This window comes from Hyperolius riggenbachi, chromosome 6, assembly GCF_040937935.1.
Source record: "Hyperolius riggenbachi isolate aHypRig1 chromosome 6, aHypRig1.pri, whole genome shotgun sequence".
Lineage (NCBI taxonomy): Eukaryota > Metazoa > Chordata > Amphibia > Anura > Hyperoliidae > Hyperolius > Hyperolius riggenbachi.
Genome location: NC_090651.1, coordinates 274104438 through 274388483, shown reverse-complemented (window position 1 = coordinate 274388483; position 284046 = coordinate 274104438). Strand labels below are relative to the sequence as shown.

At 43.8% G+C, this 284046-nt stretch overlaps 2 protein-coding genes and 1 long non-coding RNA gene across 7 annotated transcripts; 2 read left to right on the top strand and 1 right to left on the bottom strand.

Annotated features, from left to right (window-relative positions):
* Positions 1-9032: 9032 nt before the first annotated feature.
* Positions 9033-59614, bottom strand: BACE1 (beta-secretase 1). Of its 3 annotated transcripts, none has more exons than XM_068240895.1 (9): positions 58965-59614; positions 51650-51738; positions 30709-30925; positions 27367-27504; positions 25578-25712; positions 18251-18352; positions 17315-17464; positions 15139-15310; positions 9033-13924 (listed from the first exon to the last, which is right to left on the bottom strand). In XM_068240895.1, the coding sequence occupies exons 1-9, from the start codon at positions 59226-59228 to the stop codon at positions 13683-13685; spliced, it is 1509 nt and encodes a 502-aa protein (XP_068096996.1). In that variant the 5' UTR covers positions 59229-59614; the 3' UTR covers positions 9033-13682. The 3 variants fall into 3 exon arrangements, with proteins under 3 accessions (XP_068096996.1, XP_068096997.1, XP_068096998.1); XM_068240896.1 differs by lacking the exon at positions 58965-59614 and adding an exon at positions 52892-52924; XM_068240897.1 differs by lacking the exons at positions 51650-51738; positions 58965-59614 and adding an exon at positions 42512-42583.
* Positions 43100-46084, top strand: LOC137521525 (uncharacterized). The gene is made up of 2 exons (XR_011022144.1): positions 43100-43239; positions 45745-46084. It is a non-coding gene; the product is annotated as an uncharacterized lncRNA (long non-coding RNA).
* A 4528-nt stretch (positions 59615-64142) lies between the features above and the next one.
* Positions 64143-259600, top strand: CEP164 (centrosomal protein 164). 3 transcript variants are annotated; one of them, XM_068240891.1, is made up of 31 exons: positions 64143-64231; positions 70717-70824; positions 77446-77557; positions 112806-113010; positions 120632-120796; positions 127063-127188; positions 129055-129132; positions 130903-131010; positions 136628-136897; positions 139449-139514; positions 145580-145657; positions 147700-147797; positions 147893-148243; positions 149991-150122; positions 158485-158701; positions 165716-165793; positions 166365-166484; positions 170867-170989; positions 175827-175970; positions 189152-189235; positions 193161-193229; positions 193320-193483; positions 194076-194214; positions 198907-198977; positions 209314-209509; positions 216370-216477; positions 225299-225407; positions 244713-245054; positions 247277-247346; positions 254757-254879; positions 259052-259600. In XM_068240891.1, exons 2-31 carry the CDS (start codon positions 70740-70742, stop codon positions 259140-259142), a joined length of 4122 nt encoding a protein of 1373 aa, XP_068096992.1. In that variant the 5' UTR covers positions 64143-64231; positions 70717-70739; the 3' UTR covers positions 259143-259600. The 3 variants fall into 3 exon arrangements, with proteins under 3 accessions (XP_068096992.1, XP_068096993.1, XP_068096995.1); XM_068240892.1 differs by lacking the exon at positions 130903-131010; XM_068240894.1 differs by lacking the exons at positions 130903-131010; positions 136628-136897.
* Positions 259601-284046: the final 24446 nt, after the last annotated feature.

Sequence of the window (284046 nt, the reverse complement as noted above, 5' to 3'; positions counted from 1 at the left end):
TTTGTCAGATCTGACAAGATTAGCTTCATGCTTGTTTCTGATGTTATTCAGACATTACTGCAGCCAAATAGATCAGTACTGCTGCCAGGCAACTGGTATTGCTTAAAAGGAAGTAAATATGGAAGCCTCCATATTCTTCCCACTACAGCTGTCCTTTAACCTCCCTGGCGGTAAGCCCGTGCTGAGCACGGGCTATGCTGCCGGAAGGCACCGCTCAGGCCCCGCTGGGCCGATTTGTATAATTTTTTGTTTTGCTACACGCAGCTAGCACTTTGTTAGCTGCGTGTGCAATCCCATCGCCGCTATCCGTCGCGCCGCAGCCGCCCCCCCCCCCCCCTTGACCCCGTGCGCTGCCTGGCCAATCAGTGCCAGGCAGCGCTGTGGGGTGGATCGGAGTCCCCTTTGACGATCCCACCCGTCGCCATGGCGACGGGGGAAGCCCTCCAGGAGTTCCCGTTCTTTGAACTGCTTTGCTGCCCCCTGGCGGATTTTAGTAAACCGCCAGGAGGGTTAAAGCAGATCTGATCTCAAAACTTCCTCTCTGCTCTAAAAGATAAGCAGCAGTATATTAACATGTAGAAGAAAAACATTTCTTTGTTACAGCTGATACAAATCCTGCAATAAGTCTGCAGTGTGTCTACTTCCTGCTTTGATGGAAGCAGACATGGGGTTAAAGTGGACCCAAATTAAAAATAAAAGAAAATTAAAAAAAAATAAATGAAATAAAATCTACTTCTAAATTATAATAATAAATATCAGCCTTTTTTCAGCTGCATGATGACAAATATTTTACATTTGTTGGAGGAACCCCTCCCTTCCTTTCATATTGCCGGGACAGAATTCGGCAAACTGGTGGAGTAGGAGGTGTTTGCAAAGGAGGAATTGCTAATGGCTGCCACCTGTATAACCCTAGTTATGCAAAGAGGAGGGTGAAAAGCATGCACTGAAATGCTCATAGGCTTGAAGGAGTGTTTATTTATCTTTGTATGTGTCAGAGTGGTGCAACTAAATATTTTGAATTAAAAAAATGTTTGGTTTGGGTCCGCTTTAACATCCTGTGTTTACAAATTAGCTGCGCTGCTGAGATAGCTAGCTGACACAGCTGAAAGATCAAATTACAGTTGCGTTTAGTCACAGATGAGGAGGAATTAGACAGGCTAAACTCTCTAAATACATACAGGGTGCATTTCTCTCTGTTTTCCTTCTGTCATGTGCAAGAGTTCAGGTCCACTTTAATGCCATTCAGTTGTACTTGCAATTGTTTCATTTGCATTTGAGTTTACCTGTTATCTGGTTTTCTACATTTTTGTCCACTAAACTTGTGTTTAAAAAGCAAAAAGTGTTGATTTTCCTCAACATTCACAGCAAACAAATTTTTCACAATGCAAAACAATAGGTGTTAACAGTATGTTCAAGCGGTATACGATCAACTGGTTTTAATAAGACACATACTCTTTACAATGTGACTGAACAACAACTAGAGAATATACACATTGCACCACAAGGAAGCATGAGTCAAAATAGATTTCTGTAAGGCCATTTCTGTGGTGGAAAGAAACAAACAAGCAGCACAAGAGGACTGTTCACAGGTGAAAACAGCTAGAATTCTTCTATTCCATTGCATTGCATTATTTGGGATTCAATACAACAGTTCAATTCCCTGAAATATATTTATAAAGATCTGGAGAGAAAAATTACAGGTTAGTCATTTTGTGCCTTGAAAGGCTTAATACCAACCTATAAGTATTTGACTAGGAGATGTACAGTTGATAAGACGTATATAAGAAACTCTAAGTATTGGCGTTGAGAAGACACTTCATTTATTTGAAAGCATAATTCTATTTAAAAATGTCTGGAATTGTGTTAATAAGGTTGCTTCCACCCTCCCTTGGAGCTTTATCACATGATTGTACTGATGGGAACTGTGCCAAGCTCACCCACTGTTTAGAGCGCTTTACCACTGTCAGTAGATTTTCATTTTATGTAGAGAGAAGAGAGTTAACCACTTCTGTTTGTAGAACAAGCAAATTAAGAAGCTTCTTGGTGATAGTTTCATTGATCCTAAGTAGAATACTCATATTCAAAACTGATTCTAAACTGGATTTAACTATGCAGTGTGGCTTTCAATATTATCTTTACAATGAAATGGGAGAGCATTGTGACTTTTACACAGATGACGCTACTGTATTAAAAAGGCTGATAGGCTAACTATATGGACAATATGGTGCTGGGACACAGGTTTCTAGCAGGCTTTAAGTCTGCTTTGAAGGATAGCAGATGCGAAAAAGGTTGGAGAAACGGGGGGGGGGGAGGGGGGGGTTGGAGCAGGCATTTAGGGGGATCTGTCCTGATGGCCACCACCCCCCCCACTGCCCACTGATACCCCTCTTTCTCCCTCTGAAGTCTCCCCTGCAGCTTCTTGCAGGTCGCTGGGAGTCGACTGGGACACTGGGCATCAGGTCAGTGGACAGTTGGAATTGTGTCTCATGCTCCCGGACACCTCCTTTCAACCAAAAAGATGGCTGTCCCCATGAAATCACAAACATTTGCCTGTTCTTTTAAAACAGGCGGGTAAGAGATTTTACCTATCGATTTCTTCATTAGTACTACATCAGATCGATTTCAAAAGTGTATATTTACTATAGCCCATGATCGTATCCATGTCCAGTATTAAAGGATACCAGATGAAAAAGGTTGGAGAAACGGGGGGGGGGGGGGAGCAGGCATTTAAGGGGAGATGTCCTGATGGCCACCACTCCCCCTGTTGTCTGACTGACACCCCTCTTTTTCCCCTGAAGACCCCCCCCCCCCCCCCCCCTGCAGCTTCCAGGTCGCCGGGAGTCGCCAGCACTGCGCAGACGTTGGCCCAGCTGCACGAGTCCTACAGTGGCCAGGAGCACTCTGCACATGCGTCAATCGGGACGTCATGCGCAGTGATGGTGACTCCCAGCGACCTGGAAGAAGCTGCAGGGGGGTCTTCAGGGGAGAAAGAGGGGTGTTAGTGGACAGCGGGGGGAGTGGTGGCCATCAGGACATCTCCCCTTAAATGCATGCTCCACCTGTTTCTCAAACCTTTTTGGCATCTGGTATGCTTTAATACTGGACATTGACACCATCATGGGCTATAGTAAATATACACTTTTGAAATCGATCTGATGTAGTACTAATGAAGAAGTCGATAGGTAAAATAATCTCTTACCCTCCCTATTTTAAAAGAACAGGCACATGTTTGTGATGTCATGGGGGCAGCCATCTTTTTGGTTGAGAGGAGGAGACTGGGAGCATGAGACACAATTCCAACTGTCCTCTGACCTGATGCCCAGTGTCCCCGTTGCTAGGCAACCAGAACAACATTAGAAATCCCATCATGCTTTGCACAGTATCAGGAAAAATGCTCGGGAAGCTTTCTTTGATGGGGCAGAGCTTAGCTTCTGTGCAGCCAAAAATGAGGCTTGGATAAGAAAAACAAAGTTCTGATGCTGTGAAACTGTTAAAGAAACACCAAGCCTTTTCAGAGCTGCTGAGTAGATTTTTAGTCTGGAGGTTCACTTCAACCTCTTTCAGTTTTCTAGCATTCTGCAAGAAATCTGCATTCCAATGATGGCTACCTGATTCTAAACACTGGGATAAAATGCAAAATAAGAACAAGCAGTTGGTGGTGATTTAATTAATAGAGTGGAAAATTGTTGTGGCCAGTGGGGTTCTAGTTACTGACCTGACCTGATCTGGCCCAGCTAAATGTAATGGGTGTACCCAAATCTGTGTGATGGAGCTGATAGCTTATCCTGGTGAACTCTTGGTCAGAGGACAATGTTGCATGATGTGACAGTGACATGACAGTGTGCCATATATGCACCAACACAGTTACTGTACCGTGCAAGAGGATTTACATCCTATGCAAGTAGATGGTGATTCAATGAGCCCTTATAAAGATTGCCAACTGTGGGCACTATTCACAAAAATTCTCATAAATTACTTATTACCTGATTTATAAAAATACTGTTTTAGCACATTTACAAGCAAAATAATTACTCAAAGTAAGTTGTTCCTGATTAACTGCATTTCAATATTACTTTTCTTACCTTAATCCTATGTAATAATTTACAAGTGTCCCTACATCCTTTCCCTGTGTCAGTGCTTTGCGCTACTGCGCATGTCAAGCACTGACAGCCGTTGGGACAGGACGCAGGGTGGGCTGGCCGAGTGGGTGGAGGACGGTTGCGTGCGCACTGACTGGCGGCGTGAAGAGACCTAGAGCCCGTTTTTAAACAGGCTTAGGTCAACTAGTTATATTTTTGCTCTTTGTAAGCTTAAAGAAAACCTGAACTGAACATTAAAAGTCAAAATAAACATACACAAGTCATACATGCCTCCTGTATAGTGTACTCATCAATCTATTTTTCCTCTCCTGCGTCCTGTTTGTCCACTGTGATCAATGGAATTATCCGTCCTCCATTTTGAAAATGGCTATTACCCCATAACAGCTTCCTGGTCAGCACACTGTTCAACCGTAACATCGTCCACTTGAGCCATAGGGAAACATGGGCACATCAGTTCTCCTCTCAGCTGTAACTGACAGCAACTGATATATAACTGACAGCAACTGATATATTTCAGTTCTGACAAAATGTTGTCAGAACTGGAAGGGATCACTGTAAGAAGAAAATGGTGAGCTTCTGAGAGGAACTGATGGCAAGGTAACTATGTAATGTTCATTTGAAGTTACCTCATGTGTTTATTTTAAATAATTTTACTCAGTACAGGTTCTCTTTAAAAAAGTAATATAAAAAGATGAAAACAGAGAAAATCAGGTGAAAAGGCTTTGTGAACTGTGTCCAAAGGAGCTGAAAAACAACCTTGACAATAACTACAAAGTGTATGCGTAAATAAAGTGTATCCCAATAACTACAAAGTGTATGCGCAAATGAAGTGTATTCCAATTAGATCATGATCTCTATACTCACCTTTTTTTGAGCATTCAAACTGGATTTTATGTGTGCGACATGATCTTTGCAAAGCAACATTATGAAGATAAGCAGAGATTTATCAATAGACCCCCACATTTTAAGCTTATTGCTTTCAGATCCATCAAAAGGACACATTTTTCTTTTTGTCATGCTCAGACATTATCTGCATGAATGATTCCTAAAATAATTGTAATAGCTGTATTTAACAGTTAGTAACAGAGTATTTATATTACCCATACTTTTACTAAGTCAGTGTCTTCAACAAATTAAGGTCACTAGTTGGAAAGGTTTGTAAAACATACTTAACTCATATTTAAAAACCAGTGGTATCTCTTTTTACTGTCATGTCAATTGTACATATAGCTTCTATAGTTACTAATCGGAGCAGGGCAGTGGTCTGGAGGGTATGGTGCCCTGTTTCTGTGCACAGCACTGATTTCTTTTATGTGAATTTTGGGATTTCTTGCTTGAGCATCCAGCTTTAGAGCCATTCTCTTTTCACAATAACAGAGTTGTTAGACCTGCGGTCTGATATACTAAGTTTCTCCATGAGAAGACAACAGAGGGAAAATTAAGTGAGCCATCAAACCCGATCAGTTAATAACAGCTGTGCATATGGAGCCACATGTATGTTTTTTAGAGAGATTGTATAGTTGTATAAATGCACCAACCATGTTTACTGTTATGTGCATGCATTTGCCCTCAGGGAGAATATTTGCAGTTGCCTACATGCATCTCCATTGAGAATATTACATTCACGTGCATGCACTGCATTAAAAGGACTCAGAGAAACCAGGGCTGTGGAGTCGGAGTTGGAGTCGGAGTCGAGGAGTCGGGGCAATTTTGGGCACCCGGAGTTGGAGTCGGAGTCGTGGTTTCAGAAACTTCGGAGTCGGAGTCGCATGATTTTTGTACAAAATCCACAGCCATGTTAAGTATTAGACTAAGGAGTCGGAATCGAGGAGTCGGAATCTGAGCAATTTTGAGTATCCGGAGTCGGAGTTGTGGTTTCAGAAACTGAGGAGTCGGAGTCAGAGTTGGAGTCGGAAGATTTTTGTACCGACTCCACAGCCCTGCGAGAAACTCTCATGGGCATGCCCTTAAGACAGACGACTTCCAACGAAGTCGTGCTGTGACCCTTCTGGAGGCGCCTCTTGCAATGGCCATGCGGGTCACTTTCACTTCCTGCTTTATTCAGTGATGCACCTCTCTAACAGAGAAGACAGGAGTGACAGGGAAGTTATAACATAGCCAAGATGGCAGCCGCGATTTTTAAATTGAAATCGAACGAAAACTATTTGGTGTAGAACAGCGATTCAGGCAAATGAGAGGAGAGCACAAGCTACAGAAAGGTATGCATATTTATAGAGACACTGAAGACTCTTAAAAATCCTTTTATTATCCCAAAATATTGTTTAACATATTAGCCCAAACTAAACCGCCGCATCCCTGCCACTGTACACTATCTAAATCCCCCCAAACTCGCTCTCCCTCTCCTCTGCCTCACGCGTCTGTCAGCCGCGGATCTCCGCCTCTCCCCTGCCCCTCTCAGTGAAGGAAGACTGAGAGGGGCGGAGGAGAGGCGGCGATCCAGGCTGACAGACGCGTGTGAGGCAAAGCTGCGGCTCATAGCTCTGCCTCTCACGGAAGCACTGCCCGGATTGCCCCCGGGGAGTTTGGGGGATTTAGTTAGATTAGAGTGGAGGGGATGCAGCAGTTTAGTTAGGGCTAAAATGGTAAACAATATTTTGGGATAAAAAAAAAAGGATTTTTAAAAGACTTCAGAGACTCTTTAAGTACATTGCAGTACTGGTCGGAATCTTAAAGGCATGCCCATGAGAGGTGCTTGTTCAAACTGAAAGTACTTTTCTAAATGCCATTGATTTGAAAAGCATTTCAGTGTTCTCCCCAGCATTTTTTTCCAGCCGGGTGGCATGAAAAAGTGGGGAATGCAGGGCCGGTGCAACTCTGCTTACAGCATAGGAGGAGGATGGGAAGGCAAGCTGATGATAGCCGGGAGCTCACCAAAATAAGCCGGGTGGAGCACCCGGGGTAAAAGAGCCTGGGGAGAACACTGCACTTGGAAACCTAATGCTATGTGCAATCTTCAAAAAAATCACATTGCTCAAGTGAGAACACATTGCTCCTGTGCGCGTCATCGGGAGCTTACTCCGCAGGCGCAGTATGAAGTTTTCTTGTACTGCGTCTGTACAGTAAGCCCCCAATGACGCACGCGGGAGCGAGGACCCGCGGCAGTGCAGCTGCAATTGGATGAGATGCTGTGTTAGACCGGGACCGGCAGCGGGGAATGGCAGATCGTTGGAGGATGGCGTGGGACATAACAGCTGCAGGGGGAAAGTAGAAGCTCCAGTTAAGTGTCTATTTTATTTTCATATTCTTACCCCTTCGCTCCCCCCGAGAACCCCTTTAATACTTTTAACCAAAGACCCTGAAGCATGCTGATCCGCTGCATTCATTAGGAGAGAGCCCTGAAGTTTTGTGGCAGAATTTTAAAAGACTTGCTGAATATCCATATCCTTTACCCAGTGTGCAGGTTACATGTGTTTATGGAGATCTTTTAGAGATCCGGTGCTCTGACTGAAATCTGACTAGATTAGCCACATGCTTGTTTCAGGTGTGTGATTCAAACACTATTAACATGAGAAAGATCAACAGCACTTCTGCCAGGCAACTGATATTATTTAAAAATAAATAAACAAATGGGGCAGCCTCCATATGCATCTCACTTCAAGATCCTTTTAAGTTTTGTTTTAATTTGCCATATTAAAACTCTTTTGTTATACTGTATCAGAGTAATAGAATGCTTGGATAGTGTACTGCAGTGTTTCTCAAACCTATGCATACTTGGGGTAATTAGTGTTTCAGCTACATGGAATCCTCCTAGCTGTGACACTAATTACCCCACCTGTGCATAGGTGAGGCTGCCTGCAAAACATGCACCGCTGGGGAGTCACAAGGACAGGTTTGAGAAACACTGGTGTACTGGTTAAAGATACTACTTTTCACATTGGGGACAGTTTAAATCCTGCCTGGAGCTAGTACCTTATTCAGCAAGGAGTCCTTGGGCAAGACTTCCTACTGAATGGGCCCTTAGTGGCTTTTAAATCTAACAGGAAAAAAGTGCTATACAAGAGTTCAAATTTCATAAAGTGCCAGACCTGTTGACATTCTGCTGCAGAACAACACAGTTTGGAATTTTTTGGTCCTTGATTTCAGGCTGTTCTAAGTTCTCAAGCTTCATAGCTGTAATGTTGTGTTGGTACTGGTGTATGCTGTACTGATTTATACTAGGATGTCTATTGCTAGGGACTTTCATTGATCCTACATTTCTTCCATTTGTGAACTAGCTCCCTGACTGAGAATGATAAAGACCCAGGTGAAAATAAACTGGAGAGATAAACAATTGGATCTGTCCTCCTACTCCTAAAGATGTTTTTTTTTTAAAGATATCTTATGGTTTGGGGGGAAGGGTGTCGTGCCCGCATCCCCCTGATTGGGGAATAGGTACATTTGTTCCCATTCACCGCTCAGAGTGCCCATAGTGGATGATCATCCGGCATCAGTGAGATGCCGATGGTCATTGACAAAATGAAAGGAAAAACCCAAAAGTTTTACGCTACTTTCTGTATACTGTTTAGTACACAGGATAGCGTGGGGACATCTAATGGCCAATAAATACAAATGTGGCGTTGCTTAATAAAATGGAAACCGTGTCCAAGGCTGCATCCTTTGCAACATTACAAACATGCCTGCTTCTCTTTCGAGAATAAGGCCCTTGTGAGCTCTGTCTAGTCACCAAAATTTACTTGAAATCCAGGTGTCCAGAGTACAATAATATGTGGCAGGCAGAAGTATCAGTTGGATCCTAGCAATCTTTTGGAAACAGCCAATGCATACCAGAGCCTTTTTTTTTATTATTTATTATTATTATTTAGTATTTATATAGCGCCGACATATTACGCAGCGCTGTACAGTGTGTGTGTATATATATATATATATATATATATATATATATATATATATATATATATATATTGTCTTGTCTAATCCCTACAATTGCCATATGTCTATGTTATGTAGTGTAAGTACTGTAGTCTAGGGCCAATTTTTTAGGGGGAGCCAATTAACTTATCCGTATGTTTTTGGAATGTGGGAGGAAACCGGAGTGCCTGGAGGAAACCCACGCAGACACGGAGAGAACATACAAACTCTTTGCAGATAGTGCCCTGGCTGGGATTCGAACCAGGGACCCTTTGCTGCAAGGCGAGAGAGCTAACCACTACGCCACCGTGCAGCCTTGTTTGGAAACAGATTTAGGGCAGGCATGTATGCAAGAGTGCAGCCAATGTAGCTTCGTATGCCGTTTACAATCTGCCATGTGACTTCAGAACCACTTTACATGATGTTGAGTTAAATATTAGAAACTACAGTAGACGAAGATTAGACCACAATTTATGCTTCACACAGAAATCCAGAAAATTCTCAAGAGTTCAACTTCTCACAGATCTAATTGTAAAAATGTATTTTGAGAGATTAAAAATGAATTACATGTTAATACAACAGCTTTGATTTAGTATGGCATCTCCATAACTGATACTGCAATCCTTAACTGAATCTTTCAAAAATATTCTGCTGTTCTGTGGTAAAATCTTGATGCCCATGCCTGGATCACACTGAAACATAGCGTGGACTGTGGTGGTGGTTAGTAAACTGGCAGTCATATCATTGTAGCCTTATGTAATTACCTGCAGTGAGACCTTTTCATTTAGTTGTATTAAAGTGGACCCAAATTAAAAATACAAGATTTCAGAAATAAAATCTATTTTCTAAAGTATAATAATAAATAGAAGCCTTTTTTCAGGTGCATGATGACAAATATAAAATATTTTACATTTATTGGAGGAACCCCTCCCTTCCTTTCAAATTGCCGGGACAGAATCCAGCAAACTGGTGAAGTAGGTTGTGTCCAGCAATGAAGGAATTGCTAATGGCTGCCACCTGTATAACCCTAGTTATGAAAAGAGAAGGGTGAAAAGCATGCACTGAAATGCTCATAGGCTTGAAGGAGTGTTTATTTATCTTTGTATGCGTCAGAGTGGTGCAACTAAATATTTTTAATTAAAAAAAAAGTTTGGTTTGGGTCCGCTTTAATGTAAAAAAGGTATGTTTAGTCACATAGGTTAGAGGTGATGTGGGTTGGCATTTAATAAATGACAATTGTACTAAAAGAAAAATGTCTGTTAAAGAATGCTTTCCGATTGTCCAACAGATTTGATTCAACCGCACTCCAGTCAGTAATCATCAGTAAAAGGCGGATGGTGGGCCTTACAAAAGTCCAATAGCAACATACAGTATACCCCTTCCCAGTGCATCCATACTAAGATTGGAAGGTCAGGACGCTGCTGGCTTTTTCTGGGTTAGATGAAGCATGCACTCACAGCTTTAAATATACATCAATATGGAGGTCTAATGCGGACTAGGCGCAAATAGGTTTTAAAGCAAATGAGTTGTGAACTGATCACACACAGATAGAAAAAGTATTCAACAAAATTGTTTTATAGCACTGAAAGTAATACATTTTCTGTAAATTGTAATCATCTTTATAACATTTTTCACACTCTCCTGTTCAATAACTATTTGCAGTGAACTGGAAAATGATTAGAGTAAGGCTAAGTTCACAGTGGGACGTTAAAGTCGCACGTTAAAACAGCATTTAACGCAGAATAACTCACTGCAATGAAAAATCAATGCCCCATTCACAGTGCACACGTTGCGTTAGTGACTAACGCTGCACGTTAAGTAAAAGTACTGCATGCAGTGCGTTATACACGTTATTAGCTGCGTTGGACTGTTTGCACATGCTCAGTAATGACTTGGAAGCATACTTTTCATTGCCTGTATTTTTTACTGTATCTGCTGTATGTGACGGTAACGCTGCGTTGCCACTTTTTGGGCGCGTTGCGTTGTAAGCTTGCGGTGCGACTTTAACGTGGCATCAAAACGCAACGTCCCACTGTGAATCTAGCCTAAATCAATTGTTCTTAAATTATATTTTGATTAATTTTTATTGTGATAATTTTATCAACTTGTTTATTTTATGGTATGAGCATATGAAAGTGTGTCCAGGATAGCAAACTCCTTAATGATATATTTTGTGTGTTTTAATGGACTTGAGTACTCTACAATGTGTGGGTGTGGCCTTAGTGCAGTCCTCCAATCAGCTCGTGTTTCTAATAAGCAGTTTGCTGCTGGGGAGCTACTATCCAATCAGTGCTGCCCAGAGCCACACTGCATACATGGACTGAAGAATAGTTATGGACAATCAAGGGTGTTTAAATACATGTAAACACATACATATAAGATATACCGGTACACACAGTATCTCCCAGAGTAACGTGCAATATACATTTTATTTTTTTCCCCTGTGCCACTGTCTATCAGTCTATCTTCTCATGGGGGATTCTCAGTATTTCCTTTATTCTTTACAAAAGTATTCCCTAGAAATAATCTATATAAAATTGCCACCCTACTCACTTGCACACTATTTTGGCAGTAGGACTGAGTAACTATCATAACTATCATTAAGTAAGTACTTTTGAAAATAACTGAGTTCCTGAGAATCCCCTTTGAGGAGATGGACTACTCCTAAACTTTTTAGATCTGTCAGATATTTACTACCTACTGTGACGGCCACATAGGAAAAAATAATTTATACTGCATTGTGCTATGGGGTGAAGGTACAACTTATGATTGTGTATTATACATTTTACAAATTTTCACATGACAGGTCCTTTAGTTAATCAGCCAAATTATTATCACTACAGGTACCAGCTCCCTGAAGGGTGCTGCTGGATTTGAAGGAGTCAGCTGTGTGACTCTCTTCAGGCCATGTATAATGAATGGGTATGATTGTTGTGACACTGCACTATGCATTAACGCCAAAAACATTATAGTAAACAAAATAGGAGCCACCTGTAAAATCACTTGTAGGACAATGAACACTGTGGACCTCCACAGAGCACTTACCGGATACCCTTAAGAGGTCCACTTTTGCAGTTGTGAAATTAAATATAAACCAACATTTGCCTCATTTTTGCATGAGTATTAACAACTCCCCATTTTGCTTATCAGTGCTTGTAGACAGGTATCCACTATATAGTTTGCTCCTTGCGATCAACACATCTGACAAAAGCAACATTCTGGAATACTTCAAAATTGTAATGATTGTTACTGGTTCAAAGGACACTATGGTAATGTAACCCTGGTTACCCAATCAGATATCAGCTTTTAGCAGCTTAATCTAGTTATTCAAATGAAAGCTGACATGTGATTGCTTGCTTTTGGGTTACTCAACTGTTCTCCTGAAATAAATCCCTATGAGTTTCCCTTGACTTCCTAAAAGGTATTTTAAGCCACCTGCATACTATGATTTGTCGGAGTACCATCAGAAGAATGCCCTGCATAGAAATGTTGATGGGTCTAATTCTCCGTTGACAGATTTAGCTTTACAGAGCAAAAGTGCAGCAATTGAGGTAAAGACACAAAAAACATATACAGTATAGGGAAAAAAAAACATATCCACTCTTTCTTTAGCTGTCTCTATATATACACGTTGGCTTAGAAATAAATATACTTAGGGGTAAGACTGTGGACAGCGATTGCAACAGACGTTCACTGAACACTGTAGGGAAACCTTCAGAGCCTGAATGCCTAAAAAGTATCTTATATAAAATCATCTTCTATAGTACGCAAGTCACTTTCAAGAGCAATTTAAGGCCTTGTAGTTAGTTACTACCGTTAACTGATGTGGCCACCTCTGTCTGCACACAGCTGGCTTCTCAGCAGGAAGTACGACTCATCATTGACAGACCTGGAGGGCTGAATTTTGATTGGGTATCCACACAACACTCACGTCTGCTTTTGCCATTCACGTGGATTTTCTCTGTGGTTATTTGTACGGAACACAACTGCATACAGACAGGGATAGCAGAGTCCATTAATTCTGTGGAGCAAAGTTAGATTTTCTGGAATACAGATTTAAATATGAAATAAACCCTTCCATTGTAGTGTTTTTGTTTCCCTTCTTATAATAAAGATTTGGTCCCGAATGCATTGTGGCCATAAGACTGGATAGAGATGGTTTTGCTTTCTGTAGGCACTGCCTATTCATTGTGAGCATTCTGATAATGGGGTGACCTCGGAGAATGATGTAGAGTTCCAGGGACCTCAGATCTTCTGCATAATCTACCATTCAAACTTTCTCTTATGTCTATGTTATGCCGCTATCGCTCTATCCTTCAAATATCTTTCATTGTCCTGTCTCATCTCTCTTATATAAGTTGTCACAGGTAAAACACGCTTCAGAAGATGTCATATTATGCTTGAATCACAGGGAATGCAGTTAATGTTGGTTTTCAGTATGGCTTAACATTAATAAAAGCTTCCTCTGATGGAATTTTTCTTAGTAGTGGTTGATAGGAAGGTGTATTTTTGCTTAAGCGAAGTGATAGATTGAAGTGGCTGTAATGTAAAGCTGCAGAATAATTCAATGTTGGTTGGTTAGACCATTGGAATGGTGTCCTGGCTTATCTGGGGGGGTCACTGCTAGAGTGAGAGCAGTGCCTGGTGTGGATTCCTCTGCACAGGGCACATGGTCTGTCTAGCACCTCACACCGGTTGTCAGGCAATCGTTCCTTACTTCAGTAGGGAAATGTCATCGGCAAAATCATCCTGTGATCGCTGTAGGCATCGAAAACATCGCCACTGGAACAGCATCAAACAAAGGGGCAACATGAACAGAGCACACACACCAGCCATGACGTAGGCTGTAGTCATTAATGCCGATTCATCCAGCTGTGGGGTGTTATAGCCACAGTCGTCCAAGTTAGAGGCATAGAAGGGACCATCGACAGAGGCCTTGCGAGAATAGTCATGCACTGCAAGACAAAGCAATATCAGTCAACAAGTGTGTTTGTTAAGTTTTTTTCATCTCACTAAATGAAAATTAATTTCCAAAATGTTTGCAAACTCAACAAAATCCCTCTGCCCTAGATACTTAATTGAAATCATCAGGTTAACATATTTTACATGCCTAGTGTATGCTTATTCATAGACAAATTAACCTCCCTGGCGGTATGATTTTAGGGTCTAAAAGCAGTGCAATTTTTTGCACACTTTCAGAGAGATCCAGCGCTGCAATTCTCCTTCTGTCCTCTGGGTGGTGCTGTACCCCTGTAGTCTGATTGCCTTCTGTCTTCATGACGACAAATGACGATCTCACCAGAGAGATGCAAAGCCTCCGAGGACAGGAAGGAGAATGGCTGTCAGCGTCTGGATCCTGGGGGAGGTGTGTTAAACTGCCCACCACGTGTTATACTCTGCATAGAGCTCCCGGCGGCTATAATGAGTCAGACTCGGGATTACCACTTCGGCTATAACGAGTCAGGCTCAGGGCGGAAAACTGCAGCCAGGCAAGCATCCAGAACCGCTGCTGTATAGCAAGCCTATAGCTTTAAATATTACACAGCCACATCAACCCCACATGTAGACAGCCTGTTTCATGCTTTTGGCCGTCATCATACAGCCATATCAATCCCTGCCATGTACTGATGAGGGCCAAAAGCCTAAAACAGGCTGTCTACATGTGGGGTTGATGTGGCTGTGTAATATTTAAAGCTATAGGCTTGCTATACAGCAGCAGTTCTGGATGCTTGCCTGGCTTACAAGGGCGAAAAGAGATAATCTGCATATTTAGTAGTGGTGCATTGTGGGTAACCACAAATGTTCACTTATAGCTTCCTTCTGTTTTAAGAAAGCAAATTTCACCATCCATTGCCAGAAGAAACGCATTTGACTCAGTGGACTGCAGGAGGAACTGGAAAGCCTCTGGACCACCCAGAGGCTTCTCACTACTGAGGTAAGTCACTTTTTTAAAACTTCATGTATACTTTAAAGTGGCCTTTTCTCTCTGTCACAAAATGGTCCTGTGAACAAGATAACTATAAGTAGATACAAAATGAATGTCAAACTTATTGTATTTTCCTTTTTGCTAAGGGCTCAAAGGTATTTTATTGATAAGGTGTAAAATATCACCAGTGAGAAAATTTAGGAAAAATATTAATGGAATTGGTGCTATAGAGTTAAAGCTCACCGTGACATGTGCTGACAGCAAATCCAATCCGTTTCCGTGCCCGATCAAAAACAACATAGAAGCCTTCCATGATGACTGCTCCCATAACTGTGCCAGTGGAAGACTGTGATACTGCAAATTTATAACAGTCATCCTGAGACGTGGCTATATCCTCAACAGGACGCAAATATTGCTGCAGAAAACGAGAAAAAAAAAATCATATTTGGCATAATGACATCAAACTAGAGCTACAGTGCAACAAATACTAAAAGGCTCCAGCATTTTAGTAGCCGTCTGGGGGATGAAACAAATTAGACATTAACCACTTGTTCCCTGACTACATTGCATTTAAGTACTTTCTGCTACTCATTTTATCTAAAAGTCATGAATGATAGTCTATAGTATGTGATGAGTACAGTGTGCCTGTTAGCATGCACCTGTGCTCATCACCAGGGGCAACAAGAGGCGGGCTAACCAGGGTGTAATAGTCTGGTACCCAATCTCAGATCAGTCCCACCACCCTACCCTGCTCTGTTCGGCTGTCCTGGCTCCTGTGGCAATTAGGTCTCCCCTCCTTTCACTCGTCCAGATTGTCCAGTGTTAGCATATACGCGTCTCCACTTGATGATGTCTTCAAGCTGGAATACTTACATGCAGACACAAGAGGCCAGTGGGACGTTACCAGGACTGTTTCTAGAACTAGGTAACTGCTTGGAACAGTTGCTACACTAAAACGATGGGGGAGTGCTCAGTGGTAGATTACAAAATAGATGACCAGAGCTACGAGGGGAATCCAGCGTATTCCTTAATAAAGATCATTGTTATTATATATGGTGCTGGTTGTTTCTTGTTCTTTATTTTGATATGTCGTGGACATCTGTAAATTCTTTTTTCTAGCACACTATAGGACAGGACATGGGTGATGCTGCAGGAGACATGACAGCACACTATGAGAGGACATGGGTGATGCTGCAGGAGACATGACATCACACTATATGAGAGGACATGGGTGATGCTGCAGGAGACATGACAGCACAATATGAGAGGCCATGGGTGATGCTGCAGGAGACATGACAGCCCGCTATAGGACAGGACATGTGTGGTGCTACAGGAGACATGACAGCACACTATAGGACAGGACATGGGTGGTGCTGCAGGAGACATGACAGCACACTATGAGAGGCCATGGGTGATGCTGCAGGAGACATGACAGCCCGCTATGGTGCTACAGGAGACATGACAGCACACTATAGGACAGGACATGGGTGGTGCTGCAGGAGACATGACAGCACACTATGAGAGGACATAGGTAATGCTGCAGGAGACATGACAGCACACTATGAGAGGATATGGGTGATGCTGCAGGAGACATGACAGCTCAATCTATAGGACAGGACATGGGTGATGCTGCAGGAGACATGACAGCACACTATGGTCCATATGCAATTCACTTTTTCACCTAAGTTTTCCCCTAGGTGATATTTTTAAACTTTTCAATAAAATGCCCTTTAACCTCCCCAGCGTTCAATTTTCCCAGGATTTCTTTGCAAAAAGTGATAAAATGTATTTTTAAAACTTTTTTTTTCCCTGTAACTTGCCAAAATGTGTCAAGCAAGGGTCTAGTATACGGTGCAGGAGAGTATTGATGTGTATGCACGTTTATACTGTTCATAACATGTTTTTATGGATGGACATTTCTGTCCATACCGCTGGGGAGGTTAAGCCCCCAAAAGGCAAGAAAATGCTCAAAATAATTTTGATAGTACTTTTTCACCAACTTTTTGGTGCTTTTTTTGGTTGAAAAGTACTGGAAAGGTATTTAACATCAAACATGAAAAATTATCTCATAGGAGAAAACTCAGGTGAAAAAGAGAATTGCATATGGCCCTATGAGAGGACATGGGTGATGCTGCAGGAGACATGACAGCCTGCTATAGGACAGGACATGTGTGGTGCTACAGGAGACATGACAGCACACTATAGGACAGGATATGTGTTATGCTGTAAAGCAGTGTTCCCCAACCCTGTCCTCGTGGCCCACCAAGGGTGCTTGTTTTGTGGAAATCCACAGAGGTAGTTAATTAGATCTGGTGAGACACTAATTACCTCACCTGTGCATGTTTTTGGTTTTCTGCAAAACGTGTACTGTTGGTGGGCCTGGAGGATAGGGTTGGGGATCTCTGCGTAAAGTACATACCTGAGGCAGGATGGTGATGCGGAAAGATTCATTGGCAGCTTCACCCATTAGATAAAGAGATATAACAGGAAATATGTTCCATGGTGTGGTACCCTCTTGCCAGCAAACTAACTGCTCTCCCATCCAGAATCCATCAGGAAATTTCTCCGTCTGCACAGAAACATTTATTTTGGCTTGAAAATTATTCATTTGTAATGATTGCATAAGCTTTAACGTTACCATGGGCACACTTACTAACACACTTACTTACTATACATTTCAAACAGTTTGAGATATGATGTAAACATTACAAAGTTTACCTACATACATTAATCTCTTTACTTCTATAGTGCCAACATATTATGAAGTACATGAGACCACTCACCGTAAGGCCTAACCAAAAAGCGTTTATAGCTTAAAGTGAACCCGAGGTGAGAGTGATGTAGAGGCTGCCATATTTACATGCTGTTGAACAATACCAGTTGCTTGGCAGCCCTGCTGATCTATTTGGCTGCAGTAGTGTCTGAATCACACTAGAAACAGGCATGCAGCTAATGTTGTCAGTTCTGACAATATTGTCTTTTTTGTGGCAGTGCTTTTGGCAGCTGTGCACCACTTCCTCATGTAGACAGATGGCGGTGTATGCAATAAACTGCATAAAGCAGAATTATGTGCGAAAAGAGCGCATGGATAGAGCGCATGCACCCCGTCCCCATGGTTACTATAGTCTCGCATCATTGACCTGCTCAGCAGTTGCATACAGTGAGGAGAGAATGTACCGTATGTTGTACTGCAGAGAGACGCACATTGGACCTATGAAGCAGGTATTCTGTCCGTCATTCTGCTAATTTAAACTCTTTATAATAACTTACCATCCTAATTGCTAATGGAATTTGCCTTGTTTGATTCGTGGTTTAGTTGGAATTTAAATTCATGCTATCAAATAAATCCACTCACCGAAGATGCAGCTTTAATGGCTTTCACAGCTTCGTCAAAAACACGTTTGGGTAGACGAAGGTTGGTTGTACCGCTATCGACAATGCTTTTATCGTAGTTGTACTAGGGTGAGAAAAAGTGAAGATTGGTAAAATAACATAGCTTGTACAGTAAATGTATACCTTTAGTATCCTGATACCCCCTCGGCACTTGCAGCTCCAAAAAGACTACGATCTTTTAACTACTTTAATCACTTAAGTACCAGCGGTCTCTGCCCCCTTAAGCACCAGAGACCGCTGGTACCATAAACGGCGGAACACGAATAATGACAAATCGACACACATACCCGCCGCAATCGCCATCACCGCTGCACGTCAGGAACTCGGGCTACCTACTCTGCCGTCTCTATGATGGCAGAGTTCCTGTGAGCCGGTCAGGAGCCGCTTTCATTGTCTCCTGACCCTGCCTATCAATGTAACCCAATAGGAGCTGCTTACGTTGATAGACAGGATCAGGAGCCAATGAAATCGGCTTCTGACCCGCTCAAAGGTCTCTGCCGTTATAGAGACAGTGGGGAGACAGCAGCGAGATCGTCAGGAGCAAAGAAAGCGGCGAGAATGCGTGGAGTCGGTGTATTGAAATCTATGCCCTGGCAGCCAGATAGCCATCAAAACAGGGCGTAGATTTCAATCAGGGCGATCCTAAAGTAGTTAAACATGCTGCAGGTAGCATTTATTGGAGCGATTCTTTCAAAAATCGCTTCACAAAGTCGCATTCGCGAATTGCTAGCGATTGCTATTGCGATTTTGTCGTGCACTAGCCCAGAGATAGGAGGAGTGGAGTGAGACTGAGAATAGCCTGAGATGGAGCAGAGAGCCAATCTGTATTGCAGTCCCACATTACACAGAGGGTAGTTGCCGGTAATAGGACTGATGTCCCTGCCAGTCACACAAGTCAGAAAGCAGCCCTCCTGGAGTCTAGGGACTGTCAAAACTTTTCAACCTGTTTAACACCTTATCTGCACATGCAGTCATTTTAACAATGTGGAGAGACCAGACAGATTTTTTTCCCATGGACCCTCCTCTGCATCATGCTGTGTATATTTACCAGCTTGCCTGCACTCTAATTGCACTTTTATCAGCTAGCCTAGTGTTTTAAAATGCCTTACAACAACAAACCTGAATACAGCAGACACAGGACCAACCCTAAATCACTGAATGAAAGGCGGCCTGGGGGGCAGTCAATGCCTGGCTGCTACACAGTCTCTACTTCCATGCAGTTACCAGTAGCAGAGAGAGAGGGACTGAATGAATCTCAGGACTCAGGAGCTGATGCTGTACTCGGATCCCTGACTAGGACGAGTGCCTTCTCTCACTGACTCATTAATTACTGTGGTTCTTTAAATCATTGAGCTGAAGGAAATTAATGAATCAGTCAGTAAATCAGTTATGAGTCGAGTCAGGCGCTGCTGCTGCTGCTGCTGCTGTGTAAATTGATACCTGAGTGAGCTGAGATGCATTTCTTCTCTCACTACTCAGTGCAGTAACGCCCTTCCCTCCTCCTGTCGCTCTAGGCAAGAATTTATAGCTGCCTAATGGCTCAGACGCCTCTGCAGAACCCCCAACACACTGTACATTGCACTTGCTGTATTACAAAAAAAAAGTTATTTTTGACTGAGCTCTTGGCCATGCTCCTGTGAATCACATCGCTAATGCACATTGGCCAGGCATCCAAAATACAAACTATTTACAAAGCTAGATTACATCTATTTATCACAACACATAATGTAACAAGAATATATTAACTGGTTCCTGACTGCAGCAGTTAAAATCTACGCCCTGTTTGGGAGCTGTTATCCCTGCCAGGGCGTAGATTTCAGCTACTCAAACAACACGATTTTGTTGTTCTCGCCGTTTGTGCTACTCTACTATCACTGCAGCCCCATTGCACTGCTGTCAGTCATAATTCTTCCTGTGCAGCACTCCCTGTCTCAAGATTCCACTAGATGGCATTATAGAAATAAGACCTCGTTTGCTACACAGGAAGAGTCCCGGATCACTGCACCAGCGCTGACACGCTGCTCCATTCCACAAGCCGGTGGGTGCCATTTGTGAGTCTGAGGTGCACAGAGGCACAGTGATCGAGACAGGAAGCATCCCCAAAAACTGCACCAGCGCTGCTCACTCACCACTCACTCTACAAGCCACAGGCACACAGGTATTGCAGCGCTCAACCTGTTTTTGGGGTCTGAGGGGCACGGACACAGCGGGGATGCAGCTGACAAGTGTAGGATCGCTGCTGCATGATCCATACACTCCACTGCCCATACACATACACTACCTGACTCACGTATAAAGAGGGTAACTTTTCTGCAATTTTTTTGTGCTGAAAAATTCACTACTTGCGGATGCTATGTGATAATTTACATTGTTATGTAAATTAATACAGTAGCGGCCACGAGTGAAGTATCGCGGTAGCAATAATTTACTCGAGCAGGGCCACCCACAGTTAATGTTACGTGCATTGCTAAGGAAGCAATGCGCATAACTAAGGAAGTCACGCTCCTTACATGGCAGCAAGCACTGCTCTGTAAGGAGTGCATAGCGCGCACTACAGAACATTAAGCTCCGCTGCTTTGGCAGCGCAGCTTGATGAATCAAGCCCATCAAGTATTTTTCTATTTTTATTATTTTGTAATGTAATTTACATTTTCTTAAAGCGGTATAAAACCCTGACATAATATTCAATAAAAACATGTTTTCCTACTTTTTACATGCCATACGGTTATCATATTTGCATTTGTGCATAAGTATTATTATTCATTTAGAAATTATACATTCCCAAAAGTACAGTTTTTGCCTTTGTGAGCTGACTTTGCATTTTACTAATAACTGGTTTTATTCATTATGTGTTGAATTCAGAAATGCTTTGAGTCTCGGTCTGTGTCCAGAAGCTTCTCCACAGTCAGAGAATGTGTCACATTCCTCACTTGATGCAATTAAGTAAACACAAGATAACATAATCTACACTTTGGATGCCTCCACATTTCTCTGCACTGAACTTTCCAGCCCTGTTTGTAACCCCTTGAATGCTGGTCTAGTAAGAAAAAATGCTGGTTGAATATAATATGCTGTAAATCATTTTATAGAGCAAAGAAGAAATGCTGAGTTTCATTCCGCTTTAACATCCAAACAATTTCTATTTTCCCAAATTAAGGTGTGTATACATTAGGCGATGCCACCCTTGAGCTTCACCATGTGGCACGTGTATCACGTGGCGTGTGTGACTTTACCCACAGAGGTGACAGGGAATGAGGCCGGGAGTTGCGGCAGCGGGGCAGGTGAGATGTTACACTGCGTAGACACCGGGGGGGGGGGGGTCATTTTACACTTGGGGGGACAGCAGCTGTGAGTCCGTCGCATTTGTTGGTCATCACACTATCGAACACTGTTTCCACCACACATCTGATCAAGCACTTTCGACCAAGATCATTCTAGGATGTCTGATCGAGGCATTCTACTGCTTTCATCCCGATTTTGTCACCTCAATTTAGAGTTCATAGAGGTAATCAAAGTTTAGGTACTGTATCCTGTTTTACTGCATTAATACTTAATACCGTATTCTGCTAGCAGGGTACTTATGGATGTTTTAGAAGTTGGCTATTTTTTGCCATTCCCACAAATCTCTGGTTTCTCCTAAGTCATCACTCCAGGTCAGCACAGACAGCAATTTGAAAAGAGATGAGATCAACACAGATACCGGCATGTCCTCTTTTGCACAAACATTGTCAAAATATTTTGGCACAGCCCACTTAGGGAAAGGCCATTTATTAAGCCATTGCCGAATCAGGTGCTTACCTTGCAGAAATGCAGGCAATGATATACTTCTTGGCTACTCAACAAATAAGCAAGACATATTACAGAACACCAATGATAACTGTGAGATACAAATATGCTGTTTCACCTCTAAAAATATTTCCCCCCTCACCAGTGCAGCAGAAGCAGCAGCCTGAGGGTGCCACTTTGGCCCCAGCCATACCCCTTTACTTACTATGACCTGACATTTTATGATATACATTAGGTGTGGAAAGCATCATTGGATGAAGGATTTCCATCATGCAGGGGGGTTCAGGTGTTTTTCTTTCATGTAGGTTGGGTGTGGGTCAGGCATGGGTATATAAACTAACTTTTGAATGACCATTGATTATAATGGAAGCTTAAAGAGAACCCGAGGTGGCATTTCATTACGTTAGTGGGGCACAGAGGCTGGTTGGGCACACTAACACCAGCCTCTGTTGCCCCATCGTGTGCCTCAAAGACCCCCCTGCTCGCCGCTATAGCTCCCGTAGTGCTGGCGACACGCAGCGCGTCGCCAGCACAATATTTACCTAAGCGCTGTCTGTCAGCGCCGCTCCCCCGCCTCCTTCGCATTGCCGCTACCCGCCCGCGTCCCTTCCCTCCAGCTGATAGGAGGGAAGGGACGCGGGCAGGTAGCAGCGATGCGGGGGAGCGGCGCTGATAGACAGCGCTAGGGTAAACATTGTGCTGGCGACGTGCTGCGTGTCGCCAGCACTACGGGAGCTATAGCGGCGAGCAGGGGGGTCTTTGAGGCACACGATGGGGCAACAGAGGCTGGTGTTAGTGTGCCCAACCAGCCTCTGTGCCCCACTAACGTAATGAAATGCCACCTCGGGTTCTCTTGTATGTGTAGTACCGCTAAGAAATAGAACATTAGTAGCAAAGAAAAGAGTCTCATATTGTTTTCCAGAACAGGAAGAGTGAAAAAAAAATCAGTTCTTATCTATGCAAAAGAGCTTCTCTGAGCTATTCAATCCACTGGGTCAAATACAGTCCTGTTTTCTGAAGCACTTAAAGAAGAACTGTAGTCAAAATAACAATATGAATAAAATGGCTTATTTTTTACAATATTCATTTATAGATTATTTAATTATTTAGCAGTTTTTGCCCTGTGTAATACATTTTCTCTCCCTGATCTACATTCTGAAATGTATCACTAGGTGTGACATCTTTAGTCCTGCCAGGTGATCTGTACAGACTGTTTATCACTGAGAGATCTATGCACAGAGGGAGATATTGCTTGCGTGGCAGTTGAAAAAAAAAGCCGTTATTTCCCACAATTCATCGATGTTCACAGACAGCAAACTGTCAGAATCTTGGTCATGACATCACACTGTGGGAGGAGTTTCATTGCAATATCAATCATACAGGACACGCACGCACGCACGCACGCACGCACGCACGCACGCACGCACGCACGCACGCACACACACACACACACACACACTTTTCCCCCGATGATCTACACCAGAAAAGGTGAAGATTTCTTGTGGTAAAGAGGTTATCAGCTACTGATGGGAATGAAGTTCAATCCTCAGTTAGGCCCCGTTCACATCTAAAAGTGCAAAAAAAATAAGCGATTAACACGGTAAAAATCACCGGACACTTCCGCGATTTCAGAATCACCCTCGAAAATGCTGCAGGTAACATGCGCTAATCGCAAAATGCCTACGATCGGCGCCAAATGCGGCAGTGAGAACACTGCCATAGGGTAACACAGCACTAGTGCTTTAAAAAGCGCTATCGCTTTAGCGATTAGCAGGAATTGCCCGCTAATCACTTAAGTGTGAATGGGCCCTTAAAGTTCCTCTTTAAACAGCCAAGAAACAGTTAGAGTCAGCTTGAGATAAGGTTTTACTGCAGGAAAGTTGAAAAAGTCATTATCTCTGCTTTGTTTTATAGCTTAAAAGTTTTAAAACGACAACTGTGCCAGTATGATGCAATATTATAGAAACATGCTATATAACTGAAAATATGAGACTCTTTTCTACTAATGTTCTATTCATTATAAGTACTACACATGTTTATTTTCGCTTCAGGTTTGCTTTAACCACTTCGGGACCAGCACCCTCTGCCCCCTTAACCTATTTTGGTTCCTGGACGTAGTTTCTACGTCCAGGAACCATGCGCGCTACCGCGTGCCCCCACGGCCGATCGTGCGTGTGCACGCGCACTCCCGGCCGTGGATTCGGTAGCCAAGGAATCAATGTATCGGGCTATGGAGCCCGATCACTGATTCCTCTCCCCCGCTGAAAAAGCGACAGCTTCTCTCGGAAGCTGAGCTTTTTCTGTCCGTCTCCTTCCCGATGCGTCACTCTAAGCGCGTGCTACGCTTAGAGTGACGTCATGTAAACAAACTCATGGCCGCCATCTTGTGGCCAAAAAGTAATACTACACCTGAAAAAAACAACAAAAAGAATTAACACACATTTACATTATAAATCTATTGTTTACCTCCCACCCTCCCAAAAAGTACCCAAATAAAATGTTTAGTATAAAAAAAAAAACCATTACAATAAAAAAAAAAAAAAACATGTAAGTATTTACCTAAGGGTCTAAACTTTTTAAATATCAATGTAAAGATGAAATATTTCTATATTTTTTTTATTTTAAACTTGTAAATAGTGATAGATGCAAAATGGAAAAAATGCACCTTTATTTCCAAATAAAATATTGTCGCCATACATTGTGATAGGGACATAATTTTAACGGTGTAATAACCGGGACATATGGACAAATACAATACGCGAGTTTTATTTATGGAGGCATGTATTATTTTAAAACTATAATGGCTGAAAACTGAGAAATAATGAATTTTTCCATTTTTTTCTTATTCTTCCTGTTAAAATGCATTTACAGTAAAGTGGCTCTTAGCAAAATGTACCCCCCAAAGAAAGCCTAATTGGTGGCGGAAAAAACAAGATTTAGATCAGTGCATTGTGATAAGTAGTGATAAAGTTATAGGCTAATGAATGGGAGGTGAACATTTCTCACGTGAAAACGACGGAACCTGAGTGGGTTAAGGACCAGAGGGTGCTGGTCCAGTAAACCGCCGCTTCCCGATGAATCACCGCTAAAATCCGCTGCTCCCGACGGTCACGCCGCTCTGTCCCCGCCGCAGGCTGCTCTCTCTGCCGTCGTGCCGCTCTGTGCCGGTCAGGAGCCGCTTTCATTGGCTCCTGACCCTGTCACCTCCATGTAAGCCAATGGGAAGGCTTACATGAATGACAGGGCCAGGAGCCAATGAAAACGGCTCCTGCCCGGCTCACAGCGCTCTGCCATCATAGAGGCGGCAGGGCAGCATATTGCGGTGGAGATCGAGCGGCGGGGACGGGTGGGGGCGCGCGGTCAATGGGACATAGAGTTTACATCAGGTCAGAACCGCAGCGCCCCCTGCCCACCGTAGATTTATACTGCGGCGGTCCGCAGGTAGTTAAAATGCTTCAAAATTAAAATTACAAATTAAAATTACAAATGTCATTAAAACTCACCTCTTTACAGTCCATCATCAGATCCTGTCCATTAATTTCAATCTTCACAATGATGACTTCATAGTACCATTCTTTTCTAATTGGAGTATACCAGATATTGCCCACATACAAAGATGGATCAATTCCCCCAATCATCTAAAGAACACAACATGAATACAGTTATTCATATAAGCATTAGTGTTATGCATAGAGGTATACAAATAAATGCAGATTATGTCATGAATTCATATTTTTTAGTCGGTGCTTAATGATTAGTCACATGATCAGTAGCTGTTATTAGTCTCTGTGACAAGACATTTATGCCTGGAACTGGGCTGTAAAGTGAAACCGAGGAGAGCCTTGGGTCAGAAAACATATACGTACCTAAGAGGAGGGAAGCTTCTGGATCCTGTAGAGCAGGGGTCAGGAAAGAACCTTTTTGGCTGAGCGAGCCATAAATGCCACATATTTTAAAATGTAATTCCGTGAGAGCCATTCAATATGTTTCAAACTGGGGCAGTGCGCATGCGCAGCTGAGGGCTCACGTCCCTGTTGCCATGGTGATGTCTACACAGTTGATCCTCCGGGCAGTGGAAGTGTCAGACATGTCTTCAGCTTCTCTTGGGTTTCAGTAACATCAGTAATTTATATGAGAGCAATACTGACTAACAGCTTGTACAATTAGCTAGCTGACTTGGGGGTTGATTCACTTTGTAGGACGAGATCCCCGCACTTTGGCCCAATAGGCTGTCTGTCAAGTGACAGGCAGCCTATTGGCAGGGCGGTTCAAGTAACAATTGGGCCCTAGGGCAAAATTAGCCTGGGGGCTTCCCAACAGACACCCTGACCAAAAAGGGTCATTAGAGGCCCTTTGGTGCAGCCACATTTTCCTCCTGGGCTCAAGAGCTGGCTGCTGACCCTCCCCCAATCACCTCCCAACTTAACAGACTCTGAAGAGTCCCTGGGGAGCAACAGTTAAGATGGGGGAGGGACACCTTGGGGGCCCCTACAGGCTCTGGGGCCCTGGGGCAATTGCCCATTTTTTCCTATGGTAGCTCCGGCCCTGCCTATTGGGCCAATCAAGTGTGGAGATATCTCGTCCCACAAAGGCAATGGACCTGACACGGTCCAGGGTGGGACAATTGGAGCCGCTGTTAGTTTTGGGGGAGCATGAGTAAGTTAGTAGTGCATGCTACAGCAGTAGCATTCCTACTTTGAAAATGTTACTTGTGCTGTCACACTAAGCTGTGCTGCTTGAGCAGTGTAGCTCAGCGAATCAACCCCTACTGATTTGTATGTGAGCCAGATGTAGCCATCAAAAGAGCCACATCTGGCTCCCGAGCCATAGGTTCCCTACCCCTACTGTAGAGGCTTCTTGTGTCCTCCTTACCACTGCTTGCCGGGACCCTCTGGAAGATCCAGGCCATGCTCCTCTTGATCCACAAGCATGGGCATGTTGCATCTGTGTGAACATGGCCATGGCTGCACATTAGCACGGAGCCGCTCATGCAGGTGCAGTACAGCCGCGCTCATGCATGCAGAGGAGCGCAGCCTGGATCTTTGATCCTACAAACTCTTGTCGGATTTCTTTTGTGGATGGGGGGGAGGGGTCTGCGAGCAGCAACGGATGTCCAGAGGATGGCATGGGAAGCGGGATTCGGAGGCTTCCCTCTTTTTAGGTATGTTTTTTTTTTACAATTATCACATGAAATCTCCTGCTATTAGTGCATCTTCTTTTCTTTCTCACAGTTATATTCAGGTAATTCAGTGTACAAACAGAAAAACCTCATCCATTCTTTCCTCCACTTACCATACTCCCCCCCACAGAAGCAGAAACATTGTTGTCCTTAACGGGGTACCCTGTCCCGCAGAGCTGTAAAGCGAAGATGTTCGGGACCCGGGTTTGCTTGACCAGAGAATCAAAGAAGGGCTCCAAGGTATCATCCGGCTGAGGAAAGGAGAGATTGAGAATTGATGAAAAAACAAAGAAAAAAAAGTTTCATAAAAATAGCCACATAAACCTTTGTACTTAATCCAGAAGCATAAAGCTAGCAGTGGTGACATTTTAATTGATAAGATTCCTATGAGTGGTGAGAACAGCATAATGCTTGCATACACTACACAAAATGTTGTGTACCTCCAGATCACATCGACGCCACAAATAGCCTTATGGCGACATTCAATAATCTGGGATGGAAGTTCTTTTGCCGGTGTCATGCACATAATAATTGTAATGTTGACTGAGATACAGTCAAGGTCCAATCGCTGTCACAGTTGAATAGTGTATGTGTCGAATAAGGGTGAGCTGGAGTTATATTTTCTTTTTTTCAGAGAACAGTGTTTTTATGGGCGTATATATACATAGTGCCATGTTTACGAGCGCCGCTCATGATCACAAGCGTGCCTCCATCACCGCCTGTTAGATCACTGATTGGAGAATGGGAACATGTGTTCCCAAAGCCAATCAAAGTGCCTAATGAATGAATGATCATTCATTAAAAGTTTGTAAACACATACAAACTTTCACTTCCTTTTAACTCAGAACATTGTGATTCAGCATTCTAAGTACACGGGATGAAGTGCGTAGAGACATCTAGAGGACAAAAGTAATATAACATTAAAAAATACATAAAAAACATTAATCTCCTATACTCATTAACCCCTTCTGCTTCTTCCTCAGCACTCATAGTTATCAAAATCGAACACCTGTTAAAAAAAAGAGCCAAAGTAATGGCATTTAAAAAAATAATAATGCATAAATAGTTACCTTAGGGACTTTTTAATATGTATGTCATGCGGGTACATTACTGTTATTTTTCAAATAAGGGCTTGTAATTATTGATAGAGTATAATGAGAAAATATTGTCAACATACATTGCACTATGGATATAATTCAAATGTTGTCATAACCAGGACAAAAAGACAAATAAAACGTGTGTTTTTTGTCTACAGTATCACTTTTTATTTTTCAACTTTAATGGCTGAGAAATAATGATTTTTGTTCTTTTTTTTCTTATTATTCTCTTTAAAATGCATACAAAATAAAATAATTCTTAGCAAAAAGTACCACCCAAAGAAAGACTATATTGTACTAAATAAACAAGATGTAGAAGTGATAAGTAGTTGTAAAGTAATTGGCAAATAAATGGGAGGAAAATTGCTCTGGTTTTTAATGGAAAAAAACCTGTGGTGAGGAAGTGGTTAAAAAGTTATCAACTATTTGGTAATTATTCATTTATAAATAATGTGCCAAGATAAAACTTTTCCCTTTTTCTCTTCAAATACCCAATGATATTCAAGAAAATATGTTTTTGGTGTTTTGTTTTTGTTTGTTTGTTTGTTTATTGTTTTATTTTCCTGAACCTTGTTCTGTTTGTGATGGGAAAAATATAAAATCTCTGTAGCATCACGGCTTTTGTGTTCTTCTGTGTACATCTGTTATATTCCCCTAATATGTTTAATACAACTGTCCTTCTCAGTTAATCATATAGAGGGTATAGAGAGATTTAGTTTCTTTTGTAATTCACAGGGTAAGTCTCTGAGAATTTAGGCAGCTTCAGATGAGGTTTTGCAGATTTCCTGTTTCAAGCAGTGGTTGCTGCTACTTGTGACTCTTAGGAAACTGGTATAAAAGCCACAGAAGTTATGGTAGAAAAAAGAAATCAGTGACAACTTGGCTTCTTCAGTTGTAAATACGCGTTACACTTGATGTGTAAAGTGCATCTCTGTTTTACTGCTTATTTCCAAGAGAGAACTACCGTATATACTCGAGTATAAGCCGACTCGAGTATAGGCCGACCCCCCAACTTTTACCCAAAAATCCTGGAAAAAATGATTGATCCGAGTATAGGCCGAGGGTAGGAAATGCAGCAGCATTAATAATAAAAATAATTCCTCCTCCTCATCTGTCTAATCACAAATTGTAATTTGAACTCTCCTGTGTCACCTGTCAAGGTAAATAAGCTCATTTGAAAGCACAGGATGTTAATATGTCTGCTTCCATGAAAGCAGGAAGTAGACGCACTGCAGATGTATTGCAGGATTTTGTATCAGCTGTAACAAAGAATTGTTTTTCTTTACTATCTTAAGGTGCGTATCTTATAGAGCAGAGAGAAAGTACTGAGTTCTGCGTTAAAAGCTATCACTAATGGCAGCGTGCCCCCCTGCACTCCCCCACCGCAATGTGTAAAAAAAGGGAAAAAAAGCTGAGCAGCACTAATGATCACATAACTCCCCCCTCCCCTCCTGCTCGTGGCTATGTGTACAGTAATCTGTGCCCCCTTCCCGTTTGCCGCAATGAGTACAGTAACCCACATGCCCCTCTCCCCCGCTATGTGTAACTTGAGTGCCCACCTCCCCGAGTGCACCTTCCTTCCGCAGAGTGTAAAAAAAAAAAAAAAAAAAAGCTGAGCAGCGCTAATGGTTGATTAACTTCCCCCTCCCGCTCGCCGCAATGTATACAGTAACCCGCATGTCCTCCTCCCCGCTATGTGTAAAGTGCTGTAATCCATGTGACAGTCTCTCCCTGGCAGACTGGAGTGTGTTGCCAACCTTGGAATTGTCCTCCGTGTCCCCCAAGTGTCACCATATGCAGCGCAGCTTTGAGTAACTCACAGTGATCCGCGCTGTGTTCGGATGCCTCTTCCTGCCTGTCGCAGGCTCGTTGCTATGACGCCGCACGTGGTGCACGTGATTGAGTCATAGCAACGAGCCTGCGACAGGCAGGAAGAGGCATCCGAACACAGCGCGGATCAAAGTTACTCAAAGCTGCGCTGCATATGGTGACACTCGGGGGACACGGAGGACAATTCCAAGGTTGGCAACACACTCCAGTCTGCCAGGGAGAGACTGTCACATGGATTACAGCACTTTACACATAGCGGGGAGGAGGACATGCGGGTTACTGTACACATTGCGGCGAGCGGGAGGGGGAAGTTAATCAACCATTAGCGCTGCTCAGCTTTTTTTTTTTTTACACTCTGCGGAAGGAAGGTGCACTCGGGGAGGTGGGCACTCGAGTATAAGCCGAGACCCCCACTTTTGGGCCACTTTTTTGGCCTCAAAAACTCGGCTTATACTCGAGGATATACGGTATGCATTTTTCAATCGTATTCTTCAATCCATAATCAAGGTAAAGACAGCTGATACTCACCCTTGCAATTTCAGCATAGGCAAGTCCCAGAATTCCCTCCCAGTTGGAACCATTGATGAAGAACTTATCAGAGTCAGTGATAGCTGCAATGTTTGCCACAACCGTGACATTAGGCCCATGTGGGATTGTCACCAAGTCAGTGCCCAGCTCCCCTTCCCACTTCCCCTGAGTGTATGGAACGTACACTCCTCTTCGGACATCTCTGTAAGTTTTAGATCTGTAGGAAGAATGAGAACAATTAGAAATAAATAAGCTTCTTAGAAGTTAAAATGGTCTTCAGACAGAAGTTTTATTTTGTTATGTTACTTTTAAGATATTAAATATATTATTTTTACATGAGCTTTTAGGGACAAAAAAGGGGCAAATTGCAGATTCATCGTGATGCATTGGGGTAGACCTCATATGCGCACTCCAACCTGAATAATTGCAAATACCTTCTGTTTTAAGAACACAAATTTCTGTTTTGCATAGCATTTTTAGTACGAGAGCTTTTTGGTCCTTTTTAGCCCCTTACATACTCCTAGGAGTTCTGGTTCACCATGAGCTTGCTGAGCGATCTGTAACTCTTGGGTGTTTCAAGTCAGACCCCATAGAGCCACATTAATCCATGTCATGCACTGATGAGGATCAATCAGTCCGAAAGTCTGTATGAATGTTGGATTATTCTGTCTCTGTACAAATTACAACCTGACACATCATTGCATTCCAGCGGTTCTGGAGGTTTAGCTTTCAGGGACATCAAAGGGATGATTTGCATATTCAGCAGTGATGAATTGTGGGGCACCTCATATAATCACCCCAACCTGAATAATCGCAAATACCTTCTGTTTTAAGAAGGCAAATTTCTGTTTTGCATAGCACTTTAGTAAGAGGGTTTTTTGGTCTTTTTCAGACCCTTACACACTCCTAGGAGTTCTGGTTCACCATGAGGTTGCTGGGCAATCTGTAACACTGTAGGTAAGCATATCTATAATGTTAGTTACTTGCCTGTGACCACAGAAGGAAATTGTCAGCACAATGGATCTGGTGGCTGCTGGAAAACATAATTGATCCTGCAAACCTGGCTTAGATTTGAAATTGTAATATTAATGAGAAAGCCCCTGATGAGGCAGCCGATGATGAGTCATTGGATGACGAAACCAGTAGGACGGAGCGAGAGAGATGCTGAAATCCACACTACGGGGAGATGGTGGTATACAAAGCTCTATTACTATTCTTTACATGTACAGGCATTACTGATTTTAGCATGTTCTTTTATTAAAGAGGTTTTACACATGTCAGTCCTCTCTGAGTGGCGGACATTAATTGATTCTTGAGAGATTTATTTTGGTAAGCAGGGGAAGGAGGGGGGGAGGCGACTGAGCCTGCAGGTGGTGGGCCTTCCCTATTACTTTCTGCTCCCTCACTGAAAGCGTTTGTCTGTCACAAAAGGGTGATATATACATATATATATATATATATATATATATATATATATAATATCATTTCTTTCTTTATGTTTTACTTTGTGTGGTGTGATAACCGACTTCATGTGTGAAGGATCACAAGAAGGAATTGTATTGAGCGCTACTGTATAGAAGAGATATTTGAAGAGACGGATTGGGGTAATCCAAGGACAGTGCGCTCCACTGGTGGTCAGCTACTATATAGAAAAGGCCTGTTAATTGATTGTAGGTTGGAATCAAGCGCAGGTACACTCTGGATTATTCTCTGTGAGTTACATTGTACATTAATGAGGCAGCATACAAGTATGGGCAGAAGATTTATAATGCCCCCGCTTCCTTCAAATTTATCCACTTAATCTATCTGGAATAACTGGGGATTTTTACCCGGGATGAGAACCTGAACTATTATTGGACTAGACATTCTTGTTTTACATAATGTTTACCTTGGCCACCACTCATGAGACTTTAATGTATCACAAGGCTAGTACTGTTGGGTATATAAGTCCTTCAGTCTCATTGCTTGCTATGTGCTGTATGTTCTGTTTTTCTTTGTTTCATTCTCAATAAACATAGAGGCAGCATACAAGTGATGAAAATTTATTTTTTTCAATTTTTGCTTTAATATAAATCTCTAACTCAGACCTGCAAGAATTGGCAGGTGACAGCAGCAGTAAGTCACTAAAAGCCCGTAAATCATTAGAGTTCTCAAACTCTGCCCCCTCCAGTGGAAATATTTTATCCAAAGTGTTCCAAGGCTCTTTAGCCACATAGCTTCAGAACACCCTTGCCGAAGGGGATGGGGTGGTGGGGGGGGGGGGGCTTAGAGCTTTAATGATGTATGGGCAGCAGGAGAGCTGGTGAGGATTACTGTTGACACCTACCGATCCTTGCAGCTCTGAGATAGGGATAAAGGATTAAAAAATACATGTGAACAGTGAAACAGATATAGAGATTTGCTGACATCTGGTGGATGAAAACAGCAATGAAGGTAGGATGTAATTCAATATGCATGTATTATTATTATTATTATTATTATTTAGTATTTATATAGCGCCGACATATTACGCAGCGCTGTACAGTGTATATATATATATATATTGTCTTGTCACTAACTGTCCCTCAAAGGAGCTCACAATCTAATCCCTACCATTGCCATATGTCTATATTATGCAGTGTAAGTACTGTAGTCTAGGGCCAATTTTAGAGGGAGCCAATTAACTTATCCGTATGTTTTTGGAATGTAATACAAAGAGCATAAGGGATGGCATTTAAGGTGAAAATAAAATGATTAAAGAGATTTATAACAAATATTTATTAATTCTTTAACCACATAATGACCGCAGGAAGTATATATACTGACAGTGTATTTGTGGAGAGTGCATCACTAGTTTGTTATTAAATGAGGTCCATATGGTATCATTTTAACTGTGACAAGTTGTAGAATACATTTTGGTGTGTCTTAAAGCTTGGACCCACCTCACATAAAAAATAGGTAGGGACAAACTCAATCCAACATAAAAAAGCAATTTTCAAAATTATGACCAAACTTTGGAAAGTTTTAGCAAAACTACAAGAGACATATGTGGTTACATTTTAACCAGGATAAGTAGTAGAATAGCGTTTAGAGAGTTTTAGGGTTGAGGCCCATGCCTTGTGTATTCTTTTTAGTCACAAACTAAATCAAAGGCAGTTACATTTTCACATATTCTGTACCAAAATAAAATACTTGTAAAATGAAAAGAAAGTGACAGAATATGAAAGAAAAAACATACATTGTAACCTTAGCATCTTCGCTTTTTAAATATGTATACCATGATGGTATATTACTATTATTTTTGCAAATAAGACCTTATAATCATTAATAGTGTACTATGAGAAAGCAAAAAACGAAAAACAGAAAAAAAGACACCTATATTTCCAAATACAATATTGCCACCATACATTGTGCTAGGAACATAATCTAAATGTTGTTATAACCAGGATGGATAAGCAACTAAAATCTGTGAGTTTAACTTATAGTTAGCACTGTTTATTGTAAAGTTATAATGGATGTAAATGGAGAAATAGTGTGTTTTTTCTATTTTTTCCCTTCTTTTCCCTTTAAAATGCATTGAAAATAAGGTAATTACAAAATGATGATACACTAAAAGCCTTATTTGTCCTGAAGTGGTTAATATCATATTACATATAAATGTATAATTCATATGTAGATAGTAGGCGCCCACACTGTGACACTGATCGCAATAGCACATTAATTGACCTGATGAAGCAACTGTAAGGTTGCGAAACGCGTTGTCCTGTGCAAGTATTTAATAAACTGTAAGAAACTGTAAACATCAACCCCATCAGGTAAAAAATTAATTTTCTTATCATATACAACTGTAATCTATCCAGATATGTTTAACTCTGAAGGGCGCCTCCAATAGTGTCACTTACAACAGATGTATTGGTTATCTCAGCAACAGCAATTTCCCTCACATACAGCACTGTCTGAGTAACAATGGGGCCTCCAGGCAAAATAAATCTGCCCCCCCACCCCACCCCGACATACACCCCAAACCAGAAAGCGGCATGAGGGGGCCGTTTGTTGCAGCAACATTTCCCTCCAGAGCCGGCTGCTGTCCCTTCCTATACCCCCAACTTAACTGGGCTCCCTGGGGCCCCTTCAGAGTCTTTGGCAGAGTAGCATCTCACCTGTTTTGGTGGGCACACTCCTTGGTCAGTGGATGGCACCATGCAATCCCAGACTTCCTCCACAAAGGGGCGCCTCCTCCATGACCTGCGCATGTTATAAAGTAATATCATGTCACAGGTCACAAAAAAGATCTAGCCAGCTGTGGATGAAGACAAGAGAGCACAGAGCCTGGACAGGTGAGACACTGCTTCCGCATGGTGATTGGCTGGATGCAGGACTCGTGCAAGCTGTGAAGTGAGGAGCGAACGCCGGGCCGGGACAATGTAATGTATACACATGCTACCTAATCCTACTCCCTCCACCCCGCTGCCTCTCCAGCCCGACCCCCGCTGCCAGCCCACTGCCCGCTGCCTCTCCTCCAGCCCGACCCCCGCTGCCAGCCCGCTACCTCTCCTCCAGCCCGACCCCCGCTGCCAGCCTACTGCCCGGCCGCTGCCTCTCCTCCAGCCCGATCCCTGCAAAAAAAAAACATATAAAACGATAAATATCGTTTGAAGTGCAGCGCCATTCTGACACTATTGGCGCTGTGCGCCATTTTTGCCTGTCCCCCTAGTGTCAAGCTATGCTTCATGTTTAAATGCTGTTATAACTGGAAAAGGATGTTGTACTAAGAATGAATGTCACTTGGGGGTTGAATAAAACTGATAATGATGTGAGCACAGAAAAGACATTTGTGGTTATTTCATTATAAATGGTATGTTATATTTGTGTGACTTATAAGTGCCTCTTTGATTTAATTGTAAACAAGTACTGAAATGATCAACATCATTTTCAAACTGGCCAAAACACTCAATTTCAGTGGGGGTAGAATAATTTTGAACACAACTGTAAGTATAAGGAACATGCTACTAGTAATATGCTGAGAACAGAGGATATTTACTTGGTGAAATGTAACACCTAAGGTTGGTAACTAGTGGTGGTCCAACGCAAAGCTTAGAAATGTGTAACACATGATTAGCACTGTTTTTCAGTGAGTTTGAAATTCATTTGTCAGCACTCACTTTGTTATGTTAGCAAATGTCTATGAGTGATCTATAATAGTAATCTAGAGTAGACCAAGCCTTCCCAAACAAAGTTCAGTCAAATTCTTGGGTTCCTTGGGGAGTATGCAGGGGTTTCATGGCATTTTACCCCCTGGTGAGAGAGGAAGACCTAGCTGGTAGGATACAAAGTTCCAAATGTAGCTCCTCTGTCCCCTCTTCACTCTTTGGGGTCGGTTACTTCTGATAACATAATCAAATTAAAACGGTCTGGGTAAAATGTAACAAAGATATATGCTTTACTCTTGATCTTGTAAACCCTTTGCTGTTCACCATGTACATGCTGCCACTTGGAAACATCATTCACAAACACAGTCTGTCACATATGCTGATGACACAGCTATATTTTTCATTTAAACCTGGCATGACAGACCCTTCTACAAAAACACCTGCTTAGCTGAGTTTCAGAAAAGGATGAATGACAACTAGCTTAGGGCTGGTTCAGACGGACGCTTGCAGAGCGTTTACAGCCAGCGTTCAGGGCTTGGTGTTAAACGCTCCCATTCAAGTGAATGGCAGCGTTTGTACCAAGCTTTCAAGCGCGTTTACACAAACGCGGCGTTTGGGTCCCGATTTTCCCTGGCGTTCAAGGAGCCCCTGGAAGCTACATGTAGCTTCCAGGGGAGGTTAACCGCGACGGCTAATGTCTCCCTAGGGGAAGAAAAACGCGACCGCATCCAAACGCACACGAACGCTGCTGAACGCGACGCCAGCAAACGCAACGCCTCCAAACGGCCGTCTGAACCAGCCCTTACCCTAAATTCTGACAAAACTTAGGATCTTGTCATAAATGTCAGCACTTGGTAGCAAAGCAGCTCCAGTCTCAGTGAAGCACCACTACGGGTAGGGAGCTCAGACCAGAATAACTCTGACTTTATGCGCAGCTTGGGTGTAATGATTGATGGGGTATTAGACTTCAGGAATTAGCTATCAGCTGTTGGGAAATATTAAATATTTCACCCAAGGAACATTGCAAAAATGAAGTACCTCATACCGCCACATCATAGTTGGACTACTGTAATGCTCTCTATACAGGTCTTTCAAATATAGATCTGCACCACCTACACCGTTTAAGGTTTAACCACTTGAGGACCCACCCTTTACCCCCCCTTAAGGACCAGCGCTGTTTGTTGTGATCTGTGCTGGGTGGGCTCTGCAGCCCCCAGCACAGATCAGGGTGCACGCAGAGCGATCAAAATGCCCCCGTTTTTTCCCCCCTATGGGGATGATGTGCAGGGGGGGGTCTGATCGCTCCTGCGTGCAGGCTAGTTGCGGGGGGGGCACCTCAAAGCCCCCCTCCGCGGCGACATTCTCCCCCTCCCTTTCCTACCTCTCCCCCCGGTGATCCGGGCTGCACAGGACGCTGTCCGTCCTGTGCAGCCAGTGACAGGATAGCCCCTGTCACATGGCGGCGATCCCCGGCCGCTGATTGGCTGGGGATCGCCGATCTGCCTTACGGCGCTGCTGCGCAGGAGCGCCGTACAATGTAAACAAAGCGGATTATTTCCGCTTGTGTTTACATTTAGCCTGCGAGCCGCCATCGGCGGCCCGCAGGCTATTCACGGAGCCCCCCGCCGTGAATTGACAGGAAGCAGCTGCTCGCGCGAGCGGCTGCTTCCTGATTAATCAGCCTGCAGCTGGCGACGCAATACTGCGTCGCTGGTCCTGCAGCTGCCACTTTGCCGACGCACGGTATAAGCGTGCGGTCGGCAAGTGGTTAAGGGCTGTTAACAAGCCAACCCTGCCATTGCCACATAACAGTGCTCACTCTGCTGACTGCTGGCTACCCGTAAAATGGAGATTCCTCTTCAAGATTGGCCTGCTAACATTTCAATCTCTACACACTTTAGGCCCTGGATTAGTGTTGGGCGAACATCTAGATGTTCGGGTTCGGGCCGAACAGGCCGAACATGGCCGCGATATTCGGGTGTTCGACCCGAACTCCGAACATAATGGAAGTCAATGGGGACCCGAACTTTCGTGCTTTGTAAAGCCTCCTTACATGCTACATACCCCAAATTTACAGGGTATGTGCACCTTGGGAGTGGGTACAAGAGGAAAAAAAATTAGCAAAAAGAGCTTATAGTTTTTGAGAAAATCGATTTTAAAGTTTCAAAGGGAAAACTGTCTTTTAAATGCGGGAAATGTCTGTTTTCTTTGCACAGGTAACATGCTTTTTGTCGGCATGCAGTCATAAATGTAATAAAGATAAGAGGTTCCAGGAAAAGGGACCGGTAACGCTAACCCAGCAGCAGCACACGTGATGGAACAGGAAGAGGGCGGCGCAGGAGGAGAAGGCCACGCTTTGAGACACAACAACCCAGGCCTTGCATGAGGACAAGAAGCGTGCGGATAGCATGCATTTTGCCGCCATGCAGTCATAAATGTAATACACATAAGAGGTTCCAGGAAAAGGGACCGTTACGCTAACCCAGCAGCAGCACACGTGATGGAACAGGAGGAGGCGCAGGAGGAGAAGGCCACACTTTGAGACACAACAACCCAGGCCTTGCATGAGGACAAGAAGCGTGCGGATAGCATGCTTTTTGTCGGCATGCAGTCATAAATGTAATACAGATGAGAGGTTCAATAAACAGGGACCGGAAACGCTAACCCAGCAGCAGCACACGTGATGGAACAGGAGGAGGCGCAGGAGGAGAAGGTCACGCTTTGAGACACAACAACCCAGGCCTTGCATGAGGACAAGAAGCGTGCGGATAGCATGCATTTTGCCGCCATACAGTCATAAATGTAATACAGATTAGAGGTTCCAGGAAAAGGGACCGGTAACGCTAACCCAGCAGCAGCACACGTGATGGAACAGGAGGAGGCGCAGGAGGAGAAGCGGTGTACTACTGTTCCCAGCAGACACACAGAGTGGCAGTAAACACAATGCTATATAGTGTGGGTGAGTGGTGTACTACTATTCCCAGCAGCGACACAGAGCACAATGCTATACAGGGTGAGTGGTGTACTACTGTTCCCAGCAGACACACAGAGTGGCAGTAAACACAATGCTATATAGTGTGGGTGAGCGGTGTACTACTATTCCCAGCAGCGACACAGAGCACAATGCTATACAGGGTGAGCGGTGTACTACTGTTCCCAGCAGACACACAGAGTGGCAGTAAACACAATGCTATATAGTGTGGGTGAGCGGTGTACTACTACTGTTCCCAGCAGCGACACAATGACCAGGGGACCCTGGCTAGCCTGGCTGGAGAGAGAACTACCCTGCCTGCCTACCCAAAGCTAAACCCACAGACAAATGGCGGAGAAATGACGTGGATCGGGTATTTATTTACCCGAACCACGTGACCCGTTCGGCCAATCAGAGCGCGTTCGGGTCCGAACCACGTGACCCGATTGGCCGAACGCCAATCACAGCGCTAGCCGAACGTTCGGGGAACGTTCAGCCATGCGCTCTTAGTTCGGCCATATGGCCGAACTCGAACATCACCCGAACAGGGTGATGTTCTGCAGAACCCGAACAGTGGCGAACACTGTTCGCCCAACACTACCCTGGATACCTGAAGGATTTCTTGCAACTGCATCACATCTCTCACAACTTCACACACACACGCACACACACGCGCATACACACACACACACACACACACACACACACACACACACACACACCTTCACTCCCAAAGTCCACCTCAAAATTCTTAGAACCAGAGCCTTATCTCATGTTGCCCCTAGCCTTTGGGACTCCTTGCCACACATAATCAAGACAGCTCCATCCCTAGAGGCATGTAAGTCCAATCTGAAAAGCCACCTGTTTAGTCTGGCATTTATGAATTTCCTCTGTAACACAGTCTACCTTACAACTATGTATTGATCTGAGACATATCTATACGCTTGGGAAACAAGCACTTTACAAATATATTTTATTATTATTATTATTATTAGAAAAAATTGTTTGCTACCTTTTGAACTTTCAGCAGAAGATGCTAACAAAATGCAGCATGCATCCTGCACTGGGATGACAACAGCATTAATACTGTGCTTCTATTTCTTCTGTTAACAACATGCAGTGGTCAGCAGAACTACAAATAACATCAGCCATTTGGAATCAGATTCAGAATTGCCAGCTGGTTATTAAGCAGTATCAATCTCTTCCAGAGGTCAAGAAAAGTTGAGTCCTGTGTCTAGCAGGCAGAAGGCAGCATCAACCCCTTGCAGTATCCCTGTTGCAATGGAGCTAGAATCATGATGATGTTACCAGGACAATGAAAACTAAAGTACAACTGACCTGAAAAAAAACAAACATTGAAATTTACTTACAAACTGGATACGTACCCATAGTAGATTATCTCCTTCATCTTTCTATGTCACTAGACATCCCGTTTGTCCACCACTCCCTAGTGAAATCCAGCGTCTAGTTTCCAAAATGGCGCTGACCCAGAAAGAGCTGCCAGGTCAGTGTTCTCTCTTGCACACAATGCACGCCCTTGTAGCTTGCACAGGGCAGAAATGCTATCAGTGGGCGGTGAAGGGGTATGGAAGAGGCTGGCAAGAGGCAGGATAGGGAGGGGTTAGCTATGGAAGACTGCCTTTCCCTGTTTGACTTTTGGGGAAAGTCAAACTTTTTACATCGGTATTGTGGAGACCAGGAGCAGACTTCTAAGGGCCATTTCTGTGGCCATTCTGTTACTTTAATAGCACCTGAACCCTTGTTTGTGTGAATGCCGTGTTGCTGTTGTACATACAGCCATGCCACTATCGATCTCGCTCACGTGGCCCGGAGTGTTCTGTGCAGGCACAGTGCTTCTGCGTCTGCACAAAACATTCCAGGCTACGTGCACACGATCACAAGCAGCGCGGTCGCGCTATCGCACAGGTGCAGAAGATCCCGACCTGGCGAGGACAGCTACTCCAATGCAGGGGATCACAGTACACCGGAGCTGTGGCAAGGGACAGATCTGCGGCCAGGGGCTGGAGGAAGCCCTTTGTAAGTAGATCTTGGTTTTTCTTTACCTCGGACGTATCCTTTAAAGGGACACTTAAGTCAAAAAAAAAATGAGTTTTACTCATCTGGGGATTCCAATAGCCCCCTGCAGCTGTCCGGTGCCCTCGCCGGCTCCCTCCGATCCTCCTGGCCCCACCGGCAGCCACTTCCTGTTTCGGTGACAGGAGCTGACAGGCTGGGGACGCGAGTTATTCTTCACGTTCCTGGCCACAATAGCGCCATCTATGCTGCTATAGCATATATGATATATCATATACCATATAGCAGCATAGAGGGTGCTAATGTGTCTGGGAACGCGAAGAATCACTCGCGTCCCCAGCCTGTCAGCTCCTGTCACCGAAACAGGAAATGGCTGCCGGCGGGGCCAGGAGGATCGGAGGGAGACGGCGAGGGCACCGGACAGCTGCAGGGGGCTATTGGAAGCCCTAGGTGAGTAAAACTCATTTTTTTTGTTTGACTTAAGAGTCCCTTTAAGGGCTCTGCCTCTGACACAGGAGACCAGAGTTCAAATATCAGCTCTTCCTGTTCAGTAAGCCAGCATCTAATCAGTAAGGGATCTTGGGCAGGACTCCCTAATGCTGGGTACACACGGTTCTCGCACTCGATGCACCACTTGATTTCCGGCCGCTCGATTATTTCCGGGCATTTCCGAGCGCATTTCGATGATTGTTAGGTCGATTCTCATGCAAAGTATGCCAAGTCGACCTAACGATCCATCGAAATGCGAATCGGACATGTCGGAAATAATCGAGTCGACGTGAATCGAGCGGCGCATCGAGTGCAGGAACGCACCGTGTGTATCCAGCATAACACTACTACTGCTTAGTGAGCATGCCCCGAGTAGCTGCAGCTCTGGTGCTTTGAATCCGCCAGGAGGAAAAAGCATGATATAAATGTTCTGTGTCACGTCATAGTCAGCCTTTTCTCCTAAGAGATATTTTCACACCTTAACAGTAAAGTACTTTTATAGCCCCCAGTAAACAAGAGAATACATTTGATGTTACCTTCCAACAATGTTTTAGTACTTTTTCAATTAATAAGTGTTGAAATGTATCTTTTTAGAGAAAATGAAAATACAGTATATCTTCTGGGAAAAAACTATGTAGAAAGTTAAATGAATAAAGGCCATAGCGTGAAGTCTTCACCCCAACACTGTGACATTTTAGCACTGGCAGTAGCACTTAGCAGGTACCGGATCTGGGTGGCGGATCTTAGAGTACACACTGTTTCTGTTGTACTGTATGATTTTTATATTTCTACTCCAACCTCTGTGTCAGTAATCTCCAGATATCAAGAGCACTACCGAGACACGGAGGAAACACCCAGGAACCAAAATGGCATTTGCTGAGTGGGTTGGTAGTGGATGTTCACAACAGGATTTCCTGTTGATGGACTGTATTTTTCAGGGGCTTTCCACATTTGGATAAACCATTTTTAGGGAAAATTATGCTACAGAATAAATAATGTGATATTCGCTACAGACAGCACTTAATATCTCACCAGCTGCTGTTTGCTCTGGTTTCCATGGTTACCTGGCCTCCATCTGCCTCTCATCGCCGTCTGAAAATTTAACTGTTAAGAGGTTGCCAACAAGATTTTTATAAATGTTCCAAAACTTAATAATGCCACAGATGTGCTCACTGCTCACCTTTTTGTGTATGACCCACCATGTACCGTGTATTGTGAAGCTTGACTGCTCATGGTTGAATTTTATAATCAGGATGTTTAGCTGAGTTGGCTTAAAAGGTTACCATGGTTATAATCTGATCCCCCTAGTGACTCATTAGTGCTAACAGGTATCTGTGTCCCCATTTCTGCCTTTTACACTAAAAGACACTGTGAAGTCACTGTGGTTTCATTGTCAAAAGTGAGAGTGAGAATGAGATACATATAGCTTTCCCATATATATTACGGTGTATATATAGGTTTACATTTTTCCTTGTTGCCATTAATGCTCTGTTATTAAAGGGGCACTACAGCGAAAAACTGTAAAATTTAAAATATGTGCAAACATATACAAATAAGAAGTACATTTTTTTCCAGAGTAAAATGAGCCATAAATTACTTTTTTTCCTATGTTGCTGTCACTTACAGTAGGTTGTAGAAATCTGACACAAGTGACAGGCTCTGGACTAGTCCATCTTTTTATAGGGGATTCTCAGGGATATATTTATTTTCAAAAGCACTTAGTGAATGGCAGTTGCTCTGTCCAACTGCCAAAAAACTGTGTAGTGAGCAGGGAATCTGGCCAGCAACATTGTTTAAATCCTTTTTAGGGATTATCTTTATGAAGAATAAAAGCCTCGCTGAGAATCCCCTATGAAGAGATGGACTAGTCCAAAACCTGTCACTTCTGTCAGATTTCTACTACTTGCTGTAAGTGACAGCAACATAGGAGAAAATTAATTTATGGCTCATTTTACTCTGGAAGAAACGTACTTCTTATCTTTGCAGATATTTTAAATTTTACATTTGGGTGCTCAAATGTTATCTTACTTTTGCCAAATCAGAATATATTATATATATTTGTTTTTGTTTTTTTTACTAAACTAAGCTGTAAAAATGACAAAATTCTCTTACCTTTTAGTTACCTGCCAATACTGAGATTGATGCTTTTGTATTTTGGAGTTCTTTAGAGATCTTTTAGAGCTAGATAATGCGCCTCATTGATTTTGAAGATGGGCACAGAGCTAAATTTACCATCCGATAGCTTAGTAAGCAGAGTGCCAAATACTGTACTACCTTTTTGTGCGTCTGGCAAAGCTTCAACAGTTGAATACAGGGAATACCTGAGATACAAACAACCCAATGATCCTGTCGCCTTTTGTTGCACACCTCCTTCCTGCAATACCCCACTTAGTAGTGCTTAGTAGTGCAGGAAGCAGCTTCTGCTGCAGAGTATAGTGCAGCAGAAGCTGTGCACTCACCTCTCCGCTGAAGTCCAGTGCTGTGCTTCTGCCTGTCTGCTTACCACTTGCCCTAGTGCCCAGCATCTCCTACCGCATGTAGCATGATTACATGCTACATGAGAAGAGCCAGCACTAGAGGGGGCAGAAGACTGACAGGATGGACACACATGTACAGCACTGGACTCCAGAGGGGAGGTGAGAGCACAGCTTCTGCTGCTCTATACTCTGCCTTTACAAACTGGACTGGGTAACACAGGGCGGGGATGGGAACAGATAGTGGGGCAAGGGGACAAAAGGGAGTACAAAGGGGGACAGAGGGAGGCACAGCAAGAAAGAGGGAGGCACAGAGGGGCAAACAGCTGGATCATCCACAAGGCAAAATAGGTAGGTATCAGGGCCTGGAGAGATCCTAGGGGCCTGGTTTATGCTAGCCCCCAACAAATCTTGCCAAAAAAGATAGGTGTCCATCAAGGATAGGCCCAAAGTCGTTGCTTGCCTAGGGCACCAGTTCACGTTAATACATCTCTGGATGCACAGGGGGGCAGAGGGGGACTGAAGGTGACATAAAGGGAGACAGAAGGAAGCACAGGGGGACAGAAGGACACACAGGAAGGCAGAGGTGGCACAGGGGACTGAAGGAGGCACAAGGGGACTGAAAGAGGCACAAAGGGAGACAGAAGGTGGCACAAACACCTGTGGCGGCGTGGCTTCATTCAGGAGGTGTACCTCAATTTGTGGGCATGGCTTAATCAGGGGCATGGCGCTCCCCAAGTGGCCTGGAATGCCTATGCTTAAAAACGCCCTGGCATGCCCCCATTATAGTGTGTTATAATTCAAGTTCTAATCACACAGCAATGCATTGTAGTGTTCTGCATGGACGCATTCGCATCTGCATGTTAAATCTATTGTCTGTAGGGTTCCATAATCATGTGACCCGATCTTTGAACTGCATGACAAAGCTTGCATTATGTCTCTGTTACAAATGAATGGCGACGAAGTATGATGCAGTGTGACATGCATGTTGATGAAAGAGTCAGTGTGAACTGAGCCTCAGTCAGTCATTTGTAATATTCAATATTTCTTGAAGATGACACAAAAAAAAATGTAATACGGCGAAAAATTATTTTTAGCCTTTAAATCTAACACATAAAGAATACACAAATAAAAGTATATTGCCTAAATTCCCTTTAACGTATTCTCTGCGTATTCCTTGGGAAAACTGTTGTTCAGAGTAGATGTGGTCACATGACTGTTATTTTATAGCTCTTATAGATATAGATTATATTTTTTTTATAATATATATATATATTTTTTTTTTTTAAATAACCTAAGGTTACATTCACACTTCCACCATTTCTGAAAGCACGCACGTTTTTGTGAGTGTTCTGCACATTGATGTGTATAAAAATATGTGCGGTTCTGGATGCATTAAAATGCACAATAATGAAAAAGCATGGACGGTGTCCAGACCAAAACAACAAGTTGTCATATTTTTTAAAAGGAAATGAGCAAAGGCCTTGATGGTGAACCAGTCCATCAATTAATATGGGCTGTCAGTGTTAATTTATTTCCACATGGCAAAAAAAGTAATAGGACACACAAAGTGTTAAATAGGGTCCTTATGGTGTAAGTGAACTAATATCTATTTTTAATTCCTGGATATCCAGTTTAATTATACATACGGTATTTCTTTTTAAAAAAACATGGAAATGTGCCAAATGCTAGGAGACACTCCAAAAACGCCTCCAGACACAGAATATTTGAAGAATATGAAGCCTTCACTAAACAGGGTAAATGATGATGTATGAAGTATCCTCAAATAAAATAAAAAGTAAAAACTGCAAGGTAAAAAAGGAAACATTGGACTGAATATCAGTATCACATCTGAGATATGCATCCTTATCATTTATTCCTTTGTTGTTGTTGTTATTATTGTTGTTGTATATTTATGTAGTGCTGATATCTTCCACAGATAACTCTTCCTTCAGAAGAACTCTAATTCGACTATAGACACAGTGTCCCTGTCAAAGACAGAGGCTCAATTAGGGGGTCTCAGAGTGCCCAGCTCGTGAATAGATGTGGTTTCCTTCTTCGACACACCTCTGATTATATTATCACGGTCATCCCTCCAAAATCAATGGACCTTTTCCAGTCCACAAAAAGATATAAGTGCTGGATTGCACCGTTGAGCTGCCTTGAAGTGGACTGACAGCATGGTCGTGTGTGGCGTTCTGGATCTCGATTAAGTGGCGCAGTCCTGAACTGGCCAATTAACCAAAACACGGGAATAAACATGTTGTTTAATAACTGCAGACTAGTCCTCATCTTCGATCTTTTGTTAGAGTGCTAAATTATTGCTGCGCTATTGCAACAGCAGCACAGTTCCTTCAAACAAAAAAAGTAATTTTCTATCAACAGCGCATCCAGTCTTTCTTTTAACGCAGGAATGCCTTTTAACTACTCATCTAGCACAGTGGTTCACACAGAGAACTTATCAGATACTGGGGTCCACTACCTTTACAACTCGGGTGCTCTCCCCTTTAATACAACCACTGACTGCTATTATTGACCCCCAACGGGAAGGTCAAGCTGCGCCTTAAGGGGAATGCACGGGGAGAGGTGTTAATGATGAAACTTTTTACGTGAGAGGCAACTTTAATTTTAATAACATTTTCATACAGTTTTACCCTGTAGTGGGATGTGAATATTTTATCTTTAGAGGTGTTTTGGTCTCTGGAGTACCGGTGGACACTGAAATATAGGCCTCAATTACCCCCAGAAGTGCTGCAGACCCATCTAATAAAGGGTCATTTGTGAATGGTGACCACCCCCTCTGAGTGCTGAGGAACCCAATCTTGCTGGGGCTTTTGCTACATTTATGGTAGTCGGGAATAGCACATCTTCAAATTAGTTAACCACTGGACTACAATGCCATGTGTTGGTTGGTGCAAGGCATTAGCAGTAATGTTCTTTGAAGTGATGAATCACACTCCACCGCGTTACAGTCTCGCTGACACTTTTGGTTTGGCAGATGCCAGTGGAGCTGTACCTGTCTGGATGTATAAAGCCAACTGGTAGTGGAGACAAATAAGCCCTTTTCCACTACTCCCGAATACAGCCCAAATTGGCAGTGTTTCCCCACAGGTGAGTCGGGCTGCCTATTCCTCATATAGCTTGCTGTCTAAATTTCACTGCAGTACAATTCTTGTTTCCTGCAGCACACCCGAATCCCTTTAGCCATGCATGGCATGCCTAAGCAATGTGGATGTGTACTTTCATCACTACAAGTGCCGCTGTGCATCCTGAAAGGTGCCAGCAAAATGGAAACCGGCCCTAATGGTCTGAGGATGTTCTTTTTACAATTTCCATTAAGGCTGCATTTCCACTTGTGCGGTGCGAATCGCCGCGGTAAAAATTTGCATGCGGATGCAAAATTCGTATGTGGGTCCATGCGAATTCGCACGCGAATTTGCATGGATAACGATGTATGCGAATTTAACCATGGCAGTGCTGGTGTGCTTTTCCATTGTTTCTATGTGAATTCCCATGAAAATTTGCATGCCCAAACCTCATGTGAATTTCCTATTAAATACATTGTATGCGATTCGTATAGCGGTATGCGAACTCTGATCGCTCTGCCATGCAAATTTTTTCTGCACAGAAAAACGCAAAGGAATCCCGAGGCAGGGGTCACACTTGTCTTTCAGTTTCTACACTTTTCAGAAAACTGAAAGACAAATGTGACCTCTACCTTACAACAGCTAATGTAATTTATAGAGAAAACTGACAAATTGCGCAAGATGTCAGTTTTTTTTCTGCGTGCGAAATCTACATTCAAGTGTGACCTAGCTCATTGATTAACATGAGTTCTCAGTTGAAAACAGTTTTTTGCATGCAAATTCGCATAGCAATACAAGTGAATGGAACTGTTTCCACTTGTCAGGCAGGGGTCACACTTGTCGGCTTTCATGCGCGTTTTCTGCACAGTCCAGCCCGGATGACGTCAGCGCACCCGCGTGGAGCGCAGAAGAGACGTCATTGAAGCGCAGCAGAGGCCTGATCAGGAAGCCGGCCGGGCCAGGTCGGGTCGGCCACCGGAGGAGACCGGGAGCCTGCAGAGCGGCATCTAGGGCTCCTCCTGCCTGCCACGGGCTGGAGGAAGCCCCAGGTAAGTGAATTTGGATTTTTTATTTTGGCCCCATAGTCCCTGGATATTTCCTTTAAGAGACTCTGAAGTGAGTGAGATAGCATTTGATTAGTATAAAGCACCTTACATAGTGCTAAAACGCAGCAATCCCGCGGCAAAACGACGGGTCTTTACCCCCCAAATCCCACCTGCAAGATCCATGACTTTCTTGGTCGTGGATTTTGCTGCTCATGGAGGCAGAGCTATGAGCTGCAGTTCTGCTTCCATGCGCGTCAATCTGCCGGCAGATCTCCCCCTTTCCCCCGCCCCTCTCTGTGAAGGAAGAGTGAGAGGGGCGGGGAGAGGGGGTGATCAGCCGGGATTGACGCGCTGAGAGGCAGAACTACAGCCATTAGCTCTGTCTCAAGCAGGAAGCGCTCCCCGGACCTAGAAGAGGGGATTTGGGGGGGTAAAGACCCCTGGTTTTGCCGCGGGATGGCGGTGTTTTAGCGCTATGTAAGGTGCTTTACATTAATCAAATGCTATCTAACTCACTTCAGAGTCTCTTTAGGGCCCATTTCCACTATTGCGAATTCGCATGCGTTTTTCGCATGCAAATTCGCATAGCAACACAAGTGAATGGGACTGTTTCCACTTCTCAGGATTCCTTTGCGTTTTTCTGTGCAGAAAAATTTTTGCATGGCAGAGCCATCAGAGTTTGCATACCGCATTCCGCTATGCGAATCGCATACAATGTATTTAATAGGAAATTCGCATGAGGTTTGGGTATGCGAATTCGCATAGAATCAATGGAAAAGCACACCAGCACTGCCATGGTTAAATTCGCATACATCGTCATCCATGCGAATTCGCATGAAAATTCGCATGAAAATTTTGCATAGCCCCGCATGCGATTTGCACCGCACAAGAGGAAACGGGCCCTTAGGGCTCATTTCCACTATCGCGAATTCGCATGCGTTTTTTGCATGCAAATTCGCATAGCAATACAAGTGAATGGGACTGTTTCCACTTGTCAGGCAGGGGTCACACTTGTCGGCTTTCATGCGCGTTTTCTGCACAGTCCAGCCCGGATGACGTCAGCGCACCCGCAAGGAGCGCAGAAGAAACCGTTATTGAAGCGCAGAAGAGCCCGACCTGGCAGCCGGCCGGATTTGGATTTTTTATTTTGCCTGAACCTTCCCTTTAAAGAGAATCTGTATTGTTAAAATCGCACAAAAGTAAACATACCAGTGCGTTAGGGGACATCTCCTATTACCCTCTGACACAATTTCGCCGCTCCTCGCCGCATTAAAAGTGGTTAAAAACAGTTTTTAAAAGTTTGTTTATAAACAAACAAAATGGCCACCAAAACAGGAAGTAGGTTGATGTACAGTATGTCCACACATAGAAAATACATCCATACACAAGCAGGCTGTATACAGCCTTCCTTTTAAATCTCAAGAGATCATTTGTGTGTTTCTTTCCCCCTGCAGTTCTCATGCACTGAAGTTTCAGGCTGCTTGTTTCTTCCTGCAAACAGCTTTGCCCTTGTCTGTAATTCTTCAGTATGTGAAAGCCCAGCCAGCTCAGAGGACGATTTATCCAGCTTGTAAAAGATAAGAGAGAAGAGAGAAGCTGCTCTAATCCTAAATAACACACAGGCAGTGTGCATAGAGGGGCCTGGAAGGGGGAGTTCATAGCAGAACCACAACACTGAAGAACTTGGCAGCCTTCCAGACACAGGCCGACAAGTCTGACAGGGGAAAGATACATTGATTTATTACAGAGACAGTGATAGTATAAAGTGCTGCAGTAAGCCAGAACACATTAGAATAGCTTTTTGAACTTGTAGGATGATAAAAAACAGGATGCAATTTTTGTTACGGAGTCTCTTTAAGCCCCTTCATTTCAGTGAAGGGAAATTTAAATGTCGCAGCATAAAATTATAATTTAAATACTTGTTTGCATTTAATGAGATTACAGTTTTTTGCTTTAGCACTACAAAGTTGTGAGCACACAGAGAGGCCCACAAAGAAATGGTTCTTGGAGACTGGTTTTAAGGGAATTCATTATCCTGCACAGTCCAGATATTTACCCCACTGGATTCCAACTTAAAAGTCAGGCCCTCTCACTGACGCTCTTGTGTGCTAATGGGTATAAATCCCATGTATCAACATCTAGAGGTAAGCCTTCTAGAAGAGTGGAGGTTGTTATATTATTGTTATTGATTTATAAAGCACCAACATATTCTGTGGTGCTGTACACTGTAAGAAACAAACCTGGGGTACATAGTAATACAGACAATGTTATACACCAATATACAAAATATAGAACTGGTCCAAAATGCAGAATTAGTAGTTACAGTGACAAAAATAACACGATGAATAAAATGTATAACACATTCCATGACACAAAAGGGTGAGATGTCTAAGGTATTAAAAAGGGTGAGATGTCTATGTTATTAAAATTAAATGTTCAACTTGCACAAATACATAGGTATGTTGTTAATATGCCCACCTACATTTGGTCATGTTGTAAACTGAGATAACGTTAAAGAGGAACTCTAGTGAAAATAATGTAATAAAAAAGTTCTTCATTTTTACAATAATTCTGTATAAATGATTTAGTCAGTCTTTGCCCATTGTAAAATCTTTTCTCTCCCTGATTTACATTCTGACATTTATCATATTTATCACATGGTGGCATTTTTACTGCTGGCAGGTGATGTTAGTGGAAGGAGATGCTGCTTGCTTTTTTTGGGCAGTTGGAAACAGCTGTAAACAGCTGTTATTTCCCACAATGCAACAAGGCTCCCACAGTGTGATATCAGAACCATGATCCTGACAACACACTGTGGGAGGGGTTTTATCACAATATCAGCCATACAGAGCCCCTGATGATCCGTTTATGAAAAGGAAAATATTTCTCATGGGAAAGGGGGTATCAGCTACTGATTGGGATGAAGTTCAATTCTTGGTTACGGTTTCTTTTTAAAATGGATCCGATATAAACTTTTACTCATTGCATAATTGTGTTCCTTTCATATTGTTTATAGGGCATTCCTCAAGCCAAATACTTTGTGGTGCGATGCCCAGCACCCATCACATCGCACCGCAATGCACAAAAAGTGCATTGCGTATATAACCCTGTGGCAGAGTGCATCGCCAGGGTCATATACATAGCGCCACTTTCCTGTACTTACGCCGCAACATGATGTGGTAAGTGTGCTAGGCCCCATTGCCTTTCATTGCATTGCCTACTGACTTACATTACTGCCCCACTGCCTTGCTGCTCTCCCCCAGTCACGTTCTCCTTGCTGGACAAGAAGTACATCACTGGGATTCCCAGGTTTCCCTGTGGTATTCCTGTCGTTCCGCATATGCAGGCTGCAACGCCGCCACCAACATGTTGAAAATTGCTGTGTCATCCACTGACTTACATTACTTCCGCCGATGCTGCGTCGCAGTTCGACGGTAACGCGCTGTTGACTTTGTAGCGGCTCAGCAGCTGATCGGGCATTTCCTTCACAACACAACGCGGTAAGTGTTGCTATTGTGTTACTCTGCGGTAAAACAGGGAATTCCAATGCAAATGTATAAGAAGTCTGCATGGTTTCAGAAGTACCTGAGACGAACTATGAGATTGAGGAACACTTACTAAACATTTGTCTTATTCACCAAATATAATGTGACATGACAAATACTCATCTATGCCTTGACCAGAGGGAAGTATTTGTATTTGTTTGACTTACCTCTGGCGGTGGTAATATCTTTTTAAGAAAGGGTGAGGCGCTGCTCCTACTGCAAAATTGCTGCTTCCAGTGTCAACTAGAATATTCAGCTGTTAAGCAGACAAAAATAAGAGATAAGGAATTTGATCGTACTTTACTACTTACTCTGCTATAAACAAAATCTCAGTGTGCTCATTAAATACACTTTGTCACACTCCTAGTATTAAGCTCCGCCCAGTATAGAAGTCTGAGTATCATTTTGGCTGTAAGTACAAACAGAGGTGACCAGGACACAACAATAATAGGCAAACCTTAAAGGACCCCTATCGCGAAAAAAGTAGGCAGTTAAAATCTGACAGAACCGACAGGCTTTGGGCCAGTCCATTTCCTCGGGGGATTCGATTTGAATGAATTTTCATAATTTGGAATGTTTTGTATCAATAAAGTTGTACTGACCTTTTTAAAGAAACTTTTTGATGTGCCATACTATTTTTTCAAAATATCTGTCCTTTTACTATCTACTCACAGTAATCACAGGGTCAGGAGCTAATGAAATTGGAAATTGAAATGCGGAAACTCTGCTGTCACTGAGAAAGCAGAGCGAGCGGGTGCAGCGACGGAACAGCGGCATAAACAGAGAGGACGGCGTGAGACCCTGGCTGCAGCGAATAGTTGAAATTTACAATCAGTCAGAGCCGCACAGCCACCGGCAGGAAGTAGATTCCAACTACATCGGTTCGGAATAGGTTAAAGACAAGTACCCCTGAATCTGGGAGACGGAAAAATTTATGAAGCCCATAGTGCGCTAGATTACTGCCTTCTAAGGGTCCAGATACTGCTCATTGTTCTCGGGGTCCTTCCCATTCCTTATCCCTGGTCCTCTAAGTATTCGACTGGATTCCTCCATCTTATACTTTTCTGGAAGTTCCCCCAAAGGGAGAATTGAGATTATCCCAGATCACAATAATGATCCAGAGACCAGACATACTGTAGTCATACCATGGTATAGTTAGGTGTTGTGCCCTTTCCTAGAGAAAATACCCCACTGGCTTGCACCAGTACTTTACAGTAGACACACAGGCCAATATTCTATGAACTTTTTCTTCTCCCAGGAGATAATTTTTCATCTTATCAAACAAAATAACTTTCCAATCTAAAACCTCCCTCCACTAATAAAAGTTAATTCCATTTAGAAGATTAAAAAAAATACACCGTACAAAACATAAACATACTGAGAGTACACAGTATTTAGGAAATACTCACGCACCCACTCTTGACCATTCAGCAAACATACCGTACATTCAATTGCAGCCACAGAAGAATCATGTGAGAGCTTGAATTAAGCTCTCAAGTGCAATAAAAAAACAACAACATATCCTCACATGCTCCGCCCACCCCACCCTCAACTCACATACAGACAATAGCTACACTGTACACAAGACCGATTGTGTTGACTCGGAACTGTGAAGAACACCTCAGTTTAGGCTTGCAGTCTTAAAATAGACCAAAACAATGAACAGCAGTGTCCCATTACACATCTCAGGAGCAGGTACACACACACACATGGATTTGCATAATAAAATGCACTATTTTACTATTTCACTTTCAACCATAGTTACAAACATCCATGTAAAACTGCAGCAAATCAGAAGTGAAAAAGAAAACAAAATGATAGGTGGAAAAAAAACAACTGCAAAATTACAGTGTTGACAGAAACAGTACTTCTTTAAAGGACACCTGAGCTGAAGGGGATATGGAGGCTGCCACATTTATTTCCTTCTAAACAATAACAGTTGCCTGGCAGTTCTGCTGATTTCTTTGGTTGCAGTAGTGTCTGGATCACACATCTGAAACAAGCATGTGGCTAATCTTGTCACACTTCAGTTAGAAACATCTGAACTGCATGCAAGGGTAGCTTGCCCCCCCCCCCCCCCCGTCACCACCAAAGTAACCCCCCTGGGCCCCCGATCTGGCCTGCCACACATCCACCCCAATCTCATGATTCACTTGCATTGTATACCATTGCAGTGCTGCTGCATAGGTGATGTTGAGGCCACATGCGTCAGCACTACAGCCCCCACAATCCCTTGCATGGCCTACAACTCGTACTAGGTGACCGCTCCTAGCCAATGAGCGCTGCAATGCCATGCAGCTAGCCATTCATACTGCAGGGGTCCGGGAACAGTAGGGGGAAAACACCTGGAGTTCCGGCGGCGCAGGGGGGCTTGGCATCTGTTAGCGGCACTGGGGTAATTGACCCCTTTGCCTTAATGGCAGCAACGGCCCAGGGCAGAGGATCAGCAGGACAGCCTGCTAACTATGCATACATGGATAAGGTCTGTGTATGCCTCGTACAATCCCAGTCGTCAATTACAGGAAGGAACTTATTTGGTTAGAGCAGGCATGGGCAAACTTGGCCCTCCAGCTGTTACGGAACTACAAGTCCCACAATGCATTTGCCATTATGAGTCATGACTGTGGCTGTCAAACTCCTGCAATGCATTGTGGGACTTGTAGTTCCGTAACAGCTGGAGGGCCAAGTTTTCCCATGCCTGGGTTAGAGGGACCCTTCGGTGGAATGGTGGGGTGTACAAAGATGCGGAGAGTCTCTGGGCTATGCTTAGGCTTCCCCCCCACCAGGGTAAGTATCTGTTTACTTTTACCATGCTTCAGGAGTAACTTTAACTTGCTACTGCACAGTTTCAATGTGGGCCTGTATCCACCACATTCCATAGAAAACAACGGAAAGCGGCAGAGAAAGCAGAAGTTCTTAGCCAAACAATAATAGTGTGTGCCGTCCTGCACGTCCTCATCCTTACTACAACTATTGTAAATGTGTAACAAATTCTTCCTTCCCATGGTCCAATCTGCATAATTTGGCATGCATTTAGGCTGCACTCCCACTTGCAATTGCAAAATCATTGCAAATGCAAGTCTTAAAGTGGTCTGAAAGTCAGCATTTCTACTTAGCTCTAAAAGATTGCTTACAGCTTTAACCCTCCTTACGGTCTATTAAAAACCGCCAGGGGGCAGCGCAGCAGTTTTTTTGTTGTTTTTTTAAATCATGTAACTAGCCTAGCGCTAGCTACATGACAGCCATGGCGACGGGCGGGATGACGTCACCGACGTCATCGAAGTCGTGACGTCAAAGGGTGTCCCGATCCACACCTCAGCGCTGCCTGGCACTGATTGGCCAGGCAGCGCATGGGGTTGGCGGGGGGGGGCGGCGCGGCGGGTAGCGGCGAATCAGCGCGGAGCGGCGGCGATCGGTGTGCACACGCAGCTAGCAAAGTGCTAGCTGCGTGTAGCAAAAAAAAAATTATGCAAAACGGCCCAGCAGGGCCTGAGAAAACTTCCTGCGCTGCTTACCCCGTTCGGGGTTCGGGGTTTCCGCCAGGAGCGTTAAAGCTACTATCCCAGAAAAAAATCTAGCAGAACATCACTGAAATGGTTAAACAAAGCATTTTGTCCTTCTATTCAGCTTCAAATCCGCATCCAAACTGGAGATAACAGTATATTTTTTTACTTGCTAAACACAAATGTATCAACACTGGAATGTAAACGAACACCCTCTGAAAAGCTGTCTCTGCTTCATGCACACACAGAGTTTAGAATAGCTCATTAAATTTTTTTCATATATATTAAAAAGCAGTTATTATAGAAAAAGAATAAAATGCAATAACAGCTTTCAGGGCAAAATAAACTACACTTTGGAAACTTGTAATTTGTAGACAGACAATACTACTTGTGCACAAAAGCAAATACGATAACTGTATGAGTAATAAAAAGTAGGAAAACACATTGTTTAATTGAATTTTACGTTAGAGTTTCAGACCACTTTGAAATGCTGAGGCTTCTTTTACACCTCAAATTACAATTTCGATTTGTTTTGTGTTTGTGATTTGTTCGAATTTGTAATTCTGATTTGCGATTTTCACTGGATGTTAGCAGCCCAAGAGCAAAAATGCAGAAAATTGCAGCATACAGGACTTTTCGTAGGCCTCTTGCACACTGCAAATTGCAAATATTATTTCCGATTCCGATTTGCGACTCAATTTTCCCTGGATGCTATGAACAAAGGAAGAAAAATGCAGAAAAAAAATGCAGCATGCAGGTCCAATTCAAAATCCCAAAATGTAATTGCATGTAAAATCACGTCAAAATCGCACATCGGAATCGCATGTAGTGTACAAGTGGCATTGCATCAAAAATTGGAATCAGATGAATAATCTTATCAAAATCGGAAATCGGAATCGCAAGTATTGGAAAGCGATTTTGAACCATCACATTCCTCTACTAAATCGCACCAGAAAAAAGTTCTGCGTTTACGATTTTGGCATATAGCAATTGCTCTGTGGACTCCATTAAATTGACTTTAATTAGCCTAGCGCTTATGGAATCGAAAGACATAAAAGAAAAAAAAATGGTATACATGAAAATAAAAGTCATACATTTGCACTTTCAGGGCTGCAGCACCCCGCCACACGGAGGTCCAGAGATTGGGTAAGGGCCCAACTGCTAACCTTTCCTTTCTCTGATACTCCAGGTTAGGTGTTTTTGTGACTACACATGTCATGGGTATGAAGATATTGATATCCGCACTTGTTTTATGAGCTTTGTAAGATGGGCTCCCAGACTGTGGGGGCCACCAACAGCGTTTTGAACATTAAGGGGCCCCCATTAAAGTTTTGCTGGGGGGCCCTATGATTTGAAGTTACACCCCTGAATCAGAATACCTTTGCGATCAGCAGAACGCATGTGCTTCGAAAATCAGATCAATGCATGTGCAGTGTGGAAGGGCCCTTGTCTCACCTTTGCTTTCAAAGTGAGGACTGGTTTTGGAAGCTCCCATTCCTGATTGGTTGCAGCCAGTCAAATGATCAGGGTAAATTTGACAACTCAACTTTGATCGCTTGTAAACATCTGTTGAATTTTAGCTCTGGAAATTTGCGTCGATTTCTTGTTTGACTAAAATTCAAATCCCATAACTAATTAGGTACTCTGAAAAGTACCCACAAGGTATCTATAGAAGCAGAAAGTTTCCTTTGATGAATTCTCTCATGATATTAGTATTCATTAGCATACTGAAAACACACAAATTATTATACTCTATTATGCTCTGCACTTTTGAACTCAGCATCAGCAGCATGCTAAGGCTATGAATGCTTCTGGTCAAGATCTGATGCTAATATTTACTGTTAATAATTGTACACTTTCAACTATAACTCTTTAAATTGTACTTTTTACAATATTTATCAATTATATAGTTGTAAGAAGCATTTCTGAGGCTGGAACCAGGATAATTCATGTAAAAATTGGAATCCTGAATATTTTTATTTTTAGTAATCCTTACAGATGCTTTTGAAACTGTCCATACACGATATAATCAAGATGATACAACGTTGACCAGTTTTACCAACTCTATATAGTGGAAAGGTAAAGTGGATAAACGTGAGGTGTGAAACTAATGGACGCTGCCATATTTGTTTCCTTTTAAACAATACCAGTTGCCTGGCAATCCTGCTGATCTTTTTGGTCAGTAGGGTCTAAATCCCACACCTGAAACAAGAATGCAGCTAATCTTGTCAGACTTAGCATAGACATCTGATCTGAATGCTTGCTCAGGGTCTATGGCTTAAAGTATTAGAGGCAGAAGATCAACAGGACAGCCAGGCAATGTGCATTATTTAAAAGGAATTAAACATGTCAGCCTCCATATCCCTCTCACCTCGGGTTCCCTTTAAGCGTTTACTTTAGGCAATCTCTTATGAAACACTGATGAAATAAGATTGGACAAGATTGTATGTTGTATAGCTAGATGTATACAATTTACCGATATGCAATTTAACCATGCATAACCAGTATTTGGATAAATGGAGCCTTGTCACACTCACATAATGACCAGCACAAGCATTCAGACTCACACTCACATAATGACCAGCACAAGCATTCAGACTCACACTCACATAATGACCAGCACAAGCATTCAGACTCACACTCACATAATGGCCAGCACAAGCATTCAGACTCATATTCACACTCACGCAATGACCAGCACAAGCATTCAGACTCACATTCACACTCACATAATGACCAGCACAAGCATTCAGACTCACACTCACATAATGACCAGCACAAGCATTCAGACTCACGCTCACATAATGACCAGCACAAGCATTCAGACTCACGCTCACATAATGACCAGCACAAGCATTCAGACTCACATTCACACTCATATAATAACCAGCACAAGTATTCAGACCGATATTCACACTCACATAATGACCAGCACAAACATTCAGACTCACACTCACATAATGACCAGCACAAGCATTCAGACTCAAACTCACATAACGACCAGCACAAGCATTCAGACTCATACTCACACTCACATTATGACCAGCACAAGCATTCAGACTCACATTCACACTCACATAATGACCAGCACAAGCATTCAGACTTACACTCACATAATGACCAGCACAAGCATTCAGACTCATACTCACACTCATAATGACCAGCACAAGCATTCAGACTCATACTTACACTCACATTATGACCAGCACAAGCATTCAGACTCATACTCACACTCACATAATGACCAGCACAAGCATTCAGACTCATACTCACACTCACATAATGACCAGCACAAGCATTCAGACTCATACTCACACTCACATAATGACCAGCACAAGTATTCAGACTCATACTCACACTCACATAATGACCAGCACAAGTATTCAGACTCATACTCACACTCACATAATGACCAGCACAAGCATTCAGACTCATACTCACACTCACATAATGACCAGCACAAGCATTCAGACTCAAACTCACATAACGACCAGCACAAGCATTCAGACTCATACTCACACTCACATAATGACCAGCACAAGCATTCAGACTCACATTCACACTCACATAATGACCAGCACAAGTATTCAGACTCATATTCACACTCACATAATGACCAGCACAAGCATTCAGACTTACACTCACATAATGACCAGTACAAGCATTCAGACTCATACTCACACTCATAATGACCAGCACAAGCATTCAGACTCATACTTACACTCACATTATGACCAGCACAAGCATTCAGACTCATACTCACACTCACATAATGACCAGCACAAGTATTCAGACTCATACTCACACTCACATAATGACCAGCACAAGTATTCAGACTCATACTCACACTCACATAATGACCAGCACAAGCATTCAGACTCATACTCACACTCACGTAATGACAAGCACAAGCATTCAGACTCATTATCACGCTCAGATAATGACCAGTACAACATTCAGGACAGGAGCTGAAACTCACCGTCTGTGGAGGGGTGCCCACTTTCATTTCCACATAATACCCCTGTCCAGACTTTCCTCTCAGGTTGTCTTTCATGTTCCCGTAGTTGGTCTCTTGCTCTGTCTCATCTTCAGTTGATCGCTTCCCTCTATGTGTCTGGCCTGCTCCAGGCCATTGAAAATTTTTCAGAGGCACTTTAATGGCCACTTGGCCAGAAATTGGCATGAGGCTGGGTAGTAACATCAGCAAGAAGCTGCTTGTACTTGCCAAAGCTAAAAGCTCCATTTGTCTAACCTGTTATTTGCCCTCCCTCTATGCTGAGAGAAAAGCAAGAGAATATGCCAGTGAAGTATCTGTATGTCAGAGATGCTTGAAGAGCTCCATACTAGCTGACACTATTACACACAGACACTGGATGTATAGTGCCTCCTCCCCTGAGGATGAAGGATGCTCTAGCCTAGAGATCTGTAGGGAGGAGGACCAGGTTGAATGCTGTCATGCTGCAGGCCTACAGGATTCCCTACATGCCATCTCGTCCACCATGGCTGGAGACTTATTATGTTCCAGCTTTATCTTTCACTCCCCTTTAACCCTCTCCTCCTGGTTGTAGGCTGAGGAGTCGGTACCCTCCTGGACTGTACAGGGACTTGTGGTGGAGGATGGAAGCAGTGATGCTCGGAGCAGGAGGAGGAAGAGAAGGAGGAGGAGGAGGGAGATTCCTGCTGGTCCATGGGATATGTAGTTCTATTGCAGGATTAGCTTGTATCTGTTGATGACACTCATTTTTCTGTGATCGGAAGTCAGAACTGAATGAAGATTGTATTCTGTTGTACATAGAATTATAGAGCTGACATTTTCTCAGTGCTTTGCAGAATATATCAAACAATTCATATCACTCTTTCCACTTAAGGTGCACATAAACAGTACAATATTTTCCTCAGATGCAATCATTCGATCAGATTTTTACGATACAATTGTACAGAAAAACAAGTGGTATGTGGAGAAAATCAACATGAAACGATTCTATGGTTGTTCGGAATACAGGATTTTGTTGATCGGAATGTTTGATTTAACAGTCGTATCTGAAGAGAGAAAGTACCCTAATCGAGCCTTTTGTGTAGAATGACTAGACGTCCCAGATTGCCCGGGACAGCCCCCGATTCGGGGTCCGCTGTCCCAGGCTGCATGAGGTCCCGGGAAACGTCACGCTTTTAGCAGCGGGACGTCCCGGCCTCGGGACTCTGGTCACTTTATTGCATGAACTGGCAGCGGCGTCTATTGACGCCGTGCCAGTTCATTGCCCGCAGCCCCGCTCCAGCCTCCTTACTGTCTTCCGGTGTTCCGACACCTGCAGGCGAGCAGGGCTACGGCAAGATGGCTGCCGAAGCCCTGTACTGGAGACTATTTGTGTCTCCAATACAGGGCTTCGGGCGCCATCTTGCCGTAGCCCTGCTCTGCCTGTCAGCGCGGGAGACTGCAGGAGGATCGTCCGGGGGAGATGCGCGCCAGAGGAGTCTTCTGCCAGGTGAGTAAATGCTTTTTTTCCCCAGGTGTTGCCCACAATGCGTTTATTTTGTGCTGACATGTTTGCCCGCAGTGTGTTTATTTTGTGCTGGCATGTTTGCCCGCAGTGCGTTTATTTTGTGCTGACATGTTTGCCCGCAGTGTGTCTATTTTGTGCTGACATGTTTGCCCGCAGTGCGTTTATTTTGTGCTGACATGTTTGCCCGCAGTGCGTTTATTTTGTGCTGACATGTTTGCCTGCAGTGCGTTTATTTTGTGCTGACATGTTTGCCCGCAGTGCGTTTATTTTGTGCTGACATGTTGCCCATTGCGTTTATTTTGTGCTGACATGTTTGCCTGCAGTGCGTTTATTTTGTGCTGACATGTTTGCCCGCAGTGCGTTTATTTTGTGCTGACATGTTTGCCCGCAGTGCGTTTATTTTGTGCTGACATGTTGTCCACAATGCGTTTATTTTGTGCTGACATGTTGCCCACAAAGCATTTATTTTGTGCTGACATGTTTGCCCACAGTGCGTTTATTTTGTGCTGACATGTTGCCCATTGCGTTTATTTTGTGCTGACATGTTTGCCTGCAGTGCGTTTATTTTGTGCTGACATGTTTGCCCGCAGTGCGTTTATTTTGTGCTGACATGTTTGCCCGCAGTGCGTTTATTTTGTGCTGACATGTTGTCCACAATGCGTTTATTTTGTGCTGACATGTTGCCCACAAAGCATTTATTTTGTGCTGACCTGTTTGCCCGCAGTGCATTTATTTTGTGCTGACATGTTGCCCATTGCGTTTATTTTGTGCTGACATGTTGCCCACAATGCGTTTATTTTGTGCTGACATGTTTGCCCGCAGTGTGTTTATTTTGTGCTGACATGTTCGCCCGCAGTGCGTTTATTTTGTGCTGACATGTTGCCCACAATGCGTTTATTTTGTGCTGACATGTTGCCCATTGCGTTTATTTTGTGCTGACATGTTGCCCACAATGCATTTATTTGCCCATTGCGTTTATTTTGTGCTGACATGTTTGCCTGCAGTGCGTTTATTTTGTGCTGACATGTTTGCCCGCAGTGCGTTTATTTTGTGCTGACATGTTTGCCCGCAGTGCATTTATTTTGTGCTGACATGTTGCCCATTGCGTTTATTTTGTGCTGACATGTTGCCCACAATGCGTTTATTTTGTGCTGACATGTTTGCCCGCAGTGTGTTTATTTTGTGCTAACATGTTTACCCGCAGTGCGTTTATTTTGTGCTGACATGTTGCCCACAATGCGTTTATTTTGTGCTGACATGTTGCCCACAATGCATTTATTTTGTGCTGACAGGTTGCCCATTGCATTTATTTTGTGCTGAAATTTTGCCCACATTGCGTTTATTTTCTGGTGTCTGGGGTAACTGTTGCTGCATTTATTATTTAATGGTCATAGTTGGCTATGTTTGATGCTTTGGGGTTACGGTATACTATTAAATAGCATCACACAGTTTCTGCACACCCATGATGCGAAACCTCGTCTAACCACATCATGGCGTAAACACTGCTTTCTCATGCCTCGCTGTTACATCATTATGTTAGCTCCGCCCATACAATGTCATGGCCACACCCTATTTTTCGACGCGGCGCCGTAGTACTGTACATAGCAGTTTGGTGTATGCAATACGCTGCACATCAAGTGTATTGCCGATAGGTATCAGAACAATAAACTGTTAGGGCACTTTCACACTGCACTGCGATCTGATTGCGATTTCCATAATTCACACCACACATTGCAATTTGATTATCGTGCATTTGGGTAAATTTTACTGCCTGACTGTGATTTCTGACAAAAAAAAATGGAAGCTTAATATATTCACTGCCTGTACTAGTGCTAAGGGCGCTTTTTCACTAGTTGTGATCTGCTTCAAAAAGCGAATTGCAGCCGTTTTGCCGATCGCTAGAGCATTGCAGTGCTCATTTCCCACTAGTGCACGTCAATATTTTGCTGAACTTGCTGGCTTGTGCAATTCGCATTGCGAAGCACTCCATTCCTGACAGCTAGGGCACAAACGGTGGCCAGTGGAAATTGCTGCTTAAACGATCCCAAAACAGCACGATTGCGGTCAGAAGAGCAAGCAGAAGTGGAAAAGGGCCTTAAAGGATACCCGAAGTTACATGAGACATGATGACTTAGACGTGGGTATGTATAGTGCCAAGCACACAAATAACTATGCTGTGTTCCTTTTTTTTCTTTCTCTGTCTGAAAGAGTTAAATATCAGGTATGTAAGTGGCTGACTCAGTCCTGACTTACACAGGAAGTGACTACAGTGTGACCCTCATTGATAAGAAATTCCAACTAACTCTTTCCTAGCAGAAAATGGCTTCTGAGTGCAGGAAAGAGATAAAAAGGGTCAATAGTTCATAGATTTTAGATCTGGCATACGCCAATGTGTCATTGAGCAAAAACAATAAAACAATTAAAACTTAAAAAGTAGATTTAAACACAAAATAAAACTGTGGACTATCTTAAAAAGTCATTTTTAGGAGAAGGAAGATAGATACAATAGTTTATTTAATTCGTTTATTTTAGCTTCGGGTGTATGGGTCGTGAAGAGTCACATCTGAGCAACCATGGAGTCACATCAGAGCTCGGCCGCAGCTGTGCTTGGACGCAACATGTCACTTTCTTCTTGCTGCCAGCCAGTTGCTGGGAATACACAGATAATTTCCAACATGTTGGAAGTTATCTATTTGGCAGGTAAATCTAACAGAAAATTGTATGGTGTATTTCACAGCGCCCTGAGCGTAACCAGATTTTGGTGCCCCCCACCCCCCCAATTCTTCCTCTTCACGCGCACGCACATGCAAATCACACAGACGCAGATCACACAGACCACACACACACACACACACGCAAATAACACACAGACACAGATCACACACACATGCAGATCACCCAGACACAGATTACACAGACAAATATACACACATGCAGATCACACAGACACAGATCTCTCACACACACACACCTTTAGACTAGCCCCAATTGCAATCAATTTTTCTGACTGATTGTAACATTTCAAAAATCTGACCAATGTACCACACACGTTTAATTTTTCCCCAGTTATGATAAAAATGATTGGAAACTGAGAAAAATGCTAGGGTGTGTATATTAACACATTCACAATCCAACACACACCATACAATCTTTAGAAAAGTTGAAGAAACATTTCCAGCATTCCATATCAATACAAATAAAAAAAGGAAAATCCGATCAGATTTTTCAGTCGAATGAAAAAAAGACTTTCGATTTTTTTTTTGGGGAGATCCGATCATATTTATCGAATTGCTGTAAAATTGGATTATTTTATTGTATCGCGTGTGGCCACCAACCACATACATGATACGGTAATGGTTTTATTCGGAATTCGGTTTGTGGCACAATTCACAGGTATCATTTACATTACAGGCGTCATATGGGCACGAGATATCGTGAACCCCGTACGTTTTGCAAATGTAAACACGCCGCTCCGACTAGCTCAGCTAGGAACACCAGAAAAACTACGGCTCCCGACAAACATTTGGCCAGGGGACGTAACTCTGGAGCTGCCCAATGACTGATTTAATGACGAGCCAATCAGAAGGAGCTTTTATTCCAGCTAGCCTATCATCGAGCACAGGGGAGGCTGGGATAGTTGCCAGGCAGATTGAAACCGGAAGTGATTATTGCGGGGCAACGCAGGAGCGTCTGTGGATGCCGTGCCGTTATTAGGAGGAGAGGTGGAAGGGAGCTCTCCCAGCGGGTAAGAAGGGGTAGGAGGAGGGAAATGGGTGGTCGCTGCTTGTGTTCTCCCCACGGCATGCACCGACCCATGTGACAGCGCTTACTTAGCACCAGCCCACTCATGTCTGTATGGAGAAGAAGCCAAACGCCCCCGAAATTTTAAAAGGTTTTAAAATGAAATGATAAAAGTCACTGGAACACGGTTTTGAAATGTATGCCTTTTTAATAAAGGTTTTCTCCTTTAAAAAGTTATTGTTTGTCCAAGTTTTAAGTACCAGCTGGTTGTCCCAGCCTTTAAATGAGGCAGCCAGGAATAACAGAAGACATAGATTTGCTTTGAAGCTGTAAGACCAATAGAGTTATCTTTAAAGCGGAAATGAAATCTCCCTAAAAAATAAAGAGTTTCACTTACCTGGGACTTCTACCAGGCCCCTGCAGCCGACCTGTGCCTGCACAGCCACTCACCGATGCTCCACTCTCCCGCCGCGGCTCACTTCCACTTCACGCAGTTTGTCTTCGCTGCGCCTGGCCGTGCATGCTCTCGTTCACACTCCCGTAGCTGGGAGGCGCAGTAGACCTTTTCTCATACTGCACCTGTGCAGGACTGTCCTGGCTATGGGAACGAGTACAAGGCTACGCTTGGCCAGGGCGCAGTGGAGGTTGACTGCTTGAAGAAAAGTGAGCTGCATCGGGGAACGGAGGATCGGTTCAGGACGGCAAGGGCGCAGGAAGCCGGCAGAAGCCCCAGGTAAGCGAAACAGTTTCAGATCCGCTTTAACTCATTGTGGAATGAGCATGCGCATCTGATGCTTGGACTCCATATCTCTCTCACTACATGGACGGTTTAAAGGGTATTTAATGTGAGAGGAATACAGAGACTGTCATCTTCATTCTCTAGTAAACAATGCCAGTTGCCTGTCATCTGTGTTGATGCTCTGCGTCTAGTAATTTAAAGAATATCTGTAAGGAAGAAAGTGCTCCTATGGGGTACCTGCCTCGGGAGGAGGATGCCACTGGATCCTAATGAGGTTCCTTGGACCTCTTCAGCTTTGGGGATCCAGCTCTGGCAGCCCCTGAAATCTGCCAAGGTGTGCAGGCACAGTAGGGACTTCAGCGCGCAGCAGTATTTACCAATCTTTGCTCCTGTGCACTACAAGCTTACCCTCAGGTGCCAACGGAAATAGCCAAGCCTGATCATGGCAGCTCTGCTGGGCAGGTGATTTGCGCCTGCCCAGTATAGCTGACCCAATCGGGCATGGCTATTCCCACCAGAGCTCGAGAGGAGGCTTGTACTGTATCTGCGCAGGAGTGAAGATTGGTAAATATTTCTGCACGCTGTTTGGGTGCTGCAAGCTCTGGATCCCGGAGGCTGAAGAGGACGGAGCAGTGCTTTTCAGCGCTGCTAGATTTGGGCGCAGCCAGCGCTGCCATAGACTATAAAGGGATTCAGTCTATAGCGGCGCTCAGTGAGTAACGTCGGCTCCGTCAGAAGACGGAGCCGAGGTTGCTTAAAAACATAATCCGGCCTCCAGCAATCGCTGGAAGCCAAATTATTTCATTCCCCACCATCCATGGCGGCCTGGAGGGGGAATAGTAATTAAATCGGCCCGGACTTGTGCAGAAGCAGGATCAGCCTTATAGCGCTGTATCCTGCGCCCAAGTCTACCGGCGCCGATTTCAAATGTACTCGAAGAGGACAGGGTAATGCTTCATACACACTTGAGATAAAAGCCTTTGGAAAATGCAAGATCACAGACCAATTTTACCCCCTTCAATGTAGTATTAAACCAGGTGTGTATGAGGATCTGCAGATCTCATAGACTATGAATGCATTTTGCAGGAATGGATTTTTTGCAGGAACAGATCTTTTGCAGATAATGATCTTTTGAGTGTGTACGGGCATCTTTGTGTGCAGCATCTTGCAAAGATTTTATCTGATGGGGAGTGCAGCTCCATAGAATAGACTGTGTAGGTATGACTCTCATACTACATGGAAGGGGGGTAAAATTGGTCTGTGATCTTGCATTTTCCAAAGACTTCTCTCAAGTGTGTATGAAGCATAAGTCTCATTAGGATCCAGAGGCTTTAAAGTGAATTGGAACTGCATTTAAAAAAATGAGACAGATACTTACCCAAGGAGAGGGAAGGCTCTGGGTCCTATAGAGCCTTCCGGCTCCTCTCCTGGTCCCGTCTTTTCAGTGCTGGCTCGCCCAGTAGCAGTATTTGACTAAATTATTCAAATACTGCTTTACCCGGCCGAAGGAGGCTTCAGAAGTCTTCAGGGAGCCCGAGTGCTCCTGAAGAAGGGCGGCCCTGTACTGCGCCTGCGCAAGCACGCTCCCTTGCACGCTCACGCCTGTGCAGTATGGAGCTGCACGTCTTCAGGAGGACACGGCTCCCGAAGACTTCCAAATACCCTTTCGGCGGGGGATTGAAACGGGAGGGGGGGGGGGGGGGGGGGAGCCAGCAAAGGATAGAGAGCACCGAGAGAGGAGACAGAAGGCTCTATACAACCCAGAGCCTTCCCTCTCCTTAGGTAAGTACAGTGGTGTGAAAAACTATTTGCCCCCTTCCTGATTTCTTATTCTTTTGCATGTTTGTCACACTTAAATGTTTATGCTCATCAAAAACCGTTAACTATTAGTCAAAGATAACATAATTGAACACAAAATGCAGTTTTAAATGATAGTTTTTATTATTTATGAGAAAAAAAACTCCAAATCTACATGGCCCTGTGTGAAAAAGTGATTGCCCCCCTTGTTAAAAAATAACTTAACTGTGGTTTTTCACACCTGAGTTCAATTTCTGTAGTCACCCCCAGGCCTGATTACTGCCACACCTGTTGCAATCAAGAAATCACTTAAATAGGAGCTATCTGACGCAGAGAAGTAGACCAAAAGCACCTCAAAAGATAGACATCATGCCAAGATCCAAAGAAATTCAGGAACAAATGAGAACAAAAGTACTGTAATTGAGATCTATCAGTCTGGTAAAGGTTATAAAGCCATTTCTAAAGCTTTGGGACTCCAGCGAACCACAGTGAGAGCCATTATCCACAAATGGCAAAAACATGGAACAGTGATGAACCTTCCCAGGAGTGGCCGGCCGACCAAAATTACCCCAAGAGCGCAGAGAAAACGTATCCGAGAGGCCACAAAAGACCCCAGGACAACATCTAAAGAACTACAGGCCTCACTTGCCTCAATTAAGGTCAGTGTTCATGACTCCACCATAAGAAAGAGACTGGGCAAAAACGGCCTGCATGGCAGATATCCAAGGCGCAAACCACTTTTAAGCAAAAAGAACATTAAGGCTCATCTCAATTTTGCTAAAAAACATCTCAATGATTGCCAAGACTTTTGGGAAAATACCTTGTGGACCGACGAGACAAAAGTTGAACTTTTTGGAAGGTGCGTGTCCCGTTACATCTGGCATAGAAGTAACACAGCATTTCAGCAAAAAGAACATCATACCAACAGTAAAATATGGTGGTGGTAGTGTGATGGTCTGGGGTTGTTTTGCTGCTTCAGGACCTGGAAGGCTTGCTGTGATAGATGGAACCATGAATTCTACTGTCTACCAAAAAATCCTGAAGCAGAATGTCCGGCCATCTGTTCATCAACTCAAGCTGAAGTGATCTTGGGTGCTGCAGCAGGACAATGACCCAAAACACACCAACAAATCCACCTCTGAATGGCTGAAGAAAAACAAAATGAAGACGTTGGAGTGGCCTAGTCAAAGTCCTGACCTGAATCCTATTGAGATGTTGTGGCATGACCTTAAAAAGGCGGTTCATGCTAGAAAACCCTCAAATAAAGCTGAATTACAACAATTCTGCAAAGATGAGTGGGCCAAAATTCCTCCAGAGCGCTGTAAAAGACTAGTTGCAAGTTATCGCAAACACTTGATTGCAGTTATTGCTGCTAAGGGTGGCCCAACCAGTTATTAGGTTCAGGGGGCAATTTCTTTTTCACACAGGGCCATGTAGGTTTTGAGTTTTTTTTTCTCACTAAATAATAAAAACCATCATTTAAAACTGCATTTTGTGTTCAATTATGTTATCTTTGACTAATAGTTAACGGTTTTTGATGAGCAGAAACATTTAAGTGTGACAAACATGCAAAAGAATAAGAAATCAGGAAGGGGGCAAATAGTTTTTCACACCACTGTATTTGCTTCATTTTTTTTTAAATGCGGTTCCCATTCACTTTAAGGCTATGACATGCTTATTCTGCCTTATTACTTCTGTATGCCATACTGAAATCAATTATGCAAGTATATTGCCTTATTGAACAGTGTCCAGTTTTAAGCTATTTGAAACGCACATTAAGTATACTAACATTTTAAGATGCAAATGCACTCAGACAAGTAACTAATAAAATTGCAATATTGTTTTACTTTCTCTCTCTATTTTGCTCTGTTTAAATGTACAGTATCTTTGTGTAGCCATTAGACAGAGTATTCTAATGCTGGATACACACGGTGCGTTCGTTTCCCGTCGATTCCCTTATTTCCAACATGTCCGATTTGGATCTCGATGGATCGTTAGGTCGATTCGCATGCAAAGTATGCCGAATCGACCTAACGATCCATCGAAATCCAAATCGGACATGTTGGAAATAAACAAATCGACGGGAATCGACGGGAAAATCGAGTGCACGAATGCACCGTGTGTATCCAGCATTATGTTAAGGGGAAGGTACAAGACCCATTGCAAAGATCACATCTTCATGGCCTCCCCCCTCATTCCTCCTTCGGAAGCAGAAACCACATGTTCCACTGCTTGATTTACTGGGGGGAGGTCCATGACAGTAGTATTCACACCCCCCTCTAGTGAGTGATAAAGAGAGGGGATGGGTGGTGTGAGCGCCATGCTCCCCCCCCCTCACCTAAGAGTTTAGAAAAGTAGGCTGGACGCAGTGAAATGGAGACCCACCACCAGGAGCTGTCAGGGACCAGGATGAAATCCTCATTGTGAAATCATTCCTGGAACTTTGGGGGCCTTATGGGTATGGGAATTACACCCTTGTGTTACAGGGGCAGGGAGTGAGCTGAGCAACATATAAAATTGTGGATGAGCTTTAAAGGGAATTTAAAGTGACAATAAGGTGACCATTTTAATGTACCCGCATTAGTCCTGGTCCCTAGCCGTCATTACGGTTTTCTCCCATCTGCTGTTCCCTCCCAAACCTGGCCGACTGGGCTGGTCACGGGCTACTGCGCATGCGCAGACCTGTGTGTGAGCCTCCTCGAGTGTGCTGGCTGGGAACGGTTGGTGCAGTAGCAATTTTTTTCGAACTGTGCAAGCTCAAAATGCTCCTGTCCATTGGCGTGCAATCAGGTGGCACAGGGCCCGAGGCCATGCAAGCAGCTTTCAGAGGACCACAGCAGTGGAAGGTAGAAGAGCGGATTGACCTCTGAAAGAAGTCCCAGGTAAATTTAACTGGCCACTTTATAGTTACTTTAGGTTCCCTTTTAAACTTCAGTTTTAACACTTATTTAAGTAGAGGGAGGGTCTTTGGATACCATTGAGCCTTCCGGTTCCTCTGTCCATCTATCTGTTCCTGCGCCGTCACCAGTTGAAGTTATTTGGCCAGCTAGGTCTTTGGCACTCGTTGGGCAGACTTCGGAACTACTTGAGTCCCTGAATTAATTTACTAAATTCTACTGTGTGTCACTGGAGTTCCTCTGTAACGCGTACCTGAAGTCATCCACCCCCCAACCCACTCAAGAAAAAAAAAATAACTAGATACTTATAGTCCCAAGGTTAACCCAATGTTCTTACACCCCTCTGTCCTAGAGTCGGCCTCCTCCAAACATATCTGACAAAACTGTCAAATGTTTCTTGTGGCAATGCTCCCATCCCTGTAGGAGTGTGGCCATACTGCGCATGCACAAATACGGATCTATTCAAAAGCTGCATCACTTTATTATTCCCCATGATAGAGTGGATAATTATCTTGATTCAGCATCATGAATGTTATGCTTGGGGTAGAGACTGGGACAGGCGTGTATGGAGAGGGTCTGATGCAACCTTTTGTATGATGATCAAACTAGTTGGCTGATGGTGTAATGGTTAAGGGCTCTGCCTCTGACACAGGAGACCAGGGTTCGAATCTCGGCTCTGCCTGTTCAGTAAGCCAGCACTAATTCAGTAGGAGACCTTTGGCAAGTCTCCCTTACACTGCTACTGCCAATAGAGCGCGCCCTAGTGGCTGCTGCTCTGCTCTGGCGCTTTGAGTCCGCAAGGAGAAAAGCGCAATATACATGTTATTTGTCTTGTCTTGTCTAGTTTCAAGATCAAGTAGGCAGAGAATATCTGAAATTCAGTCTGGCCTCCCTGCATGGTGACCTGAGAAAAAATAAAACTGATAACCCCATAATAGCAATAGAAAGGGGATGCAATAAATAAAAAAATGGAAAGAAGTGCATACAAAGTCTGTTTATTTAAGTAGCTTATATTTGGTTATTTTAATTAAATACGGTTTGTTTCTTCTCTTTCAGGCTTCTTTTACCAGTCTTCAAAGATGCTGGCAGTACCTGCTGGAAGAATGGGGGATCAGCTTATCCTAGAAGAAGATCATGATGAAAACTACATTCCTCAAGACAATGGTAGCTGATGTGTTTGAAATCAATGAGGACTAATCTAGATTGTTACCTTTTAAAAATACAATAAACCTGCACTGTGGGTGTTGCTTCTTGTCAGGCATTTATTTGTGAAGATGAGTTAAAACTGGATAGAGAGCAAGCTTTTAGCTTCCATGGAGAGGGAACCTACAGTATTTCACATATTTTCAGTTAATTTCTTTACTACAAACTATCTAAAACTAAATAAATAATGGAAATTTGTTATGCAAAATGGTGTTTTTCATCATAAACGTTGGTGTCTTGTAATTTGCAGTTGCTGAGACTATATAGCAGCAGTCATTCCATGTCCTGTAATAGGATGCAGTCACATCATCCCAACCTTTTATGACCACATAGTATTTATTAGACATTACAGTTCCTGTTCTGATATTACAGTAACTTTCATAGCATCACAACATTCACTATGACTATACAATATCTATTGTGTCCACCAGAAAGTAAAGTAGGTTGTCATAATTATGTCATGAGTGTGTTTTCTGTCATAGTATTTATTACACAGATATGAACAAATTTGTTGGTACCCTTACAGCTCATTGTTAACGTTGAACCCGAGGTGAATATCTGGTCAAAACACAGGTACTTGCCTAAGAAGAGGTAAGCCTCTGGATCCTATAGATTCTTCCCAACTGTCTTTCTGACCACCACAGCTGCGTGGGACCCTCATAAAGATCGTTGTGACCGCGCTCCTCTTCATGCATGAGCGTTGCCTTGCTGCACTTGCATGAGCACAGCCATGCATGCGCAGTAGCACAAAGCCACTCATGCATGGGTGGCACCTCACTCCCGCTGATGTGGTACAGCCGCGCTTGTGCATGAAGAGAAGTGTGGTCGCAATCATAAATCAAGCTCTTGTTGGATTTCTTTTGGGGGGTCCACGAGCAGTAATGGTGGTCTGGAGGATGGTGGGGCAGAGGCTTCCGTCTTCTTAGGTAAGTACCTCTTCTTTTCCTCAGGTACACTTTGGCCTCGATTCATCAAGACTTATCGAATCAATTACCAACAGCCGGTAAAATACCGAACTCGATAAGTTGATTTCAGGATTCATCAAAGTTATCTACAGCTGTTAGCGAGCATTCGGTAATCATTCGGTAATGGTGCGATAAAACGGAAGAAGTGCAATTCATGAAAATGAAAGTGGGCGTGGTTTAGCGTTAAGTTTAGGATTAGTTATCTCCTTCACTGCTCTGTCGTTATTCCTGTCAGATCATTGCTGACAGAGAAAATGGAGCCATTGAAAGTGGTTAGGTATCAGCTGAGATTGATTTAAAGGTGCAGAAGGGCAAGAATAAGGTCTAGAACTACATCAATTTGCAATAGAATGGATTTATTTGCTATACCAGGACATCTGCATTTCCCTTCAATCATCTTGTAAGAGAACACAGGCAGTGCCAGGGTTAACTAAATTGCTAGCTGCACTACATTTTTTTCAGAAAAGGCTCCTATCAAGCCGTAGCTGACGAAATTGTGGGATTGTCCCAAGCCACTTCCAGAATCCTGGTCCAGGTGTTAAGCCCTATTCGGAATGTTGCTATGTGGTGCTCAAAGGAATGCCCTTTTACCCACAATTCCACGGGAATCTTATGGCCTTGTTTTAAATTACCGCTGTAAAATGGAAATATCGACACGTTACCGAATGGTTATCGAATTCACACCGAATGCGGAAAAACCTTGATGAATACAACTAGAAATCAATAAATTTCGAATTCGGTAATTTAACAAACTGGAAAAAGCTATCACAAAGACAATGATGAATCGAGGCCAAATCTCTTCTGAAGAGTGATTACATGGAAAATTGCTGTCCCATGTACATACATGCACCATCTTGAAAGGTTAATAAGTTCATTAAAGCAAGTGTGGAAACGGAAGTATTGTTTATTCTATGGCCTGGACACGTTTGTTGGCAATGGATTAGAGTGCTTTTTTTTCCCAACTAGCTGTTTACGGTAATTATTATGATGTTTCCATCCACGCATAAAGGCCCTTTTTAAAGGAAGCGTGACTTTCAAAAAAAAAAGTTAGATATTGACCCATGTAATGGGAGGACTCTGGATGGTCCAGAAACTGGGTAGCCACAATTTTTCAACTCACGAACTACCTGGAAAACTACTGAGACATTATTAGGCAGACCTCCTCCTCCCTCTCCAAACATAATTAGGGTCCCCCTTAGCTCTTCAAGTATAAGGCAGATGACCCCTTAAAGAGGAACTCCAGTGAAAATAACATAATGAACAAAAGTGCTTAATTTTTACAATACCGTAATTATGTTAAAATGATTTTGTCAGGGTTTCCCCATTATAAAATTTTTCCTCTCCCTGATTTACATTCTGACATTGATCACATGGTGACATTTTTTTACTGCTGGCAGGTGAAGTCAGTGGAAGTAGCTGCTGCTTGCTTTTTTGGCAGTTGGAAACAGCTGTTATTTCCCACAGTGCAACAAGGCTCCGACAGTGTGATGTCAGCACCATGTTACTGACATTGCACTGTGGGAGGGGCTTCACCACAATATCAGCTATACAGAGCCCCCTGATGATCATTTTGCGAAAAAGAGTTCTCATGGGAAAGGGGGTATCAGCTATGGATTGGGATGAAGCTCAGTCCTTGGTCACGGTTTCTCTTTAAGTCCACAAATGTAATCAGTGTCCCCCCTTAATCTCCCAAAAATTATTAGGCAAGCCAACCCTCAATTTCCCAAACATAATATTAAGTCAGAATTCCCCCATCCAAACATAATTAGATACAATCACTCCCCCCAGTCCCTATTCCCAAGCATAGTCACACAGTCTCGGTCTCCCCTCCAACAGAATATTACACCCCCCCCCCCCCACACACACACACACACTTAGTTATGCAGAGAACCCTCAAATCCCTGTCAGTGGTGGGCACCTATAATAAAAGTGAATACAGATATCCACCTGCATCTTGGCTCCTTGTGACAGATGAGTGTCTCCTCTCTTCCATCCTCTCAACTTCACCTCCTCCCTCAGGCTCTTCCTCTCTAGCCCTGCACTTCTGACTGCACGGCTGTTCTTGACACAGTGACTTGATAAGAGCTCCTCCTCCAAACCCACAGGAACTGCTGGAAGGGGCGGGCGATAGGACACATTCACAGCCCTCATTGGCTATTATCCCCCAGGAACTGCTGGAGGGGAAGGGCCATGAGCACATTTGTCACGCTTGTTCGCTGGTGCTGCACTGCCAGTGTGTGGTGCACCACTTGTTTTTCAGAGCGTGACTGTGATTTACCCAGTAGTCCTTTGCGATTGACTGGTAGATTGCGTTCAATGCAATGGGCACGCCTGGTCCAGAGGTTTCCCGGTCCATCTTGGTGCCCATAGAGTACAGAGTACGGCCATGCTTATATAAGATGGAGCATGGTCTGCTTTCCTCTATGTGGGTACGTATGTAACTTTTTTTTTTTTTTTTTTTGTGTGTGTGAAAGTCACGGGTTTGCTTTAAATGGAGAAAGATGGTGACTGCTGTTTATTAACATTTGTCCTTCGCTGAATATGGAACAGCGAAAGCAAAGGAGAGTTGTGTGAGGAGATGAGAAAAAAATGATAGGCTAGAAATCCATCTCCAAGCTGCTTTGCTTTTCTTTGACAACTTAAAATATTATTAAGAAGTTTTTGGTCAGTGAGTCTGTGGTCACCTCACGGAATGTAGGACAAGGATTGGGAGGATGGACGTTTAGAAGCCGTGTATAAGTTCCACAGAGTTCCCATCTATTGCTTATTGGGTAACTGGCTTAGTGTGAGAAGGGGACTCTCACTGTTGCATGAAAAACATAGAGAAGTCAAATTAGAATTTACTTTAAAGAGGAGCTGTCAGTCATACTATCTCAGAACCCAGGCCCGTTTCTAGGGGCCGTGCAGCCGTGCGGCAGCCCTGAGCGCAGACAGCCAAAGGGAGCTGCAAACTCTCCCTCCTTCTCCCCAGGGGACTGCAGAGTAATTAGCTCAGGGAAGCACTGTATACAGCTACACTGACTGGCCAGGGGGGAAGGGGGGCAATCTCCCCCCAGGCCGCCTTTCATTCAGTGATTTAGGGCAGGTCTGGTGTCTGGTGTATTTGGGTTTGTTGTAAGGCATTGTGAAACTTGAGGCTAGCTGATAAAAGTGCAATCAGAGGACAGGCAAGCTGGTAAATATACACAGCATGATGCAGAGCTTGCCTGAAGGGTCCGTGGGCAAACATCTGTCTGGTCTCTCCCCATTGTTATTATGACTGCATGTGTGGATAAGGTGTTATACAAGTTGACAAGTTTTTGACAGTCCCTAGACTCCAGGAGGGCTACTTTCTGACTTGTATGAGAGACTGGCAGGGGCAGGAGTCCTATTACAGGCAAGTAGCCTCTGTGTGATGTGCAATACAGATAAGCTCTCTGCTCCATCTCAGGCTATTCTCAATTTCTCTCCACTCCTCTCTGGGCTAGTGCACGCCAAAATCGCAATAGCAATCGCTAGCAATTTGTAAGTGTGATTTTGTGAAGCGATTTTCAGAGCTATTTTTTAATGAATTGCTCCAAAAAATGCTACACACTGCATGTAGCATTTTTTGGAGCAATTCATTTAAAAAAAAAATTGCTCTGAAAATCGCTTCACAAAATCACACTCACAAATTGCTAGCGATTGCTATTGCGATTTTGGTGTGCACTAGCCCAGAGAGAGGAAGAGTGGAGAGAAATTGAGAATAGCCTGAGATGGAGCAGAGAGCTTATCTGTATTGCACATCACACAGAGACTACTTGCCTGTTATTGGACTCCTGTCTCTGCCAGTCTCTCACACAAGTCAGAAAGTAGCCCTCCTGGAGTCTAGGGACTGTCAAAAACTTTAACTTGTATAACACCTTATCCACACATGCAGTCATAATAACAATAGGGAGAGACCAGATTGATGTTTGCCCACGGACCCTCCAGGCAAGCTCTGCATCATGCTGTGTATATTTACCAGCTTGCCTGTCCTCTGATTGCACTTTTATCAGCTAGCCTAAAGTTTCACATTGCCTTACAACAAACCCAAATAAACCAGACCTGCCCTAAATCACTGAATGAAAGGCGGCCTGGGGGGAGATTGCCCCCCTTCCCCCCTGGCCCAGTCCGCCCCTGAACTATACTGGATACCTATACTGGAGGCACCTACCTGGCTAATCTATACTGGGGTCAATTATACTGGGGCACCTATGCCTGGCTACCTATACTGGGGGGACCTATAGCCCACTACCTATACAGAATGCAACTAGACCTAGCTAACCTATACTGCAGGCACCTATACCTGGCTCCAGCACGGTGGTGGTGGGGGGGGCGCAATTTTTACACTCTCGCACTGGGTGCATTTTAGCCTAGAAACTGCCCTGTCAGACCCCAACCCCCATATATAAGTACTGTAGATAAATACTTGCTCTACTTACATAACATATGTACTGCACAGTCCACGTTTTGATTTTAGTGATTTTTCTACAGTAAAAAAGAAAAAATATTTCATAGCATTTCCCATTTTAACTGGCTATTTTGAAGCCAATCCTGATGTCATTTCCTCCCTTACTCTCCTCTCATTGATTGTGTATGCATTGCCCGCCCTTCACTATAGAAAGTGCATTGTCTCAGCATGAGAAATATTGGCCAATCAGAGAGGAACAGAGGTGTGGGGGGGGGGGGGGGGGGGAAGGAGGGATGGAGGCTCCAGCCAATCAGGCTACATTAGTTAAGTCTGAGGGGAAGTAGAGAAGCAAAAAAGGACAACCCATTATGCCCTGCAACTTCCTTTTTGTGTACCAAATTTTGTGTGTACAAAGTAAAAGTCAGGTAAACTGGGGATGATCATTTATCAACAAGAAAAGTAAGGGTGATTTTTAAAACTTTTGGATTCCCTGGTTAGCATCCTTCTTGCTTGTTTACCAGATACAAATAAAGAATTGATTTTTAATTTTTTTGCCCAACAGTTACACTGTAATGTGTAATGACAAGCCATATTGGCCCTGATTCCCTAAACTGCTGTGATATTGATGTGCTAAGGCAGTGCACATCAATCTTACCAATACTACCGGTGCTTGCGCACGACAGTCTTACTGCAGTTCAGTGAATTGGGGTCATTGTTTTGGGGAGGATTTCCCTGGGACAGTTGAAACAAAACTGGAGCTTTTTGGAAAGTGATATCAGTTTTATGCAAATAAAAGCAGATGACTAATAAAAAAACCATGGTTTGGAACATAGAGCGCAGAGCACCAAGCCTCAGTAACAGGGGCCTAGAGAAACTGGAAGATCCTCATGGTCTTTTATGCCTTGGAAGCATATATAAAATAGTAGCCTTTAGATCCAGCAGTTAGTACATCATTGAATTAGCAAGGGCTGTTTCAATGGAGTGGTTAAGACAGAATCCATGTTGATGTTAATCAAAGGAAGTTTTGAGAAGGGAGTGTCCTAGTTTAGATGTAGAGAACCAAGTGAGCTTGTTCCTCAGGTAGTTTGATTGAGAAGAGGCGAAATAGGCCGGTAGCTATAGAGAGATAAAGGGTCCTTTTATATAGTTTGTTGCATATTGGATAGTTATGATACAGCATTTTTGTGCTTTTTCTTCATTTTCTAGAAATTCAGGAGTATGCACGAATGGTTGGGATTGATCCAGATGCAGAGCCTGAACTAATGTGGTTGGCACGGGAGGGAATCGTTGCTCCACTGCCTCCAGATTGGAAACCATGGTAAGAAAAGCTATTGTAATTCCAAATATTACATTTCCTGGCCAAGGTCATAGTGGCAACTTTTGCTAACAGTTGAATACAATGCATTGTGTAACATGATAATCTAAAAAGATGGGGCTTTTTAGGTGGAGCAGTATAAGTAAAACATGTTTGTTTACCCATTTGCCATTAAAATTGATAATAATATACATCCTGTAGATTATATAACAGTAATATAGAAATCCTTGAAAGCAAAGTTTATATTATAAACTTTCACTGAGGTCTCATTCACACTAGGGGCGTTTTTTATCTTTTTATTTTTTTTTAAGCGTTGTCGAATTTCAAAATCGCTTGTGCAATGATTTTCTTTAAGAGAGTTCACATCTGAGCTGTTCGTTTCCGATCTGCTCAGAAAAGCGGAGCATGGGAGCATTTTTCAAGCGATTTTGCCTGATTGGAAGGTATAGGAAAAAACACAAAATGCTCACAAAATCGCTTTGTGCAGTGATTGCTTGTGCGTTTTTAAGAATAAATACATTGTATTTATTCTTTTCCGGATCAAAGAGTTCACTTCCCGACTGCCGCCAATAAGTGAAAAAACGCAATTGCTCTGCAAAAGCGCTTAGAGAAGCGCTTAACAAAAACGCCCAACGCATACAAATTGCCGTAAAAATGCTTTACAACACATGTAAAAAAAAGCCCAACCCGGACGGACACGCGATAGGAACAATGGGAGCAAAGCCTAAATGTTTTGAACACCTTAGTCCAATCCACTGCTCTATCCGGAGCTAAATCCAGTGTATGGATGCTTAAATAGGAACTGTACTGAAAATAACTTAATGAATGATTCACACCCCCCACTCCCATTGTGCACACTTGCTGCAATGCCCATTGACTTGCATAATCCATGTGATAGGCACAGATTATGCGGTAACGTGCTGCGGCCTTTGCATTGGCGATTGGGATACTTTCGGCGCACTGTCGCATCACGGGAACTTTGCTATTCTCCATAGACTTTCACGGCCCTTGCAGTGGGAAAGCGGCGCAGAAGAGTAATGCAGGGCAACGCTCTGCGCAAGTGTGCAAGAGGCCTCAGTTTTGAATAAGGGGTCTGCTGGTTCATATAAGGACTTTTGGCGTATTATGAGAAATGGAATGAGTCTATTAAGGCTTTTACGGAGGAGATGGCAAGCTCCTTTTGCACAACCGGTTATAAGTCAGTCTCCGATTACAATCTCTCAGCCAACTATTTCTGTATCTCAGCCGATCAATATGACTCCGATACCGGTGAATGCTTCTGACCATGTGGTAGCCTCTGAGTCGGCAGTACAAGGGGATGCTAAAGATAATGTGCCTGTTCATATACATAAATTGATCTTCAATTCTTTCGAACTCTGAGCAGGAGGATTATATGGAGGATTACATGGAGGATTTATCTGATTGTGAGACAGATGTGGAGGTTTCTGATAAAGAGAAAGATAACCTGTCAAGATTTAAGTTTGTGGCTAGTGAAACAAAATAGTTGTTAAATGCCATTTATAATTCTCCGGGTCTGAAATCTGATGAACCAATCAGGTTCTACTCATGACACATTGTATCTTAAAGATCAATCAGAGAAGATTGTGGAATTTTACTTTAAAAAAAGACGTGGTCAGCAATTTGTGCTTATTTCCGACCTGCAGCCCCAACCACGTATCTCGCACTCTTAACCTATGAATGCATGAAGTGGAACATATCAAGATGGGTTCTAGTAAAGGGACTATTCTTAATTCCTCCCTACGTCCTCCAGGACGGCCCTCCTGAGATTGTGTAGTCTCCCCTCCCAAATCGGAAACACCTGACAAGAATTAGAATAATAATTAGTATAAATCCCACCCCTCCACAATCTCCCCTCAGTTTTTTGTATGTTTCCTACACTCACCACGGAAGCACCTACGGAGTCCTGGTGGTAGGGGAGCCTGATGGCACCTACTTTGTCTAAGGATGGCCAGGCAGGAGGATTGAAAGGATGTCGTTGGAAAGCGGTACGAGTCAGCGCTGGGCGCGACCCGTCTGGTGGTTTTTTAGGCAGCCAGACCTTTTCTCCACTTGGGGGTGGGGGAGGTTGTAGGATTTCTCCCATCCCACTGCTCTCCTAGACGGCATGGCGGCTGGGTGACGCCGTCTCCTCTTCCGCATTGAAGTTCCGGAAGTTGGAGGCGGAAGTGACGCGGAGGCACGCCGCATGGCGCAGAGGCGGCGGCGTGCGCGTACATTAAAGAGGCGGTTCCGGCGTGCCAGCGGGGGTCATTTGCACGCAGTCTGGCCACGCGTTACAGCTCTATCTCCGCACAGCACAGCCGCAAGCAGGAACGCCAGATCACCCAGCACGCCAGCAAGTTTGCACTGAGTGCAGCAACACTCTGCAGGGGCCATGCAGCAGCCAACAGAGCCCTCTCCAGAGACGAAGCAGACGCCTCCGGCTGGCACTGAGGAGTCAGGTCAGCAGCCGGTAAGGTTCCTTGCATTCCTGTTTTATTATGCTACAGTGTGCTAGTCTGTTACTAGCTAAAACATTCCCTGGATTTGTTTATGTTTTCTTACAGAAGCCAGTCAAGAGCTCAGGAAAATCTAATAAGTGTACTAAATGTGGGGGCAGGCTACCTGAGGGAACTTCTAAATCTTTATGTACTGATTGTTACAATAAATCAAAGTCTCATTCTCCGAGACCCGAGAGCACTACTGTAGCATTGTTAGATTTAATGAAATCAATGAAACAGGAATTAGCTACTACATTTTCTGCATTTAGAGCAGCTCTACCTCCTTGTCCAGTCCAGATGGTCCCTCTTCCACAGGTTCCGGCAGCTTTACCAGCATCATCTACTGCCCAGCCTGTTGTAATAACTTCCCAATTACAGGTTCCACAGACTGGTTCTGTCCCTATCGATCAGAGTGTATCCTTGCCTGTACTCCCTAGTACCCAGAGGGTGGATACGGAGGTTCCCCAGAACGTTGGTATTGAGAATCCCTCACCGTTTTCGGACGTTTCTGAGGCATCAGATGAGGGAGAGCTGGCTGAGTCTGACGCTTCAGGTAATACATCGGCTACAGTTCCTAGGTATTTGTTCAATGCTGAGGACACGTCTGAGCTGCTGAAAGCAGTTTATGATTCGGAACAAATTGAACAACCCAGGCCATCCTCTACTCCACAAGATGATATTTATAGGGGACTAGAGGATCGCGGAGGTCGGGTTTTTCCTGTCCATAGAGCTGTCAGGAGTATTATTTCCGCTCAGTGGAAGGATCCGGAGGGAAGGCTTTTTATCCCTAGATCTTTTAAACGGCGTTTTCCCTTTAACATGGAGGAACATGAATCATTGTTCAAGTGTCCTCGATTAGATGCTCCTCTTTCTCAGTGTTCCAAGGATACTGATTTATCCTTTGAAGATATGGGGACCTTGAAGGACCCGATGGATAGGAAGGCAGAGGCCCTGCTTAAAAGAGCGTGGGATTCAACGTCCTTCTCTTTTAAACCGGCCATTTCCTCGGTTTGTGTAGCCCGGAACTTGGATAAGTGGGTTCGTGGGCTCCAGGAACGTCTGGAGGAGGGCACTCCACATGCTAGAATCCTAGAGAGCCTTCCGGTTATCATCAAATCTATTGCCTTCCTGGCGGACGCAGCAACTGAATCCCTCAGAGCTGCCGCCAAGACAGCGGCCTTAATTAACTCAGCACGAAGGGCCGTTTGGTTAAATACGTGGCAGGGAGATGTTACCTCCAAGCAGAAGCTATGTGGAATGGCGTTTCAGGGGGATCTTTTGTTCGGACGAGATTTGGACTCGGTTTTGGAAAGATCTTCCAATAGAGCCAGGAAATTCCCGGATAAGAATAAGAGCGGGAAGCGGTCCTTTCAGAGCAGGAAGCCCTTTCTTAGGCAGGACCAGCCGAATAGAGGGCAAAGACAAAATAAGAAATGGACCTATAATGCAGGCAGAGGCAGGCCATTCCTGTTCAATAAACCCCAGCCAGCCCCGTCCACTGCAAAGTCCGCCAAGTGACAGCCAGATCCCGGTGGGGGGGAGACTTCTCCACTTCTTTCCGGAGTGGCAGAAGATAACAAAGAACGACTTTATTCTATCTCTGATCCAGCTGGGTTACAAGATAGAATTTGTATCTCCTCCTCCCTCCCGGGTGATAGTCACTTCTATCCCCAGGGACCAGATCAAGGCAGAGGCCCTTATGGACTCGGTTTCCTCTCTTCTGCAGAAGAACGTGATTCGACCGGTTCCAGCTCAGGAACAGGGGAAGGGGTTCTATTCGCGGGTATTTTTAATCCAGAAGAAGTCAGGGAAGTTTCGAATGATATTGAATTTGAAACCCTTGAATCCCTACATTGTAGTGAAGAGGTTCAGAATGGAGAGCATTGCCTCAGTTCGCAACCTCATATCTCCAGGGGATTTTCTGGCATCAGTGGATCTGGAGGATGCTTACCTCCACGTCCCGATACACCCGCTGTTTCAGAAATATCTGAGATTTGCAGTCCGGACGGGGGAGTCGATATGCCATTTTCAATATCAGGCTCTCCCGTTCGGAATTTCGTCGGCCCCAAGAATCTTTACGAAGATTATGGCAGAGGTGATGTCCTTTTTACATCTCCACAATATAAGGGTCCTGCCTTACTTGGACGACTTCCTTTTTATGGCAGGGACCCAAGAAGCCTTGCAGAGGGAGCTAAATTTTTCACTCCAGCTCTTGAGCAGTCTGGGTTGGATAGTGAGCATGGAAAAGTCTCAATTGCACCCGGTTCAGAGCTTAATTTTTTTGGGGCTAGGTTGGGACACGACGGTCAGACGTGTCTTTCTACCCAAGCAGAAGATAGACAAGCTGAGGTCAGAGATTCAGGGAATCAGATTGGATTCTCAGGTTCCTCTTCGAAGGTTAGTATCAATCCTGGGTCTAATGTCGTCTGCCATTCCAGCAGTAGAATGGGCCCAGGCCCACTCTCGGGGCCTACAGACTTGGGTCCTAGCGAATTGGGACAGAGATCACCGGTCTTTAGACAGGAGAGTGATGTTACCCGACCAGGTTATACAGTCACTTCTCTGGTGGGATCATTTGATCAATCTAGACCAGGGTCGCAGATGGAACCAGGAGATCCCATTAAAGTTGTATACGGACGCGAGCGCCTGGGGTTGGGGTGCCCACTGTTTGGGTCACCAGGCTCAGGGACGATGGGACGAACAAATGTCTCACAAATCATCCAATTACAGAGAACTCAGGGCGATCCTTCTGGGATTACAGGCCTTGCATCCGGTAATCTCCGGCTCGGAAGTCCTTGTGTTCTCGGACAACTTTGTGTCGGTCTGTTATGTCAGGAAGCAGGGGGGCACTCGTGTTCCGGACCTGCAGGGCCTGACAGAACAGATCATGTCATGGTCAGAAGCCAACCTGGAGTCGATATCAGCGGTCCATGTTCGGGGGATCCACAACAAACAGGCAGACTCTCTGAGCAGGGGCGTGGTACAGGAGTCAGAATGGGAGCTCAATCCCGATGTTTTTCAGGAGATCACAGAAAGTTGGGGATCTCCGGTTCTCGACCTGTTTGCCAATCCAGAGAACGCAAAAGTCAAAGATTTTTGTACCCTGGATCCTTCTGTTTCAATAAACAGAATAGATGGCCTGTCGATTCCGTGGCCAGAGGGACTGCTTTACGCTTTTCCACCGTTCAAGTTGATTCCAAGGGTTCTCAGGAAGATCCTGACAGAACATGCGGAGGTCTTACTGATCGCGCCTTGGTGGCCGAGGAGAGCTTGGTATCCTCTCCTTCAGTCCCTTGTGATCAGGGGCCCTTGGCATCTACCATGCAGACCGGACCTGCTGTTACAGAAGGGCCAGGTCCATCCGAGCCCAGAGGTCTTACATCTGACAGCATGGATCCTGAGGAGCAGATTTTGAGGCATCACGGATTTTCCAGTGATGTGGTTAAAACATTACTGGCCTGTAGGAAGCCAGCGACTAGGAGAAAGTACAACAAAGTTTGGTACACCTTCTCCGCTTGGAAACAGAGGGATGTTTCCAGGTCAGATAACATTATCTCAGTTTTGGAATTTTTACAGCACGGGGTGCAGTTAGGCTTATCTGTTAGTACCCTAAGGGCCCAGGTGTCGGCCCTTTCGGTTTTTCTTTCTAGGCGACTATCAGCCGATGTTTATGTTAAAAATTTTCTGAAGTCAGTAGAGCGTTCTCAACCGATCCCTCAGAAACTGGTTCCTCCATGGGATTTGTCATTAGTATTGGATTTTTTAACCTCAGACAGGTTTGAACCCTTGGATTCGGTCCCGTTAAAGCTCCTTACACTTAAGGTTGTTTTTTTGGTGGCCATCACTTCGGCTCGTAGAGTCGGTGATATTCAGGCATTGTCTATTAAAGATCCGTACATGGTGGTCCATACTGACAGGATTATCTTTAAGCTAGATCCGTCATACTTACCCAAGGTATCTACGTCCTTTCATAGGACTCAGGATATTGTACTGCCATCCTTTGTGGCTAATCCACAGAATGACAAGGAGAGGAGGTTGAGCTCTTTGGATGTTAGAAGGGCAGTTTTGATTTATCTGGATAGAACCAGAGAGTGGAGAACTTCCACTAGCCTTTTTGTATCATTTGGTGGTTCTAAGAGGGGAAGCCAGGTTTCCAAGATAACAGTGTCTAGATGGATTAAGCAGCTAATATCCCTAGCATACTCAGAGGCTCAGTTAAAGGTACCTGACCACATTACGGCACACTCAACAAGATCCTTATCAACGTCTTGGGCGGAGAGATCAGGAGCTTCTCTGGAGCAGATATGTCGGGCCGCGACCTGGTCCAGCCACTCGACCTTTGTCAAGCACTACAGAGTGGAGCTTCTTTCAAGCCAGGATCAGGCCTTTGGCCGCAAGGTTCTTCAAGCCGTTATCCCACCCTAGAGGTAAAATTTCTCGCTAAATCTCAGGAGGGCCGTCCTGGAGGACGTAGGGAGGAAGTGCCGGCTGCTTACCTGGTAGCAGTGTTCCGGCGAGTCCTCCAGGACGGCCGCCTAAGTTCCCGACCCTATTATATCTATTAATGGTATGGTAGTGGTTGGTGGACTAGTTGTTTCTCTTCATTAAACTGAGGGGAGATTGTGGAGGGGTGGGATTTATACTAATTATTATTCTAATTCTTGTCAGGTGTTTCCGATTTGGGAGGGGAGACTACACAATCTCAGGAGGGCCGTCCTGGAGGACTCGCCGGAACACTGCTACCAGGTAAGCAGCCGGCACTTCCTTTACTGTCATGTTTAAATCTATGAATTTTATTATTGACACAGCATCAAAATCTTTATTAAATTAACAGCTAGAGCAGCAGGTTTATCTAATGTGGCTAGGCGTAATATTTGGACCAAAACTTGGGACTGTAGTGCGTTATCCAAGAATAAAGAATGCACTATTCCTGTTTCATGTGATTTACTATATGGCCAGTGCTAGATAACATTTTGGCAAGAACTTCGAATAAAAAGAAATCTTTTTCCCAAGCCCTTTCATCAGGGGAAAAGATTTTTGTTTTGTAAGAACCAACAAGATACCAAACCAAAGCTGCAGAATAGGTGTAAACCATGGTCTTTCAGTAAGGTTCTGACTCCAATCCTAACCAACAACAGTGACAAAAAAGACCAGGTGGGAGGGAGACTGGGCTTCCCAGAATGGGAAACATTTGCACCCAGCCCGTTTATTTTAAATCTTATTCAGATGGGTTATCACATAGTTTTTCAGGAATATCCTCCAACAAGGTACATTGTAACTGGTACATTACAATCACAGGAGGAGCAGGCAACCCTAGAGGTAATTCTACAGGACATGTTAGTGCGGAATGTAATCTCATTGGTTCTAATTCAGGAGGAGAAGAAAGTTCTACTCAAAGATTTTCTTAATCAGGAAGGAGTCAGAGAAATTTCAACGAATCCTGAATCTTAAACCCTGCTTACTGGTACATCTCGATAGAAAAAAGGTCACAAACATTTCCAAGACTTGTTGTCAGAGACCAGAGAAAAGTTCTGCACTATCAGTTCAGTTGCCTCCCATTAGGGATAAAATCTGCTCCAATTATTTTTTACAAAGGTAATTGCAGAAATAGTGGCATCTCTGCGCAGTATAGGAATCATGATCCTGATTCCTATACTGTAGTGTTCCTATAGTGTTGTCACATCTTCAGCAGGCAGGTTGGATAATCAGTTGGAAAAAAATCACAATTAGAAAAAACACATGATTCACTTTTCAGGTTTCCTATTAGATTCCCGAGCTCAAAATATTTTTTTTTTGCCAGACCAGAAGAAAACCAAGAGTTCAAGCAATCCTTGAACACTAAGGTTCTTGCATACTGTCACACTCACCACTCTGGGGTCCTACGACGCTCCCGCGGCCGTCCTGGGGTGCGCACGCACAGGGGGTCCTTAGGGCTGGTGTGTGGGCTTCCTGGTTGGCGGCGCGCGGCATTGGGCGATGCGCGCATGCGCGCAGGCTGCATTGCGCGCGCGTGCACGGAGTCTTGTGCGCGCGCGCGTCTGCTCGCGATTGTGCGCGCGCGCAGGCGCGGTGCGCTGTGCGCGCACTGCACATGCGCAGGGCGGTAATTTGGCGCCCAAGATCCTGTATAAAAGCAGCACTGGCCATTACTCCAGTGCTGCTCGTTCTGACAGCTTGGCGTAGTCCGTAGGAACTTTGTTACTCTGATCTCTGATTGACTCCTGGAATTGACCCTTGGCTTGTGACCCCGACTCCTGCTGTTTGCCGCCTGCCCCGACTCTTGGATTGTGACCTCGTTTCTGCCTGCCTGCCGCCTGCCCCGACTCTTGGATTGTGACCTCGTTTCTGCCTGCCTGCCGCCTGCCCCGACCTTTTGCCTGTGACCTAACCACGCTGCTCTCCCCTGTCCTGGACCTCTGGAAACTGCCTGACCACGTCTGCTTCTCATCACACATTAGCGTCGCTGTTCTCCTGACCACTTGCTGAGGTTATCCCAGTAGTGACCTGGCTGGGCACTAGGCAGCTAAATCCTGCACTCCCCTCAAGGGAGTGTGGGCGAAGACCCGTGGTCGCTTAGATCCACTACTGGGTAACGCCTCTTCCTTCAGTGGGAAGGTCAACAGTGTCCGAAGACTTCAGGAAGAAGTTAACACATACGTTATCTGATGCTTGCCTCATTGGAATGAATCCAACTTGATCCCTATGAACAAGCGCCAGCAAAAAATAATTAAAACAATATAGAAGTAAACAGTCTATAATATATCCCAAGAAATGAGATTGGTCTGTAAATCTTTGCAGTGCTTTAAAGTCATTTTAAACATATGAGCAAGATTGCAGATGAAAAAATAATATAGGCTTGGAACATACTGGCATGGATGAAAAACTATCTGTAAAAATGTAAAAACTGATCTGTGGAGCAGATCAGTTTTTAAAGGCATCAGAGACCCTCTGTTCCGCCAATGTGATAATTGCTGCAGATCCAAACTTGCAGTCCATGCAGCAGAATGAACCGACCAGATCCGTTGGAATGGACCAATGTGAATGGATCCATTGGTTAACTTTAAATCCGTTTGCATCCATTCTCTTTCGTTTCGGTTGGCTAAACCGTCTGTTTTTTTAGGCCGATGTGAACCGGGCCTGAGTGAATAATAAACAGTGAGTAGACATTCAGCTTACTCAGAGTAGCTAAGCTGGCTCCTTCAGGCACACTTCTGATACTGCCAGGCACTAAATATGAAGTGGGGTTGGTGCGCTGGAGCAATGTCAGATGAAATCCTCATTTCCTGGTTATTTGTCACTTGTTGATCATGTGTTGGCTCTGATATAGACCTCTTTTGGATTCTCTGTAGACCTCTCTGTGGATAACTGTTGTCGTACCTGCCTCAGTGGTTTGCTCTTAGACCCAACTTGTGTCAGAATGTCTTGGCCTGGTAGTGCTGATCATGTATTGGCTCTCATATTGGCCTCTTTTGGATTCTGTTTGCCTCTCTGCAGACATGTAACTGTTGTCATACCTGCCTTGTTTGTTTGCTCTTAGCCTCAACTTGTCTTAGAATGTCTTCTCCTGGTATTTCCAAATCATACATGAGGTGGCATTTCTAAGCCCTGTAACACTCTGTTTGAAGAATAAAGAGCCACACAGCACAAATGTAAAGAAAACAAATATTTTGGGAGAATTTTGTATGAAAGGTTTACAGAAATTGATATAACTTACAATTATGGAGGAGCTCAATTCAATATTTGTGCTTTGTTTCCAAAGTTAATGATTACATTGTTTCCGCTGCTGGTCCTTCTCCAAGGTGGATCTTCACATCTTCAATATCAGTCTTGTATAATTGGTCACACCAGATTTATGGTCCTAAGGTGTTCTGTAGCAGAATTTCTGATTGTATGTAATTGCCTCTAGGTATCTATCTAGGAATCATATCTGAGCTGTAGAAATGGAATCACTTCCAAACTCCATCTTGTAACGATCGGTGTAACACAGAGAGTGTCTGATTATTGGTGATCTGCAGTATCACCAAGAATACAGATATATACCCGATTATTGGTGATCTGCAGTATCACCGATAATCAGATATATTACTAACCTCTGGACACCTGAGAGATATGATTGTTTGGTGCAACAGTAATACTTTGAGAACAATACCAGGAGGACAGGTACAAGGCAGTAAGGAATACTGCTGGAGTAGTATCTTTCCACAGCCTGAGACTCTCCCGTGGGGAGGAGTCACACTGGGAGAGGGAAGGACCAGAGCGTTAGTGACACCAATATAAGGATGCCACTGACTGATCAGTGAACTATCTCTTAACTGGGGAGATAGCTCTCAAGGTCGGACAAGCCAGGTCGGCAACACACTGACATACAAAGTACAAAGACAGGAGGCTGATTTGGTAATCCTAAGGCAAGCAGGGTTTGGCAACAGAGTATCAGATATAGCGAAGTACCAAATCAGTGGACAGAAGAGTGGTCAGGAAAGCAGAAAGTCATAACAGATAATAAATTATGCCTAGTCTCGGATGTGAGCTCCGTGATCATCAACACCCTGGGACTAGTCTGAAGTATAACAGAATGATAACACAGATTCCTAATCTTTGGGTGTGAGGTCCTTGATCATCAACACCCTGGGACTAGTCTGAAGTATAACGGAATGATAACACAGATTCTGACAATAAGGTCTGAGTGCTTCCACGTAGTGATCGCAACGGCAGACAACCAGTAAATGACCAGCACCCAGTATATATAGCCCAGCGCTCTCCAGCGCCTCCCCTAAGTGCTGGACCAATGGGAACTGGTACAATCGTCAGCTGACCGGCTTGGTCAGCTGACTCCCTTCTGGCTGTCATAAAAGTTCTGCCTCTCAACGCACGCGCGCGCGTCCTTCTGAACCTGTGTGGACTATCAGTCCCAGCCACACCAGACATGTCTTGCGTACCACCCGCCGCGCTGGACGCGGAATCCGCCGCACCGCTATCAAGGCATGCGGCGGTTTCTCTGCGTTCGGCCATACTAGCAGATGTAGGCCCACGCGTGCAGACCGCCGCGTTGGACGCGGAAACAGCCGCCTTACTCTGAGCGCACGCGACGGCTTTTCCGCGTTTTCTCACACATCTATAGCAGAATTAGTGCTTGTACTTTCTGAAGCACCCTGTCTGTTACACGAGTCCCTTGCTGAATTTGAAGTCGCATTGCTTCTTTTTTGGTAAATGTGCTGTGGTTAATGACTATTCTATGGGCAATTTGTGAGAGTGATAGATGTGCTTTTAGAGTGTGTATGGAATCGGAGAATGGCTAATATAAGGGGCATTGTTGAAAGTAGCAATGGAAAGGCTAACTGATCTACAGAAAATTTGATGAAAGGATCTTCACTGCTGGGCGAAAAAGAAACAAAAACAAAAAAACTTGAGCACCCTTCTGTACTGATGAAATAATTTTTTTTTTTTTTTTTTTACCTGTAGACAGGTTTGTGTAATAGTCTTCCATCAATACTGGTACTAGCAAATATGGTACAAGCGGTCCCCAACTTACAAACAGGTTTTGTGTTTAATTTGTTTGTAAGATAAGGCCTGTGTTATACATGGTGTCACGTGGATAAATGATTTATTATTGGACAAATGGTCATAAACTTTGTTTTTGGCTTTTTTCAATGTGCTTTTAAAGTGTTTTAAAGTACTTGTAAATAATAGTTGATACAATACTGTAACATTTAACAACAAAAACGTATAAAAAAACTTTGTGTATTTTGCACATGAAGACAAGTGTTAGAAATCATGTCATGCTACCTTCTGGCTGCTGGTGGCAGTAGTGACTCTGGCTGCTTTAGACTTCCGTTGTTCACCAGCAGGTGGATCTACCTATAATTTGGTTGCCTGGACTTCCGTTGTTCACCAGCAGGTGGCCTTCTACTGACTATAACCTCCTGAGCGGTATGCCTAACAGTGTCGGGCATGCCGCTCAGGAAGTTTTGTGATGCATAAGTGACCTACAGTATGTTAGTTCAATATAGCAGCTCCAGTAAATGTTAGCTAGCAATAGGCTAGCTAGTATAGGTGCCCCCATCCCCTAATTGCCCCATTTTCCCCCTGATCCAGCCGCACTTACTCAACGCAGCCTCTTCGAACAGCTTCGGAGCACCTGCAAATAATTTCCCCTTGCAGTCAAATGTCATGTAAATTTTATATGCAGCTCCAAATAGGACCAATCAGAGTAACTTTCTGTCAATTTTTATTTGTCCAAGTTTAGCTGCATAATGCTTATATAACATTTATGCAGGGAGAAATTATTTGTATCTCGTTGATCATCCTTTCTGTCAACCATTTTAAGGCCTCGTTCACATCTATGCAATGCAGATGGCCGTGCGATTGGAACGCAATGCATATGATTGCACGCCATCTGCGCCACTACCCGCTGCACTGCTGATCACATCCATTGACAGTGAATGGGTCAGTTCCGCGTTTGAGGGGAGAATGCATGCAGCAGTATGCAAGCGCATCATAACGCATTATACTGCTACGCAGTGCCTTTGATGTCAACGGCAGAAGGACTGTCTATGCCCTTCTGCCGTTCTTGTGTGTGACACGTCATATGTGCTTCCAAATGCACACGAAAGCGCGTATGATGTGAACGAGCCCTTAGCCTGCTCACTATCTGGAGACTACTCTGGGCACTGACTGTTGCATCGGCTAAAGACCGCAAGCTGTATCTACTGGTGAGGCATACATCCAAAAAAATGGCATCGGTGTTAATTACTATTCTTCCTCCAGGCCGCCATGGACTCAGAAAAGATGCAATTCGACTGCCAGCTATTGCTGTTGGCTAAATTGCAATGTATTTCTCATAATTTTGGCTTTGTCCTTTGCCAGCGCCCAAATTGCCCTCTGAGTGCCACTGTAGCCATAATTCACATTACAGCCTATGGCAGCACCCAAATGTCCAGTGCCCTTTTTGCCTGCCTCCCTGGTGAGACCTAAGCTTCTTGTGTAAGCTGCTGCCTGATTACTGAGGGAATTGCCTATCATCTCAGACTTCCTTGTGCACGGCTGCAACACTACAGTGTTATCCAGACTGCACAGAAATGTGGACAGAGGAGCACATTATCAGTACTGTACCGGCATTAACTGGTGAGACCTACGCTTCAGGTGGCCACACACCATGCAATCTGACCGTGCAATCATTCACCAATTTTACCACTTTCATGTAGTATAAGAGACTAACTGATAAATATATCCGAGACACAGTGAATCTGTTGCTGTTATACTACATGGATGTTGGTAAGATTGTATAAAAATTGTACAGTCAGATTGCATAGTGTGTTAGCTGTTGCGTGAATATTGCATGCAAATCCCTGCATATCGGGCACTGTGCATACTGATCTAGCTTAGATGCTGTCTGTGCTCGCTTGCTGAAGCATTGAAAAGAAGCAGCGTCACCTGTCTAATGAATTACAAGTGATCAGGTAAGTTATTAACCCTGAATCTGCAGCATTATGACAGAGCTTGACATGACAGGCTCTGTCGCTTACACTAAAAGCACGCTTTAAGAGGTTATCTGGCTCCTCCACACCATACAAATTAGTGTGGTAGGAACATTTGGTTCAGAGAACTTTTGAGATGAGTGACGTGCGACTGGTACATTGTTCTCTATGAAGAGCTGTGCAAAAATGTGTCAATTCTGCAGCAATAATATGTAATTATGCTGGGAAAAAAGACAGAACTTCCAACTGACTGAAGATATAGATAATGTGAACACTTATGATTTTTTTTTTTTATGCAACAAGGAATTTAAATGAAGGGAAGCATCTTCTGCGGCATTACACAATTATCAAAGATTTCGGATATAAAACCTACAGGCTACAGAATAGAAAAAAAACAAGCCCTGTTTATCACTATGTACATGTATTCATATTACTGATTACATTTGTGGCAGGGTTATTTATTTTTTTAAAAATTCACGTTGTACAGCAAAATATAACCTGTACTTAGCTAACATATAGCAAGCAGATATACTGTACGTAGCATCACTAATAAAGTGGAGATTATTGATATTCATGCACCCATCCATATGATGACAGCACCCAGAGAGCCTCAACAAGGCCAGTCTCATTCTGATGTCCCTACACTAACTGTGGGTGTGACTGCATCCATCCGCAATGTCCTCCTCAGACTTTTTTTTCCCAGCCGGGTGGCATGGAAAAGTAGCCAGGTGGAGCACAATGGTGGAATGCAGGACCAGTGCAACTCTGATTACAGCATAGGAGGAGGGTGAGGAGACGAACAGATTACAGCCAGGTGCTCACCAAAATTAGTTAGGTGGAGCACCCGGCTTAAAAAGCCTGGGGAGAACACTGATCCATAATGACACCTGAATCTGAATGGAGAAAAGAGTGAACCTGAGTTTGGCCACAGTGCCAGATGCCCAAAACGTACAGTTAAAGGGAACCAGAGACGAAGCACCCTCATGTATTTTACCATATATATCAGTGGGAACATTAGAGAAAACACCTACCCTGCTCTCTGTTTCATTGTTTACTGTTAAGATTGCTTCTTATCAGCCCAGATAAAATCCCCGACTGAGCATTCAGTCTGGCTTTGTTCAGGAATCTTTATAACTGAGTCTGTCTTCTGTGCTGTCTTTTCAAGCCCAAGCCTTCCCCCTTGTGGCTCTGCTCAGGAATCATTATAGCTGAGTCATTATAGCAAAGCCAAACTGAATGCTCAGTCGGGGATTTTATCTGGGCTGATAAGAAGCAATCTGAACAGTAAATAATGAAACAGAGAGCAGGGTAGGTGTTTTCTCTAATGTTCCCACTGACATATATGGTAAAATACATGAGGATGCTTAATCTCTGGTTCACTTTAACAGCAGGGGGGACCACTTTGAGCAGTATCCTTTTTTTCACTGCATACAACAGTAAAGAAAAATTGGTGGTTCACTCAGTCTGGGCTGGCTGATAACAGATGGGAGTTTGTGCCCAATAAGATGCCCAGACACTCCCACCTGTTGGATTTAGAAAGCAGGTACTTAACCATCATACACCAGCGCCTGATGAAGTGGTCACATGGACCACACCACACTTGTAGCATTTGTGTGCCATCCTCTACCATTATCTGGTCTCTGCCTTCTATCCTTTACTGGAGGATTTTGTCCTGTCATACTGTAACGTACCTCTTCTGAAGGAGACCGATGCGCCGAGGACAGCAACCCTTGCAGGTTATCAACTGGAGGCCCTGAAGTGGGTACAGCGGCAAGCAGTTGACAAAGGGCAGGAGCGCTAGCAGGACTGATGGCGTGAGGCCTAAGCGTGTGACCACGGTAGCTCTGGAGCGCCCCCACGGGTCAAGTCTGGTAGTGCAGGGACTTGACCAACCAGCAGGAACTTGATTCTGGAACAATCCGGTAGACAGGTAAGTAGACAGGCAGCAGGGTTCAGGCAGCAAGGCAGGTTCTCGGACAAGCAGAGGTTCGGCAACAAAGCGGGTACTCAGACGGGTCAAGGTCGGTAACAGATCGGGTAGTCATACGAAGCCAGGGTCGGTAACAAAGCGGGTAGTCAGACGGGCCAAGGTCAGCATCAAGACAGAACAAATCAGGCAGGCAGACACTAAGTCACGTCACGGGAGACACAGGGAACTTGCTGCAAGACTACAGCACCGAGCACTGATCTCAGCAGGCTTAAATAGGCCATTTGGCGCGAAATTACGTCATGCGGAATGACGTACGCATATGCCCGCGCATGCGTACTTTCAAGCGGAAATACATGTACACGCGGAAATCCCTCCGCGTGTGTGCACGAACACATCCGCCGCCACAACTTCCGGTGCAGAGGCCAGACGCGCACGCAGCAACACACACAGACACACACACCGCCGGACCCTGTCTCCAGGAAGCCGACAGCATGCCCCAGGATCCGCGGACACCCGTAAGTATCAGCTGCCAAGCCTGCCCATAAGCTGACCGTGACACATACTGTACGTATGCTGTTGTCCTGCTCTGCTTCTGTTGGTGTTCACACTTCCTCCTTCCGGCTTGAAGGAGGAAGTGCGCAGTAGTGAGTCTTGCAACGTCTCCCATAGGACGAGTGCAAGACGTTTGGAACGCAGAGAAGACGACGGACTTATGGGTAACTAACCCCCTCTCTCCCAGCCGCACAGCTGAGGCAATTAAGCCTCATTTGAATCACATATTCGAGTCTTTAGGTACTCGTGAGCCCAATGCTATTGGTGACATCCTTGTGAATATGGTTCATGAACTTCCTCTCTTCACCAGCAGATGTCCTCATAAACTATGCTTTGTATCATGTTGTTTCTCTGCCTGCTAGCAGAGGGCTCACCACTCCAGAACTTGTACAGGGAGTGCAGAATTATTAGGCAAGTTGTATTTTTGAGGAATACCATATATTCCGGCGTATAAGACGACCCCGGCGTATAAGACGACCCTCCAACTTTTCCAGTTAAAATAAAGAGTTTGCCATATACTCGCCGTATAAGACTACCCCTCTTCACAACCTGCCTCCTCTGTCCTCCTGGCCTAACCTGTATACACCCTTTGTATATTACTGGGTGCTGCAGTCATCCAGGGGAGGGGAAAAAAGTTCAGGCTGTGTTATTTTAGAACTGGGTGTCAGGTGTGGGGTGTCAGTATTTGTGCCAGGCAGAACTTACCGTGTGCAGCAGCCTTAGCGGAAAGGTCCACTCGTGTCCTGGGTCCTTCTATGTCCTACACTGTCCCCCTGCATCATTCCTGTTAGTGTCCCGTGTTTGAAGATTCAACGCTGCAATACAGTAACTAGCATCTTGCGAGCAGCCGCTCGCGTGGGTAACGGCAGCTTCCTGGTTCCGGGTCACCTGACTGGTGACGTGCGCTCCACAGTTCAGTGTCTTCCTACGCACATGTCACCAGTCAGGTGACCCGGAACCAGGAAGCTGCCGTTACCCACACGAGCGGCTGCTCGCAAGATGCTAGTTACTGTATTGCAGCTTTGAATCTTCAAACACGGGACACGGACACGGACAGGAATGATGCAGGGGGACAGTGGAGGACATAGAAGGACCCAGGACACGAGCGGACCTTTCCACCAAGGCTGCTGCACCCGGTAAGCTCTACCTGGCACAAATACTGACACCCGCACCTGACACCCGGCATATAAGACGACCCCCCACTTTGCAGAAGATTTTCAGGGTTCAAAAAGTCGTCTTATACGCCGGAATATACGGTAATTGTATTATTGAACAACAACCATGTTCTCAATGAACCCAAAAAACTCATCAATATCAAAGCTGAATATTTTTGAAAGTAGTTTTTAGTTTGTTTTAGTTTTAGCTATTTTAGGGGGATATGTGTGTGTGCAGGTGACTATTACTGTGCATAATTATTAGGCAACTTAACAAAAAAACAAATATATACCCATTTCAATTATTTATTTTACCAGTGAAACCAATATAACATCTCAACAGTCACAAATATACATTTCTGACATTCAAAAACAAATCAGTGACCAATATAGCCACCTTTCTTTGCAAGGACACTCAAAAGCCTGCCATCCATGGATTCTGTCAGTGTTTTGATCTGTTCACCATCAACATTGCGTGCAGCAGCAACCACAGCCTCCCAGACACTGTTCAGAGAGGTGTACTGTTTTCCCTCCTTGTAAATCTCACATTTTATGATGGACCACAGGTTCTCAATGGGGTTCAGATCAGGTGAACAAGGAGGCCATGTCATTAGTTTTTCTTTTATACCCTTTCTTGGCAGACACGCTGTGGAGTACTTGGATGCGTGTGATGGAGCATTGTCCTGCATGAAAATCATGTTTTTCTTGAAGGATGCAGACTTCTTCCTGTACCACTGCTTGAAGAAGGTGTCTTCCAGAAACTGGCAGTAGGACTGGGAGCTGAGCTTGACTCCATCCTCAACCCGATAAGGCTCCACAAGCTCATCTTTGATGATACCAGCCCAAACCAGTACTCCACCTCCACCTTGCTGGCGTCTGAGTCGGACTGGAGCTCTCTGCCCTTTACCAATCTTTTTCTTGGCCCAGTCTTGACGTTTCAGCTTTTGTGTCTTGTTTAGTGGTGGTCGTCTTTCAGCCTTTTTTATCTTGGCCATGTCTCTGAGTATTGCACACCTTGTGCTTTTGGGCACTCCAGTGATGTTGCAACTCTGAAATATGGCCAAACTGGTGGCATCTTGGCAGCTGCACGCTTGACTTTTCTCAGTTCATGGGCAGTTATTTTGCTCCTTGGTTTTTCCACACGCTTCTTGCGACCCTGTTGACTATTTTGAATGAAACGCTTGATTGTTCGATGATCACGCTTCAGAAGCTTTGCAATTTTAAGAGTGCTGCATCCCTCTGCAAGATATCTCACTATTTTTTACTTTTCTGAGCCTGTCAAGTCCTTCTTTTGACCCATTTTGCCAAAGGAAAGGAAGTTGCCTAATAATTATGCACACCTGATATAGGGTGTTGATGTCATTAGACCACACCCCTTCTCATTACAGAGATGCACATCACCTAATATGCTTAATTGGTAGTAGGCTTTCGAGCTTATTCAGCTTGGAGTAAGACAACATGCATAAAGAGGATGATGTGGTCAAAATACTCATTTGACTAATAATTCTGCACTCCCTGTATATGTACAGATTGTTGTTGGGAGGAGATTTGGATGTTTACCTGATCTCCCAGCACAAGGATTTAAACCAACCCTGAGCGCTAATCCAGTGCTAGTTCATCGTTCCTGTGTTCTGTGCTCCTCTTAAGGTGGCCACACACCATACAATATTTTAAATACCTGTTCAAATCAAGAATTGCAATCAATTTTTCGGACTGATTGTATCATTTAAAAAATCTGATCAATGTACCACACACATATGTTCAATTATTCCCCAATTATGATTAAAATGATTGGAAACTCTGGGAAAATTGCTAGGGTGTGTATATTAACCCATTCAGGTTCCGTCGTTTTCACGTGAGAAATGTTCACCTCCCATTCATTAGCCTATAACTTTATCACTACTTATCACAATGCACTGATCTATATCTTGTTTTTTCCGCCACCAATTAGGCTTTCTTTGGGGGGTACATTTTGCTAAGAGCCACTTTACTGTAAATGCATTTCAACAGGAAGAATAATAAAACAATTGAAAAATTCATTATTTCTCAGTTTTCAGCCATTATAGTTTTAAAATAATACATGCCTCCATAATTAAAACTCACGTATTGTATTCGTCCATATGTCCCGGTTATTACACCGTTAAAATTATGTCCCTATCACAATGTATGGCGACAATATTTTATTTGGAAATAAAGGTGCATTTTTTCCATTTTGCATCTATCACTATTTACAAGTTTAAAATAAAAAAAATATAGAAATATTTAATCTTTACATTGATATTTAAAAAGTTTAGACCCTTAGGTAAATATTGACATTTTTTTTTTTATTGTAATGGTTTTTTTTTTATTTTTTATACTAAACATTTTATTTGGGTACTTTTGGGAGGGTGTGAGGTAAACAATAGATTTATAATGTAAATGTGTGTTAATTCTTTTAGTTTTTTTTTTCAGGTGTAGTATTACTTTTTGGCCACAAGATGGCGGCCATGAGTTGGTTTACATGACGTCACTCTAAGCGTAGCACGCGCTTAGAGTGACGCATCGGGAAGGAGACGGCCAGAAAAAGCTCAGCTTCCGAGAGAAGCTGTCGCTTTTTCAGCGGGGGAGAGGAATCAGTGATCGGGCTCCGTAGCCCGATACATTGATTCCTTGGCTACCGAATCCGCGGCCGGGAGTGCGCGTGCACGGTAGCGCGCATGGTTCCTGGACGTAGAAACTACGTCCAGGAACCAAAATAGGTTAATAAATTGACAATCTAACACACACCATACAATCTTTAAAAAAATTGAAGAAAAATCAAGATCTTCTTACCCGGTGCTTTCTCCAGCCCCTGGCAGCCGATATGTCCCTCGCCGCTGCTCTGGTGTCATGGAGTCCCCTCCATTGCAGATCCTGACCTCGCCAGGTCAGCATCTTCTGTGCCTGCACAAGTGCATGGCCCTGCTGCTCGCGGCCATGATCCAGTGGCTGGCAGCGTTCTGAGGCACAGTAGTTCTGTGCCTGCCCTGAACACTTCAGACCATGTGAGCATGAACGTGAGCGCACTCGTGCAGGTGCAGAAGATGCTGACCTGGCGAGGTCAGGATCTGCAATGGAGGGGACTCATGACACCAGAGCAGCGATTGCGATTAGTTTTGTAGTGGGTTCCAGGCCTTACAGCGATCGCTATACATTGCCTATTCTATATATGTACTGTGCCATCATTCTTCACACTTTATAGATTGTATATGAGCATATAAATCTATGGTATTCTTTGGTATCTATGCACTTTTAATTTTGCACTAAATTCTTGCTAATATTAAGCACCTTTTCATATCTGATTTGGTATGCACTAGCACCGTCTCCTATGCTGGACTCAGATAACCCAGGTGGGTTGCATAGTGCAGCTCATAGGGTTACTCCTATTAGGTGAGGTGCTTTATGTGAGGAAACGCGGAAAAGCCGCCGCAAGGGCTCAGAGTGAGGCGGCTGTTTCCGCGTCCAACATGGCGGCACAACGCGGAGAAACCGCCACATGCCGCATGGACAGAGCAGTGGATTCCGCGTTGGAGGCGGCAGATTGCACGGATATCAGAGCAACTGACAGTGCAGCCGGACGCGGGGAAACCGCTGCTCCCTTAGAGAGCGGGGCGGCGGTCCCCGCACTTGAATCAGGGATTACTTTGCAAGACATGTCTGGTGTGGCTGGGACTGCTAGTCCACACAGATTCAGAAGGACGCACGGGCGCTGAGAGGCAGAGCTTATATGACAGCCAGAAAAGGGTCAGCTGACCAGGCTGGTCAGCTGACAATTTCACCACTTGCCATTGGTCCAGCACTTAGGGAAGGCGCCGAAGAGCACCTTACTATATATACTGGGTGCTGGGCATTCTCTGGTTGTCTGCCGTTGCGATCACAACGTGGTAGCACTCAGACCTTGTTTGTATCTGTGTTCTAGCATAGTTTCCAAAGGTGTTGACATCAAGGCATTCACACCTTAGCATTAGGAACATTGCATTGTATTATTTGTTATGACCTTCCGCCTGTCTGACGATCCCCCTGAACTCTGAGCTTGTACCTTGCTATTTCTGATATTCTGTTGCCAAACTCTGCTCGTTCCTGGACTCTGTATTTGCATCCTGATTCTGTACTTTATCTGTCTGTGTGTTAACGACCTGGCTTGCTAACCTCGAGAACTGGCCTTACTGTTAGAGGCAGTTCCCAGACCTGTTAGTGACACCCTCCCTCTTGGGTGTCACTCACGCTCTGACCTTCCTACCCTCAGCCTAGCTCCTCCCTCCTGGAGAGTCTAGGCCATAGGAAGGAACATACTTCTGGAGAAGTGCTCAAAGTATACTGTTGCATAAACACCCACTTGTTCTCCCTGGTGTCCAGAGGTTAGTAGATATATCTGATTATCGGTGATACTGCAGATCACCAATAGTCTGGTATATTCTGTATTCCTGGTGAGACTGCAGTTCACCGGTAATCAGACCCTCTCTGTGTTACACCGATCGTTACAGAACGGCAGACCAAACAATAATGGACGCACGCACTGACCGTCTGGGCGCACTTGCCACTTCGGTGGACAACATCAATCAAGTGCTGGGTAGTCACAAGACTATGATTGAAGCTTTGTCTGGTTCTTTACAAACCCTCCAGACAGCAGTGAATGAGGTGCGATCCCCTCCTAGCTCTGACATGCGTTTGCCTGTACCTGAGAATTTTTCTGGTCACAGATCAGACTTCCGAAATTTTAGAAGTAGAGTGTTATCTTACTTTGAGTTGAAACCCCGATCTTCAGGAACTGTGGCCCAAAGGGTCACATTTATTAAGACTTTGTTATCAGGCGATTCTCAGACGTGGGCGTACAGTTTGCCCACCGGAGATGTAGCCCTCTCTTCTGTGGATGAATTTTTTAAAGCCATGGCAGTAATTTACGACGACCCAGACCTTGCCGCGACCTCTGAGCGGAAGCTCAAGCTCCGGTCGAAGATTACGCAGCTGAATTTAGGAGGTGGTCAGTTTCAGCCAGGTGGGACACCTATGCCCTATTAAATTGTTTGTTTCTTATCAGGGTTGTCAGATGAGGTTTCAGATCTCATGCTAAGTCTGCCTGAACCTAAGACAGTCGATGAGGCCATTTCATCGGCCATTCGAGTCGACCGCAGACTGCGTTATCAGAAACAGACCCGGGGTAGTAGTCATGTAAGAATGGTGTCCTACGCTGCGCCGCCAGTTACTCCACCTCCTCCTGTCTCGCCTCCACCCGAACCAATGCAAATTGGTCGGTCAAAACTATCCCAAGTGGAGCGAAGACGCAGGATGTCTGAAGGGCTGTGTCTTTACTGCGCAGAAGGGGGTCATAGAGTACGTAATTGCCCTAACAAGCCGGGAAACGCTACTGCCTAGGAGTTGTAGGGGGGTAGCACCCTAGGCACGCAGCTTTTACCCCTAGAAGATAGACGATTACTCCTTCCCTGTACAGTCACATGAGAAGATAAAACTGAGATTTCTGAGGCTTTTGTTGATTCTGGCTCTGCAGCTAATTTTATGGATTTTGAATTTGCAAAGAGATTGGGTATTCCGTTCACCCCAGTAAAACCACCCATTCAGGTTACGGCATTAGATGATTCCCCCCTGCAAAGTGATCATCCGCTGTCCCAGACACCAGAGGTGGAAGTTACTATAGGGGTGTTACATACAGAGAAACTACAGTTTTTTGTGTTACACATGACCACCTCCACAGTCATCCTCGGCATGCCATGGCTACACTTGTACTCTCCACAGATTAATTGGGCTACCGGTCAGCTAACTAGTTGGTCAGATCGCTGTTTTCAGCAGTGTTTAGGGAGAGTGACATTGGGCCAGGCCAGGATCCAGTTGGAGGGGGTACCAGTACAATACTCCGAGTATTCTGATGTGTTCTGTCCCAAGGCAGCAGATAAGTTACCTCCACATCGCCCATTTGATTGCCCCATCGATCTCCGATCTGGTTGTATGCCCCCCTAGGGGTCATCTTTACAATTTGTCTGGGCCAGAGAAAGTGGCCATGCAGGAATACATTCGTGAAAATTTAGCCAAGGGCTTCATTCGCCCTTCCCGGTCGCCTGCTGGCGCAGGTTTCTTTTTCGTTAAGAAAAAAGACGGAGGCCTGCGGCCTTGCATTGATTACCGGGGCTTGAATAAAATTACAGTAAAGAATCGCTACCCTTTGCCCTTGATAGATGACTTGTTTACACAGATAACCGACACTAAGATCTTTTCAAAATTGGATTTACGGGGTGCATACAACCTGGTGCGAATCAGAAAGGGCAATGAATGGAAGACGGCCTTTAACACGCCTGATGGGCATTACGAGTACTTGGTGATGCCCTTCGGGCTGTGTAACGCCCCGGCCGTCTTTCAGGAATTGATCAATGAGGTATTCAGGGAGGTATTGGGCAAGTTTGTGTTGGTATACCTGGATGATATACTTATCTTTTCTAACAACCTCTCCGAGCACAGGACACGTCAAGTTTGTATTGGATAAACTGAGACAAAACATGCTTTACGCCAAATTGGAGAAATGCATTTTCGAAGTAACATCTGTCACCTTTTTAGGGTACATTATTTCCACCTCGGGCCTGTCCATGGATCCTGCCAAGGTTTCTGCTGTGTTGGAATGGCCTCAACCAGTGGGGTTAAAATCTCTTCAGAGATTTCTAGGCTTTGCCAATTACTATAGAAGGTTCATAAAGGGGTTCTCCACTGTTATTGCGCCCCTCACCTGTCTCACTAAAAAAGGGGCAGATACTACCCACTGGCCTCCAGAGGCTTTGCATGCATTCTCCACTTTGAAAGATTTGTTTTGCTCTGCACCTATCCTGAGACACGTTGATACTTCCTATCCCTTTATTGTTGAGGTTGACGCCTCAGAGGTTGGGGTAGGGGCTGTGCTGTCTCAGCGGTCAGGGTTGCAGGGCAGATTACACCCATGTGGCTACTTCTCTCGTAGGTTCTCTCCGGCAGAGAGAAACTACGATATAGGCAACGGAGCTCCTGGCCATCAAACTGGCCTTTGAAGAATGGCGTCATTGGTTGGAAGGAACAGAACATACGATTACAGTTTACACTGACCACAAAAATTTAGAATACATCGAGGGAGCCGAAAGATTAAGCCCCCGTCAGGCTCGATGGTCATTGTTCTTCTCGAGATTCAGATTTATAATTACGTATACCCCAGGGAGCAAAAACATTAAAGAGACTCTGTAACATTCAAAACATCCCCTGGGGGGTACTCACCTCGGGTGGGGGAAGCCTCCGGATCCTAATGAGGCTTCCCACGCCGTCCTCTGTCCCACGGGGGTCTCTCCGCAGCCCTCCGAACAGCCGGCGACTGTGCCGACTGTCATTTCAATATTTACCTTTGCTGGCTCCAGCGGGGGCGCTGTGGCGGCTTTCCATTCCGAACTACACGGAAATACCCGATCTCATTCGGGTCCGCTCTACTGCGCAGGCGCAGGAAACTTGCGCCTGCGCAGTAGAGCGGACCCGACGGCGATCGGGTATTTCCGTGTAGTTCGGAGCCGACAGCCGTCAGAGCGCCTGCGCAGGAGCCAGGAAGGTAAATAATGACGTCACCGCTGCCCGGACTCCACGGAGGGCTGCAGCGAGACCCCTGACGGATGGAGGACGGCGTGGGAAGCCTCATTAGGATCCGGAGGCTTCCCCCACCCGAGGTGAGTACCCCCCAGGGGATATTTTTATGTTACAGTTCCTCTTTAAGGCTGATGCCCTGTCTAGATGCTTTGAGCCAGAGACAGCACAGCCCTCCCCCCCAGAAACTGGTACTAGCTACAACTGAGACTTGGTAAGATTGGACACAGACTTTAGGTCCTTTTCAGCAGGACATCCCGGAAGGGAAGCCCAAAGGGGTTATGTTCATCCCACTGCCATTTCGCCTTCAGATTTTGCAGATGTTCCATTCACACAGGAATGCGGGCCTCCAGAACACAGGACCTGGTAGCCAGATGCGCTTGGTGGCCGTCTCTAGCAGCCGATTGCAAAGAGTTTGTTAGAGAGTGTGCGGTATATGAGAGGAGTAAGCCCTCCCGACTGGCATCTGTGGGAAAATTGCAGCCCTTGCCCACCCCGAGTGAGCCATGGACCCACTTCTCCATGGATTTTGTGGGTGAGCTCCCCAAGTCTGAGGGCATGTCGGTCATTTGGGTGGTAGTCGACCGTTTTAGTAAAATGGCCCATTTTGTGCCCTTGAAGGGACTCCCCTCAGCCCAGGAATTGGCCGATTTGTTCATCATCCACGTTTTCCGATTGCATGGCATTCCGGAAAACGTGTCAGATAGGGGAGTCCAATTTGTTTCCAGATTTTGGAGGGCATTCTGTCACCAAATGGGCATGGAACTGTCATTTTCGTCGGGCTACCACCCACAGACCAATGGTCAGACGGAAAGAGTCAACCAATCATTGGAACAGTTTTTAAGGTGTTACGTTGCAGAAGCGCAAAATGATTTGGTTAGGTTTTTACCCTTCGCAGAATTTGCGCACAATAATTTAAAAAGTTCCTCTTCAGGATTTTGTCCATTTCAGGTAGTGACCGGGAAATTGCCTAAATTCTCCCCAATGCCAGTCGCCTCCACTCCGTTTCCAGCTCTGGAGGCCTGGCAAAGGTCATTTAAAGATACATCGTGGATTGTGAAAAATAATTTGGAGAAGGCGTTTCAAAGTCAATAAGGTCAGGCTGACAAGAGACGTTCATTGGAGTGGAGGTTTTTGCCAGGAGATTTAGTCTGGGTGTCCACACGTCACTTGACTTGAAACAGCCCTCAGCTAAGTTGGGGCCCAGGTATGTGGGTCCATTCCCGGTGACCAGAAAGATCAACGATGTCACTTATGCCATTGACCTCCCTGCCAGTATGCGCGGCGTGAGATCTTTTCACGTGTCCCTGCTTAAGCCAGCAGTTCATGTGGGTCCCACTCCTCCTCCTTCGGTGATGATAGATGACCAACCTGAGTACGAAGTAGAGAAGATTTTAGACTCTCGCATAGTTCAGAACTCAGTACAATATCTGGTTCATTGTAAAGGGTATGGTGTCGAGGAGAGAGGTCAATCATCCCCACGTGGTCCGCGGCGCAGGCACAGAACTATTGTGCCTGCGCAGTGCGCCGTGAACCACGTGGCAATGATTGACAGCGGCAGCTCGCGCAGGCGCAGTAAGGCCGACCCCGCGGTCAGCTTCTGCACCGTGCAGTGAGACCGGGACAGCGGCGGGGAGCAGAGCAGTTGACCTGGGGCAGTCTGCTGCAAGGGGCTGGAGAAAGCCCCAGGTAAGTAAACTTCATTTTAATAATTTTCCCTGATAACTCCTTTAAAGAGGAACGCCAGTGAAAATAATGTAATAAAAAAAGTGCTTCATTTTTACAATAATTATGTATAAATGATTTAATCAGCGTTTGCCCATTGTAAAATCTTTTAAATCCCTGATTTACATTCTGACATTTATTACATGGTGACATTTTTACTACCTTTTTTTTTTTTTGTGTGCGTTTTTGTTGCGTTTGCGTTAGTGTTTTTTTTTTTTTTTTTTAACCACAGATGCATTTTTCAAGCGTTTTGCGTGTGTTTGCGGTTCGCGTATAAAAACGCATATGTGTTTTTTATGAATTTTGATTTATACAAATCACTAGGTAGACAACAGGAAGCCAAAACAAATCACAAAACAATTAAAAAACAAAAAAAAAAAGCATATAAAAACACATGGAAAACGTATAAAAACCGCATACCATTGCGTTCCCATTGACTTCATAATGTGCGTTTTTGATACGTTTTTGATTATTATGCAACAAAACCAGCATTTTTAAAAACGCACGCATACAAAACGCATATGCATTTCATGTGGCCAATAGACCTCCATTAGCGGCAAAAGCGCAGCGTTTTCCGCAACGCTAGCGTTTCAGCTATGTGTGCACCTCGCCTTTCATGTGAAAATCTGTATTCTGGCAAACAGAAGAGCTCCCCCTGGTGGCTACAGCACATCTAAATGGATGACAGGATACGCTGCAGAGAACCTCCGACTGATACACACAGCTCCCTGCCTGCTGCCCTGCTAGAAGGCTGGTAAGTGATACTTACCGAGCAGGGCTTAGTGAATTGAGGCATGTTTGTTCGGTAAATTACCGACTTCTGCCTCATGAGGAAAAACTTTAGTGAATTTGGAAAAAAAAGTGTAAAATAATACAGAATGAGGTATTTTACCAAACAAAATTGATTTTACCGGACTGCCCTTTGTGAGTAGAGCCCATTACATTTAGATATGACTGTATAGTAAGTTCTCCAAAATGTAGTAGCCAACGGACTATATGCAATTCACTTTTTCTCCTAAGTTTTCTCCTAGGAGATAATTTTTCATCTTCTGTTTAAAATAACCATTTAGCACTCTGTGTTTGAAAAAGTGCCAACAAGTAGGTGAAGAAGTGCTGTTAAAATTATTCACAGTATTTTCTTGCTTGCTGGTGGCTTAAAATTCATTTTATTGATAAGGTGTGAGAATCTCACCTAGGAGAAAAGTAAATTTAATAAGGGCCAACATGTTGGTATAATATGCAGCTAATTGGTATTAGTGTACCTGAATTGACCTTACATTTAATAAGCTGAAGGAAGCTCAACAATGTAGAGTGGGTTGACTGTACTCGCCTATCTTCATTTAGTATATGTGCAGTAAGCTAATTTCTCAAGCACTGAGCAAACCAGAAGTTGCACAGCGGGCTTTACTGCTTGCTAAGCAATTGGAAACCGCTTCTATTTCCCACCATGCAATAAGCTTCACAGACAGTAAACTGTCAGGGCCAAAGCTCTGGCATTACACTGAGGGAGGGGTTTCACCACAATATCAGCCATACAGACATTCCTGAAAAGCTATTCGATGAAAGGTAAAGATTTCTTGTGGGTTTGGGCTACTGATTACGATGAAATTCAATCCTGGGTTAAAGTTCCTTTTTAAAGAGGAACTTAAAGTGGACCTGATCTCGGAACTCCTCTCTGCTCTAAAAGATACACAACAGCATAATAACCTTTAAACAAAAAACCTTTCTTTGTTACAGCTGATACAAATCCTAAAGTAAATCTGCACTGTTTCTACTTCCTGATTCATGGAAGCAGGCAGCCTATGCTTTCAAATGTGCTTATATGTCATCTCTGCCATGACTGTCATGTGACACAAGGGAGAGATCAAAATAAAACTTGTGCTTAGACACAAATGAGGGGGAATGAAACAGGCTAAACTCTCTAAATGCAGGACAGCCTCACTTCTCCACCTTTACAGGTCTCTGTCTCCAGACCCGGAATGCGGTGCAAGCCCCCTGCAGGTACACCACTTGTGCAGATCTGTGCAATAGAACAAATTTGGAGACTGCACACAATAGGCTTCTTAAAGGGAAGGTTCAGGGAGGGAGGTAAAAAAATAAAAATCAATATCCACTTACCTGGGGCTTCCTCCAGCCCGTGGCAGGCAGGAGGTACCCTCGCTGCCGCTCCGCAGGCTCCCGGTGGCCGACCCGACCTGGCCAGGCCGGCTGCCAGGTCGGGCTTTTCTGCGCTCCAAGGCCCGGCACTTCTGCGTCCCACGCGGGCGTGCTGACGTCATTGGACGTCCGCCGGGCTGTACTGCGCAGGCGCAGTAGTTCTGCGCCTGCGCAGTACAGCCCGGCGGACGTCCGATGACGTCAGCGCGCCCGCGTGGGACGCAGAAGTGCCGAGCCTTGGAGCGCGGAAGAGCCCAACCTAGCAGCCGGCCAGGTCGGGTCAGCCACCGGAGACCACCGGGAGCCTGCGGAGCGGCGGCGAGGGCACCTCCTGCCTGCCACGGGCTGGAGGAAGCCCCAGGTAAGTGGATATTAATTTTTATTTTTTTATCCCCCTCCCTGAACCTTCCCTTTAAAGAACTGACGAGGTGAACAAGTGAAATAACGATGAATACTTGTGTGCAATCTTGTTCTAAAAACATACACATGACAGCTTTTCCTACATATATAAAACCGCTAGAATTCTGACATATGGAGGACACCATCCTCGCCCTCCCTTCCATTCCATGCTGTTTATTTACATGTAGGCACCCCGGGTCGCATCCTGACCCCACACCACGGGTCGGGCTGGCTTTCCACGCATAAGACGGCTTGCCAGGATTGCCGCGGCTGCGCAGTCTGCATAGACGCAAGTGTGGGTGCGCAGCTTTAGTGCCTCCTCCTTAGTCTAATTTTTACAAAGGCTATGGATTTGGTTCAAAAATCATCCAACTCCGACTCCTCAGTTTATTGAAACCTCCGACTCCAGGTACCCAAAATTGCTCTGACTCCACAGCCCTGACTAAAACGCCTGTAGACGTTCGTAGCATGTTGATACATAAACACTTAAGCCTATAGATGTTCATGGCTGTCTAATGTTAAAGGTTAGATTAGGTACTACAGCACAGTCCCCAATATCTGGCATGGAAGGAGATCGCCTGATGCCGGAGACATGTGCTTGCTGTTTACTTGAGCAACTGGCTGAAAAAGCGCAGTATAGTTAACAGTATCGCTCCTTTTTTTATTGAATCTTCCTTGCTTTGGATACAAATTGTAGGATTTAAATTGGGTGCACAAGGCAGAAATCCAATTCACAAACAATAACAGCATGACGACACGTGTTTCACGACCAGAAGCCACTTCTTTAGAGGCACACAGGTTGAATAAAATCTATTAAAGAGGAGCTGTCAGCCATACTATCTCAGGAAAAAAAAACATATAAGTAGATAAATACCTGCTCTACTTACATAACAGATGTATTGCACTGTCCTGGGAATTTTATTAAGGAAAAGCAGAGACTCCTATTCCAAACAGTTTCCATATTAACTGGCTATTTTGAAGCCAATTCTGATGTAATTTCCTCCCTTACTCTGCTCTGCCTGATTTGCCCGCCCTTCACTATAGAAAGTGCATTGTCTCAGCATGAGAAATATTGGCCAATTACAGAGGAACAGAGGTGTGGGAGGGAAAGAGGCTTCAGCCAATCAGGCTGCATTAGTTAAGTCTGAGGGGTAGTAGAGCAGCAAACAAGGACAACCCAGCATGCCCTGCAACTTCCTTTTTGTGTACCAAATTTTGTGTGTACCAAACAAGAGCCAGGAAAACTGGGGACTGATAATTTATCAACAAGAAAAGGTATAGTTATTTTAACTTTTGGTTTGCCTGGTTAGCATCCCTGTTACTTGTTTACCAAATAAAAATAAAGAATTGAGTCATAAGAAGGTACAGGGAGGCTGCCAGATGTCGCTGGAGGCTCGGTAAGTAGGGATGATCGGAACAGGCGATTTCCGATATTACGGAAATTCCAGATTCCGCGGTAACAAAATTCCGTAACTGCTACATTCCGGCGGATCCCCGCAGATTTCCACGTTCAGGCGGAACCATTTCCATAATGTTAAAGGGAACGTAATGGATGTTTCCTTTTAAACAAATACCAGTTCCCTGACAGTCCTGCTGATAACTTTGGCTGCAGTGGTGGAATCGCAATCCTGATTACAATTTTTTTTGAGAGCAGCAGGAGTTGTCGTAGGCCATGGGACCTAGAGGTGGTTCCATGGCGGTCATCACAATTTTTTTTTTTGGGGAGCAGCAGGAGTTGTTGTAGGCCATGGGACCTAGAGGTGGTTCCATGGCGGTCATCACAATTTTTGTTTGGGAGCAGCAGGAGTTGTTGTAGGCCATGGGACCTAGAGTTGGTTCCACGGCGGTCATCACAATTTTTGTTTGGAGCAGCAGGAGTTGTCGTAGGCCATGGGACCTAGAGGTGGTTTCACAGCAGTCCATTATAATTTTTTTTGGGGGGAGCAGCAGGAGTTGTCGTAGGCCATGGGACCTAGAGGTGGTTCCATGGCAGTCATTACAGCAACATTTTGATTTAGTCTGTCCAATCTTCATCGTGAATCAGTGAGAGGGGCCTTGCAAGTTCATTTTTATGAACGTTAGTATGTCCACACTGTCTGTGGACAGACGGGTCCATTGGTCGGTGACCACCGCACCTGCAGCACTAAATACTCGCTCAGAGAGAACACTGGCGGCAGGGCATGCAAGAATCTCCAGTGCATACTGAGCGAGTTCAGGCCAGGTATCCAGTTGTTTTGTCCAATACTCCATGGGGTCATCAATACTCTCCATATTGTCTGGAGCACTGGCCGGCCCCAAGTAATCATTCACCATACGGGCCAGCCGATGGCGGTGACTACTTTGCCCGCTGGTGGTGCTGCTGCTAGAAGGAGTATCTGGCATTGGCTGATAAAATTCCTCCAACATACTCAGCAAGTTCACAGATTGGCTATTGGTGCTGCTTCTGGGAGTGGGACCACCAGACCTTTGCTGAGTATGATGAGGCTTGGTAGCTTGGGCAGGAAACGCATCTTCAAGCCAACGAAGAAGGGCATCCAGGATTTGGCTCATCCTGGCGTCTGCTTGGGAGGGGGGTATGAACTGCCGCATTTTCCCCTTGCACCGGGGATCTAAGATGATGGCCACCCACATGTCGAGCCTTGATTTTAAAGTTTTAATCTGGGGGTCCTTATTGAGGTACTAGATCATATGCGCAGCCATAGGGAAGAGATGTCTGCCATTAATCACCTCTTCCTGGTTGTCAGAACTGTCGTCATGCTCCAGCTCCACATCATCAGAATCTTCTTCCCACCCCCGGACAATGGGCTCTTCCGCTTCCACAAGCTCTGCCTCCTCAACCAAGACTTGAGCATGCTCACTCACTCCCCCACTTGACTTATCACTGTTCAGTAGGGCTTCCTCCCCCTGTCCGAGCACTTTGTCAGGAGCCTTGACCAGCATGAAGATAATAGGGAGCATTTCTGATATGCTGCAGTGCTCCTAACTGACCAATTTTGTTGCCTGCTCAAACGGCTTCAACACTTTACAGACCTGTGATGGTCCCCAGTAATGTAGCCCAGTGGCCATGTTCTGGAGGAAGATGTCTGAGACAGGTATAGCCTGACTGCCATTCTCTGCTCCCACAACCTCTCCAGCATGTGGAGGGTGGAGTTCCACCGCGTCGGACAATCCGAAATAAGCCTGTGCTGCGGCAGGCTGTGGCGGCGCTGCAGGAGTTTCAAGGCCGCGGTGGCGGTTGCGGAGCGACGGATGTGGGCTGACACTTTGCGCGCTGAGGCCACAGCGTCCTTCAACCCATCAAAAGTGCGTAGAAATTTCTGGACTACAAGGTTGAAGACGTGGGCAAGTGAGTGTAGCCACCTTCCGAAATGACGGCCAGCATGTTGGCACCATTATCAGACACCACTACACCTGTGTCCAGTTTTCGGGGGGAAAGCCACTGCCGAATCTGATCCTGTATTGTATTCTTTTTGTATTTAAAGGCTGCAAGGATTACAGATCCAGTTTACCTGTTCTCGTCCATGGATTCGAGTTTCAGCACTGCTTGGCATCGATGGTGCTGCAGACCAGTGTAGGAGGCTGAGCAACGGCAGACTGGCCTTGGACAGGACAGGTAGCAGAGGAAAGTAGAACAGCCCTCCCCTTCAACCCACGTGGTAGCACCACCAGCTGAGATGCCCCAGATCTTGCACCCTCCTCAGCAGCACCATGGAGGGTGACCCAATGGGCGGTAAAAGTTACTTTCCCTGCCCATGCCTGCTGCTTCAGCCATCCATAGTGAAGTGCACCTTGCCACCGACAGCGTGATCCATAGACTGGCTGACACACTCCACAATGTGCTGGTGAAGGGCAGGGATAGCATTCCTGCCAAAATAATGGCGGCTGGGGGTACGCCATTGTGGAGCAACACTGTTCATCTGTCTGTGGAAGGGAGCACAGAACGCAAACTGGTAGGGCAGCAGCTGTTGGCTCAACAGCCTTGCCAGAAGCGCATTTTTCACAACAAACGGATCAGTTGCAGGGAGCATCCGCTTCCTCTGCAACATTTCTGGCACAGAGGCCTGACGCTGGAACACTGGTGAGGAAACCAACAAGGGTGATGATGAGGTGCTTGTCGAGGTCTGGAGTCCTCTTCCAAGCTGGCATGCAGAGGGATTTGAACTAAAATGGGACTGAACAGGTTGGATAGGGACAGGACGAGTAGAAAAAGAGGAGGGGCCTGTTGCTGCTGCTTTACCCTACACCCATCTTATTGTAATTCTTTACATATTCAAACTCCCGTCTGTGGTGGTTGCGCAGATGGCTTATCAGACCTGAAGTGCCGAACCCGGTGCCCGATTTGCCTCTGCTCACCGATTTACGGCAGACAGAACAGACTGCCCTGTATTCACCCTCTTCCAGAACAGTAAAATAATTCAATGCGCGCACGTGGAGCAGTGGTGCAACCTCTTCAAGCACGTCGATGCTCAGCATTGGACTGGTGAGTACTGACAGACGGGAAAGCACTTGCAGGCTGCTGGCCAACCGTCCGCTCTGTTTCTCTATGCTGCTCACGCCTGCTAGTGCCTAACCCACCAGATGGAAACCACGGTGGATCAGCCGCCTCGTCATTATCCAAAACATCATCCAGTTCAACCAATTCACTGGAACCCATAAGTGACTCTTCTGGTCCCTCCACCTGGCCATAAAACACCTCTGTATTTGACTGGTGGTGACACAAGCTCCTAGTTGTGATGGATTACTACTGGATGACAAAAACACAGGGGCCATTTCTGTCACCACAGAACCCACCACTTCTTGGGACCTTGGTCCCATGGTCTCCAATGCCTCCTCCCAATCCTTCTGCACATCTCTCTCATCGACGTAGGTGTGCTTTACTTCTGGAGGAGAGTACTGGGAGGAAGCAACCTCGTCAAGAGAAGCAGAAGCTCGTCAAGAGAAGCTGGCTCTGTCTAACCCTCTCCACACAGCAACTACTAGTACACTACACTACAATCTATCACTCAAACTAACAATCTACTGTCACTCTCTCACAAATACACCTAGCTACAGCTCACACTCTCAATCTAATTCTCTCTCACAGTCTTTAAAAAGACTTTGTTTTATAATAGTCAAAGACTATTGTTTTATGTTGAAACAACTAATATGGGTCTGTCTCTCCTCTCTCCAACACCAGACTGAAACCCACAAACTTCGTTACTGTCACACCTCTCTTATATACAAAATGGGTGGGATAGCTGATGATAGGTAGCTAGGAGCTGGTTGCTAACGTAGGATTGGTTGGTTTTTTTTTAAGACTCTAATTCTGTTTTTAATGCTGAAATCATCATGTTTTAAGCTTATGTGTTGGGTCTATCCCCTTCTGATCCTTCTGATTGGCAGATGCAGCTTTTACATGCTTCTGATTAAATTCCAATGGAATTCCGCATAGAAATTCCGCTATTTCCGATTAGCGCTATAGCTTTTCCGTTTTGGCTGAACGGAACAGAATTGCCTCTTTCTGACCGGAATAGCGGAAATCTCTATCCCGCGGAATCCGACGAACATCCCTATCGGTAAGTATTTGAAATGTCTCCAACCCCCCCCCCAACTATAGTCCCAATTATTTGAGACTTCCAGTTGCCTGAATTCCAGATAACGGAGACTCTGCTGTATTATTATTTAGTATTTATATACTATCCTTTCTAAATGAACTACTAGTTAAATGTAACTCTGTATTCTTATTTGTTTCTTTTGTTTCAGCCAGGATGTTACAGGAGATATCTATTACTTCAACTTTGCGACTGGCCAGTCCTCATGGGACCATCCCATAGATGAACATTACAGAGATTTGGTCCTTAAGGAACGTGAGAAGATGCAGACCCAAGGAGGGGGGAAGAAGCGAGAGAAAAAGAAAAAAGAAAAGAAGAAAGAAAAGAAAGCAAAAGAGTTTCCTAAACCAATCATGGTGAGTCATTTTGTAAAACATGAATCTTAGGGGGTTTCCTTGGTGTGTACGGACTGATAAAGTCCTTAGATGTAATATGACAATCAAAAGACTTAAAGAGAAACTGTAACCAAGAATTGAACTTCATCCCAGTCAGTAGCGGATACCTCCTTTCCCATGAGAAAGCTTTTCCTTTTTACAAACGGATCATCGGGGGCTCTGTATGGCTGATATTGGGGTGAAATCCCTCCAACAGTGTGATGTCAGGACCATGGTTCTGACATCACACTGTGGGAGTCTTGTTGCATTATGGGAAATAACAGCTGTTTACAGCTGTTTCTAACTGCCAAAAAAGCAAGCAGCAAAGGTTAGATAAAGCTGAAAGCCATTCTATACTGGTATGTAGCTAGTGAGCCAGCTCTGTGTTATAGTCAGGACTGTGGAGTAAAAGTCGAGGAGTCTGAGCAATTTTGGGTACCTGGAGTCAGTCAGTGGTCTCATAAATTGAGGAGTCGAAGTTGAATGATTTTTGTAACGACTCCACAGCCCTGGTTATAGTAGGAAAGGTCATGACTGGAATCGCAATAAATTATTGTGGATGTGCTTGTCAGGGATATGAAATGCTGATTCCACATGCGCAAAGAACAATTTAAATTTGCTTGAAATGTTAATGGAAATGGCAAAGGCCTGGCTGTGGTAATATCTGAACTTTCTATACTTCTAAAAATGGAATGGTTAACCCAGTTCAAAAAATGATTTATATGCTTAAACTGTAATTTGTCACATTAGACTTTTATTAACAGCCAGAGTTTTCTTGCAGTTCATGCATCTCTGAGGTATAAAAGGTAATGATAATGTGTCATTGGAAAGACTGTTACCAAAATTATACTTGAAGAACTCTCATTATTACTTCCACTACCTACCTGTGATGTCAGAAACACACGGCCAAGAATTCATGAGTGTATATAGTGATATGTCTGCCAGTTTCCAACGAATCAACCATGGGAGGGATGGGGAAGAAACCATACTTATCAGATATTGGAAAAGACATGATCATCACCTACGAGGCAGCATTTCAGAAATAGCAGAGATTGTGAAGTGTTGTGTTAGTGTCCTGTGAGTAGATGAATGGAAGATGGGACCTTTTTGATGAGCGATGTGGTAGCAACAAGCCACTGATGTGAGAGGTGAACATCGGTGCAGGTTAGTGCAGGCCAAATGGCACGCTACTGTGGAGCAACTGAACACCCGATGATCTAGAAGGAATTCAGATGCGTATCAGACATCTCTATAAGGACGCTAGTTGCGGAGATGGGGCTTCAGAGCAGACAGTTGGTGACTGCATCCATGCTAATGCGGATCCCTCACAAAAAAACAATGTAGGTAAATACTTTCTCTCCGCACATAATTAGTCACTGGTATAAATGCTTTTGCCCGGTTTTGCACTGCATCTCTGTGGTAGGGGTGCAGTCTGGGGACTGCACCGCCAAATACAGACCTTCGGGGATTACTGCGTTAATATGCGGTAATCCCCATCTGGCAGCAGGAAGTGACACTCACTTCCTGTGGCCGAATCGAGGAAAAGTGCAGAAGTGTATTGCTGAAATACGCTTACACACATGCGCAACGCGTAAAACTTGTGGTGGTCAGTTGGGATAGCCATTAAGGGCCTGTTGCCCACTCAAAGATTGGAATATGCTATTTTTACAGCAGGTTATCTCCTGATGTCATTTTTAATAATCAAGGACTGTAATGCTATATGCAATGCTCTGGCTCCTGTAAAATGTATGTAAACACCCTTGTTCCCATTCGTGTTACACTGTATTGTGCATATCAAGTGGTCAATTGGTATGTTGCCTCTGTTCACTCCTGTTGTTATATATTTTCTCTGTCAATTTATTAATAAAACGGATTAAAAAAAAGCCTAGCACACACACCTGTATGAAAATAAGTTTTTCATGTTTTTAGCAGTAAAATATCTATTTTTCACGGTAAACATTTTTGTGGTTAAAAAAATACAGTTTTACCATATTTTTGTGCTTTTCGGAAAGGTGTGGTAAAAATATAGATATTTAGCTTTTTTGTACGAGATTATCTGAAAATTCGCAAGCAACACTGCTCCCAGATAGATCTAAACCATGCTGGGTTGATTGGGCTTTTATTTCCCAGCTGAGCAATTCTCTCAGGGAAACAACTTAAACCTGGTATAGATTCCTTTCTCAGGGTGGAGACCACATCCCAGAGCAAAATGGCGATGCACATGAGAAAAATCTCAAACATACGTATTCACTGCTCATCACCTTCCCACGCCCTCTCTATGTGCAACTGCCACAGCTTGAAGTTTATTCATTTGGGTTGCAGGGGGTCACTCAATCACTATCAAGCTCAATCAGATCAAATTGATGAGAAAACTGAACAGTGTTTAGCCACTTTTGTTTAGCACAAGTTATTTTTCCTATCAAAAGCAAACAAGCAGGGATCCTGAAACCAGACTAGGTCGATGAAAAAGTTGCTGTTATTTATTTGAAATTCAAAAAGACAATGTGCAATAAAACCACAGGATCAACTGACGCGTGTCGAGCCTACAATCTGCACTTAGTCATCGTCAGGGCCGGCCCTAGACTTTTTGCCGCCTGAGGCAAGTTTTGAAAAAATTGCCGCTGCCGCCCGCTCTGAGCCCCCCCCCCCCCCCCCTGTGGGGGGCCGCTGAGCTGGAGGGGTAGCTGCCAGGACGGGGGTATTGGGCCTAGCGGTGGGGAGAGGGGTCGGACCCCCATCCCTCACCTGGGTCCCCCAATCTGCGCTCCCCTCCAGCTTTAAATGTAGCGTAAGCAGCCGACATACAGTAAGAGGCACGAGCGGGGGATCACTCACCTTCCTCGTTCCAACGTGCGCTCCACTGACGTCACTTCCTGCAACGCCGGCCACGTACAATACAGTGGGCGGCGTTGCAGGAAGTGACGTCACTGGAGCGCACGTTGGAACGAGGAAGGTGAGTGATCCACTGCCCGTGCCTCTTACTGTCTGTCGGCTGCTTACGCTACATTTAAACTGGAGGGGAGCGCAGATCGGGGGACCCAGGCAAGGGAGGGGGGGGGGGTCCGACACCCCCCCCTTCCCCACCGCTAGGCCCAATACCCCCGTCCTGGCAGCTACCCCTCCAGCTCGGCGGCGGGCACCCCCGCACTCACGGACGGGCGGATGCCGCCCCTAGAACTTTGCCGCATGAGGCAAAAGTTTCACCCCGCCTCATGAGCGGGCCGGCCCTGGTCATCGTTAAAGTGAGCCTGTTAAGGAGGGGGCTTATATGTAGGTGGGAGGAGATGGGACTCTGCCCTATACCCCAAACAGCCAGCTCCTTAAAGGAACATTACATGCATTAAAGTTACATATAAGACAACTGATAAGTGTACAAAAATATTCAATAATATCGATGAATATTTAAAAGTAATGTAAAAAAGTCAACACTGGAAGATAAGGTTATAAAGTGTGAGCTAACCAGAATAGCAGATACACAGGAAGGAGGAAACAAATACATATATTAAAATACCAATATGCGTATGCAAAATTTGAGTTGTAGATAGAAGAATATCAACACACATATACTACGTTCAAGTCCCAACGTGTGTTCATACCATGAGGGGTGCGAGTGCCCATTCTATGAATCCAGTAGGCCTCGCGCCTCAATAGTTACCTCTGGATGTCCCCCCTCTGGTTGGACAACATACTCGTTCAACCCCCTGGAAACTAAAGGACAAGTCCCCTTTATATATAGTTTCAAAGTGTTTAGAAACTGCCGACTTACGATTGGTGCCGCAATAGTGTTTGCCTATGCGTGCTATTAGATTCCGGGCGGTACACCCCACATATTGGATTCGACAAGATGTACATGGAATCACATATATGAAATCACATATATGGTGTACTTGGTTATGCAGTTCACATACTGTTTAATGGAAAAGCTTTGATTGACTGAAAATGAAAAACCTGAGGTACCTCGTTTAGGACAATGACAGTAATTGCAAGTTGGGAAGCTGCAGGGGTAGGAGCCCACTGTAGCAAGCCAAGTAGGGGTGCGAATCAAGGATGGGGACCGAAAGAGGCTAGGAGAAAGAATAGATCTCAAGGTTCCTGCTCTTCTGGCAGAAAAACAACACCCCCTATCTAGGATCGTTTTAAGTCTCGGATCTGAATGCAGCTCCGGAAGATATTTCCTGACAAGATTTGTGATTTTTGTAAATTCCAGGCTGTATTCAGTGACAAAAGTCACAATTTCTCCTCCGGCCCCACCTCGATTCCTAATTTTCAAAAGTTCCGTTCGTGGTCTCCTAGTGCCCCTGAGGCGTCCCAAAGCCAATTGTTTGTTCATATATCCCCTCTGTCTCAATCTTTCCTCAACCTGATTACATTCGTGCTTGAGTTTGTCTGCGTTGGAACAATTACGAGCTACTCTAGTAAACTCTCCCATAGGGATTGCATTTATGGTATGTCTAGGATGGCAGGACTTTGCAAGCAGGATAGAATTGCCTGCTGTGGATTTGTGATAGGTTCACGTAGAAACTCTCTATGGAATATGGGATTCCCAATTTTTCATTGACCTAGTCTGGTTTGCAGATCCTTCATTGTTTGCTTATGTGGATTGACCTGGCCCACCAGATCCTGCACCGACTAGTATGATTTGTGGGGGGTGAGCGTACATGAACATTTCTCCCTTATTTTTCCTATCCTCCAGTTTTCACACTCCAATTAAAGGGAACCTTAACTGAGAGAGGTATGGATGTTTCCTTTTAAACAATACCAGTTGCCTGGCAGCCCAGCTGATGTCTTTGAATGAAGTAGTGGCTGAATCACACACCTGAAACAAGCATGCAGCTAACCCAGTCTGACTTCAGTCAGAGCACCTGATCTGTATGCTTGATGGGCTGTGGCTAAAAGCATTAGATGCACAGGATAAGCAGGATAGTCAGGCAACTGGTATTATTTTAAAAGGAAAAATCCATATCCTTCTCAGTTTAGGTTCCCTTTAACTACTGGTTTTGTCATTCCAGCTCTGTGATCCAACCCTGGTAGTTTTGATTGTTTGGTATCAGGGTAACCTTTTTAGCTGACAAAACCCCCCCAAAAACTTCAGTCTCCAGAGTGTGTATGATATGCTTTCTAAGTATAAGGTTGGCTTTAGTTATGAATGCAGTGCTGGATTATCACTTGTTTATCCAACTTCATGGAATGATTTCCATCAGTCCCTCCGATTTTTGTGGAGGCTTTGACATAGCGGTACTATACCATTACCACCAAAAGCTCTTTTCATGTGTGGCTAATTTCAGAGCGACAATGATCACTAGTTATATTTCTAAACTTCTGACACCTTATGTTTTCACTCTTTATTAGTAACGTTTGGCTTCACCAGAGGCATATGAAATCCCATTATAAATTGCATCTGATTGACAACCATAGTTGTCATCTAGCTTCTGGATGAAATTGTTGGTTGTTGGTAAGAGGCATAGAATACTTAAGTCACCTAAACTTCATAGTACGGCCTTCTGTTCATTTACCGGCGATAACAAACAAAAGTGCTGCATGATGAGTTTTCTTAGTATAGTCACAGAGGCCTGTAATCATTCAAAGAGTGCAATTGTAGTTTATGATACAGGTTGGATCTTTAGTGGGAACATTGTTTTGCATTCACTATCAGTGCATTGTCAAATACCTTTTTGATTTACAAAAATCGACTTATTTCAGTCTTTTTTTTTTAATTATTATAATTCTAATACAAGGATTTGGCTACTATGGGGTATGGTCACTAAGCTGTGCTTATTACGATAAGTAGGGCTTAATGCAATATGGAAATATGGGAATTCTGCATACACATGTTAATGCAGTTTAATGCATGCAGTGCAAATATATTCCATAAAGTAAACCAGAGATCTTAAAGAAAGATTTGATACTTAACCGGGGCTTCCTCCCACCCCATAAACACCTCTGAGTCCCACACTGTCCTCCCACGCTCTGCCATACACTTTAAAGTTATAATATGATTTGTAGTATTACAGCTAAGAAACAGAACATTAGTAGCACAGATATGAGTCTCATATGTTTTCCAGTACAGGAAGAGTTAAGAAATGTAATTACTTATCTATGCAAAAGAGCTTCTCTGAGCTCTCCCACCAAGCTTGGTTGTCTGCAGTGCTGTTTTCTGAAGCAACCTGTCTCACTGTTTAAGGGTTTACTGCAGAGCTAATGACCCTTTCAACTTTCCTGCTCTGTTTCATAGTTTCAAATACAGAGTTTATTTTGTAAACTGCAAATATTAGGGAATGATGCAATGTTATAAAAAAATAAATATTTTTTTGCTTCAGTGTCATTTTAATTCAATACATATGTCCATTGTGCGTCACAAGCGCAAACAAACCTAACTGAGACATAAGTAACTGTTCATGCGTTACTTATAGTCATAATGAATGACAGCACGTTGGTAACAACCATCGATTAGCTACATGTGGTAATGTTTTACACATCTTAATACATAATGTTTTTACTTCTGTTACACTTTACCGCAGTTTAGTGAATGTACCCCTATGTGTGTCACAGTTCCATTGTCCTGCCAGCTCCTGAAACATAATGGGGAGATTTCTGAATAGAAAGCTTTCAGCTCATTAGAGAGGGATGTGACATACTAAAGGAGAATAGCTCTCTACACGTTTTCTTTGGCGTAAAGCTGATTAATGTATTGATCGAAGGGCAGATATTAATAATTGTGCATTAAAAAACTACCATAACAGACCCCATTTTTGATAATATTTGGACACATCTAGATGATTACCCATTCCTTAAGTTATCACTTCTGTAGTTATCTTTATATGCAGTAGGTAAGGAAGGTACACACACAGATCGCCCCAGAGTCTGTCGGGGCCACCAAGGTGCCCCCCCCCCTCCCAACTTAAAGAAGAACTCCAGTGATAATAATGTAATGAGAAAAGTGCTTCCTTTTTACAATAATTATGTATAAATGATGTAGTCAGTGTTTGCCCATTGTAAAATCTTTTAAATCCCTGATTTACATTCTGAGATTTATCAAATGGTGACATTTTTACTTTCGGCAGTTGGAAACAGCTGTAAACAGCTATTTCCCACAATGCAACAAGGTTCACAGACAGGAAACTGCCAGGACCATGGTCCTCAATTTCTTATGGGAGGGGTTTCACCACAATATCAGCCATACATAGCCCACTGATGATCCGTTTGTGAAATGGAATAGATTTCTCATGTAAAAGGGGGTATCACCTACTGATTGGGATGAAGTTCAATTCTTGGTCACGGTTTCTCTTTAACTGTTGCTCACCGGTTCCTCTGCAGAGTCTGTGCTGGCAGGCAGGTGATACTCTGCAGGGCCCCAGGGAGCACAGCTAAGTTGGGAGGTGATTGGAAAGAAGGGTCAGCAGCCAGCTCAGAGGCCCAGGAGGGAAATGTGGCTGCAACAAGGGGCCCTTTTTGACAGGGGGTGTTTTGTTGGGGGCCCCAGGCTAAGGTTGGGGTGTTTGTCTTAAAGCATCTTGATGAAAAACATTTTGCAATTTCTATAAATTCGTTTTATTTCAAATTTTGTTCCCGAATTGAAGTTGTGACTTTGATTTTTGTCTGCTAGTCTCTTGGATCCCCACTTGGACCAGTCCAGGGACCACTGGGAAGCTTGGCTCCATTGCGGACACTGGGTGATTCAGCTGGAAGCCTTGGAGGAATACGGGGCTCTCTGGGCAGCAGTACAGGAAGTTCAGGAGGATTTGACAGCCTTTTGGTTGGCACAGCTGCTGTAAGTAACATAAATGCTTATACTAGCCTTTGTTTCTATTGCTGTTTTGCAAACCTTGTAAGTGAACCTGAGGTGAGAGTGATATAGAAGCGGACATATTTATTTACTTTTAAGCATTACCAGTTACTTGGCTGTCCTGCTCATCCTCTCCCTCTAATACTTTCAGCCACAGACCCTGAACAAACATGCTGCAGATCAGGTGTTTCTGACATTATTGTCAGATCTGACAAGGTTAGCTGCATGCTTGTTTCTGTTGTAATTAAGCCACTACTGCAGCCAAATAGATGAGCAGTGCTGTCAGGCAACTGGTATTGCTTAAAAGGAATTAAAAATGTCAGCCTCAATATCACTCACCTTGAGTTCACTTTAAGCTTGAAACTTGTGATTTAATCATTTATTCCATACTTCTGCTGACATCTTTTGCAATATGAGGACCAGTATTATTACCTACACTCTTGTGCAGTACATAATAATTATCTTTCTTGCCGCAGGTGAACTTGGCAAATGTGATCCTCTAGTTAAGTCTTCATCCAAGAAACATCCATTTGCAATAGGACGAGGAGGGGGCGAGGCAATGTGTGAGGATACAGGGGCTCAAGAGATGCGGTGTGGGAGGGAGTTGAGAGTATATTAGAGTTAAATATATTCACTTTATTATAGTTTTAAAATCCCATCTGCAAAAGATATTCCTTGCTCTACTGTGCATGACCCTGCCCATTGTTTTAGGGGACTATTTTTCCCACAATCCTTCAGGGCAAGGTGAGACGTTGCCCCACCCAAACGCAGGAACAAGCAGCACTTCCCCTATAAAACAATCACATGGTTAGTCCACCCTCAGTGCTGTTTGTTCCTGCGTCCAGGCAGGTCAGCATCTCCCCTGGGAGTTGGATCTGTGTGCTGGGCTGCAGGTTTGAATTCCCGTGGGTGGCTGAGACTGTGGAACTGAGGCAGTCTGGCCTTCTACCCCATGCTGGATACTTTGTGGGTAGCCTACCTTTCTCTCCCAAACTGATGGGGAGCAAGTGTGGAGGGCGCAATTTCCCCGGACTGTCGGTGACGGAGGCGGCAGGAGGTGAAGACTGCAGTGGCAGAATAGGCTGTTGGTGGCCATCAGGTACGTCGTGCTGACCGTTGGCTGCTGGGGTAAGCGTGCAGCCGTGTCGGCGGCTGGTCCAGGCGGCCAATGGTTCGCATGGAACTTCCGGTATGCGTAACTTCCGGCGGGTAAGCCGGAAGACGCTCTTTATGCCAGCGTCTCTATGGTGCTTCGGTCCCCGCCTCGTGTGACGTCACAGGCAGGAAGTTTAAAGGGAGGAAGCGCGGGCTGAGTAGGTGCTTTCATTTGAGACGGCGTTTTGTGCTGGACAAAAGCATGTCAGCATCTGACAAAACGGACAGCACCTCAGCCGCCCAGAAGGTGAGATGGTGGGGTCATTCTCTTTCTGTGGCTATATATATCTTATGATGGGAGTTGTATTTGCTCAGTATGTGCACATGTAGGAGTATGCTATATACTTGGCAATTGTTAAGAAAATGATTCTTAAAGTTACAGGGGGTTCATTATTTTGCCATTTGCTTTATTTTTCTAGGCAAAATCTGGAGAGCCGTCAGAAAGGCCAAAGCCTCCTACTTATAAAAGATGTCCTGTTTGTAATATAAAAATTCCATTGCCATATGCTAAAACTTTGTGCCAATTATGTATGGAAAAATTTTGGGGGAACAGCCTGGGTCGTCCATTCAGGACACATTACAGGCTTTTAGAGAGGAAATCAATGCTTCTTTAGCTTCTTTCAAATCCTCCATGGTAGAGGCAGGTACATCATCTGCTCAGGTTGTTTCTGAGCCTGCTTTACCCGATAAAGATGGTCAGGAACCAATTGAAGGTGAAAATAGTTCAGAGGAATCTGAATCCAGGGAATTGGAGGCAGAATCTTCTTCAAGGTTTAAATTCCGCATCGAAGATACTGAGACATTAATCTCAGCAATCTTTGAAACATTAGAATTAAATAAAGACGTAATTTCAAACTTGTCATTACATGATCAACTTTATAAAGGTATGGAAGAAAAAGAAGGCCTTGTTTTTCCTGTACATAAAGCTATTAAACAAACAATTGTGAAAGAATGGAATGAGCCTGAAAAGAGACTTTTGTTGTCTAAAGCCATTAAAAGGAGATTTCCCTTTTCGGCTGAAGATACAGCTCTCTGGGACAAATGTCCGAAATTAGATACACCCTTTTCTCAAGTAACCAAACGGGGATTTGGCTTTTGAGGATTTGGGAGATTTAAAGGATCCTATTGATAAAAAGATTGATGCTTATCTTAAAAGGTCCTGGGAGGCCAGTGCGGCTACATTTAGGCCCGCTGTGGCTGCAACTTGTGTATCCAGAACGTTGGAGCTCTGGATAAATCAATTAAAAGCTAGTATTTTAGCTGGTGCTCCTATGGAACAAATATTGAATTCCATTACTATTCTTACAAAAGCGGCTGCCTATTTGGCAGATGCGTCAGCAGAGATTGTCAGGTTTACTGCAAGAACGACAGCTCTGGTGAATGTAGGCCGCAGAGCATTATGGTTGAAAATGTGGGACGGAAACTTAACGTCAAAGAATAGACTTTGTGGAGTTCCGTTTACAGGAGATTTACTGTTCGGTCCAGAGTTAGATTTGGCTCTGGAGAGAACGGCTAATAAGAAGAAGGTTTTTCCGAAAAAACAAAAACAGACTCCTAAAAAGAGGTTTTTTCGGAAGCCAGCAAATGAGCAAAAGGAATCTTTTAAGGATCAAAGAAGAGGTAAAAGATGGACCTTTGATAGGTCTGCGAGAGGGGGATTTAAATCCAAAAACCCTGAAACACAGCCTAAATCACAATGACTCCTTCAAGGCGGTAGGGGGAAGATTAAGGTACTTCACTCTAAAATGGTCTCTGATGTCAAGAAGTCCATTTATACGACAACTGATAAGATTCGGTTATCGGATAGAATTTTGTCATCCTCCACCGTCAAAATTTGTGATCACAAGGTCTCCAAAAGAGCCAGATCTGGTTCTAGAGACTCTCAGAATTCTAGAAAATATGTTAAGTCAGAAAGTGATAAGAATGGTTCCGAAAGTGGAACAAAAGGAGGGATTTTACTCCACAATTTTTCTTGTAAAAAAACAGTCAGGCAAATACAGACTGATCCTAAATCTAAAAAAGTTAAATCCGTTCATGAAAAAGAAAAAATTCAGAATGGAATCAATTTTTTCCGTGAGAGATCTTTTATTTCCAGGGGCCTTTATGGCGTCACTAGATCTCAGAGACGCATATTGGCATATTCCAATCCACAGGCAGTCCCAAAAATTTCTGAGATTTGCCGTAAGAGTAAACGGAATTGTAAAACATTACCAATTCGTTTGCCTCCCATTTGGAATCACTTCTGCCCCAAGAATTTTTACCAAAGTTCTAGGAGAGGCATTGATTCCTTTAAGACAAAAGTCAATTCAGATCATTCCATATCTGGACGACTTGTTGATTCTAGGAAGATCAGTACAGGAACTGGAAAATCATTTAGAGATGGTTTCAGATCATCTCAGATCTCTAGGATGGATTGTAAATTTGGAAAAATCCATGCTTATTCCAAAACAGGAAACAGTGTTTTTGGGAATGATTATAGACACAACAAGACAAATGATTTTTTTGCCACCGGAAAAAATAACAAAATTGATATTGGCAATACAGTCCTTAATAAAGGATCCAAGTGTATCACTCAGAGACATATCTCGAGTGCTGGGTCTAATGACTGCAACAATTGTGGCAGTGCCGTGGGCATTAGCACATATAAGACGGTTGCAGAAGTGTCTGTTGGAAAATTGGGACGGACGTCCCCAGACATTAAACTTAAAAATCACGATTCCACAAATGGTTGTATCATCTCTGCTATGGTGGTTGGAGGAGTCCAACCTGAGGATAGGCAGAGTTTGGAAAGAACCAGTGGAAAAGATCCTTACCACGGACGCGAGTGCGTGGGGATGGGGAGCTCATGTAGGGCACCTAGCGGTCCAAGGAAAGTGGACCAAATGGGAATCCCAAAAGTCATCCAATTGGAGAGAGTTAACAGCAGTAAAATTGGCTATGCTAAAAGTACAACACGAGATAGCCAGCTGCCATGTGCTGATTCAATCAGACAATGTGACAACCGTAGCGTTTATAAACAAACAGGGAGGTACGAGATCCCAGTTGTTACAAGAGATGGCAGAACAGATTTTTTCATGGGCAGAAAAGAACATATTGTCCTTGAAAGCAGTACATCTAAAGGGTACCTTGAATGTGGAGGCAGACAAATTGAGTCGCAATCAGTTGCTGGCCTCAGAGTGGTCGCTCAACAGGGAGATTTTTGCAGAAATAGTGGCGAAATGGGGGCTTCCAGACATAGATCTCTTAGCCACGGAAGAGAATGCGCAGGTTCAGAAGTATTTTTCACTAAACCAGAGAGACAATTGTTTAGCGGTAAATGCATTCAACCAGAATTGGGAGTTTCCGCTGTTGTACGCTTTTCCTCCATTGAATCTGATTCCAGCAGTAATCAGCAAGTGAAGAAATTGCAGAAGGAAATTAATATTGATTGCTCCCTTCTGGCCAAGGAGAAGTTGGTTTGCAACTCTGAAGTCTCTGGTAGTAAAGGAGCCTTGGATACTCCCAAGCAGGTCAGATCTACTGTATCAGGGTCCGCTATGGCATCCTTTCCCAGATCATCTGAATCTGGCAGTGTGGATCCTGAACTAAGGTTACTTAGAGGATTGGGGGTGTCAGACAAAGTGGCATCTACTTTGATTAGTAGTCGCAAACTGGTTACTAGAAAAATATATATGAAATACTGGAGAACATTTCATTCTTGGCTGAAAAATTCAAAATTTAATAGCTTGTCAATCCCAGCGGTTCTGGAATTTCTTCAGGAAGGCTGGGATAAGAGTATCTCAATAAGTACACTGAAAGTACAAGTGGCAGCACTTTCTGCTTTTTCTGGGTTGCCTTTGTCTTCCTCACCTTTAATTATAAGATTTTTTTAAGGCCTTGTCCAGGAAGTCTCCGATATTTAGACCTTATGTGTCTCCATGGGATCTATCTATTGTGCTCAAAGGATTATGTAAAGAACCGTTTGAACCTCTGGAACATTGTTCCCTTAGATTGCTCACATTGAAAACGGTGTTTTTAGTGGCAATCACTTCAGCCAGGAGAATTAGCGAAATTCAAGCGTTATCTGTAAAGAATCCATATTTTCAGGATTTCCAAGACAGAATTGTATTACAAACTGATCCTAAATTTTGCCCAAAGGTTATGTCCAAATTTCATAGATCTCAGGAAATTGTACTTCCTACTTTTTGTGTCAATCCAAGGTGTGAGAAAGAGGAAATTTTTCACACATTAGATGTTAGAAGATGTGTTATGGAATATCTAAAAAAGACATCTGAAGTTAGAAAGACAGATTCTTTGTTTACGTTGTTTTCAGGGAAAACAATAGGTCAGAGGGCGTCAAAATCCTCTATTGCTAATTGGATAAAGTTGGCTATTGTTGAAGCATATAAGGCAATGCAATTAGAAGCTCCGGCTTCATTCAAAGCTCATTCGACTAGAGCAGTGGCAGCATCATGGGCCAATAATACAGGGGCTTCACCAGAACAGATCTGCAAGGCAGCCACGTGGTCAAGTTTCTCGACCTTTATTCGACATTACCGAATTGATGCAATTTCAGCTCATGACCAAGCGTTTGGAAGAAAAATTCTCCAAGCGGTGGTCCCACCCTGAGGTTGTATTACTTGTTAATCGTCTCACCTTGCCCTGAAGGATTGTGGGAAAAAATCAGTTAGTACCTGCTAACGCTGTTTTGAACAATCCTTCAGGGCAACGATCCCACCCGGGTGTTTATTGTCTATGTCAGATAGTAGCATGTATGTGGGTTAGTGGATGTTCACCTGTCGGGTACTTGGGTTAAAAGCACTGAGGGTGGACTAACCATGTGATTGTTTTATAGGGGAAGTGCTGCTTGTTCCTGCGTTTGGGTGGGGCAACGTCTCACCTTGCCCTGAAGGATTGTTCAAAACAGCGTTAGCAGGTACTAACTCTGATTTTTATTCATATAGTAATGGTATGAAATTGCAGAGCCTGTCTGTCCTATTGAGAAACCAATATGCATTCCTCCAGCCATCTTATGGCAGTGTTTTGTTTCATTGGAAAAACAGTACTAAATGGTCTAAATATAATTAATGCTGGTATCCTTATTCTCTTCTGTATAGCCTCAGAAATCACAGAAACCCTTTATCAAGCCTACCACAGGTAAACAGGCAGAGGAAAGAGTGAGTTTAAGTCTACCAGGATTGGAAGAGGAGGATGAGGATGGCGACCAGGAGAGTGAGGACCAGGTAGGCTGGAGCAAAGTTAATAATAGCAAAAAGAAATTGCAGTTGATATCCATTAAGATTGTACAGAAGAAGTTATGGTTGCCAGGCCACATTAATAATCCATAATCTAGTCAGAAGTGTATGCTTGTCTTAGAAGACACTGTGTCCGGTTCAGATGTGTGACTGCTAGTTAATACTCTAGAAATCATAGTAAACTCATAGAAATGTTACAGAAGAATCCTAAATGGCCCGCTGCATTGCAGATACAGTAGTTAAAAAAATATATATTCTTTATCAGACAATAGAACGATAGTATGGCCAAAGAAAAGTGAATTAATATACAGAAGGCCCAAAGGACTTAAAATCACCAGAATTAGAAGAAACAAAACACAAAGAGTGAAGCCATTTTGCCATATTTTATAAATATAACTGCCTTACAATATAAATCTAAGATGTTCCACAAAATATATAATGTGCCTACAATACAAAAACAGTATTGCCTTCATACAAATGAATCAAAGTACCAGTTGGGTCTAATAAAAATAAATAATGATTTTTCAAATACACAGACCCCAGGCAGACCTGACCACCATGTGATGTTCACAGAGCAAGCCCCAGTCTTACATGTATCACTGCCGACTCTACTTCATCATCTGCCTCTGAAGCAGTGAGGGCCGCAGTGCGCATAAGGCATACCTCTCTGTGTGCCACATGGCGGTGTTTTATATAGATTTACCTCAGACATTTTTATAGGTTTCCAAGCTGAGATGTGCTCGTATTACAAAATGCAGTGAGCCCTTCTTTTATTTTTCATAAGGGAGAGTATAGTATGTATAGTGAGCGGACATAGCTCATTGAAATGGGGTAAAACCTATGGCGAGGGCTGCGCTTGTGAACAGGAGGTCTATCTGATGTGAGTTTTTGTTGCAAAAGAGTGCGGTGAACAGACAGCAGGTAGGACAACCCCAAGTGATGTCACACTTCCGGCTCCTAAAGTTTGGCCCGGATTTTCGTACATACAGTATTTTGTCCTGGATGTATTGTACAATGTTGTCAGTGCAGCTTTGTGCACATAACTGCAATCACGTGACTAGGTCACCCAATAAAGGTGGTAAACATTTGTTAACTAATATCAGACTATATTTAATACAGGCCAGGGTTTCTGGATCTCTCCAATTAGGGCTGGATTTACCATAAGGCACTGTAGGCACCTGATGATGGAAAGGCTGCTCACTCCCTGAGTGCCTCTCTCCTTCCTACCCTATATTAGCAGTGTAAATGAGAGGTTACTCATATTGCTCTTTGCATTCCACTTATGAGATCTCCCTTCAGTCAGGGACACCTCTAGCTACTTAATACTGAGGTTGCTCTAGCTACCTAATACTTAGGGGCACCTCTAGCTACCTAATACTGAGGGTACTTCTTGGTGGGGGTTTGTAGGTTCATGAAGGAAGAAGTCTAGGGTGCCAGGACATCGGTGCCTATAGGCTCCTGTGAGGTAAATCCGGGCCTGACTCCATTGTTATCCAACTTTTCAAGCCATAAGGAACCTTCATAAATCGGGCTCTAACTGTAGAGCACAGATACTAGCAATAATGGCCTCAATTCACGGAGCATTATCAAACACTTTATCAAATGTTTGATAATTTACCTCATGGGTAAAATATCATTTTAAATTCACTAAGGTGTTATAGATTTATCATATGTTTTACCGATAAAACGTTCAACAAGTATATAACACCTTAGTGAGATTTTACCCATGAGGTAAATTATCAAACGTTTGATAAAGTGTTTGATAAACGTTTGATAATGGTCCGTGAATTGAGGCCAATGTCATATTTTCTTATAGCATCTCAACTTTCGAATGACTTTGACTTTTCTCGGCAGAGTCCTCGAGGATCTGCTCGACTGCTGAAAAATCTTCATATGGACATAGGTTCTCTGGGTGGTGGCTTTGAGTATGAGGTGAGATTCATTTTCTGATTTTGTTTTGTAAGACTTTGCATTGTGGTGAGTAGATTTGTTAAGATAATACAAAATTAATTCCTTTTTCAGAGGTAGACCAGTAAAGAATGCAGTGCACTTTGTACAGGAGATATAGTGGTTGCATTATGCTTTCCATGCTTGACTGCAATCTAATGTCCATTGCTTTACTGTCATTGAAAATCTGGAAGGATAGAGACGTCTTTTATTATTATTATTGATCCATATAGCGCCAGCATCTTCTGTGACGCTATACTAGATTACAAGGTATAACAATACAATATGAGCAATACAACAGTTAACAGTACAAGACAATGGTGGATTACAGTTTATGGTGCGAACAAATCAATTACAGATTACCCAGAAAGCTCATGGTGAACCAGAACTCCTAAGAGTGTGTATGGAGCTACAAAGGACCAACATTTTACATAATGCTGTGGGATTTTTGCCACTGGGTAAAGCCACACCCAAATGCTAGAAAACATGAAGATGAAGAGACCGGGCACTGTCCTGTTGTTGCGTTTATTTGTTGCCTGCAGCCAGATGACATATGGTATTGAATATTGAAAACATCAAACCTGTCAGCAGTCTTGCATCATGATTCGTAGATACATCCAGTGAGACTTGCGGGGGGATGTGGTGACCAGGGGGTGATGGATGTGCACAACAGCCGTTTCGCGCTGTGTAGCGCTTGCTCACGTGCGTATCCGGATACGCACGTGAGCAAGCGCTACACAGCGCGAAACGGCTGTTGTGCACATCCATCACCCCCTGGTCACCACATCCCCCCGCAAGTCTCACTGGATGTATCTACGAATCATGATGCAAGACTGCTGACAGGTTTGATGTTTTCAATATTAAATACCATATGTCATCTGGCTACAGGCAACAAATAAACGCAACAACAGGACAGTGCCCGGTCTCTTCATCTTCATGTTTTCTTGTATTATTGAGAACTTTCTTCTGTTTTTCCAACTGTGAGCACGTCACTGTGTAAGGCCTGGTGCACACCAGAGGAGTTTTTCTGAGCGTTTTGAGTTTTTAAATCTGCTGCTAATATTATCCTATGTGTCTGTGCACACTGAAGCAATGAGGTTTTGTAAAAAACCCCATAGCATTACATTGGGAAGAGCTTTTAGAGGTTTCAAAAGCTCTTCCCAATGTAATGCTATGTTTTTTTTACAAAACCTCATTGCTCCAGTGTGCACAGACACATAGGAAAACATTAGCAGCAGATTTAAAAACTCAAAACGCTCAGAAAAACTCCTCTGGTGTGCACCAGGCCTAAAACATGTTGCGGCCAGACAAGTGAGAATTTGTGTATGCTATATCTGAGTGGGCGTCGCTCACCCTCATTTTTGCCGAGTGCCCAGCTCCCACCCCTCTCCCATTTTTTCCACACCCAAATGCTGCCATTTGGCTGCATTTAATCCCAACCGGATGGGACTTGAGGCTGGGAGTCTGAACGGCAAGACAAGCGCAAAGTTCTGCTTCCTGTGGAAAAGAGGCCTAACTAAATATATTTGGGGCTGCACCTTTCTACTCTCCTGCCATTGGCACAGGCCATCAATTTCTTTATGGTAAACTAAGCCCTGGACGTAGTTAGTAACTGTTTTGTAGGATCGATTGACACATGCTGTATTTTTCATTAGGAATAAAATAATTTTCTGTTAATTTATTAATATAAATGAGCATTATCTGTTATGCAAGTCTAGATAAGGTATGGTGGTTGTATCTCTGTGTATCACCCAGGACAGTGAGCAGAAAGGGGAATCCGCTGCAAGCTGCACTGATGACGGCTCTGAGCCAGAGCTGCAGAACCTTGGAAAGTCTGATGATGAAGAAGAGAGCCAGAAAGAGGTTCCCTGTATATATGACATCACTTAGTAGTGATGTCATAATTGCCCTGCATGTGTGTGTGATCCTTGCTTTCACCCTCACTACCTTGCAGCCTAACTTGGCTTCCCCACTAGATGTTTGACTGTCCCTGTTATTTAGATCAGCAACAAAGTGGCTTTTATATATAAAGTATGCAGTATGCTTCTCGTAGAATCACTTGTAGAGCGTATAGAAAGAGGACAGATGTATGAATGTTATAAACTGATTAGCTGCACAAAATCTTCTGTACAATGGTCTATGTGACCGCTGTTTAAAGTTATTATATAGAAGAGATGGAGTTACAGACAGTCCCCTATATACAAAGGACTCATTAGCAATGACTCCTACATACAAAGTTGTCCTCATGTACAAAATGTAATGTACTACAGTTTTTGTTATTATATTTTTTTTTTGTTACGTGTTAAATATATTATAAAGTATTTTAAAGCACATTGAAAACAACTATAAAGAACGTTAATTATACTGTATGCCCAAATCCAGAGTTGTACAAAAGTGCAGGGAGTCCCTGATTTATGAACACCCGACATAGGGTAGGAACAGCCAACCAATACGAACTGCCTGCCGATTCTATCATGTCGATGTACCGGTAACCTCGCGGCACAGTGAGAGAAGGAAGGTGTAGCTTTGGCTCTCCCCGAAACTCAATCTATAATGCAGAGTATAGCCGCAACAGAAGGTGTGCTTCTCTAACCCACAGCAGGAGTTCAATGCTATGTGTTGTCCTCTCACTTACACCTCTCCCTCTAGTGCCCAGACTTAAGGTAGGGTCACACTTGCAAAAAATTGCGGGAATTTTCCACAACGCAAACACTTACGTAAAGCTTCCCATTGCACAATCGCAGTGCATTGAGAGCAATGTGTGGTTTTCCGGAGCAGGGGAAAAAAAAACCCACACTGTTGCTTTACATTATATAATGCATACGATTCCCTATTGCCAACAGTCAGCTGTTCTCAGCTGGTTGCCGGCCAAAAATGCAGATTCAGCCATGGGAAAAACACTACCATTTTTCTGTGGCATCAATTGTGACCCTTCCCTTAATCATGGAGCATGCAGGAGGAGTTGCGGGCACTAGAGGGAGAGGTGAGGTTGAGAGGACAACGCACAGTGTTGGGCTCCAACTAGGAGGTGAGGGACAACACCTTCTGTTGTAGCTATACTCTGCATTTTAGACTGAGCTGGAGGAGCAAATGATGAGGGCACTAACACCACCAGGGAAGAGGCATAGGGGGACTAAAAGTCACTCGGGGGACAGAACAAGGCACGGGATGGAAGGTGGCACTGGAGGACTTAAGGAGGTACAGAGGGGGCAGAAAGTGGCACAGGGAGGCAGGAGGAAGGAAGGGGGCACAGGAGAACGGAGGTGGCAGCAGAGAGGGACAAAGGAGGCATAGGGGAATAGAGGGGGACACTAGAGGCACAGGGAGGCCAGAGGTGGTACAGATGGACACAGTGGAGGCACAGCGGGGCAGAAGTGGCAAAGACAGGGATACCGAAGGCACTAAATACCGAAGAGATACTAAAGGAGGCACAGAGGAAGCACAAGGGGACAGAGTTTGTAAATAGAGGGAGACTAGAGGCACTAGGGAACAGAGGGACACAATGGAGGCACAGTAGGACAGAGGTGGCACAGAAATGTACACTGAAGACACTGGGATACCGCGGAAGCACAGGAGGCACAGGGAACAGAGGTGGCATATAGGGGGACACTGGAGGCAAAGTGTGGGGCACAGAAGAGGTACATGGGACAGCCATGGAACTCTGTTCCAACTTACCAACCAATTCAAGTTAAGAATTAACTTACAGTCCCTATCTCATTCCTTACCTGGGGACTACCTGTAAATCCTTTATTCACACAATCCAGTGTGTACAGTTGTGCTCATAAGTTTACATACCCTGGCAGAATGTACGACTTTTTAACCATTTTTCATAGAATATGAATGATAACACAAACCCTTTTCTTTCACTCAGGATTAGTGGTTGGCTGAAGCCATTTATTGTCAAACAACTGTGTTTAAACCATAATTACTACACAAACTACCCAAATGACCCTGATCAAAAGTTTACATACTCTGGTGATTTGGCCCGCACACAACCTGGCACAAGAAGTAACCATCTTCACCTGTATTTGATTGAAATTAGTTGGTGTGTATAAAAGGTCCCCGAGTTTATGGACTCCTGGTAGACCCTTGCATCTTTCATCCAGTGGTAATGCACTGATTTTTGGGGGGATTCCAAGTCATGGGGAAAGCAAAAGAAATGTCAAAGAATATGCGGGCAAATGTAGTTGAACTCTATAAAACAGGAAAGGGATATGAGAAAATATCCAAGGAATTGAGAATGGCAATTACCACTGTTCAAACTCTAATTAAGAAGTGGAAAAATGTGTCCTGTTGAATCTAAACCATGGTCAGGTGGACTAACTATAAAAATTCAGCAACAACTGCCAGAAAAATTGTTCAGGAAGCAAGGAAAAACCCACAAATAACATCAGGTAAAATACAGGACTCTGTAAAGAATGTGGTGGGGTAGTTTCAAGATGCGCAATAAGGAGGCAGTTGAAGAAAGATTGGCTACATTGTCGAGTTGCCAGAAGAAAGCCATTATAGCAAATGCATCAAAGTATCCTGCTTTATATGACAGGCCTCAAAATTGAACGTTGCGGCCACAACCATAAATGTTAAATTTGGAGAGTTGTTAACAAGGCCTATAATGAAAGGTACACCATTCCTACTGTGAAACATGGTGGATCGCTCATATTTTGGAGATGTTTGTGCTACAAAGGCACAAGAAATTTGGTCAGAATTGATGGCAATATGAATGCAGTAAGTTATCAAAAAATACTGGAGGAAAATTTGCACTCATCAGCCAGTAAGCTAAGCATGGGACTTGCAACATGACAATCATCCAAAACACAAGGATAAGTGGACATGGCATTGGCTACAGCAAAATAAAGTAAAGGTTCTGCAGTGGCCATCTCAGTATCCTGACCTTAATATCATTGAGCTACTCTGGGGAGACCTGAAATGTGCAGTTCAGTAGTTCATGCAAGACAACCCATAAATTTACCCAAACTAGAGGCTTTTTTCTGAAAGAATGGGTAGCTTTATTGTCTGAGAAGATAAGAGCCGCTTCCGCAACTACCACAAAAGACTTCAAGCTGTCATTGATGTTAAAGGGGGAAATACATGGTCTTAATAACTGGGGTATGTAAACTTTTGATCAGGGTCATTTGGGTAGTTTCTATAGTGATTATGATTTAAAGAGTAAACAACGTTGTTTGACAATAAATTGCTTCAGCCAACCACTTGCCATGATTGAAAGAATAGTTTGTGTGTTATCATTTATTTTATGAAAAATGGTTACAAAATCTGCAATTCTGCCACGGTATGTAAACTTATGAGCACAACTGTATAATATATGATTGGACTTACAAACAACTTAGATATAAAGGACAACTGAAGTGAGAAGCATATGGAGGCTGCCATATTTATTTCCCTTTAACCTCCTTGCCGGTTTTCCCGACCTGAGCTCGGGGTAGAAAAAACAAGCTATTAGCGGTGATCCCGAGCTCAGGTCGGGGTATGCATTGCAGAGCCTTACTTGTGGTTGTGGAGTCCCGCGCGCGATCTCGCTGCACAGCGGGACTCCAGCCTCTCTCCCCGACAGTGTGGGGTCTTTCCCTGGCCGCCGGGATCCCCCATGTCCCCGCTATTCTTCCGGGGATCCGGCAGCCAGTTGTAGCAGCGCAGCCGTGGTGGTGGCAGCAGAGCGATGGTGGCAGCGTGACGTCATCGGGGGCGGGGCTAATATTGAAAACTAACTTCTCTATATTAGAGAAATATAGAGAAGTTCGTTTATATGTATATTAGCGCCATCTTGTGGACAAAGAGAAAACTGCAGCCCAGGAGCCCAGGAAGGTACATTTTTTTTTATTTTGCTGCAGATCTCCCTGCCAGAATGATTTTTTTCAGGTTTTAGGGTCTGAAAGAGTGAAAAAAAAATTGCACCGCTTTTAGACCCTAAAATCTGGAAAGAATCAGACCGCCAAGGAGGTTAAACAATACCAATTGCCTGGCAGCCTTGCTGTCTGAATAACACCTCAAGCATGCAGCTATTCTTGTCAGATCTGACAATAATGTAAAACGCCTGATCTGCTGCATGCTTGTTCAGGGGTTTTGGCTAGAACTATTTGAGGCAGAGGATCAGCAAGACTGCCAGGCAAGTGGCATTGCTTAAAGAAAACCTGTACTGAAAATTAAAAGGCAAAATAAACATACACAAGTCATACTTACCTCCTGTATAGTCTACTGTTCAATCTATTTTTTCTCTCCTGCGTCCCATTTGTCCACTGTGATCAATGAAATTCTCCGTCCTCCATTTTGAAAATAGCCATTACCCCATAACAGCTTCCTGGTCAGCACACAGTTAAACTGTAACATCGCCCACTTGAGCCATAGGGAAACATGGACACATCATTTCTCCTCTCAGCTGTAACTGACAGCAACTGATATATAACTGACGGCAACTGTTATATTTCAGTTCTGACAAAATGTTGTCAGAACTGGCAGGGATTATTGTCAGAAGAAAATGGTGAGCTTCAGAGAGGAACTGATGGCAAGGTAACTATGTAATATTTATTTGAAGTTACCTCAAGTGTTTATTTTAAATAATTTTACTCAGTACAGGTTCTCTTTAACCTCCCTGGCGTTCAATTTCCCCAGGATTTCTGTGCAAAAAGTGATAACATTTATTTGTAATACTTTTTTTTTCCCTGTAACTTGCCAAAATGTGTCAAGCAAGGGTCTAGTATACAGTGCAGGAGAGTATTGATGTGTATGCACGTTTATACTGTTCACAGCATGTTTTTATGGACGGATATATCTGTCCATACCGCTAGGGGGTAAAAGAAAAAAAAATATGGCAGCCTCCATAGCCTTCTCGCTACAGTTCCTCTTTAAGAAGGCCATACATGCATAGATTTTCTTATTTAATTCAAACCTATTGTACAACATGTTAGATTGATCTTTGTTTTGTTCAATGTTTACCGAAAATAGAACAAAATTATTGACCTATCAGAAAATCTGTCAGTTGAGCAGGTCAGGAGTGCCCCATAGCATTGCACTGCATCCAGCATTTTTTTTAAATGCTGAAATCAATTGCAAATGGATGTGGTGTATCCCACACACTGTGATAGGAATCTATCGTTCTCTAACGAGATTCATATTTGTGAGGGATCTATCATTTTGTCACGTTGGTGGCAATCTATGAGTGTATGGCCACTTTTACAAACAACCTGGAACAGAACCTGTTTTAAGTAGGGGACTGCTGTATTCTAAACTGTTCTTGATTATTGTAAGAAACGGTTAATCAGAATCACATTCATGTATTACAATTCCTCTAATCCCATATGAACACTTATTTTTCTTCCAACCTGAAATTTTACATTTCGGTTTGTGGTTAGATTTGTCCTTTTCTCCCTAAAACACTTGCTTCTTTGCACCTAGTTGTTGTGGTGTTGACCCCTTGATGTGGCAGTGCTGTGACACAGAGAGATAATATTCTTCTCAATCTCTCTAGAGGGGGATGATAGGGAGTAGAAATGCGCAACCGGATCATCAAGACCAAGACTGTGTTGTGGGCAGAGAAGTGATTCCGCAGGTTGGAGAGCGTGAGCTGATACATAGTGCTACTCCAGCTGAGATGTCTGCACATAAAGAAGAGTCTGTACCAGGTTCCCCTGACATTGACTCAAAGCAAGGCAATGCATCTGCAAACACTGGACCCTCCCTGGATGGAAAGCTGGGTTCCAGTTCTGGGGATTGCATCCTGGGAAAAAATGAACAGGATGTAAGCGTAATGAGCTCTTTCCACTTACCCCATAGTCATTACCTACAATTTTAAATTGGCTACAATTTAAATAGTTTTACATAATATTCCTCATAGATATGCATTCCCTGTAAAATTAGATATGTATTTTCTGTTTTCAGTAGTACTATGGAATGTAAAAGGAAAATCTACATACCGTATATTCCGGCGTATAAGACCACTGGGTGTGTAAGACGACTCCCCCCAACTCTTCCAATTAAAATATAGAGTTTGGGATATACTCGCTGTATAAGACTACCCCTCTTCCAACGCACATGAAATAAAAATTAAAAAACATCATATACTGGTGCTATGTATGAACAGTTACTGGTGCTGTACTGTATGTGGTACCAAGTATATAACAGTATACAGGTGATTGACTGGTTGGATTGGTCAACTCTACCTGGCTCCCTGTTTATCAGAGCGGTATGGAACAATAGATCATGCTGTGCCTATAAGACACGCCTCTTCTCCTGTCTGGCCCACCCTTGTATCCTATTTACCTCCTTCTCTGCCTCTCAGATCTCACACATGTGCGCCTGCACCGCTTCAGTACTGTACTCAGCAGCAAGATCTGAGAGTCAGTAACAGGATAGGGTGTATCACCCGGGATCAATGACACTCGCTGTATAAGACGACCCCTGACTTTTCAGAAGAATTTCAAGGGTTAAAAAGTAGTCTTATATGCCGGAATATACAGTATATATGTGAGATGTGTTGTGAGGAGATCCATACCAAGTGAAGATTTTACACCCCAGCCGTCACCCCCCCCCCCCCCCCCCCCCCACCCCCACCCCCACCCCAGTACTCTGTACACAATAATCACATGATGCTAAGTACGCATACTTGCTTTCTGAGAGCAACTAAGTGTAATAGAGGTGTAAGCAATGGGAGAGAAAAAAGAGTCTTAATACCGTAATTACCACTATTCAAAGCTCAATTAGGGATGATTGTTACAACTATGCCACAAATGAAGTGCTAATGCAGCAGTTTAAAGGAAATCTGAAGTGAAAATAAACTTAAAAGATAAGGAATTATATGCTTAGTACAGTTAAGAAATAGAAGATTAGTAGCAAAGAAAAGAGTCTCCAGTACAGGAAGAGTTAAAGCGGATCCGAGATGAAAAACTAACTATAACAAGTAACTTGTCTATATATCTTATCTAAAGTTTAGATAGTTTACACAGCAAATCTATCTGCAAACAGCTTGAATAGAAAATGATTATTTCTTCCTATGAGACAATGACTGCAGCCATGTTGTTTGTGCACATTACACAGAGGCAGGCTTATCTGCACCATCAGCACTCAGACTGAAAAAAACCTAATCCCCCCTCCTCCCCTCTGCCTATGAAATCAATGGCTAGTAACACCTCCTCCTCCCCCTGCCTAGACTGAGCTCCCATGAGCCCTTGCTACTGCCAAGGCTCTCTGAAAACCTGTGGGCAATGGTTTATTTAGTTTATAGGGAATTACAGTATTAAAACAAAAAAAAAGTATTTGGCTTGAGGAATGCCCTATAAACAATAGGAAAGGAACACAATTATGCAATGAGTAAAAGTTCACCTCGGATCCACTTTAAGAAACTTCAGTTGTTATCTATGCAAAAGCTTCTCTGAGCTGTCTGACCCAACTTGGGCCAAGACGGTGCTGTTTTCTGAAGCACTTATCACTGAAGCATACGTCAAAGAAACAGTGAAAGACAGCTTGATATAATGTTTTACTGCAGGAAAATTCAAAGGGCCATTAGCTCTGCTCTGTTTCATAGTATAAAATACAGAGTGTCGTTTGTAAACTGCAAATATGACAGAATGATGCAATGTTTTATAAAAAGCTATATAACTGAAAAGACAAATTTGAGACTATTTTCTTTGCTACTAATGTTCTATTAATCATCTGTACTCTCATACAATTTTTATATTATAAGGTTTTTTTCTCTTCAGTGTCCCTTTAAGGCAGGGCTCACATGCTTCCATGTTGCTCCAGGGGCCCTGGTGCTGGCAAAACCTCAGAATCCAAGGTGATTAGAATTGATCACTATCTGATAAAACCGTTACATAGAAGACTGTAATGCTGGGAATACACCGTGCATTTTTCCAGCAGATAGATGGTTCGAGAGATCATTTCTGACATGTCCGATCGTTTTACCGCTCGATTTCTGATAGAAGTGAGTGGAAAAAGATAAGAAAAACCAGCGGAAGATAAGAGAATCGACTGCTGAATCGAGCAACAAAATCGATCGAGTGGAAAAAAACACGTTGTGTATTCCCAGCATTACAACAAAAGGAGCAGGGTTGGTGTCTCCAGTTAGTTTGGAGAAGAGTATAAGACAGTGATGGCTAACCTTGGCACTCCAGCTGTGGTAGAACTACAAGTCCCAGGAGGCATTGCAATACTCTGACAGCTCTAAGCATAACTCGGGGAGGCAGAAGCATGATGGGATTTGTAGTTTTGTCACAGCTGGAGTGCCAAGGTTAGCCATCACTGGTATAAGGGAACTTTAAGCTTTTCATAAAAGTTATTTTTTCTCATTGCAGGAGTCTGAATCTACTGAAAGTGTTAAAGATGTCCCTAAGCCAAATACCAAAGCATTAAAAACCATGGTAAGGTGGAAGCCATGCAATGATGTTGTCTTTACTGATTTCTTCTTGACCAGATTTATTTTGGAATGCCAGGAGAGGAGATGATTGGAAAGCATAAGTGATCTTACTATCCTATTTGCACCCAACTGGGCTATCACAAATATTTCTCAAAACAATGTTCTCATAAATGAAATCATCCACAAGCTGCTCTCTGACCAGGAGTGCATTTATTACAAATTGCTGATTTTGCTCCCTTGAAGAGGTATGAGAACTGAGGTTATTCATTATTTCATGTTGCTTACATATACTTCCCATGCTCAAGCAGCTTATATACTGCCATGCACTGATGAGGATCAACCAATCCGAAACCGTCTGTATGCATGTTGGATTATTATGGCTCTGTACTAATTACAAGCTGACACATCATTGCATTCCAGCGGTTCTGGAGGTGTGTTTAGCTTCTAAGGACAACAATGGTTAATTTGCATATATTCAGTAGTGATGCACTGGGTGACAACTCGGAGCTCACTCCAACCTGAATTATCGCAAATACTTGCTGTTTTAAGAAAGCAAACTTTTGTTGATCAACTCTAATGTCTCTGCATCCTTGTGTGATAACATGATTTGTGTGATCAGTGATCTGAGTTGTCCCTTCCTATTCCTGTGAATGTTCCCAGTGCTTCCTGGGTGGAGACAGGAGGGATATGTTGGAAATAATGACCCGCTCTAGTTATGAGAACAGCTTTTACACATGGGCAGAAATGAGGGGTTTGCAGAGAGAGGCATGTGGAAGATGGCAGAGATGTTGAAGATGCTGCACAGTGTACATGCTACTGTGAAGCACAAGGGGTTTGTAAAAAGAACAGAGGGTCATAACCTCTCAGGGAGGTCAATTCATTAGTGTGTTTATTGATCAGGGAGCAATTTGGATCCGATTTAAAGGGAACTCAAGGTGAGGTGGATATGGAGAATGCCATATTTATTTTCTTGTAAACAATGCCAGTTGCCTGGCAGCCCTGTTGATATTCTGACATATGTAGTGTCTGAGTCAAAACCCTGCAACAAGCATGCGGCTAATCCAGTAAAATCTGAGTTAGAGCACCTGATCTACTGCAGGCTTGTTAAGCGTCTTTGGCTAAAAGTATTAGAGACATAGGATCAGGAGGACTGCCAGGCAACTAGTATTGTTTAAAAGATAATAAATATGGCAGCCTCCATATCCCTCTACCCTCGTTTCCTTTAATGTATTTATTGCACTTATTCTTGAAGCGTAGTTAGATTAGTAAACTGTGTAATTCATCATTTGTATTTTGTACAGCTGCAGTGAGAAGAAAACTCTTTTGCTTTTCCAGTGAATGCCACCTTTTTGGGGTTACTTTATAAAGTTGTCACTGCAGTTATCACTAGCACATGACTTCAGTTGCACAACTGCGAAAAATCTAAGCTTACAATTTTTACTATCTTTGCTGAATAAAAACAGGTTTTTTTATGTTTTAAAGATCCAGTCTTGATCTGTTGATCTTTTTGTGACTCTGTTCCCTGGATTTAGAATGGTCTCACTGGCATACAAACATTTTAAAGATTGTAATTGGTAAGGGTCATACTGTGCTCAACAGTAATAGGCTGGAAGAGATTCTAACCCCATTCCACAGTATCTAAAATAAGATATTCTTTTTGGTGTTCAATGGACAGCACCATACATAAGGGACAAAACCAGGGCTGAGGAGTCGGTACAAAAATCATTTGACTACGACTCCAACTCCTCAGTTTATAAAACCACCGACTTCAGGTACCCAATATTGCTCCAAGTCCTTGACTCCGACTTCACAGCCCTTGCAGGGCTATGGAGCGGCTACAAAAGTCATCTGACTCCTAGTTTATGAAACCTCTGACTCCAGCTACCCACAAATTGATCCAGCTCCTCGAATCTTATGCCACAGCCTTTTACAAACTGGAGAATTGTGTACAGTATCACATGATAAAAACATGTATAGTAGTGCACACTGTACACATTATTGTGTTTGGGAGTTTGCATACCTTTACATACATGTGTGCGTTTCTGGATGTGTTTTGACAGCCAACATTCACTATAGTAAATTGTGCTGTGCAGAAACACATTCCAATGATGCCCCATAGAACTTAAAGAGACACTGAGGCGAACTTATTTTGCACATGTTACCTTATAAGTCACTTCAGTGCTATCATAACAAGTAATCCGCCGTGTCCGCGCTGTTGAACGAGGGCTGCAAATCCCTCTGCAAATATCCACGACCAACTTGGTCCAGCTGTAGCTCTGCCCCTCCTGACGTCAATCGCCGCCTCTCCCCGCCCTTCTCTTTGAAGGAAGAGTGAGAGGGCCCGACTGCCGCCTCTCCCCGCCCTTCTCTTTGAAGGAAGAGTGAGAGGGGCGGGGAGAGGCGGCGATGCACTGCAATTGACATCAGGAGGGGCAGAGCTGAAGCTGAAAGCTCTGCCCCTTCCAGGAAATGCCGGCTGGATTGCCCCCTGGGGATTTGGGGGCTCTGCAGCCCTCGTTTAGTGGCAGGACACGTCGGATTACTTGTTATGAGAGCACTGAAGCGACTTATAAGGTAACCTGTGCAAAATTAGTTCACTTCAGTGTCTCTTTAACAGAAATGCACAGTGATTAGTGTCATTGAGTGTGAAAACACATACATGTTACAAAATTGTATCAAGAGTAATGCTGGGAATACACGGTACGTTTTTCGCGTTCGATTCTGCGCGCAATCTATTAGCCATTCGATTTTCTGCTCCATTCTCTTATCTTCCACTCGTTTTTCTTATCTTTTTTCCATTCACTTCTATGAGAAATCGAGCAGAAAAGAATCGAGCGGAACATCGGACATGTTGAAATTTTATCATCGAAGGCATCTAGCGGAACGATTCTTAGCAAAAAACGTATCGTGTAAACCCAGCATAAGACAGTAGCTGTCTTGCAGTACAAACGCAAACTGCAATATGTACAGTACCTGCAATGTCCACCAGAGGGAGTCAGAGGAGCAGGCACTTCCTGCTGACAGCTGTGATTAGAAACAGATACAATCTTACCAGGAGCGCTAAAAACAATTAAGGTTGTATAACAAGTATCTTCTTGCTTTTCCAGTACGTTTAGATCTAGACCTCAGGTCCACAACCTAATTTAAAATACCTGGAAGACATTCTGCCACCTCCTTCTTTACTTGCAATGTGAAATCCATGTAACTGTAATTATTACACCACCTGCGTTAAAAATGTTCATCTGCTCTTTCTGGAACATGTTTTGTAAGACAAGGAAATCTTAATTGCTCAAAAAGTTATTCTAACTGACTGATAGTGAGATCAGAAAAACAATAGAGATATTTAATAATAAAACCTCTATTTTCATGTATACAGTAACCCAACTCCTGGCAGAGAGAATTCTGCTGAAACTTCACTTATTACCTCACAAACATTAGATGGTTAAACATTGTTTAGGGGAAATGCATATTCAACTTTTTTTAAGCAGTACTGTGTTATGCTCCAAATCACGTGACTGATACATTCCCAGAAACCTCAGATCTCCGTTGGTGACAAAAAAGACAAAAAACATTTATATTGCGCTTTTCTCCTGGTAGACTCAAAGCGCCAGAGCTACAGCCACTAGGACACGCTCTGTAGCAGTGTTAGGGAATTTTGCCTAAGGTCTCCTTATTGAATAGGTGCTGGCTTACTGAACAGGAAGAGACGAAAATGGAACCCAGGTCTTCTGTGTCAGAGGCAGAGCCCTTAACCAGTGCACCATCCTGCCACACTGGAGAGATTGCTTTTGATAAACTGATTGTGTATTTGTTACACTGATCTTATTTTTTGCCAACTGCACCTATTGGTGGGATTTTACTCTAACTATTTTCTGCTTGTAGATGTAGAATTATATTTTTGGTCTAAAATAAAACTTATGTATATCTCTTTTATGGTACCCATACACTGTACAATAAAAACATTCGATTTTTCCAGCTTTTGTGACCAAAACAATTGAATTCAATCGGACATGTTAGAAAAAATGTTATATTCGATCTAACGGAATAATGAAACTAAATTAATTGAAAAAAAGAAAGAAAAATTGTACCATGTTTGGCACCTTTAGAAGAGAAAATAAATAATGAAGTGTTCAGGAAAAAAAATAACCTTTTTGTACCTTTTGTAGTGCAGAGCACCAGTCATGTGACTGCTTCTTACAGACTCCGAACCTCACTGACCAGCGTAACTATAAGGTGCGGTGTTTTGTGGGTGAAGCAGCAACTGGAGTGAATGTAGCACAGTTTCAGGCAAGATGGGTCAGACATAAACTGTTACAGGCCCACTTCTCTTCCATTTTTCTTTTCAACCATCTAATGTGTATGTGGTTTTGGTGAGCATAGGGTCTGAGTATTCCTTAACCAGGGTTACTCTTCTCTCCTACAGGACATCTGTTTACAGAATCATCATGGCTTTTCTATGTATGTTATTACATTTTTATGCATTAAGCATTTATTATACATCCAATCGCTGGCCAAGGTCATTGTTCTCCGCACTCGCCCTGCCGGCTCGGTGGAGCTCCTCATTTGCCACTCAGTTGGCAGTCCCCCCTACTTAGCAACAGAAGGTGTCTCTAGCCTAGAGGCTAGCGACGCCTCTGCACAGCCTTGGCCCTGTACTGTTGCCTAAAGGATGGAGTTTAGATCTCTTCAGGCGACAAGTCTCGTTTCAGGTCTATGGTCCATGAAAAGGTCTCTCTTGACCAGCAGTAACCCAATCGAATTGCACCAATATGATAATAGCATTAGGTAGAAAATGGTCTGTTTTTTATTGTTTTAAACGCAATACACAAGTATAACATGAATGGTAAACTCATATACGGGGCCCTATGGAACAGGGTATCCTAATGTTAAGATGTGCTCTGTATATCATTAAGTCACAGCAGGGAAGAGGTAATGGTGCCGCCAGTCTCCTTCCTGTCTAGTTTTGCACTACAGCATCATCAGGGATAAGAAGAGAAGACTGCAGGCAAAACTGTAAAACTTGTGCTAGAGATAGAGACATGGTTACCTCTCATCCATCGCGTAATCCCAAGTACCGGAGTAAGCGGCGTACCGCACCTGCGTACCTCATCGCTGATTGAGGGCAAGCAGTGTCCCAGCATACTTAACCCTTTCCAAACACATCATCCGTGACATCATAGTAGCCAAGAAACCTAGAAAAGTCCGCCCTACCTTCCAACTCAGTGAGCAAAGGGTAGACGCCCACTTTGAACTGAGCAGTAAATCAGGCCACAAATCACCACATGATGCATTCACTGCACCACGCACTACATAACCAGTGGACTCCACCCAAATACATATCATACATGTGAGACATCCCTTCAGAGAAAGCAGGTCCGCCATCGCTGACGTGACACTGGATGCTCCCATTTCATTTGTAACTGGAGGTGGCCAACACATCATTATGGAATAGCCACTCCCTCCATCCCAGCCGGTATCAGAATCATTGGGCATGCGCACAAAGTGCCCAATCCTATACACTAGCATATGTGTTTATATTATCCTCCATCTAGTGGAGCAAAGTACCATGGACTATTATAAAATGACAAACTGTCACCAGCTACATTAGTCTGTGTTAAACACAACCCAGGCAATTGTGTGTTTGACACTGTCAGTAAATGAGGGTAGGTGATCGAGGACTTGATACAGAGCACATGATTTTACTTGGTATTGGAGATTGGTCACTGAAGGCTTATGGACACCGGGTGTAACATCATCACCTATTGAACTGTGCCAGCGCTGATTTGCTGAATATTCTAACCATTCTTACATGGTCGCTCAGGAAAAAATGGAAAGCGTGGCTCATAGGCGAATCATGTCATATTTGAGCAGATGTGGTACAAAAAATAACAGATTTATAAGATGCAACAATGTCTTCATTTAACTTTACACCAATGAGTACATACAGTAAGTGACTACTTTTCCATTGTAAAAGTCTGGGATTTGCTTAGCGGCTTTTTTCCTGCTAGTCTGAGCGGCGATATGTATACAGTATATATTTATTATCTGTGTCATTGTCATTGTTTTCAGGATTTTGGGCTTGGTAAACAATCCTTAGAGAACGTTCTTGATGTCGCTGATCTGACTCCTCAACCCACTAGCTCAAAAGTAAGTTGTTTATTCTTTATTCATGTTTTGTGTTGCATATTAATACTTTAAATGCCTGGTTCTTTTTCTTTTATTTGTGAATGCATTAACAAATCTGTATTTTGTGCAAGAAAAAAATAAAAAAGGGAATGCATTAACCTTTTGCAGCAGATCACAGATGCCTACCAACAGCTGAATGCTTCTTTACATACACTTACTTCTTGTATACATGACTTATGTCACATATGTAATGGTAATTTATTTACACCAACCTTTGCTCCCAATGTTTTTCTACCTCAATGCTCTTTTGTAATCCTGCGTTTTAATGCACAGTTTGTAAACTATAATCTCACTAGAATATGCACACCTGCTGCAATTTACTTGTAACAGTAACTAAGATTATTTAATAAACTTTACATTTGTTAAAAACACCTTCTTCTAGATCTATGGTCACATGAAAGTAAAAAAGAAACTTCCCTGCATTATTTGTGTGGCCAGTAGATGGAGATGTAACCTTTCCATCTGTTGGTTTCATATAATCCACATACAGTGCTGCTGTGTGTAGAAGATTTTTGTTTCCAGGACCCAGCTGGAAGTTACTCTAGCATGTGGAGATATAGATACCTGTGAATGCAGTTATAATAGACACATATTAACCAAGCTTTGGCAGGTGTAACAGATGGTCACACTGACTGTTAAAGGAACTGGAAAATAATTGTAGCTGATATTAGTGTAGAATTCTAGCAATGGATTATCTTGTATCAGCAAGACTCTTATGTCTGTTACTACTACTGTCAGTTTTCTGAAGCCTTAATAAGACCCACAATGCTTTGCATATGTTTTATGCTGAAAAATGATTTCAGATCAACAGTAACATTAGATATAGGGGGCATTTCTAATGATTGAAAAATGTTATTTAAAGTGCTTGAAATAGGGCATACTCTAGGCAGCACCAATTTTCATCCGAACTGATTATAGATAGAATCGGATGGTCGATTGGTTGATATTCATGAGCCCACCATCAGGAGAACACAACAGCAATGCGGTGTATGTCAGGGTACAAGGAGTAAGTTAGTTGAATCGCTATGTGATTGCAATGCAGGCTCAAATGTTCCCACTGATATATATGGGAAAAGACATGAGGGTGCTTCGTCTCTGGTTCACTTAAAGTACTACTGAAGTAAGAGGGATATGTAGGCTGCCATATTTGTTTCCTTTTAAGCAATACCAGTTGCCTGGCTAGCCTGCTGATCCTCTGCCTCTAATCCTTTTAGCCATAGACCCTGGAACAAGCATGCAACAGATCAGGTGTTTCTGACATTATTGTCAGATCTGACAAGATTAGCTGCATGCTTGTTTCCACCGTTATTCAGACACTACTGCAGCCAAATGGACCAGCAGGGCTGCCAGGCAACTGGTATTGTTTAACAGGAAATAAATATGCAAGCCTCCATATACTTCTCTCTTCAGTTGTCCTTTAGGCCCCTTTTACACTTGCAGATGAAACCTGCGTTGCATTACCCTATTTTACACAAGGGGCCGCATAGCAATGGAGGTCTATGGAGACTTTCACACTTATTGTGGTCCATTGTGGTGCACCAGAAGTATCCGATCTGATGCAAGGGCTGCAGCATGTTACCAGAAGTACCACGCTTAATGCACAAAGGTTGAGGTAATACTAGTCTATGGGCGGCACACATTGCGTAAATGATGGAGCACATGCGCAGACTGCGGGAATCCCAGTGACGTACTTCTTGCCCAGCAGGGAATACGTCCCTGAACAGGGGGCGGTGCTCAGCACATGACCATGTTGGCTCAGTCTGCCACAAGATCATATGATTGATATTTTTTGTGGTGGGGCAAGAGCATCGCACTGCAAAGCATCAGTGTAAAACTGTCCGTAAAGATCTTCCAGAGCAGTAGGAGGATTTCCAAGAAAGAGACCTCAAATAATAGCAACTGTCTTGCACTGTGGTATGTCGTTCACAAATGTGGTATCACAGCTACATTTCCCATTTGAGGTTACATTGGTGTTTTGTTACATTACATTTTGTGTTTTTCAGGAAACCATAGAGGAGGAATTAAATGATGACATAGAAGAAGTGGTGAGTGAAGATGATCACATAGAACTAGATAAAGGTTCGCTGGACAAGACAGAAAGGTGGGTTTACTTGTTGATAAAATAATTGACACCTGTTTTTTAATTTAATTTTTTTTTTTAAACCTAGAAATAAAAAAACTTTTTTTTTTTGACAGGCAAATTTATCCAGATATTAAAAGGGAAAGCACTACTGTGGCACCAAAGTATTTAAAAGAACCATTTAAAACACCAACAGAATTGTTCAGAGTTGGAACTGAGTCCTCAAAAGAATTAGAGAAGGATTCCAAACAAAAGTCTGATCTCTCTAAGCCTATTGTACAGCCAGCAAAACTTACAGATCAGCCTGCTAAAGCTTCAGATGACAGTACCAGAATGAATTTCGAGAAAGAGAAAATTGGCAAGGAGGAAGAGCACAAACAAAAGCTGGAAGAGCTCAGACTAAAACACAGCAAAGAGGAAGAGGAGGAGAAACGTAAACTGCAACAGCTCCATGAAAGTAACCTCAGGTATTTTCACAAACTGGATAGCACATATAGGTTTTCATAGTGAACTGAAAGTAATGTAACAAAAATAAATGACAGTGCAGTATAGTTGTGAGGGGCATCATTATGTACTTTGTGGGCTGCTACTCTAGCCGACAGGCTGTTATTTTGTGAAATGTGAATGTGTTGCTGTATAGATTTGATGTTGGCACAGGGCACTCTAGCACTAAGCACTTTTCTGTACCCCTGATGAAGTCTCTATTTTATAGGGGGGTGAAACATGTAGGGTGTTTCTATGTAGGGTGTTAGGTAATTGATTTTGTCTTTTTAACAGTGTGTATTGAGGCTACCCCATTACTAATATATTGGGTTCTTTATGTCCCACTACGCCTCAATCTACTGTATGTTTTCACTTCACAACACGCTTTGTAGAGTGATTCATACATTTTATTGTATTTATTAAAAGTTACGTTTTAGACTCCATATCCCTTAAGTTTTAGATTCTATCCCGTTTCACGGGCACGACCCTTCTTCATCATGCAATACATACAGGAAAAAACAGCAAATGCAGGTCTAGTTTAAACCAAGCACCTCTGTAGTACATTTGTTGTATATTTACAACAATATAGTTTATTTACATATTCCCAGATTCAGTGCAACGCGTTTCACAGGCGTGACCCCGCTTCATCAGGCAGTATAGACAGGAGTAAGCAGCAAATGCAGGCCTAGTTCAAACCAAGCACCTCTGTAGTACATTTGTACATTTGTTGCATATTTACAACAATATAGTTTATTTACATAATCCCAGATTCAGTGCAATGCGTTTCATGGGTGTGACCCCGCTTCATCAGGCAATATAGACAGGTGTAAACAGCAAATGCAGGTCTATTTCAAACCAAGCGCCTCTGTAGTACAGAGGCGCTTGGTTTGAACGAGATCTGCATTTGCTGCATTTTGAAGGTAATGTCCTTGTGTCTTGACCCTTTACCTTGACAGCGTTACTGAGACATATGCATGGGTAGTTCCAAAAATGGTAGCACTTGTAATCCTTTGGGAATGTTTATGATAGACACTCCTATGCATAGATCTTCTCAAGGGTGTGAAGCACTGCCAGTGTATGATACATGGAATGTATATTCGAATGCTATTCCACTATATCTATTCCAGAGATTGATTGGTGGGAGCATTTTCTAACTAAATGTGCATTTGACAATCTGAAATTAAATATGCTTATTGAGATGGAGTGGTGTGGGGGTGATGGTGGAGTAGGACAAATGACAATGTGCAAAGATAATTTAGAGGGGGGGGGGGGGGATAGCGTGAGGGTGCAATGAGAAATGAAGGAGACAGCGACTCGGTGATACACTTAGAGAGAGAACAGGAAACGTGATTGTGAATGACAGAAGAGAAATTCTACCACCATCTTTTTTGTGTGTTGCTCAGCAAACAAGCCTATCCCAAGCTACACAAATCATGTCTAGTTGGCCTTCCCTGTAACTTCTCAAAGACAGAAGAGGTGATGAGCACTAGGTGGCTGTGTATGTGCAAGAGTAAGAGGGGTTAGTATAAAAGATATCGGCCCATATGCAATTAACGTTTCTTCTAAGTTTTCTCCTAGGTGATATGTTCACACCTTGTCAATAAAATGCCCTTTAATCCATCAGCAAGCAGGGAAATACTCAAAATAATTTTGTTAGTACCTTTTCACCTACTTTTTGGTACATGTATTTGGCTTTAGTTCTCTTATATACATAAATATTATCTTATGCAGGGCATTGGAGGAAAAACTGAAAAGGGAATTAGAAGATGAAGAATCCAAGATGAGAGAATCACAGAAACAGCGATTGCTAAAGTTGGAACAGGATTTTGTTCGAGAGAGAGAAGAAGAAGAGCAAATAATGAAGTAAGAGACCTAAATGGGAAAGAGAAATGACAATTTAGGGCACAGTTTGAAGCAGGAGCTTGGTCAAAACTTCTTCATAGCTTTTTGATTGAACAGTGTAAGTCAGCAGCTAATTGATGTGCCCAACTGTATGCACTGTATTTGTGCACAGTTTATAATAATACTTAATCTGATTGGTTCACAGTAAAGCCCTCTGTTTTGCAGTGCTTGTGCTTTAGCACTGCAATTCAGCCATGCTATGCCAGGCATCTGAATTTAGGCCACATTGCGGCAAATATAGGGATACGTACAGCCTTAATCTATTTACTGTATTCAGCTCCGGCGGAGATGGCGATGGCCGCTGGAGCCCGTCTGGAGTACCTGGTCCCCGGGTCTTAAGGGGACACATGCACATTTGGCTGGATACTTCTAACAGCCCACAATATCCAGGTGAGACCTGTCCTGGCAGGGACTGAGCTGCTTGTATTTATGTCTCTCCTCAGAGCACTCTTTTTATTGAGTTTCTAGTTGTACCTGTGGATCCTAGAGCTGCCTGAGACCACTTAGGAATTGGCTGATCACGCAATCTGGGAGCCATCCCTGTTCCCACTACTTGCTGTACATATCATTTAGTGTCACCATGACAGAATGCATATTAATCAAGGATGCCCATGATTACTCGATTTGTGGCATAGATATCTGGCCAATTTGGTCATAATGATCAAATCTGGCAAATAACGATCATGCAACATTGATTGGGCATGCTGTAAAATCTTGGTCACAAGTACTCGATCGAGTGCACGGCGATTACCCAACAGACCCCAGGCCATTGTCCCCCAAGTGTATGTGTATCCCCAAACCCCCCCCCCCCCCTCTTCCGACCTGTGGTGAGTGTTGCACACTTGCATGTCACGCTACCACGAATCCTCACCTCCTCGAGTGTCTGACATCTTTTTCAATTGCCACCATACCCTCCTGTGCCATGTGACACTGGCACATGTAGTGAGGTCAGTACATGCTGAAATCTATTGGAAATCTGTCTGTATTGTGTGGGCAGGCAGTAGATCCCTCTGTGATCAGATTCACTCAGAGAGGGATCTGTATGGTGGTCGATACAGTGGCAGATCAACAGGTTTATGGCAATCTAGCGATGTATGGGCAGATTCGACTAAGAGACAAATCTCTCTCTAATTGAATTTGATAAGAGAGATCTGTCAGCTGCCCATACACGCCAGGTCGATTCCAGATCAGGAGACGGCCCTGTGCGCCACTTCCACTGCCTCGCGTCCCTGACGCTGCCCCCTAATCAAAAATGTCCCCCTGGTGCACAGTGTAAGGTATACATTACCTGTCCACGGCCTGCACTTGTCCCTCTGCTGCTTCCGGGATTCCTACTCTGCATACACACACGCCCCACGTGGTTTCCTAATAAGGGCACGCATGTGTGACGTCAACCACATGGGGCGCTTGTGCATGGACAGCGGAGTGCGCCCGGAGCAGCGGAGGGACAAGTGCAGGCCGTGGACAGGTAATGTATACCTTACACTGGGCACCGGGGGGACATTTTTGATTAGAAGAGACAGTGCCAGGGGTTTTGTCACGTTCATCGATCGTGGCAAACTGCACGCTGTTCCCACCACACACCCAATCGAGCAAGTCATGCAGCATGCGCAATCGACAACACAACTAATTTTCATCTTGAAATCGGTTGCATTGTCGGTCGGGCATGCACTTGACAGCACTAAGTCGCATGATGTACACCCATTGTGCTTCTGTCAAAGTAAACAGTGTGTGGCATGGTTAGCTATAGTGTGTGAGGTCAGTGGTGGAAGTAGAGCACTCCAAAACATGGCAAATGGAAGTTAGGTTTAACCTTGTGTACATGTTCACAACCTACATATTAGAGAACAATGAATGCATTTTCAAGCATGGAAAAATTAACCCGTAGCAGATACAGGGCCACCATTTTACAACTACGGTAGATCTTCAGTACAATTATTACTTATTAGTGATGATCCACCCAAATGAAGGGGATTGTTTTGTTTTGTATCGAATTGGGTTTTGTTTTATAATGGAACTGTAGAAAAAACTGTTTCTTCTTCTGGACAGAATGAGGATAGTACAATGGCCACCTGATCTCACCAAAGGGTGGCATATTATTGTATGTTCTGAGTGGACCACCACTGGTTTTCCCTTGCAACACAGTCATGGCTGTGATTTCTGTTATACTGTTACTGTTATACTAGGCAATGTGTGCTCACAAAGCACAGGATTGTAGACGATGGTATAGAAGGTTTGGCAAAAATAATGTGAGCGATCACTGTGGTACAGGTATGAAAGGTTTAGGGGCTGGGAGATTCCCACTGTGGGGCCTGTTTGAAATAGATCTAATGTGTGAAGCCCTCAGCAAGGGGTTGGGGTAGATGAGGGTTAGGTAAGCGAAAGTGGTCTTAGATAAGGCAGGTTGGCCTGGTAAGCAAAGGGAGGTAATAGTCTATATTGTGGATGTGTGGTCCATAGTGAGTGTGGATACAGTATAGATAACAGATTTGGAGATGGACAGTAGTAGTTGACACTGTGGGATAATAGGACAGATGATGAGCAGGTAGTCCACAGTGAGAGATGGACCCAGTGGGTAATAGTATAGATGAAGGGGTGGGTAGCCAGACAGACAGAGCAGACATTGTGTAATTATGGTAAATAGTTTAGGTGTTAGGTATGTAGCCCACAGTGTGGACATGGATGGACACAGTGGCTGGAAGCACATCTGAGGACTTGATAGGTGAGGGTCAGGAGAGGTGGTAAGGGTGATGCACACTGTGGTTGGAAGGGTAAGTGAAGGATTGATAAGTCATGACCAGAAGGGATAACATTAGGGGTTGACACAATAATATGGAGGATAGGCAAGACTGGGTAGATGAAGGTCAGGAGAGCTGACACGGGTGATGGACACAGTGGCTGACCAGAGGTAAGAGTTGAATAGGGACGGGCTAGGAAAGGTGGCCTGGGGGTCAGACACAGTGACGAGCAGTAGTGAAAAATTAAAGCTTTCTTTAAGGGGTTGGGGGAAGAGTTGCCAGCACAGGATGTTGACGCGGCAGTGAGAGGGGAAAAGACAGGCACTAAATGCGGGCAGAGAGGTCCTGGGTTTCACCGGGTTATGTACTCCATGTTGCAGCGTGCTACTCAGAGATAAACAGTGATCATGTGAAGTAAAGAAAGTCGAGGCACTGCTGCAGTAAAAAAGAGAGGTACCTTTAATCCACGGTGTTCGGACACAGCGGGGTATACAGTGGGGGTGAGGGGATGCCTGACAGCTGTTTCGCTAAGAAAGCTTCTTCAGAGGCAAAATGTTCCTTACATTTTGCCTCTGAAGAAGCTTTCTTAGCGAAACAGCTGTCAGGCATCCCCTCACCCCCACTGTATACCCCGCTGTGTCCGAACACCGTGGATTAAAGGTACCTCTCTTTTTTACTGCAGCAGTGCCTCGACTCTCTTTACTTCACAGGATGTTGACGCACAGGGTTCACTGGCCACTGTTTTGGAGTGGGGTAGGGAAATGTGAAGTCAGATGAAACCGCAAGAAAGTAGGACATGCTATACTCTGTGTGTGCAGTTTTCTGCTGTCTGTTGCTTAGAACATGATGATGTATTGCATTCACTGAGCTTCTAGAACGCCATCTGCTTCTAAAGTTTAGACTTTTAGAAGCACTATATTAAATCACTGATTGATGCAGTGCACTTTTGCCACCTTTTTACAGTAATGTGCAATATTCAGAATGTGAGTAGATACTTTGTTGTTAGATTGATTTCATAATACCTACAGATGTGAAATGTGGACTGTTTCAGGCAGATCCGGCCACTATCTTCTATGCATAGTTTCTTTGCAGAGATTGTCATCTGTGGACTGTTGGAAAACATAGTCTGCTTGATATTATTTCCCACAGGTACCCTGAGGAGAGGTTGGCACACATTTGCACATTAGTAAAACTCATGTCTTCTTTAATTTATATGTAACTTGAGTTTACTGTAATCATTAGAGTGCTACTCTAGATGGATGATAGATGACTGAGAGCTGCATGATATGAAGTGCTAGTAGAACTTCATATTACTGAACAGAGTGCTATCAGAATTGCACTTCATCAAAGGAAGCCCTGTGAGACCGTCACATTAAGCAGCTACACCTTCTGAAATATGCTTGTATGACAGGTAGATGTTGGTATACTATTTTACTTTGGAGCCACATATTAAACATTTCAGGACTTTTTCAACAAGGATTGTGGGGCATCACATTGGGCATCAGGGATCTAAATGTCCCACTCTAGCAAGACAGGAGACAGGCTCACCAGCAGAATATCATTACTTACATCACAGGTGACCTATTATTCATGGTACATGATAGTAGTCTGCACACATTACTTACATATATTGTAGTTTTATTTATTTTTATTTATAAAACTTGTGATGCAAAATCCTTTCCTGGTCGCCAATCGTTACAAGTACTATAAATTCTGTCTTGCTGATGAAAAGCTGTTACTAGGCTTAAACTATTCTTGCTGTGTTATCAGACTCATAAAAAAAACAAAACAAACATGAAATTAGCTAAATCGGCACAGAGCATCTCCTTACAGATGGACTGAGTGATATTTTTGCGTGGAACAGTAAACCCAGATAACCATACATTATAATAATGTGTTTATTCCCATGTTGCAGACATGCCAGGTTAGATTTTTCATTTTGTTTAGGATATCCCTGCTACGTTGCAGGAGTCCTCTCTGCCCTCAATAATGGCAGCTAATACGGGGACCACTGTTGGGCCCTTAGCTTTTTACTACCTTTAGGGATTTTTTTTTCCATTGCTGCCAGAGACGAAGCACCCTCAAGTATTTTACCATATATATCAGTGGGAACATTAGAGAAAACACCTACCGGTACTTTTCTTTCGGTTTCATTCTGCACTGCTCAGCTTGTTTCTTATCAGACCTGATAAAATCCCAGACTGAGCATTCAGCCTGGCTTTCCTCAGGAATTTTTATAGCTCAGGCTGTGTTCTCTCATGTCTTTTCAAGTTCAAGCCTGCCCCCTGCTGGCTCTGCTCAGTAATCATTATAGCTGAGTCATTATAGCAAAGCCAGCCTGAATGCTCAGTCTGGGATTTTATTAGGTCTGATAAGAAACAAGCTGTGCAGTGCAGAATGAAACAGAAAGCATGGTAGGTGTTTTCTCTAATGTTCCCACTGATCCATATGGTAAAATACATGAGGGTGCTTCATCTCTGGTTCACTTTAATATGCTGCTCTATTTCCATGTGTTTACAGTACCACAGTGTCCTGAGATCCTATTTTAATACGATCCGTTCTTGACTGTGGGATAGTGTTCAGTCTCAGGTGTCTATAGCTGCCTATATGAGCAGTGTGGCTTTGCAGTGGGCTGCTTGGCAGTAAAAGTGTTATTCTCATGCAAAATCTGACATGTGACTAAAGCTTTTCCAGTCCAAAGCAGCTAGGATAAAAGCACATGCAAGGGGGGGGAGCATGCCTAGATCAGCATCCGAGAGAATCCGCTGCAGTGAGACTTGGGCGCAGGATACAGCCGGCAGTGGCGTTGCTAAGGAGCTGTGGGCCCTGATGCAAGATTTACATTGGGGCCCCCCAAGCACTCTATACATAACAATTGATATGGTGCACCGAAACCCACAATGTTAGAGGTGTAAGAAGGAAAGTTTGTTAATGATTACCACTATTGAAAGTATTTATAGAGGTGATTATTATGAGCACAGGACCAATAGAGAGCTAATAGTGCAGTTGAGGGTGAGCCCCGATGCAGTCGCAACCTCTGCAACCCCTATTGCTATGCCCCTGACAGCTGGTATCGCTTATCCTGCTGCACAAGTTCCCCCACAAGGTTAAATACTATTCCCCCTCCAGGTCCACGTGGATAGTGGGGAATGATGTAATTTGGCTTCCAGCTATTGCTGGAGGCTGAATTACAGTGTTTTCAATGTAACTTCAGCTTCGTCTACTGACGGCGCCGAAGTTACTGACTGTGCGCCGCTATAGCTGTAATTCCTATTACGGTCTATGGTGTTGCTGGATGCGCCCAAGTCTCCTGCGCTGCATTTGCAGTGTAAGCTAGATCAGTGCTGATTGGAAATTTGTTCTCACAATACGATTGTATGGTTCTGACACAGTTCTGTATAATGCCTGAAGAAGAAACTTAATGTTTTGAAAGCTTGCAATAAACCATGTACAGTCAATAAAGGTATCACCGGAATCAATGTTTGATGTCTACAATATGGCAATTCATTCATCAATTTTCAAAGAACCTAAAGCAGTCAAGGAAACTGAAATACTCCATACCTGCCATACTAGAAAAGGAAATCGTGATTTTGCCACAACTGTGGTTTACCTAAACAGTAAGGGGGTTACCAGATTTTCAGTGCTCCTTAGTCCTTCTCTCAGCTTTTTAACATGGGCATCTGATCTCGTTGTTGGTCATTCACCTGAAAGGATCACATAAGTGAAAATCAGTAGTAATAGAATTTTTGATTTAGCTTTAAAATATATAGCTTTGGAAGAAACCGGCAAATGTGTGCTGGGAAGGAATCATGGGATGCCTAATTTTATGTTACACTAGCCACCAAATGCTTCTCTTCCTGCAAACTTTGCATTTAGAACTAACTGTGTTGAAACTGTTTAGTCCAAGGGGCCATATCACCATTCTTGTGATTGCTTGGTGGGCAAACTTTTACAATTAAACACATTTTCTTTTTGTCCCTGGTTTCTGCAAAAAGAACCATACTTACCAGCCCCACCAAGACTTGTCCCTTGCTGCCAGTCCTCTGGTCCTCCAGCCCACCATGTTGGATTCACTAAAGACATAGGTGATATGGCAAGGAACATATTAATACACCAGCTGCATCATAACAACTCAATGAATGCAGGTCTGGCCTTTAGGTTTTCCAGAATAATTTTCACTGGTCTACCTGGTGGACAAATGGGAAGCCCCAGCGAGAGCTTCAAATTTGCCAGGATCAAATGAAAAGTTTTTACCTATGTTTGATGGGAAGCATCGCTTCCTGGGGGGTTGATAATTCCAATTGCATAGAGGGAAAATATTTCTGCGCTATTATATTGCCAAAGCAAGTTTTTTACTGCCCAGCAAGGTGCTAAATAGTATTGAATTAGGTGATGGTCCCATCACCTAATTTGAGAACTCGCCCAAGCTCATCGATGGCAAGTTTATGAATAGGGCCCAGGGTGTGGGGAGGGCCTTGAACTGATGCACATGTATCGATTACTGTTGGTTACATGCAATTAAATGGTGGAAAGAACATCGGGGCCACTGGAAAAGGCTTAGTGGGCTGCGTATGGCCCGCAGACCGAACTTTGGACATTGCTGATCTAGAGCTATTCATTAAACTTGTAGAATTGCTGTGTATTCTATTGTACATGTCCTTCTGCACATTATGTTTTTGGGTTTATCTGGGATGAATAGATTATCCTGATCTACTGATAGACTATCAGCTGGTAAGGTCTAAAGGGGAGGGATCTTCGGGTCCACCCCTTCCTCTTTTAGAAAGCTATAAATTTGGTGCCAGCCGCCTGGTTTCTTGATTCCCTGATGATGCTAAATTGCGAAACCGGTCGGAAAGAAGACAGACGGCACCTTTAATGTCTTATTGGCTGTGGACCAGCTTACACGCGCAAGTGTTTACTAGGGGTTCCCAGTTCCTGGGCCCCGTATGTAAGAATTTGTTTTTATCTTGTTTTTTATGGTTTATATCTATTGTTTTTGCAATAAACTGTTTACACTTAGAGTTGCTGTTTTTGGTTGCGTTTATATATTGGCCTTCCTGGATACCATACCATATATTGGAGTGAAGGAGTGGTGGAAGTTTGAGGTTAGTTAGGACTACCACTGAATGCGAGACATACAACCTTATAATGTGGGTTGTTGGCAGCTGGTAAGCCCCTCTTGCTCTTTCCTGGTGATGGTTGGCCACAAGACCATGTGAGGTTGGAAAATCACTGTGGTGAAGTTTTATTGACTGTATTTATTCGTCTTTGATCTGCGCTGACTTCTTAATACTGATTTTGTGGACTTTGGAAGTTGTTCATTCTCGGTACCGATCATATGTTCTGTTTCCTTGATGCTGATAAACTGTTAACTTGTTGAATTCACATGGTTCTGACCATGCTTTGGAGGAGAGAAGATGAATCTGTTAGAGGAAGGATTTATAAGCCTCAGGAAGGGAGTGGGGATTTGATAGTAGTATTAATAACAAATATTTGCTGAGATGTTGAATAATGCAGCTGCAGAGGTCCGGTCCAATTTTAGATGAACTAATTATTTTTACTTTGGACATCCTTGTTTACTTCAGGAAACGCAAGGAAGAGATCAAAGAAGAGCACAGACAGCTGCTACAAAAGCTGGAGGAATCTCAGAAGGAAAATGTTCTGCAAGAGAAAAATGCCTTATTGGAAAAACTGAAATTAGAAACTGGAAATCTGCTAAGCAAGGAGAGAGCTACTCAGTTGAATGACAGAGAAACTGCACTGGAGGAGCTGAGGAACAAACTGCAACTGGAAACCAAGAAGGTAAGGGATTCTTGCTGCATGACGTATAAGTCTATTGTTATTTGTTAGCTGACGCAATGTGTCAGCAAAAATGATTTGCATGCATTTTTAGCCCACAAAATATACCATAGAGATCTCTGCTAGTTGCTTCCTTAAACAGGCTGTGGGGTCCTTCAGCTCCATTTGTTATCCACATGCAGTTTCATTTTCACATAATTATCTGAGCATTTTTAGAAGTATTGATACTTTCACCTATCTATCTCAAACAATTAACAACTCTCTGTTAATCTTACCATACCGCTATGGATTCCCATCCAATGTTTCAAAATAATCGATTCCTTTCAGGAAGGAATTTATTTTTCTTTTAGAAAATAATCAGTTCCTACCACACACATCACATCAATTTTTTAATAGATTCCAGCAGGGAGTCTATTGAAAATTCATTGAACCACACCACTGCATTGTTCAGTGCAGTGCAATGCTATGGGCTGGCGATCTACTGCCGCTCCTGCCCGCAAACAATCTAGATTTTTGGTAAATATATATTAAAATTTGATTTGGACATTTAAATGAACCGATTTCCATCCAATTCTTGTACTGGAAGCATTTGGTTCAATTTCAAGCTGCATAGATTTGCAGTAATATTTGCATAATCCGTCATCAATTTAAAGTAAAGTTGGCACTGAGCCTAAACGTTGTACTAAACGCCTTTAGACGTCCGTGGCAAAGGAATATGCGGAAACAAAAACCCCTATAGATGTCCGTTGCAGGCAAAAGTAGTTTTGTAGTAGAATGCCTTTAGATGTGGAAACACAGAAACGACTGTAGACGTCCGCAGGTGCCTAAAGGTTAATGGACATAAATCTTTATTCAACCTACAGTGGTGTGAAAAACTATTTGCCCCCTTCCTGATTTCTTATTCTTTTGCATGTTTGTCACACTCAAATGTTTCTGCTCATCAAAAAACATTAACTATTAGTCAAAGATAACATAATTGAACACAAAATGCAGTTTTAAATGATGGTTTTTAATATTTAGTGAGGAAAAAAAACTGCAAATCTACATGGCCCTGTGTGAAAAAGTGATTGCCCCCCTTGTTAAAAAATAACTTAACTGTGGTTTATCACACCTGAGTTCAATTTCTGTAGTCACCCCCTTGCCTGATTGCTTCCACACCTGTTTCAATCAAGAAATCACTTAAATAGGAGCTATCTGACACAGAGAAGTAGACCAAAAGCACCTCAAAAGCTAGACATCATGCCAAGATCCAAAGAAATTCAGGAACAAATGAGAACAAAAGTACTGTAATTGAGATCTATCAGTCTGGTAAAGGTTATAAAGCCATTTCTAAAGGGTTGGGACTCCAGCAAACCACAGTGAGAGCCATTATTCACAAATGGCAAAAACATGGAACAGTGATGAACCTTCCCAGGAGTGGCCGGCCAACCAATATTACCCCAAGAGCGCAGAGAAAACTCATCCGAGAGGCCACAAAAGACCCCAGGACAACATCTAGAGAACTGCAGGCCTCACTTGCCTCAATTAAGGTCAGTGTTCACGACTCCACCATAAGAAAGAGACTGGGCAAAAACGGTCTGCATGGCAGATATCCAAGGCGCAAACCACTTTTAAGCAAAAAGAACATTAAGGCTCGTCTCAATTGTGCTAAAAAAACATCTCCATGATTGCCAAGACTTTTGGAAAAATACCTTGTGGACCGACGAGACAAAAGTTGAACTTTTTGGAAGGTGTGTGTCCTGTTACATCTGGCATAGAAGTAACACAGCATTTCAGCAAAAGAACATCATACCAAGAGTAAAATATGGTGGTGGTAGTGTGATGGTCTGGGGTTGTTTTGCTGCTTCAGGACCTGGAAGGCTTGCTGTGATAGATGGAACCATGAATTCTACTGTCTACCAAAAAATCCTGAAGGAGAATGTCCGGCCATCTGTTCGTCAACTCAAGCTGAAGCGATCTTGGGTGCTGCAGCAGGACAATGACCCAAAACACACCAGCAAATCCACCTCTGAATGGCTGAAGAAAAACAAAATGAAGACTTTGGAGTGGCCTAGTCAAAGTCCTGACCTGAATCCTATTGAGATGTTGTGGCATGACCTTAAAAAGGTGGTTCAGGCTAGAAAATCCTCAAATAAAGCTGAATTACAACAATTCTGCAAAGATGAGTGGGCCAAAAGTCCTCCAGAGCGATGTAAAAGACTCGTTGCAAGTTATCGCAAACGCTTGATTGCAGTTATTGCTGCTAAGGCTGGCCCAACCAGTTATTAGGTTCAGGGGGCAATTTCTTTTTCACACAGCTCCATGTAGGTTTGAGTTTTTTTTCTTGCTAAATAATAAAAACCATCATTTAAAAACTGCATTTTGTATTCAATTATGTTATCTTTGACTAATAGTTAACGTTTTTTTGATGAGCAGAAACATTTAAGTGTGACAAACATGCAAAAGAATAAGAAATCAGGAAGGGGGCAAATAGTTTTTCACACCACTGTATGTCAATATGACCGTTTCATGGCGAGGTTTTGAAGTAAGCTTAAGTTAGGCGTGTCAGAGAGAGTCAGTGCTTGAAACTCACAAAGGACTGTTGATCTTTGCAACAAACTTACAGCATGTTTGTGGAGGTCCAGGTTAAGGTATTTACAAATATTTTAAACTGTATGTTTTTTTAAAGCACAGTAGAGTCTGGGTCTCGGTTATCATGAACTCTGTATTAAATGTTAAAAATATATTACCTTTGGGAGAGCAATGGTACCCAGTGTTTAAAGGGAACCTAAACCGTCTCAAAGAAAGAGAGTTTAACTTACCTGGGGCTTCTACCATCCCCTCGCAGCCGCCCTGCGCCTGCGCCGGTCCTCAGCAATCCTCTGATCCCCTACGGCGGCTTAGTTTCGGTTCTGCCAACTGATCAATCGGCGGTCCACTGCGCCTGTGCGCCCTGGCCACGCGCATCCTCGTACGTGTTCATGGCAGCGAAAGTGTCCTACGCAGGTAGAAGCCGTGAAACTTTTTCTTTGAGATGATTTAGGTTCCCTTTAATCACAGCACAGCCTACAAAAAGCCTAGGAAGCCTAAGTCTTCACCAATGTAAGTACTACTGGCAATTTCTTCTGGTTGGTTGAGACTTCTGGTTAGTTGAGTTCTGGATAACTGGGACTCTACTGTAAGAACTGTATGTATTTTCTATTTTCTTTTTTGTTGTGCTTTAAAAGACATTGTGAATACAACCCACTTTGTTGATATAATGCGGTAATGGAACATTTATATGCACAGATAATTTCCAGATTCTAGCCTCATGGAGACTTTCTATACCAATGGCGATTGTTACATGATGGAAGATGTGATCTGTCCTTAAATCATCTAGGTAAAGATGGATTAAAGCGGTATAAAACCCAGACAGAATATTCAATAAAAAAATGTTTTCCTACTTTTTATATGCCAATACGGTTATCATATTTGCATTTATGCAAGAGTATTATTATTCATTTAGAAATTACAAGTTCCCAAAAGTACAGTTTTTTTGCTTTGAGAGCTGCCTTTGCATTTTATTCATAACTGGTTTTAATCATGTTGTATTGAAGGCAGAAATGCTTTCAGTGTCTCTCTGTGTCCAGGAGCTTCTGCACAGTCAGAGAATGTGTCACATTCTTCACTTAATACTGTGAGGATCCACGCGGCTGCCTGCGCAGGCAGGCAGCCTTTTGACCACTGTTCAGGTCTGCATTCTGCAGGTCTCTGGAAGAGAGACCTTTTGTCAGTTGTGCAGCTTGCTGCTGAGGAATTTGCATATGTTTGTCATGCAGATTGCCTAGCTACATCCTTTGTGGGCTTGCTCTATAAAGAGCTATGTTTCCCACAGTAAGTGGCTGGTCATAAGGATTTAGTCCTGTGTAACACGCCTGGAGTATCAGCCTTGCTCATTGTTTGAAGATTAGCTTAGAGTAATTCCTGGGACTGCACTAGGCAGGTTTCCCTAGTGCAGTTAGGATTGCTTATCTGTTTTGTTTGTCTGTTGCGATTGTCCTGTCCCGGCGGTGGTCGACAGGAAATCGTTCTGTGTGTCTGGGTGCTAACCTGAACAGCGGTTGTTACTGGTAGCCCCTTCTGATCTGTCTTCCTGGATCGCACTAGCCTCTTGCGTTAGTGCTGTGAATCCTTCTGTTCTGTCTGCCTGGATCGCACTCGCCTTGCGCTAGTGCTGTGGATCCTTCTGTTCTGTCTCCCTGGATCGCACTAGCCTCTTTCGCTAGTGCTGTGGATCCTATCTCTCGCTTGTTCCTGTTTTCGTGTGTCTGTCTTGTCTGCTACGAACGCTTGCTGGAGGCTCGGTGAGGTAACCGTTAAGCAAGCGCTTGCGTCCTCTGTTTCATGTTTGTCTGTCGGTGGTTAGTTAGGCGTGCTTGTCTCTATTGTGCTTATCACGCGAATGAGTGCGGTGTTCACGTTTAGCTAGCATTTGTTGTTTTCCTTATCTTCTCATTGTATGATTTGCTGTGCCTTTGCTACTCTCGTGTTCTGCCTTGCTGTAGCCTTGTGTCTCCTCTGGCAATCGCCTCCCTCGCGATTGCGTTCCTACTTCATATCTGCTGTTGTGTATGCACCGTCGCGGGTTGGCGACTAGTTTGGTGCACACACATACAATCTGTCCCTGTGCTCATTCTCTTCCGCAATCGCTTCTCTTGCGATTGCATTCTCACTTGGTTTCTTCTGTTGTGTATCCACCGTCGCAGGTGGCGGCTAGATTGGTGGACAAACATACATTCCTCATCTGTGCTTATTTGGTCTTGTGTCGCTGTTAGCAATCGCCCTCTCCGGCGATTGCCTTCTCGCTTTTTCTTCCTGGTTGTGTGTTCATCGTCGCAGGGTGGCGACTAGTTTGGTGCACACACATACCCTCTGTCACTTTGATCTCTCCCTTTCAGGGCTATCTTGCCCTGCGTTTCTGCCCTTCGTGCAATTCCTGTCTGGCGTGTGTGGCAGGGCAGAGGAGCTGTTCCTCTGCACTCCACAGCTCCACCTGCCGACAGGAATTTCCCTCTACAGGTGCATTGCTCCTTTTGCTGGGTTCCCGCAAATTATACGCTTGTGGAGGATTTCTGCAGTGTCAGCGCACGTCTTGTGCGCTGATCACGGAGAGAATTCCTCAATCGTTACAAATACAATTAAGTAAACACAAGATAACATTATCTACACTTCGGATGCATCCAGATTTCTCTGCACTGATCTTTCAAGTCCTGTGTGTAACCCTTTGAATGTTGTAGTGAAAAAAAAATGCTGGTTGCATATAATATGCTGTAAATAATTTTTTAGAGCAAAGAAGAAATGCTGGGTTTCATTCCGCTTTAATAAACAGCATTGTATGATGATAAGCGGAGTTAACAAACGAGCAGTGGTACAATCCTAGAGAGAGTCTGACCATGCCCAGCCCTTTCTAGAGCCAGAATAACATTTTTAATAAATTTTTGTTTTGATGCATCTTTATCTGCAATGCCTGAACTGTTTTTGTGTTTTTCTGTGGCTGTTGAGATGACCTGCTGAGAGAATTAATTGTGGTTTCAATGTCTAGCTATGCTGAGGAAAGGAACTGGGCAACATATTGAGCTTAGACATTTCCTGCATCGAGCCCAGTCCTTGTGTTTGCCAGCAGACAGGCAGAGGACTCAGACTACAGATAGATAACAGATGTTCTCTCCTTGCCTCTCAGTCCTGTGCACAGCGTAAGCCTTTGGCAGTTTTGAATAGCCTGTGTCTACAGGGAATGGTACAGAGACAGGGCATCAGGTGTTTTGCCTGCAAACTGGATGTCTGTTCTGCATTATTAGATGGATTTCTATAAAACTACTAGGAAATCTGCCAGCAAAGCCAAACAATTAGTATGGTACCAGGGGCAATAACAAACATACAAACTGAACACTAAAAAAAAATAGATCTACCAGATCTTCAAAATAATTACACGAGATAATAGATACATTTTACATGCATTCATTGACTAACTTTTTTTTATATCTGAACTATGGCATAACACTATTTTAGGTTTGGTTTAGACAGATGGCTACCGGTGGTTCGTTTACTATATACATGCGGTATATGGGTTATTTTCCATGGAAATGTTTTATTTGACAAAAGGTCACAGGCATAGTGTACCTAATTGCAATCAGCAAAATTGTGTTTAACCCGAGTTTTCTCCTAGGACATACTTTTCAACTTCTTTTAATAACTCTTCAGTATTTTGCAGTGGAAAAAATACAAAAAGTAGGTGAAAAAGTAGCTTAAAGTGAACCTCCGGACTAAAAATCGACTCAGCAGCACTGAAAAGGCCTGGTGTTTCTTTTACAGTTTCACAGCATCAGAACTTTGTTTCTCTTATACAAGCCTCCTTTTTAGCTGCACAGAAGAAAACTGCCCGGGCTTTTTTCCCCTGATGCTGTGCAAAGCATGATGGGATTTCTGATGTTGTTGTTCTCGTTCTGCTGTTTTGGTGCAATTTTTTTTTTTTTTACATTTTGAATTTGACATTTGAAACCTAGCGTGGGCAGCTGGGAGGGGTAATCAGGACACAGGACAGTTGGAACTGTCTTCTGCTCCTTGTCACTTCCTTTCAACCAAAAAGATGGCTGCCCCCATGACAAAGATGGCAGCCCCCATGAATCACAAACATTTGCCTTGTCTTTTAAAAACAGGGTGGGTAAGAGATTATATTACCTATCTATTCTAATTAACATAACTAATGTAACTTGATGACAGTATGTTTGTTTAGGCTGAAGTTCCCCTTTAAAATCATTTTGAGTATTTTCTTGCTTACTGGTGGTGTAAAAGGCATTTTATTGACACGGTGTAAAATATCACCTTGGAGAAAATTCGGGAGAAAAAAAATGAATTGCATATGGGCCATAGTTTTTGTTTTGAAAGAAGTTGGTCAGCTTTGCTATATTCCAAGTTTACCTCTGATTTTGTGCATAAAGCCAGATTTACATCTGACCACATTACATCTGCCTTAAGTTTTCTTTCTCTTCTGACATTTAGGCTCTTAAGTCACTAGAGAAGCAGCATGAGGAGGAGTTGGAGCAGATGAAAGCAGCAGCTGCAGAGAAACATCAGAAGGTGAGAACAGCATGGTGTAAACAAACACACACACACACACACACACACACACACACACACACACACACACACACACACACACACACACACACACACACACACACACACACACACACACACACACACACACCTCCACCTACCTACACACACCTCCACCTACCTACACACACCTCCACCTACCTACACACACCTACCTACACACACACCTACCTACACACACACCTACCTACACACACACCTACCTACACACACACCTACCTACACACACCTACCTACACACACCTACCTACACACACCTACCTACACACACCTACCTACACACACCTACCTACACACACCTACCTACACACACCTACCTACACACACCTACCTACACACACCTACACACACACCTACAGACACACACACCTACAGACACACACACCTACAGACACACACACCTACAGACACACACACCTACAGACACACACACACACACACCTACACACACACACCTACAGACACACACGCACACACACACCTACAGACACACACACACCTGCTCCTTACCTGTATTTTCCCTCCTGCACAGGAGCTGTCTGAAGTGCAGAATGCCAAGCCCTCACTGCAGTTACTGGAAGCATCTCAAACTACAAGTGATTTACACCTTGCCAACAAGAAAATGGCGCATGTTTTGGACTTTGAAAGAGAGGTAACTTTATCCTGTACATACGCCAAGGGAAACCAAGTTATTCTTTTTGAAGTCTACAGGGAAATGCCACTTACGTTGTAGAATTGCCATAAATATAGATGGAAGTTAAATATAAATGGATAGATAGATAAATATAGGTGAAGCAGTGAAAAAAAGGGTGCAGGAGACCTTTAATAAAAGCCACATTTTGCGACATGACAAGGAAATTTGGGCGCACTGCAGCTGGCTGAATTTTACCTTCTTTGCCACAAATAATGGCTTTTAGAATAGCTACGATATCCAGCTATGTAAGGTAAATTTCAGCGTTTGATTAGCGGCAAGGTTGGGCAATTTTAGCGGACAGGCTTGCGTAAAACAATATTGGCTTGCGGACAACTAAATTGCAGCATTGTATAGTGGGCACAGAGCCAGTGTACAGGCAGGGCTGGTTCTCTCATGAAGCAAGGTGAAACATTTGTATCAGGCGCAGAGATTACAGGGGCAGCATTTTTGTACTGTGTTTACACTAACAGCATGCAGTCAGAGTAGAAAGAGAAGTGAGAGGAGAGCGAAGTGAAGAGGTCATAATTGGGGAAAATCAGCTTGTTGTGCTATGTGAGGAGTCTGACAGTGAGTGAGGAGGGGGGAGGCCAGAGAGCAGCAGTATTTCATTTGACTTGCACAGCAGAAGGTAGGAGGTGGCACTGCTGTCCTGACTGAGGAGGAGAGGAGTGGCTGAGGGTGAGCAGTTTGTTTGTCACAGACTCACAGCCAGCCATTGTGCTATTGTGTTGAGTTTCAGCATGTGAGAACATTAAATAAAGCAGAGTAAATGGTCGGGTACTGTGTGATCATTCCAAATGGGGGAGGGAGGGGGGGCGCCTCCTCACAAGTCTGCCTCAGGCAGCAAAAAGTCTAGAACCGGCCCTGTGTACAGGGCACACTAGCCTCAAGAGGAAGCCAAGTTTGATGTAAAACAGCTGTCAGGCCCTGCACCCCCTGACGCCCACTGTCACTCACTGGTCCAGTGTGATAATTGTAATCTATCTATCTTTGCTAAATTTGCATTGATATGCTTGAATACAAGTTTTTATACACTGATGTAACTGCACCTTATCGGCAATACATTACTCTTTAGTGCCAGATCATTGCCTTTGTTTGGACCCACATTGAGGATTGTTCTCTGCTATTGAAATAAGAAATAACAAGAATTAACAACTTCTTATTTCATTGATTGATTCGTTTGCATGGTGCATGCAAATTTCTTTATCATTTTTACCTTGATCTAGTGGCGGCATATATGGCCATGTGCAATAAGGTTGAATAATCTTCATTTCTTCAACCTCTTGGCCTATCCCGCCTTTACAAGTTGTGTTCATTGTTCTTTGCTATTGTTACATAGAAAAGTATAAAGGTTGCACAGGGTTATTCTTTTAAGATGCCCATTAGTGGTAAAAAATTTCCCTCAGATGCAATCATTTGATCAGATGTGTAGGATCCTAAGTAATTGGAAGGTAATTATTGATTGTTACCATAAACTGCTTGTTTAGGGCACTTTCTTCAGATACGATCGTGAAATCCATCATTCCATGCAACAAAATTCTGTATTCCATTCAACCATAGAATCATTTCACATTAATTTTCTCCTAATTTATTTATTTTTCCCCATGTTACTCTATCCCTTTGGGGTTTGAAGTTGCCCATAAGCACAGAAACCTGTATGTCACTCAAGCTTTGTCCTCGGCTGCAGAAATGTGTTGCTACAGGAGTATCAGTTTGATTGCTGTTAATAGTGAACCTGTGCATTTTGATTGTCTAGTGTATTTTTTCTCCGTTTCCTCAATATAAAGCACTGTGGGCCTTTGTGCATAGGAGAGCCTCCTTTTTTTGTTGCATCTGTTTTGCATGCAAGGTGTGTAACCTGCCTATAATTGGGCTCTGCACATCTGTGCAGTTGGTCAATCAGATGCAACCTACCTCGGGAAGCGCTGCCACCTCCTCCTTGCTGTATAGAAAAGTAAGTTTTACTTAAGGCTAACTGCATCCCTTTGCTATTTTAGTTTGTATTCCTTTTTTAATCTGCGTTTAGGGTTTAATGTATAGTTTGCATCTGCTTTGAATACAAGGTGTGTATTTAGCCACCAGGGTGGCTGCTAGCTGCATCCATTTGCTATTTCAGTTTGCATTCTGTTTTATTCCGTTCTGTACCTTCATATAAGATGTGGGTGTGGGAAGAGGATAGCAATAACGTGTCCTGTCATGTTGATACCAGCCTGCATGCCATTTAACAATGGTGATGGGTTGCTTTCATGAAAACAAAAAAAATAATAATTCCCAAAACCCACTGCAAAATGCAATTTCAGTTAAAGGAACCCTATTGATTAAGGTATTTTTTTTTTCAATTGAGATAGCAATGGTTTGGTGTATACATTCCACTGCTTACATCTTTGTTTACTGTTATCAAAATACTTTAACACAAAACTACGGTCAAGCTGAGCACGGTGAAGAGCCAGTAAATTGTGAGGGGAGGGTGAATCCCTCACACTACATCTGTGTTAACCCTGTGTGCGACTGCAGCTGCCTGTCTCTCTGACTGAGCTTTCTAAAGGAGAGCAGAAGAAATGTTTCTTGTTTGTAATGATGTGTGAAATCGTATAACTCTGTAGTCTCACCCCATGCAAAGAATAGCACTTACCGTGTAAAATTGAAGCACCCCTTCACCAATGAATTGTTCCAATACTGCTGCAACCTATAAACAATGAATTACAGCTTTTGCATCTGATATTTAATATGAAAAGTAGGAAAATGTTTAGACGTTATTTGCACAGTCATTGTAGAACACTTGGGCATCGATAGTATTCCTTTAAATAAAGACACACATGCATAGAAAAGCCTTTGCAATAAACCTTGATTTCTACATTTAATGGGAAAATACAATTTTTGGCCCTTGTTTGTGTTTGCAGATCCTTTGCCAGCATTGCAGAGATTCATTAATGAACCTGGAGTGGGGTATTTTGGAAGATTTGTATGCTTCAGCACCCATGCTGTCAGTCTTAATGATTTTATTAGATCAGTCATAAACACTGTAACAGCATGTTTCCTGTGGAAGAAATGAAGAATGACAGTGTGGGAACTGAAGCATGGAGTCTTTTGGTATCCTGTGCTCCAGTTGCTATAATTACATTGAGTTTCCGATTGACAATCGGGATCATCAAAACACACTGGACAATTTGCAGTTGACGAACATTTTAAGACACCCTCTTCTAACAATTCAAGTTCCATCCCTACATTTCTTCACAGCATTTTGTTCCTTAGATACGCCATATTGAGTCAAAAAAATAAGTTGGGTTTTTTTTCTTTTTAATATTGCTCACATGTGTCACCCCATTGGTGCATTCTCTAATTGTCCCTCAGAGCCTGGAAAGAGTCCCCTTGCTAGCTGAAGAGGTGATATAGTAAAAATTAACACACAATACTCCAGCCACTCCTTGGCACATCTATCCTGGACCTAATCAGGTCTACTGGCACGAAAGTCTGCAGCCTTGCTGGGGAGTCTGAGAGTACCCAGCAGCCACATCTTACCATGCAGCAACCCAGCATATGAAACTGTATACATAGTCTTACCCATCCTCTGACCATCCCTCTTCTCTTCCTGCTGGCTGCTGAGACCTGTTCATACTGGTTTGGGACACACAGCAGCCTCACCACCTGAGTGTGCCACTCCATCTGCTTACTTGTTCCCTTATAAATAAGAGCCAATCACCTTACTGCTTTTTCTCAACACTGTTCAGAACTAGTATTCCAACTTTGATTAAAGAAAATATTTCTTGTGGTATACATCCTTTAACCAAAAGTGCAATGTATAAAAGAACCGTATTTACCAGAGGCGCCTCTTTTGTGAAAGCATATATATTGCACAACAGGGGTCTGCTGGCTTCCACACTTCATCACCTCAGGTTTTTTAAAGAGAATTTTTTTGAATTTTGTAAATATAAACACTACAAACTATCAGTATCCCCAATCCCACCCGCACCGCCCTAGAACCCCATCACTCAAAGGGCCCAGAACATACAACAGACTGACATGATCATAACGATTTATTTTAACAGGTGCTTAGGCATTTAATGCCCCGTTAGTATGTAGTACATAAACTTACATGTAAACATACTGCCATCATATGTATACAGTATATAGCAGGATAACTATGTTGTTTGCTGCTTACTGTCAGACCATAATGCAATTTTTGTGCTAGTTCAACTACAATACTTAAATACTGGAGATATCTGCGCCAGGAAGCTCCTTTCAACAAATGAGGGGCAGTGTTTCGTTTTGATGACTGCTCTTTTGTCTGTGCAGAATTCACATTTGCTAATCTAAAATTTTAATTGTGACTCAATATCCAGATGAGCGATCTCCTGCAAGAAAAACGTAATGAAGTACAGAGAGAACATGAAAGAAAATTGGAGCATATGAAAGAGGAACATAGACAAGAACTGGAAAAAGTACGGAAACAGTTTGAAGATGAGGTAAGCATATTTCTTTACCAGTTTTGTTAGTTTTACACTTTTACAGTATTCAGATTGGTGATGGAGAATTTTGTTGCACAGCCACATATTGGGGAATATTTATACTATAGTCTATAGTGTATATGTATATATATATATGTATATATATATATATATATATATTAATAATAATATACTCGCCTATATTTTTTGCTATGTAAAAATGTCTTTTCTTTCTCCTACACTCTGTGAAAAGAGAAATAATTTGATCCAGGCAGGCAGAGAGCAGGGGAGGGAGGGTAAGGGGAGTTAATTAGTCTGAAGAGGAGGCTTTAGCTTCAGGAGAAATTAGGAAGTGCTACAAATATAAATGTGAGTCTGTTCTATCCCTTATGATGTACCAGATGAATGGAATTCTCTGTCCTCCATTTTAAAGATGGCCATTAACCCATAACAGCTTCCTGGTCAGCACTCTGTTAAACTGTAATATCACTCACTTGAGCCATAAAAAAACGTGGACATTCCATGGTACATTCAGCTGTAACTGACAGCTGCTGATAAATAACTGACAGCAACTGGTATATTTCAGTTCTGACATAATATTGTCAGAACTGGAAGGGATCACTGTAAGCAGAAAATGGTGAGCTTCTGAGAGGAACTGACGGTGAGGTTAACATGTAATATTCATTTGAAGCTACGTCATGTGTTTATTTAAAATAATTTTACTCGCTTCAGGTTCCCTTTAAATGACAAGACAATATACTCCGTACAGTGCTAATGAAGATGTCAGCGCTATGTAAATACTACATAATAATAATGATTAAAATATAGAAAAATGATTCCGCTATTTCAGTTTCCTGTATGAAGCCTGAGAAGATTATGCTGGGAGTTTGCATATCTTCCCTGCAACAGAATAGAATGGACAAGTGGTAACATGCCTGAAAGGATCTGGTGCTTAACATATGATCCGATGAAGCTTCTGTTAATCTGTTGTGGTCCGTTCCATGAATTGGTTGGTTTAAACCACTTGCCGACCGCCCACTACCAATTGGCGGCGGCAAAGTGGCACCCCAAGGACCGCGTAATGCCGATCGGCGGCAGTACCTGGGGGACTGATTAGCCGGGGATCGCGCGCACCCGCTGGCATTAGGCTCCGCCCACCCGCCGCCGGGTTGTTAACCCCCGATCTGCCGCATACAAAGTGTATAATACACTTGGTAATGAATACAAAGTGCATTATACGGGCTGCCTTCTTCCCTGGTGGTCCCAGTGATCGAGGGACCACCAGGGGAGGAGGCAGCCCTTGTAGTAAAAACACCAGCACACTGATCCTGCCCCCTGATCGCCCGCAGCACCCCTCAGACCCCCCCCTGATCACCCCCTCAGACCACTGTTTGCACCCAATCACCCCCCCTAATCACCCATCAATCACCCCCTGTCACTATCTGTCAACGCTATATTTTAGATTAGGTCCTAAACTGCCCCCTGGGGGCTCCTGATCGCCCCCCCCCCACACCTTCAGATCCTCCCCAGACCCCCCCCCCCCCCCCCGTGTACTGTATACATGTATTCCCCCCTGTAATCACCCACTGATCACCTGTCTATCACCTGTCAATCACCCCCTGTCACCACCTGTCACTGCCACCCATCAGATCAGACCCTAACCTGCCCCTTGCGGGCACCTGATCACCCGCCCACACCCTCATCGCCTGCAGACCCATCCTCAGATCAGCTCCCAAGTGCGTTGTTTACATCTGTTCTCCCCTCTAATCACCCACTTGGGTTCCTATACTGTCCTGGCATTTTAGGGGCCCTAAACCGTAAGGAGTAGTCTGGAAATCAAATGCCTCAAAATGACCTGTGAAATCCTAAAGGTACTCATAGGACGTTAGGCCCCTTAGCGCACCTAGGCTGCAAAAAAGTGTCACACATGTGGTATAGCTGTACTCAGGAGAAGTAGTATAATGTGTTTTGGGGTGTATTTTTACACATACCCATGCTGGGTGGGAGAAATATCTCTGTAAATGGACAATTGTGTGTAAAAAATAAATACAAAAATTCTCATTTACAGAGATATTTCTCCCACCCAGCATGGGTATGTGTAAAAATACACCCCAAAACACATTATACTATTTCTCCCGAGTACAGCGATACTACGCGTGACACTTTTTTTTTTGTGGCCTAGGTGTGCTAAGGGGCCCAAAGTCTTATGAGCACATTTAGGCTTTACAGGGGTGCTTACAATTTAGCACCCCCCAAAATGCCAGGACAGTAAACACACCCCACAAATGACCCCATTTTGGAAAGTAGACACTCCAAAGTATTCAGAGAGGGGCATGGTTAGGCTGTGGCAGATTTCATTTTTTTTTTTTTTTCTTTGTCACAAGTTAGCAGAATTGGAAACTTTTTTTTTTTTTGTCACAAAGTGTCATTTTCCGCTAACTTGTGACAAAAAATAAAATCTTCTATGAACTCACCATGCCTCTTAGTGAATACTTTGGGATGTCTTCTTTCCAAAATGGGGTCATTTGGGGGGTATTTATACTATCCTGGAATTCTAGTACCTCATGAAACATGACAGGTGCTCAGAAAAGTCAGAGATGCTTCAAACTGGGGGAATTCACTTTTTGCCCCACAGTTTGTAAACACTATAACTTTTACCCAAACAAACAAAAAAATCCAATAAGTGTCTATTTATTGATCAAAGACATGTAGCACAATAAATTTAGACAAAAATGTAGATAGAAATTTTACTTTATTTGAAAAATGTCAGCACAGAAAGTTAAAAAAAATCCTTTTTTTTATTTACAAAATTCATGTCCTTTTTGATGAATATAATAAAAACAAAATCATAGCAGCAATCAAATAGCACCAAAAGAAAGCTGTATTAATGACAAGAAAAGGAGGTAAAATTCATTTAGATAGTAGGTTGTATGACCGAGCAATAAACCGTTAAAGCTGCAGTGGTCTGAATGGAAAAAAAGTGTCTGGTCCTTAAGGGGTTTTAGAATGCAGTCCTTAAGTGGTTAAAGCGGTTTAAAACTTTTCAACAAAAATGTGTTTCCCTACTTTTTATAATCCATACAATTATCATATTTGCTTTTGTGCACAAGCATTAATATTCATTTAGATATTATAACTTCCCAAAGTTCAGTTAATTTACTTTGAAAACTGCTGGTGCATTTTATTTACAGGTAGTCCTCGGTTAACGAACGAGATAGGGACTGTCGGCTCGTTCTTAACCTGAATCTGTCCTTTCAGAGTAAGCGCAGTGGAAGGTAGATAGAGGACATCTCACCTGATCCATCGTGCTGCCCAGAAGCTGCGTGGCTGGTCCTCTCGCTCCGTCCACTATCCTCCCGGCAGTTTCACATGCGTCGCATAATGACACATCAGGAGGCGCCGCCACTAGGGGGCTTTTCCTGATTGCGTCATTATGCGATGCATGTGAAGCCGCCGGGAGGACAGTGGATGGAGCGAGAGGACGGGCCACGCAGCTTCCGGGCAGCATGATGGGACCTTCTACCGCAGAGGATCAGGTGAGATGTCCTCTATCTACCTTCCGCTGCGCTTACTCTGTATTAAAAACGGCGCAGAAGAGGTAGTCCCCGGCGGCGTGTCGTCATCGCGTCCGGTCGGCGGGCGTTCGTATTGTCGGGGCGTTCGTAAACCGGGGACTACCTGTATAAATGTTGTCATTCTGTTTTAAATGCTGCCAGCAGTTATTTCTGATCCGTGTTTCACTTTAGCACTCATCAGCTGAAGTCCTGCACAGCCAGAGAATGTTTACATAAATGTATCAAGTAAAGAATATGTACACAAGATAAGATTGTAAGCAGTTCGGAATGCGGGTTCTCCCTGCAGAAGAAAGAGTCAACCCTGTGATATAACCCTTTGAATGCTGTTTTACTAAAAAAAAAATTGTGTTAGTATATTATATGCTGTAAATAATCTTTTATAGCAAAGAAGAAATTCTGCATTATATTCCGCTTTAAGCTGTACTGCTAACTCAGCCTAAAGGGGGCCACACACACCATACAGTTTTTTAAATATCTGTTCAATTCAAGAATAGCAATCATCTGATTGTAACAATTCAAAAATCTGACCAATTTACCACACACCTATGTTCAGTTTTGTGCATGTGCAGGGAGGGACGCAGAGACACTGAGGAGAGCTGGGGGAATGACGCGGCGGGGGGCAAGGAGGGGCGGGAGCATGCAAGTGGTGGGCGTGAGCAGGCGGCGGGCATGCGCGCGCAGCGGATAAGCGGTGACAGACCTACCCCGTTTTTAAAGGGGCTAAGGTCACTAGTCATAAATAAAATAATTGAAACCTCGGAAAAAAAATTATTGGAACTGTACATCAAGTAATTGACAATCCATCACACACCATACAATTCTTGATGAAGTTGTTCTGAAATTTACAACATGTAAATTCTCCAAAAATCAATGGGAAAAAAAAAATGGGGCATTTGATCGGATTTATCGGGCAATTTTTCAGGACAACCGATTGAAATTATCAAATTGATTAAACGTTGGATCTTTTAATTGTATGGTGTGTGGCCACCTTAAGGCTGAAAAGAAATCTGCATTTTTTTTATGTCTTTTTTGTTTAAATCAAAATTTTAATATATTATAAAGATGGTGGAATTATGGGTGAGCAAGAAAAGAGACCATTTTTTTCAGCTTGGCAGCCAGAAAATAAAGCTGTAGAGCGTAATACAAATAATGTGTCGAACTGAAGTAATGTTAGTTGCCTAGGGACACCAAGTCTAAATAAATACAGTATATATATTTGCTACAATTCTGCTTTGCCGTTTTCAAATGTATTTATGCTTTGGTTGTTTGCACTTTATTAGGAGCAAAACCAGAGGACACAAATGCTGGAAAGGTTAAAAGATGAACTGGGAAGGTTGACACGACAACATGAACAGGAATTGGAAATAGAACGTCAGAAGCAAGAGAAATCTCAGGAAGAAAGGCAACGTAACTACAGGGAGAAGGTAATAACGACTAAGCAGAGCTCACATTTGAACTCATGCTAAACACATCTTGAGGCTGGTACAGTGAAGATGGTTTCTCAGCACAGCCACAGAAATTCTTGCGTCAGTTTTCATTGGTTATTAAAGACTGCGCCTCTGATTCTCCAGCCGGACAACTGTACTTATGAACCAAAGTACAGTCATGCGTTTACCCACAAAAGTGCATAGAAAACAAAATTACACCTTCTGTCTCGGATGTCTAGATACAAAGACACTGTGGCCTGATGCCCCTGCAATTCAAACTAGTAGGAAGCACAAAAAGGCTGCTGCACTCACGTTTTGTAGCCAAATGGGAGCAGGGAATCAAACGCCAAATCCAAGCAAAAACTGTAAAAGATGTCCCGCTGCACCAGGAGGTTGGGTAAACTTAGAAAAACTTTATTCCTTATTCTGACATCGTAATGTACAAGTAAAAGCTCACGCGTATCGGAGCATAGTGTGGCTGCTTAACCACTTCACAACTGAGGGGTTTTACCCCTTCAGCATCCAAGCAATTTTCACCTTTCAGCTCCTTCCATTCATTTGCCAATAACTTTATCTCTACTTATCAGAATGAAATGTGTTAAATGTGTTTTTTTTAATCACTAATTAGGCTTACTTTGGGTGGTACATTATGCCAAGAATTTTTTTATTTTAAATGTTTTTTAATGGAAAAATAAGAAAAAAATTGGAAAAAAATCCTTATTTTTCAGTTTTCGGCCATTATAATTTTTAAATAATGCATGCTACCGTAATTAAAATCCACGTAATTAATGTGCCCGTATGTCCCGGTTATTACACCATTTAAATGATGTCCCTATCACAATGTCTGGTACCAATATTTTATTAGGAAATAAAGATGCATTTTTTTTCAGTTTTGCATCCATCATTAATAAAAAGCCTATAATTTATAAAGTAACAGTATTATACCGTCTTGACATACATATTAAAAAAGTTCAGTCCCTAAGAAAACTATTAATGCATTTTTTATAATTGTAAATTTATTTCATTGTATTTTTTTTACAAAAAAAATAAATGTTGGTAACTATTGGGGAGTGTGGGAGGTAAGGGGTTAATTTAAAATGTAAAAACAGGTCTTTGCATTTAAAAAAAGTACTTTTAGATGTAGTTTTACTATTTGGCCAAAAGATGGCCTCAGTCTTTTTTTTGTTATATGTCCTGTAAGCGAAACATGTGTGCTTACAGGAAGCGTACTGAAGATGGGAAACTTTTATTTATTAGAATGATCTTGCAGCTTCTCATAAAAGGCGCCGATAATTGCTACGGGGACTTAGATCAATGATTAGGAATTGCTTTCTCATTCATTGATCTCCTGGCAGGCAGATGGCAACATGAACGAGTGCACAAATAAGCGGGAGCGCTTTCAGCAGTGGTAGCAGCGGGAGTACGTATATTTACTCCCCTGGGCGGTTAGATGAAGTCTGCAGGGGAGTAGATATACTGTACTGGAGCTGTGAAGTGGTTAATCATAGCTATGGTTAAGGAGCCACGTGAGCTTTTACTTGTACATTACGAGGTCGGAATAAAGACTAAAGTTTTTCTACGTTTACCCAACCTCCTGGTGCAGCGGGACAGCTTTTACAGTTTTTAATTCAAACTTGAAGTTGTATACAATAGTAATGTCATCTCCAGGACACCAGAAGAAGCTAGAAGGGTAGACAGTAGGCGACACCTCTGGTGGCCTGGGATGTTATTCTGTTAGTAAGGATCGGTATTTAAAGCCATTGACTGCCATCAAAATCCCCACTTGCTCTCCACCTCCTATATTCTTCAGGTAGACAGGAGATGGGAGTGCTATTTTTATCATTGCCAGCATTAAAGGGAATCGGAAGTGAAAATGATGACTTAGTACTGCTAAGAAATAAACTATTATTATTAGCACGGATATGAGTCTCATATTGTTTCCGGTGCAGGAATAGTTAAGAAACTTCAGTTGTTATCTATGCAGAAGATCCTGAAGTAAGAGGTATACAGAGGCTGCCATATTTATTTCCTTTTACTCCATACCAGTTGCCTGGCACCCCTGCTGGTCTATTTCTATGCAGTAGTATCTGAATAACACCAGAAACACGCATGCAGCTAGTCTAGTCAGATCTGACTTTAAAGTCTGAAACACCTGCGGCTCGATTCACAAAGCGGTGCTAACCAAGTTAGAGACTTTAGGCATGATAACATAGACGTGGAGCTCCGCTCACAACCTCCATCCACCGACAGTGCAGGAAAACGGGCTGCCAAGACCTCGGATCCAATACTGTAGAAAGTGAGATCCGCACGATGTCGGTAGAATCAGTATTGCTTTATTAATCAGGGTAGAACTGCCACTACCTCTGTTACCATGGGACTGAGGCACCCACTGACTGGCTAAGCCTAGACCTGCAGATAAAAACGGTTAAACACACTTTATTCTGTCTAGCTAGCGACAATACAATAGTAGCGTCTCTCCAGAGACCCGGGTTCAGTTTCTGTGTGTGGCTGAATAATAAATAGGGTAGCTGGACAAACAACTGACGATGGCGTCGGTTTATTGAAATGTAATATAAATAATTAATATATACAGAAAATCAGTACAATCAACAATTATAGAGACAAATGATAACACAGTATAGAAAATAAAAATGGAGAAAATACTTCGAGATCGTGGAAATATGTCCTTTCTGGGAAAATCTGCGCACATGGAGAAGTTCCTTTGTTTCAGTCCAGGAAAATGGCTGCCAGCCACATGATCCTCTGGCTGGCTTGATCAGGTGATGGTACACAGAGGAGGACTGAATTGCCCGGGCAGCTCATTTACTTTTAATGGAGCTGCGTTCAGAGGCGGGCTTCCAGAGTCGGCCCCCGGGCCGGACTATGGTAATCACATCTGGGCAGGGCCTTTCACAAGCCACATAACCCTGAGATTTTCTCTAGGCCGACCTACGTGGCCGGCACACAAATAATAATCACATATTATCGATCCCCAGAACCTACCGATTAATATGATACCTTGGATGCGGGTGTTAGGGCGTATGGTTCCAGAGGGGTCCATAACTCCTTAACCGAACGAGGTATGATTATGATTTGTATACCACGACGTTGGTCAAATTTTAGCGACTCCGAATACACTACTCCCACCTCTGGGTGACACTCGGTTTTCCTTTAATAAGCAGAAATCATAAATCACATGCATCCTATCCCTTTTGAACCATGGAGACGCTTTGTCAGGGTAGTCTGATCTCCTGTTGGGATTAGCTTCCTTGGCTCTGAAAAGACTCCTGGTTGGTTAATTAACATCTGAGTGTGAGATCAGCTTGAACAAACTCTGAGTTTTACACATCCGGCTTAATTAGCAAGTCACAGGGCCAGGTTTCATGAAAAGACCTCTGCTAACTAACTCCTATGAAGACAGCAGAGACCCCCCAGGCTGGACTGCCTGGTATCCACAGACATAAGATTCTGATTTGGCAGCGCAACGACAATCGAGGCAGAAAACCGATTGCGTTTTCTGGTCTGACGGCTTGTCCGTCACAGTGATAAGTTTAGATCGAACGCAAAGTCCCGCGCGCAAAGCAGCACCATTAAACTCTATGCGAAGTGTACCAGACTTTACTAGCGCAAAACTATTGATCAGCTGTGCACTGCGGTGCTAACCCAGTTGGTGCTATAGTTATCACGCCTAAAATTTATCACACCTAAACTTATCACACCTAAACTTATCATGCCTAAACTGAGTTAAGGTGTGATAAAGAGCTTTTTACCAGTGTGCTAACTGTTAGCACCGCTTTGTGAATCAAGCCCTAATCCACTGCATGCTTGTTCAGGGGCTATGGCTAATAGTACTAGAGGCAGAGGATCAGCAGGGCTGCCAGGCAACTGGTATTGCTTAAAAGGAAATAAACATGGCAGCCTCCATATACCTCTCTCTTCAGTTCCACTTTAAACTCTGCGACTTTATAAAGTCATGGACAGCACTGTCTTTTGAAGCACTTATCTTAATTGTCTCTCACTGTTTCTTCTTTGTTTATGGTTTTTCTGCAGAGAAAAGTTCACTAGCCTGCTCTGTGGAAGCATTTAGGCTCCCTGCACACTGCAAATCCGATTTGCGATTCCGAGTTTGATTCCGATTTGCAATTCCAATTTTTCCTGAATGCTATCAACAGAACAACGCAGCATGCAATAACGATTAAAAATCGGAATCGCATGCAGTGTGCAGGGAACCTTATATTGCTGAGTATATTGTGGAAACTGCAATTATTAGAGAACGAAGCAATGTATAAAAAAAAAAAAGTTATATACCTGAAAATAAAAATATGACACTATTTTCTTTGCTACTAATGTTCTATTAATTATCCGTATTACACAACCAATTCATTATATCATGAGGTTTTTTTTTTCCGCTTCAGTGTCACTTTAATTGGAAGGACAGTAGGCCACAGCCATCAGAAATTTGTATTTCGAATGCTGAAGTAGGCAGTCCAATTTAGCTTTTTATTGCACTTTGTGGGGCTAACCGTTGACCATATTTGGGTGTGTAAGTACAGTTGTTAGAGGAAATCTGTAGTAAGAGGAATATTGCAAACTTCATTACATATTCTACTTGCCTGGCTGTTGTGCGGATCCTGTGCTTCTAATACTTTTGAAGTTACTGTCCCTCAATATGATTATTAGTGATTTTTTTTTGGGGGGGGGGGGGGGTTTCAAGTGATTCAGTGCACCAGACTTCTAAAGGGGAGGCCAACGTCATTTTGGGAAACATTTAAAAAAAAAAAAAAAAAAAGAAGGCAAGCATTGCCTTACTCCCAATAACTACATATAGGGAGAACGCAGTATTAAGGAAATGGGTTGACAACCCGTTTTTAAGTAAATTGTGTATCAAGCTAGAATAAAGATTTTCCATCCAGTAACCACACTGGTGTCAATAATTCAAATTCACAACCTATAAAAAATCTGTAATGAGCTTTATTAAATGCTTGCCCTGGGTCTGTGTTGTCTCTCATAGCGTGCAGGGAGGTGGGGGAGCGGCAGGTGGCATGGCCAGGGAGAGAGAGCTGCCCAATGGCAGCACAGGAAACCCTGTAGGAATGCCCCTGGTGGGCGTTTTAAACAGGGAATCCCTCTCCCCTCTGTTTACCTCTGAGCTAGCGACAAATCTTGTCCCTAAACTTGGGGGGCTATAGCGCGGTGGTGGGGGGCAAAGAGCGGTGGTGTGGGGGCACAAAGCCATGTCATTAGGCAGAGAACATGGCTCTGTGTCCCATCTGCCCCCCGAAGATCCACCTCGGGTCGTCTTTAACCCCCTTGGCGGTATGAAACATTCCGCCAGGGGGCAGCGCAGCATTTTTTTTTTATTTATTTATTTTTTAAATCATGTAGCGAGCCCCTGGAGGGCTTCCCCCGTCGCCATGGCGACGGGGCGGGATGACGTCAGGGACGTCATTGGGACTCCAGATCCACCCCTCGGTGCTGCCTGGCACTGATTGGCCAGGCAGCGCACGGGGTCTGGGGGGGGGGGAGGCGCGCGCCGCAACGAATAGCGGCGATCGGGCGCGCGGTGGCAGCGATCGGGGTGCTGGCGCAGCTAGCAAAGTGCTAGCTGCGTCCAGCAAAAAAAAAATTATTTAAATCGGCCCAGCAGGGCCTGAGCGGCACCCTCCGGCGGCTTACCCCGTGTCACACACGGGGTTACCGCTAAGGAGGTTAAGGGGTCCCCTTCTGCAAAAGTGCAGACAAACGTACTACTTTGAGACAATGATGTGCCAACCTTATCTTCACTTGCAAGGTATAATATCCAGAGGCGGGACAAGGTCCACCAAAGACACCAAAGTGCGCCCCTCCATCCCTCCCACCTTTTTTTTTTTTTTTTTTAAAAAGGTTATTTTTTAGTGTAGCTAGCACTAGGCTAGCTAACTCTCCCCCCCCCCCCCCCCCAAGTCCCCCTGCACTGTGTCTCCGCTCGCCGCCAGCGATATTTACCTGGCCGAGGTCCCGCGATGGCTGAGACTTCCGCCATAGCTTCAGGCATTGCTATGGTGACGATCGGACATTACGTCATGAGCAGTTCCCGCCATAGCGACCCCTGGAGGCTATGGAGAGGCTGCGCCGGCGCAGGCTCCGGGGGTGTGGGGTAAGCAAAAACAGCCGCGATCAGGGGATTTGAGATTCTGGAGAATCTGCATAAAAGTGATAAGGATTGCAGCCCTCTTATTGCTTTCCATTAAGGTCCGTACACACGCCGGACTGGAGGCAACGACGGGTCCGTCATCACCTCCCGCTGAGTGGGCAATCCAGCGACAGTCCGGCATGTGTACAGTCTGTCTGCGGACTGATACGGCTGTTTCTGAGCGATCCGCCTGGCGGATCGCTCAGAAACAGTCGTATCAGTCCACCGACAGACTGTACACATGCCGGACTGTCGCTGGACAGACTGTATACATGCCGGACTGTCGCTGGAACGCCCACCCAGCGGGAGATGACGATCGACCCGTCGTTGCCTCCAGTGTGTACGGACCTGAAATGTTTCCTAATTTGCTCAACCCTCTAATAACATTTCACTAAGTGCTTCTGTAACCTGAAAAGGTGCAAAGATTGGCCATTAAGTTAATCAGGGACACGCAGGACCTAAATTACAAGGTCTAGCTGAATGTCTACTGCTTAAAGGACCACTATCGCTAAATTTCTAAAAAATAAAACTAAAAAAGATTTATACTGGAAAGAATGCTAGTAGAAGGGATAATGAAAGGATAAGAATCAGTTAAAGAGAAACTCCAACCTAGAATTGAACTTTATCCCAATCAGTAGCTGATACCCCCTTTTACATGAGAAAAATAATGCTTTTCACAAACAGACCATCAGGGGGCGCTGTATGACTGATTTTGTGCTGAAACCCCTCCCACAAGAAGCTCTGGGTACCGCGGTACTCTGGGCAAACTGCCACAATGTAACAATGTTCACAGTCAGGAATTACCTGTTAACAGCTGTCTCTAACAGCCAAAACAGCTAGGAGCAGCTACATAACCTGCCCACAGCAACAATGTCACCATGTAATACATGTCAGAATGTGAATCTGGGAGAGGAAAGATTTTACAATGAGCAAACACTGACTAAATCATTTATACATAATTATGGTAAAAAATGAAGCACTTTTTTTGCCACATTATTTTCACTGGAGTTCCTCTTTAACCTCTTGAGGACCATGGTGGTAAACCCCCCTAGTGACCAGCCTAATTTTACATTAATTGGCCACTGCAGCTTTAAGGCCAAGCTGCAGGGCCGTATACCTCTGCACACAAGTGATCTCCCCCCCCTTTTCTCCCCACCAACAGAGCTCTCTGTTGGTGAGGTCTGATCGCCCCCCCTGTGTTTATTTTTTTTTAAATAAATATTTGTTTGTTTTTTTTAAAAATATTTTTGGACATTTTCTTTTATTTTTTTTTTCTAAATCCCCTCCCTCCCCCCAGCCGGCCAATCACGGCGATCGGCTGTCATAGGCTTCTGCCTATGAGAGCCGATCGCTCTCTTGTCCCCCATGGGGACAGCCGTGTCACACGGCTGTCCCCAGTGCAGCGCTGCTGCTGATCGCAGCGCTGCACATGTAAATACACGGCGGTTTCGCCGTGTAACAGTCTCCCGAGCGGCAATCGCCGCTCGGAGACTGAAGGCGGAGCTCGGCTCCGCCCACCAAGCGGGAGATGCGCGCGCATCGTGCGCGCGATCTCCCGTAAACTGCTGCCCCAGGACTTTACGCCAATTGGCGTTAGCTGGTCCTGGGGCTGCCGCCGCGGCCACGCCTACTGGCGTGACGCGGGCGGCAAGCGGTTAAAGAGGAGCTGTCAGCCATACTATCTCAGAAAAAAACCCTACATACATATAGATATAGATATATATATAGATATAGATATAGATCTACATAGATAAATACTTGCTCTACTTGCATAACATGTGTTGCACTGTACATGTTTTGATTTTAGTGATTTTTCTACAGAAAAAAAGAGAAAATCCTTTTTAGCATCTTACCATTTTAACTGTGGCTATTTTGAAGCCAATCCTGATGTCATTTCCTCCCTTACTCTGCTCTGCCTGATTGTGTATGCATTGGCCGCCTTGTCTCAGCAAGAGAAATATTGAGAGTAACATAGGTGTGGGAGAGGAAAATGGGAGGGAAATAGGCTTCAGCCAAGGGGAAGTAGAGAAGCAAAAAAGGACAACCCAGCATGCCCTGCAACTTCCTTTTTGTGTACCATATTTTGTGCGCACCAAATAAGTCTGGTAAACTGGGGAATGATCATTTATCAACTAGAAAAGTAAAGGTAGCCATACACTGGTTGATTTGCCATCAGATTCGACCAACTGATAGATCCCTCTCTGATCGAATCTGATCAGAGAGGGATCGTATGGCTACCTTTACTGCAAACAGATTGTGAACCGATTTCAGCCTGAAACCGTTCACAATCTGTTGTGGTGGTGGTGCGGCCGCCGCTCCCGCCCTCCCGCATACATTACCTGCTTCGCCGGCGCGAGTCCTCCCGGTCACCGCTGCTTCGTCTCCACTCTGGTCTGGTCTCCGGCATGCTTCACTTCTTCCTGCCTGGCAGGAAGTTTAAACAGTAGAGCGCCCTCTACTGTTTAAACTTCCTGCCGGGCTAGAAGAAGTGAAGCATGCCGGAGACCAGAGCGGAGACGGAGCAGCGGTGACCGGGAGGACTCGCGCCGGCGGAGCAGGTAATGTATGCGGGCTCTATTGCGTCGGTCGTCGGGCACTCGAACGCCGCTAGCGACGCGCTCCCTACCCGCGGGCGATCGATGGTAATTTTCCGCACGGAACGATCGACAGGATCGGACGGGATAGATCGAAATTCGGCGTGTAGTGCGAACGATTGGCAGCAGATTCGATCCCAGTGATCGAATCTGCTGTCGAAACGGCGGCAAATCGGGCCAGTGTATGGCCAGCTTAATAGTGATTTTAACTTTTGGATTGCCTGGTTAGCATCCTTATTACTTGTTTACCAGATAAAAATAAAGAGTTGATTTTTGATGCCCGACAGTTACACTTTAAAAAAATAAATCAAACTGCTGTTTACACGGCGTGAATGTGACAGCTCTTTATCGACGGACAGCTCCTATCTGCCTGGCTAAGATCACAGGAGGAGACCGTTTTACTGCTATGTTATAATGTTAGAATCACCTGATCTGCTGCATGCTTGCTCAGGGGCTATGGCTGCAGGTATTAGAGGCAGAGGATCCGCAGGATAGTCATGCAACTGGTATTGGTTACAAGGAAATAAATATGGCAGCCTCCATATCTCTCAGTTGTACTTTAAGGCCCGGGGCCCACTAGAGCTGTTTCAGTAGTGATTTGTGCTGTCTAAGAATTGTCGGTGATTCCAAAAGTACTAGGCTAATGAAAGTCTACGACAGGTATTCCACGGGAGCAATTGTAATTTGCGGTAATTTTCAGTCTACAGTTGCCCTTTAAAGTGGAACTAAACTCAGAACTTCTTCTCTACTCTAAAAAATGAGCCTCAGCATGATAACTTTGATAGAGAAAACATGTCTTCACAGAGGTGGCCTTAGAGTATGCGGGGCCTGGGGCGAGTGTCATATGCGGGGCCTAGAGACATATGCTGTGGATACACACGTTGTGGAAGCACACACTCTGTATAGGTTAGATAGGTAGGTGCCTCCAGTATAGATTAGATAGGTAGGTGCCCTGCAGTATAGATTAGATAGGTAGGTGTCCTGCAGTATAGATTAGACATGTAGGTGCCCTGCAGTACAGATTAGATAGGTAGGTAGGTACCCTGCAGTATAGATTAGATAGGTGCCTGCATTATAGATTAGTTAGGTAGGTACCCCACAGTATATATTAGATAGGTGCCTGCAGTATAGATCAGATAGGGTGGTGCCCTGCAGTATAGATTAGATAGGTGCCTGCAGTATAGATTAGATAGGTGCCTGCAGTATAGATTAGACAGGTAGGTGCCCTGCAGTACAGATTAGATAGGTAGGTAGATGCCCTGCAGTACAGATTAAATAGGAAGGTGCCTGCAGTATAGATTATTTAGGTAGGTACCCCGCAGTATATATTAGATAGGTGCCTGCAGTATAGATTAGGTAGGGTGGCGCCCTGCAATACAGATTAGATAGGTGCCCTGCAGTATAGATTAGATAGATAGGTGCCAGCCTGCAGTATAGATTAGATAGGTGCCTGCAGTATAGATTAGATAGGTGCCTGCAGTATAGATTAGATAGGTGCCAGCCTGCAGTATAGGTTAGATAGGTGCCAGCCTGCAGTATAGGTTAGATAGGTGCCAGCCTGCAGTATAGATTAGATAGGTGCCAGCCTGCAGTATAGGTTAGATAGGTGCCTGCAGTATAGATTAGATAGGTGCCAGCCTGCAGTATAGGTTAGATAGGTTCCTGCAGTATAGATTAGATAGGTGCCAGCCTGCAGTATAGGTTAGATAGTGCCTGCAGTATAGGTTAGATAGGTGCCAGCCTGCAGTATAGGGTCGATAGGTGCCAGCCTGCAGTATAGGTTCGATAAGCGCCAGCCTGCAGTATAGATTAGATAGGTGCCAGCCTGCAGTATAGGTTAGATAGGTGCCTGCAGTATAGGTTAGATAGGTGCCTGCAGTATAGGTTAGATAGGTGCCAGCCTGCAGTATAGGTTAGATAGGTGCCAGCCTGCAGTATAGATTAGATAGGTGCCAGCCTGCAGTATAGATTAGATAGGTGCCAGCCTGCAGTATAGGTTAGATAGGTGCCAGCCTGCAGTATAGGTTAGATAGGTGCCTGCAGTATAGGTTAGATAGGTGCCTGCAGTATAGGTTAGATAGGTGCCAGCCTGCAGTATAGGTTAGATAGGTGCCTGCAGTATAGATTAGATAGGTGCCAGCCTGCAGTATAGGTTAGATAGGTGCCTGCAGTATAGATTAGATAGGTGCCAGCCTGCAGTATAGGTTAGATAGTTAGGTGCCCCGCAGTATATATTATAGAGGTAGATGCCCTGCAGTATAGATTATATAGGTAGGTGCCCTGCAGTATAGATTATAGAAGTAGATGCCCTGCAGTATAGATTATATAGGTAGGTGCCCTGCAGTATAGATTAGATAGGTAGGTGCCCTGCAGTACAGGTTAGATAAGGTGGCTGCAGCTGTGGGGAGAGTGGGCATAGTTGTTAAAACTCACGTGTCTTCCTTCGATGCTCACAGTCACAGCTACCATCTATTTCCTCTCCCGGCATCTGTGTATTGGTAACAGTGCCCCCCTGTGGTGAGATGCGGTCACGTCATCATAGGGGGCGCTGTTACCAATACAGATGCTGGGAGAGGAAATAGATGGTAGCTGTGACTGTGAGCATCGGTGAAGACACGTGAGTTTTAACAACTATGCCCGCTCTCCCCACCGCTGCAGAGGGTGCGGGGCCTCCTCAGGCGCGGGGCCTGGGGCGATTGCCCCACTTGCCACCCCCAAAGGCCGGCTCTGTGTCTTCATTACAACTCATGGAAGTCCAAAAACAAACCTGAAGTTTTAACTTTGAAGACTCAAAGTGTTAAAGGGATCCAAGCAGTTCTTGGCTTCAAATAGCTGCAAGGGCTGCCATTGTTCAGAAGCTCACTCCCCTGCTATTTTAAAACTGCTATTATCCAGGCTAGGTGTGAAATTCTTCAACTGTAGCTGATGTTTTCTGTTTGAAGTACAATGGGGGTTTGTTTGTGGAATTAAGTCTAAAGAGGTGATTTCTTATCTGTCTTCCACCATCTCCTGCTCAGGGACCACAGGTCCTTTGCCAAAGGACAAAGTGGCTAATTTAACCCTTAGATGTAAAAAAATGAGGTAAAATTAAAGTTTTTTTTTAATAATAAACCACATTTTTAGAATGCATTTTTAATTTGCTATAGAGCTGCCCTGGGTGTTAAAAATGATGCTCGGTTCACTTTAAGCCTCTGAGTTTATTGTATGAGGAGACCTCCAGGCACACCAGTCTATTCCCAGCTACTGATAAGAACTAATTGGGCACGTTGATCTGGCTGTATAAACACCGAGCAGTGAATTTCTTCAGCAACTATTGATGCAGACAGGCAGGAACATCAGAAGTGCATAGACTGCACTGTCTGATGTTCACACTGCATGCGTTCCATACCAGTGTGGTGCACGAACACATGCTTCACGCATTTTTACGCAAACCGCGCAGCTGACCCATTCACTACAGTGAATGGAATCAGGCACACAACGCATGCAAACACGGTTGGCGTGCAATCGCATGCATTGCGTTCCGATTGCACGGCCGTGTGTGATAATGTGAAAGAGGCCTTAGTGTGACCTAGCCCATTGATTAGCATGAGTTCTAAGTTTAAAACAGTTTTTCTGTGCAGAAAATGCGCACGAAAACTGTCAAGTGTGTCCCCTGCCTTATGGTTGTGGAAATGGGGAATGTGCTTCCTGCAGTCCTATTTACTGTATATAGGATGTAGTAATTAACATTAAAGAGAATCTGTACTCTAATATTCTTACACTAAAAAGCATACCATTCTATTCCTTATTTTCTCCTGTGCCCCTCTGTGCTGTTTCTGCCACTCTCTGCTGCAATCCTGGCTTGTAATTAATAGTTTTAGGCAGTGTTTACAAACTAACCAGCTTGTAATAGGCTCATATAAGCAGAGTGTGTGAGTCATACAGAGTGTGCAGGGGGCCTGCAGAGGGTGTGTATCGCTTCTATCCAATCACAAGCAGCCCTGCACATTCCACACATTCAAGCATTAGCCCGACAGACACGACAGAGGAAAGCAGATAAGATTAATTACAGAGACAGTGCAATTAGGAAAAGCTGCAGTAAGCCAGAGCACATTAGAACAGGCACAGGAACTTATAGGATAGAAGAACTAAGGCTGAAAAATTTGTTACAGAGTCTCTTTAAAAAGGGATGTTTTCTTAAAAGAACAAAATATACCAAGCTTTTTAAATTTCCACTGATAAATATTAAAATGTAGATCTAATTGCTATGTAGCGTCTGAGGAGAATTTTAAAGCTGATTGGCCTTGCTGCCATCTGATTATCCAGGATTTGGATTTGTTTTTTTTCTGCTTGAACACCATGGACATGTATTTTTTCAGCCAAGCTGTGTTGGGCAAGACCTCAGCCATTATTTACTTATCTATTATGTTTAGGAAAACATGCTGACAGATTTGGAGCAGAACCAAGAAATTAGAAGAAAGCAACTTCTCGTTAAGGCGAGCCATCTGGACAGCCAGGTAACAATGAAGAATACATACAGCAATATACTGTACAGTTAGTATTATGTCAAATAAGGTTCTTAAAGTGAACCAGAGACGAATCATCCTCATGTATTTTACCATATATATCAGTGAGGACATTAGAGAAAATACCATCCCTGCTCTCTGTTTCATCCTTCACTGCTCAGCCTACTTGTTACCAGCCCTGATAAAATCCCCGACTGAGCATCCAGTCTGGCTTTGCTCAGGGATCATTATAGTTGAGTCTGTCTTCTCTGATGTATTTTCAAGCCCAAGCCTGCTCCCTTCTGGCTCTGCTATAATGATTCTTGAGCAAAGCCAGACTGAATGCTCAGTCGGGATTTTAACAGGGCTGATAACAAGCAGGCTGAGCAGTGAAGGATGAAACAGAGAGCAGGGATGGTGTTTTCTCTAGTGTTCCCACTGATATATATGGTAAAATACATGAGGGTGCTTCATCTCTGGTCACTTTAAGGGTCTTAAAGCAATCCATATAATACTCTTTTGACTGAAGCAGTTGCTGCAATGGGTAGAAAAACAACTGTCCATACACAAGCAATCCACTTTGGACTCAACCTGTATGCAGTGATACTTCTCAGGATTTTATTTTCATTATTTATAAAGCAGTGAAATGGCAAAATAGGTGTTTAACTGCTTTATAAATAATGATAATAAAATCCTGAGAAGTTCACTGCTTACGGGTTGAGAGAAGATTGGATTGCTTGTGTATAGACTATAGGATATTTGGAGGCTTGATGGACCTCTCCTGCCTCATTCTGTGACTCCCCTATACACATTGGATATGATCTGAGGCCCATGGACCCCCTTTGTCTTTCACTGGAACAAGAACTCAGCAATACACATAAAGTAAGATGGAGTTCCTTGAAAGTTTGTCTAAATAAGTCACATTTTAAACTAAAAAGGACTAAAAAAACAACTGGTTATAAGATAATAGAGCTGATCAGCACAGAATTGTTGTTGTTGTTTTGGGGGGGGGGGGGGATTTAATTATTTTGGCGTGGCCTTGATGGATTGAGTTGTTTAGTCTTTGCAGATTTCTTCAAAATTTGAAATGAAAACATTTTCTTACCACTTGAGAAAATGTGTAAGGTTAGTTTGTGTAAGGGTAGGGTGTGTAAGTTGGTAAGGTTAGTTTGTGTAAGGGTAGGGTAGAAGATGTGTGTAGGTTGTTAAAGGGAACCTTAACTGAAAGTGATATGGATGTTTCCTGTCAAACAATACCAGTTGCCTTGCAGTCCAGCTGATCTCTGTGGCTGCAATAGTGGCTGAATCACACCCTGAAACAAGCATGCAGCTAATCCAGTCTGACTTCAGTCAGAGCACCTGATCTGCATGCTTGTTCAGGGGCTGTGGCTAAAAGTATTAGTGACACAGGATCAGCAGGCGATTCAGGCAACTGGTATTATTTTAAAAGGAAAAATCCATATCCTTCTCAGTTTAGGTTCCCTTTAAGGTTACTTTGTGTGGTTAGTTTGTGTAAGGGTAGGGTAGAAAAGGTGTGTATGTTGGTAAGATTATTGCGTAAGGAAGGGTAGAAAAAATGTATAGGTTGGTAAGGTTAGTTTGTGTAAAGTAGGGTTCATGTAAACACCATTTTGCTGAATTCCTTACCCTTTTTACCTATCACTAAAGCCTCAAACACCAGCTACAGCGTGTCACCTGAAGTAACTTGGATCATTTAGGTACAGCTTAGAAACTATTGTTGTACAATTTTGTTCTATGGAAAGGGGAGGATAAGGACTAGCAGGAAGTGTCCAGCTGTAGAAGAAAGGAATTTGCTCCTTGTGATTGGAAATGAGGCATATTGTGATGTGCTGACTGTCATTTGTAAATAATCTCGAACATTCAATATACAGATAGAGACCAGCAACATCCAATGAAGTAATTTTATATTATTACAAGTACAGCACATGATGTGACGTACAAGGAGATCTGGGTCTGAAAGTCTAGGATTGGCTAATGCACAATTTGTCTACAAGTGTATAAGGTGAAATGTAATGCTATTTTTATTTGAGATGAAGCACGGCCTGAGAAAGGAGTACTTTTACTCCGAACCGTCGCATTAGGTGTTGTACCTGTAATAATATGGAATAAAAAAAGATTTGAAATAACTTCATTGGATGGTGCCGGTCTCTACCTATTCATTGAATGCCGATCCGGAGTGCTACCTGTCCGACAGAGGCACATCTGTTGAAACATTCCAGGAGTGCTCCACCCCTGCTTGTCATCATAAATAACCTAGAGCAAGCATGTCAGACAGATGTGCTTGGGCCACATGTTACCCTCTTACGACTTTCAGGCAGTCCATGCCAGTTTACAGTTTAGAGTAAATAAGGCCCAACCTGTTCTGTGGGTCATCAGAGTTTTGCTTTTGTAAATTATTTTGTAGTTGAATAATTGTATAAAATATTTCCCTGCACTTTCACAGAGATGCAATTGGCAAAATTGCAGTCTTTTTTTATTCAGAAAATCAACTGTTTAACATATAATTCAGAATTGGTAGGTTAAGTGTCAAATACTGCCATATTTTAAGCATCTGGGTACATTTGGCCCTCAACATGCCCCATTTGGCCCCTTACTTGAAGGGTAGTTTTAAGTGACATGTAACCTGATCGGAAAAATGTGCATGTATTGTCCCAATCCTATTTGGAACTAGTGTTCCTTTCTTCTTTTTTCATTAATTTGCATATATTCAGCAGTGATGCTCTGGGAGACATCTCAAGCTCACTCCAACCTGAATTATCGCAAATTCTTTCTGTTTTAAGAAAGCAAACTTTTGTTTGTTCTTTTTTCAGTGTAAGGTAAGAATCCAGGGCTTTACATGACAGTTTCTCTTCTGTTAAATGTAGTGTAATTCTCAGTAAGAGCTGATAGAACTCAGAGGGGCCAAAGAACACATCTGAGAGGCACCAGATAGTAAAATCCAATAGTTCAAGATTTGTCTGTGTTGAAACTGAAAAACATCAAAACGCTGTCATCATTTACCTGAAACCCTATAATCTTTTAAACCTATTTTTTTTTTAACTTTTAAGTGTACATATTTAAGACTATGGAATTTCAGAAAAATGCTATTTAGGATTGAGGCTATAGATGCAATTGTTTATCTCATCAGTTTTTTTCCCACTTTTCACAGTGTTAAATGTATTCTAATAAACATTTTTCGTCTGGTTCAGAAAATTGGTTCTCAAACTTTTTGATAGTTATCTGATTGACCAGGGTGAAAAATTCTTTTTTTTATGTAATAGTTTATGATCAAACCTATTAGTTTTTCAGCAAGAAAAGAAACACATTATTAAAATAAGCTATTAAAAAAATTTCATATTTATGCTAGAGTATTATTATACTGTATATACTCGACTATAAGTCTAGAAATTTAGGTCAGACTCACTAAATAAAAGTATAGGGGTCATACTATAATTTGTGTACTATTAGTGACATTCCCAATTGCAGCAATTTACCCAGTGGTAAGTGACCACTTTTTTTGATAAAGGAAACACAGGTCTGAACAATCAACAAGGAAAGGGGCAGGGGGAAAAATACTGGGCTGCAGGAAGAGGGGTTTAATAACAGCTGCACCTGGGGTGGTCTGGAGGAGTTATTAGGTGCCCTTAAGGGACAGGAGAGTTTAATGGCTGCAATACTGTATACAATGCTGTCATACACCCCTCCTGGTCCCCAAATGCAGCTGGTAATTTGTCCTGATACCCAAGTAAAGCCATTACCTTTGCTGGGTAGACTTTTATGCTTGAGTCAAAAAAATTCCAGCTTAAGAGGGTCAAATATTGGAGTCGACTTATACACGAGGTCGACTTATATTCGATGATATACGGTATATTGCAGTTGGATTTTCTTGTTGTTTTTAGAGACTAATAATCACAATTTGTTACTTTCTAATACATAGGAAGGGGCTCTAAGAAAGAGACAAGAAGATCTTCTGGAGAAAGAGAAGGAACTGGAGCAGAAAACTGAGGTGACTACATGCATCATGTAAATATGTATGGTGAAAACAGCACGACTTGTCTTGTCATCAAACTTCTCATATGTTTATTCATCCCTCAAGAATGTTCACTTGCTGGAGAATGAAGTGAAGGAACAAAAACGTCTGAATGAATTGATAAAACAAACCCGTAGAGAACTAGAGGAAATGCAGAACCGGAAATCTGAGCTGGATGCACAGCTGGAGCAACTCCAGAGTCGCTATGTTGTACTTCAGAAGACAGCAAGGTAAAATGCGCACTTTATCTAAAGCCCAAGTTCAGTCTCACTTTTTATGAAGGTATTATGTTCATAATACAGTTTTAAATAAGCAAATACACATTATTTTAAGTGTGAACTAACTTACATGTTAAAATTGCAAAATCTCAGCTATATTTATTAACTATGTTCATCTTTAGTACTGACTAGAGTCCTCTCTTTTCATTTTCTTTCTTTTTAATACCTTTAGACCAGTTTTGCTTATGATCTCCAGCCCTGCATTGTTTCACCAAGCTATCAGTGCACTGTAGCACTGAAAATACATTTTCTGAACGTGTAAATCTCCACTGGCCCAGCAAGGGGAAGAAATCTAGGTGGTCTAAATCTCTAACTGCTGGTTAATTAAACATCTAGTTGACATCAGCTGCTCTTTGGTCAGTGGAGAGTGCATAGATTTTGGATGTCTTTTTCTACTGTTATACTGTATGTGCATAGATCAGGCTGCTAATTACATGATGCATTTCAGCATCACTAGGAAAAAATCTGTATAGGATGAAGCCCATGTACCTGTGATGTGACTAACCTATTGTAGCAGATAATCCATCTCACTGCTTACTTACAGCGACTTGGAGGATGAAATAAAAAGAAGACAAGAAGAGCTGAAGGCATTAAATAAAGAAGAACCAATGAACAATATGGACTCAGAACTTCGTCTTGAGGACCTAACAAAGCTAAACAGCACCAATCATACTAGCATTCCAGTAATTATATTTCCAGTTTATACACTGAACTCAACCATGCAGTTTAGGTGTTGTGTGTCTTTGTTCAGTGCATTTACATTGCGCGCATCCTTGACCAAAGTCCTAAGCCGTGTTGTGTGCTGCCACCATAACTACTCACGGTACATGGAGCTACCACTGTTCTGCTTTTGTCAGTGACCTAGAAGATTTAGATTTTATGTTTAAGGTGCTGGAATTAATAATGCAGAGCCAGCTGTGACCTTTGATGTCTTCAGCCTCAAAAGAAGTCTGAAGCCAACTGTGGTCCTGTCACAAACACAAACCTGGAGCATCATCTAGTTTTGTGTTCTGTGAGCAATGTGCCTCCTGTGCAGTTTTCCACCTAGCAACCCAGAATTTAGCATAGCATTGTGGTGGGGGTCTAGGAAGCTGGCAGAGATAACCTTTCAGTCTAAAGTGGCTTTAATTATTAATTTGTGAGAAGGAGAACATCAATGCTCGTAGGTTGCAGAACTACACAAGGTCTCTGTCTCATAGCCTTGACTTGGCCTTATATCACTACTATTTGACTAATGTGATCCAAGCCCATGGATGAGCGGCAACAGCACATGGGCTGTCGCCACCTTGAATTGTTATGCTCCATGCTGTTTTCCATCTTCCGGACACTTCAAGATTCAAAGCCAACCTTCCGGCTGTGAAGGCGGAAGTGTCAGGATGATGGCGTGTAGTGCATGGACGAGAGGCAGTGCCATAGGTAAATTAACTTATTTTGCCGCATAGGTGAATTAACCCCTTCTTCCGTATTTTGCAAAACTGTTCCTGTTCATCTCAATGGAGCTGGGGATTACTACTTGACAGTAATTATGTTAGGCGATCAAAGTATTGATCACCATCATAATTAATCAGATCAATGCTTTAATTATTTATTTTAAAAGGGGCATCCAGTTGACAAACCAAGAAGCGGCAAGCTGCTGCCAGATTGTCACTTCTGTTTGAGGACTCTTGCATGCTACATACGATTCCATTTTTTTTATACGATCTGATTTTTTATACCGATTTTAAAAAAAGTGCTGTGTGCTGATATGTTATTTAATTTGAATCCAAAATCAGATCATTAAAAAAAATCGGAATCGCATTTAGTGTGCAAGAGGTCTAAATAGGCTTTCTAGTTTAATCTACTAATTGGCAGGAAGCTTTGGCACTCCCACTTGCCACATTCTCTTAGGAAACTTGTATTTTTGCATGTATAAATAACAATGCTATGTAAAAAGTAAGGGACCACACCACTGATGAACTGCAGAAAGAGAGTCTATACTTAGGTGTGGTGAAAAGAAAGGGACCATACCACTTGTGAGCTGCAAGAAGAGAGTTGATCCTTAGGAGAAAAGTAACAACAATGTCATTGTGGAGCTTCAGGAAGGGAGTTTATGCTTAGGTGAAATGTAAGGGACTATGCCATTTGTGAGCTGCAGGAAGAAATTTCATCTGTAGATGAAAAGCAATGGACAATGCCACTGATGAACTGCAAGAAGATAGTTAATCCTTAGTCTTTAAAGCAGTAGGATCTGCCATATTATGCCAGGAAAAAAACACACATATATAAGTAGATAAATACTTGACCTACTTACATAACACATGTATTATACTGTCCACGTTTTGATTTCAGTGAATGTTATATAGTAAATTACGAGAATTCTGTTCTTGGTGGGGGCCATGTCTTTTGCCCACAGTTAAGGCTAACTCGTGATGTCATTTCTGCCCTTTACTTTTTTTCTTGTCTCCTCCAATCGCTGAGTCGCCTCAGCCTTGCTTGTAAACACAAGTGAGTAGGGGATTAGGTTTCAGATAAGAAGCTGGCAGGGAAATAAAGGGAAGAGGAGGAATAGATTATAGATAAAAAGAACCCCCAGCATGCAATTCTTTGGCAGGACTACTAAAGGGCCAGTGTTCCTTAAGTATGTGATAACTCTAAATCATAACAACAGAAAAAGTTTTTGAAGTTTAAATGCAGGATTAGCATCTTTATCACTTAATACACTCAGACCAGTTGCTGTTGAAATTTGATTTTTATGGTGACGATACCGCTTTAATCTAAAAAGTAAGGAACCAATTTTCAGGATGGGGTTTGATCTGTAGAAAAAAAGTAAGGGACCACACCACATTAGGATCTTCCACATAAGAGGCTTCATTCCCCCTCTCAAGGCAAGTATCCAGTTTTTGTTTATTTTATTTTAGTTACAGGGTAACTTAATTTCTTCCCTACATTACCAACATTTGTTTCTTTGTCATGTCATTGTCCAATAAAACAGGGACACAGACAACAAACAAACGAGATTCTACTCATTCCTCATTCTATCCAAAAACGATATAAAAAAAGTATTGACTGCTTTTCCACTTAAAGTGGATCCGAGATTAACTTTTACTCAATGCATAATTGTGTTCCTTTCCTATTGTTTATAGGGCATTCCTCAAGCCAAATACTTTTTTTTTGGTTTGTTTTCATACTCTAATTCCCTATAAACTAAACAAGCCTCGCCCACAGCTTTTCAGAGAGCCTTGGCATTTTCAGACAGGGGCAAGGGCTCATGTGATCTCAGTCTGGGCAGGAGGAGGGGGAGGTATTACTAGCCAGAGATTTCAGAAGCAGAGGGGAGGAGGAGGGGGGATTAGGTTTTTTTCACAAGCTGATTGCTGAAGATGCAGATAAGCATGCCTGTGTGTAATGTTTACAAACAACATGGCTGCTGTCTGTGTATCACAGGAAGAAATAATCATATTCTATTGAAGCTGTTTGCAGCTAGATTTGCTGTGTAAACTATCTAAACTTTAGATAAGATATATAGACAAGTTCCTTGTTATAGTTAGTTTTTCATCTTGGATCGGCTTTAAAGTGTACCTGAAATGACCTGAAAGAAAAAATTCGTACATACCTTGGGCATCCTCCTGGGGCCAGAAGCGTTCTGTGCAGTAATACTCTGCAGGCAGGGCCGGCCCGCTCATGAGGCGGGGTGAAACTTTTGCCTCAGGCGGCAAATTTCCAGGGGCGGCACCCGGCCGTCCGTGGGTGCGGGGAGCCGGCCGCCGAGCTGGAGGGGTAGCTGGCAGGACGGGGGTATTGGGCCTTGCGGCGGGGTCCCCTCGCCTGGGTCCTCGCCTGGGCCTTGCGACCTGGGTCCCCCGATCTGTGCTCCCCTCCAGCCTTAAATAGAAGCAGCCGCTATTTGTAAGAGGCACGGGCGGGGAGGACTCACCTCTTCCTCGTTCCAGCGTGCGCTCCCCTGACGTCACTTCCTGCAACGCTGCAGGAAGTGACGTCAGTGGAACGCACGCTGGGAAGAGGTGAGTCCTCCCCGTCCGTGCCTCTTACAAATAGCGGCTGCTTCTATTTAAGGCTGGAGGGGAGCGCAGATCGGGGGACCCAGGCGAGGGAGGGGGGGTCCGACCTCCCTCCCCGCCGCTAGGCCCAATACCCCCGTCCTGCCAGCTACCCCTCCAGCTCGGCGGCTCCCCAGAGGGGGGGGGGGCGGCGGTGGCAATTTTTTCAAAATTTGCCTCAGGCGGCAAAAAGTCTAGGGCCGGCCCTGTCTGCAGGTGCAGAATGCTCCCAGCCACAGGAATGCGATGTGGGCACCCATGCCCAGTAAGCCTTGACTGGCCAAACTTACGGTTAGCCACAGCGGATGATCCAGACCAGAAGGCGAGGAACAGATCAGGCTGAAGGGGGCTGGAGGAAGCCCCAGGTATGTATGCATTTTTCCTTTTAAGTCATCTCAGGTTCACTTTAACTTATCGCACAGAAATCTAAACACGTGGAGGCTCAAGTCAACTTTAAAATTGTTGTAGGATTGGGAGATTGTATGGATAATGGTGGGAGATGTCAGGTTGTTTCTACTCGCAAAGGGAGGCCTCTTTTACTACTTCATGTGGGCGATTATGGAATAGGGTGAGGAGTGTGGACAGTTTTCCCTCCAGTAAAATAGCACAATCCTATCAACAGGGAATGAAGTTTCAAGACTCAACCAGCCAAGTAACTCAAAATAACATTGTACATTGCTGATCAATGCAAATTTGCAATCCTATGCATTTAGAATAAGGAAGGTCGAAGCAAAGATTGCACCTTCCAGTAAGAAAGTATGCCTGTATTAAACAAATGAATACAGATTAGGCAGGAGCCTAAATTTATTCTGAAAATAGTTTTGCCTACAATAATCGAAGTTAAGATAAAAACACATAATATGAGTAGAGGCTCACTGTAAAACTTTTCTATGATTTTAAACATTTTCATTGTTGCATCGTTCAACATCTACTGCAGCTGACATTTAGCAGATTTGTTTACAATAATATGAAGGAAAAAACACGGTCTTTACATGTATCCTGATGGCAGATGAAATTTAATGGCGTTACATGCAAGGCTATGTTCGATGTGCATAACACTGTAAAAGCTAAATGAGAAACAGCTGGGAACATCAGAATTGGAGAACAATTCGGGAATACAGGTTGATAAGTTAGGTAACTGTATTCAATGCCAAGCAGCAATATCTAAAGCACATCAATTATGGGATGCATAGAACAGGAAATGAAATCACTAGATGGTTCTAATAGTGTTCTTTTTGAAAGAAAATGTGTCCATGAACAGGACACACACCCTCTATGGAAGGGGCATGATAATCAAAGATAATGTTTTCTCATTTTTTTTTTCATCCAAACTTATAGAATCACATAGAGCTTCCTAAAACATCCCTGTCTCCTACAACCATTCCTGGAATGGACACCAGTGTAGAAGAGTAAGTACCATAAATTACTGTTCTGCTAAATTAGATTGCAATTTTATGTGTTGAAAATGTATTTGTTCTACCCTACACATTGCAAAAAAAATTTCCAGCATTTGTATCAAATGCAGCATTTACTCTTGTAAGACACACAGCTATGATGTGCAGCTTTGTTTCCTACTTCCCCCAGCCCCCTGATTGGTTGAAACATTGTACAGTGACAATATTTCCAGTGGCATGTGGTTGTTACATACAGACAAAACCAGCAACAGGCAGATGTTACCAGCTGGCAAATCTCATATTTCAGCAGATGAAGACAGGTTTTAAACAAATGCAGATATTGCCAGTTATCTCTCTCCCACTCCTTAGACTCTTGTGTTCCTTTGTATCACCTAGTGTAGACATTTCATTTCTTTAGTGTTCCAACAAGTTCCTCGGTGCAGTCACTATATCCCCCAATTTCTCAAAATACACTCTGCACAATGTACAAAAACTTGCAATAATGGGGAGCATAGACACATGAGCAGTTCAACATACTATACAATCAGGACAACTAGTGATGCAAGGCCATCTCCCCATGAGGGATTAGCAGTTTTTTTTTTTTTTCAAAGGCGCTTACTGAATGGTAGTTGTTCAATACAACTGCCAAAATAGCGTGTAACTGAGAAGAAAGGTTTGCCAACATCTCTGTAAAGATAATTTCCAGGGAGTGTTTTTGTAAAGAATAACATAAATACTGAGAATCTCCCATAAGGAGATGTCCAACACATGTCAGATATTTAGTACGTAAAGTAATAGCGACAAAGGAAAAAAGTAATTTTTCGTGCTTTTATATTTTGGTAGAAATTTACATCTTAGTAAAAGGTTATAGTAACCATGTTTAAATGTGATTGTTTATGGCCGACCATGGAGGAGTGAGGTCGTGTGGCAGTGGAGCTCCTGTCCCCGTGTGCGTTAATTAGCTAACCAGAAGCACAAATCCTCGTAAAAATCACCCTGAGGGGTATGAAGAGAGTTGGGAGGCAATCTGCTGCCGCGGGGTCCCAGAAAAATACCACACAGAGGCCGGTGACCCGTTATTTCCAGACCCTGAACTCGAGCGCAGCTCCATCCAAGATGGCGGATCCCGCTGCGCAGGAGGAACAGGCGGCCATATCAACCTCTATGAGAGCGGGACCTTCCGCACTCTGCAACCTGGAGGATATCTGGCGATACCTCCGAAGTCTACCTACAAAGCAGGATTTAGATGAGCAGACAGAGAGGATTGTCGCGTCCACCAGATCTGAAATAGCGGCGATCCACGCGGACGTCTCAGGCCTATCGGAGAGGGTCACCGCAACGGAATCCGACATAGTTGCACTGCGGGCTGAGGTCGCATCCCTCAAAGCAGCTGGGGAAAAGCAACTGGCCTCCTCACAGTCCTTCCGCTGGCAACTAGAGGACCTCCAGAACAGAGGGCGCCGAAACAACATTAGGATCCGTGGCGTTCCGGAATCCGTACAAGCAGAGGAAATTATTCCCACGCTCAGCAAAATCTTTAATGGTGTACGGAACCGGCCGGAGGACCAGAGAATCAAATTTGACAGAGCGCATAGAGCCCTACGCGCTGTCCCCTCGGATCAAGACCCGCCAAGGGACATCATCTGCCGCCTGCACAATTATAAGGAGAAGGAGGAAATAATGGCAGCCGCCCGCGGGAAAGATCACATGGAGTGGCAGGGCTCTCCTATCTCCCTTTTCCAGGATCTGGCGCCCTCCACCCTAGCGCAACGTTGGGCGCTGCGTCCACTCATCAAAGCACTCCAGCAGGCCGGAGCATCTTACCACTGGGGATTCCCCTTCCAGCTCGTAGTGCGGAAGGGGTCCAAGTCGGCCACTCTACGCCATCCACGTGAACTCCCAGAGTTCTTTGCAGCGATCTCCATGCAATCGATTGATCTTCCAGAGTGGGACCCGGACTCTTTCGACCCCTCTCGCCCGCCGAAAAACCGCAGACCGAACCGTCAGTAACGTGAGTACTTTGCTAGACTGACGAGCTACCGGTTCCCCTGTTAACTCTGGCTCGATTGTTCCCATAGACTTGGGCCTCTGCTTGGCTCTCTCCCCCCCCCCTCATATTTGACTGCCGCTACCCCTTGACAGACCTGTGGGCTGCCTGGAACTCTATCAGGACTGTATCTGGCCTGGATGTGCTGTGGGACAAGGCTTACTGTCCAGATTAATGTAGCCGGCAAGGACACCTGTTTGGGATTTGAAGACTCGTGGACGTGGTGTACCGGGGATGGCGGGGCCTTGTGTCGGTGGGCTGGCTCCCCCTGCCCCCTCTGGTACAATGATGGATCCCTGTACCTCCCTCCCAGTTTGCATTATGTGTACCCGCGCTATATTTCCTGCATTATCTTATGTTTTACTCATCGAAGCTATACTAGGTTAACTACTATATACTCAGTATTGGTGCTCCTAGGATGAGTCGTGTTGCACATATGTTTTATAAATGATGCTGATGGCCTGGGAGGTGCAGACACGGGGCCCTAGGCCCGGGGGGGTGGGGGGAGGGGGCGGCTGGAGGCGGGAGGTTCCGCATCTTAGGGTCTCCACTAGCATAATGGGAGCTAGTTAACTGCCCTCTGGCAGCATAGGGCCCAGGCCTACACAGACCGCAGCGCTCCTGGTTTATAATTACTACAGGATGAGCTCTTACAGAGCACCTGACCATCATCATATGGGGCTCTTATGATAGTGGGGGTGGGCTTGCGCAGGGTGGGGGGGACGGTCGGGGGGCTTTGGTTTGGGTTCGGGTTCTACTATGTTGGTGGAAATAAATACACACTCTAACGGCTATAAAATGGTTATATTTGCACTGTTACGGTTCTCTCATTTTATGTTCTGAGGATATGCTGTGCCAAGTTATGCTGGCACACGGGGTTTTGGAGGCAAAGACTCCACTCCTAACCATGGTGTGGACTCTTTTACCCCAGGGCGTTTGGCCACCCCGATCCCGGGAGACCTTTAGGCCTCCGGAGATCCTGGATATGTATGTCCATACACAGGCCTATCTGAGGCCTAGTAGCAGGGCGGTATGCACGAGTATACCCCCTGTGATTCTTCTGTGGTTTGTTACACAGCTACTCAAAACTTTCTTCCTCTCTGTACCTTCTTCCCTTCTTGTTCTATTCCCTTTGTCTTCTATTGTGGGTGTTTGGCTGGGGCTGGGGTTCGGGTGGTCTGGGGGGGTCTCGGGGCTTTTGCCCTATGCTCAAACAGTCACTTAAGGTGCTATCCCTCAACGCCAGGGGGCTGAACATCCCAGAAAAAAGATCTGCCACGCTGAATTTGTGCCGCAGGGAACGAGCCAGTTTAATCTGCTTACAGGAAACCCATTTTAAAGGGCCCGCACCCCCCAAATTATTCAACAGATATTATAAAACCGCATTCTATAGTATTCCGCAGGACTCCAAAACGAAAGGTACTCCTATCCTCATAGCTAAGGATACCCCATTTACACTTATTGAGGAGTTTGGAGATACATTGGGTCGCTTTAATCTGATTAAGGGCATTCTTTACAATCAAAAGGTGACGATTGGCTCGTTCTATGCTCCCAACTCTCAGCAAGAATCTTTCCTCCAGAACTTCTTATCCAAATTAAGTGCATTTGCTGAGGGAAGCATCATCCTGGGGGGGGACCTGAATGTAGCTCTGGATCCTATCCTAGACTCGTCCTCGCAGAGATCCCCACTCTCCAAAAGACTCCTCCGTAGATGTAAAGCTCTTCTACATGACATGCAGCTAGTTGACCTGTGGAGACTTCATAACCCCTCGCAAAGAGACTACACTTTCTTCTCCTTTCCACATAGCTCCTATACTAGGATAGACTATATTTTTGTTTCGCACAATCTGCTGTCCTTCTCCGCCTCTCCGGGGATAGGGAATATGACCTTGTCGGACCATGCACCCGTATGGGCCGAATTGGCACTGAGTGAAAGTGGCTCCAGACCACCCACTTGGCGGATCAATAACTCCTTGATTAAAGACAAACAAATTTTCGAAAAGCTCAAAAAAGAAATGGAGGAGTTTTTTCAGATAAATGTGCGTGAGGACACGTCCCCCCTAGTGGTATGGGAGACACACAAATGTTTTGTGCGAGGTCTGTTGATAAGAGAAGGAGCCCGCCGCAAGAGGGAAAGAGAGAAAGAGGTACTAGACTCAATGGCTCGAATTAAAGAACTTGAATTAAAGCACAGGGGGGATCTGTCCTCAACCACTTTGTCTGCCCTTTCTGAGGAGAGGGAACGTCTTAAATCTCTACTGTTCCATAAAGCAAAATATGCAGCCGAACGCTGCCGCCGCTCATTCTATGAGTGGGGCAACAAATGTGGCTCCATGCTTGCGAGGGCCTTGAAGTCTCAGCAGTCATCTAATTATATCCCCTGCATAAAGGACAAGTCCTCTAAGCTACATCATGAGTATAAGGACATTTCGAGGATCTTTAAAGACTATTACTCTGGGTTATACAATCTTCCCCCTCCTATGCCCAACTGTACGACAGCCAATAAGCGCAGCAAAATCGAGTCCTACTTGAGGAACTCTCAAATGCCTCGCCTCTCATTCACTGAAGCTAAAGAGCTGGAGGAGCCTTTCACGGGGGACGAACTGGGGATGGCCCTCTCTCAGATGCCGGCGGGCAAGGCCCCCGGACCTGACGGTTACTCCTCAGAATATTATAAAAAATTTCAGCAGTTACTCTCTCCCCACCTTTTGAAGGCTCTCAACACAATCACAGACGCACCTTTAGATCAGATTTGGTTCTCTCCTCAAATGCTGGAATCCCACATCACAGTTATCCATAAAGAGGGGAAAGACCCGACACAGTGCCAGAGTTACCGACCCATATCCCTCCTGAATGTCGACCTCAAACTATACTCCAAAATGCTGGCTAATAGGCTGGCTCCCTTGCTTCCCAAACTAATAAATTTAGACCAGGTGGGTTTTGTCCCGGGCAGAGAGGCCAGGGACAACACTATCCGCACCTTGGATGTGCTTCACTGGGTGAGGTCCCGGTCCACCCCCACTTTGCTTCTCTCTACTGACGCTGAAAAAGCTTTTGATAGGGTGGACTGGGACTTCATTGAAGGCACCCTGCGCCACATAGGCCTGGGTGGAATGATGAGAAAGAGAATACTGGCTTTGTACTCAGGCCCCAACGCCAGGGTCAAGGCTAATGGAATCCTATCAGAAACTTTTAATATACAAAATGGAACCCGACAGGGGTGCCCACTATCTCCACTCATTTTTGCTTTATCCCTTGAACCTTTTCTCTGCACGATCCGCAATAACCCCGACATAAAGGGAGTGGACTTCCCAAGATCCACGCATAAAGTTGCTGCTTACGCGGACGATATGCTCTTTTATCTAACCAATCCACATATCTCCCTACCCAACCTCTTGCTAGAGTTTCGTACATACGGGCTCTTATCGAACATGTCAATCAATTATGATAAAAGTGAGGCGATGGGGGTGCTCCTCCCGGAACCTCTCAAACTGACAATCCAAAGTAATTTCCCTTTCCGTTGGCCTTCACACCATTTGAAATATTTGGGAGTCCACATCACCCCTGACCCAAAAGATCTAGTATCCAGCAACTTCCTCCCGGCGCTGCAGAGAATCCGGCAGGACCTGCAGCGCTGGAACAAATCGCAATTCTCCTGGTTCGGGAGATCGGATATTATTAAAATGACCGTTATGCCGCGCCTACTTTACTTATTTCAGACCCTTCCAATCCCAATCCCTGCCACATTTTTCAAAGCAATCAGCCAAACTTTCTCCAAATTCATTTGGTCTGGGCGAAAGCCCAGGCTGAAATATCAAATCTTAACGGCACCAAAAGAACTGGGAGGCATGGCGGTTCCCAATCCCCGTCTTTACTGTGCTGCAGCAGTGCTAACCCGTATTATCGACTGGCATAGACATGCTGGTCATAAAAGATGGGTTGGAATGGAAGAAGAAATATTAAAAGCGGAGATTAAACATATCCCCTGGTCGACTCGATCCTGGCATCCACCGGACCCAGCGGCATCTCTCATCACCCACACAGCCAACATCTTTGCTAAATACAGGCAGATGCCCCTACTCTCCCCATGGCCGACCCCGCTCCTTCCCATATTGGACAACCCGTCCTTTCCTTTGGGCCTCCCTGCCAAGAGCTATTTAGCCTGGCGGGGTAAACAGGTGCTCCGAGCTCAACATCTCATTGTGGGTGGGAACTGGGTTCCTCTCCAACCACTACGGCAAAACCTGGGCTCCCAAGTTTTGGACGACTGGAGTTGGATCCAATTCAAACATTTTCTCCTGTCACACGGACCCAAAAACAACTTTGATCGACCCCTTACTGTTTTTGAGAAAACATGCCAGGGTGAGGGTCAAGTAAGAGGCACGATTTCACTGACATACTCCTTACTGAATGACACTACCTCCCCATCAGAACCCTTTAGAAACAAGTGGGAACAGGACTTAGGATTCACATTTAGTGACAAGCAGTGGGATAAGGTATTGGTATTTGCACACAAATCTTCCATCTCTTCCAGAGCTCAGGAGGCCGGCTACAAAATCTTAACAAGATGGTACCTGACACCCCATCGTCTTCATCTTATGTTCCCAAACACCACAAATCTTTGCTGGAGATGTGGACAAGAAGTGGGTACCATATTGCATATCTTTTGGTCCTGTGCTAGGCTCTCCCAGTTCTGGACAGATGTAAGAAATATAATGCATGAACTAACAGACTTTCTCCCACCTGACTGCCCAGCTTTCTTCCTGCTACACCATAACACATGGTCCATCAGAAAATATAAAAAAACACTCACTAGACATTTGGTCAATGCTGCTAGATGCCTGTTGGCCAAACATTGGAAATCCACTGACCCACCTACGGTGGTGGAATGGCTTAGAGCAGTAGCACAGACTCAAAAGATGGAGGAGCTCACTGCCTCCATCCAGGACAGACAGGAACAGTATTGGAAGACATGGTTCGGGTGGTTTGAGTTTCAAGAGACACAACGCTACCGTTCACTAATGGGTAGGTGACTCACTGGTTAATGGGTATGATATAGGCCCCTAGGGTTGAACGCTCTCATGATCCAGCCTTTTGATCTGCGGCCGACCCGCCCTCTACCTGGCGTTGGGGGGGTACCTTCTCCCTCTCCTTGGGGCCCTCACCCGGGCCTGCCTGGACCTTGATCGCAGCCATCCCTACTTTCTAATCCCCCCCTTTCCTTATTACTCTATCCCTCTGTCTCTCTTTCTTAAGGATTCTCTCAGGGAAATGATTAACTTGATGATCTTTCCAACAGTTTTGGGGCTTCCTCACATACTTAACTTGAATTAACCCAAGACCCTTGTCCCGATCCTGCTCGGCGCCCCGCCGGCTTTGCTGGACCCCCGATGGAAGTTCCCTCCGGGCCCGGGGTGTCCGGCTGGTCTGCTATGGGCGCTGACCAGGGGGGAGCACAGTTTATATTATAATTATGACTATAACACTTGGGTTGCCTTTATGCCCTCCCTTACTGTTAATATGCCTGTGCACCTCTTGAGTATGTGGAGCCGTGCTGGACTACGTCTCCACTTTATTATGTTCATATATGCTATTGGATTGCATAAACCTATACTAATTCTAACATAGGACTCCCTGTTAAGAGAAACATGTTATTTGCTGTCAATCATCATTGTTTTTGTTCTTTCTTCTATGTAAAAATAAAAGAATCTTTAAAAAAAAAAAAAATGTGATTGTTTATTTTATGGATGTACAAAGTTAATGTGAATTTATTGTAATAAACATTGTTGAAACCGCTATGTACATCTTATATACACACATTTAACAGTCGGTCTACTTTAATCAAAAGTGCAAATTAACGTAAAACATTCTGCTGCAGGTTTGAGAAGCCCAACAACAGCCCTCCTCCTTCAAACCATTTCCAAAGTCTGCATCTCATTTCCTGCAGTCAGATATTTTACTTCCATTTAGGATTTAGGGCTCATTCACACTACACAACGCAAGCACGAATCCGATTTCGTGCTTGCGTTGCCATCGCAGGTCAACGCACGGAATGCACGCCGGGGAGCGCTAGAGCGCAGATGCCGGCAGCCGTACCCGCCGGGAAACGTGTGCGTCGTGCGATTTTATGTCCCCAGAAGCATTACATCGTAATGCATGGGAACGCACACCTGTAGTGTGAATGGTAACATGAAAGACTATGGACTTTCATGTTACCATGTGGATCGTACACTATGTGCGTTGCTTCAAAACTGACAGCGCAGCACATAGTGTGATTGAGCCCTTATTCCATTATCACCTCATATTCATCAGCCAGCTGCTGTCTCTTATAATTTCTCCACCCTGTTTTCCCTCAATATTTCCTGCCTTATTCTCACTCCTATTTGCACTGGCAAGAGGTTCACAAACTATAAAAAAAGCAAAGCCCAGAATTTTTCCTCTGCCTCTTTAAAATGCTGAACGGATCAAATAGCACCAGTATTTACATACAAATTTAACCAGCCTTTTGCCACCATTGCTCCAGTTTTGAAGTTCTGAAAAAGGCAAAAATCAGACATCATAAATTGTACCAGAAAAGCAGAAATACAGAACATCATATGGCCATCAGAAAGTGCCACAGTCTGCAGCTGGCCCTCCCCTCTGGACCTCTTCAACATCAAGTGCGCAAAAAAAGACAAAAAGATTGCCACTGGCTGCTCTTACCCTGCCCATTTTCCTGCTTCTTTCTTTAGAAGTGAAATACCAAACTGCTAAAACAAAAACTTCACGTGACAGAGCCATTTTCTCTCTTTAAGAAGTACCATAGTCCTGTTTAACAATAAGCTACACAAATCCCTCCTGCACAGAACTGCAATGGCTAGAATGCATAGCAACATACCACAGAACTTGTAAAAACAAAACAGAGGACACCAAGAGCCCAATAGTGCAATATTGTCTGGTAAGCTCAATACATAATGTAATGTCAAAGGTTCTTATACTCACAAAGGTGGGTTACCATCAGGTAACCACTTGACAGGCAGGTGGGGAGTATTAGTACCTGACCCCACTCAGGTATAAAAGTCGCTCTCTGTAGATAGGAAAATGGGGAAAGAACCCCTCTACCAGGGGTGGACTTAATCGTGCTGTAATATGTACGAACAGAGGCGCCAAGCAGAGTAAAACAATGTTTTAAAAATGATAAAAAGAGGGAAGTCGAGGTGGACTTACCTCCCTCTGGTAGTGGACATATACTCAAATGCAGAGTAAAAAATATACAATTTATTCACAGCTCCATAAAATCGCAACGCGTTTCGCGGTCAACAATCCCGCTTCATCAGGCAGTACAGGAGCATATAAAACTGGTTCAGGTCCATAAAGCGTGTGAGGCGCTCACACGCTTTATGGACCTGAACCAGTTTTATATGCTCCTGTACTGCCTGATGAAGCGGGATTGTTGACCGCGAAACACGTTGCGATTTTATGGAGCTGTAAATAAATTGTATATTTTTTACTCTGCATTTGAGTATATGTCCACTACCAGAGGGAGGTAAGTCCACCTCGACTTCCCTCTTTTTATCATCTTTAGAACATTGTTTTACTCTGCTTGGCGCCTCTGTTCGTACATATTACAATACCACAGAACTGTACACTTGTAAAGTGAACACTTCACACACGGTTCACCAGTATATAGTCAGTGTGACTGTTGTGTCGTGTGCTTTCTTTGAGAAACTAGCATTTCAGAATCTGTGTGTAAACTTACTTGGCCAGCAGGGTAAGTGCTGCCATTGAGTCAAAGGGGGCAATTGCCCCTGGGCCCCAACCGCTGCTGGGCCACCCACGCAGTCGGACCCCCAGGTGGCCTCACCAGACTGCTCCTGTGTCCCGGGGGCCCCTGCACAATGTGTAGCTGCATTTTAATAACTCACGTGTCCTATCTGCTGCTCCGCCCGTCCCCGCTGCCAACCTCTTCTCCATGACTCACCACAGTTTATTTATGCATAACATGCACTGCATATAGAGGAGGCAGGGAGCGGGGCTGAAGACAGAGCACGGGCAGAGCAGCCGCCAAGACAGGTAAGACAGTACAAAGCAGTTACAGGGAGACCATTGGGCTGACTTTGGGGGGGTTGGGAGGGAGCCCCCTAGTTACTTTTGCCCCAGGGCCCCTATTGCGCTTAAACCTGCCCTGTTAGCCAGTAAATTAGGATTCTGAATTTCTATGCCATTGCTTGGTGTTTGCTTGGTGTTTTTTCAATTTTATTCAGTTTTTATTGGATTTACCTTATTTGTCTGATCTATGTGCAATTCATTTTCTTTTTTTAATAGTTTGCGCTGTTATATCTCATCACAAGGAGCTTCTATACAAAAAGCTAAGGATTTTTTGCGTCTTCAGACCCATTCTATGTGCCGACGGCAGACTCTGCTCAAGGCAGCTAAGCAGCAGTGGCGACACAACATGCATGATGCTCAAGATACGGACCAAGTTCAGCAGCTAGAAGGCATCAGGAAGAGCTTAGAAAAGGTAAATTGGCAATATGTATCTTTCACTTTATCACAAGGAGAGCAGTGGCCCTAACTAATTATAATCTTATAGAGAGCCAAGTAGGTTCTGTCCATAATATCATCAGAACAACATGAAATCGTGCATCAGATTTACTGTTATAGGCATTGACCGTTGTTTTCAGTATAACTTTATTTGGGGGAGACTGGAAACTTTTGTGCACAACACTTATTATTTTAAACTTTTCTATCCCAAACTAACATCATCGTCATTCTATCCGGGTGTCTGTTTATTGAATACATGTAACTATAGCATAAATGAGCCCTAGTTTAATTTTTCAGCATTAATCCATTTCAGATTTTGCTCTTCTGAATAGATCTGAGACCACTCCACTCTTTTCCCATCTGCAGTTTGTTTACAAACACTCCCCTCATAATCATTCATCTGCACACAGTCCAAAGGAATAACATGGCACCTTTCAGCATTATCAGCCTCTCCTTCTGCCCTTCAAACTCCTCCTCACTGTCTAAGCACGTGTAATTTGAATCCCACACCTGTCGTATTGTATCTACATTTAAAGTCTGATTAAGGCATTTAAAAATGCAAGCTGTAATACTCTGTCAGCTGCCTTGTTGAATAGAAGGTGGTGCAGTGATGCCCCCTTCCCGAAAAAGATGAACAATGTCTTTTCCACCACCAGCCCACCAGCACATAAAAAGTCCATACAGCCTCATCTCAGCAAGCACTAGAGAGAGATGGCTTCCTGGATCATATTACACCAAGATTATAAGGTCTAAGATCTCCATGCTGCAGAAGACTATATGTCTATATGCCAGGGAAAACTGAATCACCCAAATTATGCAAAAAAAAACCCCCAAACAATCCAAAATATTCACCGTCAACAGCAGTGGATCATGTATAAGTAAGGGCAAACTCTTTAATTGAAGTCTCTATAGTAAATTGTAATAAACTATCGCAAGCATCTTCTAAGATGACCAGTTTCATGTTAAGTTTTGAGCCTGAATCCCTTAAAGAGAACCAGAGACGAAGCACCCTCATGTATTTTATTACATTTATCAGTGGGAACATGACAGTAAACACCTACCCTGCTTTTAGTTTCATTGTTATCTGCTTAATTAGTCTATTAGCAACTGTGATAAGAATCCACCGACTATTCAGTCGAGGTTTGACCTGGAATCATTATAGCTGAGTCACTCTTCTCTGGAGTCTTTTCAAGCCCAAGCCTTCCCCCTCCTGGCTTAGATTTCCTGCTTTGCATCCTGAGAGCTGTGTTGACATGAGAGGGGCTGCTCCTGCTGAGAGAGAAGCTCTGTGGCTGCAATATGATCCCTGTGTGCTCTGTGTGCACTCTGTCTGCATACTGTAGATACTGATGATGACTGCAGTTTCATTCCTATGAGAGACACTTCCTACAGGCAGCTGTACATCATACCAAAATGAAAGCAGTTAGATGAAAGGCTGCATTTAGCCTAGATAGCAGCATAGTTTCATATAGCCTAGACAGCACATCCAGAACAACTAATAACCCGGAAGGAGAAGGGATATGAGCCGGCGGCCATATTTGATTTTTCCTGAAGCAATAATGGATAAAAAACACTAAAAAAGGCACACCAGAGCTGCAAAATTATCAGGTAGAGCATTTATTCTTTACAAGCTATCAACTTATATGTTTATTTTGTGTGAAACGTTCATCTCTGGTTCCCTTTAAGAAGTTAAATGCAAAACAGGTTGTCTCATTTTGGTATACAGTTGCTGTCACGTTTAGGGTCCACGTTGGTCTGGGAAGTACGAGAGAAAAGGCTCTAGGCAGATACCAGGGAGGAGTTGGGCACCTATAAATTGGCACAGCTGCAATTTTGAATATTAAAATATCAATATGTACCCTTTTAGCAAAAAAAAGCATATTTTTTTAAATATTATAAAATGCGTTAATGAAAGTGGAGCCTGAACTAGGGCTATAAGTGTAGAGAAAGCATCTTCCTCTCTCCAGTCTCACCTAGTCTGAAATCACTGCCTACATTAATCCTTGGACTGCCGCAGACCTCTATAAGCATTTGTGAATGTTCACGTCCATACACCACAGACGTCTTTAGGAATGTTTTCACCAAGCTACCTTTGCCTGCCTCTGATGTCTTTAGGTTTTTTGTGTCCCGATATTCATTTTCCACGGATGTCAAAAGGCGCATTTAGTATACAGTTTTGGGTCAGTACTAACTACTGTATTTACTTTACGTCAAATATGCAAATGAATCTAAGTTGATAAAGAATAATGCAAATGTTGCTGCAAATCTATGCAATTTGAAAATAATTAGCATAATTCTCAATCATCTCAAATTGATTTGCACCTTAATGACAATCCCTGCTGACTAATGTGGACTTCGGTACATGTAAATTTGGACAAGACATTTCACGAATAGTATTCAAACATATCTGGCATCGGCGTGTAGCTTTTCAAAAGAAGAATGCTGGCAGTCTAAAGGTCCGTACACACGCCGGACCTTAAGGGTTAACAATACATTAATCAGCAGTTCACACAGAGACTGTCATTCTGCATCTGTGCTTTCCTTTATCTTTCCCTTGTGTCCATAAATCACATACATCTTCAGAGGGACCTAGATAAATAACAAGGAGCTGATTGCATACGCACAATCTCAGAGGAAACAGGATTAAAAAACACAACTTCCTTTTGAGAAGGAGTTCAAATTTGAAATACTTTAACTTCCTTAGTAACAATAAATACCATTGCAACTTCTCATTTACACTCATGTTTTCTGCATAAGTATGGATCTTACTGCAGCAAAATAACATTGAGGTAACATTGTAGCTGTAAACTAAAAATATATACCAAACAATAACGTCACATTACATCAAAAAGTATGATGTTTGTGACCATTCTCTGTTCTTGCACCTCAGAGAGAGTTACAATTCATAGGCAGCTCTATTTCAAGCAATTGTTCATTCCATACAATGACATTATCGGTAGTGGAATACACACGTATAGTGACTCCAGGGCCGGATTTACCATAAGGCACTGTAGGCAGAGGCACTTTATGGTAGAAAGGTGGCTCGCTCTGCTCCTCAAGTACCTTCCCCCCTCCTTCCCTATGCAACTTAATACTGAGGGTACGCCTGGCTACCGAATACTAAGGGGCACCTGTAGCTACCCATGATGGGCAAGGGACGTAAGGGAGAAGTGACAGCTGGGCCAGCCAGTGCACTTGCGGTACGGGTTGGCAGGGGTTTGTAGGCTCATGGAGGACTATGGGTGGCAAGACATTTGTACCTATAGGCTCCTGTGATGTAAATCCAGGCCTGAGTGGCTCTTCTATCTAAGCTGTTGTTCTATTGTTACATTTCAACAAGTTTCCTCATAACTTGATAGTAATTTGATTGGTAGTTTGCAAATTGATGCTGCCAGACTTGTGCTAGACCGATTAAAATCTACCAACATTTCCAATCACCTCATGACTGATACAGTATAACAATTATTGATCAGTCATTTCCAAACAGTCACTAGAAGAATTTACTTATGATGCATGACAACCCAATGTTTTTGTCAGTTGGGAGTTAATATTGTATTCAAAGTTAACATGAAACAAAAAGTGACTCATCTGTGTTAGATTCCTTTCATCCCACTATACAAAATCCTTGGGGTCCGCCCCTAAATGTAACTGGGTATCTTGTATGGTTACTTTCATAAGCCCTGCAGAGTCCTACAAATCCATATTTTGCCTAAGTGAAAAGAAAAGTAAAAATCCCTAAACCACTGTATGCACATAGTACTTTTTCACCTAATTTTGTTACATTTTCAATAGAAGGAAACGTATTTCTGAGTATTTTCTTGCTTGCTAGTGGCTTGAATGGTATTTTATCTCTAAGTTGTAAAAATATCACTTTGGAGAAAACTTAGGAGAAAAGGGGAATTAAATAAGGGCCAAATGTCTCTAAAATGAAAGCCTATTGGTGAACTATGAACTAGCTCTTTGGGATACATGCTAGTCTTCTATGTGCATGACTCTGTCCACTGTCCTGAAGTTATGCATTGTGGTCTTGCTTTTTGCGCATTTGTTGAAATGGAAGATCTGCCATTACCTATGTTATACATGGATTTCTCATTGTACATAAATCTAAACTAGCACAATCTGTCAAACTATTATAGCGAACTACTGGTACCCAAATGCTGGACTGTTGCTAAGCACTGAGGCCCAAATCCTCACACCGCCCTCTCCTCCTCTCGCCGTGTCCTACCAACATGGTTACTTCCAGTGGCACCTCGGATGCCATGAGAGTCACCCCCGGGTTAACCATGGAGACGTGGCGACAGGAGAAGAGAACGAGGCCACACAGGACAGGGCAGCAGCAAGAAAGCGAGGCCTCCCTCTAAAGTGAGGCCCAAAGCAGGGGCATGTCTGGCTACAAGCTATGTACAACGCTGGCGGCACCCCTGGCTGTGTACACCTGCTCGATTGAACTTGGCCATGGCAGCCTATAAAGACCACCTTGGCCGATAATCCAGCTTGTATACAGTGGCAACACAACAACTGCTAAAGATGTGGCATAACAGATCTTTATCAATCCCGAAAGCTTGATCGCATTGTTCTCCCTGACGCCAGAAGCTGCTCCGTCGTTCTTTTCTTGTTCTGAAACCACCCATCCCCCGCATAGCAACAAACTCATCCAGAGCCTGGAGGTAAGTGACGCATTTGTACAGCGTCACCACGCACTGTCACTTAAATGGTCAAGTCCTGACCCCTGCTGGGTGACAGTAGTGCCTTTGTGTGTACGAGGGCCACCAAGTTAATGGCAGATCTCATACAAGGAGGAAAATAAGCAATAGCAAATAAGCAATAGGAAGTAAGTAATTTAAGACAGATAGTGTCACATTTGTGATAAAAATGTGTTAAATTCAGGTTTGCTTCATATTCGGCTATCCTGTAAGTCATAACCTATTTAGCACATGCTCTGAGTGGCTTGTTATAAAGCATCATGTTATTTTGTGGGAGGTTTTGAGGGCACAGTCTCCTCTCCCTCTTCCCACAAAACTGCACAGGAAGAAGCAGGGAGGAAACCAGCTGAAGGAACAGGAGAGAAGCAGGTAAGCCACAATGACAGCATGCTATGTTGTTTAATGCTCCACTCCAGGTACAAATGTTTTTCTAGATGTGTATAAGCACTCACTTGGACAACTTATCTTTGTCTGTATCTTAGAATCTTCATTAGCTAATACTTTTCATCAGTGTACGTGGAACAGAAAGCCCACTTTCTGTTCCTCTGACCATTACTGTACCACAGATGTGCTATAGGCTGAAATCTTTTCAGAGAGAGTCAGTCTATGCCTTCCCCCTTGCAGACTGAATAGCAGGATTATGTAATCAGAACAGCAGCAGCTCCACCCACAGAGCCTGAAACTCAGTCCTTGTAGCCTGTTTTCTTTAGTCATCTGATCAGAATTTGACAACATTCCCATTTTACACAAAAAAATGAACCATTTGGACACGGTGAATTCTACGCTATTTGATGATATAGTTAAATTTGTGCCTGGAGATGGGGCTGAATATATTTAGCTCAAATGTCATAAACCAGCATGTTCAGTTGTGTTTGTAAAGACAGAGCCATTGTGCAGTATGTTTTGTATTCATTTCTAAAGTGCATACACTGTATCATTACACAGAGCTGCATGCTAACAACTGTTATTCCTCATTTGTATTTTAAGCATCCTGTTTATTGTCCAGTGTATGTACAAAGGCAGTGTGTTCACTGCATGTCTTAAGACACTCCTGACAACATACCATTATCCATGTTTTTTAAAGAACAACTGTAGGGAGGTTGCCATGTTTTTTCCTTTTGTGCGATACTAGTTGCCGGGCTGTCCTGCTGATCCTCTCTCTCTAATACATTTAGCCATAGACCCTGAACGAGCATGCAGCAGATCAGGTGTTTCCGACTTTAATGTCGGAACTGACAAGATTAGCTGCATGCTAGTTTCTGATGTTATTCAGACACTACTGCATCCACATAGATCAGCAGGGCTGCCAGGCAACTGGTAGTGCGCAAAAGAAAAAAAAACATGGCAGCCTCCCTACAGTTGTCCTTTAAGCCTTCCCACACTGATCCATAGCACTGTGATCACTATTCTTTTGGCAGCTTCTGGCCAGAGGTGTGAAGTTATTTATAGGAAAGATGTTAGACAAGAAAAGATAGGACATTTATGTCATGCTCTTCTCTAGGCGAACTCAAAGCGTTGCAACCACTTGGGGCGCTCAACAGGTGACCAGGATTATTAGGGAGCCTTGCCCAAAGACTGCTTACTGTTTTATGTATTGGCTTGAACTGGGATTCAGACCTTGGTCAAAGGCTCAAATCCTACATCAAAGGCAACAGCCTTACCAGTTCGCTGTCCAGCTGACTCAGATTTATTTTTGCATCAAAATGTACATTTTTCAAAAATGGAATGGAATTTTGCAAGGAAAACATTTTCATGAAACTGAAAGACCTTTCTTGAAAATGTGTTTCCTTATGCCTATAGTCTTTAGTGTATCTGGTCAAAATGTGTTTCCTCATGGTTAATTTGCATATATTGCAATGGTTAATTTGCATATATTCAGCAGTGATGCACTGGGAGACATCTCAAGCTCACTCCAACCTGAATTATCGCAAATTCTTTCTGTTTTAAGAAAGCAAACTTTTGTTTTTCTTTCCTCATGCCCAAAGTCTATTGTGTATCTGGTCAAAATGTGTTTTCTCCTGCCCATATACTTCATTTTCATTGCTATTCTCATAAGAGCAAAAATGATGGCAAAAACTAAAAAATGGCCATATTTGCTCTGCACTTGCTATAAACATGTCCTTTGTCCCCTCAGGAGGATAATAGTCTAAAAGACATTGGCAGCACAATGGCAAAGGGACAGTTTCTGCTGCAGGAGAAGGAACACTATCTTCATGAATTGGAGAACTCTCTTCAAGAGGAGGTACAGCATCCATTTGTGTGGAGAAAGGTTCAGAATTTCTTCAGAATTCTGGCAAGGTTTGAACATTGACTGCAACATATGGTAACTGCGGTACTTTTAGAAAAGGAGGCATAAAATGTTTCCTAAAATAGATGCTTTGTAAAAAATTTATGTTAAATATACGCATTTTGAAGGCTGTTTCTAGGCAAACTAGTGACGAGAGCAAAGCCTGGGACTTTCTACTCCTCCTCAGTGAATAAAATAATGCATTTCCTTAGGCTCAGCTCTTCACATATACAGAATGCCTGTCTTTGAAAAACAATCTGTTTTTCTGTGCAGAATAGTGTGTGATGTGCTCCTGGGGTTTATCAGTTTATTATTCTCTGTGTACTCTCAGGAGTACTGTAACATGTATTCAGCAGAAATTGTGGAAGAGGAAGCAATGACTAGAAATATTACTTTCAAACCTTGTTGGAATATTGCAGTAGTTGCGCAGGGCTTATTATGGAAAATGTGGACTTCATGCAGACAGCAGGCTTGGCACAGTTAAAGTCAAAGGGAAGAGTGAGAACATTGGCTTTGCAGGCAGTACCTTTAACCGACTAACTAAATATATTTTTCCATGCAAGCTCTCAAACAGATCTGTTCCTCAAGCATTATTGTTTCTTCTGCTATTTGTGTATAGCACGTTATCAACCGCATGCTACTGTAGTCAGAGTGACATGATGATGGAAGAAAGCCACGACTAGTCCAACTAAACCTAAAGCCCCATCTACACCATACAATTTTTTGTGCAATTCGATTTGATTCAATCTGACATGTCCGATTGGGATTCGATTCTATTCGATTCATTTTGCCATTGCAGAACAATGGCAAAATTAATCGAATCCTGATCGGATATGTCGGATTGAATCGAATGGATGAATCGAATCGCACAAAAAATTGCATGGTGTAGATGGGGCTTTAAATTGAACAAGGCACATTCTAATAGTATTCAAGTTTATAAGTGAATGTAAACAGTAGTAGACTGAATACCTTTCTTCCTCTCCTCTCTGGATTCAGCTGACCGATTGGTCAATCAGGTGGAAACCCGAAGTAGCAAGAACAATAGATGCCAGGCTATGTTTCCCAGCATTACTGTAGAGACTGTGGTGCAGATTTATCAGTAGTGTCTGAGAGTAATCTTAGGAGGTTTCTAGACGTCATGCAGAACTGTCTCAGTAGTTTTAAGAAGGTGCAATTTCCTTCTGAAACTCTTTTAAAACAAGAGCAGAATAGTAAGGTTCTCAGAATTGGTGCCGTCTGTGAGAGAATCCTCTGAGTGAGGTAAAATGTACTGTGGCCAGGGCCGGATTTAGGCCAAGGCCACCTAGGCCATGGCCTAGGGCACCACAGGAGCTAGGGCACCAAAGCAGCAGGCTAAACTGGTGCAGCATTTGCAAGCTTGCAAATGCTGCAATGCAGGGAGATCAGGCGAGCGCCTGACTGCTGTATTCTGCTGCTAGCTGCTTGTACAGCAGCCACCTTGCTCTTGTTTGCACGGTGGCCGGTGGCTATGGACTTGGGCAGTATTGGAGATGGAAAAGAAGAGGAAGCTTCTGCACTAGAGACTAGCGGAGAAATGAGCAACACTCATGGCTGCTGCGGTGTGGAAGCGAGGTGGCTACCTATACTGAAGGGGAGGCAAGAGGGATTAAGGGAGTCACCTGGCTACCTATATTGGAGGGAAAGGGTGAGGGGTCATCTGGCTACCTATACTGGGGGGTCATCTGGCTACCTATACTGGGGGGGTCATCTGGCTACCTATACTGGGCAGGGATCATCAGGCTACCTATATTCGAGGGAAGGGGGAGGGGTCATCTGGCTACCTATATTGGGGGGTTCATCTGGCTACCTATACTTGAGGGAGGGGAGGAGGGTTCATCTCGCTATCTATACTGAAGGGGGCAGATGGTGACAGTGGCCTTTGGCGGTAAAGAGTACAAATCCGGCCCTGACTGTGGCAGCTTTAACACAGAAAAGGGGGCTTAGAATCAGTGAAGGATTAGCATGACATGGGGCCCTAGACAAGACACAAAATTTGGCTCCTTAAGCTGACCACCTGTCTTCTTTGTTAAGGTAAGTTGAGGAATGGGTGTCAGAAGAGGTCCCAGATGGGCTCTTGGATACCCACCAGGCCTTAAGCATCTTCCAAAGGTGCCTTGTGGATGATCCAGCTCTGCTTAGTATTTTAATGGCAAAACTTGCAATAGTCAGAGTGCTTCTTAGAATAGGATGTAATATAGCTCATTTGACTGACAGCTGCAAAAGAGAACTTTAATTCAGTTACGTGGGGAATAAAACACCATATACAATACAATCTGACAGTTCATCCCTCAGGGCCTTTTCACACTGGTGCGGTGCGGTAAAACCCCTGGGCAATGAAAGTCTATGGAGACTTTCATACTACCACTTTTTTATGCATCCCGTCGCAGGTCCAGAAGAACTACGTTATCGCGCAGCCTCTGCGTTGAGTTGAGATCTGCGTTGGCCTGGAATTCATGTTAGTCTATGGCAACGTTGGGATCTTAAAAAAATTACCGATGCGGCGTATGCGTGGAAGCGTTTTTTATAATACGCTTCCGTGCACTTGGCATACCCTGCAGGCAGGATGTGACCACAAGCGCGCGTCACTTCCTGCTTGGCCCAATGCCAGATAGGGAATACCGCGTAGTAACGCTGTTATTTCCCGAAGGCCTGTGTTGTGCGACGCACCAGCCGCACCGCCAGTTTGCAGAGTTAAACTGGCGTAAGTGTGGCAGCTTGGCATGATTTTTAGAAGCGGTATCAGCCCACTTCTTATTTCTACAACAGATTAGCACTGGTTTAGCACTGTTCTAACTGTACAACATTTCTAAAAATTCATGCATGTAAGTAGAGAATTTGCAGATTACAATTGTAATTAAATAGGTAGGAAAAAGGAAGAAATAACTGTTGTAATGGCTGCCCGTGTATTTACGTTACTATGTGGGACTTACCGTAAGTAGTTCACAGGAAGCAGGTGCTGAGCAATTGCCAGTCCTGCTAACAGGGAGCAACAGAGTAAAGAGGTGTTAAAGAAAACCAGAGACGAAGCACCCTCATGTATTTTGCCATATACAGTGGGATGAGAAAGTTTGGGCAACCTTGTTAATCGTCATTTTCCTGTATAAATCCTTGGTTGTTACGATAAGAAATGTCAGTTAAATATATCATATAGGAGACACACACAGAGATAGTTGCGAAGTGAAATGAAGTTTATTGGATTTACAGAAAGTGTGCAATAATTGTTTAAATAAAATTAGGCAAGTGCATAAATTTGGGCACTGTTGTTATTTTATTGATTCCAAAACCTTTTTAGAACTAATTATTGGAACTCAAATTGGCTTGGTAAGCTCATTGACCCCTGACCTACATACACAGGTAAATCCAGTTTTGAGAAAGCGTATTTAAGGGTGTGTCAGTTGTAAGTTTCCCTCCTCTTTTAATCTTCTCTGAAGAATAGCAACACAGGGGTCTCAAAACAACTCTCAAATGACCTGAAGACAAAGATTGTTCACCATTATGGTTTAAGGAAAGATACAGAAAGCTGTCTCAGAGATGTCAGCTGTCTGTTTTCACAGTTAGGAATTTATTGAGGAAATGGAAGACCACAGGCTCAGTTCAAGTTAAGGCTCAAAGTGGCAGACCAAGGAAAATATTGGATAAACAAAAGCAACGAATATTGAAAACAGTTAGTCAACCTACAGACCAGCACCAAAGACCTACATCTTGCTGAAGATGGGGTCACTGTGCATGGTTCAACCATTCGGCACACTTTACACAAGGAGATGCTGTATGCGAGAGCGATGCAGAGGAAGCCTTTTCTCTGCCCACAGCACAAACAGAGCCACTTGAGGAATGCTAAAGCACATTAAGACAAGCCAGCTTAATTTTTGGAATAAGTTGTAGACTGATGAAACTAAAATTGAGTTATTTGGGCATAACAAGGGGCTTTATGCATGGAGGAAAAAGAACACAGCATTCCAAGAAAAACACCTGCTTTCTACAGTAAAATGTGGTGGTGGTTCCATCATGCTATGGGGCTGTGTGGCCAGTGCAGGGACTGGGAATCTTGTCAAAGTTGAGGGACGCATGGATTCCACTCAGTATCAGCAGATTCTGGAGCCCAATGTCCAGGCATCAGTGACAAAGCTGAAGCAGCACCGGAGCTGGATCTTTCAACAAGACAACAACCCTAAACACTGCTCAAAATTCACTAAGGCATTCATGCAGAGGAACAAGTACAACATTCTGGAATGACTATCTCAGTCCCCAGGCCTGAATATAATTGAAAATCTGCGGTGTGAGTTAGAGAGCTGTCCAAGTTCTGAAGCTACAAACCTGAATGAACTAGAGATAGTTTTGTAAAGAGGAATGGTCCAAAATACCTTCAACCAGAATCCAGACTCTCATTGGAACAGGTAGCGTTTAGAGGCTGTAAGGAGGATCTACTAAATATTGAATTAATTTATTTTTTTTGTGGTGCCCAAATGTATGCACTTGCCTAATTTTGTTTTGTCTAATGTACCCACTGATATATATGGTAAAATACATGAGAGTGCTTCATCTCTGCTTCACATTAAGCCCATATGGATAGGTGTGCTGGCAAATAACAGCTTAACCACTTAAATACCAATGGTCTCTTCCTCTTTAAGGTCCAGAGACCACTGGTACAGAAACGGCAGAATCCCGACAAACTGCTGCACATACCTGCCGCAACCGCCATCACCGCCGCACGTCGGGAACCGGGGCCACCCACTCTGACATCTCTATGATGGCAGAGTTCCTGTGAGCTGGCCAAGAGCTGCTTTCTGTTCCTGACCTGCTCACAGGGCTCTGCCGTCATAGACATAGATATAGGTTCAGGAAAAAGGCAGACATTAGCGTGTATGTCCATGAAAAAACCACTGTGTGGTCACTTTATTTGTGCATAGAAAAATGTAAAGTGCATACTTGGACAAACATCTAGTAAAAATATCTGACAGATCTGTCAAATGATTAAAAACAATATGGCTGGCCCACGCTAACAAACCATTTACAAGTCACCTGCCGCTATCTGCTAGGATAATGCAGCTGAATATCACCTATTAGCTATGAGCAACAGTAAAGAGAACAGATGGCCCAGTTTGCATTCCTCAAAAAATCATTAGGATCTTGCTGATATCATTGGCACAGTTCAGGATGGAAAAAGGGAAAAGGTTAACTGCCTTAGTCCAATGCTTGCCGGGGGTCGCGTAACTAGTTAGCATGGGGGAGTCATATTCGTTATCGGAATTGACCAGACAAATCGCTCCACCAACTAAGAACGGCCATGCACCACCACCCACAGAATCGAGAAAGAGCTATCAATCTGTCAATCCTTTCCGTGTCAGGGCCGGGTGAGGTTTCCCGTCATAGAAACAGGCAGAGCGAGTGAGCTGCGACGGGAGACGGCAGGGATTCAGAGGCGAGATCGGCAGGATCAACCTAAACGGTGGATGCGGGCAGCGGCAGTTAATTGAGATCTACGCCCTGACAGCCAGATAGCCATCAAAACAGGGCATAGATTTCAATTACCAAGGTCCTTAAGTAGTTAGCAAGGGGGTTTTGGACCTGTAAAGTTTACGCGTATGGTAATGCATGCACTTTACACTAATCAACATGATTGCTTTCAGGGTTTGTTGAATGTCATTTTCTGTGTAGCTGTGCTACGCAAATGCTTATTTTACTGTTCCCAAGAAGCAATGCCCTGAATAATTGTCCAGATATTCAAAGTTGATATTGTTGTGAGGGTCAAAGTAAAAATACATATGTATAAATATTAGGGAATATTAAAGAGTTTTATTTCTTTTTTAGTGGTAAATGTTTTATGTGAGCAGTGTCCATTGCATATCAGCCTTTTAACCTAATCGGGTAAAAAGTGTGTTTTATGTTATGATTTGAAGTGATTCCATTTCAATACCTTTTTATCCTGTATGACTGCTGGACATCATAACTTTATATGTGTGGAATATGCCCATGGTGGATCTGGGTTGTCTTGTTGACTTCATGTGGTTTATAAAATGTATACATATTGTGGGATGAAGAACTGCTCTGTGAATGCCCCCACCCCATGCTCTATTCAATCCTAGCCTCTACTCTTCTGTATCTCTGTATCAGGGGCGTACCTTGAAATCCCCGGGTCCCCCTGCAAAAAAAAAAAAAAATCCGGCCCCCCCCCCATTCAGGGTGAAAAGGGGTCGCAGCATAAGAGGAGAGTGTGGCAGATCGGTGGGGAGGAGGGAAATTCCCCCCCCCCCCCTCCTCACCTCGGGCACTCCTCTCAGCGCTCCTCCTGTAAACGTTGGTGGCAGCGGGTAGGCAGCAGCAGCGGCGGTGGCGGCAGGATGAATACATTACCTCCTTCTCGCTGGAAGACTTTCGTACTCTAAGAGAGCTTCTTGCAACTTCCTGTGTAAACAGGAAGTTGCTCTTAGAGTACGGAAGTCCTCCAGCGAGAAGGAGGTAATGTATGCATCCTGCCGCCACCGCCGCTGCTGCTGCCTACCCGCTGCCACCAATGTTTGCAGGAGGAGGAGCGCTGAGAGGAGAGCCCCAGGTGAGGGGGGGGGGGGAATTTCCCCCCTCCCCACCGATCTGCCACACTCTCCTCTTATGCTGTGACCCCTCCTGCCCCCAAAAGTCCCTGAGCGGGGCCCTAGGGGGCCCCCGCGACGGCAGGGGTCGCATCCCCTATTGGTACGCCAGTGCTCTGTATCCAATATGTGAGCCCACTTACCCTCTTCACCTTTCCTACCACCTGCAGTGTTTCATTTTCTCTCAGCATGCCTGTCATACCCATGACTACTGTTTTCACCACTCCATCACAATTTTCTTCTACCTTATCACTCTGCTATTTCCTTCAGTGTCCCCTGATTTATTTCACAAATCAAAACTTGTACATATAGGTGAGTTCCATAAGATGGTCAAGATGTATCTTTATTTCTCCCAGTGTCCCTCAGGACACCAGCAAGGAGAGAACCCTGCACTCCACTTCCTGGGGAAACACAAATCCGACAGTAGATAAATCTCCCAAAACAACACAAATAAGATATCCAAGTCTGTATTTTCTTATGCACATATCTTGCCTACAAAGTGATATTTTTAACCCTGCTTATTGTTTGCACTTGCACTAAGCATTGCCTCACAAGAAGCTAGGTAAGTATGGGGATATTCTGCGCAACAAGCCAGTCCCTGATCGGTATTTTCTGATTTGCACTGGTGCAAAGTGTCAGGAGCGTAGTTTCCAGTACCCATGTGCTTCAGCCAGGCAACACTAGCAGTATTTCATCCTAACTGGCCCGCTGTTTTCTGGTGCCTAAGGGCCCTTTTACACTTAATCAGTTGGTGTGCGTTAGTACACGTTGGTGTGCGTTAGTACGCGTTTTTTCTATAGCAGTGCATTGTGACAAAGATTTCAGTTAAAACGCGTTAAGTGTGAAAGGTGCCATAGGAAAACATGGGACTTACTTTGAAAATCAGTTTTCTTTCCATTTTAACTGAGAGCAACTGATTAAGTGTAAAAGGGCCCTAACCCTAACCTCCTCCATCAACATTATCCCCTTATTGGTGCTTAGCCCTAACCTGCCCATTTGTTTACCCCTTCCCCTTCATACCACCCAATTCTAAACTTAATCCTCCTTAACAATGTCAAACCCTAACCACTAAAGGTGCATACACATGTCGGATTTTTGCGAACGACCGGTCGTTTGGACGTCAAAGTGGGCGTGTGTATGGTCGGTCGTTCACCGACCACCAAGCGGTTCGTTCCAATCCAGTCTTATCAGGTGAACAACTGACCATACACATGCCCGATTTGACCGGTCGTTTGCAAAAATCCGACGTGCGTATGCACCTTGTTTCCATCTGTGCGCTTCTGTCCACTTTTCAGCAACATGTATCAATCTGTAACATTGATGTGCTGATAAAAAGCGAACAGAAGCGGATAAAAGCACACAGATGGAAACAAGGCCTAACACCAATGAATATTCAGCTTTCACTGTATTGATCTCCAATCTGGATTCCAATGAATGAGTTGCAAACAATTTGCAGGATTATGCAAGTTTATGCAGGTTGAAGATGGGACCAGTCGAATTCTGACAAGATGGAAATTGAATTAGTCCTTTTTCAAGCAGCAGACATTTGCATTTATTTGCATTTTATTGACCATCCATAATGCCCAAATGCCATATTCTCACATCTTGGTCGCAAATACTTTATTAGCAACATAAAGTGCATTTACTGTGCTTTATTCCAGATAATACTTGGCTTTTGATTTAGACATTAAAGCCCTAGTTCAGCCTCCTTTTTTTTATTCATATTATTAATAATTTATATAGTCCCATCATCTGCCATGGTGTAAATTTGCATCAATTATATATTTTTTGGAATTCTTAATAAATATATTTAAAATACTGGTCTTCTGGCTTTCACCAGAATGATGAGGTGAATTGGATGAGGTGGTCTGTGCAACCGTGACTAGTAGCGATGGCAGTCACCTGGAGGAGCAGATATAAGCGTGCATGCTGTTTGCATGTGTGGTTTAGCGGGATAAAAACATGTCAATCATTTTGAAATCTTCTTTTATTGAACATTCAAAACTGTACCCCACAATAATGGTTCAATGGTGGGTCGAATTAAACCCCTTCGTATACAGCTCTATTAGTGACAAACATTAATTAAAAAAAGGGCATCTCATGAAGGTCTTTTTTTTTTATTTTTATTTTTTTTATTTCTAACTTCTCTGTTTTGTTACCCTTTTCAGATCTCTGAAGATGAAACACCGAAAGGCAAAATACATAAAAAAGTTGTGACTTTTGATGTCAGTGACTCAGATGACACCAGCAGTGTAACCAGTATAGATATGCTTAGAGGTGAGGATCAGTTAGACCTTTAACGTCATTTTATGATCTGTTTTACAACAAAGGATCCTAATGTAAAGTATTATCTTTGGCATATTGTTATATACTAACATAACTACTCTTAGTGATCTTGTGTCAAAAATGTGACCATTAAGCTAAAAGCAAGTACATAAATCATGAGTGGTTTATAAAACTATTCAACTCATTTTCTTTTGCTGTAGCTTGTTATATTTTAAATGCAAAAACAAGAGGATCTATGTATGAAAGATTCTATCCTTTAGTAATTTTGTGTCAATGTGTAGACACCACAACTGTGTAAAGCCAAGACATCAGTTATCTTCCATCATCTCCCGATTAACATGCATTCATGTATAGATACAGAAAATCTCTTCCATATACTCTCAACTGCTTGTCATGCTTTCATACACTGATATATTAATGATGCACGTTGAGATGGCACCAGGCCATTTCAGGTTCCAATGAACCCACGCTACTGGCTATTACAAGCGGTATCCCATAGTGAGGTGAAAATAAGGGCTTACCTTCCCTGCCTGCTGTGATAGATAATATATACACGGCAGTGCTGAACACTAGCACTAGCCCATCACACTTAGTTTATAGGGGCTTTAAGATCATCCTTAAAATATCAACTGAGGTACAAATTATATTCTTAGCTGTGTAAACACAAGTTAACTGATCAGGAGCCAATCCTCAGCATTTCCCTGCAGACCAAACTTCTATATATTACTCGTGGCAATTTTACCGGTCTGTGTATACATTCATGCAAAAATGGCGCCAGGAATTTTGGCCGCAGTGTGAAGCTATAAAACGGCTCACTCTGCTCCTACAAAAGTCCCGGTGGCGTTGATTACTATTCCCCCTCCAGGCCACCGTGCATTTGGGGGTTAACACGTAATTTGACAGCCAAATTACGCTGATTTTAAAGTAATTTGGACTCCTTCTTTTGACACATTACAGCCTATGGCAGCGCATGGTGCGCCCAAGTTTCCCTGTGCCATTTTGCGCAGTTTTGTTGTGCACATCCATCTTGCTATCTGGTCTACATGAGTATGATGATCAAGGCAACTGTTCCTCTGACAAAGCCTCCTGTTCCTGACCTTACTCTTATTAAGGGAGGCTCTCAGTGCCACATTATTTTGTTTTTCATTATAAGTTGTAATTGCGCTCTCGGCATAACAGTTCATTTATACGCCTCTCTCCCCTTCATGGACTCACTCACCAGATGTTGCGGTCTTAGCAAGATATATTCTTGACTATATCTTGATAAGAATTTGACTATAGGAGGCTGGTCTTCCTATTTTTTTTCCCTTCATGTTTTACACCTCAAGGACCTAACCAGACACGGAACAACTGATAAGTAGGGGAACAAGTGAGCTCGTAAGGCGGGGGAGGGGGGCCATATACCCCGAAGGCGCAGTTTGGTCTTGCTAAGACCGCAACATCTGGCAGTGTTCTCCCCAGAATTTTTCTCCAGCCGGGTGGCATGAAAAAGTAGCCGGGTGGAGTAAAATGGGCGTGGCTATGACATGGGGCGGAAAATGGGCTAATCCATCCACCTCGGTACTCATCCCTGCTGATTGCCCGGATTCCTCCATCCTCCTCTGCCAGCCAGTGGTGTGCATGCCAACCACTGTGGGGTGGGTCCACGGCGAGGCAAATTCATTTACATGCAGGGTAATGCTGCAAATAATCCCTAGTGGAAACTAGCCTTCATGCAGAATAAAAACTTTGAATCATCGATTATATATTAAAAAACAAAATTCATTACCCAATAGCTGATTAATCACATGCCTCCAGATTCAAGAATCAAGTAGTCACATGAATCCAGGTAAAATAATTAAGTATTCCTTTGCATCAAGATAAAATAGCCAATTTTTTATGAAATAGCCAGGTGCCTCAAGATAAAATTAGTAGCCAAGTGTCTCTATATACAAAAATTAAACAGCCATATTCTGTAAGCCACTGGCTAGTGCGATTTATGTCACAGAGATCTGGCTGGTGCTGGGGATCAATTGGCAGCCAGTAACGCTAATTTACTAGTTGGAGGTGTGTGTGGTTAATGCATTCTTTAAAGTGTACCTGAGACTAATCAAAGTGCTGTATTTATACTTACCTGGGGTGTCCTCTAGCCCCCTGTGGACCGTGGGCTCACTGTCCTTATATAGGCATTACAGCACAACTGGGCCACGGAAGGAAGAGACTAGGCCAGCCAGCGGAGGACCAGAGCGGCCCGGGAGGATGGCGTTGGAGCCCACGGACCACAGGTGGCTGGAAGAATCCTCAGGTAAGTATAAATGCGGCACTATGATTAGTCTCAGATTCTGCATGTTGTTCCCCCACCTGCACTGGTTGAAGACCAGATGGCTAGTTTATTGATATAATACACCATGCTTTTTTGAGAATAGTAAAGCTTCAAGCAGGAAGTCATTTAGCAAATAATAGAGGCGTTCTTAAGGTGTCCATCCATCTAGTGATTTGGATAATTTTATGTAATTAACCACATAACGACCGCCCCCAGCCGATGGGCGGCGGCAAAGTCTGGGCCCAAACGACCGCAATACGCCCATCGGCGGGGGCGGCTGCGGGAGTGGCTATGCGGCGATCGCGTCATTCGTGACGCGATCAGCCGCCGGGGACTGGCTCCGCCCCCCGTTCGCCGTAACCCGCCGGCCGTTCGGAAGCGCCGGCGGGTTACTGGCATCCGGATCGCCGCTGCAACAGTGTATAATAGGCTTTGTAATGTATACAAAGCCTATTATACTGGCTGCCTCCTGCCCTGGTGGTCCCAGTGTCCGAGGGACCACCAGGGCAGGCTGCAGCCACCCTAGTCTGCACCCAAGCACACTGATTTCCCCCCCCCCTGCCCCCTGATCGCCCACAGCACCCCTCAGACCCCCCCCTGCCCACCCCCCAGACCACTGTTTGCACCCAGTCACCCTCCTAATCACCCATCAATCACTCCCTGTCACTATCTGTCAACGCTATTTTTTTTTTAAGTCCCTAATCTGCCCCCTACTCCCTCCTGATCACCCCCCCACCCCTCAGATTCTCCCCAGACCCCCCCCCCCCCCGTGTACTGTATGCATCTATCCCCCCTGATCACCTGTCAATCACCTGTCAATCACCTGTCAATCACCTGTCAATCACCCGTCAATCACCCCCTGTCACTGCCACCCATCAATCAGCCCCTGATCTGCCCCTTGCGGGCAATCTGATCACCCACCCACACCAATAGATCGCCCGCAGATCCGACATCAGATCACCTCCCAAATCCATTGTTTACATCTATTCTCTCCTCTAAACACCCACTAATTACCCATCAATCACCCCCTATCACCACCTGTCACTGTTACCCATCAGATTAGACCCTAATCTGCCCCTTGCGGGCACCCAATCACCTGCCCACACGCTCAGATTGCCCTCAGACCCCCCCCTTATCAATTCGCCCGTGCAATATTTACATCTGTTCTCCCCTGTAATAACCCACTGATTACCTGTCAATCACCCATCAATCACCCCCTGTCACTGCCACCCATCAATCACCCCCTGTCACTGCCACCCATCAATCAGCCCCTAACCTGCCCCTTGCGGGCAATCTGATCACCCACCCACACCAATAGATCGCCCGCAGATCCGACATCAGATCACCTCCCAAATCCATTGTTTACATCTATTCTCTCCTCTAAACACCCACTAATTACCCATCAATCACCCCCTATCACCACCTGTCACTGTTACCCATCAGATTAGACCCTAATCTGCCCCTTGCGGGCACCCAATCACCTGCCCACACGCTCAGATTGCCCTCAGACCCCCCCCTTATCAATTCGCCCGTGCAATATTTACATCTGTTCTCCCCTGTAATAACCCACTGATTACCTGTCAATCACCCATCAATCACCCCCTGTCACTGCCACCCATCAATCACCCCCTGTCACTGCCACCCATCAATCAGCCCCTAACCTGCCCCTTGCGGGCAATCTGATCACCCACCCACACCAATAGATCGCCCGCAGATCCGACATCAGATCACCTCCCAAATCCATTGTTTACATCTATTCTCTCCTCTAAACACCCACTAATTACCCATCAATCACCCCCTATCACCACCTGTCACTGTTACCCATCAGATTAGACCCTAATCTGCCCCTTGCGGGCACCCAATCACCTGCCCACACGCTCAGATTGCCCTCAGACCCCCCCCTTATCAATTCGCCCGTGCAATATTTACATCTGTTCTCCCCTGTAATAACCCACTGATTACCTGTCAATCACCCATCAATCACCCCCTGTCACTGCCACCCATCAATCACCCCCTGTCACTGCCACCCATCAATCAGCCCCTAACCTGCCCCTTGCGGGCAATCTGATCACCCACCCACACCAATAGATCGCCCGCAGATCCGACATCAGATCACCTCCCAAATCCATTGTTTACATCTATTCTCTCCTCTAAACACCCACTAATTACCCATCAATCACCCCCTATCACCACCTGTCACTGTTACCCATCAGATTAGACCCTAATCTGCCCCTTGCGGGCACCCAATCACCCGCCCACACCTCAGAACGCCCTCAGACCCCAGCCCTGATCACCTCGCCAGTGCATTGCTTGCATCTATTTCCCCCCTCTAATCACACCTTGAGACACCCATCAATCACCTCCTGTCACCCCCTAGCACACCTACCCATCAGATCAGGCCCTAATTTGCCCCGTGTGGGCTCCTGATCACTCGGCCAAACCCTCAGATCCCCCTCAGACCCCCTTCCGATCACCTCCCCAGTGCATTGATTGCATCTATTTTCCCCTCTAACCGCCCCCTGAGACACCCATCAATCACCTCCTGTCACCCCCCTAGCACTCCTATCCATCAGATCAGGCCCAATACATCCTGTCATCTAAGAGGCCACCCTGCTTATGACCGATTCCACAAAATTTGCCCCCTCATAGACCACCTGTCATCAAAATTTGCAGATGCTTATACCCCTGAACAGTCATTTTGAGAAATTTGGTTTCCAGACTACTCACAGTTTTGGGCCCGTAAAATGCCAGGGCAGTATAGGAACCCCACAAGTGACCCCATTTTAGAAAGAAGACACCCCAAGGTATTCTGTTAGGTGTATGATGAGTTCATAGAATATTTTATTTTTTGTCAAAAGTTAGCGGAAATTGGATTGTTATTGTTTTTTTCACAAAGTGTCATTTTTCACTAACTTGTGAGAAAAAATAAAATCTTCTATGAACTCACCATACCCCTAACGGAATACCTTGGGGTGTCTTCTTTCTAAAATGGGGTCACTTGTGGGGTTCCTATACTGCCCTGGCATTTTAGGGGCCCTAAACCGTGAGGAGTAGTCTAGAAAACAAATGCCTCAAAATGACCTGTGAATAGGACGTTGGGCCCCTTAGCGCACCTAGGCTGCAAAAAAGTGTCACACATGTGGTATCGCCATACTCAGGAGAAGTAGTATAATGTGTTTTGTGGTGTATTTTTACACATACCCATGCTGGGTGGGAGAAATCTCTCTGTAAATGGACAATTGTGTGTAAAAAAAATCAAAAATGTGTCATTTACAGAGATATTTCTCCCACCCAGCATGGTTATATGTAAAAATACACCACAAAACACATTATACTACTTCTTCTGAGTACGGCGATACCACATGTGTGACACTTTTTTGCAGCCTAACTGTGCTAAGGGGCCCAAAGTCCAATGAGTACCTTTAGGATTTCACAGGTCATTTTGAGACATTTGGGTTCAAGACTACTCCTCACGGTTTAGGGCCCCTAAAATGCCAGGGCAGTATAGGAACCCCACAAGTGACCCCATTTTAGAAAGAAGACACCCCAAGGTATTCTTTTAGGTGTATGATGAGTTCATAGAAGATTTTATTTTTTGTCACAAGTTAGCGGAAATTGATATGTATTGTTTTTTTTTTCACAAAGTGTCATTTTCCGCTAACTTGTGACAAAAAAAAAATCTTCTATGAACTCACCATACTCCTAACAGAATACCTTGGGGTGTCTTCTTTCTAAAATGGGGTCACTTGTGGGGTTCCTATACTGCCCTGGCATTTTAGGGGCCCTAAACCGTGAGGAGTAGTCTAGAATCCAAATGCCTCAAAATGACCTGTGAATAGGACGTTAGGCCCCTTAGCGCACCTAGGTTGCAAAAAAGTGTCACACATGTGGTATCGCCGTACTCAGAAGAAGTAGTATAATGTGTTTTGGGGTGTATTTTTATACATACCCATGCTGGGTGGGAGAAATCTCTCTGTAAATGGACAATTGTGTGTAAAAAAAATCAAATAATTGTCATTTACAGAGATATTTCTCCCACCCAGCATGGGTATGTGTAAAAATACACCCCAAAACACATTATACTACTTCTCCTGAGTACGGCGGTACCACATGTGTGGCACTTTTTTGCACCCTAAGTGCGCTAAGGGGCCCAAAGTCCAATGAGTACCTTTAGGATTTCACAGGTCATTTTGCCACATTTGGTTTCAAGACTACTCCTCACGGTTTAGGGCCCCTAAAATGCCAGGGCAGTATAGGAACCCCACAAATGACTCCATTTTAGAAAGAAGACACCCCAAGGTATTCCGTTAGGAGAATGGCGAGTTCATAGAAGATTTTATTTTTTGTCACAAGTTAGCGGAAAATGACACTTTGTGAAAAAAAACAATTACAATCAATTTCCGCTAACTTGTGACAAAAAAAAAAAATCTTCTATGAACTCACCATACATCTAACGGAATACCTTGGGGTGTCTTCTTTCTAAAATGGGGTAATTTGTGGGGTTCCTATACTGTCCTGGCATTTTAGGGGCCCTAAACCGTGAGGAGTAGTCTTGAAACGAAATTTCTCAAAATGACCTGTGAAATCCTAAAGGTACTCATTGGACTTTGGGCCCCTTAGCGCAGTTAGGGTGCAAAAAAGTGCCACACATGTGGTATCGCCGTACTCAGGAGAAGTAGTATAATGTGTTTTGGGGTGTATTTTTCCACATACCCATGCTGAGTGGGAGAAATATCTCTATAAATAGACAATTGTGTGTAAAAAAAATAAAAAAATTGTCATTTACGGAGATATTTCTCCCACCCAGCATGTGTATGTGTAAAAATACACCCCAAAACACATTATACTACTTTTCCTGAGTACGGCAATACCACATGTGTGGCACTTTTTTGCGGCCTAACTGCGCTAAGGGGCCCAAAGTCCAATGAGCATCTTTAGGCTTTACAGGGGTGCTTACAATTAGGCACCCCCCAAATGCCAGGACAGTAAACACACCCCACAAATGACCCCATTCTGGAAAGTAGACACTTCAAGGTATTCAGAGAGGAGCATAGTGAGTCCGTGGCAGATTTCATTTTTTTTTGTCGCAAGTTAGAAGAAATGGAAACTTTTTTTTTTTTTTTTTTTTGTCACAAACTGTCATTTTCCGCTAACTTGTGACAAAAAATAAAATCTTCTATGAACTCACCATGCCTCTCACTGAATACTTTGGGATGTCTTCTTTCCAAAATGGGGTCATTTGGGGGGTATTTGTACTATCCTGGAATTTTAGCCCCTCATGAAACATGACAGGTGCGCAGAAAAGTCAGAGATGCTTGAAAATGGGAAAATTCACTTTTGGCACCATAGTTTGTAAACGCTATAACTTTTACCCAATCCAATAAATATACACTGAATGTTTTTTTTTTTATCAAAGACATGTAGCAGAATAACTTTCGCGCTCAAATGTATAGGAAATTTTACTTTATTTGAAAAATGTCAGCACAGAAAGTTAAAAAAGTCATTTTTTTGACAAAATTCATGTCTTTTTTGATGAATATAATAAAAAGTAAAACTCGCAGCAGCAATCAAATAGCATCAAAAGAAAGCTGTATTAGTGACAAGAAAAGGAGGTAAAATTCATTTAGGTGGTAGGTTGTATGACCGAGCAATAAACCGTGAAAGCTGCAGTGGTCTGAATGGAGAAAAAGGCTCTGGTCCTTAAGGGGCGAAAAGACTGTGGTCCCGAAGTGGTTAAATTAAAACCGGTGTCACAACAAGCCTGCCCAATCAATGAATCAACAGATTCTGAGCCAAAACCAATATAACAATCGAGCAAGCTGTAAAATTTCAGACCAATGTTGTCGATCAGGTGCGTGGAGGAAAAGGCGTGTAACATCACACATACACCAGCCATGTGCAACATGAATTCGGAACCAGGAGCAGCTGCAGGGGAGCAGATTAACATTTGGATGGGACAGCAATGGAGAGGATGAGGCAGTGTCATAAGGTTGTTCAGTAATCAGTCTGCAGTGTATGGGCAGCCAATAGATCTCTCTCTGATCAGAGAGGGATCTGTATCTTGGTCGATCTGCCCATACAGCATAAAGTGGCAGTGCAGCAGTTAATGAAAATAATATAGTAAATGATGAAACAGTGCAACAGTAAAATACAGTCATACAAGATAAAAAAAAAACAAATATAAATCACTGAGCAGCCAAACGGCTGAACAGCGGAGAAAGTGCTATGTACAAATAAAGCAATACCAGCCAGAGTGAGGAATGCAGAAAGCATTGTATAAACAAAGTGAGCCGTTACCTGCATCAGGCACAGTGAATGAGAAGCAGAAACGCAATGGAATGTGTGCTTTAAAAAGGAGGGGGGGGGAGGGGGGGAAGTGCAGAGAAGAGGGTCTTACCAAAAGATTAATGACACCAGACCTCCACGTGCAACATGAGCAGAGCCATGGGCGCGGGACAGAGGCAGAGACAGATGACGTCGCAGCCACTACAGAGAATGAGTGACTCGGTACTTGGGCAGCCTGCAGAATACAGCTATGCTGCAAACGGGCTGCGTGCTTGGCTGAACAGAACCTCATGCTATCTAAACAGAGAGCGTGGCTGGGTGAGATACACTGCACTCCTGTAAATACACGTCTGGCAGATACCTCGGTTCTTGTTTGAACGGAATAGAGGCTTCTGTACGCCGGACCGATCCTCACTGTTCATTAACCGAGACAACACCGAATCCTACCAGCATCATGACTTACCGCCAGAACTATGACAAGGAGAGCAAGGCTGGAGTCAACCACATTGTAAACACGCTCCTCCGTCGCTCAGGTTCGCCATATAGCAGCTCTAGGACCCTGGTGACACCACACCCCGTGACCGAAGTGCGGGTCGGGTCGGCGAGGTCTCCTATTGGCCGGTGGGTGGTGCAGACGCGCATTAATTTGTGGAAGACGCTGACTCATCCCGCCCAGTACACTGTGAGCTTGAAAAGTGTCCCCTGCTCATGGCTTTGCGGCGGCCATTTTCTTGAGGATCACCGCTCAGAGAAAGTGTAAATACTCATAAAAAAAAAAAAGCGGTGGTGGGGTTTCAAAACAGGTGGGCGGGGGCTCAAAACAGCCGGGCGGCCCGCCCACTTAATAAGTCCTGGGGAGAACACTGTCTGGTGAGTGAGTCCATGAAGGGGGGAGAGGTGGATAAATGAACTGTTATGCTGAGAGTGCAATTAAAACTTATAACGTTCCTATATCACTGGTCATAACCCAGAGACTTAATTGCAGCACCTGGCAAATACAACTATTGAACATTGGCTGTCATTCTAGCTAGTCAAATTATTGACAGCTGATATTTTCGTGTGGAGCGAGCGCTTTTATTATTGATTTGTATTTTGTTTCTCAGCCTAATTAATTTACTTGTGCATGTTCAAGAAACTCGTTGACCTAGGTCCAAATACATTTTCAGTTTACCCCGTTCAATGTTCAAAAAGAAGGTTCACAGATACCCTAAATTGACATGGTAATGACGACCAAACTGCCAAAGTGAACCCATTCCCAGGACTCACTAGGACTGTACTTAAAGGAAATCAGAGCTGAGGAAAAAAAGTTTTATACATACCTGGGGCTTCCTCCAGCCCCATCCGCTCCGATCGCTCCTACACCGCTGTCCTGAACACAGCAAATGCAGCGCTGGAGACTTGGGGGCAGCCGGCGCCAACATAGACCGTAATAGGAATTACGGCTATAGCAGTGTACAGTCAGTAACTCAGAAGACGGAGCTGAAGTTACTTTTAAAACACTGTAATTCGCCTTCCAGCAATAGATGGAAGCTGATTTACATCAATTCCTACCATCCACGTGGACCTGGAAGGGGGGAATAGTAATTAACGCCGCTGGGAACTTGGGCAACAGCAGGATAAGCCATAGCGGCTGTATCCTGCGCCCAAGTCTCCCGGTGGTGAATTATCTCAGACGCCGCTGTCCTCAGTCTTCTCCTCCTTCTGTACCAGGTCCAGTTACTTTCTCCAGTCGCAGCCAGTCTGCACAAGAGAAGTGTGCCTTCTACGTATCTCTCTGGCAGCTGCTGAAGGGATACTTATATAGCGCACTTCACTTGCTTCAGACTGGTCGCGACTGAGGTAAGTAACGGTACCCGGTACCTAAGAGGGAGAAGACTGAGGAAGGCGGCGTGGTAGCGATCCATGCGCATGGGGCTGGAGGAAGCCCAAGGTATGTATAAAGCTTTTTTTTTTCCTTAGCTCTGGTACATTTTACAGTTAGTGCAATCCATATTGTGATTCTTGCTAGCACAGTCAACAGAACTTGACCTGGAAGAAGTGACCTACTACACTTATTTTTTATGTCCATATAGCAATGTCACTCCCTAAGTACCATCGCTGTGTGACTAGATGTGCAAATGAAGGGAAGGTAGGTAGGGAGTGAAACCTCAATGTGTGTGAGAGGGTTGGAGGTAGCCATTACACTCAGATCAAGCTCTGACGACTGTACCAATAGTTGCCTTTGCATAGAGTATCTAATAATAAACAAATGCGGCTCAGAACACAAATGGTACTGGCTGTAAATACAGCCATGGTGTTACGTGAGGACGAGCTTACTGGGTAACACTTACCTCACTACAGGGTCACTTTTAAATAGTTTTGAATATCTCAATGACTTAATAATTGTAGCTCTACTGCGTTGCACTAGCAGGCTAACGGGAGGGGTTGTTTCTGTTTCCTGTACCAACTGGCTTTTGGACATGGTACACTTTCTATAAAGGTGCCCACTTATGACACAATGTCCAATCTTACTATTACTATGTAATATAAAGTACTACCTAAAGTATCCATCCATAAAGCATCCATTTAATGTAGCAGTAAAGCGGACCCGATCAGGTTTGGCTATTTCCAGTGGAGACCAAAACGGAAAGCCGCAAGTGTACCTGTTATGGTTCTGGAGCCAGATGACAAATGCGCCTGTGCGCACCGTCAACAATCTTGTCAGTGGATCTTCAGGGTTGCCGGTGCTGGAATGGAAGTGCTGAGAAGGACGGGGGAAGCCTCTTAAGGATCCAGAGGCTTCCCTCTCTCAAGGTAAGTACCCCCAGGGGCACTTTTTTTTCTTACAGGTTCACTTTAAAGAGGAGCTGAGCTAAAAAAAAGAAAAGCAAAGGAAAAAAACAACAACTTTGATTATATTGTACCTACAGCATTATAAATCGAAAATACAACAGTACAGTACAGTATTTCTGATAAGGGGGGTCCTGTATCAAATTCAGGCTACCAAAATGTATGCAATTTTCTGCGTTTTCTGTGCGTCCCAGGAGCACTTGCAATCTTTGAACAAAGAGCGCCGGGGTGATAGAGAGATGAGAGGTAGAGGCTAGTTACGTTAAAGGGTAATACTAGATGATAAAAAAGACATTTAAGGGAGAAAAATGTACTATTTAACCCTTTCCACCCTGTGAAGTTTAGAGGGGTCGCAGCCAGCACACAGTACACAAATGTATAAAATAAAGTCCGTTTATTGTGCAGCAGAAGATAAACAGCTTCAGTTCAGCAGTAAACAGTGGAAAATAAACATTCAGCTTACTTCAGCTTTGTAGTATAAAGTCCAGCATGTTTAAACAAAGTTCATTTTTCCATCAGGCCAATGCCATACTAACAACAGACCAGCGTATGGTTTGGCTTCCATCAAGTGATCTCCAATATTCCTTGTCAGGAAATTCTGTAGCAGACATGCTACTGCTCCAACACCTCTCCTCAGACTGCCCGTGAGGCTGCTCCTTATGCATAACTTAGCATCTCATTAACACCACATTAGTGAGGCTCTCAGCCCCACTGACAACCAGGTGTGTACCTAGGTGGGATGGGAAGGCCCACCCTTCCTTCCCTCCCATCCCAGGAGTCCGGCCCTGAAAAATAAAAAAAACCAAGCAGCAACTGCTTGCTGCCAAAATCCGGACTCCTTTCCTAGGACCACACAAGGTTTTAAAGGGACCACAGTCCAAATACCGGGGAAATGTACCTCCCATCTAATACCCAGCCCCGATGACCCCTACATATCCCCCCCCTCTGCCTCAACCCCGAGGAGGTGGAGGCACATAGACCCACTAAACAGTGGACTCTGGAAAGGGCATCAGCGTTCTGGTGCACTTTACCCTGCCTATGTTCCACCACATAGTTGAATTCCTGGAGAGAGAGAAACCACCGGGACACCCTTGCATTTGTTCCTTTGTTCCTTTTCATCCAAGCTAGAGGGGCATGGTCAGAGATCAACCTGAACTTCCTACCCAATAAATAGTAGCGCAGGGAGTCCAGGGCCCATTTTATGGCCAAGCATTCCCTCTCCACTACCGCATAGTTTTTCTCAGCGGCCGTCAGTTTCCGACTGAGAAAAACGATGGGATGTTCCTCTCCGTCAATCACCTGTGACAGAACCGCCCCCAACCCAACATCTGAGGGATCTGTCTGCACTACGAATTCTCGAGTGAAATCGGGGGCTACCAGGACAGGGTGACTACACAATGCAGATTTCAGCTCCAAAAACGCTTTCTCTGTCTCTGCAGTCCACTGTATCATCACTGACTTCCGGCCCTTTGTCAAGTCAGTTAAGGAAGCTGCTAGAGTAGAAAAATTGGGAATGAACCGTCTGTAGTAGCCCACTATCCCCAAGAAAGCTCGAACCTGTTTCTGAGGGGGCGGGGCCATTCCTGGATTGCCTCAATTTTATTAATTTGGGGTTTTACCAACCCCCTTCCGACAATGTACCCCAAGTTTTTTGCTTCCTCCATACCTAGGGCACATTTCTCGGAATTCACTGTGAAACCCCCCTTCCTTAATGAATCCAGGATTGCTTGTACCGTTGGAAGATGAGACTCCCAGTCTGAACTAAAAATCACAATGTCGTCTAAATAGACCGACGCATATCTTTGGTGTGGATGCAACAATCTGTCCATGACTCTTTGAAATGTGGCAGGGGCGGTCTGTAACACAAACGGCATTCTCTTGTACTGAAAATGGCCCTCAGGGGTGGAAAATGTCGTTTTCTCTCTGGCTTCTTTGGCCAAGGATATTTGCCAATATCCTTTGGTCAGGTCTAACGTGGTTATATAGCGGGCTGGGCCTAGCCTCTCTATCAGTTCATCCACACGTGGCATGGGATAGCCATCAAATTTGGAAATCTCATTTAATTTCCGGAAATTATTACAGAATCGCAAAGTTTCGTTTGGCTTGGGTACCAACACAATCGGGCTTGACCATTCACTTTGCGATTCTTCAATGACGTCCAGTTCCAACATGCGTTTTACTTCCTCTGAAACAGCCTTTCTGCGGGCCTCCAGAATGCGATAGGGCCTGACAAACACCTTAGCCCTGGGCTAAGTAATAATGTTGTGTTCAATCATACTAGTGAGTCCAGGCAAATCAGAAAATATTCCCTTGTTTCTCTGGAGAAACTCCTTTACCTGTTGGACCTGTGATTTGGAAAGAGTGGGGGCTACTTTCACATCCTCAATGCTGATTTGTGGTACAACACACACACACCCATCATAACCAGAGCGCTCTCTCTCTCTCTTTCCAGGGCTTTAACAGATTTACATGATAAAGTTGATAGGGTTTCCGTCTCCCTGGCTGATGTACCTTGTAATTCACTTCCCCCACTTTTTCAATGATCTCGAAGGGACCATGCCACATGGCCAAGAATTTACTCTCCACGGTGGGGATCAATACTGCCACTCTATCCCCCACCTGAAACTGCCTGATTTTTGCAGAGCGGTTATATACCTGACTCTGCGCTTCTTGGGCTGCCAGTAAGTGTTCCTTGACAAGAGGCATCACCTTGGCAATGCGTTCTTGCAACTGGGAAACATGTTCAACCACACTTTTGTGGGGACTGGACTCACTTTCCCAGGTTTCTTTTACCAAGTCAAGCAACCCTCGAGGTCTGCGCCCATATACCAGTTCAAATGGTGAAAAACCTGTGGAGGCCTGAGGTACCTCCCGAACAGCAAACATCACTGCAGGCAATAAACAATCCCAATACTTTCCGTCCCTTTGAACAACTCTTTTTAACATCATTTTTAAGGTCTTATTAAACCGTTCAACCAGCCCATCTGTTTGAGGGTGATAAACAGAGGTTCTCATCTGCTTAATCTGGAACAGTTTACACACATCAGCCATAACTTTAGACATAAACGGGGTTCCTTGGTCCGTAAGGATTTCCTTGGGAAAACCCGTCCGAGAGAACATATTAAATAATTCTCGGGCGATAGCTTTGGACGTAGGTTTTCTTAAAGGAAAGGCTTCCGGGTAGCGAGTAGCATAGTCGAGTATGACAAGGATATATTGGTGCCCCCTGGCAGACTTTACCAATGGTCCCACTATATCCATGGCAATGCGCTCAAATGGCACCTCAATTATTGGTAAGGGCACCAAAGGGTTTCGAAAATGGGACATTGGCGCGGTTAGCTGACAGGTGGGGCAAGAAGCGCAATAATTCTTTACTTCGGCCTTTAACCCAGGCCAGTAAAACCTGTCAGTTATCCGCGCCTCCGTTTTCTCGGCACCCAGGTAACCTCCCAATGCTTCATTGTGAGCCAAGTCTAGTACCATCCTCCGAAATTCTTGAGGCACTAGCAGCTGCTCAACAACCTCCTCTCTGACCTTTGCAACCCGATATAACAGATCCCCATTAACTGCAAAATGAGGGAATCTCTCCTCTGCCCCAGGTTCCTGGGAAACTCCATTTACAATAGAAACTTGTTCTCTAGCATGGGATAACGTTGGATCCCGCATCTGCGCAGTGATGAAAGTCCCTTTTTGACACATCCAGGTCAGGGAGCATAGATTGGAGGGAAGAATCCTCATCATCCTCGCCCAACATAACCTGTAATGGGGAATCACCCCCCTCAGTAACTTGCTCAGGGTCCCGACAAGGATGGTCCGTCACATTTTCATCCATTTGCAACAATACATCATCATTTTGCAATAATACATCATCATTTTGCAATACATTTTCTGCGACATCTTTGTCCACACTTGGTGCATCAAGTTCTCTGGTAGAGGGAGTAGGGGCTAAGCTATTATCAGTAACCTTAAATAACTTCCCTTTTACATTCTCCCATAGTTCCCAAAACAGTGGAAAGTCTCGACCCAATATTACTTGACACATTAGGTTTCTTACCACTCCGACGGCGTGAGTAATTGTCCCACAGTCTGTTGTAATCGACACTGGCAGCACAGGATAAGTCTTTGTGTCTCCATGAATACACACCACCTTAAGCGGCTTTAGCACAGTGTCAATTGTTCCGATCAAATCGGCGTGCACCATGGTTACCATACTGCCTGAGTCCAGCAAGGCTTTAGCAGGTACCTGGTTCACACTAACGGTGCACACAAAGCTCTCCTGGCACTCTGCCAGGCATACCTCCTGGGCAAAAAAGGAAACCCTCCGTAGCACGTCACACTGCATGGGTTCCTCCTGCAGTGGACACTGGGCTCTGGTATGGCCCCAGGCAGAACATCTCCAACACTGGATAGCACCTCCCTTCCGAGGTGTAGCAATAGCAGGTGGCAACCCCTGAGCGGCTGTTGGGAATACTTCCCTATTGCTGGTGATGCTGGTTGCGGGGTTCCGTGAAGCACCCTTTCCAGAGTAAGGGAACCTTGCAACACGGGATAAGGTGGGGCCCGCCTGGCACTTTGGAGAGAGTAGATCTTCCACTGCGGTATATCTCTCCACCATCTCCACCAGCTGCTCCGCTGTTTTGGGGTCTGCATGACTGACCCACCGCTGTAGTCCCACTGGCAGGGCACGCAGAAAACGATCCAGCACGAATCGCTCCACCATCTTTGGCCCGGTGAGTACCTCTGGTTGCAGCCACTTTGTCGCCAGTTGGATGAGGTCATGCATCTGCGATCTGGCTGGACGATCCATCAGGTATTGCCAGCTGTACACCCTCTGTGCCCGGACCGATGTGGTTACACCTAGTCGGGCCAGGATCTCTGCCTTTAGCCGATCATAGTTGAGGGCGTCTGCAGGGTTGAGATCGTAGTAGGCCTTCTGGGGTTCTCCCGTCAGGAACGGTGCAAGGATACCAGCCCATTTGTCTTTCGGCCATCCTTCCCGCTCTGCTGTTCTTTCGAACGTTTTTAGAAAGGCTTCCACATCATCTGTGGGTGTCAGTTTCTGCAGAAAGTGACTGGCTCTCACCATCGCCTGGTTGCTAGGGGCAACTCCTGCTGTCTCTCTCCCCTGGGCCAGCTTCTGCACCGCCTCAAGCAGTATTTTGGCTTGCGCTTCTGAGGCCTCTCGCAGGGCTTCTGTGGCTTGCTGTTGAGTCACCATACTCGCCTGCTGAGACACCATGCTTTGTTTCACCAATTCCTCCATCATGCAGACAAGGAGACTGGCCCTTTAAATGTCACTTTTTAAACTGAACTTTTTCCTGCAGTGCTGCGCTGCCCGCATCCTCCACCAGTTGTGAAGTTTAGAGGGGTCGCAGCCAGCACGCAGTACACAGATGTATAAAATAAAGTCCGTTTATTGTGCAGCAGAAGATAAACAGCTTCAGTTCAGCAGTGAACAGTGGAAAATAAACAGTCAGCTTACTTCAGCTTTGTAGTATAAAGTCCAGCATGTTTAAACAAAGTTCATTTTTCCATCAGGCCAATGCCATACTAACAACAGACCAGCGTATGGTTTGGCTTCCATCAAGTGATCTCCAATATTCCTTGTCAGGAGATTCTGTAGCAGACATGCTACTGCTCCAACACCTCTCCTCAGACTGCCCGTGAGGCTGCTCCTTATGCATAACTTAGCATCTCATTAACACCACATTAGTGAGGCTCTCAGCCCCACTGACAACCAGGTGTGTACCTAGGTGGGATGGGAAGGCCCACCCTTCCTTCCCTCCCATCCCAGGATTCCGGCCCTGAAAAGAAAAAAAACCAAGCAGCAACTGCTTGCTGCCAAAATCCGGACTCCTTTCCTAGGACCACACAAGGTTTTAAAGGGACCACAGTCCAAATACTGGGGAAATGTACCTCCCATCTAATACCCAGCCCCGATGACCCACAACCCGTATGTCCCGCATAGCGGGGCATCGCAAATTTCCTGTTGCGCTATGCGGGACATAATTTCAGCAGTGATTTGCAGGCACATCTGCAGGGGGCAAAGTCCGATCTCTCTCTCCTTGTATAGTGGGCGTGTAAGAGTACCTGCCCACACAGGTGGTACCCCCTGCCCCAAACCGGAAGTGCTACCAGAAAGTCACAGATGCAGTGCAATTTTTTTTTGCAGATTCCATTGCAGATTTCTTGCAAAGTTGCATAGAGGAGCAATGGCATCCTATGCAATGGACGTGGAGGAGCGTCTAAATAGTAGCCAGCATTTCATTGCTCTAATTCACAATCAAAATACATAAGATTGCATTGTGTGTAGTGGCATTAAGACACTGAGTGGCAGGCATAAAACCACCTCTTATTGCGAAATTTGCTCACGCAAGCCAGGATTACACCCAGGAAATTGCTGCAAAATTTGCCATACCTTGGCTTTCTTCTCTGCTACCAGCCAATAGAAGATGCCAAACTGTCCAAATAAGGTATTAAATTAAACGTTATAATGTGTTCTTTAAAATAAGACATGTTCTGTTCCATGTTAAAATGGGAGAGAGAGAGAGTAAGAGGTAGCGTGCATTTCTGTAAAAAAAAAAAAACTCCGAGCAGAAACTACTCCCTTTAGGAAAAAACTCTGAATGGAGTTAAAGGGAACCTGAAGTGAGGAAAATTATTTAAAATAAACACATGACGCAGCTGCAAATGAATATCACATACTAACCTCACCATCAGTTCCTCTCAGAGGCTCCCCATTTTCTTCTTACAATGATCCCTTCCAGTTCTGACAATATTTTGTCAGGACTGAAATATACCAGTTGCAGTTATATATCAGCTGCTGCCAGTTACAACTGAATGTGCAAGGTAATGTCCATGTTTCCCTATGGCTCAAGTGGGTGATATGACAGTTTAACAGTGTGCTGACCAGGAAGTTGTTAGGAGGTAATGGCCATTTTTAAAATGGAGGACGGAGAAATCCATTCATCACAGTGGACAAATGGGACGCAGGAGACGAGAAAGAGATTGAGTAGTAGACTACACAGAAGGTAAGTAGGACCTGTGTATGGTTATCTTCACTTTTTATCTTCAGTTCAGGTTCTCTTTAAGGCCAACACCGCCTCAACCCAGAGGAAAGCCCAGCAGAGACAAGTTTTTATTCAGCCACCTTTTAATTGGTCCTCTGCTCTTCCATCTTGGTCTGGTATGCTGGCTCCTCCACCAGCGACAGACACAAACTACAGAGGGTCATCAGGTCGGCGGAGAGAAACATTGGGAGACCCCTCCCTTTACTTGACCTCCTATACAACATCAGGCTGCGCTCTAGATCGTTGAGGATTGCCACTAATCCCTCTCACCCAGGCCACCGCTTCTGCAGTCTGCTCCCATCAGGCTGGAGGTTTTGGGCCATCACCACCAGGACTGCTAGGCACAGGAACTCTTTCTTCCCCTTAGCTGTCAACCTCTTGAACTCCCTCCGCACACACTCCCCCCTATCAGTGTCGCCCACCCCTTAGGCTGGGGCTAAGGGACAAGCAGTCTACAAGTCTTAAACTCATCTGTCTATTGTCACCTCCAATTTGTAAACTGCATGTTGTGTGCCCTATCTATCTTTTTCTTCTATGGAGCTATATACTGTATTGTGGTAAACCCAATTCCAGGCAGGATCCAAAAATAAACTATTCTGATTGTGATATGTGAGGAAGCCATTAAAAATGACCCCACATTTTAACTCTGACTTTAATATTGTTATCTTAAAAAGGTTTACTGCAGTGCACATAAAACAAATAAAATCATTGTTTACCCTAGTTTGTCTTGCTATTGTTATTGCTCAATGTTTGTTTCTTGATATAGATACTTATTTTGTTTTCTGTTTTCTCCCTTTCTTTTCTCAACAGGTAATAGCTTAGGATCTCAGAACTATCTTCCAATGAAGGTGAAGTCTCTCACCCAGTCACTAAATCATATTACAACAGAGCTCAATAATGTTTTGTCATCACTCTGTCCACATACCTCTGAACCTCATGCACTACTTCATTCAGATAGTAAGCTTTCTTCAGCCTCTGGCATCCCTATCTCTACCTTTGTACAAATTTCCAAAATGAACCCTGAGTCAAGCCTTCACTCATCCTCTCCATGGGCCTGGAAAACTGGTGCCCACCCTAGTGTTTCAGCCTCCTCCTCTGCTGCTCAGTCAGTGGATGCTTTTATGATGGAGAAGTGGCGCAAGTATTTCCCAGGTGGGGCCATAACGTTTTTTATTATGTTTTATGTTTTTTCTTTCATGTAAAAATAAAGAGCCCTAAGCATGTTTTCTTAGATTACATGCAGAGAAAATTTGGTTTGTGAACTAAAGTGTATGTGTTGCCTTCAAAGATGTTCTATCAGGCATAGTTCAAGAACTTAAGCAGAAAACTCAATACTTAAAGGGCATCTAACTTTTCATGATGATTACTGTATTTTTGGGGCTATAAGACTCACTTTTTCTCCCCCAAAAATGGGGGGGGGGGGAGTCACTGCATCTTATAGTCCAAATGCAGGGAGTTCCTGACATGTAAATGCCTGCCAATACCAACCTCCAGCCCACCGCAATGTCGGGGACTTCCTGTACTGTGGTCATGCAGAGGAGGACACTGGGGGGGGGGGACAAAGGGGCATAGAGGAGGACAGAGGCAGACACAGGGAGACACAAGAGGGACAGAGAGACACAAAAGGTAAAAACGGGGCATGAGGTACAAAGGGGGCATAATCCACAAGATGCCCCTCCACCATGGATGCACCAGGTTTAGTATATATATTTTCCCCTGGTTTTTGTCCTCTAAACTTGGGTGTGTCTTATGGTCAGGAGCGTGTTATAGTACGAAAAATACGGTATACAAAAGCAATTGTTAGAAATAAATCACATTCATTTAAAAGCCTGCACTTTAGACATACAAAATGGAGAAAATAATTTAGTATATGAAGCACATGGTTTTGGCACCTGTGGATGGGGTACTACTGCTTGGCTAAAGCACCTGCTTTGGTTGTGCAGCACAGGTTTGGGCACCAGAGAAGTTTTTGAAGAAGGGGTGGTGCATTGGATGCTGCGGCTGAAGCCAAAGGCATGGATGAAGGTTAAGAAAGGGGAGTATAGGTTAGGCAATGACTAGTAACATTTGATATGAGTATTGCTTTATTTGTTAGGTTTAGATGGTTAATGCTTATCTACCCTTTTCTTTGTTTTGTATCACCTTCTCGCTCCCACCTTCCACCACTAAACTTATGGTGGGAAGCTTTCACTCCAAACCCCAACAGCCATTTTACTGATCTGAATGCAAAAGTCCCAGTGATGCATTGCACTGGAGCTCCTGGTTGGGGGTGCCTTATCTTCTAAGGAAAACCTTTATTGCAGAGGCCCAGCCTCCTGTGCAGACATCTGGAGATATCACCTCCTCTCTTCATTGTTGATATGATAGCAGGAATGGCTGATAAAGCCATGGACCTCCCTCCACTATTTACAGCAGTGTGGGCAAGGCGTTGATGTGACGATGTCAGTGCAATGCATGGGCTCTGTGGATGTGGCACACAGGGTTGTGGAGGGGAGGAGTAGGGAAAAAGCACCAACTGGAGCTACCTTCAGCTATATGCACTGTCTAACTAGATGATGGCGTCACATAATCAGATAAAGAAGGTGAGTAGGAGTTTTGGAATGTGTGTGTGTGTGTGTGTGTGGGGGGGGGGGGGATATAGTAATTGCCTTAACCTCCTGAGCGGTCTGGACGAGCTCAGCTCGTCCATCACCGCCGGAGGCTGCCGCTCAGGCCCTGCTGGGCCGATTTTTATCAAATAAAGTGCAGCACACGCAGCCGGCACTTTGCCAGCCGCGTGTGCTGCCTGATCGCCGCCGCTCTGCGGCGATTCGCCGCGAGCAGCGGCGAAAGAGGGCCCCCCTAGCCGCCTGAGCCCTGCGCAGCCGGAACAAAAAGTTCCGGCCAGCGCTAAGGGCTGGATCGGAGGCGGCTGACGTCAGGACGTCGGCTGACGTCGATGACGTCACTCCGCTCGTCGCTATGGCGACGATATAAGCAAAACAAGGAAGGCCGCTCATTGCGGCCTTCCTTGTTTATTCTGGGCGCCGGAGGCCATCGGAAGATCGCCTCCGGAGCGCCCTCTAGTGGGCTTTCATGCAGCCAACTTTCAGTTGGCTGCATGAAATAGTTTTTTTTTAATTTAAAAAAAACCCTCCCGCAGCCACCCTGGCGATTTAATCAGAACGCCAGGGTGGTTAAAAGTCTTGTCCTTTCTGCAGAAATTTGCATGACACCATATTTATAAGTGGGCCTGTATTAGAAGCCCAGGAAGATAGCAATTGCCTGCAAACGTCTTACCTACCCTTTGTTTTCCATCATGGTTTCAATCTTTGAACACACTGACATTTCAAAAGAGCTTCCAGGTAATTCTTTAACTTTGTCTTATTTTTCAGAATCTTCTCCTTTTTACAGTGACCACCAGTCTGTGCAAACAGAAAATAAATTTGGATACGTTTCTGCTGGGTAAGTAAGGGCTTTGACAGTTTTATACAGTATATGTGTAACTTAAATAGACCAGAGACCTAGATTAAGAAAGTTCAAACAATGTGGTATGTGCGCTCCTCTTTGACCTCACCACCTCCAATACTCATACAATATATGATAGCAATATATCAATTAGCATTAAATGGATGAATTAGATTGTAATTCAATTGACTGTGGATCGCTGCACAACTGGGTGGGTATGACCACCCTATAAACTGGTAATGAGAATAAGCGCAGCGCTCTACACCTGTCAGCACTGCAACTATAGCCGCAAACCCAAAGATACAACAAATCCCAGCTTGCAAGTTATACACAAAAATCCATGCACCAATGTCCAGATGTTGCAAACTATATACACAAGTCCATGTACTGATGTCCTAAAAAAAGGAGATCCTATTTTTCAACTAAGTCCGATTTTCTGCGTCAAATCCAGCTCACAGACATCACATAAGTAAGTATCATTCTCACCAGATAAGTAGGCTAATTAATTATAGTCAGCATATAACACATTGGATAGTACTTTGGCCTCACGTTCCCGGACTCTTCCTCCTATGTATCACTCAGAGACATAAAGGCATATATAGCGTAATACTGTTATGGGTCACAGATAATATATCCTCCACCACAGTGAAAGCACCAGAGTGTGCCACACGTGAACCACACCACCACTCTGTGTATCCGTAAACAGTAGAACTCAAAGCTCACCAAATGCAATGGCTGACCATGACAGTTCAGCTATAAGCGTTTGAATCAGGCTTCCTTATTCCTTACTCCACAGCTTCTCCCTTCAAAAACTCAGATACAAAGTGACCTAGCGTAATTCCGTTTATTAAAATACTTGTAAAATAGTAGTGCACTCACATTTAAAAGAAGAATCATGCGCATGTAATGTTTAAAACATCAGGGCGTCCCCACTGCCGCCGCTCTAGCATCTCCACACTTGTCACGAGGCCACGCCCTACCGGTTTCGTCATATGACTCATCAGGGGCTTTAGATTAAGAAAGATTTGCTACTTACCCGGGACTTCCTCCAACCCCATAAGCACGTGTTAGTCCTCCTGCGGTCTGCCGTTCAGCGGCAATCAGATCTGGTAACTGGCTCAGTCACGCCAGTCATGGTCTTCTGTGCATGCGAAGACCACTTGCGCATGTGCAGAAGACCCCGACTGACGCGACTGAACTAGTTACTGGGGCGGATTGCGGCTGAACAGCAGACCGCGGGAGGACGACGAGGGATTCTCATGTGTTTATGGGGCTGGAGGAAGCCCCGGTTAAGTATCAAATTTTTCTTAAACTACGTCTCTGGTACACTTTAAAGAGGAACTGTACTGAAAATACTATAATTAATTATATTGCTTACTTTTTACAATATTCGTTTATGGTATATTTTACTGTATTTTTCGGACCATAAGACGCACCAAGGTTTAGAAGGCAAAAACCAGGGAAAAAAATATAGTAAACCTGGTGCGTCCATGGTGCAGGGGCGTCTTGAGGAACTTTCCGCTCATATCCTAAGCTACACTGCTCCCTCAGCTACACTAATACCCACTGCCCCACTAATCACTGCCTATACACTAATCTCCACTGCCCCACTTACCGTATTACTGCCTATAACCTTATCCCCACTGCCCCACTTATCTCTGCATATACATTTATCCCTATTGCCTCACTTATCACTGCATATACACTAGTTCCCACTACCCCATTTATCACTGCCTATATACTAATCGCAACTGTTCCACTAATCACTGCCTATACACTAATCCCCTCTAATCACTGCCTATACACTAATGCAGAGTGCAGAGAAGCCCTCACATGTACACACAGCTCCCAGTCCAGTGCCTTCTGCCGTTGTCTTTCTTCTCCTGCTCCTTCCTTCTCATATCCTGGCTGGTGGAGGATGGCAGGGCATGTGTGCACCAGTCATTATGCGTCACTGGTGCATGAAGTCTATTAAAAATTAATAGTACTGCCACACCCCCAGGTGTCCCCACTTCTAGTATTGCTTTCCCTGGTGCTCGAGCAAAGTATTAGCAGCGCAGTGGAGCAAAGTCGCTCTCCTCTATCTGGATGGCATGCTATTTCCTGTGTGTTTCTGTGATTTTCCTATGCCCATGACCCAGCAACATATATATGTTCACTCTGGGACATAGAGTATGGACACTGGGAGATGATGAAAGCACACAGAATGGAGCACACCGGCTGGATAGGTGAATATGTGCTAATACTCTGCAGTGCACCGGGGAGAGTAGTATCCGGGGGGGGCACCTGGAGGTCACGTCAGTGGTTTAGGCCATTTGCATGGACAACGCTGTGCTCCTGATAAGCCCCTGCTCCTTTTTAACTACCTGTGTGCGTGATTCAGGTTGGGGTTTGGTCTGTAATATAGATTCTAAGAATCAAAATTTCTGAAGGGTGCTGCTCTTATTCCTCATCTTTTTGAACCCAAGGGTATCCTGCAGCCATTCTCTTAAGAGAAGGCCCTCTAGTCCCCTCCACACAAAAAGTAACAGTTAAGTAACAGAGTGGCACTGGCAAGGTTCATACCATAAAATTGTATTCAATGGCTAAAAAAAGTTTGTAAAAACTTAAATTCCAATTAAAACAATATTCAGATTATTGCACATAAATGAATCTGTGTTGCAATCGTGCCATTCACACATACCATACCATACACACAGGGATCACCTGATTCCCCTTAAAAAGCTCCGGAGTAAAAAAGCCTTGAGGTAAAATGCCTCCCTATCAAAAAAGTCCAAGACTAAAAGTCCCACAAAAAACCTATTGTTCCAATCAGGTACCTACAGTATATATTTCACAATACTGAAGCGTGCTGGTAAGTTTCTTCTGGAGGCTGTGTTATGAGTCCCTCTCACAGACTCTAAATTACACTGCCCCGCGTTGCTTAGTTTTGTGTATAATGTCACTTACAGTATCCCATGTGCGGATCCTCTCTTCAGGTCCCAGCCGACGACCCTTCTTGTGCCGATGATGCAGAAGGCAGTCTGCTATATCGTCCTCCAGAGACGCCGCTTTCTGCAAGTCCCACTCTGCGTGTCAGGATGGAGCACAGCTTCCGGATCAGCTGCTCACTCGGGCGTGACGTCACTTCCCTTAGACGTCCCTGTGATGTTACTGCGGTGTTACTGCGTTCCACACAGTGCTGTTTTTCCGTATCTGCTCAGTTTGCAGCACTGGATTCGGAGATTCTGTCACAATTCATAGGTACTGTTTGTCCCCCAGCTCAAACACCTTGCACATCTCAGGGGTACCCTTCAATTAGATCAATATGTTTCAATGGCATTGGCGGCCATCTTCATCAGGATCAGGTTAACTCCTCCATATCGACTTCTACTTTTAAATACTTCTTGGGACTTCCTGGGACTTCAGGATCCACATCTTCCTTCCTCTGTTCCCATTCTTTATTTACCACACAAATCACTATAATTTGAGGGAACTCACCACTGCTAAATATCATAGGACTTTAAAACCAATCTCCACTCTCTTACAGCTCCAATAATGCTCTTTACTCCCTTACCCTCGCTTCCTCTCCCTCCCCCTCTCTCCCCATATTCCAGGAATCAGGTGATCCAGGGGAATCAGTTGGTCACCACACTTTACCTCATAAAGCCAAACATTTCCCACTCCTCATTTAATCCCCTAGGAGTTATGGTGTTCAAGTTAATAATCCATTGGCTTTCTCTTCTTAACATCTTGGCAATGTAATCTCCACCCCTTGGATCCTTGTGGACTACCTCTACACCAAAATTTGTCTATCTTACAATCGTGACATGTTTTAAAATGTTTTGACAGTGGGTGTTCCTCCCACCCCTTCAGAATGTTGTTTAAGTGATAAATAATAATTATGGGTTAAAATATACAAAATAGCGTCTAATATAGTGTCTCACTGCTTCCATTCCATTCCAATTAGATCAAATTGTTTCAATGGCATTGGCGGCCATCTTCATCAGGATCTTTATCCCACTGGATGAGCTGGACTGGGATAAAGATTGGTTTTTGGTGACATTAGACGTGACAGCCCTCTACACAATTATAGAACATGATAGAGGTATCATGTTCTATAATTGTGTAGAGGGCTGTCACGTCTGTCACCAAAAGCCAATCTTTATCCCACTCCAGCTCATCCAGTGGGATAAAGATCCTGATGAAGATGGCCGCCAATGCCATTGAAACAATTTGATCTAATTGAGGGGCGCCCCTGAGATGTGCAAGGTGTTTGAGCTGGGGGACAAACAGTACCTATGAATTGTGACAGAATCTGCGAATCCAGTGCTGCAAACTGAGCAGATACGGAAAAACAGCACTGTGTGGAACGCAGTAACACCGCAGTAACATCACGGGGACGTCTAAGGGAAGTGACGTCACGCCCGAGTGAGCAGCTGATCCGGAAGCTGTGCGCCATCCTGACACGCAGAGTGGGACTTGCAGAAAGCGGCGTCTCTGGAGGACGATATAGCAGACTGCCTTCTGCATCATCGGCACAAGAAGGGTCGCCGGCTGGGACCTGAAGAGAGGATCCGCGCATGGGATACTGTAAGTGACATTATACACAAAACTAAGCGGGGCAGTGTAATTTAGAGTCTGTGAGAGGGACTCATAACACAGCCTCCAGAAGAAACTTACCAGCACGCTTCAGTATTGTGAAATATATAGGTACCTGATTGGAACAATAGGTTTTTTTGTGAGACTTGTGGTTTTGGACTTTTTTTGATAGGGAGGCATTTTACTTCAAGGCTTTTTTTACTCCGGAGCTTTTTAAGGGGAATCAGGTGATCCCTGTGTGAATGGCACGATTGTAACACAGATTCATTTATATGCAATCATCTGAATATTGTTTTAATTGGAATTTGAAGTTTTTACAAACTTTTTTTAGCCATTGAATAAAATGTTATGGTATGAACCTAGCCAGCGCCACTCTTTGTTACTTGACTGTAATCTAGATTCTGTCACATTCACTCTTACAAAAAAAAAATAGCAGTTTGAATTTTTTTTTTATTTTACTAAAAAAATGTTTTTGTTTATGCAAGTAAAAGAGGTGCCATGTACTGTTCTAGGTTTAAAGGGCCACAATGATGAAAACTATTCTTCAGCTCTTCAGCTGTCCCTGTCAATCAGATACTAAGTCTCCCACACAGCCTGTCAAGTAGAATAAAAGAAATATTGCATAGTTTTACATAATCATCTATGTCCAAATAATACACCTGTTCATAAACTTCAGCTTCTTATAAATGCCTGCAGTTTTGATCTAAAGAAACCAATGCAAAACACCTTTCAACCTGTTTTAGCAATTTTGTTACAGTAGGGTGAAGAGTTTCCTCTGATCCTACAACAGCCCTAAGGCCAATTCCTTTTATTGCAGTATTTTCATACTACTGTTTTGTAACTATAATTGTGTTTATGATTAGTTACAAGGCATTCATTCTTTCCTGATGGGTTTATGTCTGGAGATGGACTTTAATTTATTTCCCTGCTTCTGCTCCTTCCTAAACCAAAGAAATGTTTCTTTTTATTTATAGTAGTCTTCCCTGCTGGTATGACCCACAACTGCAGTTCCAAAAAAGACGTTTCTCTCTTTGCCAGCAGCTATTTACATGGCCAGTGTTTCTAGCACGATGCCCCTAGACGTAAAAGTAAATTGGCATACTGAAGCTGTGATTTAACCCAATGCCCTTAGCCAAACACAATTTAGCCCTGTAATGTTACCTCTTGACACCTTTCTAAATGTGCGTTCAAGTTGAAATAATTGTGTGGGATGTGAAAAGTGAGCAGTTTTCTCTGAATATCCTTGGGAAGAAAAGTAGCCCCATAAACCTTCCCAAGTAGGAACTGTTAGATTTGCTTTCTCTCCCTTCTAGCTAATTATAACTGGGAAAATTCTTATTTCTCTGTGTCTAATTCTGGCTTTAAACATTTTCTCAGATGTACTCTCTGCTCGGAAAATACTGGAAGTATAAACTAATTGGAGGGAAGTAGGACATGTGAGGAAGTTCAAGAAACTTCTTATTTCCCAGACATTCCAGTATTCACTTCCCAGTAGAGTCAAGTGTTTTTCACAGATTTCTGGAGCTGCTATTCTGCATTAATACATCCTCCTTCACCCCCCTCCCCTTAACAAACTTAAAGGGAACGTGAGGTGAGAGGGATATGGAGGCTGACATATTAATTTCCACAATTCCTTGCTGTCCTGCTGACCCTCCAGGCAGGCAGTCTTTTTTTCTGGGGCCACAGAGCTGACCTCGTCCATGTGCTCTATAGGAGGAAGCATAGTGAGAAGGTGGGAGGGGTCAGATGTTTCCTCTGCTGCCAATGTGCTTTAACTATGCGCAGATCCCTGGATCATGTGACTGATATTTCTGAAGGTTCATACACACGCTCAACAAAAGTCTTTTAAATGCACAATTATCAAACAACTTGAAGAAGTTGGACAACTTTTGTCAAGATGACAAGGCATTATCATTGATAAGAGGTGACCAACGACTGATAAGATGCAGCTCAAGTCAATCCAACTGTTATATTTACTTTAGCTGCGTCTTATCAGTCATTGGTCGCCTCTTATCAGTGGTAATGCCTTGTCGTCTTGACAAAAATTGTCCAACTTCTTCAAGTTGTTTGATAATCGTGCATTTAGGCCTCTTTCGCAGTAGGGCGTTGCGTTTTGATGTGACGTTAAAGTCACAATGCAAATTACAATGCAACGCCCCGAAAAAGTCGCACCGCAACTTAATGCCCCGTTATCATCGCATACAGTAGAACATACAGGCAATGAAAAGTATACTTCCAAGTAATTACTGAGCATGTGCAAACAGTCCAACGCAGCTAATAATGTGTATAACGCACTGCATGCAGTACTTTCTAATAAGGCTACACGTTACACACAAATGCAACGTGTGAACTGTGAATGTTGCACAGACTTAGTATTGCTGTGCGACTTTTTGGGGGCATTGTGTTGTAATTTGCATTGCGACTTTAACGTTGCATCAAAACGCAACGTCGTACTGTGAAAGAGGCCTTAAAAGACTCTTGTTGAGCGTGTGTATGTGGCTTGAGGGGAATTATGGTTGCATCACATATGAAAATTGTGTTAGTAATGGCTTAGTCTTCTAGTCACCTCTCCTAACTGGATAGCTTTTAGAGAACACTGATGTTTAACAAAATGGTATGACAATAAGCTTCAATTGTTCAATGACTTTTGAATAGCATTTTCCCAGAGAAGTAAATCAGGTGAATTGAACCACATATGAGTGATTATGATGTTCCAGACCTGGTTCCTAATTTTTACTGGGAGGACAAGTCCCAAGAACTGTTTTATATTTTACTCGATTTCACATTTTGTATATTGTGCCTAATTATGATTGTCCTCTATCATAGGGATCAACTTAAAGATATGCAAAGTGCCTCATTCCATTCTAAGTATACAGACCAACACAGCATTCAGGATATGATTGACAGCAACAAGAAATGGCTGAAACACTTCAAGAATGACCCCAAGGTGTATCCTTTCTTATTTACAGAAAACCACAAGTTATTACATGGGGTTTTAAACCTTGTAAACCGGATACAGGTGAATCCCACCCGTAGTGAATTATGCCAGTCACTGAAAAGTCTGTAGAAAAGATAATCTACACATAAGTAGCTATTAATATGTAGAAACAGTGAAGGGCAATCTAAGTTCATTTCTGCTTCTCCAGCTTTTTTTGCAATTAAGACAAATCAAAGCTGTTGGGGGGTCTCTGGAATGAGTTAGTGGTCTTACATGCACATATTATAGCTTAAGGGGGTGGATTTCTACAAGTGCGATCTAATTAGAGGATATATAAGCAAATAAATTTGTATCAATAGAAACACCATATCTGTATAATGCGGAGCTTCCAACTTATTTATACCAGTCTTCCACCAACTACTTATTTAAAAAATGTTTTTAGGTAAATCAAAGTTTAACCATAAGGCACGTGGTTTCTTAAATTGTTTTGTGGCAATGCACTGCTTGCATCGGAAACTGTGTTTGTGAAAACACATCCATGCATATGCTATAGATGTGAACGAAGCCTAAGAAAGTGGAGGGAATCAAAGAGTCATCAGCAAGTGTGGCTACCGCTATAAAACCAGATACTCTGGCAGTTTACTAGTCTGGGGCATTTAGGTTTGTGTTAACACAAAGCCAAGGAGGAAATATATCAGCAATGATTTGACACAAGCAATTGTAATTGACCACTAATATGAGGGTTATAAGGCCATTTACAATGTTTTTTTTTTACAGTGAAAAATTATTAACAAGTAGAAATCATTTAAAGGGAAGGTTCACGGTCCATTAAAAAAAAAAATGCTAATCCACTTACCTGGGGCTTCTTTCAGCCCGTGGCAGGCAGGACGTGCCCTCGGCGCCGCTCCGCAGGCTCCCGGTCTCCTCCGGTGGCGCACCCGACCTGGCCAGGCCGGCTGCCAGGTCGGGCTCTTCTGCGCTCCAAAATGCGCCTCACGCGGACGCGCTGACGTCATCGGATGACCTCCGGGCTGTACTGCGCAAGCTCAGTAGTTCTGCGCCTGTGCAGTACAGCCCGGAGGACATCCGATGACGTCAGCACGCCCGCGTGAGGCGCATTTTGGAGCGCAGAAGAGCCCGACCTGGCAGCCGGCCTGGCCAGGTCGGGTGCGCGCTGCCAGGTCGGGTGCGCCACCGGAGGAGACCGGGAGCCTGCGGAGCGGCGCCAAGGGCACGTCCTGCCTGCCACGGGCTGGAGGAAGCCCCAGGTAAGTGGATTAGCATTTTTTTTTTCAATGGACTGTGAACCCTCCCTTTATAGAGAATCTGAATCTGAAGCGAGAATATATATATATATATATATATATATATATATATATAGATAGATAGATAGATAGATAGCAGGGGCATGTTTGCCCCTGCTAAAACGCCGATATACCGCCGCTGAACGGGGGTCCCTTACCCCCCAAATCCTCCCCTGCAAAATCCACGACCAACTTGGTCGTGGATTTTGCTGCTGCTGGAGGCAGAGCTAATGGCTGTAGCTCTGCCTCTCAGCGCATCTATCAGGCGACGGATCTCCGCCTCTCCCCGCCCCTCTCAGTGAAGGCAGACTGAGAGGGGCGAGGAGAGGCGGCGATCAGCACTGACAGATGTGCTGAGAGGCAGGGCTATAGCCGTTAGCCCTGCCTGACCAGGAAGTGATCCCCGCGCTGCACGGAGGGTATTTGGGGGTAAGGGATCCCCGTTCAGCGGCGGTATAGCGGCGTTTTAGCAGGGGCACACATGCCCCTGCTATATATGAGAATCAGCGAGATTTATTCTCGCTTCAGATTCTCTTTAACCTCTTTCCGCCCGTGTCACACCGATGGGCGTGGCCGCGGCGGCAGCCCCAGGACCGCCTAACGCCAATTGGTGTAAGGTCCTGGGGCTCTGTTTTGCAGGAGATCGCGCGAAAGCTGCGCGCGCATCTCCTGCTTGGGGGGCGGAGCTCCGCCCCACCTTCAGTCTTCGAACGGCTATCGCCGCTCGGGAGACTGTTAGACGGCGTTATCGCCGTCTATTTATATGGTGCAGCGCTGCGATCAGCAGCAGCGCTGCACTGGGGACAGCCGTGTGACACGGCTGTCCCCCTGGGGGACAAGAGAGCGATCGTCTCTCATAGGGTGAAGCCTATGAGAGCTGATCGCCATGATTGGCTGGCTGGGGGAGGGAGGGAACGGGATATAAGGAACAAGACACAAAGATAAATATTGATTAAAAAAAAAAAATAAACATGGGGAGAGCGATCAGACCCCACCAACAGAGAGCTCTGTTGGTGGGGAGAAAGGGGGGGTGATCACTTGTGTGCTATGTTGTGCGGCCCTGCAGCTTGGCCTTAAAGCCGCAGTGGCACATTTTACTGAAAATGGCTTGGTCACTAGGGGGGTTTAGCCCTGCAGTCCTCAAGAGGTTAAGATAATTGTCAGTCTTCTTAGGAGTTGACATCTTAGAAAATTCACCTCAAGGTCAGACTATGCAATGATCAGGGAAATTGCAGAAAACCAAAGCATACATCTCAGACTCTACAGTCCTTAGTTAACATGATACATTTTAGAATTGAAGCCAGTCTGCACAGCTTAGGTTTTCAAACTTGCAACCAACTACAAGACTTCTAAAACAAAGATCAGAGTGGAATTGTTTGACCTAAATACACATTGCCAGATTTGGTGAAAACAAAACCTAGCATATCACCATACAAAATGTCACAAACTGTAGCATTGATTTACCCACCTGCTGGCTGTACACGGGAGAAATCCCCACCTCTCCTTTAGAAAAACGTGCAGCTGTGTTTTTCCGACAAGAGGATGTGATTTAAGCTGTATTAGGCCCGGTTCACATTAGCGGTTGTTTGCCAAACGGACCGGATGACCTGACCGGATCCGGATCCGGATCGGAACCGTACGGTTCTGATCCGGATCCGATCCGGATCCGGTCAGGTTGCATCAGGTGGCAATCAGGATGCGATCCGGATCCGTTTGGCAAAATATACGTAAAAAAAAAAAAAAATGTTGGGGTCTGGGAGGTCAGCAGAAGGGGGACCTGTGGAATCAGGCCCTCTGCTGTTTAGCACTCACCTCCACCTCCGACATGCTGCCAACATCCTGCCAACACCTCCAGCTCGTGCTGCTCCACTCCAAAATGCTTGCCCATGTGTCCCCAGCCAATATCGCCGCAAAAATCCGCATAGGAAGTGGGGTAGAAGATCCGGATTTCTCAGCCAGTGTGTTGTGCGGCCTCCGGTTCCCATTTGTTTGTATTGGCCGGATGGTGCAGTCCGGCTCCGCCCCGGATACGGCTGCCGGAGGGGCCGGATGAAAAAATAGCGCATGTTGGAACGGAGGCCGGAGTCCGGATCCGGCCCGGATCCGGTCCAGCTCCGGTTCTGCAGAACGGACCCATGTGAACGGACGCATAGGCTTTAATTGCTATGCCGTGCGTCCGTTCTGCAGGCGGTGCGGCTCCGGCACGGCGATTCCGGAGGGCCACCGCAAGTGTGAACCGGGCCTAAAGGGATATACAGCCAATGGGTGGGTAAATTAAAGATTACATTTGTGATTTATTATTGGTAACCTCCCCGGTATTCAGTTTCTGCTGGATTTCAGCAGCCTGGGACAGATTCACAGGAAGCTTAGTTACTTACATACTTACATTATACACAAGAACTGACATGCCAAATAGCATGAGGGAAGTCGGGTACACCATCCTTCCTCGCACATCAGAAGTAAGTGAAAACACAGTGCTGCATTCTGTCTGCAGACAGAGGCTGCTCACATAAGAACTTTTCCAGCTGGAACTAAAAATGAATTTTTGGGCTGGGAGCAGAGCCATATCAATGCGTAGGGAGGCCGAAGGTGAAAAAAGAATCCCCTTTCACTTCCGCTCTGCAATGTTCCTCAGCTGGTGAGGGGGATAGGGGGATCTGTTGTTGGCTCGCATATTAAAAACTGAAAACTTAATCAGCCAGGGCAGACGGGCCTTCTTGTGGCTACGAGCCCCATAGCGGCTGCTATGTCTGCTGTGGTGATCCCTACACTACACTACATCCAGATTTGTCTTATGTTTACACATATGGTAGTTTGCAATGAATAGCTTCAAATTTTGTATTCTCTTCTCCTGCTTTTCTTCTTAACTGAATGGACAGACCTCTTTCCTCACACAGATCTCCAACAAGAAGTGGACTTGTGCAGCTGGGTCTGGATGAAAATAATCAAATTAGAGTATATCAGTACTAGCGGAGAGGTAGCAGCAGGCACTTCTGTTACACAGAACTGACCTGTGAAGTATTTTGCACTCCTATGAAATGATCCTCCAGGTTAAGTAAAGGTCATGATGCACAGGCAGTTCCTGATTGGAGAAACTGCACTGTATGGATCAGTGCTCACCTAAGTCTGTTTAACATTATGATGCATGGTTTGCATTCACAGTAATGGTGCTTTGTTGCTAGCATTCTATTCTAGGGCAGCAGTAACAAATTGCTCTATTAGCAGTGACATAGTAGCCAATTACGGTAGGTTAATTCTGGGCTGGAGATCACTGGAAAACTTAAATGTTCTAAGGAGCCTGGACTGAGGAGTTACTAAAAGTGTCTGTGATTAGGTGGCAAAAGTCTGCAAGCTACACCTGGATCATATTGCACTTTTGCAATGGCGGCTAAAGGTTTCATAAATTAGATTTTGCACTATTGCAGGTATGTGCTTGTGAAAGCGGTTTGCTTTTTTAAAAAACTATATGCAGGACAGCCGTGCGTGCGTGCGTGCGTGCGTGTGTGCGTGTGTATGTGTGTGTGTGTGTGTGTGAGCCAAAAACACTTTCCTCTATGCAAGTCTCTGCTGTGCACTAGAGCCCCATTGTAAATGTTTCAGTGGACCGTTCATCTGGCAACCGCTGCTAGCTGTATATATACATACATTCAGGGCCGGTTCTAGACATTTTGTTGTCTGAGGAATTGGAATGATCACACAGCACCTGACAATTTGCACCGCATGTTATAGCTGCGTTGAGCCCCCCAAAAAACACCCTTCAGTATAGGTAGGTAGCCAGTTATACAGTAGGCGCCCCCAGTGTTGGTAGCTAGGTACAATTGCACCCAGTATAGGTTAGCCAGGTACAGTTGCCCCAGTGTAGCTTGGCCAGGCTCTCTCTTCACTTCCTGTTTCTGACTGGTGCTACCCCCAGACTTCTACCACCTGGGGAAGTCGCCTCACTTTGCATCATGGGCAGACCGGGCCTGCATACATTAAATATTATTTATACTATACCTTAAAGTTGAATTCTGAATTTGCTGCTCTTTCCTGAGTTCCACATATCACCCCTTGCACATTCTATTTTCAAAACAATTATTATTATTATGCAAAAAATTGAAAATGCCATAATCGCACCTCATCAGCATTGAGGAGGGTTTTTGCTTAAAGGACAACTGAAGCAAGAGGGATATGGAGGGTGTCCTATTTATTTCCTTTTAAGCAATACCAGTTGCCTGGCTGTTCTGCTGATCCTCTGCCTCTAACTCTAATACTTTTAGCCATAGACCCTGAACAAGCATGCAGCAGATCAGGTGTTTCTGACATGTTTGTAAGATCTAACAGGATTAGTTGCATGCTTGTTTCTGGTTTAATTCAGACACTACTGCAGCTAAATATACCAGCAGGAAGGAAATAAATATGGCATCCCCATATACTTCTCTCTTCAGGTGTCCTTTAATAAACAAAATATCCACTTACCTAGAATGCAGAATTGGTGGTTTGGAAATCAAATATTTGACTGCTTTTTAATTGGCTAGACAATTAATTTGTGTCTAGGGTGTTTGATTTTTGTAACCACTGCTTCTATGGCATGGGAGAATTGCATGTTATGGAATCTCCTGTTCAACCCTCTGGTCATGATCACATAGGCTACAGCTATGAAAATATGTTACCTTAGCTAATCCCGCACTTTCATTGGAGAGTGATGCCACACCCCCTGTGAGAAAACCACTCAGGAACCACTGCTGTTCCATTACTCCATACTTGCTGAGCTAAGCTGGATACAGAAATGGGCTCTCCACTCAGAGCTGTATGCTTATAGTTTCTTGTGCCTTTCACTGCTTTGAAAGAGCCAGGCCCAAAGATGTAAACTTTATTCAGAGAGGTTCTAGAAGTCCGAATATGTGACCTCGGAATCTCTACTCCTCTTTCCATCAACCACCATAGCAACTGCTTTGCTACTAAGACTATACACAGTATTTGAGCCAGATGAGGTTGCTATCTTTTCCAACCTAATATGAGATATTTTTACTAAGTCTAGGCCAGGTTCAGGGTCAAGTTTTCCAGTGTTCTCCAGCCCCTTAAAATCTTAATAAATCAGCCTCACGCTTTATGGCGTTAAATACATTCAGGGTATTCTCCACTATCTATGTCTTAAGGAAAATGTCTGTGTAAAAGATGGTCATAAGAATTCACAAGCTTGACTCCGAAGACTCAGGTTTGCCAGCATTGGTATGCATGGTATGATGCTTCTATTTAAGGCTGAAACCACTTGGTCGACACACCCACTACGCTAGCATATTTATCCATTCCTACCTGATATAGTAATCTGTCGCTAGGCAAACTGGTAAACTTTCTCTATATAGCTGTTACATAACGCAGACTACTGCACTCACAAGATTTTGTGGTCTTTGAAAATTGCTTTAATGATTTGAAGGTGCAATACTCACAAATCCAAGTTGCTAGCCTGGCAACCATGTTCCGGCTACATAAAACCAAAAACCTGGATATATATGAGGGAATATCCAAAGAGGTTCCACTGGGAGGGGAGTATAATGTAGCTAAGGGGAGCAAGCGCCCTAAAAATATATTAAAAACATTCCAAAATAACAGTTAAAATATTATGACTTACCTCAATAAAGGACAACAATGTAGGGGACAGGCGCTTTGTGTACACGGCTTTAGGGTTCTGTTCAGTCTTTACTGTTGATTGTAACCCTGTAGGGATCATATCACCTTGAAAGGGTTGATGTTGGGGAAAAGTGGATGTGAATTCCAAAATGTAACATTTTTGTGCTACGGGAGTTGGGGATAAATCCCTCAATGGGGCACCCTCTATGTCTGACTATTTCCTCTGATTTCCTGGTACTGGGTGTATGGACTGCAGGATAAATCCGAGAGAGGTTCTAGTTGTTCCCTTATCAAACCAAAGCAAAGAATAAAGTTTTGGCTAGAATTCAAAATTAAAATAGAACCACTTTATACTTTAAGTGAACTAAACTTTTAATAAACCCCCCCAGAGCAGCATTAGGGATTACTAGTTCAGCACTGCCTAGTCACTCTCAATCCTTCCACTGTGTTTCTCTTTACCCTACTAGGGTGTGCAGCCTCTTACTCTCTGCAAAGCGATAGGCAGCTCAGAGTAGAAGTTCTCTATTCTATTGCCTAGTTCTAGTCAATTCTAGCTCCAATGCACTATGGACATTCATTTAACATCTAGTGTTAGGCTATGGGGGCTTGGACCAACCAGAACCAGGCACTGGCAGCATATTCCTATCACCATAGATAGTAAGAGGCACCTGGAAAGGCTGAAGGAGGAACACCCCATTACACCACATACACTACACTACTAAAGAACGGTGGGAATGGTGAGACTAGAGAGGAAATACTGAACTAGTCAGGGCTAGCCCTGGTGTTGGGTTTTTGGGTTTTTGTTATTTTAGGTTTAAGAGGTTTTAACTAATGAATGTATGTAATGTCGCACCATTTTGCATGGTGGAGTTTTGTCATGAACATTTTGCCAGTATGCCTCTAGTGAAAACCAAACTAAAGATAAAAAGTAAGGAAATTTAGCTAAAAAAGTGGACCATCTGCAACAATGTTTGAAGTCTGTGTAGCCAACAAAAAATGTTTCTGTTCTGTATACCCCACTCCCCCCCCCCCCCCTTCCAATCAGCCACCTGCAGGGCAGCTTGTTCCAGGACACACTCTGATTCTCATCTCTCAAGCAGGGTAGCTCTGCCCTGTCCCAGTGCCACAATCTTCTAATTTCCATGCCACATTCTATAACCCTGTAGAAGCCACATATCCTTTAGGACACAATAGCTCTAGAAATGAGTGGCTGCAATAGCCGCTTCCCCTCCCTTCCAACATCACCATGGGGAGGGTGAGTGCTTCATAAGGTAGAATGTTTCTCAGAAGACCCTATGGAAGACCAGGCGGCTACTGTGAGGAGAAGGGATCTAGACATTGGCTGATAATATCTACATGCATTCCTTGCTGAAACTTTGAACGAATTTGCATATGGGATGGACTTTTGAGGGTAGACGGGCTATCTACTGTTAGGTATGGAGGATTTTTTTTCTTCTAATGGAATTGAGCTATAAATTCAGAGTTCACCAGTTTTAGTAAGAAAAAGTTCTTGGTGCTGTCACACATCCACTAACTCAGTAACCTTTCAGCAACCCTCCTTATAGTCCATCATGACCCAGATGAGGGCTGCAGGTACATTTTCATCAATCCAGGCAGGTCTTCAGGATCACTAATGTTCTCTCCAGCCTGGGAGTACTTTAGTAAATAAGATCATAGCTTCAGTGTTCACATTGAAACCTGTTTATCAATTGGTGATCAGTCTGTTTTTTTTTAGAAAAATAGTGTTACTATTAACAAAATATGAAATCTCCAGATTTATGAAAGCGGTTATTAGATTAATGAACAGAATTTACAATTATGTAATCCTGCTTGAGTGACAATCAGAGAGTCTTAGACTGCCACTAGGGTAATTATGGCACCCTTTTCATGGCCTGATCTTCGTAAAACAAAATCTGACAGCACTTTATAAATATTGGCCTAGAATGATGCCAATCAGGTTTCTAAAACTGGAGAACAAGAAAGTGGCGATCTTTTAATTCTTTCTAAATTGTTTATCCCTTATCCGACTGCAGGACAATGAGTGAACCTAAAAAGTTCAAAATTTTGATGGACAAAATCTTTAAATCTATGTCTAATATAAAGGTTACATTTAAAAAATATTTATTTATTTATTTTTACTTTTTTTATATTTTTCGTTTTTTCCCCCCTCTGTTAGCATGCTTTCTTTATTTAAAGCAGACCTATGAAGGAAAAAAAATACTTTTATCTCAGTAGAGGGAAGTCTCTGTAAATTCCAGAGGCTTCCCAGGTCCTCCTGATGTCCACCGTTCCAACACTGGGTCCCTCTGAACCTATTAGACAAGAGCTTGTATGATATGCTCTTGTGGCCATGCTGCTGTCCAACTTGGGGCTTTTTCATACTGGGTAGTCACATGCACAGTAGAACAGAGCCACTTGAGCTGGATTTGTTGTTCTTGACATGTGCAGATCATCCTTGCACATGCCCAGTGCAAAGAAGCTCTTTCTTGGATGCAAGTGAAACCACAAAGAAGAAGACTCTGGGCAGCAGTTGTGGGCTTGAGGTGGATTTGGGAAGCCTGTGGACCTTCCTCATGCTTCCCACTTCATAGGTAAGTATATATATTTTTTTTCCTCACAGGTTGGCTTTGACTATAAGTTCAGTTTATATTGTTTTATAGCTTTATGCTGGCCACATACAGTAATCTGATGGGCATTTCCTTGAGAAATCTTCCCAATATGAATTAGGCCAATCAAATGGAAACTCTTCAAATTTGTTTGTTTCGTTTCAGCCTCATGCTACACATTTTACTCTGTTCAGTATTTTTAATCACTTTTATCTCTTTCTATCTCACATAAACTACTTGGTATGCAGTTGAACCAAATACTGTTAGATAGATTGCATAGACTGCTTTTATTTAATATAGATGTTGTAAAAATGCCTTACCAGATAACTATGTGGCTTCCATTAAAGTGTAAAGCCTTCTATACATTGGCAGACTTTCTACCGGTGTGCCCCAAAGAAAGATAGCCGCTGATTGACATCTGATCAGAGAGGGATCTATCATTGCCACACACTGCACATTCAGGTTTTGTAGGTTTCAGCATGATTATGATTGGGCAGTATGTTGTGGCAACAATATTTGGCAGGTTCGATCAGTCATCGATTCTGCCGGGCAATGTCTCAGTGTATGGCCACCTTTACTTTGCTTATACTTAAATGTTTTAAGACAATTTCAAATGGGGCCCTAATTAATAATGCAATATCTTACCGCACTAGGGTCCCAGATTCAAAACTGGGTCAGCAAACCTATGGAGTGTATATATTCTCCCTGTTATGTATGGCTTTTCTCTGCTTTCTTTCCACAAAAACATTCTGAAATGTTCATTGGTTACCACTGAAATAGGCCTTAGACTGTGACAGAAATATTAAACTATGACTAGGGTTGTCGTTACACTGCAAGCTCCTCTGAGGGACAGCTAGTGATTTGACTGTAGACTCAATAAAGCTTTGTGGAAGATGTCAATGATATATAAACATGAAATAATAATAATACAGTTGCATTATTAATTTTACCCCCAATTTTATAGTTTTACTATTATTATTAGTATTTATAGAGGGGTGACATCTTCCACAGCACTTTACAGGATTTATAATTCTGTCACAAATTATCCTTTAAAGGAGCTCAAAATGTAATCAACCCGACAACCCTCCAACAAGTTATGGGGATGAGTGGAAACTGGACAGTATGTTCCAGTTTGAGCTGTTGCTGTTTGCATATACTCATAGTTAATTTACACATTTGCTCACAAGAAAGTCGAACTCGTGTAAGTCAAACCTAGGGTGGACCTCATTAATATGTATAAATCATATGGTAAAATAGTGATAAAAGGACTATGCAGTCTCCCCAAGGCCCTTGTGTCTTCCCCTTCTCCCTCTTAATGCATACACTGCAGCTCCACGGACCTCCGTATCTTCCCCTAATGCATGAAATGCAATCTCCCCCCCCCCCACCCCCATGAATAATGTGCAGCTCTCCTATGCCCCTGTATCTTCCTGTTTCCCCCAGTGCATACAGTGCAGCTCTCCTAGGCCCCTGTATAGTCCTCTTTCACCCAGTGCATACAGTGCAGCTCTCCTATGCCATGTCTTCCCATTTCCCCTCTCCCAGGGGCCTACTAACTCTTCTAGACCCCTCTGTCTTCACTTATGCATACAGTGCAATTCTAGGCCTCTGCGTCTTCCCTGCCTTGAAGCAGTTGAAAAGTATGTAGATGGCCTCCTGATTAAAAGGGCGCCCATTGTAATAGCTGGCCCCTGGGCGCCCTTCTGAACTGGGTGCATTTTAAGGGGGGGGGGGGGGGTTAAGATTAGGGGATCACCAGGAGAGGGGGGGGTAAGAGTTAGGCACTACAATGGGGAGGGGGTGTAAATTTTAGGCACCACCAGAAGGGAGGTTAAGTGTTAGGTGACATCAGGGAAGCGTTCTGTGTGAGAGCAGGGAGAAGTTACCAATATTTACCATTTGAATGAAATAGTCGTATGTCGTTAAATGTACCGATATTCTACTACTGCTATCCTGCACCTTTTTCAAATGTTTGCCCCTGTCTCCCCATTGCATACAGTGTGGCTCTCCTAGGCCCCTGTGTCTCTCCTCCATTTCAGTGCAATACAGTGCTCCTAGGCCCTCTTCCTCTTAAACTTAATGCATACAGTGCAGTCCCTGAGACCCCTGTGTTTTTGCAGGTCTCCCCTAATGCAGTACAGTGCAGCTCCCCTGGACTCTTGGCCAGAAAAAAAAACATACATGTATGCCTTGCTTAATTCACGTGCCAGTGTTTTCAAACCTTTAAAATCAGTAATGCAAGCATATTGCTTCTTTCATCAGAGCCTCATTTTAAAACCTATCATCACACTTATGAACACTTTTATGACCCTGTTACTCCATGTTATGGTGGTATGGTAGCAGGTAAATGAGGCCTCAAACAAAAATGCCTGAAGGGACTGTGTTGGCTTTTACAAATCTTCTTACCTTCTGGCCTGCCCAGGAAGAGTCATACTGGAATCTCTGCAAAATGTCATTTCACACATTTTTCTATATGAGGCCCCGTTTATGTTTTACACAATTACCGGTAGCTTCAGGAGGACTGAATCCAATCCAGGTTATGTTTCCAATGACTGTTTGTTTGTCTCTCTTGAGAAAATAATTTTGCACTGTGGAAATTCAACATATGCAAATATAGATATAGCTTTTCTAAGCTTTATGCTGCTGTTATATAGGGTAGGAAAACTGCTTAAGGTATGTACATTTCTACACACTGTATGTATATTTATACCCAATAAATGTATTTTTTATATACAGAAGTCATGCTTTGTTTTCTTGTGTATTTTGTTGAGACGTCTATGATGTGAATAAATACCTGTCACCCAGAGCTGTAATCTTTCTGATTAGAGTAGTTTTGTTTTTCATACATTTTGGGGGGAATGGAAGGAGTACAATTTAGATAAATTGTCCTGAATCAGTACAGCACTGGTGAAGTCCTGAATGCAATACAGCCCAAAAAGTTAGTGTACGTGAACTGACAAGTGACATGATTATATAAACATGGGTACACCTAGAAAGAAGCCTTTTTTCATTGCAAGTGCTAAAAAAAAAAATAAAAAAAAATAAAGTGCTTTCATCTACCCAAATGAGGCAGTCGAACAGCAAGCTGAATTCAGTTGGTGCGCTCCTGAAAAGTAATTAGAAGACAAAACGCTTTTATCGGGCTGAGCGCGTACATTTGAAATCGGCGCCGGTAGACTTGGGCGCAGGATACAGCGGTATATAGCTGATCCTGCTTCTGCACAAGTCCGGGCTGATTTAATTACTATTCCCCCTCCAGGCCGACATGGATAGTGGGGGAATGAAATAATTCGGCTTCCAGCGATTGCTGGAGGCCGAATTTTTTTTTTTTTTTTTAGCAACTTCGGCTCCGTCTTCTGACGGAGCCGACGTTACTCACTGAGCGCTTCAGTAGGAATGATTCCTATTGAAGTCTATGGAGGCGCCGGCTGCGCCCAAATCTAGCAGCGCTGAAAAGCACTGCTCCGGGCTGAGTAAACAATCCCTGATAAGTAGAGAATTTTGACGGGCTCAAAGCTAATTTTTGTTATGGGCTGAATGAACCAAGTGTTACCTCACACTGATATGGTAGCTATGTACACCACAGTCAAAATTTCACAATACCATACACTATATACTGTTTGCGTCTATGCATGCAATTCATTATCTCAGTCTTTTATTTTCATTTCAAGTTTGCTTTAATATAAGAAATATAAGAATATGCAGTATTCTCCTGGGCCTGCTTTTGAAAAAAACGTTCTGCTCTTGAAATAGTGAGAGTGTCTAAACTTCCAGATAGCTCTGTTACTGTGCATCCTGACTGCAGGATATGTGGGGGGCACTTAAATTGTCTGTTATGGCATAGAGTCTGGTTGTGATGCACTTACATGTGCACTGTGGAGTACTGATACAGCTCTGATTCAGCACACTGCTCGTAAAAACACTGCTATTACTACAGAGTCCTGTTCCATGGCAGATTCCCTGTGTGATAGGACTGAGTGAATTCTGTTCATTATTGCTCTACTTATAGTACAAGGCCTCAACTGTTAGGGCCTGTTTCCACTAGCCACCGTGCGTGGCTGGGAGACGCTCCTGGTCTTCCTGGTCTGCAGGAATTCAGACGGATCCCAGAAGCTGTGCCATGCACGGCTAGGGGATTCGCTGCCTCCCGTGCGAAAACTGTAGGCCATGCCGGCTGAATGCCTAGGGCAAGCGATTCGGCCGGCGGCGCCATTATTTCCTATGGCAGAGTTTCCCCGAGCGATTTGCCTGCGGGGAAACTGTGGATTCGGCCCAGTTTCCGCGCCAGTGGAAACAGGCCCTTATACTGATCATCTGGCAAGAGGCTGGACATAGCTGCAGGATCAATGTGTATACAATATTGTCCTGCATAGCTTATCTTTAGCTTTGAAATTTTTTAATAAAATTTCTCATCAAACTGATTTAAGATTGATGCAATGAAGCCATTTGTGCATTTAGGACCTGCTGTAAAAAGGCCTTTTAAATTAAGCTCAAGATTCACTGCCACAAATTAGACCACACTTTAACAGTAAGCAGCTTTTTGAATTGTGTAACATTTGGATGACATGCCCGTGTGCAGGAACACAACAACAATTCAACACAACAATTCAATGTTGAAAAATGTAAGGTCATGCATTTTGGTTGTACCAATGGTCTAACACAGGCATGGGAAAACTCGGCCCTCCAGCTGTTACGGAACTACAAGTCCCACAATGCATTTGCCTTTATGAGTCATGACTGTGGCTGTCAGACTCCTGCAGTGCATTGTGGGACTTGTAGTTCCCTAACAGCTGGAGGGCCGAGTTTGCCCATGCCTGGTCTAACACCATACAAAATAAATGGGATACAGTTGGGGACATCAATCTTGGAGAAGGACTTAGGAGTGCTCATCGACAACAAGTTAAATAATCGTATTCAATGCCAAGCGGCTGCAGCTAAAGCTAATAAAATTTTGGGATGCATTAAAAGGGAAATAAAAACTCGAGATGCTAGCATAAAATTGCCCCTGTTTAACGCTCTAGTAAGGCCACATCTGGATAATGGAATTCAGTTCTGGGCACCACATTTCAGGAAAGATATTGCAGTTTTAGAGCAGGTGCAGAGACGAGCAACAAAGTTGATACGAGGGATGGAAGGTCTCACTTATCAAGAAAAGTTAGATAATCTGGGATTATTTAGTCTAGAGAAAAGACGCCTTAGAAGGGATCTAATTAACATGTATAACTACATCAGCGGGCAATACAAAAGCTTGGCGGATGAGCTTTTTGTCCCTAGGCCTTCTCAAAGGACTAGAGGACATGATCTGCGCATAGAGGAAAAACGTTTTAGCCATTTATTTAGGAAAGGGTTCTTTACAGTAAGAGTGATTAAGATGTGGAATGCTTTGCCACAGGAAGTAGTTATGGCAAATTCTATATCTGCATTTAAAGGGGACTTAGATGCTTTCCTTGCGTTGAAAGACATCCATGGCTACAATTACTAGGCAATGCCCAGTGATGTTGATCCAGGGATTTTATCTGATTGCCATCTGGAGTCGGGAAGGAATTTTTTCCCTTTTGGGGCTAACTGGACCTTGCCTTGTAAGGGTTTTTCACCTTCCTCTGGATCAACAGGGATATGTGAGGGAACAGGCTGGTGCACTTTGTTCTCTGGTTGAACTCAATGGATGTATTTCTTTTTCAACCCAAATTACTATCCATCTATGTAACAACCATGCAAACATAGAAGCCCTATGTAGTAGTACTATAAGTCTCTGGGCAAGAGTCCATTCATGCTAGATCACTGGTGGAGCTTTTCCCAGAGCAGCCGGCAGTGGACCAACAGACATGCACAGCAGACTTCTGCATTACTATAGGCCTGCTCACAAAGTCCATCTACACCAGATCGGGGTTTGTCTTGACCTGCTTGATCTTTATAGGCAGCAGATGCATTACTCTTTTATCCCATAGATGGCACACACCTGCTCCTGGGTGCATGCGTAATCTCCAACCGACCACACGAGAGAGTGCAGCATATCCATACTAGCTGGATGCCCTACCACAAAAGCTGCATCGGTTTAAATGTTAACCCACCCTTAAATGCCAATCATTAAGGCTTGTTTCATACTGGGGTGTTAGATTATAATGTACACATGATGCAACCAAAAGCAGCATGCCATGTAACGCACACAAAGAAGCAACTGACCAATGTGCACCTTCAATTGTTAACTTTTGTGAGTGCCAACGTGTGCGATTTTAGCAACACACTGCATGTTTTGCAGGATAACCACAAAATCCCTTGCAACGCTACTGATGAGCTGTGAACTGTTCATAGACTTTGTTCTGCACACTGTAACATTGTGGTGTTAACTGTTCAGTGTCCATTACAACGCAGCTCAGCCTGTTAGTGTCACAGTAACCCAAATGTATGATGCCTGTAATGGATGGATGTGTGATCGTCTTGCAGAAGATAGTTGGAATTTGGTGATATTGTACATGCGCTTTTTTTCCTCCGCAAATGAAATTGCATTAGAACTTACAACCAATGTAAAGTAATGGGCTCGTTCTTATCTAAGCCAGCTTTCACACTCATCCATGTGATTTCTGGGAGATTTTTCGGTTCTAAATCTTCTTTGCTTTATGCACATTTTATGCAAATTTTCAGACTGCAAATCCTTCATGCATACCAATTTACGAGAGACTGGCACCGCTGTCTGCAATTATAGCTCTTATGGCGATCGATGGGGTCCCCGATACATAGAGGGGATCTGATAGAAAGAGAGCTTTACTGACGAGGGAGGCATTCTGGATACGGAAATTGAATACCTGTGGGGTGGGGGGTCTCAATCGCGAATACGATTTAAGTTTTTGTATTTGACCCGAGGTGTATATATAGAGTTTAATGTGACCCGATGTACATATGGAGTTTAGCACTGGTACATTGTTCTGATAATTTTGTATATTCTTTATTCCTAGGAACATGCTTTTATGTTACCCTGTAGGTAGGGGATCAGGTAGGAGACGTCCTGTTTCAACCTTGCCCTTTATTTTGTGTCATTTTTCAAAATTATTTTTTTTGTGTTCTATGTGCACCGTTTTGGTCGCATGAGTATTGTACTGTTACAACACTTGGTTATGTCATGCATCCTTATGGTCGCACCATTCTGTTTTTTTTCTGCTATCTTGTGGAAACATTTGGCATTGCGGTTGTAATTTTTAGTGACGAGAGCCTCCGATGATGTCATTGCCCCCTCCCAGCATGGTTTGACTGATAGGCTGGCCGCAATGACGATGAATGGCTGAATAGACGCCACTTGTGCCTGGTTTGCTTCCAATGACACGATGTGGCTTGCGCACTGTGTGTTATAGGCAAAGATCAGCGCAGCCATGTAGAGGAGCTTTCTTTCTTTTTTAAAGTTGATACGGCTACCGGATTGGTCGATCTGTTTTCTGACATCTACCAGTTATGTATTCATTTACATATTAAAAGGGCATAGTCTTCCATCAGGTCCGTTCTGGGGCACCTCCCCTTTCAGGGTGGGTTATTTAAAGGTGTGTGGTCACTTGATTTTATGGCAATGAACAGTTTGAAAAAGAGTTGTATGCTCGAAACAGCAGTCTGTCACTGCTGCCTTCTTATGGAATAAAAGAGCTGTAATTGCAGACAGCGGGGCCAGTCTCTTGTGTGGACTTTGCTGTGCTCCACAGGAGGCACTGGGGTGCGACTTTGGCATGCTGCATACACTTTTTGGGATCGGTGCGCCCTTCCTTCTGTTTTTGCTACCAATTTACTTGAGCATTTATATAATGCAAATTTTTGCATACCAAATGCAAATTTTCTGTGTTTCTATTGATTCACATTGATATACGATTTGAATGTCCGTTGCAAAATAAATAAAAATTACCAGGATATATGCTGGCCAAATTTTCTTTGCAGAAAATTTGCACAACTAGGCGAGTCAAATGTAATACCAATTCAATTAGATGTGTGGTGAATGTGGATGGAGGAAAACACAAATCACGTACGACTGTATGAAAGGGGCTTGTATATGATTTTGACATGCAGGAAAAAAAGATGGTACCTGCTGCATAACGCACACCGTGTATGTTAAAAACACATCTGTACGCACCTAATGAAAATTTGCATGTGAGAAAATGCCCATGTTTTTACTCTGTTAGGTGTGAAGGTCTACTAGTAATGCCTTATGCCCACAAGTTTTCTGTGACCGCTCTTTTCTTTATTTTCCCTTGTGCTGAAGAAGCCCTGCAGTTATCTAGTGATGTCTACGTCTTTCCTCAGAGGGATTACATGCTCAGAACATCAGGTGGGGATCTAATCCCATAATCCTATTTGCAGCGTTGATCTTGCACTGCTGACAGCCCATAGTGAGCACCACTCATGTCCAGCTCCTTGGTCACCATGTTGGCATCTCTTATGACAGCACTGTTCTTTGTTGTACGAGTTTTTGGCAAGGTGAGTTGCATGTTTATTATTTGTGTGTGTGTGTGTGATATATATATGTGTGTGTGTGTGTGTGTGTACACTGCAGCATAATCACTTATTCTCAATAACTTAGCCGAATCTAATAAATACATACGTTATGTATAATATACATGCACAGCTGAAGTTAATACAGTATTTACTTAGTGGTTTTGTGTACACTTCATGAAACAAGAAGTGGTTTTCTTAGAAAACTAAAAAGGATCTCCACTGAAAGGCTTTTATAGAAATACTGTGGTTTTGAAAATGGACCCTCTATACTTGCCAGCATTAATTTTCTGTTGTCAGGAATAAACTGTGTTAGAAATGCAGCAGTTATGGGCAGGAGGTGAAAAGGTCAATGGAAGCAAACGTGTTTTAGTTTAGCTTCTTATATGCGACTCTAGTAGTGACATCACTTCAGTAAGGGTCTGGTCCAGTGCCGGTCCAGTCATTCTGCTACAGACCAGATGCTCCCAGCCTGGCTGGTGCATGCTACGTAGTATAAAATAAGGTAAAACTGTATTAATGTAAGGGAGTCCATTTTATAATTCCAATTGTAGTTGTATAGAAGTGATAAAAAACATTTCACAGAATCCCAGCAGAACCTAAGAATCCAGTAGGATTCTTTAAAGGTTTTAAAGCATGCTTTAATCCAGGAGGGGGTTGCTTTCTGTGTCCTCATTGGAGAGCTGTTACCTCACTTCCTGTTGCTGGGGCCTCCACTGAGCTTTGTGTCTTTATTATGCATTTCGTTAGGGACATGAAATGACTGCTCTGAAAGCTTGTCAAGAGTCTATTTCTCCCTTTACAATAGATGCTTTAATTATTGCCGTCTCTGGAATGATTTCCTCATTTCTGTCTGAATAGGAAGAAATGAAGAAAATACAAATTCTTCTTTTGGCACACTGTTCATTACTTGGGCTGTAAATGGAATTTTATTAATAAAAACAATTCTGTGAATTCTGAAATTAAAAGGTACATACCAACAGGACATGGAAGACCCCACTCCACTTTTCTTTAGTTTGCAGCTCAATAGATTTTTATTGAGTAACAGAGTTTCAGTGATGTACTACCCGTAATATTATATTACTAGTAGACCGAAGCCCGCCGCCCACACCGCCTGGCCCCATCCTCCTCCTGTCCCAACAGCTACACATGCACAATAGCCAAAACACACGGGACACAAGGACAGGAGGATGACGCAGGGACAGGTAGGGTTTTATTCTATAGGATTCTAAAATAACTCTCCAACTGCCACTCGTACAACTGCCTAAGCATTTAGTGAGTAACTTTGAAGCCCCACTTACACTTAATCGGTTGCTCTCAGTTATAGCTAAAACTGATTTTCAAAGTAATGCCCATGTTTTCCTATGGCACATTTCACACCATACGCATTTTAACTGAAAGATTTTTCATAATGCACTGCTATGGCATAGAGAAAAAAATGTGTACCAACTGATTAAGGCCCCTTTTACACTTAATCAGTTGGTGTGCCTTGTTACGCGTTTTTTCCATAGCAGTGCATTGGGAAGAAGATTTCAGTTAAAACGCGTTAAGTGTAAAAGGTGCCATAGGAAAACATGGGCATTACTTTGAAAATCTGTTTTCTTTCCGTTTTAACTGAGAGCAACTGAGTGTAAAAGGGCCCTAAGTGTAAATGGGGCCTTACTGTTCTAAATGGTTTGGAGCCATCGGAGACCTTCAATCACGTAATATTTACGTCTTCTATTTCATTAATAAATATCTGCATTGGTCTTGGGCTTTGAGTAGACAATTTGGGTGCTCATCTAGCAGTCATCAGCATCTGAATTCCAAACCAGAGCTTCACCACACCTGAACTGGTTCCCAAATATCCTAGGGTATGACCACAATCTAATGACTAGTTCCATATAACCCTTATCTGACACATCACAATGCTCTGGGCTCTAAATTGGTGCATGAACCACATATTTGGCTGTATAATGTGAGTAACAGTGGTAGGAGTGCAAAGACTTCCTTTATGTTAAGGTCCTACACTGTTTAGATAACTCTAAACATCCTAGAATCTGAACAGGGTGGAATGAGCAGTTATATAGCTACCTTTTCTGTCCCATGTGGCCATTGGTTTGGCTTTGCATTAGTGCCAAGGTCCCAGCATTGACTGTATACTGTGGGTAGTAGAGGTGCCTGACCCTAACTTCCTTTATATGAAAGCTGTACAATATTATCTAGATACCCAAAATAGACAGTAACCTAGAAGGGCCCCTCTTCCAAGGGTAGCTGTGGGAAGAGCTGCATATGGAACTGGGCTGCAAATTGGGTGGAGAGGGCACATGTGCTGCAAATTAGGGGAGGGAGGGACACATGTTAGAAGGGAGGTGCTGCCGAAACAGCAGTGTTTATATAGAACATATTTCTATAGAACATGTTTATATAGAAGAGTGAGCTGCACATGCAATGGGAGGGAGGTCTGCTGCATGTGCTGGATTGGATTTGGAAGTGTAGGTCTTCTGATGCACTGTGATTGGTAAATTGTAATCTCTAATGTTGGGGATATTACTACTGTATACTATTCCCTCTAGTGCTCGGGATATTGGTTCCATAGCAATGCCAAATAGAAGAGACAATGGAGGCACTCCTGTATTGTGTGTTTCTGTCATTTAAGTTGTCTAATTTTTCTTGGCCTGTTTTATCTGGTTTTCCTAAAAAAAAAAATTTATAAAATAACTTTCCCTTGATCTTCTTCAGAAAGAGTTCATCAAAATAATCAAATCACTGCAAAATTATTACCATAGCGCATCTGTGTGTTACCTTGTATATTCTTTAACATTGGGAGGAGATCTAGGAATCATGCATCTTGCTAAAGGGGGCAACCTTTTTGCCTGTCCTATTGCTATAGAATTTTAGACTTCAAAGCTTCCTTGAGTTATCTTCTTTTGATTTGATCAGCAATTAAAGAGTTGTTTACACTGAACCCACATTGTGTAACTACGACTCTCGCGCAAAGTACTGCAATCGTTGAACACCTTGTTTGTACCCGTTATATGCCATCACATGTTACCACAAGAGGTTAAACGATTGTGTCGCAAAACATTTTTTGCTTAATCGTGCGCATGTACCCTTGACGCGATATTGTGGAAATAATCACTTGTCGCTCTTTGGAAGAATCACACAAAAAAATTGCACGTGGGTACGAGCCTTTGGATGTTTTCACTCAGGGCTGCCTTTGCTGGGCTTTAGTAAAGATCAGTTCATTCTTGTGTTTGCTATTTGTCCATAATCTTTCTACCATAGTTTCAGCATTGATGTAAGGCATACTCTATTGGACTTCAGTCTTTACTGGACTACGATGGCACAATCTAGATAGTAGCAGATTGACTAGATTATAAATTCTGGATAAATGAAAGGATCACTATCGCAAACTAGGCAGTTCAAATCTGACAGAACCGCCATGTTTCGGGTCAGTCCATCTCATGGAGGATTCTCAGGGTTTTCTTTGTTTTCAACAGTATTTCCTGAACAGCAGTTTAACTGCCAATGCTCGATGATTTTGGAACATTGGGTGTAAATCTATATGTGTAAGGCCAGGTTAAAGTATATGTGAAGGGAATAAACAAAAACAAAGTCAGATACTCCTCTATAGTCAGGGAAGACTCTGGATCCTATAGAGCCTTCCCCATTCTCTCCCTGTCCCCTTATTGCAGCATCAAGTAGGACCGGCACCACTGGAAGAAGTAGTATTAAAGCTCTTTATTGAATCATAGCGGCTCAGCTCAGCCACTATGATTCAATAAAGAGCTTTAATACTACTTCCAGTGGTGCCGGTCCTACTTGATGTTTGGATTGTGGTGCGTCTCTGTGGGCACTGAAACCTTGACCGTGGCACACTGACACTTTTCTACTTTGGTGCTCCTTCTGGATGTTGCAGTTCCCTTATTGCAGCATGTCACCCCAAGTGCTTCAGAAGACATTCAGCTCTGTACTGCACACATGTGAGTGTGCACTCGTGCAATGCCCAGTATGGAGCCGCCCATCTCCCAAAGCACCCGGGGACACGAGCGCTTCCGAGGGCTTATGGAGGTGGCAAATTTGAACTGGGGTGACAACATTGGAATCAGGGGACAGGTAGAGGATAGGGAAGGCTTTATAGGATCAATAGCCTTCCCTGTCTAGAGGTAAGTATCTGACTTTTTTATTTGCTTCACATTTACTTTGAGTTAGTTACACAATTAGAATCTCCACCTACCATTTCTGCTGAGTGGTTGGTGTAATTTTTGAGTGGAACTCCTTAAAAATCTGTGCAGAATTCCCATACAGTCCACATACATTAAAAGTCGTGGTATTTCCTACATTCAGTCTTCGTGGTACAGATGATATTCTGCCCAGGTCATCTGCTTCACGAGACAGCAGATCACGTCAGACTTTCTTGATTAAGACCAAAACACCACAGGGAACCCCACACAGAACTGTAGCTATACTTTCTGCATGGCTTTACAGTAAACTGATAGCTAGTGAGGTGGGTCTTGTGCATTACAGTTATCTCAGCCTTCATATTCTGTAGATGTGGTAAGGCACTAGGGCCCATATTTAATCAACTTTTCTCCTGAGTTTTTTCCCCAGAGATACATTTTCAGCTTCTTTTTTTATATAAAATATTTTTTTCTGCACCTAATAACTGAAATAATTTTAAAACTCCGTAAAAGAAAAAGAAAATACCAAACTTCTTTTCAATTTTTATTTTTTTTTTATTTATTTTTTATTGACAAGATGTGAAAACACCTACTCCATACTTTTTGGGGAGAGAGCGACTACACTGCCATGAAGCCAGTCCACAACCTGAGTGTGGGACGGGCGTTCCCCACACGCACTGAAGGTGGTTGCCAGTGTTGCCAACTGTCAGTAAATGTACTGAGAGTCAGTAAAAAAGTAAACAAATCTGGGCCGCTAGTAAAGTCCGAGATAACTTTGTGGTGTCAATAAAAAAACACCTATCTCTTCCCCAGAAGATTATAGCACTCACTGTTTATCTGTTCCTGTGTCACTCTGGAGTGTACACTGCTCTAGCTAAATGTGTCCATAAATCTGTAGACTTGTCAGCCAAATGGCCATCAGATTCGTTAATTATTATCGAAACTGATGAAAATCGATCCCGCCAAGAACATGTCCAATCAACAATTCGACCGAGCCTCAGGATCCTATTGATTCTTCTTTCGGTATTCTGATGACCCCTTGTTGCTGAGTGCGGCTCCCCTCCAGTTCGAAGCCTCGTCTGCTATGAGCGCGGCCATGCATGCACAGTAACATGGAGCTGTTCTTACACGAGTGGATGTGGATTACTGTGCATGTGAGGGCGGGCTCACGCAGCTACTGCTTGGCCACGCTGCAGGAAGAGGAGCTGTGTGGCCCCAATATGATTAGCGAGAATGCTTTGTTCCTAATCTTTCAGGGGGGGGCGCTCAGGGCAAGTTCACACTGAACCGGCCCTCAGAGACGAAAGGACATCACAATATTGAGGGAAGTCTTAATAGGATTTGGAGGCTTCCCTCTGTTCAGGTAGGTATCTCATTTTGTACCTGAGCTTCATCTTTGGGTACACCTAAAAAGGAATAGCTCTATGAGCTGTTTGGGCATATCTTAGTACTGGTCCAAACCCTATCCCATAGAGCCATACCATGCACTGATGAAAACCAATAAGTTGAAAACAGACTGGATGTACGTAGATTGGTGTGGCTCTGTAAAATTTATTCGCTTTAGGCTCGCTATACATTAGCTGTTCTGGATGTGCAGCCTTGCTTTCTTTAACATAAAGAGATGATTTGCATATTCAGTAGTGATGCTTCATGGGAAACCACAGTCGCTTACTGCTGAATTATCACAGACACCTTCTGTATTAAGGAAGGCAAAATTACTGAACATTCTCTACATTATGTGATTCTGAAAGGTCCAAAGGCTGAGGCAAATCTTTTAAAAAGGCTTGTGTAGCAAATTCAGGTAGTCCCATTATTTGTCATCTATTATTTTTCATCACTATTTATCACTGTTTACTCATCTATCGGGTTACGCATTTACTCACACCACTTCCTACAAACCACCTAACTAGATTTCAATTAGGCTGGTTTGGGGACAGTCTTGTATGACTTCTTCGGCAAATTAGTACCTGTCAGCGGGTTGCAGTGGTTTGCCTTAGCACTTGTGCCTTCTCCCTTGTGATTTGTTTCAGAGACATAACAACAAAAGTTCTTTAGGTAATACTTTCAATGACTGTACAATATTTATTTCCAAGTTTTCAAAACTTCAATCCATTTTTAGCAACTATTATACACAAGGACCTGGTCAGCTTCTTGCCTGGCTGTAAGGCTTTTGATGACACCCTGAGAACCATACATGTGATAGAGATGTTACATAGCAGAAAGAACCCAGGCCTGTGTCTGTCCTTGCCTTTGGACATATAGAAGGCCTTTGACACTGTGTCCTAGGACAATCTTTCCTGCGGTCTTGACAAGTGGACATTTGGAAGCTTGTTTTGTTTATGGCCTGGATGAAAGTGTTATACTACAAAGCCTCAGCTTGGGTCCATTATGCAGTTTATACCTGAGACTTTTTTTGATATTGTCAGGGGGACCTGGCAAGGGAGCCCCCTATAGCCTATTCTAGCTGCATACAAAAGAAAATAAAAAAAGGTGTGTGTGCTCAAACCAGGTATCACCTGACTTATATACATGGGACCTTTGCCGACTACATGTCCGGCTTTCACAGTGCCTTGCAAGAAGTCATCAGGCTGGCGAATCCTGGTGCTGCTTAGTTACTATCCTGATTCTTGCTCCCCCCCTCTTTTCTTTCCCTCTGTAGCTTGTCTTCCTTTCTTGTATGCTTTCTATTTTCCTTCCTCCTGGCCTTCCAGGCCTATTGGTGCTGTTTGCAGATGAAACCCTGCAGTTTACATAGAGGCTTATGGAATTACTGACCATTATTATAAACATGATGCATAATGTGAGAGTAATGAGGTTCCCTGAATGCCTGTATTTTTCTCAAGTTCATGTGTTTCACCTCTATGGTACGCAGTGGACCTGCAAACAGTTGTACTTATTTATTGCTAAAAACCTTAAACATTTTGAAACAGAAGAGGTCATACTGAGGAAAGTCTTTAGAAATCTTTATTTCAAAGTATTGATGATGATCAAACCAGAACAATAGATGGTCTGCCTTATGCTAGGTACACACAATGCAATTTCCCAGATTTATCAGATAGACAGGTCATCTGGTGGAAAGTTGCAGTACATGTCCAAACCTTTCCCGATCGATTTTCAAATCATTGCTTGACAAAATAGATTGGACAAGTCGGAAATAATCAGTGTGACTTGTCGATATGATGGGAAGTTTTATTGTATGTGCCTACCGTACGTCACCACCAACATTTGATGGAAAGACCAGGGATTTATTCCAATCAATCTGCTATCCTGAGACTGCTTGAGCCTGCCAGTGATATGTAATGCTTCTATCAGTGATGAACTAACATTGTTGGCATGCAGGGGTATTTCTTCCTATATGTTACCTATCTGGAGGGGTTTCATTTTCTTAGATATATAAGTCATCAGAGCCAGGAGCTCTGTGACGATGACAGACAGTGGAAAGAAAGGATATTCATCTTGAGTACCACAACTGGAACACAAGAAGGAGTGATCATATTATTTGTACGCACCCCACCAACTTGGCCTCTGTACAGAAGATTGATGAATCTCACAAACCGAGAGTTAGTCCCACTCTACGGAGTCAAATGCTTTTTCAGCAGGGGTGTGGCAATAGCCATAGCAGCTGCTATGGGGCCCTGGAACATGGGGAGTTCAGGAGGTACTTCATGTATTCACCATTAACTTTCTTGCATTTCTCCACCCTCTGACTTTGTCTCAGTGACCATGAATAATGTGCAGTTTTGATTGCATGAGCATGTATATTTCCCAAGTAACTCATATCTATAGGGTGGGGCAGAGTGCCTCCAACTGAGGGCCCCATATAAGTTTTGCTACAAGGCCCCGGGATCTCTAGCTACACCACTGTTTTTCAGCATCCATTGCTGCCATGGGACACAAGGTTCCTGAAGGGCTACGAGTTGTTCACATCCAGGCTCTTCCATGGGATAAATTAACTGTGGTCCACATGGATTACAAAAGCTATACATTTAGCCAGTCTGTTTGCTTAAAGGACACCCGAGGTGAAGATAAACTAATGACATAAATAATTGCATCTATCTTCCTTCTCCTAAAAATGACTTTTTAAGATATTCCACAGTTTTATTTTATGTTTAAATCTACTTTGTAAACCTTGCATCGGGGCCCACAGCTCCTTAGCTACACCACTGGCTTCACTAATTTGTTTCATGTATATAGGGAGCCAATATTTTTCTAGTAGGGGAGAGAGAGAATTAAAATCAGCAGTAGAAGGGAAGACAAGGGGAAAATAGAAAGTATGATTAGGAAGCTAAAAAACAAAAACAAAAAAACAAAACATCCAATGACATGAATTCCAACAAACCATACAAAGTGTAGGCTTATTTATCACTACCATACTTTATGTACCCAATTTTACCCTGACTCTTGTATAAAATTAGAAGTAATTTGGTTCACTAAACCAAAATTTTTAAACTGCATGTTTATCCAGCATCCACTTCCTCCTAACAAAGTTAAGCCTGCTGGAAACTTTACATCAGTTTCCAGATATACCGTAATCCATAACAGTATCCAGCTAATCCTCCTCCAGCTAACATGTCTCTATCATGTGCCTAAACACAGTAAATGACTACAGCAGTGCCATGGCCTTTGCTGCACTGTAAACTGCAAGATAAGCAACATACAGTATTCCTTTCTAGACAGGTCCTCAGTGTAGATGTGCTCAATCAATACATTTTTTTTTTGCTCTCCAAAGACTCAAAAATTGAAGAGCTATAGTGTATAGCTGAAGGGGTGTAGTGCCAACTGACCACATCAGCCCCAAGAAAGATACATCTGGTCCTATTGTCCATAGACGGCATCATTATATAATGTACAGACTAACCAGCAAGCTCATGGTGAACCAGAACTCATTGGCGTGTGTAAAGGGCTACAATGGTCCAAAAAGCCCCCTTACTAAAATGCTATGGAAAACAGTTTGCTTTTTTAAAACAGAAAGTATTTGCGATAATTCAGGTGGGAGTGAGCTTGAGATGTTTCCCAGTGCATCACTTCTGAAATATGCAAATCACCCATTGTTGCCAACCATGTATATTTCAGCAGTGATGCGGTGGGGAGGGGGGGGGGGGGCGGTGTACCGCTGTACACTACCCCACTTGTAGTTGTCGCATCGCATTGCGGTACACTTCCCCACCGAAGCTTGTTGCATCGCACCGCGGTACACCCCCTCACCGCAGCTTGTCACATCGCACCGCGGTACACCCCCCCCCCCCACCGCAGTTTGTCGCACCGCGGTACACTCCCCCACCGCAGCTTGTCGCATCGTACCGCGGTACACTCCCCCACCGAAGCCTGCTGCATCACACCGCGGTACACCCCTCACCGCAGCTTGTCGCATCGCACCGCGGTACACCCCCCCCCAACGCAGCTTGTCGCATCGCACCGCGGTACACTCCCCCAACGCAGCTTTTCGCATCACACCGTGGTACACCTCCCGACCACAGCTTGTCGCATCTCACAGCAGTACACCCCCCACCGCAGCTTTTCGCATCGCACCACGGTACACCCCCCCCCCCAACGCAGCTTGTCGCATCACACCGCGGTACACCCCCCCACCTCAGCTTGTCACATCGCACCACGGTACACCCCCTTACCGTAGCTTGTCGCATCGCACCGCGGTACACCCCCCCAACGCAGCTTGTCGCATCGCACCGCGGTTCACTCCCCCAACGCAGCTTGTCGCATCGCACCGCGGTACACTCCCTCACCGCAGCTTGTTGCATCGCACCGCGGTACACTCCCCCACCGCAGCTTGTCGCATCGCACCGTGGTACACCCCCCACCGCAGCTTGTAGCATCGCACCGCGGTACACTCCCCCACTGCAGCTTGTCACATCGCACTGCGGTACACTCCCCCACTGCAGCTTGTTGCATCGCACTGCGGTACACCCCTCACCGCAGCTTGTCGGATCGCACCGCGGTACACTCCCCCACCGCAGCCTGTTGCATCACACCGCGGTACACTCCCCCCCACCGTAGCTTGTCACATCGCACTGCGGTACACTCCCCCAACGCAGCTTGTCGCATCGCACCGTGGTACACCCCCGACCGCAGCTTGTCGCATTGCACAGCAGTACACCCCCCCACCGCAGCTTTTCGCATCGCACCGCGGTACACTCCCCCAACGCAGCTTGTTGCATCGCAATGCGGTACACCCCCCACCGCAGCTTGTCACATTGCACCACGGTACACTCCCCCACCGCAGTTTGTCGCACCGCGGTACACTTCCCCACCGCAGCTTGTCGCATTGCACCGTAGTACACTCCCCAACCGCAGCTTGTCGCATCGCACCGTGCTACACCCCCCCCCCCCCCCACCGCAGCTTGTTGCATTGCACCGCGGTACACTCCCCCACTGCATCTTGCCACATTGCACTGCGGTACACCCCCCACCGCAGCTTGTAGCATCGCACCGTGGTACACCCCCCACCGCAGCTTGTAGCATCGCACCACGGTACACTCCCCCACTGCAGCTCGCCGCATCGCACCACGGTACACTCCCCCACCGCAGCTTGTCGCATCGCACCGCGGTACACCCCCCACCGCAGCTTGTAGCATCGCACCGCGGTACCCCATCCCCCACCCACCGCAGCTTGTCGCGAGGGCAATGCAAGTCTAAGGAGACTTGCACACTATGGTGACATAATGCGGTGCGATGGAAGTAGCACAATCGCTGCAAGCCCACCGCAAACTCTGCAGGCTGTTACCTTGTGATCGGTGCTTACCACACTGATAATGCAGCAATGCAAGTATATGGCGATGTAAGGCAACATGGTAAGTGTGCATGAGCAATTGCGGTTGTGTAGTGTTTCTCAAACTTGTCCTCATGACTAACCAAAGGTGGATGTTTTGCAGGCAGCCACACCTATGCACAGGTGGGGTAATTGTTGTCCCAGTTACTTGGAATCCACCTAGCTGTGACCCTAATTATCCCATCTGTGCATAAGTGAGGCTGCCTGCAAAACATGCACTGTTGGGGAGTCACGAGGACATGTTT

What these genes read in the sequence shown, in the direction of transcription:
- CEP164 (XM_068240891.1), top strand. Translation starts at nt 70,740, where the DNA reads ATGCTGGCAGTACCTGCTGGAAGAATGGGGGATCAGCTTATCCTAGAA. An exon ending in CTCCATGAAAGTAACCTCAG is followed by an intron (nt 148,244 to 149,990) that starts GTATTTTCACAA and finishes TATCTTATGCAG; the next exon opens with GGCATTGGAGGAAAAACTGA. An exon ending in CCAATCATACTAGCATTCCA is followed by an intron (nt 194,215 to 198,906) that starts GTAATTATATTT and finishes CCAAACTTATAG; the next exon opens with AATCACATAGAGCTTCCTAA.
- BACE1 (XM_068240895.1), bottom strand. Translation starts at nt 59,228, where the DNA reads ATGGAGCTTTTAGCTTTGGCAAGTACAAGCAGCTTCTTGCTGATGTTA. An exon ending in GCATCACCATCCTGCCTCAG is followed by an intron (nt 15,311 to 17,314) that starts GTATGTACTTTA and finishes CGTTTTCTGCAG; the next exon opens with CAATATTTGCGTCCTGTTGA. An exon ending in TGCTGTCAGCACATGTCACG is followed by an intron (nt 13,925 to 15,138) that starts GTGAGCTTTAAC and finishes TTTGTCTTGCAG; the next exon opens with TGCATGACTATTCTCGCAAG.